This window comes from Sphaeramia orbicularis, chromosome 8 (genome assembly GCF_902148855.1).
Source record: "Sphaeramia orbicularis chromosome 8, fSphaOr1.1, whole genome shotgun sequence".
Classification (NCBI taxonomy): domain Eukaryota; kingdom Metazoa; phylum Chordata; class Actinopteri; order Kurtiformes; family Apogonidae; genus Sphaeramia; species Sphaeramia orbicularis.
In genome coordinates this window covers 33853284-34141641 of record NC_043964.1, presented here as the reverse complement: position 1 = coordinate 34141641, position 288358 = coordinate 33853284, and the positions used below count along the sequence as shown (strand labels likewise).

Genomic DNA, 288358 nt, shown 5'->3' with positions numbered 1-288358 from the left:
AAAGTAAAATTACATGAAAATGTTTACATTACCAAACTATACTTTTATAGAAAATGCGAATAACTTGAACAAATATGAACAAATGGAAATGTCTTAAGTAAAGTTAATGCAATTTTACCAATATTCTGCCTGTTACTACATGTTTTTTGCGATTGTAATGCATAAGTGGAAACGATAAACTGATAAACCGAGGAATAATATTGTTAAAATTGAACTTGTTTATCTTAAGACAATTCAAATTGTTCATGTTATTCAGATTTTTAAGGAAACTTTATAGATGTAAACCTGATCATAATAGAATTTTACTTTTTTCACTGTTATTGGTTACTGGTTCGGCCCACTTTAGATCAAATTGGGCTGAATGTGGAACTGAACTAAAATGAGTTTGACACCCCTGTCTTATACTAAGGAAGGTTTGCTATTTGTTTGATTAGGATTTCCTTTTTATGTATTGACACAATAGGTTATTTACTGTTACTGCAGCTGTGTGTGCTGCTGTGTATTGTTTCCATATGATGATTAAATATCACGTATCCTCACTGAGAATGAATTCAAGCGCATAGGCATAAATACAGTACATAAATGTCTAGACTATACTGATGAAAACCCTGGAGGTGCACAAGTCTAGCCTTTGCATGTGGTGTACCAGTACGTGTACAGCCTATAATTAGATCTTTTAATGGTTTGTATATTTACACAAATCGACATGGATTACACCATAATGCATATCAGATAGGTATATTAGACAGGTGTTGGAGCACTTTGCATTTTGCACATAAGGTTTTTCTTGTTTACAGCCAACAAGGGTGCGGCTTTATCCCTACTTTATATGCGTGCACCGAGTTCAGTCAAGTTAAAGAAGTACACACACACGCGTCCTACTTTTCCCAATTTCACTCATATGCGGATAGAGAGAGAGGAGGAGGAGGAGGAGGGGTGTAGAGAGGGTGGGGGGTGGGGGGGTAGAGTTTGTCCATGCAGGCTCCTACTGTTGCTGTGCCAATGCGCAAACAGTCTACGCCGTGGGATAGGTCTCCCCAAATTGAGGCTGCGCTCGAAACGATCATGCGATTGAATGACGAGCGCGTCATGCTTGTCTTCCTCCTCTGTTCTTTGCGATCAGTGGCTCTGTGTTCCGCAATCCCCTGGGATACTGTACCGCCCTCGATGGCTCTGCTATTGGCGTTTATCTCACACTGAATGGCTGCCTGGAGCAAGGGAAAGCGGGGAGAAAAGCGCGCTGCGTCCCCTCCTTTGAACCAAGGCTCTGCGTAAAACTTCCCAGCGAAGGGGGTGAGTCTAGTCTACCGGTGTATGTGTGTGTGTATATGTGTGTATATGTGTGTGTGTGTGTGTGTAGCTCTACCCGGGTCGTTTGAGGAGAAGTAGGAGGAGGGGGGGAAAGAGGTCTGAGCCGGTATTAGTATTTGGATTGATAGCATAGGTCCAACAGGGCATTTAATTTGGGGTTAAGGCAACCCAGGCGCATAAAAGGGGATGGGTTCATGTTGGGACAGTCCGAAACTCTCCAAACAGTGAAAATGCAGCTTGGGAGTGAAGAAGCTGGGGGGATGGGGAGGAGGAGGAGGAGGTGGGGGGGTACATTTCAAAGGTATTCTCACAAATATGCGAAAATGCAATAGCAGTCAGGTTTTTTTTTTTCCTTTTTTTTTTTTTTTTTTTTTTTTTTTTGGCAGGGCACCCCTTGTGAGCGCCGGTCGTAAAGAATTGTGCCTTGTTATGCTTCCACCCCCCGCTCCGTGCCGCACTGGTTCCGTCTGGCTCGCCCTCAGCTGCTGCGTGTCCTGGGATGACCTGTTGATGTCGGTAGAATGGAGAATGGCAGGGGGAGCGATTTCCCCCATCACCAAAATATTTAAATAAGCAACATTTGGGCTTGACAACCCGGCGCGTCGCAGCACGGCTACCTCGTCCGCGTGCAGGCAGTAAGTGTTTTGGGTTTTCTAAGTGTGTGTGTGTGTGTGTGTATATATGTGTGTGAGGAGAGAGAGAGGGAGGGAGGGGGGGGCAACAATCGCGGAAATGCTTGACATTGTGCGGCTGTGGGGCTGACTGTGCATGAGGTGGATGGTGCGCCGGGGCGAACCCAAAATATTTAACAGTGCTGTTAGCTTAGCATTAGCCACCTATAGGCCTGGGTATGCGGATGGGGGAGCGCATCTAACATTTCGGTGCGGCTGTTCGGTTCTGTACTCTAATGAAATGTCTTTGGACAGTAACACCGCGTCTGTCCTCTCACCTCACCGGCTTTGCTATCTTATCACCGGCTTTTACTGCCATCCCATGTCACCCCCCCCCTCTCCTCCTCCTCCTCCGCCCCCTCCTCCTCCTCCTTCTCCTCCCGGTGCCAGCAGACGGTGGGGCACTGCCGGCGGCGGGGGAGACTGGCGCACGGCGCGGCCACACCGGAGCGCAAAAAAAGACAAAAAAAAAAAAAAGCGCTCCATCTATTCTATCTCCTTTTAGGTATTTCACTCAGTAAAGCTCTAGTATAAGTGTTTTTTATAAGTTTGACCTGTGATGTTTATTCTCTGTTACATAAGAATCATCATTAATCAGGCTTGTGTATGTGTTGACTCATACACACATACAGGCATGGACACATACACATATGAACCAGGAAATGCCTATAGAGCCCTTGTGTGCACTTTGCCTCTGCCACTCCACATCATAAGCCACACTGCAATCAGAAAAAAGCCCTTTGGTGTTTTCAGAAGGACTAAGCTGAAAAGTAATAATACAGTATCAGATGTGAAATGTGTTGACAGCTGTTCCATCATAACATAACATAACACAAGCTTCTATAATAAATGCAGGCAAAACATTTCTTAAGACCACCATGAAAAATCTATGGACTTAAGCATGTTGTGAGTATGATTGACCTACTTTCGTCTTGTAGCCTGGCTGGTATGAGTTCTAAGCCACGGGGGTGAGTTAGGGTGAATTTCATCTGTTCACATTGCAGCACTGTACTGTACATTTAATGGAACGCGGACCTGAGATGATCCCTTTTTCTTTTTACAGGCTGCGCTGCCCCTCCTTAGTGCATACAGGCACACATGCACACACACACACACACACACACACACACACACATAGTCACATTCTCCCTCACTGTCAGGGCAAACTGTGCAAACACACCCTGCTCTCAGCCCTGTGTTTGTGTGTCTTTATGTGCACGCATGTGTGCTTACTGCGGCTCGCCAAACTGTAAACAACCAGTATTGTTTAATGTCTGTGTGTGAGTCAGTGTGCCTTTTGTGGGTTTGTTTGAGTTTGTGTGTGCGCATCTGTGTTTTAGTATGAGGGAGAGGGAGCTTGAGTGAGACAGAGACAAAGAGAGCATTTCTCTTTACCCTGGAGCTTGGCTTGGTCCCAAATGAAAGGCTTTGGATATGATGGGGCGGCTCACTCCAGCCTTCATCAGTCAGTCACACCAAAGTTGGTTGTATGCCTCGCTCAGGGTGGGCTTCACTCACTTTGTTCTCACTGTATCAGAGATAGTCTTTGTTATGTATGTATGCATGTCGGTGTGTTTTTTTGCAGCCTACTCTCATGCAACACTTTTAAGTGGTATAGCATCTGTGTGAAAAATAGCTTTACCAAGGCCAAGCAGTGCACCCTTCTGTGCAATGCTGAGCCTTATCCTCTGTTACATGTATATATAAACACTTACGACACTAGAGTTTTATAGTCAGTGAAATGGCATGTGGGCTTATCAGGTGATCTGTTATTGAATGCTTTCAGTTACTGTGGGGTAATAGAGTGTAGTTTCTATTATGCACATTCCAGCACTGAAAACTACTTTCCTACAAAAAGGTAATGCATTCAAAATATAAGACATTATAGAAAATTTGGAGGGTTTTTTTCAATAGTGATTGTATAGATTCAGTATCTATGAAACTGCTCAATAGTGTCAAGTAGGGCTGAACAATATGTACAAAATTTCATATCTCGATATTCATGCCACATATCTCGATATCGATACGATATGACTACGGGTTTGGTGAAAACCAAGCATTTTTCAGAAAAATACAAACATCATAATACAAAAGAATGTGGAAAGTGCAGTTTTATTTATAAGAACTCACTGCCAGTCATCAACATTAACATAAAGTATGAATAAATAAATTACAAATCAAACATTTTACATTTTACATTGTACATGCAGGACGAGCGCGGGGAAATCTATATTAGTTATGTCATTGCTTTTTCGATATTAATATCTTGAATGTTCATATCTAGATATAGATACGATAACAATATATCTTTAAGCCCTAGTGTCAAGCAGCCTGCCCTGTACAAAGCAGAAGGAACACTTTAATACTGACAATTATCATATAGGAATCCGCATGACGGTGCAGAGCAAAGGGTATATTTATCTTTGACTGTTTAGAGAAGTGAATGGAAACATGCTATGCAGTGTTTGTTCAGGCCACACACTTTTGCACATAGAATAACAGAGTATGACCCAGTTATTTAAGGACGCAGGATTTTATAGCTCATGGAAGACAGAAAATAAAACAAGCTTTTACTGACCCCGGTCCTGGCAGTAACAACTACTGCATTACTGGGGTGATGTATAGGATTAATGCAATGTAGATTATCCAGAAAAGCTTCAACAAAGCCTTATTTCAAATATCATATAAGCTTGTTCAAAGAGCTCAAATGGGCTGGAACTGGGGTGTGTTTTTAGATGAAACTTTCAGCCATGTCATTGTGTCCAAGAGTGCAACAATCCAACATTTCTTAGTTGTTTTGAAGTTTGTTTTCCTTAATGTTTTGTCTCTCATCTCATAACTTTGATAGCACAGGATGAAACAGTGTGTGTGTGTGTGTGTGAAGTGGTCTAACCAAGTTACCAGGTTGCATGATGATTATGATAAACAGTAACTGTAACTGTTGAAAGGTGAACACAGTTGTTTAACAGATCAGTCAAGGCAGTCTCTATGCTGTATGTTTTAGGTGGAAAATCTCAGGTAGTCATTTACAACACGATGACAGCCTCTGCAACTGAGATGTAATTTTTAGCTGAACAATTTTAGCTTTAGAAAAACAAATCAGATCCAGCTATTTAATTTAACTCTCTTATGTTACATGTGTGCATATTATCTGGCTGTTATTTGAGCTGCGTGTTTTTGTTCGTTCTTTATGTTGTTAGTATCCATTGAAAGCAACTAAAAATGCACACAGTTGTTGAGGTATCAAAGAATAAAACAACAGTGTGAGTGAAGTGAAGTAAACTGAACCAGTGTTTCCAAACCACTGTTTTATGCAGAGTTTACAGTCTATGGATGAGGTATAACTTGACTGCTTTCTCTTGTGCTCATTCTTTTTTTCCCATTTGTGTTTCTCTCTCCCACTAAGACCCTTTGGTGGTGTGCGTAGGCGCACCATGGCCCAGACCCTCCAGATGGCGATCCCAAACTTTGGCAACAATGTTTTAGAGTGTCTGAATGAGCAGCGTCTGCAGGGCCTCTACTGTGATGTCTCTGTGGTTGTCAAGGGGCATGCCTTCAAGGTACGGAAGAGCAAGTTATATACAGTCTATACATTCAAATAAATACTGCTGGGATGATTTGAACAGAGTGAAAAGCCTTCTGTTTAACCTGACTTATGCATCGACACAGCAAAAAATCAAAATCTTACCAAGTGTATTGGTGGTCAAAATATCTCATCACACTTAAAATAAGACATAATCACCTAAACAGTAACTTTTCAGTGAGATATAAGAACTTATTTTTAGACAATAGATCTTGAAAATCTTAACTTCTTTCACTTGTTCCATTGGCAGATTTTTTGCTTGAATTAAGCAAAAAAAAATCTTGAATAAAGCAAAAAAAAAAAAAATCTGCCAATGGAACAAGTGAAAAGTATCTTTGTAAGATTTCTTGAAATAAGATTTTCAAGATCTATTGTCTAAAAATAAGTTCTTACATCTCACTGAAAAGTTACTCTTTAGGTGATTGTGTCTTACTTTAAGTGTGATAAAATATTTTGACTAGAAATGAGAAAAATACACTTGGTAAGATTTGGATTTTTCCAGTGAAGGTTGTGACCTTAAATATGGAGAAATCTTTTGTTAAAGTTTGTTAAGAACAGCTTCGTTTCACTAACTGACTTCGGATCTTTATTGTCATATTGAAATGATATCTATTTCTAAATATATTTAAAATAACGCATGTCTTCATATTAAGGACTCCTGCATGGTGCATTTTGTTGTGTTAAAAAACAAACATTGCTTATAAGTCCTGAATTGAGACCTTCTACGTCAAGAATTGTGATTTTATTTATTTATTTTTTAAAATTCGTTATCGATATGACACTGCTAATGGGACACTTTACTTATCTTTTGTCTTAGGCTCATCGAGCTGTGCTGGCTGCTAGCAGTTCGTATTTCCGGGACCTTTTCAGCAACAGCAATAGTGGAGGTGGTAGCAACAATGAGACGAGCCCAACCGTCGTGGAGCTCCCACCGGCTGTGCAGCCACAGAGTTTCCAGCAGATCTTGTCTTTCTGCTACACAGGCCGTCTCAGCATGACAGTGGGGGACCAGTTTCTTCTTATGTACACTGCTGGCTTCCTGCAGATCCAACAGATTATGGAAAAAGGCACCGAATTCTTCCTCAAGGTAAAGCTACTTGGAAAAGGGGGGCAAAAAATTTTCTATTGTAAACAGAAAACAAACAGTTGGGGTCTTAGGGCTATTTTTTTTTTTTTTTTTTTTTCATAACCAGTTCATTTATTTATTTTTCATTCCCATAGTGGAAAGGTTTATTTTCAATTGCAGGAGAGGAAGTTTAGACTTTATCAAGTAGGAGAACTGTAGTCTCTGTCTTTTGACTTTACTTGAGTGAGAAATAGTTTTAGTGAAAAGTTGTCAAAGGAAATATCAGTCACACTGACTGAAAAAATGCTATTTGTTTTCAGTGATTTGAATTCCATAGATAAAACAAAATCCATATGTATTAAATGTATTAAGCAATAATGTTTTTATTATTGTAGAAAAAGAAGTTTTACTAGTAAACTCATTTGTGATCTTGGATATGCAATCAGTTGGAATTGATTTTAAATGTAGATTTCATTCAGAGGTTTCATTTTGGTTGAAATAGAAAGTGTCCATCTGTAGTGGAGCATATATGTTTTATAGATATCTTATGAGGACCTGCTTAACACACTGTTGCCCATAAATGATTGTGATAGTGTGTTTTATTCTACATAGATAAAGTGTAGCTGGGGCTCAGTATGCAGTCATTGCACCTGGTCAAAGGTGATTACTGATGTGAATGAATAGGAAACAATAGAGGAATGTGCCTGAGGACAACATTTTTCCATCTTTATGGACAGCAGTGTAGTTAAAGTGTCTTGAATTGGACTAAAACGACTGAAAACTGAGCAGCAACCATCACAGAGCTCCACCACTAGCATTGCAAGACTGTAAATGCACAGCATCAGCACATCAATGTGTTCACAAAACACTGACAACATGGTGATCTTTGCATTTATTTTTAGGTTTCCTCTCCCAGCTGTGACTCTCAGGGCCTTCACGTAGAAGAGGCCCCTCCATCTGAGCCCCAGAGCCCTGTAACGCAGACCAGTAACAGTGCAGCCCGGCCCTCTTCCTGCCTGACACCACTACCTCTGGTATCACGGGTCAAGACCGAACAGCCGGCCGGCCAGCCGGAAGCATCCACTCCGTACTCTGTGGTCTGCACTCCTGTAGCCAAGCGGCTATGGGGAGGGTGGGAGCTGCAGAGATGGAGGTGGGGTAGGCTCAGGGAGTGGGGGTGGGGCCAGGAAGGCAGCTCGTTATTCCCAGGATGCAGTGCGGGGCAGTGCTATCCAGAGCCCAGGAGCCCTCGGACTGGCCATGGGTATAGGTAACACCGCAACCAGCTTGGCAGGAATGGTGGCCACTGGTGGGCCGAGCGGCAACGGCAGCACCAACGGGAGCTCTGCGGCAGGTGTCGGCATGTCAGAGGGTGCAAGCCCCGGCACCCTGAGCACCTACGCCAGTGACTCGCCCATAAGCTACCACGATGATGAAGAGGAGGAAGAAGGGACAGATGAATGTGCTGAGGAGCAGTACAGGCAAATCTGCAACATGTATACCATGTACAGCATGTTGAACATGGGAGCTGCAGGTAATACACAGCATTCTGTACTTTTACTACTGTTCACCTCTGAGTTTACTCAAAGAAAATAACATCCACATTACTGATAATATCTTGAACATTTACTGAGATAAATACCAACTTAAGTACTGATCGTCACAAGCAAATATTCATCTTCAGAACTGTAACGCATCAAAATATTGAAAAAAAGCACAAAATCTGTTAACCATATTTTAAAAGCAAGGGTAACTTAGTCTGTGATATGTCAGTGATCAACACTGATTTTGCAGAATTTCTTTTTTTTTTTTGTAATTATCTTTTTATTATTATTTCTTCAGTCAGCATCATCTTAGCATTTTACATCATGTACATGACTTCTATGTATGTAAAGAAAAAAAAACAAAACAAAAAAAAAACAAAACATGGGGAGTATTGACAGAAATAGTAAAAATATACAAAGCAACCCGAAATATAGTTAAAGGGAAATAACACCTATATTTCACATTCCATTCTTTTCCCCTGTATATGATGAACATTGAGCATTTAAAGTGTAGCACAAACCCAGGGTTTACATGGATCTATACGCACATTACTCTGATCAAGTAAAATCCACTCTCAGTAGTCTTATAAAATCAACCCAGTTTTTCCAGTACTTGGTGAATTTGTTTGAATCAGGTCTGACAGAGAAAGTCAACTTCTCCATCCTATAAATGTCATCTATAACCTCTATCCAGTCCTCCATTTTCGGCGCATCCTTTTTCAGCCACTTCCTAGTGATGGCTTTTTTCCCTGCTACCGACAATATTCTGAATAGATATTTATCCTGTGAATTTGTTATCCTCCGGTTCTCTTTTCCCAAGTATATAGATTCAAATGTGAATGGAAATTGGACTTTGAAAATTTTCTCCATGCTTTTCTTCAAAGCCTTCCAAAAAGGCAAAATATAAGGGCAGTCCCAAAATATATGAAAATGATTGGCTTTACTTTCACCCCATAAGAATTTCTTTTTTTTGTGCCATGTCAGTTTGATAAAGACAAGCCTCTATCCTTCATCTTCTATAGCGATACTGTGCATTAATATTATTTTATAGTAACATAGTAAAATCTTCATTCATCGACCATCAGTCATCTTACATGATGCTATGTTCCTAAATAGAAAAATATAATTTCTATCTAACAACCTTACACTCATACTCACACATAGATGGAGAATACAGGTGAATATTTCCATTACACAGCAGTAGGATTTTCATTCTCCTTCCTTCTGGTATCTGTGCGTTATTGTCTTGAAAGTCCCCCTTTGCTACATGAAAGAACAACCTCTGAGCTGCAGCTACAGCCTAAAAATGGCAAGGTTTGACAAAGACACACATCTTTTTATGTGCTTTTTTCTTTTGCTTGGATTCAGTCTCTAATCCCACAGCATTCTTCTTCATGTGCACTGCTGTTGCATTATGTGCTCGGTGCAGTTCAAGAACTAGCCAAACAACTCCAAAAACTTACACCCCTTTTCCAGACCACTTTTGTTAAAGCTCTGGCAATGGCACTAACAAAATGTGGAGGTAGTCCTGGCTCTGTGAGGGTAACGCATACCATATTCCAACATCTATGTTAATATACATGCATCATCATTTTAGACATACTCTAGCTGCAAGACGATCAGTGCTCAGGAAACTGTCATGTATTTGCAAACATGAAAAAGTGGCTCAATCTGAGGGACAATATTAAATGGTTTCCTTGGAGTCAGTGCTCTTATGTTGTAATGGCTGATCAAAATTGCAGTTTTAATGGGTTTAAAACATTTTTGTCCATGAGGAGCTTAGATAATATTTTTATTAAATTTCCCTAGTCAAGCAAAAGGATTGTCTGTAACTGTAAGAATAATAGCATTTGTTATATGGTCCAAGTTTTCCGCCCACATCCCTTAATCCCATATCTGATGTACTTCTGGTTTGAACAGGCATTGTGCTACACACTCATGAGGACCTAACTGTTATGTCTTTGTGTTAAAAGCGATCTAGTTTTGTTCTAATTTCACAGTTTTGGTTTTTCTCCAGCAGCTGGCGAGCGTGTTGAGGCGCTTCCAGACCACACAGAGACGCGTGGTCGGATGCGAGGCCGTGATCTTACATGTCTACCTGCAGAGCTCATCGCTCAAATAGGCAACCGCTGCCATCCCAAACTGTACGAGGAAGGAGACCCTGCTGAGAAATTAGAGTTAGTCTCAGGTATGTCCATGTGTTCTGAAAAACCTGTCACTACAAAAGACACAAACTGTCTTTTTTTTTTTTGTGTGTGTGTGTGTGTGTTTTTCTCAGTCATTGCTAACATTTAGAGGTGTACAGTCTTCCTCCAAATAAAGACTGGAATTCAGGTACAAGCTGGATGTTGAATAAAGGCCAAGGATTAGTTTAGATGAACAGATAAAGACTGGCTCCAAACTGCAGGTCTGGGTAGAAATTAAGATGGTGCTTGTCATTGAATGTGCTGCCAGTTGAGCATCATTTACACTTGTACTGGTTTGAGGAAGTGAAATATATAATTCTTCTCCTCTATGTCAAACACACTGTCTGAAGAGTTTTTATTGACAGTCAATCACTATAGATGTGCATGTCTTAAGCCTGAACTAGTATACCTTAAAGACCTGCTGCACATTCACACAGGATGAGTAACAACTGTTTTTTATTATACTAATTTTTACACCAGATCCAATGTTGATATTTGATATTTTCTTCTCTGAACGACTTCAGATTGCTCCTGAGGTGAATGAGTGTCCATACGATACTGTGACATGCATTGGGACTAATATTGTCAAAGGACCTCTACAGTCGTGGAAAAAATCATTAGACCACCCTTGTTTTCTTCATTTTCTTGTTCATTTTAATGCCTGGTAGAACTAAAGGTACGTTTGGACAAATATAATGATAACAACAAAAATAGCTCATAAGAGTTTAATTTAACTGCTGATATCTAGCCATTTTCCATGGTTTTCTTGATAATAAATAGTGCTGTCAAACGATTAAAATTTGTAATCAGATTAATCACAGGGTTGCTGTGGATTAATTTCGATTAATCACGATTAAATATTCATTTCTAATCTAATGAGCAAACAGACTCAAGTAAGAAATGAATATAAATGCACTTAACGTGTTTATTAAACACCTTTAACAGTTTCAACAAAACAACTTGAAGCAATTGTTCCATCTTTTTTTTTTACTCATTTTTCCCATCCCGAGGGCCAACATGCTGTTTAGCGTCCTCCATCTTTGTGGGTTGGTTCTGCTGTCTGTCACTACTAGATCAACTGCCCATTTGCACATGCGCGATGCTAACTCTACTTGGACAAACTGTCCCAAAAAAAGGGGTTGCCAGAGATGTTCAGAATCATTATGTGCTGCAGATGGGTTAATTGCGTTAAAATTTTTCATCAGATTAATCATTATGATGGATTATTTCGTGTTAACGCATTAATTTTGACAGCCCTACTTGATAATAACCAAAATCACTTCAGTTCTTACATCAATAGCTATGGCATTTTACTGCTAAAAACAGTGCTTTTAGGCATTACATGTTTTCTTTTCTGTCTGTTTTAGTCACATGATACACACAGGAGTTAGTACTTGATTGCATAACCATTGTTTTTAATGACTTTTAATGGTCTAATAATTTTTTCCGCATCTGTATGTTTGCTGAAAAAGTGTTGCATATTTGTGGAGGAATTTTTACTTTACAAATGACAGACATTGCAGATTTGCACAGGATTATGACTGGAGAAGACCTCTGCAATTGTTACAAACTACCAGAGATCCACAGGTAATAATAGTCTGGTGTAAAATGGGCTTTAGTACTGTGTCTCTGTCAAACTGTACTTTTGTAGAAACTTGCTAGCACTACAGAAAGGCTAAAGCCCCTGTCACACAAGACTAATAATATCTGTCAGTTAATTTGAAGTAATTGTGGAGGTTGTCTGTGATCATAATCCTGTGTGAATCTGCCATGTTTGTAATTTATAAAGAAAAAAATCCACTTCAAATTTTTAACCTGATTTCACCAAAAACACACAGGTTTAGTGATAATATTGGTTCTGTGCGAATCCACACCTCTGATTTAGTGAGATTTTTAGTGTTGTCTGCATATTTTATGGGCGATGGATGCTGGTGATCATAAATGAAAGTGTCTGAAATGTTTTGGGGTGGAAAGTCAGAAAATTCATGTCGGGATGTTGCATTAATATTCACTGAAAGAGCAAACTTAAATCCTGAGTGATGTGAAAAGATGATGAAATGGAATATTCTTCAGTCTTTTCAACAGTTACCTGTTCGCTGTAAACCTTGACATCAAAACCAGGGAATAACGCCAGTAAATTTGAGTGAAAAACAGACTTTGCTCATCCTCTGTGAATGCGCCACAAGAAATACAGATAAGGGGGTGGTTAATTTCCAAATCAGCGGAGATCCACAGATTGTACTAGTCCCATGCAAATAGGGAAGACTAAGTAGAAGTAAAGGGTTTCCTTCCACTTCCAAAGCAAGAGGATTGAAACTGTTTAGTACACAAAGACTGGAGTGGATCAGACAAGGTATAATATAGCTATTTCTGCATCAAACAGAGGAAATTAGAAATTAAATAGAAACCTCTTTCAAATATAGGCCTGGTACCCTCTGCAGCTGAAGCAAATAAAGGCCATGGCTAATATTTGAGGAAATAGAATATGTCATATATATATATATATATATATATATATATATATATATATATATATATATATATATATATATATGTAGTCTGCTTAAGAGAAAGGAGTTGTTGTTAAAAATACAACAACAAGACTAGATTACAACAAAAACCTTATTCATTTGAACTAATCAAGACAAGGCCAGTGACAGTGATCGTGATTTATACACACAGAGAGTGAATGCTAAAAGACTGGGCTTGGCACTGGCATGCAGATTATGCAGCAGTACCGCACATGTGACTCAGTGTGTTTATGTCACAAAGATCCTGTGACTATGTCTATGTTATCTTAGCAGCAGGGTTACATACCGTAAAATATATTGTGTGACAGAGACTGAAAAAGACATGAATAAAGATGGAAAGGAATTAATAAAAATCAAGTGGCAAGAATGTAAAGGGAATGCTGTCATAAAAATGGAATGTTTGGTTATTTTGTTCTTTATAACAGATCTTTTGTAGAGTGAGGAAAGGGGACAAAATAGTAATGCAGAAAATAGGAAGAATTTAAAGGTTGAATATAATAGATTTGTGTGTTTTGTGCGCTTACTTGAAGTTTGTGTTTGATACTAGTTTAGCTTTGAGCCAGTCGTTTGTTAACTAACAGGATTCTTGATCATAATTCCCAAAAGGATTCTGTTGGGTTTCTGTGAATTGGCTTAGAGTCTGGTTTTGACCAACTCTATATATAAAGTGTCATGAGATAACTTTTGTTGTGATCTGGTGCTATATAAATAAAATTTGATTGATTGATTGATTTGATTGATTTTCCCCTGTAAGTCGCTTTGGAAAAAAGCATCTGCTAAATGCATAAATGTAATGTAAATGTAACATCACTGCAAAGTTAATGATACAAGGTTATTTTCGTTTACGAAAACTAACGAAATGACGAAAATTAGAATTGAAAAAAACATTTGTTAACTGATATAAATAAAAACTGTAATTAAAAGAAAAAAACATAACTGAAACTGTATTGTGTGCTTACAAAACTAACTAAAACGTATAAAAATTATGGATAAAATTCCCTTCGTTTTCGTCTTTGTCAATGTCGGATTGATATGAAAGCGACTTATTTCGCTTGAGCAATTTTAGCTAGCAGCACCATACGACACTTCACAGCCCGTCACTTCTCATCACTTGTCGTTTACAGCCATCTTCTTGTCCGAACTCTACCTGGAAACATGGAGACTAAAGCTGGGAGAAAGCAGCAGAGTCCTGTATGGGATTTATTTGAATACGACGGAGGAGAACAGAAAAGATACGACAAAACTAAAATGAATACTAAAACTAAACTAAAACCAAGCATTAAGAAAAAAATGAAAACTAATTAAAACTGGCAAACCTGCTCTAAAAATGAATTAAAACTAACTGAAAGAAAAACAAGTCAAAACTAAATAAAACTAAATTATAATGAAAAATCCAAAACTATTAGAACCTTGTAATTATAGCTATTTTTGTGCTATGAACTGGAGCAAATACAGTCATTAAGGGTTTTAGCAGAAAAGAAAAACCCCAGTATTCTATACAGAAAGTTCCTGGTATAAAAATGTAGGCTTAAAAATGGCGTTACCTAATGTCGACTACCCCCCAGAGACTCCAACACAAAGTCCACCTAAGAACAGAAGCACACACAAATCTAACCAATTGTACCTTTAAAATTGAAGACAAAGAAGAATATAAGCAGAAACTTGAAACTTAGGCACAGCTACTTATTTTCATTTCCTGCAGTGTTTGACATGAAACTGCAATTCCAATTATTCCAATAAATGTACTTTTATATGGTCTGCAAAACCTAAATCATAGGTAAAAGTATCATAAAGTGAGATATTTGCTGTAGGGTCATTCCATGGCAATTCAACCTATGGTCCCCACATGACCCCCTCAGATAATTCTGAAAAAAATTCACACCAGTTCTGGGAAATCTATAATTATTCTATCTGAACCATCATGCAGTTCCACACCCTAGTTCAAATATCTCAAGTATTATCATAACTTGTGCAATAATCAATGCCATTATACTGTTAAAAATGCCATTTACACCTACATTTGTATACAATTTGAAGAAAATATAGTCATGCAGTGAAAAAAATATTGAAAATAGAACCAATTCTATCCCAAAGCTAAAATTCTGTGCACAACATCTTGAAACATATGTGAAGACATGGTAAAAATTTCAAAATTTTCATTAACTGGTCACATGGTAATATGGGTGCTCAAATAAAGAGTATTTTTGTGAAAAATTGAAATTGACCCATTTTATTCATTGCCTCACAGCAACACTTTTCATTGAAATGTAGTCTTTTTGCAGTATATTGTTGCATCTTGACTATAAGAATCCATGCAAAAAAACTTAGGTCTCTACAGTCATCCATTATGGCACAGTGCAAGCCTGAAGAGAGAGGGCATTTGGAAGAATTAGCCTTTTGGCCTGATTTCAAGGCCTCATGGACCAAACATGAAGGCACCTATGATTATTTTGATGCAAAATATGGTCTTTTTAGGGGGATTTCACCCCAGACAGTAAGTTTCAGCAGTGTGGCTTGAATACCTAAGGAGATATAGCTCCTCAAAGTTGGCCAAAAAGCAAATTTACAAAACTTAAGAAAAAAAAAACAATTTTCTATTACAGATATGACATTAAAATTCTGGATGTGTTTATTTATCTGGTAGGTGAACAAGTGTGTATTTTTTCAGAATTTTCTGAGGGGGTCACTTTCTGAAATCTGGTTGATTTGGGATGGAATGACCCAGTAAATATATCTTGCCCTTACTTAAGATAAAGTAAAAATGCACATAGGTAAACAATGGCGACTGTGTTTGTTTGTGTGTGGATGGCTGATTTCCTTTGCATGTGTATTTCCAGGTACTTCTGTGTATATATCGCGGGCCCAGCTAATGAACTGTCATGTGAGCGCAGGGACCAGACACAAGGTGCTGCTGAGGAGGCTGCTGGCTGCCTTCTTTGACAGGTTTGTTCCATCTGTCAGTGTCTGGGACTATTTCTGCTCATGTTTGCTAACTTTACATGAAAGACAAACACTCAGTTTTAATATAGAAATTAACTCTTTCCCCGCCATTGACGAGATATTCCGTCAATTGCTTCCCAACGCTTCCCCGCCAATGACGAGATTTTCCGTCAATCCGTGTTTTCACTGTTATACTGTAGTTGGAGGTGTTGTGGATCATGTGAATTACTTTCCTTAGTCCAAAAACAAACAATTAAGCAGCTTTTTCGGAAAAATGACGGGCCGGGTTTAACGTTTTTGCACTGGAGTCTCCGTATCCCATGGCAACGCATCCAGCGGCAGTCACTGAATGAGGAAATGAAGACTGCAGGAACCGCGCGCAGTTTCAAAAGCCTTAAAGATGATTATGGAGACAGAGTCTGACAATTCAATATATGATGGAGCTACAGAAGAACCATTTAGAGACAGGAACGGAGAAACAGAAGGTGAGGGAGACGAAGACGGAACACGGGAAACAAGGAGCGGCTCAGGTCCGACACGGAGGTGCGGGTGGGGGGGGGGGCGGGGGCACAGAGCAACACGGAGAAAATGACAGACAGGAGGAAGAGAAAAGAGACATTTGTAGAGGACATTCAAGGAGAAGACAGACATACAGACATGGGACAAGACAAAGGACAGCTAGTCTGCATCTGTTAGAGTGAGTTCAGATTCAGACTGAGGACACAGAACATATTCAGCTGTAGAATGTCAGCAGGACACAGGGAAGACACTGTTGGATTTGGCTTTTGTATGAAATAAATAAATACATATATTCATACAGAGATAAATAACTAGATGTCCATAGAATTATTTACAGATCAAACACAGCAGCTGGTCCAACAGGAGGACCTGGTGCAGCCAAAGGCCAGAAATCTACAGTATTTAGTGCATTTGTTTCTTTTTTTCTTGAAAATGAGGAATATTGAGGTGTTTATATCCAAAAGCTAAACTACTATGTGTTAGACTTATAACTGATGTATGTAAATGTGCAAAGTTTAGAAGGAACCTGGTGCTTTACAAGATGTTTGGTCTAAAGTTTGGTGTGGATTCCCCTAACATTTTGTGGAATGATGGGATATCTTAGAGCTGTTTGTTACTATTATTGCTGTTATTATTATTTTATTTTGTGATTTTGAAGACAGTGTTACTGTTGGTAAATAAGAAAGAGTCAAAAATGTAAATAGGAAATCAGTTTTCTCTTGAAAATCAATATCTTTGAAAAAAATGCAATTTTCTCAGCTTTTTGCTCAAAATTCAGTTTTTTCCTGAAAATGACCAATATTCAAATGTTTATATCTCACGAACGAATAAAGATAGAATAAAATAGTTTTTTGTGTTTAAAAGTTGAAGTTCTGTTCTTTCTTTTGATGTATTCAGTGTTCACATACTCCTAACACAACATTTTCAGTGAGCCTCCAAAGATTAGTGAAAATGACCAAAACGGCTGGCGCTGGCTACCAACTCACTGGAAAATGCTCTGGCGGGGAAAGAGTTAAAGTACTTTTTATCTGCTGGCACTGATGGCAGAAAAAAGCAACTATTTTGGTTTTCTTCTGTTCTGTGCAACTCACTCTTATTTTGATTCATCAGGAATACTCTGGCCAACAGCTGTGGAACAGGCATCCGCTCATCCACCAATGACCCGAGCCGCAAACCCCTGGACAACAGAGTGCTGCATGCGGTCAAATGTAAGCATATATACATACATACAGTCACAGAAAAAATGATTAGACCACCCTTGTTTTCTTCACTTTCTTGTTCATTCTCATTCTCATTTACACTCGTACTGGTTTGAGGAAGTGAACTGTATAATTCTTCTCTGTCTGAAGTGTTTTTATTAATATTCAGTCACTATAGATGTGCATGTCTTAAGCCTAGACTAGTATACCTTAAAGACCTCTTATTCATTTACAAATTAAGTCACCAAATCTGTATTTTATGCTGTACATTCACACAGAATGAGTGACAACTGTTTTTTATTATCGAATCCAATGTTGATATTTGATATTTTCTCCTCTGAAGGACTTAAGATTGCTCCTGAGGTGAATGAGTGTCCATACTATACTGTGACATGAGCCTCATGTATTATTTGATTTGCATGGAACTAATATTGTCAAAGGACCTCTACAGTCACGGAAAAAAATTATTAGACCACCCCTTGTTTTCTTCAATTTCTTGTTCATTTTAATGTCTGGTACAATTAAAGGTACATTTGTTTGGATAAATATAATGATAACAACAAAAATAGCTCATAGTAGTTTAATTTCAGAGCTGATATTTATCCATTTTCCATGTTTTCTTGACAATAAGCAACATTACTTCAGTTCTTACATCAATATCTATGGCATTGTACTGACAGAAACAGTGCTTTTAGGCATTCCGTGTTTTCTTTTCTGTCCGTTTTAGTCACGATACACCTAAGAGTTAGTACTTGATTGCATAACCGTTGTTTTGGATGACTTTTGATGGTTTAATAATTTTGTCCGTGACTGTACATACATGTGAGACCAGTCACATCCTTTTTAGCAGAGAAATCATTTCTTCAGGTGCAAGTGAAACATTATTTCCTACCTCACACCAAGGTTATAATAGTTTTGGATTTTTCATTATAGTTTAGTTTTATTTAGTTTTGACTTTTTTTTCTCTAATTCAGTTAGTTTTAATTAGGTTTTAGAGCAGGTTTGCTGGTTTTGTTAGTTTTCGTTATTTTCTAAATGCTTAGTTTTAGTTTAGTTTTAGGTTTTTTTTTTAATATCTTTTATTTTCTTCGCCATCGAATTCAAATAAATCCCAGACAGGACTCTGCTGCTTTCTCCCAACTTTAGTCACCATGTTTCCAAGTAGAGTGGGGACGAAAAGCTGACTCTAAACGACAAGTGACGAGAAGTGATGGACCATTAAATATCATATGGTGCCACCAGCTAAAATTGCTTGAGGGAAATAAATCGATTTCGCATCAATCTGACATTGACAAAAATGAAAACGAAGGGAATTTTATCCATAATTTTATTCGTTTTAGTTAGTTTTGTAAGCACACAATACAGTTTCAGTTAGTTAACATTTTTTTCTTTTAATTATAGCTTTTATTTATTTCAGTTAACGAAAATGTTTTTACAATTCTAGTTTTTGTCATTTTGTTAGTTTTTGTTAATGATAATAACCTTGCCGCACACATATGTTAAGGGTTGACTGTCATATAGTGAGTAAAGTAGTAACTCACAATGACCACTAGATAGCAACATTTATCCTCTTGTCAGGAGCTGAATGTATAATGACTAAATATATGGACAATATAACAATTGTGTAGAATTTAGACGCTAAGTAAGGGATAATGCACTGGTGATTACCACATGATAGGGTGCTACAGAAATTGCAAGTTGTTGAATTCCGTCACTGATCAGTCAGATTTTTGCAAAGCTGTGTCGTAACAAACAGGGACTGGTTCATTTCTACTCCTCGGTAAAATGTGTGCTGACCTTGAAGATTATATCTCTATTCACTCAGGTCTAGTATTACCTGTGGGCCTGGTTTGATTTAGAAACTGCACACCCATCGTCTTTGTTTCATACGACGCATTTGCACAGGAAAAGCAGCACCTGTGTTTTACTGACATTAACCACTGGATATGATGCAGAGGCTCAGTATTAATAAGCTGTTGAGCCTGTTGAAACATAAACAAAAGTTCATTACCACACAGGACCATGCATATCATTCATCTCAACAGAAATGAAGGATTTCAGATAAAGGCTTCTTGACTTTGTGCCCAGAATGCTCTGCAAACTTTGCAGAGATCCTCCAAAACCACAGAGATGCTGATTCATACAGGACTAATATTATCACAGGATGTCAGTAAAATATGATAGGTAACACTGGTGTACAAGGGAAATGCCTGCAGAATTAAAGTTGTGAAACTTTACCAAGTTTGAGTCACTAAACAAAGAAAAAATAAGTACAAAAAAATGCTGGTTGGTTGTAGTTGCCAAGACACAGTCTTGGGTCATGATGTGAAATTTTTCGAATTAATGAGAGAATGTTTGTCTCAGATCTACTTCAAAACACTGTCTGCACATTACCGAACATTGACTTTACAGGTTCTCTCTAGTGTAAGATTTATACATTGTGTATAAATGTACATAAACCAATATATATATGTGTAATAACACTTTATCCTATACATTAAAAACATGGATTAACCAGCACTTTTGTCACTTTTATTTTCTAATTCATCTTATTAAACTAAGTAAGATTTAGAAATCTCTGAGGCAGATCATTTCTAAAATATTGTAGACCTTTGATAATATACAGTGGAATTTTTTCTCTAAAAAGGAAGCGATTAAGATCACAGACAATTTTTGCAAGTGCTACAAATGACTGCACACAGCAGGACATGCTTTTAAAATACCCTTTGAGATGTTCCATGTATAATTCAGTTTCAGGAGTTTTCATTTAATGCATCACTCCCTGTGGTTTAGATTAACATCTTCAGGTTCCAGTTCATGACACTAGTTGTTTTTTTGTCTTTATTTTTGTTGGTTTTGTACATGCAGTGGTGGTGGTATTTAATGTGTAAAGTAAACACTGGGGAACCACACAACATAGATTTGAGATCTCTTTTGAGATCTTGGATATTATCATGAAATATTTGCAGAAAAGTGTTTTCTGTGTTTCAAAAAGTGTGGCTGCATCAGACAGACACAAAAAAATACAAAGAAAATAATGAAACTAATTCCTGACAGTTTCAACATGTCATGCCCTGGATGTGTTTCATTTTGCTGAAACATCCATTTTTTTGACCTCGATGGAACAGTGAATGTGTAGAAGGGAGGATGTGGGTTTGGAGAATGGAACAATAGTTGGCAGAGTTCAATGACTTGAGTGATTTTTGTTTTGTTTTTTTTTTAACTTCTATTTATTCAAGTTTTTGTGACAACTTTACAAACAGTAAACAAACATAAAAAGACAGTCAGTAAAATTAAAATTACAGTGATGCTATAAGACTGGTTTATGTAATGTATGCTTGTGCAACATCACTAGCACACTGAGGTAATACATAGTGTCTGCACAATAGCTCATATCATATACTAAAATAAAACACATAAGTATGTGAATCAACAATGTTATTTCTTTACAATCAGTGAAAAGGAAGACAAGCAGGAAAAGCAAAACAGAAAGTGATAAATATCCATCATGTTATGTATTTAAGTCCAAATTATACTGCACTCCCAAAAGTTCCAGTGGCTTCCTCCATTTCTGCAGGAAAATATGAGTCCTTTAATGAATATAGTGTTCTAGTTTTACCAGTATCACAACTTCTGAGATCAGTGATTCAGTGATTTCCACATAGGAATGGAAGGGGGGGGGGGGGGGGGGGGGGGGGGGGGCAGGGTGTCTTCTCCAACCCATTTGACCATTATGACTTTCTTTGCTAGCATTAAAAGTGACTGGGTCACATCCTTATATTCTTTTACAAAAGCAGGGACCTTCCCTAGCAGACAAATCTGTGGGTTTACTGGTACCTAGGGATGTAACGATACGAAAATTTCATATCACGGTTATTGTGACCAAAATTATCACAGTTATCATTGTTATCGTGGTACTGTTGAAATTGTGCTAAAAATGTTCAAAAAGTACTAATAAACACACTGAAATAATTTAACCAAGTTGTATTTAAAAAACAAATAAATAAATAAAAAAAACAAATAAAATAATAGGCACAATGTACTTTCTCTTGGCAGAACCATTCAAGTATTAACCCTATTTTAGCCGTTTTTCAGTCCTTTTGATTTTGCCTTTATATACTATTTAAACAAATGTTTACTATACCCATGTTTGGTATCTTTGTTTTCAGCACAGCTTCTTCTATATCATCTGTCTATTTTTTTTTTTTTTTTCACTTTAACCTACTATATTAACATAAAAGGACAAAAATACAAAAAAATACAAAATCCGATTTGAAAAATGTATAAAATTTATTGCATAAATAACACAAAGATGCTTAACGAGCCTTTTCAAAGACTTTAAAAGTGAATATTGGTTCCAAATATTAGGTATAGAAAATTAAAATTGTAATAAATTAAAACTATACTCAAATATTTGACATAAAAGCAGATCTTTACATAGACATTTTCTCCCCTACAAGTGCGGTAATCAAACACGGTTATCATGATAATTAGAATTTAAACGGTAATACTAACCGTCTGCAATTTTACCACGGTTTATCGTTATACCGGTAATCGTTTCATCCCTACTGGTACCTGTTGATTCAGAGTGATTTTTAATGCCATAGATCACCAATACATGGAGTGTCAATAATTTGTTTTCCACTGTATGTGTATAAAAATGTTCAGTGACACCACTTTTGTCTTAGTGCTAGTTTAAACCATGAAGTTCAAGCGTCTGTTTCCCTTCTTCTCAGTTTATTGCCAGAACTTTGCCACCAGCTTCAAAGAGAGTGAGATGAATGCCATCGCAGCCGATATGTGCACCAACGCCCGCCGTGTGGTGCGTAAGAGCTGGATCCCAAAGCTGAAGCTACTGATGGCCGAGAGCGACGCCTACACCGCTTTCCTTCCCGACGGTGTCAAGACGGAGGAAGACACCCTGGGGGCGGATCCAGCATTTGACCCTGCCTCTCTGGAGGCCGGTGCTGGCATGGAGTCTGGCGGCTCCTCGGGTGAATCGCTACCAGGTGTGGGCGGGGATGGAGGACCATTATTTTGAACGTTGTGTTGGGGAAGGTCGGAATTTGGTGACACGCATACCAGTATTCCCCAGTTGCGCTTGCCTCCTCGCTGTTCGGCCCACGCTGATCTCTCACATCTGACTTTCTGTACTACACTGCTAGGGTCAACAGCGTCTGTTGCCCTGATGTAACCAGGACGTGAAACTTACATTTTTGCTTTATGACTGTAAAATGGAGCTAGTTGAGGAAAGGGAGAGAGTAAGAGGGTGTTTAGTTTCCTCCTAACGGCCCTCTGCCTCCCCTTGTCTTTTTAAGGTGTGTAAGTGCATATTAAATACATTCCCTGGATTGCGGGTGGTGGGGTGAGTTACAAGTGGAGTTTGAGGGGGAAGGGGTGGCTGGATGGAAGAGCTGGGAGTAGAGGTGACGAGTATTGAATGTAAGTGTCAGTGGCATTTTTCTCTATGCAAGCCTGACAACTTATTCCAGCCTCAGAAGTGGAACAAAATTCAGAGTAGATACTTGGATAAAATGAATCAACACTACCTGTTCTTCCTCACCTTGCATCTTCCACTCATCACCCTGCAAGTATCTTTCACCCCACCTAACTTTTCTTGAGACCAGAGAAAATCTATCTCACTTAAATGTTTCACTGTGCAGAGTCGTATATAAATATACAGTATATCTCATCTTTTCTCTGTTTTCTAAATTTTCTAGCATGTTTCTGTCTATGAACTACAAAGTCATCCAGAGAGAAGGGGAAGGTTTTTTATTGAGATGATTGTAAAGAAAATTAATGGGCAACAGGTAATCAAAGATGGTCATATTTTTAGAAGATCTATATTTATACAAGAGCCCATGCCTGGCATGGTGTGAGCAAAGAAAGTGAGAGGGATTGTTTTAGAATCTCGATCTTCATGTTTTATTTGAAAGAGATCTTGTCATATTAGGAAAAGTGCTATTTTTGCAGAAAAAAGGAGTATATTAAAGCAGTGTTATCATAGGACCCTTAGTCATTTATTTTTATTTTATGGTACAGAGTGATGAAATGAGCAGTTGAACTGCGACGTTTGAGACATTTCATCCTTGGTTCACTAGCTTAAAGGAATAATGAGACTGATTCAGCTGGCTTGACTGTTGTTGAAGATAATTATTTCTTGTTAGGTCGGAAACTGCAACGTTTGCCTCCTTAGATAAAACATTTGCCGACAGTATTGTGCAAATGCAAACATTACGGGAGATATTTATGGAATATTGGAATGTGCCTTTTAATCGAATCAATAATCAGAAGCCAGGTGGCTGCAGAGATGTCCAGGACGAAGCAATATAGCTTGAAACAAATAAGTTTTATGGTACTATCTATGTGTGTGTAACCTGGCTCTATGGTTAAAGAGGAAAGCGTGTATTGTTCGGCTGTATGTTTTTGGTGCGTAGTTTATTGATGTATCTAATGCATTTCCATGTTGGGGTACCACCTGTTGAATATGGGAATTCTAAAATGGCCGACGGATTTCTCTTGGAGTTTGACATGATTTTGCACCTTTCATCAGTAGTAGCGTGAAGGTTTCAGCACCTTATTGAGAAGAACCAGTGGTTCATGCACCTTTTGAGATGTGTAGCAATCAAACCCCTCTTGGTTGAAATGATCTTTTTTATGTCTGCCTGTGTTTCTTATTTAGAAGTGGCACAAATTCATTTTGTAAATAACCAAGACGACTGTTGAGTTAAACCCCAAGTGTTCTTTCTTTCCTGTTGCAGTATGTCTCTGATTATGAAACAGTTTTATGTGCAGCTTTATGTTTGCTAGACCCTTTTTGAATGCATGCTTTGTTTTTTTTCTGTTGCAGGTAGATAAAGATGAACGTACTGTGCTTCTGTAATAAGAAAGTGTAGGAAAACCTGAATGACTGACAACATCCTCCTTGTAAACAGATTTTACAGATAGACTTTATTGAAAGGTTGTATTTTTCTGAGGGCAGAGGGAATATATGCTACTTATTCAAGTCAGTTGAGTCAATCTTATTGAACAATGAACTCAGAGCATGTTACATATTACTGATTGCAATGATAAAGCCTAGTACAGACAGAACAAAACACATTACCTTGTGAGTATTCAGTAAGGGTAACAACAACAAAACCTCAGTAAGCTTTGCATTTGACTGTAGATGCCACATGAGCACTCCTCCCCCACTTACCTCTCCAGTATCTTTGAAGACTGTTGTGCTTCCTGTCCTTCCTGCAGCTGGTGTCATATGTCACTTCCACAAGTGTCATGTGTTTCTCAAAAACGCAAAGCAGCAGTAGATTTTAAGTGATTCCATTTGAAATTATTATAACATCTCTTAAGTTTTCACAGTGGCTTTATGCGTATTTCTGAACCGACAGTATCTCCAAAATCTGCATTTTAACACAACTCACATTACATGTTAGTCTTTTATTTTTTTACATGACACTTGGAAATAAGACAGTTGTTACCAGGTGTGTTTAAACCATCATATTTTTAATGAAACAAAAACTCCAAGAAAACAGGCTCTATGTTTTTACAGTAATTTGATTAAAGGACCAAGTGGCATGCCAATAACAATGACCTCTTAATTTATTACAGGTAGTTTTGGACATCCAACCTAAATGACATGAATAGAATGGGAAATGACCATATCTAATTTGTTATATTGACCCACAGTGCACTGCTAACCCGGGTACAGTACCCTACTGCTGTGCCTCGAGGTCAAGCGTGGAAACTGTGTTATCATCCAAATAATCCGAAATAATGAGTGGTTACAGTATGTGTCAGGGGTTAAAATATCAAGGCCAATGTTATATAATAGAAATCAAAGATATAAGTTTTGTAATTTTTACTTTTAACCATCATTTAGCATGTGTGTTTACACTTCACAAATCATGTAGACCTACACACTTGAATGGATAAGGTGTGGCACGGCTTGGGAAACCTTTTTTCACTAAACAGTACATATATAAATATGATTATATACATGTATAGATAAATACTGTATATTATATATAGATGCACACATAGAGGTCAGATTGTTTGTTGTGCACTTGCAGCATGAGGTATATATTTACCCAGAAACAGCGCTTCTTCACAACCTGTGCAGTACTTGTTCTGCCCACGTCTTTGCCCCTGCTCCTCGCCCTCTGTAACCCTGTAGCACCAGTGAACCTCCTGTTCTGCTCATCCTATTCTTTCTGTGTTCCAAGTGCCAATAACTTCGTGAAAGCCCTGTAACTGTGACCCAACATTATCAAAGGTAATTGCACATTAACAACTGTAAAATAAATAAATACAAATCATAGAGAAAATGTCAAAATTGACTAAATAATGAATATCTTAATAAAAGATTTGTAACAATTTCTCGGAATCTTTTTTTTTTTCGTGTGTGTATGTGTGTGTGTGTTACTCGTCATGTTTGTTTTAGTTATGTAATTTGTCAAATACTGGAAGACCTAACACAAAAATGCCTGTGAGGTTACCACACAAGTCATCAAATTTTTAAAATAGTGGCATATTTTTGAGTTATCTTACAATATAAATGTTGTATAAATGCTGTAACCCTACCCACAACTAGATTTGGATTGTGGAGGAATATAAAATGGACTATTGTCTGGACAAAGAGCATATTTATTCATTGGTGTCTCTGGTGGGCACTGCACCACAATGTGCAGACATATTTAAAATGTGATTCATTCAGTTGAAGTAACCAATCCTCATAAACATTCAGATTAAAACAGGTTTCAGGTGGAGCATAAACATGTGAGCAGAGTGACTTTTTGACTGGTTTACAGCATGAATCTAACTCTGCAGCATGCACACGTGGATGCTTCCATGATTTTGAAGATAAAATGGCTATACAATTGGTTTACCTAAATAAATCTAACTGGCATGTTTTATGGATCAGATTACGCTCTGTGATCTCAACTCAGACCAATTCCTTGAAACCTGAGTTACATCTCTGTGATTTTTGATTTATAGGAGTTACAAATATAGTTGTATATTACGTAAAACTATTAACTATTATTCTATTTCTGATCTGTATCTGAGTGAGTCATAAAATCCTGAGCAATCGATCAAGCCTGGTTGAATATGAATGCACTGTAAGATAAACTAGAGGAGCTCTGTGACTTTCCTTTGCATGACTGACTCTGAAAAGCAGACCAAACACCCCAAATGATTTGCTTATCCTCTCAAATTCCTTCTGAGTGCACCATCTAGTGTTAAAATAATGATAAAGCAGCTGGCTCTGTAGAATCTGATGGATGACACTGTAAAAAATAAGACCAAAGGGTCTGTGGTCCAACAGCATATTTAAAGACATTAATTCACATTTGTTTGACCTCTCAAGGTCAAAGGTCATGGCATCAAATGAAAGCCCATATGTGACTTCCTATCTATTGCCAATTGTAATTATATTGTTATGGAAAAATATTACTCTACTAATTCGTCTATAATAAAGAAGGATAAGTTCAAACGTTCAGTGTCAAAGAAATCACTTTATTTGGAGCTCCATAAAAAGAGATATCACTCAGACAAAAGACTGAGACGGTCTGAACCCAAAAATACAAATCCCCATGTAGTCTTCTGTCTCCCATGAGAAAATTATGATGTGTAGAAAGTGTTTTGGCTAGTGTCAGGAACTTAGAGATAGGACCCCTCTGAGAGATCTTCTCTATGCTACTCAGGTGTTGGCCTGGCCTTCTACTCTGGACACAACACAGAAAAAGTCACACTATCTGAAATAGTTAGAAACCTATATGATATATGAAAGTTATAACAAGTTATAGCACTTTGAACTGTGTCCCATTACAAACCAATGGGGATTCTTTAACCCTTTCATGCACAGTGGTCACTACAGTGGACAGTTATTCTACAGCTGTTCTCTTGTATATTCATGGATTTTGTTGTTTTAGTTTAATATCAGCCGACACAATACACTGCAATTGATAATATTACTGTAACTTTGCTGTTCTTGACAAACCAAATCAACATGTTTGAGTGTAAATCAATTCCTTGTTATCGTTATTAGACTGTAATTAACAACAAAAGTTTTTTTTGTTTTGTTTTGTTTTTTTTGGCATACTATCTCCATGAAGTGACTAGTATTGGAGTTCACAACAAACAAAAAGTTAAGGATATTTCTTTTCTTTTTTTTTTGTCTTTTTTTTGGTCATTTTTGCCATTTGTAAATAAAACTATGTCTGGTCATTAAAAAATGTTTTTCAATTCACACAAAAAAGTAAAAAGCGTTGTGCAAAAATCCCAACTGAAAAAACAGCCCCCAAAATTTTAAATATCCATAACTTTTTGTTTGTAGTGTATATTAGAATGTGAGAAAACATCAAATTAGCAGCATTTAATGTCTTTATTTCATAGTTTTCACACAGTATATCAGTAAATACACATTTCGTTCCTTTAAAAATTAAACGCACATTTTTGCAACTCCATGAAAAATAGCTTCAAAAATTATAATCTCATTGTTTTTAAATGCCTAAAAAGGAATAAAGAAAAAAATCTTGATTAACATTCTCATAATTTGTGCATGAAAGGGTTAAAATTCATAAAAAAATTCAAAAACTTATATTTCTCATTTCTTTGAACAAACTTGGTAGACCTTACCCCAAAGATGTTCCAGCAAATATCAAGTCACTCTGACTGACGGTTTCAGAGAGGAAGATTCTTGAAAAATTGTTTGCAGACGACAGACAGACGTAGGATGGACGACAACTGATATCAATAGTCCATCGGACCTTTGGACCGTTGGATTAAAAATAGGGTCCTGTCATCCAACGGCATATTTAAAGACATTAATTGACATATGTTCTACCTTTCAAGGTCACTCAAGGTCAAAGGTCATGGCACCAAATGAAAACCCATATATGACTTCCTATCTATTACCAATAGAAATCATATCAATATCTTCAACTGTTTTCAAGTTCTAGCACTTTGAACTGTGTCCCATTATAAACCAATGGGGAGTTTTAAGATTTGAAAAATTCACAAAAAAATCAAAAACCAGTATTTTTCAATTCTTTGAACAAACTTGTAGACCTTGCCCCAAGGAACCTCTGCTATGAATTTCAATTAATTCTGGCGGACAATTTTGGAGAAGAGGTTTCTTGAAAAATTGTTTATAGACAGACGACGGACGACAGCTGACACTAACAGTCCATCACACCTTCAAGCTGCTGGACAAAAAAATAAAGATTTTCCAGCACAGCAGTAAAAACTTGAAACTTTTTTGGTTGTGTGTTTCCTTGATAATAAAACACAGGCACTAAATGTCTATCATCACACATATCTACCTATATGTACAATGAATGAATCTGCACCACTAATCCTATCAATACAATTAAATAACTCTGGAAAAATGCAATTTCTTAGACGCTCCGTAGTGAACATGTAATCACTGTCATGTTCTGCAACATTGATTCACCAATAAAACCCACATAGTTTGACATGTAACAGTGGTTGTAAATATTTGTTTTCATGTTCGGTTAATAATATATTTGACTGAAAAACTCACATTTTCTTTAGTTTTTTTTTGTGTTTTGATATAACCACCTTCGAATTTACTCTGCACACCCACTAACCATGTGGGTGATATTAGAAAATACCTGGATTTCTCAGATAAATGCAGGAGATAATATTATGAACGAAGGGTGATTACTTAGGAATGATTAGACGTAGATAATTTATGTGGAAATTGCCACAAAAATAGTTCTAGGCCTTTAAGGGTTAATGCTCCATCTTTGATTGATCACGCAAAAGATGGAATGAATTAGGGATAAAAAGTATGATTGTAGAATACTCAGCAGCCATGTTGGAGACTTTGTAATCACATGGATCCAGATCACACACACACATGTTTTGGAAATGCTCAAATATCCAACTCTTCTGGGGGAAGGTTCACTCAACTCTCTGTGATGTGTTGGGATATGTAATCCTAAACTCTTGTCTTGTTCTTTACCTCAGACATTTGGAAGAAACGGTGCATAAAGGAGACAGATATCTTGTCAAGATCCTCCTGGTGGCCGTGAAGAAGGCCATAACAAAGAACTGGCTTAAGACTGATACTCCATCTTATAAACAATGGATTTCAATCATAGATGGTATACTTGTTGTAATGGAAAGTTACATGTATTCTATATATCTTTGCATGCATATCATATGTCACGTAGGCTTTTACATCTATTCCATATATTTTTGCACAGATCACATAAGACTGGATGACTTTGTTTGTAGTTTATGGCACCTGTTAATTCTTAACCTTCTCTGACCTTTCCTGTTTGTTGTGTTTTCAGTCGAAGGCCGGTTTGACACTTGGAGGGAATAAACTTGAGTTCTTAAAGACTCTCAGAGAGCCCTTATCTCTGAGTTGTGGGACTCTCTGGCTCTGGTATAAGACACAGAAACTCAGTTGATTCTTTGTACTCTCACACACACAGCGTCAGCTCTCTGTTTGATTTTGTACCTTTGTTGGAGCTCCAATAAACGTATACTCAAAGACACTGATCGCCTGTTATTATTTTGAGGACGAATAAGTAGAGTATTATTTTTTCCATAACATTGTCATGGAACATATTACACATAAACTGAAGTTAACCTGTTTAACCCTGACCATACAGGGGTTGGACAAAATAATGGAAACACCTTCACCTCAAGATGATAATGCCCCAATCCATACAGCTAGAATTGTTAAAGAATGGCATGAGGAACATTCTAATGAAGTTGAGCATCTCGTATGGCCGGCACAGTCCCCAGACCTCAACATTATTGAGCATTTATGGTCAGTTTTAGAGATTCAAGTAAGACGTCTATTTCCACCGCCATCGTCTCTAAAAGAGTTGGAGGGTATTCTAACTGAAGAATGGCTTAAAATTCCTTTGGAAACAATTCACAAGTTGTATGAATCAATACCTCGGAGAACTGAGGCTGTAATTGCCGCAAAAGGCGGACCTACACCATATTAAATTATATTTTGTTGATGTTTTAAGGTGTTTCCATTATTTTGTCCAACCCCTGTATTTTCAGGGGAAAAACGCCTAAAAAGACATACCCAAAGTAAATGAAGAATTACTTCACAATAATAAGGTTCATATGGATGTTCTTGGTGTCTATGGACATTTAGAGACCTCACAGAATCTATTCCCATTGTCTAAAATATTGTATCTATTACTAGGCCTGAGTAAACTGTAACAAACTAAAAGAGAAATTAGAATTTTTTATCCTCGCCTGTTTTTTTTTTTCGGCTGAATTGACGATGATATGCATAAATTAATTGTTTGTGTCGGAGATTTTTAATAGCGTATATTTCACCCCACAAAGATTAAAAATCATATTTGAACATTAAAGTTTGCCCTAAAATACACTTTGATGTACTTTTATTAGCATTAGGGTCTAAACTTTGAGCAAAAATTGAAAAAAAACATCCATTGTCCTGATTTATTATATTTTTATAGTAGATGAATATTAATATAATTTTTTAGCCCTATCAGCCCGCCAGTGGGCTGAAAGGGCTAAAGGGGTTTTAAAAGAAAATCTCTTTATGAAAACCTGGGGTTAATGGCTGACATTCAGAGAAAAATGTACCTGTTAAGGGACCTTAAATATTCTGACACCAACATAGGCTGTTCTTTTCATTTGTTTATCTGTTCTTCTATTCTTTTCCTGCCCCTCAATTTCAGGAGGTTGTATTGTACTGATAAAAATGAGAAATAAAAATTAAATAAAAAGTATGACTGTTCTGTTCCTTAGAATGTAAGTAACTGCAGCTCTACAGTTCAAGGTGTATAGCTTCACCACAGGGGGGCGCTCCTTACACTCTTTTCCATTTAGTGCCTGTTGATTTTGTCATGTTTACCACATACAAATACAACATGTTATCAGACAAACACATTTCAGTCTATTTCCCTCTGCATCTAATGTGTTTTGAATCAGAAGCAGAAATATCACATCATTTTTTTTTATGTCTGTATACAAATCCCTGCCATACACACCTTTAAATCAATGTTAAATGAGGAAACGTAACCAGTATGATGCCTTATTTGTCACATTTCATGCACCAAAGTTCTCTTTGACAAACAAACCTGAAAGTGCAATGTAGTTCACAACAACACAGAGGGTTTTCAGAGAACCTGGGGAACTGGATTCCATTGACCTAATATGGGCTGAAGGAAGTAGCATGCCTTGAATAAGTCCTCACTGCTGTTACTTTAAATGGCTGCAGGAAATGAGGGCTCCCACTCACGTCATGGGTTTTCCTCTGCATGTGCCACAGTAGCAGGATGTGCTTAATATGGGCATCTAGCTCCTAACCTCCGCCCCTCTTTTCTTTTTTCCTTCCTGCAAAAGGAAGCAACACACTGGGGGGATGGGTGAGACAGGACGAGGGTGAAGTGAGAAAGCAACAGACAGGCTTTCTTTAGTGTTTCAGAGTACTGCCATAGTGAGAAAGAACTGAAGGAGAAAGATTTATAGTCCTTTGCAGATCAAATATGTTCTAGTCCAGTTCTTATTTATGAATAGAGAGGACTCAACACATGTACATATGATTAGTACACTGAAATTACTGCATTTAAAAACAACTTTGCTCATTTTTCTCAGTATTTTTAAATGACACATTTTAGTTCAGTTATATTCATAATAGTGTTGCCCAGAGTTGACATGTTGAAATATATACAACATGTTTAGAAGGATTCTGAAATACCTGACATTCATTTAATCACATGGAATTATATGAGATCCTAGACCACAGGTGTCAAACATGCGGCCCGGCTGGAGAAATTTATGAAATGCAAAAATTACACTGAAGATATTAACAATTAACGGTGTCAAAATCATTTTAATTCAGGTTCCACATACAGACACATACAGTCCAATTACAGTTACAGTTATACAATTAGATTTCAAGTGGGTCAGACCAGTAAAATATTATCATAATAACCTATAAATAATGACAACCCCAAATTTTCTTATTTTTTTGATGCAAAAAAGTACAATTATATGAAAATGTTCACATGACCAAACGATACTTTTACAAAAAAATCTGAATAACCCAAACAAATATGAACAAACGGAAATGTCTTAAGAAAAGTAAATGCAATTTTACCAATATTCTGTCTGTTACTAAATGTTTTGTGCGATTGTAATGCACATGTGTAAATGATAAACTGATAAACTGAGGCATAATATTGTTAAAATTATACTTGTTTTTCTTAGGACAATTCAAGTTGTTCATGTTATTCAGATTTTTAAGGAAACTTTGTAGATGTAAACCTGATCAGAATATAATTTTACTTTTTTCACTGTTATTATTTTGCATGTCCGGCCCACTTGAGATCAAATTAGGCTGAATGTGGCCCCTGAAAAAAAATGAGTTTGACACCCCTGTCCTAGACCAATACTGACGAGAAGAAAATATACATGATTCTTTTGAAAAAAACAAAACAATTGCAGTCCCCCTCAGTTAAAGCAGAGGTCACATTTATAGATGAATCAAAAAGTAAAAGCAAAATGCAAGATTCTCCTCTAAATAACCTTTACAGTGCTCATTTTCCTTGTTAAGAAAGTAATTATACTATAATTAATTCATAAAACATGCATTACCTTTAATCCACTTACAGGATTTATGAGCTATATTGTATCTTACACTTAATAATTACAACAAAAGGATATTTTTTGTGGTTGCAAACGTGCAAATGCAATGCCTGATGGAACTTTGGAAACTGATGGTGACATACATTGCTTGTCCAAAGTCTAAAGTTTAAAGTCCAAAGCTGTCCTACACGGAGTTTCCTGCAGAGAAATCAGACAAATATAGATTATTTTATAGAACAAATTATCAAAAAAAATGTAATAAAAAAGAGGTAGTGCCATGATTTAATTTATGATCTGCTCATATACAATCCAGAAAATCCTCAATACTCTACAGCAGGGGTGTCAAACATGCGGCCCAGGGGCCAAATGCGGCCCACCAAAGGGTCCAGTTTGGCCCCTGGGATGTTTTTGCCAAGTGCAAAAATTCCAGAGTCTTGAATTGAATTAAGCAAAAAAAAAAAATAGCTTGAATTAAGGAAAACAATCTTGAATTAAGCCAAAAAAAAAAAAAAAAAAAAAATCTTCAAGTAAGTAAAAAAAATCTTCAATTGAGCCAAAAAAAAAAATCTCAAATTTAGCAAAGAAATCTTGAATTAAGCCAAAAAAAAAAACTTCAATTAAGTTTAAAAAAAAAAAATCTTGAATGAAGTCAAAAAAAATCTTCAATTAAATTTAAAAAAATCTTGAATTAAGACCAAAAAAAAAAAAAAAAAATCTTCAATTGAGTAAAAAAAAATTCTTCAATTAAGCCAAAAAAAAAAAAAAAAAATCTAGGATTAACAACTTTTTTTTGTTTTGTTTTAGTGCAAAAAAAACCAAAACATTGAATTATGAAAATATTTACATTTACAAACTATCCTGTAACACTAAAATGTGAATAACCTGAACAAATATGAACAACCTGAAATGTCTAAAGAAAATTAAGCACAATTTTAACAGTTTTTCGGCCTGTTCCTCAGTCTTTAGTGTCTTTGTAGATCTGAACCATAATGCGCATGGAGAAATGATAAATTGAGGAAAAATATTGTTAAAATTGCACTAAATTTTCTTACATTTTTAAATTTAAATTTCATTTTTTCCGTTTTTTTTTTTTTGGATAGTTTATAAATGTAAGTATTTTCATAATTTAATGGGATTTTTTTACACTAAAACAAAGACAAAAATTTGGAGTTGTCATTATATATAAGTTATTCTGTTATTATTTTTCTGGTCCGGCCCACTGCAGATCAAATTTAGCTGAATATGGCCCCTGAACTAAAATGACTTTGACACCCCTGCTCCACAGCAAATGTGAAAATAAAAAACACCTACAGTTTATTAGTTCACCACCAATAAATCTATTATTAGTGTTTATTAGTTTATTACCTCAGATCCAGAAGTATAGAGCAGAAAGGTGTTGTGTTATAACATGAAAGGCCTGTGGGTCGTGTCTGTTTCCTTCTCTTTTTTTTTTTTTTTTTTTTTAAATGGTACAAAGTGTGTTTTATTTTGTTGACAATACGGAACAATAACTTTTTTTTTCTCATACTTCATTTACATAATATCATATACACATAGAACAGAACATGGCATGAAGAAAACATAATGCTCGAGGTAAGACAGGAATAAATTAACCCTTTCATGCACAGTGGTCGCTACAGTGGACAGCTATTCTACAGCTGTTCTCTTGTATATTCATGGATATATATTTTTTTTTTTATGCATATCTTTATTAAAGTTTTAAGACACTACATGTCTTTTCTGACATAAATTGGTAACATTATGTAGATAAACCCCCAGAATCACAAGCCCTCCCCATAGTTTTCACACAATTTATCAGTAAATACACGTTTCTGTGAGTCAAAAACTAAATGTGTGGTGTCCAGCTGAGTGGACATTTTTGCAACTTCATGAAAAACACGTTCAAAAGAATTATTTTTTTCATTATTTTTTTTTATGTATTTTTTTTTTTTAATTTTATTTATTTTTTAAAATTTATTTTTCAGAAGAAAATTTTCAATCACATTGGTTTTTTTTTTCTTGCCTAAAGAGGAATAAAAACACTCGTGAAAAAAATTTTGATTAACTCTTTCATGCATGAATTATTACAACCTTATAGTCGAGATTTTTTTCCAGAGTGTTTTTATTCCTCTTTAGGCATGAAAAAACAATGCAATTGATCTTTTTTAATAAACCTGTTTTTTTTTTATGAAGGTAGATTTGTTTCTTTATTGCTTTAACTAAAAAAAAAAAATACCAAAAAAAGTGTTTGAATGAAAAAAATAAATAAAATTACGATCCAAAAAAATTGCATTTGAACACTTTTTTTCCTTGATTGAAGTGATTGGGTTTTTTTTTTTTAATTGATTTTTTTTTTTTTTTAATGATTTTTTTTTTTTGTTAAAGCAGCAACGAAACAAATCTACCTTCATCATTTTTTGTGGACTCCCAAAAATGTCCACTACGCTGGACACCATGTGTTTAATTTTTGAATATCAGCGATGAACTGGTGACTTGTCCAGGGTGTATCCCGCCTTCGCCCCTATGTAGCTGGTATAGGCTCCAAGCGACCCCCGTGACCCTAGTGAGGATAAAGTGGGTTCAGAAAAGGAATGAATGAATGATATACCAAATCAAAACATTTTTAATGTAGCTAATCTGATGTTTTAGGTTTTTTTTTCGGATTTAAACATATTCCCAATTTTTATTAGCAATTGATTTACACTCAAACATGTTAGTGCAGATCAGGTTTATCAAGAACAGCAAAGTTGCAGTAATGGTCTGAATGTCAGTGTATTATGGGATGGTGCATAAGTGTCCATTGTGTTGGCTGATCTGGAACTAAAACAACAAAACCCATGAAAATACAAGAGAAGAGCTGGAGAAGAACTGACCACTGGAGTGACCACTGTGCATGAAAGGGTTAAGGTTCTCATAATTCGTGCACGAAAGGGTTAAATATAAATACATATACAGGTAAGTAAATTAAATAAATAAAAGTAAAGGAATAAACAAGAAGAGAAACACGCAAACCCACTATTTTTACAATCTAAAACTTGAAAACTCATTGACCTTGTGGAATTCAAAACTATTCAAATAATATATAAAGCAAAGAATAATTTACTACCGGGCAATATTTAAGAAATGTTTTGTGAAAGAGTGGGAGGCTATGATTTACGGGGAAAATTAAATTTAAAGATTCATAAAGTACGCACTACATTAAAAAGTTTCTGTATTACCATTTGTGTGTGGAGATACAACAAATATCAAACATAATTCAGTTTAAAAAAAGATATAAAGAATTTATTCTTGAGAGGTACAGCATTTAATAATGACAGTGAGGCTTGTTTGTTTATGAATGATGTTGTATTGACAAATCTGCTGTAATTATTGAAGAGAATGTTTGATTTGTTGAGTCTGTTTGTATGACTGTACTGCCATGAACATACTGTCGTGGATAATTCAGTTACTGCATTGGGGATTGTTGTGGTTCCATGCTAAAATTAGGGAAATAGTATAGGCTGATTTTTGTATTAAGTTAATGATAAAGGTGTAAAAGTACTGAGGGGTAGGATTAAATAAGTTTGTACTTCTTCCTACTCCTTTTCGACCATGCAGTGTTCAGACTTGTATGTTCTTGAGGATAGATTCTGTCCATTTGAATGTTATTTTGTTTATGTGTTGATTTGCTTTGTTTTGTCTTATTTTTCTTTGCATGTTTGAAATAAAATAAAATAAAATAATAATAATAATAATAATAATAATAATAATAATAATAATAATAATAATAATAATAATAATAATAACACTGGGTTACAAAAAAATTTTTTTTGCAAGTTGTCTAGGTTTTTTCAACTGAATTAGGACCATTTTGCACCGCTAAATCCAAAAATGACATCTGTTTTTCTCAATCAGGTCAGGTTTTTTTGCTAATTTGATTTTGAAAAATTTGATCTTCTCACAAAAGTGATTACATTTTTGTGACTTTATCAGTTGATTTTTTTTATATAGTTCTCACCCAAAATAGGTTTTAAGAGAAAAAAAATCATTTGATCACTTGATTCCTGTTAGGTACAATGGTGTATTCACTTCAGATGTAGCAGAATACGTCAGGCTTATTTTTGCAAGATCTTCTAGTCGAAGCCATTTCATTCACCTGTAATATTAAAAAAAAACGTTAATCATAAATTGGCAAAAGTAAAATCTTCAGAACTCATTTATTGCTAGAAATAGGAAAGAATTTTGTATCATATGATGTGAAAATGCCCATAAATGTAAGCAAAAATGTTAAAAAGCCAATATGTAGCATAGTTCAAAAAGTTGACCTGATTGAGCAAAATTAATGGGATTTTTGGATTCAGCACACCAAAATTATCCTAAATCAGCTCAAAAAACTTCAACAATAAATTTGTTGTTGACCAGTGTAATAACAACAACAACAATAGTAATAATAATAATAATAATAATAATAATAATAATAATAATAATAATAATAATAATAATAATAATCAATGAAACAAAACAATTACAACTTAAATTTGTCCCATAAGGCTTTAGTCTTCCCAGCTTTAGGGTTGTGTGTGTTTCCTTCTCTCCACCTCTCATGGTTTTCAGTGTAACATCTGACAAATGGCCCAGTCTGAGCTGCAGGGCCTGAGGGGGAGGGGCTAGGCCTATGACGCCACTCAGTGATGTCACCGAGGTGATAAGTAGTGGACGTGGCCTGGGTCTGTATTGTGTCTGATCGTGAAGTCAGAGGGGAAAGGCAGAGTTCACACACCTCGGATCCACCAGATTGGGTTTGTTTTTCCAGGACTAGTCTGAAAGACCTGTTTGACATGGAGGTCAGCGCAGAGGCCAAGAGGATCATGGTCGTGGCTTTGGGGAAACTGTACAGCTCCCGGACCCAGAGAGGAGGTCTCCGTCTCCACCGGAGCCTCCTGCTGACCCTGGTGATGAAATCCGCCCGGGATATCTACCATGCGGCCCAGACGACGACGGCGGACAGTTTTGGCACAGGATGTGAGCAGGAGAACCAGGAAACAGAGGTGTTTGGAGACTCCACTAACACTCATGTGGACCTCCAGGGTTCTCAGACTGGTGTCACCGGACAGACTGAGGCTGAGGAGGAGGTCACGGAGCTGCGCCACGACGCACAGACGCGCACCGACCATCAAAACAAGGAGAATGCGCATCCAAACAGGAAAAGAAGGGGCAAAGTGTGCGCAACGCCGGACTTCCTCCCGTGTAAGAAAGCCAAACTTGAGCAGAACTGTCCCCAACAGCTCGCTGTAAATCCCGTCTTAATGGACTACGTGAACTGCGGCAGTATACTAAGCGCCCCCCCAGCCCCCATGCCTGTCCTCAGACCCATCGCTGCGTGTTGAAGCCGTGCGCCTCCACACACACGAAAGGCAACTTTTTCCGCCAGGCCTGGGAACCTGAGTGCGCCCCAGACATGCTCAGCTTAGTTTGGATGAACGCCCGGGTTATGGTGGTGCTTAAGCCCCGGACATGGCTTCAGACAAGCCAGGCCAGGCCAGGTTACCGGTATCACAGGAGGCAGGCCAGCTGGCGCGGAATGGCCCCGATGGCTTTTGGCCTAGATATGGGCCACCATAAGGCTGACTTCTGCTGGCAGAAAGAGGAACTGAAGGAACTGGTTCATCTGGAAGAAGGGCATACTTTAAGAACATTCACAAAGACTTTCCAATGACAGAGAAATGTTGTTGCTGAGTAACAGTATGAATGTGTGACACCTGTGCGTCACAGTTCTGACTCATGATATTCTGGGAATATGTTGATTTCAATGTACAACTACCTCAGTATTTATTAAAAAAAATGTTTGTACTTAAAGTAAATCTGGAGTGATGTGTTATTTATAAAGAACCTGGTGTATTAGTATCAGTGTTAGTATTAGTGTTAGTAATAGTATCAGTGTTAGCGTTAGTATTAGTGTTAATGTTAGTATTATTAGTATTAGTATCAGTATTAGTGTTAGTAATAGTGTTAGTATTAGTATCAGTATTAGTGTTAGTGTTAGTATTATTAGTGCTAGTGTTAGTACTAATATTAGTGCTAGTGTTAGTATTAGTATCAGTGCTAGTATTAGTATCAGTATTAGTGTTAGTATCAGTATTAGTGTTAATACTAGTATCAGTGTTAGTATTAGTGTTAGCATTAGTATCAGTGTTAGTATTAGTGTTCGTATCAGTATTAGTGTTAGCATTAGTATCAGTGTTAGTATTAGTGTTCATGTTAGTATTAGTGTTAGTACTAGTATCAGTATTAGTATTAGTGTTAGCATTAGTATCAGTGTTAGTATTAGTGTTCATGTTAGTATTAGTGTTCGTATTAGTGTTAGCATTAGTATCAGTGTTAGTATTAGTGTTCATGTTAGTATTAGTGTTCGTATCAGTATTAGTGTTAGCATTAGTATCAGTGTTAGTATTAGTGTTCATGTTAGTATTAGTGTTAGTACTAGTATCAGTATTAGTATTAGTGTTCATGTTAGTATTAGTGTTAGTATTAGTGTTCGTATCAGTATTAGTGTTAGCATTAGTATCAGTGTTAGTATTAGTGTTCATGTTAGTATTAGTGTTAGTATTAGTGTTCGTATCAGTATTAGTGTTAGCATTAGTATCAGTGTTAGTATTAGTGTTCATGTTAGTATTAGTGTTAGTACTAGTATCAGTATTAGTATTAGTGTTAGCATTAGTATCAGTGTTAGTATTAGTGTTCATGTTAGTATTAGTGTTCGTATTAGTGTTAGCATTAGTATCAGTGTTAGTATTAGTGTTCATGTTAGTATTAGTGTTAGTATTAGTGTTCGTATCAGTATTAGTGTTAGCATTAGTATCAGTGTTAGTATTAGTGTTCATGTTAGTATTAGTGTTAGTATTAGTGTTCGTATTAGTGTTAGCATTAGTATCAGTGTTAGTATTAGTGTTTGTATCAGTATTAGTGTTAGTACTAGTATCAGTGTTAGTATTAGTGTTAGCATTAGTATCAGTGTTAGTATTAGTGTTTGTATCAGTATTAGTGTTAGTACTAGTATCAGTGTTAGTATTAGTGTTAGCATTAGTATCAGTGTTAGTATTAGTGTTTGTATCAGTATTAGTGTTAGTACTAGTATCAGTGTTAGTATTAGTGTTAGCATTAGTATCAGTGTTAGTATTAGTGTTTGTATCAGTATTAGTGTTAGTACTAGTATCAGTGTTAGTATTAGTGTTAGCATTAGTATCAGTGTTAGTATTAGTGTTTGTATCAGTATTAGTGTTAGTACTAGTATCAGTGTTAGTATTAGTATTAGCATTAGTATCAGTGTTAGTATTAGTGTTCGTGTTAGTATTAGTATTAATATTAGTGCTAGTGTTAGTATTAATATTAGTGTTAGTATTAGTATCAGTGTTAATATTAGTATTAGTATTAGTGTTGGTATTATTAGTGCTAGTGTTAGTATCAGTGTTAGTGTTAGTATTAATATTAGTGCTAGTGTTAGTATTAAATCAATGTTAGTATTAGTGTTCATGTTAGTATTAGTGTTAGTATTAATATTAGTGTTAGTATTAAATCAGTGATAGTATTAGTGTTAGTAGTGATAGAATTAGTGTTAGTATTAGTATCAGTATCAATAATTTATAAAGAACCTGGTGTTTAGTAGTGGCAGAAGCCGGATGTGTAATACCTAACACTTACTACAGCTAGTGGGAGTTTTGCTTTTAGTGCAAAAAAAAAAAAACTTGTGTGAACGTTGGATGTGGGTGTGTGTTAGATTGTGACAGGAAACTGGTTTCAGTGTGAAGAAGTTCTGCTTCCTTCCTTCCTTCCCCCTACCATCTCACATCCCCCACACTGAACAAAAGCAGGGACAATTCAAGAGGCTGCGGACCAAAGAAATGAGCAGAATACCGTAAAGCCACTGACAGGCCTTCCAGAGAACAAACAGGCTCTGTAAGGAAGTGTGATGTGGTTGGAATAGTGCAGTGACAGCAGAGTTAGTGCAGTTCAAGCAAAAGGTTGGTTCAAACATTCAAACAAGTGTAAAAAAAAAAAAAAAATCTACACCAGTATGCACTTTAAGGCACTTTAAACTTTTTTTTTTAATTATTTCCTCTGAATAACCAGTAACCAAACCATGGATTTAAAGCATTAGTACCCAACACCCCTCCCCTTAAGGTGTATTCAACAGGATATTTACAGCAGAACAGTGTATTTCAGTGTCTTGTCACTCCCCCACCAGTGCAACAGGGATTCACCAGCGACCGTGTGTTTGTGTTGGGGGAAGGGGGTCAACTCTGGAAAACAGAGAAAGGAATGTGGAGGGGGGGAGTGTCTGAGCGAGTCCCATGGGGCCCCAGCTCTGCTGCTTACTCTTCCGGCTGAAACCAGAGCACCCTGTCTATGTACACAGGGCCGAGGGGAGTGGCCGGAACAGTCTGGACATGCCTGTGAAAATATACACGTCAGGAGCATTACACTGGAATTTAGCTTTCATGTCAAGCACCGTGTCATGGCCTCATCATACACTTATTTTCTAAAGGGTATTTAGTACGTCTCAAACCTGCTACTCAGTAATAAACACTATGTTACTGTTCCTTATCAGACCTTTAGAATTACAAATATATGTTCACCGTGTTTACAATGAAAGGAAACGTCCATGGTGATAAATCCAAAATCATCAGGTTTTAGAGGATTTAAATGTTTAACAGGTCATTGTTTTGGTTCATGGTTTAAGATTTTCAGTCTTATGGCTCTAATCACCTGACTGAAGCACTAAACTCTGTATAACACACGCTACGAGCTGGTGAACATTTGAGGTATTTTAGAATGTTTTAATTCAAGGGCCACATACAGCTCCAAGTGGTTCAGACCATTAAAAGAATAACATAATAACCTATAAATAATGTCAACCAGAAACTTTTCTCTATGTCTTAGAGCAGGGGTGTCAAACACATTTTAGTTCAGGGGCCACATTCAGCTAAATTTGATCTGAAGTGGGCCCAACCAGTAAAATAATATAACATAATAATATATGAATAAAGTCAACTCCAAACTTTTCTCTATGTTTTGGAGCGAAAAAAGTAAAATTACATTATGAAAAGGTTTACATCTACAAACTATCCTTTCAAAAGATGTGAATAACATGAACAAACTGAAAAAATAAGTGTAATTTTCACAATATTCTGCCTCAGTTTATCATTTCCACTTGTACATTATAACGTACAGATCACAGTGGATCTACAAATACACAAAACATTTACTAAGAGGCAGAATCTTGTCAAAATTGTACTTCTCTTAAGACATTTCAGGTTATTCACATTTTCTTGCCAAATTATACTTTGTTTTAGTGGAAATACATGAAAATATTTACATTTACAGAGAGAAATTTGGAATTGTCATTATTTCTATGTTATTATGATAGTATTTTACTGAATCCTGCCCACTGGAGATTGAATTGGTCTGAATGTGGAACCTGAACTAAAAGGATCGTTAATATTTTAGTGTAATTTCTGCTTTTCACAAATTTATCCCAAGGGCCAGACCGGACCCTTTGGAGGACCGGATTTGGCCCCCGGGCCGCATGTTTGACATGTTTGAGAGTGAAAAAAGTAAAATTACATTATGAAATTTTTTTACATCATGTGCGAATAACATAAACAACCTTAAATTTCATCAGATCATTATTCATAGGTTAATGTTATTATTGTTTCACTGGTCCGACCCACTTCAGATTGAATTGGGCTGTATGTAACACTGACCTAAAATAATCCTGACACCCATGACTATTAATATCTTCAGTGCATTTTTGTCATTTCACAAATTCATTGGACCCATTGGTGGGTTTGACACTCCTCATCTTAAGTTTACACACACACATCTTGTCTACATGGAGACGGAAACAACCTTTTTCATTTTAAGAAAATTTTCTGTAAACACGGAACCATCTCAGCAAATGTGTGTTCACACAAAACTACTGAAAACACTGCAGCATATAAACCAGGTCTGTAAGTGGTGCTGTAATGATATCACTGAAATAAACCCAAAACAGGAGATGACATGAAGCATTGTGCATGAAAGTTATGCAATGTAAACAAACACAAGAAGAAGAAGAAGAAGAAGAAGAAGAAGAAGAAGAAGAAGAAGAAGAAGAAGAAGAAGAAGAAGAAGAAGAAGAAGAAGAAGAGGGGTTTTAGTGCATGGGAATTAAAGCAGAAGTAAAGACACATATGGGTTATAAACATGTATTAGTATTAGTGTTAGTATTAGTGTTAGTGTTAGTATTAGTGTTAGTGTTAGTATTGTTATTAGTGTTAGTGTTAGTATTAGTATTAGTGTTAGTGTTAGTATTAGTGTTAGTATTAGTATTAGTGTTAGTATTAGTGTTAGTGTTAGTATTAGTGTTAGTATCAGTGTCAGTGTTAGTATTAGTGTTAGTATTAGTGTTAGTATTAGTGTTATTGTTAGTATTAGTGTCAGTGTTAGTATTAGTGTTAGTGTTAGTATTAGTGTTAGTGTTAGTATCAGTGTTGCTATTAGTGGTAGTATCAGTGTCAGTGTTAGTATTAGTGTTAGTGTTAGTATTAGTGTTAGTGTTAGTATCAGTGTTGGTATTAGTGGTAGTATCAGTGTTAGTGTTAGTATTAGTGTTAGTGTTAGTATTAGTGTTAGTGTTAGTATCAGTGTCAGTGTTAGTATTAGTGTTAGTGTTAGTATTAGTGTTAGTGTTAGTATCAGTGTTGCTATTAGTGGTAGTATCAGTGTCAGTGTTAGTATTAGTGTTAGTATTAGTATTAGTATCAGTGTTAGTATTAGTGTTAGCGTTAGTATTAGTGTTATTGTTAGTATTAGTGTTAGTGTTAGTATCAGTGTCAGTGTTAGTATTAGTGTTAGTGTTAGTATTAGTGTTAGTGTTAGTATCAGTGTTGGTATTAGTGGTAGTATCAGTGTCAGTGTTAGTATTAGTGTTAGTGTTAGTATCAGTGTCAGTGTTAGTATTAGTGTTAGTGTTAGTATTAGTGTTAGTGTTAGTATCAGTGTTGGTATTAGTGGTAGTATCAGTGTTAGTGTTAGTATTAGTGTTAGTGTTAGTATTAGTGTTAGCGTCAGTATTAGTATCTGTGTTAGTGTTAGTATTAGTGTTAATGTTAGTATTAGTATTAGTGTTAGTATTAGTATTAATATTAGTCTTAGTATTAGTGTTAGTATTAGTGTTAGTATTAATGTTAATATTAGTCTTAGTATTAGTATTAGTATTAATGGAGTATTTGGGCTCCCAGGACACCAGTTCCTTGTGGATGGCCCCTAAATGTGTTCACAGTTCGGAACATTTAACTTCTGAACATTTAATTTCAATATACAATGTTCAGCTAAAAAAGACATCCATGTCTAGCTTTGATTATGGGATGCAGTGACCATGACAACATTTTTACCACCCAATACTCATGGAATTCTGACCTAGATCAAGTTGGACCACTGTGTACCAACATCTGCACAACAGCCCTTAGGCTCTCTGTGGGGTTCAGGTCTGGACTCTATGGTGGCCTAACCATACTTCTGAACCACTCTTTCACAGTCTGGTCCAGATGAGTCCTGGTGTTGTCATGTTGGAATACTCCTGTGTCATCAGCGAAGAAAAAAAATCCATGTTATGCATTAAGGTTCAGCTGAACTTCTTTTATGGACGCATAATGTCAGTGAACCTAGACCTGACCAACTGACCCAACCTTGTACTGTAGGCACTAGGCATGATGGGTAATCACTTCATCCACCTCTCTTCTTACCCTGATGCCCCCCCATCACTCTGGAACAGGGTCAGTTTGGACTCATCAGACCACATGACCCTTTTCCATTTCCAGCACAGTCAGTGCTGGTCAGTCAAATTCAGTGGTTCTTAACCTGGGTTCGATCGAGTCTCAGGGGTTCGGCGGAGGTCAAGACACACACTCGACTCATTAGTCGGGTGTGTGTGTCGGGCTAGGTCCGTGTATGTAAACAAACAGCTTCGGAGACTCTTTCTCTGATTGACATCCAATATACGTGGTGTATTGTTGTTGCTTATAGCACTACAACACATCCGGAAGTGTTTATAATCTCTTCCACTCGTCTGACAATGAATTATTTGAGTATTTTCCACATAGTTGTTATGACTTTTGCTACTTCCTTTAAACCACGGAGGCAGCCATGTGTGGCGTTTGTTTACATTTTTCGGTCACCGCACTGGTCAGTTGGAATCATGTCACAACCGACGCACCGTCACGGATGGAGAAATCGTATTACACTAAAGCCGTCAGTCACACTGATTTGCAGTAAATATTCATTATTATTGTAGCCTGATGGAAATTAGGTGATGGGTGTGTGTTAAAATGTTAAAAATGATAAATAGACTAAATACAATAAGTTCATTATTGGAAAACATAAGGTTAAAAATTAAAACCATTTCAGTGTGGTAGTATTAAAAAGGTCATGTCTTTGTGAAAAGGTATGTAATTTGTTGTGAGTTCATGCACTGTATTGGTTTTGTTCTTTGAACACAGTGATGTTACTGCACGGTTCATTTTGTGCACTAGTAAAACATATGCCTGTGTCTTGAATTTAAAAAAAAAAAATCATATTTTATTTTTTAATAAAGAAGGGTTCGGTGAATGCGCTTATGAAACTGGTGGGGTTCAGTACCTCCAACAAGGTTAAGAACCACTGGTCTAATACCAGGACAAGAAAAGCACTCGGAGAGCGCAGACCTCCGCCAAGGCGGATCAGTGGGTCCCCGTGGCCCCCCCACCCCCGATTACCACCAAAATGTAATCATTTCTTCCTTGTGCCAGTATCAGCATTTCCTGAAAATTTCATGAAAATCCCTCCATAACTTTTTGAGTTATCTTACTAACAAACAAACAAACATGCACACACAGGAGGCAGATGTGTCTTGGTGGAGGTCTGCGCTCTCCGAGTGCTTTTCTTGTTTTAGTTATTGCTATGAAAATGCATTTCATAGTTTTCACACAGTATGTGAGTAAATGCATGGTGTCCAGCTGAATGGACATTTTTGTTATCCCATGAAAAACAGGTTCATAAAAAGAAAAAAATCAATCATATTGTTTTTTTCATGCCTAAAGAGGAAGAAAAACACTCAGGAAAAAAATCTTGATTAATGTTCTCATAATTCATGCATGAAAGGGTTAAACTTGGTATATGTACTATCTGGAAATTTGACACAATCAAAATGAAGTACTTGAGTAAACAGAACTAAAATGAAGAAAAATGTTCAGAATTATAAAAAATTGGTTGAATGGTTGAAAAAATGTAAATAATCACAAAATGCAACTATCTACAAACCTCATAAACCCGTTTCTTCTTCTGTTATCTGCATGTTACTGTTTCCACATTATTACTGCAACCTCCAAACCAGACTGTGTTCTGAAAATGGTTAATTTCAACAAATACATGGATCACACAAAGAAGGAGGCCTGCTGGTTCTTTGTTGCAGTTTCTTTTGTGGGTATTTAGTCATCCAGAAAAGTCGGGACATTGTGCAAAATGTAAATAAAGTCAGATCGCAATGATTTGCAGATCTCATAAACCTATCATTTATTCAAAAGGAGACATAGGAAACATATCAAATGATTAAACTGAGAAAATGCACCATGTTTTAAAAAAAAAAAAAAAAAAAAAAGGGTCATATTGATTTCAACTGCAGTTGCACGTCTTTAACCCTTTCATGCATAGTGGTCACTCCAGTGGACAGTTATTATCTTGTATATTCATAGGTTTGGTTGTTTTAGTTCCATATCAGCCACAGTGGACGCTCATGCATCATCCCATTCACTGACATTCAGACCATTACTGTAACTGATGTAACTGATACTGTAACTACATAAACCTGATCTGCACTAACATGTTTGAGTGTAAATCACCTGTTATTTGTTAGACATGTTTTTTTTTTTTTGTATGTTATCTCCACTAAGTGAGTAATAACTAGGACTAGAATATGTTAAAATATGAGAAAACATCAGATTTGCTGCATTAAAAATGTTTTTATTTCATTGTTTTCATATTACTTTTTTATGGAACAGGATTAGGGCCACTGGACTTTAAACTCAGAATTCAGCCTTTTTTTCCTCAGAATTCTGACTTAACACTTAGAATTCTGAGTTTAAAGTCAGAATTCTGACTTTTTTCTCATAATAATAATAAAAAATATATATAGGACCTTATTTTAATTTATTGTATTTTTGTCCAGTGGCCCTAATCCTCTTCTGTACTTTCTGATATTGGTTTTTAAAGACACGTTTCTTTACTTCAAAAATTAAATGCATTGACATTTTTGTAACTCCATGAAAAAAAAAAAAAAATCAATCACATTGTTTTTTTGTTTTTTTCGTGTATGAGGAGGAATAAAAACACTCAAGAAAAAAATCTTTACTAAGGTTCTCGTAATTCATGCATGAAAGGGTTAAAAATGTTTCCCAATGTGCAGCATCTCCTCTTCTTTAAACAACACCTGAATGTGACTGTTGTAATTTTTTTGTATCGTGAAACAAAATATGACAAAAAAGACGCAGGACGGTTAATCAGCTAGAATTTTATATCCAACAAGGATGAGATAACTTTCTCTCCACAGTTTCAAACAATTAAAGTGTTGGTAAAAGGAGAGTCCGTGCTCCACATGTTGCTGCGTCTCATCCAATATTACTTTATCTTTTTCTCAGTTCAACCCATAAAGACCCAGTGCTATTTTTGTGGCACTTCCCAAATTTTTTTTTTTTTTTCTATTTCGAACTATTAAGTGATTTATCACCATTTATTCAAGTATTATGTTCAATATTATGCATTGTGAAGTGAAAATCAAGTATTTTCCTATATCTAATTTACTGATCATGTAGATCACAGGTGTCAAACATGCGGCCCGGGGGCCAAATCCAGCCCGCCAAAAGGTCCAGTCCGGCCTTTGGGATGAATTTGTGAAATGCAAAAACAAGATATTAACAATCCTTTTAGTTCAGCTTCCAAAATTCAGACCAATTCAATCTCAAGTGGGCAGGATTCGGTACAATACTATCATAATAAAATAAAAATAATGACAACTCCAATTTTTTCTGTTTGTAAATGTATATATTTTCATGTTTTTCCACTAAAAAAAAGTATAATTTTGCAAAAAAAAAAATGTGAATAACCTGAACAAATATGAACAACCTGAGATGTCTTAAGAGAAGTAAGTACAATTTTAACAAGATGTTTTGTGTGTTTGTAGATCCACTGTGATCTGTCAGTTATAATGTACATGTGGAAATGATAAACTGAGGCAGAATATTGTGAACATTACACTTATTTTTTCAGTTTTTTTATGTTATTCACATCTTTTGAAAGGATAGTTTGAAGATGTAAACCTTTTCATCATGTAAATTTTCTTTTTTCCGCTCTAAAACATAGGGAAAAGTTTGGAGTTGACATTATTTATATATTATTATGTTATTATTTTACTGGTTCGGCCCACTGCAGATTAGATTTTGCCAAATGTGGCCCCTGAACTAAAATGAGTTTGACACCCCTGATGCAGATGTTCATAAAAGCTCAAAATAAAGTTAAAGGTTATTGCATCAAAAAACAGAGAAAATGGAAGAAAAAGTGTCTTTTTCAGTAAAACATACAATTAACTGAACATAAAACAAGTGTATTCATCCATTATTATTGATCCAACTCCATGGGTTTTTACTAGTGAATCAAAGTTGTAGATGACAGTGTTTCCATGGTAACTACAGAGCCTCTGAACATCCAAATGGGTCATATCTGATGACTATGAAAAAATGACAAACTGTATTTTACACCAATTGTTTACATGTATTGATAAGATTAGTGGTTCAACAGGTATTTAATGTTAAATAACAGTAAATGATTGTTTTTTTATGGGTTAAATATAAATTTTGTGAATAAAATATGGGTTTATGAGATTTGCTTATCATTGCATTCTATCCTTACTGACTTTTTATAGCGTTGTAACTTGTATGCAATTGGAAGTACTACTCAGGTAGAGGGAAAAAGGAGGGGAAAAAAAACATGGCTGCTTATTGTCTGCTGTGTGTGTGTAGATATGGAGTGTTTACATGTGGTTCTAAGTGAAGTGTATTGTTGTATTGAGGAAAAAATGACGTCAAGCCGACCCAGTGTGCATTCTCTCTGGATTTTATTCTTTAGGAAGAGTTCTGTTTGGAATTACAAAATGCACTGGTAGAAATAGCGGTGAGACAGGTTGAGAGTGCGAGAGATAGAGTGTAAGAGACAGAGTTAGAGAGAGAGAGAAAAAAAGAGGGAGTGAGTGAGAGATCAACGGTTTCCACAGCCAGTTCATGAGTACATCATCAGATTTGGCTCGCTCCTGCATCCCCTGACTCCCACAAAAAAGTAGAAGGGATAATACACCATCTTCTGAACTGTACTTTCTTTTCTTCGTATATATTTTGTCTTTAAAAACAGTTCTTTTTTTTTTTTAGTTTTTTTTTTTTTTTTTGTGGTGTCCTGAACATGGTCGTGTTGTGCCTCAACCCCATGTAACAGAAGAAAACAAACGAGACTCTGACTCACACCAAAGTCTCTTTTGTGTTTTTACTCTTTAGACTTTTTTTTGTCATTTTTTTCACCTTTTTTGTTCTCAAAAATAGAAGAAAAAAAAGGAAACGTTGATTTTTTAAAAACATCTATCTATTTATATATCTTTTTTTTTTATTCCTTTGAATTCATTAATCTGCTTTTTCTTTTATGTCCTGAAGATGACTGTTAACCCACGGTGTGGCATGCACATAGCACATGCAGTTCTGGAACTAGGTATTTTTTCCTTTTTTTTTTACTCTTTTGTATTTAAAAAAAAAATGTCTTTTTTTTTTTCTCAGTAGCGGCTTTACATTGCTTTTTGAAGACTTTGTGTGGTTAATCAGCGTGTTAGTGGATTTCACTGCAGCATAGACACAAAGATGGATGGTGAAAGGTCGGGGCTTTGCATGTTTCATTCAGGGGTTACTGACATCATGTACACACACACACACACACACACACAAACATACACTCACAAAGTCGAAGACAGTCACAATGATTTGACTGAAACATTGTAAGATTTCCAAAAGATTTCTGGAGACAAAGAATAGAAAGGAAAGCAAGCATAAAACAAATCAAAATTCATCAGAAACACATTCACACGAGCAAAAACCCACTCACACTCACACACACACACACACACATACACACATACAGGAGCAACCAGGAGCTACATACCTAGTGTGCTTTCTGATTTAAGTATACTGATGTGAAAAAATACTTGTCTGTGACATTCCACTGAGGTTGGAAAGACACTAATAGGCAGTTTTTTCTTTTCTATTTTTTCGGTGCATTCTCTGGTCAACATGTGATAGGCCTCCAGGTCAAACGCAGGTTATAAAATAAACAAATAAATAAATAATAAATCAATTAAACAGTAACAATGTCAGAGCTGACAGTGGTGTGCATTAGTGACAAGTGTTAGTTTGAGGCACACAGAGAAACACACAGAAAGAAATTAAAGATATATAGGAGTGACAGACACGGAACACTGATGTTTTTTTGGACCCCACAAGGCCCAGACATCTTTTCTCCAACCCATCTGAACTGTGTGACAACATGATCCTTTATAATTCAGCTGCCTGTGTTTACACGTAGTGAACACAGACAAGGTGGTCTACTAGTGAGAGAATGAGCTGCTGTAACAACTCTGAATGACATAAAGGGAGAGGTACAAAAACCAGAGGGACACTTTCCTGTCTTTGAGCGCCCTCTGAAGGTCACAAGTGGTGGTGCGACTCCAGCAGGAGAGTAGATGCATCGGTTCATACACAGAAGCTGTGTTTGATGTTACGTTTACGGGGATTCTCGATTATATCCGCCCGACTTCGTAACCTCTGTTTAGTCTTTAAAAAGCCAGAGAAGGAACACGGGCATTTCGACAGCTTCTCTTCACCCTCGTGCAAACTCATTCTCCCACAATGCAGCTGTGGGGTCCATCCCAGGGTTGGACAAATGATTGGCTGAGCTTCAATATAAACAAACATACAAAACAAAATATAGGACCAAATATGGAGAATCTGTCACATTACATATTATTTTTCTGATTTCCCATGTTAGGGTCGATAACAAAAAGATGACGAGTTTCTCTCTTTTTTTAATCCACCTTTCTGCTGGTCTCTTTTTCTCTAGGGTCTCTGTTTTAACCCCAAACCCTGGAAGACTTTGACATGGTACTGATCAGTCAAAATTAGTCACCGATTTGGACGAAGCATCCTTCGCCACCCTATCTTGTCTCCGCTTACCCTGCTTTCCATTATATCATTTGATCGCCTCGGTTACAAAAATGTACTTCCACAAAAAATATGTGCAATTTCAGCTGTATCAGTGGCAGGCATTTGGCACAGAACATACAGACAAGCAAGCAAAAAGTAATCTTTTTTTTTTAAACGTTTGGATATACATAAATATCCAGCCTCACTATAGCAGTCACTTGACTGACGTGAATGTACAGAGAGAGGAATGTCGTACAGAGAGCAGAGAAAGAGAGACAAACAGAAAGGCATTTTCACTGTAAAAAAGAGAGCAACCAAACAGACAACAGAACCACGGAACCCCCCTCCCCCCTCACATACAGTAGATTTTCATTGTTATTAGTATTATTTTTTTGTTTCATTCATGCAGGATTCCACAGGGTGTACAACTCTGCAAGTCTAAAAACGAAGCCATGTAGGGTGCAACAGAAGATTTAAGCTTCGATGTTTTGAATAAGTAGAAGAGGAGGAGGAGGAAGAAGAAGCAGCTGCAGGAATAGAAGAAGAAATACTGCAGAAAACAGTTACTGGTTTGTTTTGTTTAGCTTTCTGAAACTCAATCTCCATATTATATTTTTTCTTTCCTCACAGGCCAGAGGTTGAGGTTGGTTAAGATGTTTGTTTCTGGGAGGTGGGTGTTTTCCTGGGACAGGGGTAAACATCCTGTCCTTTAGGTTTTGACCAAGGGACTTATCAACCCTGTACAACACTCCCCAACTCTCCCATCCACTTCGCCTTCTCACCTTAAACAGGCGGAGGGCTCATTGTCACTTTTGTTCTAATTTAAAAACACAGATGATAAAACTCATCAATATTCAACTAGTGGTTGGGAGGGTTGGATTGGATATTGGATTATTTTTGCAGCTAACATAACTGAAGTTAACTCTGAGAAGCAAAAAAGTGGTCGTTCTTTTGTCTCTGACTGTAAAGTGTCTTTTGTCGAGTCGCAACTCTTGACATCTTGTAAGTGGCTGTAGCTCGTTGCCAGAGGCATAATTTAAGACACACAAAGACTAGTGTCCGTCACCCCTCTGTCTCGCTTGCATCCTTAAAAACTGCAGGTTCAGTTTTGTCTCATCTGGTGTCAAAGGATGAATGCAACAACAATGTGGGTAGAATGTGGAGGTGTGTAATTTTCTCCACATCCTGCCTCAGCATTCCTGTTCCACCCCTTCATCCTGACACCTTTCCCTTCGTCTCGCCCACAGTCCGCAGGACATGTCAAGTGTTGGAGGAGAGGAAAAAATTGAACAGACAAGAAAGAAATTATCATGTTATCCCTTGGCAGTCAGTGCTCTGGCTCGGAGCTTTCTTTCTCTCTTTGTCTTTCAGTCTTTTTATCAGTTCTTTTTCCTCCGTACACCCCTCCCCCATCCCCAGAGGCTAGCACCAGTCGTCGTCCTCCGTCTCGCTGTAGGGTTCATGCAGGCCCTTACGGGGACCCCTAGGATGCCCACCTGGAGGGGGGACCTTGTGAGGCCCAGTATGTGGGGGTCCATGGAGATGTGTGGAAGGTGATGAAGAGCGGTAGCCGTTGGGCAGGCGGCGCTGGGTGGAGGGCTGCACTTGGCTCTGCACTGGCCCAGTCAGGGCAGTGGTAGGAGGGGGCGCATGGCGGGCAGTCCTGGGCGAGGTACGAGTGGGCTGCGGGTGGGGTGTGGGATGAGGGTGGGGGTTGTTTACAGGGTGTGGTTGGGGGGGAGGAAGAGGATGAGGATGAGGGTTGTGAGGCTGCGACTGAGGGGGAGGTGGCAGTGGGTGGTTGACCAGAGCATGAGGATGGGGGTTGCCACCCTGCATGGGGCCCTGCTCATAGGCCGGTGGTTCGTGGTGGGACTCGTAGTCCTGGTTGTAGAAGCAACCATCCCCCTCTACAGGGATTCCTCCTCCGCCTGTCTCTCCCCAGCGAGGAGGGGGGTGGTGACCCTGACGGGGTGTAGCATGGTGGGCGACCGGGAGGCCAGCAGGGGGAGGGCCCTGACCTAGGGGAGGCTCAGGAGAAAAGCGACGAGGGGCTGGGGCTGGGGGTCGGTTCTGGGGACCCCCAGGTGGAGTGGGCATAGCCTTACGGACCACAGGGGAGTAGGTAACGTGGGGCCGAGGTGTTGCAGGGGTCTGAGGCAACTGTCGGCGGCCCCTCCGTGGCGTACTGGTCCCCGAGGTTGAGGGAACGGGACTTCCGCTGACTGAACTACTGCCCTACACGAAAAGTGAAATAAAGCAAATAAAAAGAACGAACCACAAATTCAACGACAGAACATAGAGAATAAAGTAGTGGATGGGAGAGATAGATTATGAAACAGAGAGAGAGGGACAGAAAGAATGCGAGAAAGCAGAAAGCAGGAAAATCCAGAGAGAAAAGACAAGAACAAGCACAGCAACAATAACAATAAAAGCACCAGTCAAAATGTAAGCAGAGTGAACGAGAGAGGCAGAAAAGATCCAAAATGAACAGAGTATGAATACGAATAAAAAAGATGGGAGTCCAAACAGCACCATACATAGAGAAGCAACATGTCACGCAGAGGAAAGCAAACAAAAGACGACAGGAGAAAAAAAGGGTAAAGGGTTGATTTCTGGAGCAACAGGGTATAAATGGTAACTAAACATTCATTACATATGTCTGGTGTGTTGGTGTGGGTGAGAAGTGTGACACGTAGACAACAAACTGAACTGAAAATTAGTGTCTATTTCATAAAAATGATTTAAAAAAAGAGGGGGAAGGATTGGATTTCTCTGTTTAAAAGAGAACATGAGAAAAAATTTGATACAAGTCAGATATCAGAGGGTGTGCATCACAAAGGGAGATTCTATTTAGTTGTAGTTTTGTATTATAGGTCTGATGTGTTTGGAAACAGATGTCTCAAAAGAAGTGTAGAGAGGATGGCAGTCTATAAACACTTAGACAGGGCAGGTAGGACAGTGATTAGTTTCTCAAATATACATTTTTATGCATATTTGTTGTTGGAACAGTGGTTTGAACAATAAATTCACATAACAAATGTTTCATCTGCATATTACTCACAACACCGTATATGTTTGCACATGTAACCATAGATACTCTTTCTAAGAATATCAGCCATATTAAACACAACAGTGCGTTGCTAAGGGCAACACATGTTGGCCTGTAGATACCCCATTCACCATAAGTACCCAGAAGCCCACCTGTCTGTGTGTCATGCATTCACGACCCTCGCTGGGTGATCGTGACCAGCGTCTGTCTCTTTCCCTCTCCCTCTCCCGGTCGTGATCTCTGTCGCGGGAGTGCCTGTGTCCGTACTCGCCGCCTCGCTCTGCTACATAACGGTCCTTGTCCACAGAGCCGTGGTGGTGATGGTGATGATGGTGATGCTTACGGTCTTTGGACCGTCCGCGATCTCTGTCACGATCCTTGTCCTTGGACGTCAGGTCGCCTGATTGGGTGGTTGTGCTCAGGTCTGTGCCCAGGCCTGATGGGGAAGTTTAGTGGCAGTTATTACTGAGGTGAAATGTCAAACAACATACCTGCAACAAGCCTTGGACTGGTAGCATCTATATATGGGTCCGATCAAGCAAAAGTGAACATCAACATGAAAAAGTAAATTTGCACACATCATTTATCGAGTGGGAATTTTTTTAGCTAAAGATCTCTATTTTATGGAACTGTAATCTTTTTTAAAATACCACTTGTAGAAAAAATTTACAACCCATTTCATCGATTGTACTTTTTACACCATAACCATAGCTCGAATTTGACGCTAAAAATTATATCTAAAAAATTTGAAAATTTATCCAATCTGTTTATTATATAGATGATTGCTGAGTTTCAAGTATTAGATTTTCATTATTTTGTGAAAATTATTGATAGTTATAAGTTTGAACATTTGTCCACATGTTACCACAAAAATACCTATTTTTAATTTTCAAGTTACTAAAAATTCAGATATTTCAGTGAAACTTTCAGAAAGTAATGATCTTTTCATACATTTTGGGTCATACATACAATGGTTAAGAGTCATCCACGTGTTACTAAGGCAACCTGTCCACGTGTTACCATATTCTCATGCCAATAAAACAGACTTCTCAATATTTTACTCAAAAACTTATTTTCAGCACAGTTGAACATAATATCTAAAAGGTTTTGTCCTACTTGATATCAATTTCTGTTGAGAACCGTGTGTTTTGAATGTTTGCGTAAAGCTTAAAAAAACTGGTATCGGTTTCAAGTCTACGTGTTACCGAGCAGTAATTTGACATTTTTCTCTTAAAAATTGTATCTCCCCAAATTTTGTGAAACATAATGTTGAAATACTTATAAATACCTACTCAAATATGTAAAATACATGCATATAATTTACTCAGCTTACATGACAGAGACTGCTGAACATGAAATGTGTCCACGTTACTGCTTGATTGGACCCATATGCAAGTGTGTGTGTTAAGGTTCATGTTTCAAGAAAACAAAAAAAACAAAAAAATGAAAATGAGGAGCAATAAAACATTTAATAAAATTTAATTGAATGAAATTTTACTTTTATGGGTTCTTCTCATGATTTCATCATGCTTTTATCTCATATTTTAGTACTGTAGGTTGTATATGGGAGAGCCAAAGACAATTTTCCATCCTGGTGGACAACAAAGATCTATTCTATTCTATTGAAAAATAAAAATAAGGCTTTATGAAAAATAACTGAAACTGTTTAGTGTGTTTACAAAAGTCACTAAAATGAACCTTTATAGAAAAAAAAAAAAAATTCTATGGCTTTCATGTTTGCTGTTACATTTCATACATAACTCTAGCGTTACACCAAAACACAATGGCACACATCTGTCATGTCTTCTGTGGATGGTTGTTTTCTACCTCAATTGAGTTTTAATCACATGATTCCTTTTCTGACCTTTCTGAAGTCCATTTACCAAACATTACCAAAAAAAAACCTAAAAGTAACACGTCTTGTCTTTCCAACCTGTGTCAGCTTCCGTGTAGCGACAAAGGGACCTCTCTGAGGCCCGATGACTTCTGTCTTTTCGTCGGTGTCCATGTCTGGACGCTCTTCCCTCCTCAGGTATGACTCGGTCCATGGTGTAGTCATCCGGGCCTCCTTTGTCCCTGTGGCCCCGTCCAGACCTGCTGTGGCCGAGCGATGAGGCCGAGCGTTTCATGGGACTGCTGTCATTAATGGTCTAAGAGAAAGAAAGAGACCACCACGAAGGGAAGAGGGAAGAGAGAGGGAGAAATGCAGGGAGAGGTATTTCTTTTTGAATGTTCAGTTGATGTTTTCAATATGAGACAGAATGTGTGTGTATATGTGTGCGTGTGGGTGAATAAGGTTTCTTAAAATCTATACAAGCCCCCAGCCCCATTTCTCTCACATACCCCCTCATGTTATTCAATACAGTATCAGCAATAATAATCTAATCATGCTACTTAAAATACTGCATATACTATATATGCCTTATAGGCCAGAGATCGACAAAAAGCTGCCAGTGGGTCATACTCAGTAGGTGACTCTCTTTGTTTCCAGATTAATGTGAAATAATTACGTAAATATTTCACATAGTACACATCTCCCAGTGAAAAATGGCTTGTGGCTCCAACAGCTGTAATTGTCGACCCCTGATACAGATGCAATTAAAAAAAAAAAAAATCTGAGATAAGAGAGAGAACTGCAAATGGCCATGCCTTCCATGCTGCTGTAATTCATTGTGTAAAAGAAGAAGGGGACGTAAGGGTCAGCATGGTTTTCAACACTCCTCCATCCTCACCATCCGTGAACCCATAAACATGGCACATTCAAGGCTGTACAAAACTCCTGGATTTCTATTGCAATTTGGCGTGCTTTCCTCCAGCCATGCAGGCACATAGGGGTTGTCCTGAAGCCCATGAGAAACCTTGTTTCTGGTGGGACAGCAGGACAGAGCCTATGGAGCCGAGGTGCATGTAAACCCTTGTACTTCATGTACATGTACGTTAATGCTAGAACCTTTGGGCAGCAGCACTGGCAGGTTTTCATTTGTGCATTTGTCCCTGTTCAGACTTGGCTTTATCAACATGTGCTTAATATGTGGTTTTGGTGATCTGATGGCAGATGGACAGCTCTCAGTCTCCCTTAACACCTGGCATCTCCACATCTCATTACACTCTAAATGCTTCCACTTTACATTGTTATGCTTAAGAGGTTGGTTTTGCAAGGTTTTATGTAAATGCACCAGAAGTACCTGAAATTTGAATAATCCAAACAAATTCTAAACAGTGTCATAATAACTGTGAAAATCAAAATTCTTCACAGAGAAAAAAAGTGGTGGAGTATCATTCAAACACCTATAATACACCTCTGTGGACTTCTCCAAACAACATGTGTGACATCATTGTTGTAGCATGAATGAGGCTAGAGGACATCAGCTGGGTATACAAACCTTCAGTGTGATCCAGGATTCATTTGCTAAAAGAATGTAATCATGTGTCTGAGCAATCAGATCTCAACCCATGAAGACCTAGTGCTAATTTTCTTGCAGTTCATAAATTAATTTGTCTCTCTATTTAACATTTCTTAAGTAATTTATCAGCATTTATTTCTAACATTATCCTTTGTATTTTGCCTTCTTTACTATAAATCATGCATTTTCCTATATTTGATTTCCTGTACTTAATTTAGAAAAAATCTCAGAGTAAATTCAAGAGTTATTATATCAAAACAGAAGAAAAAGTGACTTCATCAGTCAAATCTGTCACTAACTGAACATAACCCCAGTGTCTCCATCAACTGTCATTGATTCAACTCCATGGGTTTTACTGGTGAATCAAACTTGTAGATGACAGTGTTTCCACATTCACTACAGAGCCTCTGAACGTCCAAATGGGTCATATCTGATGCCCATGAAAAGATGACAAACTGTATTTTACACCAGTTATTTACACGAATTGATAGAATTAGTGGATCAACAGGTATTAAATAGTTACATCAGTAGATGGTTTTGGTCACCAATCTTTATGGGTTAATTTAGTTTTTGGCCTCAAGCTCTTTCCAAAGAAGTTGTGGTCCTTTATGTGCTAATTCCTTATTCATTCACACATGTCTGGCATTAATTCAAGCCTTTAACTAAACTGCTACTGCAATTTAAGAGTTTTTTTTTCTCTTTTCATGATTCTGTGCAGCTAACATAATTGTAACAAATATATAAATGGTTTACAATGTAAACTGTTATGATGATCCAAAATTTATTGGCAATAACAATATGACTTCTGACACAAGAAGTGGTAAAAATGTTGATTATGTTGTTATAATGGCACTTTTCAGGGGGTGGGATACATGAGACATGAGGCTAGACCTTGAGGGTGAGGTGGATGCAGGTAAAATGGATGAGTGCAGGGATCAGAGTGGCTTTGATGAGGTCCAAGTTGTGATCTCTAAATCTGCAGGTCTGGTTGGGTGGTTCTGATGAGTAGTGGTTAAATACCCAACCAAATGCAATATATGGAAGGACAATTGAGAATCTGTGGGATGTACTGGACAAAAAAATTCAAGCCATGGAGCTCCCCTACTAATGTCTTGGTCAGGGGTCAGCAACCCTGGTCCTAGAGAGCCACTATCCTGCATATTTTAGATGTTTCCCTCTTCCAGCACACCTGATGGTCATTATCAGGCTTCTGCAGAGCTTGATGATAGGCTTATCATTTGAATCAGGTGTGTTGGAAGAGGGATACATCTAAAACATGCAGGATAGTGGCTCTCTAGGACCGGGGTTGCTGACCCCTGGTCTAGGTGATGTTAAGTTATCCTTCCCTAGACCAGGTAGGCACTACCGTAATTTCCAGTCTTTAAACTGATACTTTTTTCCATACGCTGTGAACCCATGGCTCAAAAATGAGGCGTCTAATTTATGTCTTCCGGGCTAACTGGCTGCCAAAGAAGAAAATAGAGCTGCTGCATGTAAGCTTGGCATCAATGAATCGATGGTGAGATGTTGGAGACGGGGTGGGTGCAGCTTATAGTCAGGTGAGGCAAATAGTCCGGAAAGTACGGTAACAATTGAAGACTGGAAACATCCAACAAGACCTGCAGCGTTGAAGATACTCTGACCCTGTCACTCAAATCCTTTGAACAGTTTGCCCATTTTCCCACTAATACCACATTCACTTTGAAGACTATATGTTCACTTGTTTGCTAACACATTCCACCCTCATGCCATTGTAAGAAAATAATCAGGATTATTATCACTTCACCTATCAGTGGTCATTATGGCATAGCTGATCTTTGTAGCTGTCAACTTGTTATGAGATTGTGAAAAAAACATTTTAATTCCAAGTCTGAAGAGGGCTTCTGATGGACAAATGCACGCCTATCAGGTGTACATAAAACACCACATTATCTGGCGTCTTAGAAATATCACTAAAAATGCTAGTACCTTATCTTTTCATGCCTACATATGCTTATTTACATCATTCCACTGTCTGCCTCTGACTCTCTCACACTCAAAAACACACTCAAACACAGATTCAGATAAACACACATCTATTTTCATGCAGGTGGGCATGGGAAACAGACAACAATATCATTATAGACAAGCACACAGGCATGGGGACCTTGCATTAGCAAAGCACCAGAAGCAGCAGCAGCAGCAGCAGAGAGGGAGGAAGATACACGGAGCCACTAGACAGTGGCATGACTGTTGTTAAAAGGGGACGTGCAGAGTCCAGCCCAGATCCAAATCTATTATATTAACTGCTTTAGAGAATTGGCTTAAGAGGCTGAGACCTGTTTGGAAACTGGGCTGGCATCAGATTTTGTCATGCTGAAAACGACTACCTAAGAGAGCTCCCCCCAACCCAAAAAAAAAAAAAAAAAAGACAGACACAACATGAAGACATGACAATGACAAAACAAAGAAGTTGTAAGATTTTGACTAACTGAAAGAGAGACAGAGGTAGAGTGAGAGAAAGACGAGACAGGGAAGACAGGGTACATACACTGAGGTTACTGCCACGTTGCTTCCCTTTCCTTCGCTGCTGTATGAGCACAGAGAAGACACACACACAGAGCCACAACACGCCATACATGAAAACATACACACAGAACCAGGAAGGAAGAAGGAGAGAAGTACAGGAGACAGGAATGGATTGGCACACGATGGAAGAGAAAAAGGAAAAGAGGAGTCAGAGTAAAACCAGAGAGTATTAGTAGGAGATGGGGTGTCAGAAAGGAGGGAGGAAACAGAGAGACAGACAGAGAAAGACAGTCTGATTAGACACTGAAGCAGCCGCGAAGGTGGAAGAGAAACACTTACCACAGACACTAGGGGGTGGGTGGCACCAAAACAGAGTCAACGCTCAACCGACACCATCACAACAGCAATGACTACGACCAGCAAAATGGATATGTACACCCACTGACACACACACACACACACACATACAACTGCAGTTAACTCAAACAGCAGACGACAGTGTGAGCTTCAGGGCACAGACACAAACGGTGAGAGCACAGAAAAACTGGAGGACACAGCAAACACACACCCACACAAAAATATACACATCTGTGATATCATGCTGGTTCCAGTCCTGGTTGAAAAAAAAAAAAAAAAAAAGCAAAGAAAAAAAAAATCCCTAATAATCAAAAAGTGTTCATCAGTGTCAAAACCTTTGATAGGAAGGAAGATAAAGTTTAGTACAAACAGCAGAAGCTAAAAAAATGTCTTGAAAGGAAAAAATGGGGTATAATGGTTGGATGTGTGTGTGTATGTGTGTGTGTGTGTGCGTGTGTACATGTGCATTTGTAAATATGTTGTGTGTATATGACAACCGGAGCACTCACCGAGGCATGAAACAATAGAAAAGTGGATGAATGTGTTAGATGGAAACAGGACAACCACAGTTACAAACCTCCATGCAGGTGGGAAGATGAGAGGAAGAGACCAAAGGACAACAAGAAGGAAAAAAAAAAGACATTCTGACTTTGCTTTGCAATGGTCTCTTTGAGTTTACATCCAACATTTCTGCAAAACATTTCTATGTTTTTGCCAGAAATGTTGCTGTTCGATCACATTTAATGGTTCGTCTGTGGTTAAAAAATAACCATGTATTAAAATACTGGTCTAACACTAAACAGTTGTAGCAGGAATTTGTCAATTATCACTGTAATTTTGCAGAAATTAATTTGCGGTTTGAGTCAAACTTTCTCCAACATGGATTAAAGTAACCACAGCAACAAATCGCTGAGCAATGAGTCAGATATGTTTAACTGTAAAACAAAGGGACATGACCAACAGAAATGAATGGGGGATTAGAGAGAGAGTGGAAAGGTGACAATGCTGCTCACTTGGTTGTCGCCTGGGAGGCGGGGCATGGAAGCGGCCCTGCCATGGCCTTCCATTGGTGGAAAGTGCTCAGTATCCGAGTAACCATCCTGCCCCATCTCTCTCATCTCTACCGTCTGCAAACAGAGCAGGAGAGCAGGAGATGGTGTGACTGGCTGCCAAGAAACTGATAGGGAGCAGGGATATAGGTGGTGAAGGTTGTTATCCAACGAAAAGCAGAGAACTGAGGGTCTCGGAGAGGGAAAATATAGTCATTGGGACAATTTGGTGAGTGTGTGTATGCTGACAGAGCTGGTTTCGCTTGTGGTTTTGGTTTAGAGGCGGCTGAAAACAGAGCAAATAAAGGGTTTTGCTCCTACGAACACAAAAATACTCCAAACACCATTCATTACAGTTCTGAATTTTTAATTTCTTTTACATTTTATGTAGTCTGTTAATTTGGTTTATGAATTTAGTTTTGTTCGTTTTAAGACTACATGAGTTGTTTTACTTTTACTTTTATTTTGAGGATTTTTCTAGTTTTATTCTTATTTCTCAGCTATTATTTAAAAAGCCTTGATTTACTGAATGTGAAAAAAGGCATGAAAAGATACATGATTTGAATATGATTTACAAAATCACTAATAATTAAAACACTGCACTATGTGTAAAACCATTTTATCCTTGTACACCACGACTCATTAACACTGGAGAAAGAGAAAGTGAAAATGAAGCTGATTTTACCTAAAATTCGATGTTTTCTGTTTTTTTTTTTATTATTATTAGTGGTTTTGTTTTTTTTTTTGTTTTGGAAAGTAATTCCTTTTACTTTTATTCACAGTTTTAGTTTTTTGTTACATATAGGTGATCCAAACTGATGAAACTTGAATAAAATATTACATTTACAGAGGTATCCATCGACGTAACTTGTAAGTCACAGCAGGAATGGGTTTGAGGGAGAAATCAGGTCTGATCGGGTAACAGTATTGGCTGCTTTCATGTTCTCATACTTTGGAGATGTGTAAAATAATAATATAATAATTTTATATAATAATATAAAATAATAACAACTGTCATAAACAAACACTTATCTGTATCAAGCTAATCGTTTTGATCTTAAATATGAAATCGAGTTTTTTACCATAACAATTCAGATAAATTAAAATAAATAACTCCAAACGTGTTAAATAATATTATACTAATAAGGGCCCATGACCATTGAGTGGTTCTCGTTGCTTGTTCTTGTTCTAGTTGCTCAATGACTAAGTCTATCAATTTCTTTTCTATAAACACATGTACTCTCTAATATCACATGTTGTTTGCATTTTTGATGTGATTTCCATTGTGTCTATATAACTGTGGGTTATCATTCAAACTAGTTTGAATGAAGCCACTCTCTTCTTTTCAACTACTGTGTGGAACCTTCTCCATATTGCTGTTAAATGATATGGAGAAGTTATGACCTTCAGGAGGTCTTCAAGCAGAGGTTTTACAGCATGATAAAAGAGACATGAGTCACTGTGAAGACAAAGGCAAAATAGACCGTATGAAATGTTGAAATGTACAGTGAGATAAAATATTGTGTGAATAGACAGGTTTGAGATGGAGCTACTTAAAGAAAGGTTAAGGCCATGTCAGTGCTAACTGATGAATCAAGGTATGAGACTGCAGAGAATGAGAAGTACCTGCTGAGAAGAAATAATAAAGTAAGAGGACAGTAAGAGTGTGACAGTATGAGGTCTGAGAGTCTCTATTTTGTTTTGAAGTTATGTGGGACATGAAAGACTGACAGCAATTTCAGTCGCATGATATGTTTGGTTATTGTGATGTAAAGAGCTGCTAAGTCCAGATTTATGACATTAAAATCCTTCATTAAGAACAGTTATTTCCTGCAGAGAAGCTTCAGTTTTTCAGTGTATACAGTATAGAGAGGCAAAGTCCTGCGCTTTCCAGGGGTCCACCATGGGACATTATTTTGGAAAAGAAATACAGTGGTCAAGGTCAAGAGACAAGTCATTTTTTCATTTGTGCATCAATAAGTCAAGTTTGTGGGTTAACCCTTTAACAACGGCAATCTCTCCGGCGCTGCATTTTGCTCTAACTACTGTAACTCCTTAACCATTTGCGGTATCCACAAAATTCAAATGGCATCCGAAAGCTGAGATCCTGAGCTTTACGACACTATACAACACTTTATGGCGGCAGATTAGGACTTTATTACAAGCAGAAAGGAACTGTTTTAGAGACTTTCACACAAGCTGGAAATAAAAAAAAAGCACGCCTGTACTTGAAAACCCTCGGCCTTCAGTCTACATCAGGGTTTCCTTATCAATAGCTCCTTTTACACAACACTTCTGTTGCGGGAATATTTCGCCTTTATTCCGAAACGACGTCTGAGTAAACAAAATGGTGGGATCATTTGGTCCCACCTTTATAACACCTCTGGAGGTAGTAACAGAGCCGTGATAAAGGTGGGATCATGATTCCGGAACGCTATGTAAAAGGAACACCTCTCGTTCCGCAAACAAAGGTGTGACGTTTTTGATGACGGCGACCCCCGGTACGGGAGAGACAGTGGACGCACATGGAGACACTGGCATGATTCTGCAGCTAGGTGCCATTTTCACCTGGGGCACAAAGCCAGCCGTGGCAGGCATGAAGCCGGCAGCGATGGGTCTCAGAATCCATGCCAGCGCCTCCATATGCGCCCGCTGTCCCTCCTGCAGTGGGGGAATTTAAAACTGAGCACTGCGTCACCGTCCCTCTGATGACGCAGGTCCGCTGTGTAAAAGTCCAGCCTGTCTCACCTCTGTTATGCCTTTGGTTTGGTTGTGGAAATCAGTCAATGGTGGAAAAAAGGTGGGGTCACCATCTTGCCTTTTTTCTGGAATCTCTGTGTAAAAGTGGCTATTGATTATCTGTTACCCCCCCCCCCCCCCCCGGTTAAGAACCACGCGTGCACACCAAAGTTTTGCACATACGGATGGACAGAGACGGACAGACAATGAACCGATGACAATAGCCTGTGGCGAGGGCCGAGGGTAAAAAATATGAAGCCATAATATGGATACTGAATGTTCAAGACCAAAAAGCATGTTTGAAAAGATGCAAAATAGCTGACAGTTCATTTTTGGAATCTCAAAAAGTTTCGTTACTGACATTTACAGTTATTTCTGATAATAAATATGCTAAAAACTTCAAGTCTGTTTTATTCTTTTTAGCTAAAACACACTGTTTTAAGCATTTATTATTTCTAATAATGATAATTAATGGCTAGATATTGAAAGTTTAGTTCTTACTGAAAACAAAGGTGCAAAAGAATTGGCACAAAAGACATTTTCTGACACTCTTATTGTAAAGAAATCATGAAGACACCTAGGCACCCTGTTATAATGGCAGTCTTAAAGCTATACCGTATGATGTGGCATTTTTACACTTTTCTTTTGTCATCTTAAAATGCTCCTAATAAGTGTGTGTCAAACTAAAATGTAAAAGAAATCCGCCAGGTATTGAAACTCAAAAATGTTTAATTCTCATATATTTCTGATAAAAGTCTGACCAATCATTTTAGTCGGTCCGAATAAAATAATTGGCCGAACCTGGCTGAGCCTCCTGTCAATCATCCATTACGGCTGTCCAGCATCCGATCCATTATCGCCGCCTCACATCCAATATGTGTCCCTCTGAATCTGATGCTTCACTCGCGCTGCTTCTCCTGTCACTGACCACAGTCTACTGTCTAGGATGTGTATGGATAGAACTGACATGCACATGTGGAAGGGAAAAAACGGAATTATGAACAGGAACAACAACTGAGGGGAACAAACAGGAGTCTGATGAATGAAGGATGGAGATAAAAGTCCGGAAGTCTGGTGTACTAGACTTAACAGGTCTGCATAAAACTCAGCTTTTATGACGGTGGGACTCATACAGGTACATGTACATGGTGTCACACATGTAAGATGATGTAGGATGATAATTGTATGGACTATGAAACCTCAAATGTCCACAGAAAATTTGCGGAGGCCGTGCGTTCAGTGCGCGCGCCCATCCCCTGGGCACTGCAGTGAAGACACTGACCCAGTACTGCACAGACCAGGTCTACTGATGGAACAGGAGCCGCGGGCCCGCGGCAGGTGAATGATGCATCTGATTACTGAGGGAGGGGTCCGCGGACACGCCAAAACGGACCGAACCTCCGCCTCTGCTTCCTCCTCCGTTTCCATTGCGCATCAAATGAGAGGAGAGAGGAGGAGGAGCCTCAGAGCTCAGGCAGAGGGAAGGGGGCGGGGCTTTGGAGAGAGGCGGGTTGTTCATGTTCAAACTTTTACTAAGTGCTGTGAGAAATGCCACATCGGTAGGTATAGCTTTAAGATAATTTTGTAAGTGCTGTAGAACAGTTGAATATAACTAAGGCTATGAAAAACATGATTAGAAAGGTCTGTTTTTGGAAAGAGGCTGAAGTCAGTGGGGACTGTAGTGTAGAGATGCACATCAGTTGGAGAGTATCTTGGAAAATCCACATCATCCTCTTCATCCCATTCTGACAAACTGTGAAAACAGCTGATTAACCTCATTAAGATGCAGAACTGAGTGATACAGAAGAACCTTCATCTCCGCTGCCATCAGACTCTGTAACACCTTAGTCTGATCATCTAGCTGTTAATAGTTTTTTGTTTGGTTTCCTTTATTTTTCATGAGTTCATGAAGAATGGGAACTTCTCTCTTGGGATCAATAAACTTCATTGTTTGTGTATCTGTAGAAGGACAGTTTCTCTTCAAAAGTGACAGGAGATGGAGATGCAGTTATTGCTCTTAACATGGGCAAACTTGGTGTGATTTTGATCTTGTTTTTCCTAATTATCAAAAAATAAAGTGAAATGTATTGTGAGATGGTGCTGATAATGTATATTTTTTAAGTCAGGAGTTGCAGTTTGCTTGCACATTACACTATGATTACATCCAACTGTTTATTGTTTCCATACATGCAAAATAAGTTTCCACCAGAAGGGGCAGGACTTTGCCTCTCTTTATAGGAAGAACACAGTTGAGAGGATTTCTTTGGAAATGATATTTGGAATCTATTAATAGATAAAGGTCATAGCTGAATTTGTGAGTATACTTTAAATAGAAGTTCTTTGTGAATTAATTTGGTATCAATAGACATGAAAGTAAAACCCAATATTAAATGGATGGAGTGTTTCAGTTGGTGTAATTGTTGACTGACAAATATTTTATCTGTGTGCTGTCAGGTCTGTGTAATCCTGTGTTCGTGTGAATATATATGAGCTTTCTACCTGAGAGTTGGTCATGCTTCCCAGGCCATCCTCAGGGTGACCCTCAGGACTCCAGCTTCCGACCTTCTGAGACATTTCCTGAGCACGAGCCGTCACCCAAGAATGACTTTCTGGGATTCCCCCCTCCACCGGCCTAATACACAAACACACAGGACTGAACGTTACAGGAGATCTTTCATCCCCAGTACCATCAGACTCAACAATACTGTAGTCTGAGGACTGATAGACCAATGAGGCTTGTTTGATCTTTTTTTTGTTTTTCTTGAGCTGATGGAAATTTCCCCGCTGTGGATCAATACATTTTATCCATACCTGTATCAGAACAATCACACACATCATCCCTCATCATTCTCTGGAGCCTGTATCGCAAAGCAGGATTAAGTGATGTCTTCCAGATTAATCCTGGGTTTTCAGTGTCTCAAAGGTGGGATAGATCAAAATATATGAAAGTATGACCTACTGACGGCCATGGACAATCAGTTCTCCTAGAAAGCACCACGGACATCAGTGCTCTGAACAAGGAAAGAGTCAAACAAACCATCTAAAGCTTCTAAACTAGGGGTGTCAAACATATGGTCCACAGCCCTCCAAAGGGTTGAATCTGTCCATATGATCAGTTTGCAAAGCGCAAAAAATTACGCAGAAGGCACCGACAATCTAGTTGTATTGATCATAACGTTAAATGCTGTATTTTTCAGGTCTAAATGTCTGTTACTAAATGATTTGAGCCTTTGTAGGTCCTCTATGACCTATAAATTGTAATGCATATGTGTATATGATAAGTCCTATAGTGACGTCATCTAGATGGTCTGTTCTTCTTCATTTGTTGTGGAGCTGTTTTTGTTTTTATTTTTTGGGTTTTATTTTATTTGTTTATTCTTTTTTTTCTTGTTGTTGTTGGTACTATTACAGTTATTGTTTAGCATTGTGTGCTTGCTGTTAAATTTTGGTTTTCGTGTTGTGTCGTGTGTGTGTATATCTTGTTTGTTGTGCGAGTTGTGGGAAATTGTGGAGTTTGTTTTTATGTTGTTAATGACCCCAGGAATTGTAGCTGCTGTGGCGTGCAGCTGCTAATGGGGATCGAAACTAATAAACTAATAAGCTAAGGCTTAATATTGTAATAACTGCGCTTACTTTTCTTAAGAAATTTCAGGTTGTTCATGGATTTCACATTTTCAGGTTATTCACATTTTTTGTGAAAGGACAGTTTGTAAATACTGTAATTGTACTTTTTTTGCACCGAAACAAAGACATAACTACATTATTTACAAGTTTTGTACAAATTGTGTTGTATGTGGACCCTGAATTAAAATGAGTTTGACATCCATGATCTAAACCCACCTTATTGCACTCCCTGTCACAATAAATGTCACAACATTTATTTCTGTCCATAGTTGCTGATTTTTGACCTAGATCCTCTACTAATGATAGAAGAGTTGGAGCGCTGTGTAACATTTTTTCCATCACATCCCAAAGATTCTCAATGGGGTTCAGGCCCTAATTCTGTGGTGGCCAATCCATGTCAGAAAATAATATCATTGTCCAGTCTTTATACTCTATAAAACTAATGATTGTTTAAGAAATGAGAAGCTACTCACTGAATCAGTAAAAGTTAAAGAGCTTGTTGCATCTGAAAGACATTAATCACTGCACTAATTTTCCCAAAGAAAATAAAAGCTTTTACCTGTCTACTTAGTTAAATCTAGGTCGGGACATTTTTGGCTAGACTGTATAATCTAAAGTGAAATTAAATATAGACTGTATAATCTTACAACACAGACTGTTTAACCTTGAAAGACCTAGAACTGTTTTTGTACTAATTTCTAAAAGAACCTCTCCTTAGTCATTTACCACCATTTATTACAATATGATCCTCTGCATTTTTAAAATCAGGTATTTTCCTTTATTTAAGTTACTGGTCATGCAGATGTTCATAAAAGCTAGGAGAACAAAACAGAACATCATTCGTCAAACTACATGAGTCTTATCGATGAGTCAGTGTTGCAGAACGTACCAGTGTGTCCATGTTCATTGTAAAACCTTGTCCAAAAAAGACAAAACTGATGCTACTGAAAAACTGAGAAACTGCATTTTACCTGAATTACTTCAATGTATTGATATGATTTATGGTTCAAAAGTTAAACATTTTAGATCAGTAGATGCTTGTGGGAGACGATGACCGTTTAGGTCTTTGAGGGTTAATGTCTATTTTATTTAGAAATTCCATTTATTTGTTTAAAGTTAGTTTTATCAGAAATATGCAGCTCGAGACCTGTTCATGTTGGTCATCTGATGCTACCTTTGCTCTTTTTCTATAAAATGTCATAACTGGAGCGCCGTAAAGGAGGGGTAAATATGAAAACTCATGGCCCATAGAGCAGTAGAGGGGGTCCAGTGGATACAGGGTAGAAGTTGTGAAAATTTCATGTAAGATCCGCTGTATAAGAGAGACATAGAAGTTGGGAGTTGGGCGTTGAAAGCATGTTAAGTTTCATTTTTGTTTCAAGGCAGCGTAAGTGACGGTAGTTATGGACCACATCCCCATGTATATAAACCCCACCACCACCACCACCACCCACCCCGTCTGAAAAGTCAAAAGAAACTGAATTTTATAAAGGGTCCACATTTATCCTGACATGGGGCCCATAATTGGTAGTGGCGCCCCTGTGTCATAACAGTTAAACACTGACTTAATAGAATAAGAACTTCGCAATACTGTTTAATGTGACTGTAAATGTTTGGTTCTGTTACGAGAGTCTGGGTCTGCTGAACTTGCTTCATGATACAGGCCCCTGGTCTCCTTTAAACAAACTCCTAAAGGTAAAAAACACTAAGCAGTGTTGGGGAGTAAATAGTCATATTTATGGCATCACACATTTATGGAGGTCCTACTCACAAGCTGTTTACAGTCTCTGTTGTCTCAAGTGGAGGTAGGGCGTTGTTATGTCCCGGGCCCCCATCCTGGGCTGGGGATGGTGGCTCCACGCGCTGGAAAAGTAATGGCGTTCGATTCTGTGTGAGATATACAACATGGCCGTCGCCAGCTATCAGGCAGACTGACAAGGAAATGAGGGGGAAAAGGAGGCAGAGCAGGGACAGAGGGCATGTAGGGAGGGGGGTCTGTTGGCTGAAGCAAGGCCAGGCATAAGAGGAAAGAGCCAAAGGAGGTCGAATGCGAAAGGGGAGGGGGCTCCAGGTAACTTCACTGTCTATGAGATGTCCAGGTAATAGTCTAAACTAATCAGTGGGAGTTCTTACTTGATGGTACAATTAAATACTAAGAAAATATTATAATACATTTACACAGATGGAAATGAAAACCATCACACAGTTCCACAGCAGTAGGAGTGGAACTGACAAAAGGGGGTCTCATTTAAGGGAGTGATGCAGGACATCATTGTAGATAAAAACTGCAACAGTCCTGTGGAGGGGAACATAAAGCAGGTGAAATGCACAGCAACAGAGGTCAAATATAAGTCAGAACTTCTACAACCTTTCGCAGTTTGATAATAATTGTTGCGTCACCTCAATCTGCCCTCAAATCCAAACGACACAAGCTCTAAATACAACAAAAACAGGATTAAAACACCAACGAACACTTATCATGTGCAATGACATCTGCACATTTTTTAGTTCAGGATCTACACGTGTCTCTCACTGGGAGGAAACGCGACATATGTTAGTTAGGTGGCAGCCTTTAATCTTTAATGCAAAGGGAGTGGGACGAGGAGGCAGAGTATGCACTGGAGCAGAGGAAGGATAAGGATGAAAGAGGTGGACGGCGGAGAGCAGATCATTGTGTGAGGCCAAGACAGCTCCAAAAGGGTTGTGGAGGAAGGATGATGGAAATGGTGCAGGAAATGAAAAGAGACTGCAATAAAATTGTTTGGTGATGTTTGGGACTCATTATTAGTGCAGAAAATGAAGATGATGTGTTTTCATATAAGTATTCAGTTCTGAATATTTATGGTGACAGTGATATTTAGAGGTTCAGTTTCATTTGTGCACTGATAAGACAATTATAATATCTATCAATCTACACTGTAATAAGAGGGGGTCGATTGATTATTTCCCTGAGTAAATATCAGATGTGATATTTAACATTTTTACCATTATCTGTATCATAATTTTAAATATTGAAGATATGACCATTGAGAGATGAATGCGCTTACATTAATGTAAATCAATATACCGTTTCATCCTGATTCAGAACGATCCATTATTATAAATAACCTGTTTACATGGTAAATGAACATGAATATTCCACTAGTATTCCTGTTTTCACACTGCCATGCATACCCCATTATAAATAATATTTTTCAAAGTTTCAAAGCAAACTGTGAGAATCAGCTTCCCTCTTTTATTCCTTCAAACTTCTTCTGGAAAAGGTTTTCAATATGTGCTCACATCTATAGACCTACTGATATCTGTTGTCATAATGTTTAAACGTAGGTGTAATTTTTCCTTCAAACCACATATTGGCTTTTCTTTAGAGCATCCATCTCTACCAGAAATGATCTGTGTTTACTCGAGCCATCATAAAACTGTAAAAATATCAGCATATCCCACATTTCTTAACCCATAAGGACCCAGTCTGACTTTTGCAGCAGTTCCAAAATATTTGTTCTCTAACTTTCTTAAAGTGATTTATCACCATTTATCTATAATATTTCCCTCTGTGTTTTGCTTTTTTTTCAATGAAAATCATGTATTTTCCTAAATTTAATTTAGTGATCAAGTAGATGTTCATAAAAGCTCAGATTAAAGTTGATTATTATATCAAAAACACAAAAAACTGCAGAAAAAGTGACTTTTTCAGTAAAATATATCACTAACTGAACATAAACTAAGCATTTCCATCCAGTGTCATTAATCAAACTCTGTGGGTTTTACTGGTAAATCAATGTTGTAGAAGATGACGGTGTTTCCACATTCACTACAGAGCCTCTGAACGTCCAAACGGGTCATATCTGATGACCACGAAAAGACGACAAACTGCATTAACACCAATTATTTACATGTATTGACAGGATTAGTGGATCAACAGTTATTTAACTTTATATAACAGTAAATGATTTTGGTCACCAGTGGATATTTGGGTCTTTATGGGTTAACTATAAATGTTGTGAATAAAATATGGGTTTATGAGATTTGCTTATTATTGCATTCTATCCTTACTGACTTTTTACAGCATTGTAACTTGTATGCAACTGGAAGTACTACTCAGTACTACTTTTGGTCGACGGTGGATGTTTGGGTCTTTAGGGGTTAATCAGAAAACACTCCATTTAGAATAAGGCCTAATTCAGAATATCCAAGGTGAATACGCTGTTAACATGACACCTATTAGTGTATAGTGTCAAAGTAGTGTCCATGTCCATGATTAATAACAGCCTATCAAGAACAAAGTATGTATTTAATTGCTAAATGTATTCATTATCCCTCCTGTTCAATGTCAAAACTGACAGTATTATTATTTTTATGTTTAATTTGCTAAAAAATCTGACCAAAACATTTACATTTTCATTGCACATCTATTTCAGACGCAAATATCAATTATCGGTTCATGTTGTTTACTAGTAAGTATCTATGTCAGCTATGAAAAAATTTACATATTGGAGTTATGTTACAATACATCTTTACTCCGCTAAACTAAGTCAAAGGGAAAGTTACTGCATTGTGGTGCTCAGAGTCTCACTTTAGGGGGTGATGGGGGGGTGAGAACATGCAGTATCAAGCATACAAGAAAGAACTGTAATAAGATGTTAGTGCATGGAGACAAAGTAAACCTGCTTTCCATACGTTATACAAAAGGATTAAAAGCCAAGTCAGGATTATCAGCACTTATAAATTTGCCCAAAGTATATTTCTATTCATTCATTTTGTTTCATGTGCAAATGCTGAAATTTAATGCAAAAGGTGAGTGACAATCTTTGCCCAGCAGATGGCAGCAATGTTATTACTGTTAGAGAGGGTGCGCTTGCAGATGACAAATCTACTCCGGACAAATTCTCGACATAAATTCACTGTTACAACCTCTCACACGTAAAGGCAGTATTTGAGACATTATTTTTATTTGGTGATAAATACATACGCTCACCCTTTTACATCGTGTTAGTTGACTAAATGTTACTTGAACTGCAGATCTGGACAGAGTTTGTCACAGCTCATGCATGTATAAATGTTACCGCAGCCCTGTAGCCTGGTTTTGGAAGTGTCAGTCTGCCTTTAACTCTAAAAGTTGAATGCAAGGGGTGCAAGGTGTTGGTCTGTCAGAGACATCAGTACCTGCTCATCACGAAGGGCCTGTGAGCGTTTGATCTTGCTCTGCCGGTAGTACTCCATGATCATCATGGCAGCATAGATTTTTCCCACTGTCAGGTCTGTAGCTGCTGAGAGAATGACAAGTTACCCTGCAAGATTAGACCCTTTGGTATGGACCCTGAACGCGAGGAATGAGAGAGAGAGAGAGAGAAAGAGGTGGGGCATGCGTACAAACAGACAAACACATTCACACACATCACACACACATGAACATTGAGCAAGTCTTTTCACAATCAGATCCTTTTTTTTTTTTTTACTTTAATTTACTTCACTTCTACTACGTAACATTAGTTAAAGTCATATAAAATGCATCTCATTGTGGCATGCAAAATAACATAACATAAGGCAGTCTCTTTAACAATTCCTCTTGATTTCCACACAAATATAATCAACATTGTCATCAAGAAACAGATTAAATAAAATCTGCTATTGCACACCTGATCTCATGCACTATACTTATGTGTTAACTGTTAATATGCAAAAAGTGCTTTGGCACCTGTGCATTTATAGCCAGTATCATTTATTATGTTATTGCAGAAATTCTTACAGTTTATACAGTTTTTTTTTTTTTTTTTAAATCACACAGCCAGTCATCTGACTGCTCCTGTAGTGAAAAGACGTCTATAGAGAGTTTATCTATAGTGAGGCACCCTCTGATTCCAGGCACAGGTCACTGCAGAAGTGTTCAGATGTGAGACTTGTGGTGTGCTTGAAAGAAAGGACAGGAGGTAGTGTGTTGTGTTGTTGGTTTGTGGCTGACATGCAACCTTTGCGTGTGTGTTAGTGTTTTGTGCATACAGTAAAACTCCATACCAGTGGTTTGTTATTAACTACTTGCTTGAATAAATTAGTCTCTATAGATTTGAGGTGGGGCGGGTGATATAGAGCAGAAATCATCTCTGTATTTTAAGACTAGATCTGAAATATATATACACATCTGCATTTTCTATGAAAAGTGCTATATGTGTAATTGTAGGTCAAAGCCACATGTAAAATTGAGTGTGACATACACTTTCATTAACGCAGGCTGTGATCTGTAAAACATGGCACTGAAAAACCATATGAAAATTAGTCTACATCATGTAAAACTAATAGAAAATATTAATTATATATGGATACCAAGATAAGTGTGGCATCTTATAAACAGTAGCATTATGGGTTATTCTTAGGATGAAGCTTCCTAGGATAGGGTTGTGTTACTAAATTGCATTTAGCTGCACATATTGTGTTAAAAACACACTTTAACCTTTCCAACACAATTTGAAATGTATTACAAACTCTTACATGCATTTAGTTTTAAAATAGGGGTGCAAAATGTGTAAACTAAAGCTCAACACAAAAGTATTTCATTTATTCAAGTCAGTTTGGGGTAATTTCCTGTGTTCACTTTAACATACTATGTAAACTTTTACATAAAATTCAGATCGTCACAGCTGCTGGTGGTTGCAGATGTCTGATGTTACAGTGTTACATAATCCTAGTTTGACACTTTGCTGAAACAATGGCACAAAATACAACATTAGGGATCTTTATTAATTTGTTTTTTCCTGAGGACTGTTAAAATATTCTCACTTCATTATGAAACTGTTGTGGGCTGCAGAAAGACAGGACACATGTAAACTGGCAGAGGTTTACAGAAAGAACGGGTTATGTAACGCAACTTTTAACTATTGAAATATATGCTATTTTCTTGTTGTGTATCTTCTTTGAAAATATAGTGATATACCTCTAAAAATACACGCTCTGACCAGCCCTTTTCTGAGCTACAGTATGTGAGTGTGGACATGTGGGGTGATGTGCCGGTTGTATCAGAGGGTGCAGCGGAGAGAGAGACTGGCTGAGAGAAGCGGTCCTCAGGTGGCGTGAAGAGAAACAGTGTTGGAGCGCTGGGTGGCACACGGTGGCTGAATCTAAGCCACACTGCTGTGCCTGTGCCCACACTCTGCAACTTACACTTGTGTGGTGTAACCAGCAAATCCAGAGTCTTCTGGGAGAGATTGGGCCAGATCGCCATCATCTCCTTCCTCAGCTCGGCATCCATCTGGTGCTTGTCAATACCACCTATAGTATAACACATGCATCCATCCACAGAGGCGCACACAGATGCATGGACACCAATTCCCATGTACATGGACACACATACAGTCACACCCATATGGACACATTAACATGCACATATAGAGATGCAAATTCCACACATACAAACCCATTCAATTTGGATTAAAAAGTACAAGAGAAGACATACAAACATGAAAACAGAGACAAAAAGAAAAATGTTTTATTAGTTACAATGTTAAAAATATTAACATGCAACATTTAACTGTCAACAATACGTAGACTGGAAACTGTACACAGGTGAATCAGTTTTTAAGCTGAAGTGACAGAACCTCGAGTCCACAGAAACCAAACCTTCGCCAAACATGAGCAACAGACTAAACACAGACTCTCCTGCTACAGAAAGCACTCTGTACTTAAGCTATAGCAGGGGCAGCAGCAGGAAGGCCCGGAGGTTTCTGGGTTCACAGGACAGAAATAGGAGATAGCGCTGCACTACGGGGGAAATCAGAGACAGGAGAAGAAAGCATGTGAAAAACAGACCAAAGGAGGTAAGAGGGATTCCAAACCTTCCGTACCCTTGGCGATCTTGATGTCCAGGGCTGTGCGGATAAGTGCCATGAGAGTGGAGTTGAAGTGAACCGTGTTGTCATCAGCCACAGGCAGATCCATACGAAGAAGTCTCTGCAGAGGGGCCAATCAGAGTAAGCAGTGAAAATCATGGTATAAGCAGCATGTGTTGTGTAAGTGGAACCTCCAGGTGACAAAGGGGAGGGGTGTTTAATTTGTAACAGAAGGGGAAGAGAGGACAGGTAGAGGGGTGGAGTTTACGTGAAGGATGCTGAGGAATTGTACATTAACATCAGTAGCAGGCTCTGACTCCATCTGCCTGGGACACATTTCTTGGAATGTGTCTTAGTATTTTTTTTTTTTTCTGTGTTTTGCATTTTTTTTTAGTGTGGCCATAGTAAAGTTAAATGAAGGAATGTACTGTTTTAAAATGTTTTGTGACGTATAAATGAGATTTAATGACAATGCTTTAATGGATTTGGCCCTCTGGCACACATATTGATCACTATATTGATTGTCATTTATCCTATGTATATTTTAATGTCCAGATGACATCACAGACTGCTTAAAATAGCAATTTGAGTGTTAAATCAAGAAACAGGGAGACAGACTGAGCCTCAGCTACTGTTATCCAGAGCTCCCCTTTGGGGTTTGGAGGTTCCTGAAACAAATAAATAAATAAAACAACAGAGACCAGATGTTAAACCAATAAACATTAAACCAAAAAGAACTGACGTTCTGGTCTAGAGGAAAAGGAGTACTTTGGTTTTCATTTATTGATTTTATCCATTAAAGGTCTTGTTGGTTTATAATGAAAACAGACAGCAAAAACAAACACACCAAATCACAGATGACAGAGTGACATTTATTTGTGTGGAATAGACAGAAGACGGCGACAACCCAGACATGCAGCGTATCATGCTACCCCATATCCTGAATAAATGCCTCTACACTAAGCCATACATCAACAACTTTTACATCCCCGTCCCTTCTTGCACATCTCACCCTCATGCAGCATGCATTGCACACACAATATGCCTCACAGGACAAGCAGCTGTGCAGCCGTACACGGAAAGCATCCTCTGCTGGCGACATTAAAATGAGTTTGTGAGTTGTTTTAACACGATTCATTTGTAGACAATGGGGCTAGACTGAAATGATAGAGCGAGACACTCTATCCCTAAAAAATTTGATGTCTAATGTGTGAAAAATGGGCACAGACTTAGAGTGTTAATAGGTGAGAGAGAGCAGCATTCTGTGAAAAAAGGAAAAAAAAGAACAAAACATAAAAAAGCCACCATGAAAGTGTTGCTTAGGTGGTGAGATGTGTAATGATTGTTCAGGAGAACTTAATCCAAGTGTATGTAGGAAATATGATCTGAAAAGAAGTATTCCTTCTGTCAGAAAATAGATGTAATAAGAGCTGAAAGGATACGCTTAAGGGAAAGAGATGATAGAGAAAGAAAAATCAATAGGTTATGAGCTGGAGCATGTTAAGAGAAAAAGTCTCTTAAAATAGAGAAACTGACAATAAAACAATGCAAAAAAAAAAAAAAAAAGAGACAGAAAGAAAGAATCGCCACCACACTTAGTTGGCAGAGTTTGAAAGAAAGCGGTCCTGCCTGAAGGAGCTGCTGTCTCTCTTTAGTAAGTTAGTAAAGTAGTGGAGCTAGACGGGCCATTGTTCTGTGGACTCATTTGAAGGACAGAGGTCGGGTTTGGGTTTTTCAATGGATGTTTAAGGGAAGTGTTAGGAGAGGCAAGGTATAAATGCAGTAATGGCAGCTTATTGGAAAATAGTTCCTGTGCAAATCATCAAGGGTAGATTAGGATGTTATGAAAGTCTTGCCAAAACCATGCATGGGAAACATTTCATACTGCTGGGCAGGGATATTGAGTGTTTAACCTTTAGTTCAGGGAGGAGGCTTTTGGGAAAAAAAAAAGGATAGATAGGGAATTTCCTAAAAAGGACAGCGACAGGGGTGTAAGGCTTAGAATAAATTATAATTCACAGAAAGAGGGAGAGAGCTAAAAAGGGTAAAAACCTGGGTCAAACAGTTCTTTTTTTCAGTTTCAGTCTTTAGAAATCTATTTTATCTGTGTCATCAGCCACAGATATTGAAGCTGTCTAAAGATATTATTCTGGTGTTGCCAACTTATTCTACACATTATATTTTACACTGTAATTACGGTAAAACACTAGCACTATTTGGCCCAGGTCTGCAGCAGGAACAGAAGGGACGTTTGTAAAGTAATGGTTGTCAATGGAATGATCTCCTGTGCCTACAGGCTGTTTGGCCGGCTGCCCCCTGAGGCTCACGGTGATCTGCCAATAACATGCCATGTGACTGCTGAGTTGATCACAAGTGGCATTTGGAACTATTGTTGAAGCTAGGAGGGTAGATTTGTTGCTATCACTGTGTATATTTCTATACCGATAACAATTTGTGTATGATGGAATTGTGTCTGTGTGGATTACATGAAGGACATGAGTGTGTGCGGGGGTTATCGGCCATGCAGAAGGCAGGTGAGGGAGTGTGGATGTGTGGGGAGGGGAGCAATATGCAGAGATGAAGGGGGGCTGGAAACAGAATAGAACTGCATTGACGAAAGAACCAAAGGACAAAGAGAAGATTGGACTTGCAGATAGAAAAGACTGCTCGGGGGCTTGGAGCTGCTACATGAAGGGTGACAGAAAAAGAACTGCTTCTGTATGGCAACCAAAGGCTCTCTAAGGAAAACACATCACTGACACAAGCCCTTCTGCTCTCTCTACCATGAGGAATAACAGAGAATATCTATGTGCAGGTTGATGTGACCTATTTGTTTGTTTGTGTGTGTGTGTATGTGTGCTGGCCCCATCCACAGGACGGAACGAGTCAGAGGACGCAAGTCTAGTGGACCTTCTAAGCCCTGCTGCACACACATGCTTTCCTGAATGTGTTGGTGTACAGCTGCGTTTTAACTGTGTGAAGTGTTTGCTTTGACTGACTGATGTACACACTTACCAACATCCCTCTATGTGCAGATGTAAACTGACACTCTTCAGTAAAATGTGAATCTCTTGTATGTTTGTGTAAGTGAGCAAGTGTGTCCAATGTGCAAAGAAGCTGAGAAGGTCCCTCCTTTCGTCCCCTCCTGTGGATACCCACGCTTGCTTACCCTTCCCCCTATTTATCTTGCTGCCCACCCCATCCCACACCACGACACAACGCCACAACACCAACCAGCCCACCCCCACTTTCCATGAAAAGAAACAGAAAAAACAACCAAAGAAACCATGACATTAAAGTTACACCACGTTTGAGCGCTCAAATCCCTGGCCCCTCCCTCCTGGACCCCAGAAACCCCCGCAACACCCATAGGAGACTTGGGTGAAGATGGGGTCCTTTCTGACCTTGTAGGCCACCCGTGCTGGACACCTCTTCCCGAGGCCTAGTGGAGGACACATGTGCCTCAGCATGTCATACATTTCCCTGCAACTGATCCTGCCACTGCATCATCATCAGTTAGTGCCACCACCCCATTAACAAAAGCACATAAGAGGGGAGAGATAGAGACATTGAGAGAGAAAAGGGAAGGTGTTTGATTAGAGGACTGAGTTAAAAAAGCAGACCATCAGAAAGGAAGAGAAAGGGTAGAGGTAGATAGAAAAAGATCAACACAAAGTAAAACAACAAAAAACAGAGAGACAAGTTTGATTTGGAGCGTGACCGCGTGGCTTTTCTGTTACCTCTTTTCCCACCAACATGGAACAGGTCCTGTTTGGGGTCACGGACCCAATATTGAACCCTCAGTAAACTGTAAATTGGTGTGAAACCTAGAAAACCAGTTGCCGGTTTGAGCAGAAACATACCTGATGTACAAACCTTTGTGGGCGTGTCCTATTCTACATTATGGAAAGACAGGGTTTAGGAGATAATATGTACAGAAGAGTCGGGGTCTGCTGATGAAACCCAGTATTTGGAGGTAAACTGGTCTGTAACTGACATTTAAAAAAATGTAAATGAGAAAGCTTTATGCCAAACAAGTTGAAGAGCTGGCCAAGGCTAATGTTATATGAACAAAAAATTTAAAAAAACCAAAAACACTAAAGATAACTAGGACTCATAAAGTGGAGTTGGGTAGGGTAAAATCCTAGATTATGATCTTGTTGTGTATTATATAACACCAGCGGCTCATGGTGCATCCCTGATTACAATGGTTCCCCTTAAAAGTTACGGAAATGCAGGCAAGATCGCTAAATCATACCAAGAATCCTGCACAGAACAGATTCAAGAACCACAGCTGATTTGGTGGAAAAGGTCTAAATGAGGTACAATATACTAATGGATTGAAAAAAGAGACAGACAGTAAATGACAGAAGGAGAGGAGACAAGAGGGGGACAATAATAAGGAACGAAATTTGAGAAGTATGACAAAAGTGTAGTGTTATATATAATATATAAGTGTGTGTCTGTGTGTTTGGATTGAAGAGCAGGGCATAGCTTGACAACAGGTACAAGCTGCTCCTGCTTGGACAAGGAGAGAGGGGAGGAAGAGGAAGGGGTGTCAATGCAGTTTCTGTCTTTCCCCCAACCCCCAAAAACCAAGAACAATGCAACACTACAGTGGGCAACCGTAGCTTGCTACATTATAGCCATGGCTCCACAGCAAGCAAAAGAAAACAATATAAAAAAAAAAAAATGTTTTATTTTACGATATGGTAAAATATCTTTATGTGGATTTATTTTCCATTTCACTCAGTGCATTTCACATGCTTCTCTGGGTGTCTGCATTGTCCCGCACATTCTCTTAGCAGTTCAGAATGCAAGTCAATAATGGTGGAAAAAGTTATAAAATATAAATGAAAAAAAAAAAAAAAGAAAAAAAGAAAAAGCAGCATTCACTCCATTCCTGGATGCTGTTGCTAGCAAGTGTGGTTGAGAAGTTTTGTTTGAATGGAAGTCAAACCTTGCAGGCCACCCTATGGGGGCATTTCTTGCCTAAGCCGAGAGGCGGGTCGATAACTCGTAATAAACTGTACATGTCCTTATAATGAATTCGCCCGCTGCAAGAAGAATACAGGGGAGTTAAGAAACACACACATACACACAGAGAAAAAGACACACATCCAAAGAAGAAGAGAGAACACTGGGAGGAAGAGCACAAGATTGACAGTATCTGAAAATACTTTACAATGTTTGCTTTAAAAAACACATGCATGCAGACACCTAAATGTGTACATGTAAGGTCGGTAGTTCTGCTAATACTGTTTCCCTCCATTGTTTGTCCTTTTTTCTTATTCCACAACTCTTTAAGTCTTCCATTCCAACCAGTAACTTGATGTATTCACAGTGTAATTAAGAAATTGCTAACTGAAGAGAAAAACATGTGCTTCCAAACTGGTAGCTACTTAATAGCTGCTTGTGAAGTGCACATAACCTCCCTCTTAAATATGTGTTTGATGTCAGCCATGTGTGTGTGTTTCCTGTCTTCTGTTTGCATGTGGAAGTCATTAAGACAGTGGCTAAAACAATAGCACATTTTCTCACATTGTAAACACTGCTAACATTTGTTGTTTTTCAGTGTTATTTGTCCAGTATCGACACAGTAATACAGTACTTTATCACAGTTTTCAATAATAAGCTGTAATCAGTAATTCAAAATGTTTGCACTCACTTTTACAATTTCCTTAAAAGTCTTAATTTTAAAATGTTTATTCACTGATTGTTAGTTTACCACCTCTTTTCTCTCTGAATTCACCTGTTATAGAGCAGTCTATGTAGAGTCTGCAGGATGACATGAAGGCAACACACGGGCACTGGAATTCAGATACCACGAAACTTAGCATGTCTACAGCTGACACTACAGAATCACACAGGGAACTCTGACTTAAAGTGTAGACGTTGCTGCCGTAAGTTTTTGTCAGTATGCAGATTCCAGAATAGGGAGGAGGTTTTGGGAAGGGGTGGGAGGGTATCTTAGGAGGTGAAGGAGAGGTGGGTTGTACGGTGTGAGAGAGATAACCAGATGCTGGAGGAGGTTATACTCAGATCCGTACAGAACCCTTGGAGCTTTGAACATTCAGTTGTTTGAACTAGTTGACACTTGTGTTTCACTGTCTTTGTTCAGAAGTTACTGCTTTCATTGCATGGGACGCTGTGTGAACAAGTATATTAGTACAAGCACAGGAATCAAAAATATTTAAAGTTTTTAATGTAAAGTCTATGTGACTTTAGCTATTACTCATGATATACTACATGTATAGTATATGGTTTGTCATTATGTAACTCTAAAAGGGTGTTTAATGTCACTTACAAATGTACTTACTTGTAAAACCCAAATGTGTGTGACTATTATTATGCACAAAAGAAATCAGCATCATCGCCTGTGTATTATCTGTATATATGTGTGTGTACATGCAGCTGAATGCAGGCATGTTACCACTCACCAGGCAGCTGGATCATACTCGGCCCATATCCTGACATACTCATCCAGATGATGAGGTCCCAGTATAGATGAATCTCTAGTCAGGTACTCAAAGTTGTCCATGATGACAGCTACAAACAAATTCAGCATCTGCACAAGTGCAAAAAAGTTATGAAATGATTTCCCAAAGTTGTGCATGTTTCTGTATATCTCCGCAACTTTATGCATGTCTTTTGTGGATTTTGAATAAGTATGTATCAAGAAATGAGAATTCAAAAGATTGTATTAGATTAATGCTCACCAAGAAGGAACAGAAGAAGATGAAGGAGACAAAGTAGAGGTAGGCAACCTGGCTGCCACACTCTGGGTCTGGATTCCCTGACTGGGGGTCACAGTCTTTACCCCCCAGACATGCAAGCATGATCTCATGCCATGCCTCTCCTGTTGCGCTCCTACAAACACAAAATCATCCTGTTATTTAATATGTTTTAATGTACTCATTTGAAAAAAGGATTGCAGTTAGTTTTAATTAGGGCTGCACAATACTGGAAAAAATTGACATTGCGATTTTTTTTTTTTTTTTTACCCTGCAATATATATTGCGATATGAAATAGCTGTGTGGTGCCGACGTAAAAGGTCAGACAAATTAGTTGTGTTACCTCTCGTTGTGGCAACAATTGAAAGGCACTATCAACACAGAACACGTGCTTCAGTATCATCCTTCTTGTAGCCAAAATAATTCCATAAAACTGATGTTGCTTTTCTTTTTGGTGCCAAGTTTTCGTTTTCGATGATTTTCTCTCATTCGCTGCTCATTTTTCAGTGTTGTTACCATCGACTCACTCTGTATGTGGGGGCGTGGTCTGCTTCGGCAAACTGATTAAGAACGACTGTGATTGGTGGATCACTGCGCGCAGTGTGTGTTAGGTACCCAGGACGAAATTAGTTGAGAACACGTTGAGTTCATTTGCCTCCTACATTGCTGGACCTGTGATGTGACTATTGCGCACACATACATCGCAATGACGATGCCCAAATGATATATTGTGCAGCTCTAGTCTTAATTGTGTCATACAGAACTGCGCAAATGTCAATTGCCAATATATGTTTACCAGTTCACTCACACACATGTTCACACATACACACACACACAAAGCACCTGAAGAGAAGCATGAGAGCCTGTATGAAGGTCCTGAAGTTGTTGTGGTGGTTGATTGCACTCTCTCCATCTTCTTCAATGGCAATATTCCCGAAAAGCTGTTGCACACAATCACACAGTTAATAGTAGAAACCAGACTGTTAATTAGATTAGATTAGATTAGATTAGATTAGATTAGATTAGATTAGATTAGATTAGATAGAACTGTATTGATCCTTTGGGCAAAACCTTCAGGAAATTGAGGTTCCGACACTAGATATACACACAAGAAATACTACAAGAAAATAGCAGAACAATAATTCTAAAAAAGAAAACAGTATTGGGGGAAAAAAACAGGCAAATTGCACATTGTAAAATACTAGTAGAAACAAGTAGCAAGGTGGTAATAATAATAATAATAATAATAATAATAATAATTACAGGCTATCTGCAAATTTCATCAAGGGAAATTTAAGATTACAGTTTAAGAATTATTTAGCTGATGCTCCTGACATAAAAACAAATAAATATTAAGTAATGGCAAGTGTTCACTGGTGACTTTACTGCAGCTTTTTCTAACGTCTCATGTCACTCTGATATCTGTATAACCAGAATATGACCATTTTTATCCAATAGGTGCAGTGGGTGTCAAATGTGTTATTTTCAGTAACTTCCAACAAACACTAAATCCAATCAAATTTTAAGACCTGTCAAAAATTACAATTAATGCGTTTACAGATTAGTACAGATTATTGGATTTTAGACTAAGGACTTTGTAATTAGTCTCTTCTTTACTACTTAATAAAGACTTAAGAGCCTGAATGAGCCTGCAGATGCTTCACTGTACACCACTTTCATTATAATCCTTCTTCAACGTTATGCACCACATCTATGACTATTACCATCATTCTCATTCTCCCTCTCTACCTCATCCTCCTACTCATCATCACTTTCCTATAAAATACACTTAATGTATCCCAAAAGCACTGTAGCAGTTTTTAGTTCGAGGCTCTCACCCACCTGCATCCCAATTATGGCATAGATGAAGAACAGCATGGCAATGAGGAGGCAGACATAAGGCAGTGCCTGAGGAGAGACACATTAATTGTTTTGTATTAAGTTTAATACATATGGATGCGGTGTAGTATGTGAGACTGCACCTTGGCATTGTTGATAATATTGAGTGTATGTATTTCTGAAGAATCTGCACAGGTGAAAGCAGACGATTCCATTTGTCTGTGTGTAACTATGTGCATATAAATGGATGTAAACCTTGAAAGACTGAACGAAGGTCCAGAGTAAGATGCGGATGGTTTCTCCCTGCCTCAGCAGCTTGATGAGACGAGCTGCCCTGAACAGCCTCAGGAAACTTAGGTTGATGAAATTATTCTACAGCCGCAATATAACAATAGAGAGGGGGAAGAAAAAAAAGAAGAAAAAAAAAGGGAGGAGAGGGGTTGAGACAGGTGAAAGAGGATTGAGAGAAAGGACAAGATTTGGGGAATGGAATAAAGGGGAAAGAGAAATTAGATATAGAATAAAATATGGAACTTATTTGTCTTAAATAACCAAAACATGAAATGAAAATAAGTTCAGTCAAACACAAAGTAAGAAAGATTCAAATGAACACAAATCATAGAACCAGAAGCCAAACAAGTCAAAGCAAACAAATCGAAAGAAATGCAAGGATTCAACAAGCTTTCATATCCATTATGTTAAACAAACCAAACCAAACAACACAAGGGAAAAGGGAATCATCCAAATCTAACTGTTTTTATCCAATTGGGTTAAGTAGTCGTAGTGGGAGGACTTGCGAGTAGTTAAAGTGCAGGGACATTTCAGGACATTTTCTTGGAAAAGACAACCAAATGCACTAATTCTCTCAAGGCAAAAGATACAATATTTTAAAATGAAGCAAGCCTGCAGCATGCAGATGTGCACTATTGCAAGGGAAAGCAGCAATTCTAATGGCAGCTTCTGCACCATCAAAAACGATTGGCTGCCAAAGTCATGTGACATACTGTAGTGATGTCACAGTTAAAAACAGGAGCATGGTTGAAGGACGATGTAAGGTCATGGTTGAACTAAATCAATTTGTGACATTTTCATTAGTTTTAGGTTAAAGAAAATACAGCTTTTAGTTATACAAAATGTGTAAAATCTTGTCTTCAACCATTTTTCCCAGCAAAAAACAAAAACAAAAAAAGGGAATTTTAGACTTAAAGGGCTAAAAAGGAATTGGCAGCAAGCACATGCATGATCGTATAACATAACACGCGCTACATTGTTCTGTGTGTGTTTGAGTGTGGTGTGAAAAGAAAAGTTCCTGCCTCAGACATGCAAGGAGCCACATGCATCACTTGTTTTCTCTGCCAAAGGCAAAGCTGTCGACTTGCTCTGTTGTAACAGGAAACACTCCACCAGTCACCGGCAAATGTATAACTGTCTATGTGCGCATACATGTCTGCTGCGTATGGATTCAAACATGTGTTCTTCCATATATACAGTAGCCTACTGAGCAAAAGTCCTAGGCGGACATCAGGTGTGTTGGTTTAACACAGTTCTAAAGACAACACATATGCATTTCTCAGTCTCTGCATTAAGATACAACCTGGATATATAGGAAGTATGTACAGCAGTAAAAACAAAACTAAAGTGGTGGTATTTATTGTGACCTCTTTATGTACTTAATATGTCTTTTGTTCAGACAATATTAGCTTTACTGAATTAATTGGTTTAATATGTTTTATACCAGGGTTCATTTAACACGTGAGATTTTTCTATCACTGCTGCTTCTTGTCATGGGGTCAGGGGTCACACTAAATAGTGACTTTAACCTTTAGAATGCATTTAGTTTCATTTTTGTACGTCTTTTAAGGCTGTGCACATATTTGCTGTATATTCTTGTTGTATCTGAAGAAAAGTGAATGAGAAATAAAAATGTATGCTTATGTGAACCCTGCAAAAACAACAAAGCTAAAGGTGGCCTAAGACTTTTGCACAGTACTGTATATGAATGTGATTTGTGTCTTTTTACTGCACATATACACAATACATCATAACAGTGACTGATAGAGAGGTAGCAAACAAAACATCTTTTCTGCTTTTAGTTTTCACTCAGAGCTGAGCCTTCTGGATGCAGGAGTCAAGCAAAGCATGCACATTTCACAGCCATAATAATGGCTGGGATACAGTTCAGACAGATGCAGTAAAATAATATCTCCAAAAAATTACAAACCATCTACATGTGGATGTTGCAGACATATGGTTTATAGCAGCAAATTTTTGGATTTTTGGTTGGTTCGAAGAACAACCAGAGAGATTGACCAAGCCGGTTGTCATGGGTGGACACAGAGGATTCATAGTGCATTTTGATTGGAAGGAATCACAGGTGATGGGGGAGAAGGGGATGGGGCGAAGTAGATTACAGTAGATCGTCGTTAAGTTTGTGGACGATTTAAAGAAAGCATGTAAAAAGATAAAAAACAAGAAAGAAACAGAACAGTCATTACAGAGATAAGTTAACACAGCAGCATGTTTCTGTGGCAGATATAGGAGAAAAACAACCCAAACAGCAGAGAACTGTGTTAATTTTAAATAAATGAAGATCAAAATTTATCAATACACAAACCAATCCATTAAAAACATTTCTTAAACATTCATAAAAGTCAGATCAGTTTTATCCAAGATGGTCTGATTTACTGTTAGATTGTTTTATATATAATGAATACACAGTTTAAGAAAACCGTCAGGAAACTGCACAAATGTACTCAGAAATCTGTGTATCTCCTTTAAATTTTAAATAATCACCAGATCCTCCTGTAAATCTGTATGAGATGAGCATGTATGCACACACATTCAGGTTTGCACACATCAGCAGTTTCATATTGTCCCACACAGGGCTTCTCAACCAGCAATATTGTATACTGTGAATACTAGGCCTCCATGAATTTGTTGAAAAACATTATTGTGAACAATTTTGCAATCTTCAGCAAAATAACTTTCATTTGGAGTGTTTTACACAGTAGCTCTCTGTGTGTCACTGAAACCAAAATATCACCTAGTGTACACTGAACCTTTAAATGGCAGCCATATGCAATTATGCACAGCCTAATAACTTCCAGACTCTAACATTTTGTTCGTCTGGCTTTGGTCTGATTACAGCACACATTCTCTGCGGCATCTTTTCAATAAGCAAATGCAATGTCACAACATCTATTTCCTTAAGTTTACAGACACATAAGGTTCCGGAACCTAGATCTGACCAGCTGAATCAACCCCAGATCATAACCCTGCCCCCACAGGCTTGTACTATAGGCACATGGCATGATGGGGAATCACTTCATCCATCTCTCTTCCTACCCTGATGCATCCATCACTCTGGAACAGGGTCAGTCTGGATTCATTAGACCACATGACGTTTTTCCATTGAAACACAGTCCAAACTTTATGCTCTCAATCAAACTGAAGGGTGTTTAAGAAATGAGAAGCTACTCACCGCATCAGCTGTTGTAGCCAAAACATATTAATCACTACTGTAATCATCTGGCTGGAGGCTCTTATTATTTGCTTACTTAAAGCCAGGTTGGGACTTTTTTTGGTCAGGCTGTGCATAATTGTATAAGTTGATACTATAATTGCAACTCCATTAATTGTACACAGTATCTCATTGATCTGTCCATATAATATTCATCTTGATGAATAGATAAATAACTGGGATATTAACATAATATCTATGATATATATAAAAAGTGTGATTACTTAAATCTCTTCCTTTTCCTTGTATTATAACTCATTTTAATGCACAAGTTTAGAAATATGCTGCTGAAAATTGAAAACAAAACACAAAAATGTACATTAAACTATATAAAAATAATTAAATCTCTTCCTTTTCCTTTTATTATAACTCAACTTAATGCACATGTTTAGAAATATGCTGCTGAAAAGTGAAAACAAAACACTAAAATTTACATTAAACTATATAAAAATGATTAAATATCTTCCTTTTCCTTTTATTATAACTCATCTAAACGCACATGTTTAGAAATATGCTGATGAAAAGTGAAAACAAAACACTAAAATTTACATGAAACTATAGATATATGACTAAAATTAGTAGTAAAATCTCATTTTTAGCTGACATCATTTGTGCATAATCCGATATCCTGCGGACCTTCAGTATACTTCCAGCTGTATTTACTAAAGAATTTGGAAGTGCCTGCAAACCCTCTACCGACCTCCTGAGTCGCAGCATAATATGACTGACTATCGGGTTGCCTTAAGAAGCTGTGCACTGGTTCACTACACAGAATCAGCATGCTTCCTGCCTTGCTCTCAGTGCTGGTTAGCTCAAGTCTGGTCTCTCCTTATTGCACCAACTGGGACAATTATATAAGACTTTCAAGACATGTTCATGCATGATTGAGCAATGCAAGGCTCAACTGTGGCCTCTAACTCATGCTCTCCCTTAACTTCTGGTGTTTTTTAGACTGATGTGACAGATGTGAAAGCCCCTACACACAGACTACAGATCACCTATTCATATTTGCTAAAGAAATACAGATTCTACAAACATTGCTAAAACAATATCATTTCTGTATTTACTCTTCGGATTCGTCAGTACAAATCAAAACACAAAAATCATGCCACTTACCCCAAGCTCGGTGACAAGGATGTCAGTAATGCTGCCCAAAACTGTCACACAGTCAAAAATATTCCAGGCATCTTTGAAATAATTCTGTGAGCAAGACAAAAAACGTAAGAGAGGGAATTGAGAATGGAAAGAAAAGGTGACACATAAGTAAACAAACAAGGATGTGGCAGGGAAGAAAACAAGTAGCAAGTAAGGAAAAGATTTAGCAACAAAAATATTGAGAATTGAGAAAAGCAAAGGGATGAAGATAAAAAATGAGAAATTAAACAGGAAATAAAAGAGGGAAACAGAGTAAAGAAGAGAGCAGAAAATGAAAAAGAGAACAGGAGAGTGGAAAAAGGAATGTTAGTGTCAAACCGGAACAAGACAGAAATTAAATGAGACAAATGGACCATCAGTGACAGCAGGTTGGACTGATGCCAGACGACAAGCCTGGGACAAATTGTACTACATCGGAGTCTAAATTACACACACAAAGCTAATATGGAACTGCTTCGTGTTTTTCGAAGACATTCACAAAACGCATATCGCATCCCTTTCCTACAGTAATCTGCAATCAAGCCTCATCCATATATGCTATAAGACATTTATTCAACATGAAAACTAGATTCTCATAGATAAATATTTCTTAAAATGTTCCCTTTTAGACAATGGGATACTAATGACCAGATGCTGATGAGTAAGGCCTGTGTCCTTAGCTGTCCTACCTATTGCCCAGAGCCAAACTGTGCATTAGAAAAGTGTGGGTACTCAGAGACTGTAAGAGAGGCAGCTATTAAAATAAACCACCTTGACATGCACACATACACACACTTATCTCTGAGGCCCCGTGTTCCTTATGTGTATGTTGTGCATTTACAGTCTGTGTCTCTACCAGACTCAAATCCTACCCCTTTTAATCTCCACCCTTTCTGTAATCGTCGCTTCTCTTTTCACCGCCTATCTGTCATTCACACGCCTTCCTCTAATTACTGTATTACTGCCCTCCTTATATCCTATATCTCCTCCTAACATTCATCCCTTCCTCCATCCTCTGCAGCTCCGATGACTTTACACTTTGCAGCTGACTTTTTTTGCTATTCTTCTTCCTATGTCACCGTCTCTCCTTCAGTATGTACAAAACAATGCAATGTGTCCCAGCAACACAGGAGACCGGGCTAAAAAACACTTTCATTCCAGGACACCTTGGGGTAAAAAAGACCTGATGTAGAAGAACGCACGTGAAGAGTGACGCTGCATCTCTGAACCGAAGCAGGACATTGTGTTTGCTCACGTCTGTGTGACCAACATTACCCAAGAACAGATGCATTGAACTCATCGAGTGACTATCTGGAAGTGATTTGATTTGGGAAGATCTGGCATAAGAATAAATGCAAAACAATTGTCATATTTAAGAGAACTGTATTTTTTCCCCTTGCAAGATTCTCATTGCATTTACTTGTTTACATGCAGGAACACTGAGTCTAGCTGCTCACACTTACAATCACAGTGTTGTGTTAAATAATTTTCTTGACTCCAGCCAAAATTGAAAGCAGAATAGTTTCCTGGTATCTATGATAAGGGTCAACACATTTTTAAGGCTGATACAATATACATATCTGTTACATATTCTTGCACAACAGTAATAATATTTGCACTCAACGTCTACCACTATGACAGTATTTTGTATCTTGCACAGTCAATCTTTTTTTACCTATTTATTTTTTCTTGCTTAGTGTACAGTTTATTTCCTTTATTGTGTTTTAGTTTAGCTCAAATTGTTTTAACTGTACAGTTTACTTCCTTTATTTATAAGCCTCACATCAGCTGAAACACTCAGTTTATTTAAATCCAGGTTAAAGACCCACCTGTTCTCAGTGGCATTTGAGTAGAGTTTTTATTCATCAGTTCAGATCTGCACTGTTTCTTTCAAGATTAAAGTTTCTATCTGTTTATCTGTTTTATCTATTTGTCTGAGTTTTTTTTCTCATGCTTATACTTTTCATTGCTTCCCTGCTGTAATGCTTTTAATGTTTTATGTAAAGCACTTTGAATTGTCTTGTACATGAAATAGCTATATAAATAAACCTGCCTTGCCTTGCCTATTTCATTTCAATTTAGCTTAACTGTTTACATTAGTCATGTGAAGGGAACTCGCAAAGTATTAAACTATTATTTTCCATCAAAGTGAGTAATTCCAAATGGGTGAATTTCAAGTTGAATTTTAGGTATCATATTTAAGTTTAAAGGTATATACAGTGTAACAGTGATAAATCTCATTTTTTCAAATATAGCATTACCTACATTTAACACTCCAAGATTAGGAGGAGCACTACATTCCCACTGCACACAAACCCACACACATAGACTCACCAGTGCTCCAAAGGCGATGATCTTGAGTACACATTCCATGGAGAAGAGGGACGTAAACACTATGTTCAGGTTGGCTAACACATCTTCATAGGTATCAGATGCTCCGTCATACTATAAACAGACATACACACACACACGCAGCCCACACAAGCACACAATCATACCAGCAAACCAGTGTAGACATTCGAGAGAGTGGATTGCCGTACACAAATAAATGTGCATTAGTAAGAGACACATACATACAGACACAAAAATGCGCACACACACACACCACCAGGGACAGAAAGGAGGATGAGTATACAGACATGTGAACAGACACTGAGTTTAGCTCACCCAGTGAAGACAGACATCATTAAACTGTATCATATCATACATAGTGAGCACAGCAACATCTGGAAAAGGCCAGTGTAAAGAGTGTTTATATTTGGTCACTGAATTAAACTGATAGAGGGAGACAGGAAGAGATAAAAAGAGAGAAAGATGGCAACTTCAGAGCCTTATATTCTATAGCTCATGTTCTTCTGTTGATTTTGATTGTAAATATGTTTACACAAGGACTTTTACCTTCATCATCAGCACAACTGTGTTGAGCGCGATCATTGCCATGATAGTATATTCAAATGGCGGTGACACCACAAACTCCCACATCCGGTACTGAAAACTCAGCTTGTTCTGAGGCATGTGGCGTGTCAGAGGCCTGGCGTTGATGGCAAAGTCTATACAGGCTCTCTACAAAAGAAATGACAATAAACAGTTTAGAATAGAATAGAACAGAATAGAATAGAATTGATCATTATTATCACTGTTACAGGAACAATGACCATCAGTTTAGCAGCACTGTTTCTGTTTAGCAGCAAACATTTAAATTGTAAAATATCACTCAAAATATTGAAAAATATTGGTAATAGTTTTGCTCCCAGCCAGAAAATATTCTTCTCAACATGCTTCTTTTTCCCGACATCTTGATGCTCTACCTATCCTCGTTTATTTCCTCACCTCATTCTTTTCTAAGCTGTAATCCTCCATCATCTTATCCCCTTGCTCCTGGAAGGTGATGATGATCAGAGCCACAAAGATGTTGACGAAGAAGAAGGGGAAGACCACGAAGTACACCACGTAAAAGATGGACATCTCCATCCGGTATCCCGGGCTTGGGCCCTGGTTCTCGTAAGTCGCATCCACTGAATGCTTCAGCACCCTGCGCAAGAGAGCGTGAGGAGTTAAGAGGTTTTCAGACTCATGTGAGTTGTGTAGGACTGTGCAGGTTTGTGTGCACTCACTGCGGCCACCCCTCTCCAGTGGACACAGTGAAGAGGGTGAGCAGGGCCCAAGCCACATTGTCGTAGTGGAAATCGTACTTCTTCCACTCCCGCCTCTGCGCCTTCACTTCGTTATCACGTTCATACACCAAATATTCGCCTCTGAAATACAAATATCACACCATCAGGACATCAGCACACGCATAGCCATGATGACATCAGCTGGATCGATGCCAAAATAAGCTACAATACGTTTGAGGGGTGGGGTTTGTTGTACGTGGCACAATGTTATTCATTTGTTTTCAAATGTTTTTTGATTTTGCTTTAGTCTTGGTTTTACATGAACATAAGTGTTTTTGAGGGACTGAAAAGGTTTAGCTTTTTTACTGATTATTAGTCATTTTATTTACTGTTAGTGCTGACTTTGCTTTACAAAAGTAGAAAAAGGGTAGGATGATTATGATTTAGTAAAGCTTTGCTTATTAAAGGTCCCGTATTCTGTAAGGTTATTTCATTTTAGAGTACCATGAACCAAACTAGGATAGCAGCAGTCCAAATAAAGGGAGAACACAAAAACAGAGCTGAATTTACCTGGATTTTTACTTAGTTTTAGTTTGTGTATTTAAAGGTCAAGCCATTCATTTTTTTATTTTTCACAATGTTTTTTTTTTCATATTTGTTTTTTCTTTCATTGCTAGGTTTAATGTTTGTTTTTTTTGCTTTAATTTGCCCTTTATTTAACCAGGAAACAATCATTGAGATTAAAAATGTCTTTTACAAGAGGGTCTATATCTCACTTGGGTTCAGCAATCTCATAATCTTACATTATGGCCAATTTTAATTTTTTGGTGTATGATCTATATTACAGATTGTCATAAAAAAAAAATTTCCAAAATCCCAAAAAGTCCATGAGGAAGCTTCTGAACTCAGCCATGCAGTGAATCTGATTTACACAGATGCTACATACAACATTTATGCTGGTGTGAAAACCTTTTGATTCATTATAAAACTCTGTTGGAACAAATTAGGTCACCACAGTCTGGGTAATTAATGGAAACACCGCAACTGTATGTACAGAAGAATGTCAATTAGTGGTTACTTCATCTGGACATTGTTGATATTGTAATAATTTTACTTAAAAATGCAGAGATCCTAGACACCACACACAGTCAAAGCCTACAGAAACTAGAGAAAACTGGAGAGAAAACATCTGGTTGTAATTCAGCCACATTTTATGAGATAAGAACATTTCAATTATAAGATGATCATGGATGGTGGAACTTTTTTTTGTCTAGTTCACCCAGCCCTGGCTTCATCTTCTGAGACTTTAAATTCACTACCACATAAGTCACTGACCCTTGTTGACTTCAATATAAAGAATCAGGACAGAACATTTGGCATTTTCTAACCTGCAATCGCGCTCAAACTCTTTAGATTCATCGGTGCAGTAAAAGAAGCGTCCCTTGAACAGCTGCACAGCCACCACCGCAAAGATGAACATGAAGAGCAAGTAGACGATCAGGATGTTGAGCACATTCTTCAGAGAGTTCACCACACAGTCAAACACAGCCTGAGGAGAGGAGGCAACACAGAGGGCACATATTGTTGTATGAAAAAAGTAGGATGTAAATTATTTGCATTGTTTACATTTTCGACATAAACATACCTTGAGTTTGGGAAGACGTTTAATAGTCTTCAGAGGTCGCAACACTCTCAGTACCCTCAGGGACTTGATGGTGCTAATGTCTTTACCCTTACTGCTCCCCCTATATGTTTACATACAGGCAGACACACACACACACACACACAGAAATGTTCACACACACACACACACACAAGTGTGCACAGACACACACAACAGGAGAAAGTCAGCAGGTTGGTCAGATACGAAAGGCTCAGTAGTTTTTATTCCAAAATGGCAGTGGGAAGCCATTCCTTGATGGGATTTGTGGCCGAGTTAACTCAAAATGAGTAACTGCGTCTGAGTTAAATACATAGCAACACATGCAGCATTGCTATTATATTACACTGTAGCCTTATTTCTACATGTGAGGTTAGCATTGTGGCTACATGCTAGACTTCTGTGGTATTTTACAGCTAAAGTACATGCTATGGGAACGTTTGATATCATTCCTATTTGAATGCTATCTAGTAGCTACAGTTGTTTAAGATTCTGCAATGTATTTCAATGCTTTCAAAGATGGCTAAAGCCTTTGGTTGCACATGCCCAGCTAATGGTGAAATATATTCATGCTGCATTGAAACCTTGCTTTCCATGCTCTTGTTTTAAGAAGCAGCTTGAATATAAGACAGCTCTACTTGAGTTATTTGCAGAGAGAGTTTAGTCTTGGTCTTAGTAAGATAAATGCCTGTTAGTGGCTGACTAACAGACCTCCAGTTGACTTAGCAAGTCATTTCATGTTATGACACTTTTACAATGGTGCACATCCTAGATAGTAGGTAAAAAAAATAACACAATTTAGTTATGGCACAATTGTGCTCAATTTGGAGGAATAGCCAAACTCTCTCTTTTGATGACTCAACCAGTTAATTTCTACGATGTCCAAACTAAGATTAGTTTCACAGCATTGTTCAAACAGCATTGAATCTTGTCTTGTAGGCCTTCTGGCAAAGACAAAGATAAGTGAGCATTTCGTACAGAAATGCTGACCCAAACCTCTTTCTTATTAGTGCTTTAACAGTGAAATAGCCAAAACTTTTCCTCTTACACAGAATGCTATTCACAAACTAAAACTCACACATTTAATGCAGTAGCTAACTGACACTAAATAGGGCAACTCATAAGAATAAGACTTTTTTCTTAACTACAGAGCCAATTTCTCATCATAAGATAAAGTTTCATGGTTGTTTTAACTCCCTTCCCTGATTTTCCCAACTTCTCAAATACCTGGCATAAAGATTAGGGTTAAAAGAGGCCAAAGGTCACCGATGGTGGTCTGTAGGGGAGAAGGCAGCTGTGTCTACAGCTGTCTGTGTCTTACAGCTGTCATAACAGATGGTAGACTGCTGGTATGTGTGTGTGGACTATGTGGATACTAATGTGCATGTGCATATGTGTGTGTTGAAAGTAGTGTGTGTTCATGTATGTGTGTGAATGAAACACATTTATACTCCATGTCATCATCATTTGCAGTACTTTGTTGGCATACAGTTGAATATATTTGCATTTTCACCTGTCAGTGTTGAAAACATCTTGTAAATCACCCTAACCCTATCTTGAACTACGTTTTTTGTCACTCTGTCCACATTTACTGTTCTCTTGATATTTTTCACTGATTTACCTGTAATTAGCACAAATATCAAGAATTTGCAGGTTACGTTGAGGTTTAGTGAGTGTCAGAGTCAGAGCAGTTCAATGGTGAACAATGAAACAAGAGAAGAACAGACAAGTACAGAAGTCAACTGCTATGAAGGATGGATGAACAGGAAAGAGGCTTGTGACCACAAGATTGGAGCCTGAAAGTGCGGAGAGAGAGAATGAGGAGGCAAAAGAAAGAGAACTTTACCCGCCGCCGCTGTTGGTGGTCCAAACGGAGAGATGAGAAAGGGGTGAGAGACAGCAAGACAAAAGGAGAGAGACAAAAAGACAAAGGGTGGGAGAAAGATACAGAATGGGACACAAACAGAGGAGGGATTTCGAGGGAAAACATCCATATGTGAAACAGAGAGAAAAAAGAAACACAAGGCCTGCTTTATGTTAGATCGACCCTCCCACCCATAAACTACTGTTAAATCAGGCAAACACATGCATAGAGTAATGTACACTCAGTACAGTTTAACAAAAGGCAATGCTACAACTCAAAACTACAGTCTCGATCACTTTCATTGGCATATAGGTCAGTGATTCATATCGGAATAATACGGTTATGATAATTTATGCTGAAAATGTTTATTTAAATAATAATTATTTAAATTCCTACTTGTCAGGCCTTTATTGAGCTATACGCCTTTTTGTTTATATGTGAAGACTGATATTACTTAATGACGACAATACACTTCTTCCAATTTTGAAGCGTGTTCACATGTAAGTAAATATTTAACATAATCATTACTGTTCCAATAGTAAAGCTTTAAGGTATTTAAACTCTGTCTAGACATGAAACTCAGTTCAACTGCAGAAATGGTTGGGACAGAGGCACAAGCAGTCCAAGACACCAGCAGCCCTCAGACCAGACTAATTGGATTAAAGGAGCGATAAACATCTCCAATGAGACTGCTGAGCCTTTCTGGAGTGCTGTTTGATTTCCACCAATTGAATTAAGACATTATCTGGATGTGTATGAGTCTATTCTGACTGGTTCAGATCTCTTCATTGGCCATTAGTGTTGTTAACCCCTATTGTAGTAAAATCACTTTTTTGAACTTCATCTGTGTCAGTCAATTGACAAAACTGTTGGTATTTGAGTTGAGTTGACTGTTAGTCCAAACAGGGTGAATCCCAATTCACCCCTTGCCCTCCCCCTTACCCCTACCCCTCTGTTTTGCACATACATGTGAAGGGTAGTGTTGTCCCGATTCTCAATTAGACGGAGGGGAAGGGCTAAGGCAGAGGGCTGTATAGCCCTTAAAATTGAGATATTTCAGGACCACAGTATGAACGGAGGGGTAGGAGATATTTCTCATAATTCTGTTCGAATCATCGGCAAGATGGAGGTAAACACAGCCAAAAAGTACAGCAGTGTGATGAAAGAAACACGCAAATGTACGTATTCTCTTCATAAACAACTTAATCATTTGATCAACCATTTAATGCCGTTTCAATGTGTTACAGATCGCATTTCTGCGGTTTATGGTTGATAGCCGCAAAAAGATGACCAAAGCCCATGCAACAGAGATGCTTACAGCTTCTGACAGCATGGGGAATACTTTCAGAAACAAAGTTGTTGCATCTGTTAATAGCAGCATCGATGACTGCTGATGACATAACAGGTCGTGAAAGGTTGTCCCATTTCATAGGGGAATATTTCAAACCCTACCCCTTGCAGCTCCATTTCAAGAGGTAATGCCAAGAGCAAGGGCCAAGGGGTAGGGGTAAGGGGGAGGGCTAAGGGGTAAATTGGGATTGGGCCCATACACTCAGTAAAGCATGGATCAGACTTTACTGTATAATTAACTGTGGCTTGGTTTCATCCATTTTTACATCTGCAATGAACCCCTTTTACCGCTTACAACTTTATGTATCCATATATCTTATTCTCCTGGATAGTAAGGGCTTAGACAAAGAGAGAAAAAATACAGACACAGAAAGTTGACTCACAAATAAATATATAAGACTCATACAGAGAGTTTAGAGGACACTGAGTTAAGGACAGAAGAACACAAACAGAAATACAGACAGATTATATGCATCACATACACAAGTAGATCAAACTGAACATACAGGGAGTGTTAGTGGAAAAGACACACATAAAAAATGATTTAGAGAAAGACTGAGGCAAAAACTGGTCTTACAGATGGGGCACCACCACTAGAACCCTGGAGCGCCTGCCATATTCACATTTACAGTCTAGAACAAGAAATATTTTATTTCCATGCTGTAATAATGTTATACAGCATAAAGAAGCAGTATATATGTGTTCCCATTGCAACTATCTTATCAAGCACCTGTTTTGTTGCTTTAGTTAAAATATCATTCCATTTCTGGACACAGGTCGGCTGCAAAACCATGAGAGGTTGAGACAGATCTAGCTTACATGGAGTGTAACAGGAGCACTGCATTTACTGTATTCAGTCGTCCTTTACTGATACAAAGCAACATAAATAACATCGGAAATCAACCAAGATTGCTTGTAACGTCTCTGGGGCTCCAGTTCTTGAAGCAAATTTGTAAACTTTAGGGACCTGGGGAAGTGTTTAGACACACTGAAGATGCTGAAAAAAATAAAAAATAATGAACAAAGATCTTGTCGGGCTGTTCGGTTTGATGCAGATATATGCATTGCAGACATTTACACGCAAGCTCATAGCAAGTTTTTGAGGCTGCTGCATCATCATAACTAGTTTACATCCTCTAACAGAAAATGTAGTGATGAACTGATTGAAGAGGTTCTTGATCTCCATGCAAAGACAAGTCTTGTGTCTGCCACCTTTTCAATACAGCAGTATCTCATATACAAGATCATAAAAACTAAAGATTCAAGTATCGCATGTCCAAACAGAAAAAAGAAAAGAAAAAAACAAGACTTAGGCATACCCGGATGAGCAGTTCTACTGATACAAACTACTTTTTTACTCCACATCGACTGCACACCTGCTTCACTTAATCTCAGCTACCAAGCAAAACTCACAGTTCATGCTCTGTATCCAGCGTAGTACTCTAAGCCTTAACTTAACCCAGTTATGTAAATCTAACTATGGCTTATCCTCAGAGTCATGCAGATCAAGTAGGATTTAAAGTACCTGCTTTGCCATGGTGAAGGGTGTGAAGATTTATAGGAGCGAGCTCAGCAGGGCCTGGCCTGGCTTTGCATGGGCCTTTAACTCTAGAACGCCCTGGGCACTAAAGGGTTACAGGTGCGATGGGTGGTCCTCACCTCTCACAGAGGGAAGAGGAGGTGGGTAGGAAGCGCGGGGATGCTAGGATACTTTTTGATATCATGTAGGAGGGGTAGCTGCTGGTGGTGGGGCTTAGAAATGGCAAGACTGCGAGAACAGTTTTGGAGTGTAAGAGTGTAAAGGCAGAGAAACTAATAAACAAAGGTAGGAGGTTAATGGAGCGGGGAAAAGAAGACAAGAAAATGAAGAAAGAGAGTGAGAAGAGAAAAAAATGTATGAAATATAAAAACAGAATAAAATCAAAAGAGACAGACAGAAGAGGTAAAGACAGTAGAGGGAAGGCTATACTCCAAGGTGCTAGTGAGGCAGTGGAAAGGCAGGAGGAACTGAGGAACAAGGATGGAACAGCAAAGGAGAGGAGAGGACGAAGGACAGGAGAAGCAGGAGTGAGACTTACGTGAAGGCGAAGGCCACCAGAGCACCACTAACCACAATAAAGTCAAGGATGTTCCACAAGTCCCGGAAATAAGAGCCCGGGTGCAAGACCAATCCCAGATCCACCATCTAGAACAGAGGCAACAAAATGGACACATCATTAAGCAGTAAGTGAAACTTTGGCTCCAGTCTGAGTCTTTCTCTTTCCACAATGGTGATTTGGAAAACTGCTATTAAGTCAGACAAAGGCTGGGGGGGGGGGCTGACTGGCAAAGTGTGCTAATGAAAGAGGTTACTTTAGGTTTCTGTACGTCCTTTCCCATTTAAAAAAACCTCATCTAAAAAAATCAATATCACTTCAAGTGTATGCTATATTTAGAATATTTTTGCTGCTTTACTGTGCTGTCACACAGACCTTTTCCACAGGGACCTGAAGCCCTGAAGTGCCCTTCAAACCAACCAGACCTGACCAACAGTAACTGCAATTCTGCAGTTCAGTTGGTCGGCAAGCCCACTGTGTTTCTGTATGACTGATGTTTTTTAAGTTAGCTCAGATTGAAAGTGACAAATTACACAGTGGTAAAACTTGTACAAATCTGGTGGTTTAGAGAGGAGGAATACGGAGGCTACGATAGCCCAACAGAAAATGAATGAGTTTTGTAGACTCCATCTAATTAGAGGGCATTAACATTGTTTTTTTTTTAAGGAACTATAGTAAGTACAGTTATGCTAAAAGGTTCGCTCAGTGGTGGAAAGGGTCAGGAAATTGCATGATAAGCTATAAAGACCTTTTCTATAAAATGTCAATTTGTATGCACATTATCACCAGCAAGGATGTGTTTCATTATAACTAAGTCACATCATTCAGTTTACAGTTCAAAAAACATGTTGTACTGTACTTCTGCAAAACATAAAGGGCCTACATTGTGAGATATCTAAATACATACCTTTATAAGCATTTCAAAAGTGAAAACTCCAGTGAAGACGTAGTCAAAATAACGTAGAACCTGTACCAAAAAAAAAAAACAAAACACAAGAAATGAATTAGGGGTAAACCAATATGTTTTTTTCAGGGCTGATACTGAAACTAATTACTAGTAATAAAGGAGAAACAAAGAAACAGACAATATTTGAATCAATTCACTATTGCAAAAACTTTTAAAATCCTGTCAGGAGTAACACAAACTCCAACACAAAAGTTGACAGAAAAGTCTTAAAGGGGTCATATTTTGCTTAACCCACTTTTATTAATCTTTGGTACTTTTATTTGTGTATTTGGACCCTAATAGTTCAAAAAGTTTGAATTTGAACCCTCCAGGTGCTGCAAAGCCATCTTTATATTCATTCCGGCAAAAATTGAGTGGATTTCTACAACCAATTTCAATTCCTTCTTAATTTGTTACATTTTATAACTAGTTGCATTATGACATTTGCACATATAAGGTCAAGACTTTTGAATATTTCTCCGAGTACGCCATAACTGTTTATCAGCAGCACCGGTTGTAGTCCATACAGAAAATACGTCCAAATTTCGAGCCAATTACCTAAAATGTTCAGTTGTTGGCTGTATTAGCAAACACAAGTGGTTGATCGGGACAGAGAAGCACCTGGAGGGGGTGGGGTGTAAAGTGGCTAATTTGCATTTAAGGGCCAGCGCTCAAAACTACCTTTCTGGTGTCATTACTCAGAAATAGGGTTGAAGATGGACCTGTGGAGTTGAATTGATGAAGAATTCAGACCCAAGCAGAACATTTACAGTTTATGTAGACCACAGGGAAATGTTTTAAAATGCATAATTCCGTTTAAAAAAGCAAAATATCACTCCTTTAAAAGCTGACTCTGAACTCAAACACAAAAAGTGCAAGTAAAGTTTCCATATTAACAATAGGATTTTGACTAAGTACCAGTAAATATTTCTCGTGATATGTAAATGGACTGTGGTATTTGCTCATAAACATATTAGTGATGACAAACAAAGGTCAAAGAGCTCATTAATTTCTTGAATATCAGAAAAAAAAATAGAGCAATACCAAAAATCTGAAAAAAAACAGAAGAATATTGAATATGACCTAAAACAAGTTGTTCCTCTGACAAACACAGATGGGATATTATATGTTTTCCACTTCATAATGCCTTTACTTTTTACCAAATAAAAAGTGGGGCCTAGAGATATTAATGTCACAAAGTTATGACCCAAAGGCAGATCAGACTTTGGGTCATTCTTTCAGAAATAAAATACTTGGCATTGAATGTTCCAACATCTTTGCAGCTGAAGAATGACTGTGGTAAAAATAAAAACAATACATTTAACAATAAAATGCAACAGGATCAATGACAGATAACTACTCAAATTCATGTCTTACATTGTTGCGGGGGGAGTCAGGCCAGACGGGGTCTTCAGCAGCCAGGGCGATACTGCTCATAGCAATGACAAGCAGGACGCACATCTCAAAGTATCGCAGGGTGCATATGTAGTGACACGCTTGACGAAACCTGGGAATAAAAAATATTACTCCACATATTACTTAATCAAGGGCTGGATAGCTGTGACTTGCCAGTTTGCCTTTCATCTCGGACTTAGCTCTAAATAAAAACAAAGGGTGTTCAGTTAAATGCCTCAAATAACACAATCCAATGTATCTACAGACTCATTCATGCACTACATAAATGAGTGTGTATTACTGTAATGGTATTAGTTTGTATTAGCAACTATCCTGCTTACGGGTTTGTAGTGGTCAGGATGAACATGGATGTGAAAGGAGGCATGGGTCTGGGTCCTCCTTCCCCTCCCTTTTCATCATCATCATCATCTTTATCTTCTTTTGCCGGCAAAGGCTCAGTGTTGGCATTTTTATTGACTGGGCAAAAAAGGGAGATGGGTTGTTAATTAAAGACAGTTTTATTGACTGGGCAAAAAAGGGAGATGGGTTGTTAATTAAAGACAGTGAAATAAGACAGTGATAGTGAACCAGATACCAAATACAGTCCACCTGCCCTTACCCTGAAGTATGGCATTAGTGGATGGAAAAATAGGCATATCTACAGCCGTGAAGTCAGGGTGATGGAGCCTAATGATGCTGTTGGCACGGTGATGTCCAATGTTTCCATAGCTATCTATTGTGACCAAACTCCCACGGGTTCCACTCTTAGCAAGATGGAGGGCAGATCCAAAGCCTGGGACCACAGTGTGGTTGGAAATCAGATTAGGGTGGCCCTCATTTGGTGGGGTGGATCCAGATACCAGTTTGGTGTTCATGAGATTGTCCATATCCTCGCTATACTGGCTGTCCTGTCTGGAGATGCTTTTTTGGATGGGCCGTGTGGTAGAGAGGTTTGGGACACTGCAATCCCTGGAAAGATGGAGAAGAGATGACAAAAATATTCGAAAATCTATTCAGTTTTTACATTCATATGACAAATGCATAGCAGAAAAGGACTGCATATATATATATATATATCTATATTATATTATAAAGCTTCACATAATAAACTGTAATATTAGTGAATGACATACTTCCTTCTGTGTTGGCACATCCTCTTCCCCTCGCCCTCTGTCTGGTTGCCATGGCGATTTCTTCGTGGTTTCCTCTCACTGCCATCCCCACCTCCCTCCTGGTCTCCTCCCTCTCCACCTCCTTCTACTCCTTTGCTCTTGTGCCTCCCCGTTTTTCCAGTTCCTCCCCCGCCAGCCTCATCTTCGGCGTTTTTCCGATGCGACCTGGGCTTCCTGTGTTCGGACTGCCCTCCTCCTCGGCTGCCACTCCGGGTGTGGTGGTGGCGCCTGGACGGCCTGTCCTCAGAGCCTGGCCCAGGAATCACTGTGGCATCTAAGCGGACATGAGAAGAGTGGTGGTGGTGCTCAGCTTTACGACTCCTCCTGCTTTCAGTAGACTCTCCACGCTCTAAGGGAGGCCTGACTGGACCACCTCCTCCTCCTCCTCCACCACCACTGCCACCGTCTACTTGGCCAACATGTTCACGGAGGTGTGTTTGCTGGCTGAAACACAGATCTGAATTGTTTGCAGTAGTCTTGTTAGTATTGTTGTTGCGGTTCTCATGAGGGTCAACCACCAATGGTCGGTCCAAGTGGGTCTTCATGTCTGGGCGGATGTGACGTGAGTAATTGACCTGTATAGACAGAATGGTTGAGGGGAAAAAAACAGCAAAGAGACATTAGAGACTTCTACCTCCGCCAAAAATGAACATATATATGTAATGATGCCAATGGAAACTTTAGGTTGTAACATGCTTCAACTGATTAATACATTACAGAAGTAAGCAACACATCATGATAGCCGTCACTTGTGTATACTGATAGCACAAGTCTAAGGGCCATTGTTTTGCCTTGTTTACATTGTTGTGCTCCTCCCTCCCTGTCCTTGCCTTCCAGCGGTCATCAACATCCAGTTCGTTATAGAGGGCCTCGCGGCTAGACGCCAGTGTCTGTTTTCTCAGCTCCTTGGTGCGTTGTTCCCACACTGACTTATTGACCCCCTTATTGTGGTTCTTTTGCTGCTCCTTGCTGTAAAATGAAGCAGGGTGGAGAGGGGGAGGAAAGGATGGGTAGAATTTACAATCTGTTTAAAGATGTGTGGCTGCGCAAATATATACACATACACATGAGAATGATGTGAAAACCAACACCAAAACTATAAGTACATAAAAATAGCCAGGACATAAAGACACAATGGGGCCACAGACAATTAAAGGGTCATTTGGCTGGACCTACAGAACAAGGAAGCTCAACAGAGCAAAGATCTGGGTGTCTACATAGCTTGCCAAAGCACAGCCCTACTTTGGAAAACCATGCGGGGACACAAAATGGAGGATAACACTGAGGCACGGTCAGAATTTATCTCTATACTGTAATGAAATTATGTAAAAATATATATACTGGCCAAGCTTAAAACAAAAAAAGCCAAAATTCCCACTCTGCTAATATCCCAAGAAGCTGCAGTTGGTTAGATGCATAACTCAAATATTAAGTAATTACAAGACCACCTCCTTTTTTACCCTCCAAATCTCCTACATTACCAACTTTAACTCCCTTTTTCTTTCCCAGGGCCAACAGTCAACCACAGTAAAGCAACAGCCGTACTGCGAGGTGCAGGCAACAGAAAATATACTGTTTAAAAAAGCCAACACAAATTACAGCTAAAGAAAGCCAGGTATGTAATCCATAAAAGAAGATTGTAACAAAGGGACAAGGAAAGGAAATTATTCTAAAACAGGAAAAGAAAGTAAGGAATGGTAATAAAGTCAATAAACAGAAGGGATTCAGAAATGAATAAACAAATAAATAAATACCAGTCCAGAAAGGGGTCGGTAGCGTTGTGACACTCACTGTGTACTTTGTTGCTGAGGAGGGAAACAGCTGGTGAGTGAGATGGTACGAAAGAACAGAAGGAGGATTTCATTCCAAAATGGGCTACCTTTAACAACAAAACACTCTGAAACCCTGAAAGAATTTGGTGTGGTAAAAACAGAATTTTGTGGAAAAAAAAAAATAATAATAATAATATCTTACTGAAATGCGAAAACTGAACTCATCTTAAGAAACAATTACATCTTTGTTAAAAAAAAAAAAAAAAAAAAAGGAGAAATATTTTGGAATGCAACCCTTTACACATGCACACAAAACACGAGTTCCCAAACACACACACACCTTTGCAGTTTGTTTCCATCTCTAAACATTCCTATCAATTTTCTGTTTTCTTCATCTCATAAATGACATCTATCTTGCATCACTGCATTACCCTGTATGATTACTGCTCTATCCTGATCATACTTCAAAAAATTTCACTTCTTTACCATATCTCTAAATGTTGTAATTTTCTGTTGTTTTTTTGTCTTTGGTCTAATATTCCATCTGCTTTCCAGTTAATACATCCCTTATTTCCTGGTTACTTTTATAATTTTATCAATTTTTTTCTATTTTCAAATCTTATTTTTTTTTAGCCTACATTTCCTCTATTGTTATTAAGATTGAATGGTAATTACTATAAAGGATGCATTGTTAGTGCATGTACAGTGTTGCTATGTGTATGTACAGCTGTTTTCAATGGGTTTTGTGTGACTCTCATGGGAGCATCCTTCTTGAGTCTAACACTGAATATCTTTTTCGAAAGATTTTTCACGCACCACTTATGTCCACAAGTTTCAAAATCCAGCTTGGAAAGAAAAGGACATTGAAATTCCAATGTCTTTTCTGCAGCAGAAATCGGGGATTTGGATTTACATAAATACTATGGAATGCAATGTGCAAAGCATTTCTAGTGTCATTTTAATGTTTCCTTTTTTTCCCTTGAGGCTCTACTTCGCTTTCACACAAGCTTATTAGTTTTGAAGTGAAGAAAAGATCATGCAACATGTATTGTGATATACTCACTGTAAATCCAGATGGTCAGTTATCTTATTTTTTTGTTCAATACAGCTTTTCTCATCGGCACACCACACTCTCTCTCACACATATTCTATTAAGCACATTCAACAGAAAAATAAATATTTAACCTTGATAAGACTCACAGATAAATGAAGTTATTGATACAAAGACACAAATGCTCACACCACAGTGAAGTACATACAGAACATACAGGAACTAGAAACAGTGTGATTCACAAAATGATGACCATGTATGAATGTGTACATCTGCATGCATCATTTCAATGTTATGTCTTAGACATTTTGTTCATGCATGCATGTGTGTGTGTGTGTGTGTTTGTGTACATGTGTGATATAAAGAGGGCTGAGGTATCAAAGCAGTAAAGGTCAGAAGAGTGTGAGCATCTTGTCTGATATTTCTAAGCAGAGGCTCCCCTGTTGTGATGTTTTTTTTGGAGACAGACCTCCCTGGTGTGTGTGCTTGTGTGTGAACTTTACAAGAAGTGAAAGGAAAAACCCCTGAGCGTTTAGGAAAAAAAAGAACAAACGCTGTGACACTCCTGACCAGAGCATGGGTGGCTGGGTGTTTAACTATGTATATTAAATATGAAAAAGTGTGACCAAGAGAAAGACAAATAAAAAGAAGATAAAAGAAGGTGAAGAAGCAGCTCTTATAGAAAAGGAAAGTGGGCGAGTACACTCTATGAACAGAAATACTGGGACACATCACACCTTCAGCCTGCAGGATTTTACATTCCTGTTGACTTTATATGTTATTATGATGAAAAATGTTCGTGTCAGTTATCAATAATAATTATGATAAACGTCATATCGATATATCTGTTAAATTTAAAGGTTGATTTTTCTGCCTCAGTGAGAATTGAAGAAACTGAATGGTTTCTTTTGGTTTAAAATTATTATTTATGGACAGAATGTGACATTTGATATTGTGATATGGATAATGTGACACTGTGATATTTGATCAATCTAGAGGTAGAACATTTACAAGAATTCTAATGATTAAAAGTGTCAACATTGAGTAAAATTTAGTTAAGACAAACTTGGACGCTTATTGTAAGTATTTTAGATGACAAAGTAAATAAAACAAGTGGTACCAGGCACAACAAAACCCACCCCTCGCACATATTGTAGCTTATTTTGGCATCGATCCGGCTGATGTCGTCGTGTCTACGCATGTGGTGATGTCAGCATATCTACTGCCTCTATATATGTGCCAAGTTTGAAGTAAATTGAAATAAAATTGATGTTTTTATAGACATTTGAAATTTCACCCATTATAAGTAAATGGGGAAAAAAAGATTTTAAAAATTCATAAAAAATTTAAACTTTGACCTACTTTTCCCAAAATGTAATCACATCTATTCTGGGTCACTGGCCATCTATAAACTCAATTTGGTATTACAATCAATAGTTTGCTGCTACAGACATTGGAAATTTCACCCATTTTAATTCATAAAAAATTGGAACTTTATCCACCATTAAATAAAATTATTATATTGTGTTATTTGTCATTTGTTTGTATCTCAGCTGCTTGTTGGCAATGAAACACTTGAATTCAATGTGTCCCAAGTTGGTCCATATAGTGTACATGTCCATGTATGGGATTATAATATAGTAAAAAAGAAATAAAAAAGGACAATCCCAATCAGGTCAGATTTTATCAAAACGAAAAAATCACTGTTTTAAAAACTAGAAAACAATAGTGTGATGAGAAAATATGGTGCACATAAAAAAAACAAACAAAACAAAAAAACATGCACCACATCATACGTGGTGAGAATCATTTCCATTTTATGTCAAAACAGAAAAACTGATAAAAATCTAAACAAATTTTAAAAGATTAAAATTTAATTAACAGTGATTTTGCTGGTGTTTCTGAATTTGAGTAGTAGTCCAAATCGGATACCTGTAAAATAAAGTACAGTGTCATGTTTTTTAAGTTGTTGGCTATAACAGTGAAGGTTTAAGTAGTAACATCAGTATATGTATGATAAATAGTAAATGAATGCCCTAGAGTAATTCTTCTCCCTCCATAAGTGTTTTGTTGGTGCAGTGTACTGTAGTGGCCCCACTTACGTTGAGTCTTCTGTAAGTGCTTATGTCCATGTTGCTGGCTGACTTTTGCCATTATATTCTTTGGTGACGTGAGAATGTTTTAGAATTAATGCAAAGAGTGATGTGACGATGAGAGACCAAAACTCACGCTGCAATGGATAAGTTGGCAGCAGACAGTGGGCTGACTTCAGCCACCTCCTTGGCTTTCTGCAGGGCGATTTTCTGACTGGCAGCCTCCTCTTCCTCCTGTTCATCCTGCAGAGAGAGAGAGAGAGAGAGAGAGAGAGAGAGAGAGACAGAGAGAGAGAGAAAGGGGGTGAGATCAAGAGGAAAATCAAAGGCAGGAGAGATAAGGAAATACTGATTTTATTTTGTGTTCAGAGGAGGTAATAGGACTGGATTGTAGGATACCTTGGTCAGTTCCTGTGCATTGGCCAAATTATCCACAGCGATAGCCAAGAACACATTCAGCAGGGTGTCTGAACGCAGAGTTAAAGGAAATCAAGAGTGTGGGAGTTTGTTTGTACATGTGTATAGCAGCCAGCACATTGACTCACAGTTAAATCACAATGCCCAAGATAGAACACTTGTTACATTATTGCTTTTAAAAGGCTGATCTGTTGTTTTCTGATTGAAGACAAAGGACGTCAAATAAATTAACCACATTTTTATCTTTCCATGTAAGAATCTCCATTTGCCTAGCTGTGCATTTGTTATCTGAGACCAGTAAATAGAACACAGACTTTCAGAATCTTCTAACATCTTCCAGTGTCTTCATTTCCAATATAAACAGTATCTGTGTAGGATGTGTTAGTGTGAATTTTGCAAATATTGTGCTTGTGTGCATCTTTGTATTTCCAATGCCAGGGATACAGTTGCCAAAAAGTGTGAGCACGATGAAAAAGACAGAGAAGGCCATGCCCTTGTTGACTCCGCCCTGAGACTTGATGCCGTCGTACATCACCATGTTCCAGTCCTCGCCGGTCAGGATCTGAGATACACACACACACACATAAACACACAATCAGGTGAGTCCACACCTTCACTCCAAACACATTTAGATACTTTGATATTGTGTACATAAGCATTCACTTCCAGCTATAATGTCAAAACACACCCCCTCTCTCTCACACACACGCGTTACACAGAGCTTTTGTCTAATTATACTTCATCTATCACTTCTTCAGATGCAAATCCTGTTCAATCCTTTCTTATCGTTTAGTCCTAATCCAGCTCTCATCTTCCTCCACCATTCTGCTTCCCCCTCCTCCACCAGCCTCTCCTTCCCTCCCCTTTTTACAATGTCTCCTCTGCTCACCTGGAACACTGTCATTATTGCTGCGGGGAAGGTATCAAAGTTGGTCGGAGGAGTGCCATTTTCAAAATTAAACCTAGCAGGGGGGAAAAAAAACAAATGGGAGAGAAAGAGGGAGAGGAATAAAGGGTGAGGGCGCAAAGAGACACAAAGAAACAGAGCACGCGATCATTAAAATGAGACAACTGAACATAAATATTTTCTCTTAAAAAAAAAATACCAAAAATGATTCAGGCAACCTGGCAATTAACAGATACCAGTCTCTTGGTAGAGAATAGAACAGAAACCATAAAAAGTGAAAGAGAAGAGGAAAAAAAGGCAAGAGAAAAAGCACTGACTGTCCTCCGAAGAGCTGCATGCCCAGCAGGGCGAAGACAACAATGAAGAGGAAGAGCAGGAAGAGCAAGCTGATGATAGATTTCATGGAGTTGAGCAGAGAGACAACAAGATTACGCAAAGATGCCCAGTACCTGGCAAACAGAGATAGGAAGTAGGTGTTTAATTGACTGTTAGGAGACTAACATAACATTAGAATATACTGTATAAATATTACAAACAATGACAAATTTTACACAATAGACTCACTTGGTGACTTTGAAGATCCTCAATAACCTGAGAGCTCGAAGCACACTGATGCCAAATGATGTGCCCGGCTGGATGATGGACCACAGTACTTCAAATATACTGCCACAAATAACCTGATGCAAATACAAGCATGAAAGCATGTAGTCATTTGTCATGAAATGATACAATGTGCATATAATACAAAAGTCATTAATCAACGCTTGTGTGTTTTGGGGTTTTGCTGTAGCGATCAAGCGCCGTGGGACTCACAATGCAGTCGAAGCAGTTGAAGGAGGAGTTGAGGTAGGCCTGCTTCCCCAGGCCATACATCTTTACCATCATCTCTGTCAAGAATATTCCCAGGAAGATGAATTCAGCAAAATCTACATAGGGAAGGGCAAGAGGAGAAAGAGAAGAAAAAAGTTAGAGGAGACCATCCTTTTTGATTCCAATGCAGTTTTTTTTTTTATCAATTTTCTAAAATACAAAACATCCTTTGAGTTATTATTTGTCATTTACTTAATCTGTGGTTCCTGTTTGATTTTATAGCATGATATGGTGCATCTGTTCCTATCCATTTGACTCCATCTTTCAGTCTCACAATGCACATATACAGTTGCGAAAAAAATTATTAGACAATCAAAACTCATCAGAAACAATGGTTATGCAATCAAGTACTAACTCCTGTGCATATCATGCGACTAAAACAGACAGAAAAGAAAACATGGAATGCCTAAAAGCACTGTTTTTAGCAGTACAACGCCATAGCTATTGATGTAAGAACTTAAGTGATGTTGGTTATTATCAAGAAAACCATGGAAGATGGCTAGATATCAGCTCTGAAATTAAACTTTTATGAGTTATTTTGTTGTTATCATTATATTTGTCCAAACAAAGTTGTACCAGGCATTAAAATGAACAAGAAATTGAAGAAAACAAGGGTGGTCTAATAATTTTTCCATGACTGTATATTTGGTATAGACAGACGAAGCACAAAAATGTGAGAGGAAGACTTAGCTAACTAAGTCTCAATGAATTTAGTCACATTTACTTTGCTAAGATTTGCTAACCCACACTCTTCTAGTACATGTCATGAGAGTACTAATCTGTGTATGACTGCATTAAGTATGGATATATCCCCCACCCTCCAACTCACAAAGAAAATCTGAGAGTGGTTCTGGCTGGTCATAGTGGACTACAGCCACACACAGCGTGTTGAGGCCCACCAAACACAGCACGGTCCAATAGAAGGCCTGGGACTTAACAGCATGTCGGATAAAGAAGCGCAGCCGTCGTTCCCGCCGCTTGAAATCTGATCCTTCAAGCTTGGAGCTCTTCAAGCTGGCACGGGCAAACGGTGACCCTGGAAGGGCAATATGAAGTGAACTTTTAATCGTGCACATTCAAGAGCTCTAAAAAAATGAATCTCAACACAGTGTGCAAAGATTAAGATGCTGGAGGAGGGAGGGAAAAGGTAACAAGGGCAGAGCAGAGAAATAAAGGTAGAACGGTCAGGACGGGTTGAGGAAAGGGACAGAAGGTAACATGAGGAGACGAGTGCAGAGCAGTGGAGGAGGGGAAAGGAGAGGGAACGAGAGGAAGGAGAGGAGGGTCAGGTAATGCTGATATGCAAGATAAGATAGCATCTCTATGTACCTGTGGTTTGCCTTTGAGAGTGTGTGTGTCTCTTTGTGTGAGTATGTATATGTATGTGTGTGTAGGGGGGTTGAGTGTTTATCTTACCTACAGCCAGATCCCCCTCCCCTTCCTCTGGGTTTAGAAGCTCAGCCTTGCTCTTATGGTTCTTTGTGGCTCTCCTGCGGGAACCTGTGACAGACAGAATATATACTCCCATTCAGATGCATTTGATACTGTATATTACCGCTATGAGAACATCACAATACAATACAAAGTAGTGAGCAAATACATTGTGTACCATCATAGTCGGCATCATTGTCATCATCTGCCAGGATGACCTCTTCTGCAAAACAAAGGAGAGTAAAGCTTCAAGTTATGGTTTGATGAGTTCCAAACCAAGGACTGAATTACCACATGTAGATGTTTTTTTTTTTTTTTAATTATCACTTGTCAATTCTAATTTAATTAAAATCACAAACAAAGGCTTTGGGCTGCACCTGTGCTCCTGCTCTCTTGCTTTTTTAGTCTCTTGCGTTTTTATGTAGATTGCCTTTCCAAGAAGATCAAAGGTCTGCCCTTTCTATCTGCCCCTTCATCCCCTCCTTCCAACATCTAATCCTCCGTTCCTCTTATCCCCTCCCTGCCCTCACCACATACGTCAGAGAGCTTCTCTATCCGAGCATCAAAGGGGTTCACATACAGTATCGCTTACTGTACAGTGTACAGGCTATGGCTCACACTGGTTTGTGTAAGATTCAATGTGAAATAAACTAGGACTGTAACAATTCCAGGTATAATGATAAAATTCCCTACGGTTAGTATCACCATTTAAATTCTAATTATCATTAAAACTGTGTTCAATTATCGCACTTTGAAAGTTCACAGTGATACGGCTCATCTCCTGGAGAAGCAGCGGCACTCCAGGTGTACATGCGCAGTTTGCAATGTTTGGCCTACGAAAACATGGTTAAAGGCAGCCGCACGGACAGCGCTCCAGAGAGCCGGGGATAGCAGGGTCCAGCAAGGACCCGGTCCAGGAGCACTTCCATCCCATACATCTCTCTCTCTATCTCTCATTGTGACATTGTGAATGATTTGATATGGAAAATGGTCAAACAAGCTCCACTGTCCAACTACTTTTTTCCACACTAAAAAAAAACACTCAGGAATTGATAGGAGAATTGATAAGGAATTGGATTGATAAGCAGAATCAAAAATGGCATTGATATTGATAAAATCCTATACATTCCCACCCCTAGTGCAGATATCTCTTATGGCCATAAGGTGCCATCTTTAATGCACATTTATATGTGTGATATTTACATGTTAATATTTGAATGTTTCTGCCAAGAGAAAATACATTGTGTGTGTTATTTCATTTGTTTTTGTTTTTTTTCAAAATACAACTTGGTTAAATTATTTCAGTGTGTGTCTAACTACTTTTTGAACATTTTGAAGACATTTCAACAATACCGCAATAATAATGATAACCGTGATAATTTTTGGTCACAATAACCGTGGTATAAAATTTTTGTATCGTTAAACTGATGTCAATGACAAGTTCAACAACAGGTAATTACATCAGAAGTACTAGGGGAAAAAGCACAAGAACATTCTTAAATATGACAGAGATAGTTTTTCTTTCATTTGCTTCCACATATGCATATATTGTACATACCAGCTTTGCAGATCCATTCCAGGTAACCATTGAGTTCTCTTTCAATCTGCTGCTGTCTTCTGAGTTTCAGGAATTCACTCCTATTTTCCACACGCTCTCTCTCTTTGGCAAACTCCCTGCAAGGACACACACACACACCAACTTAGACACTTTTTATGGAAATGTGACCCTTCATTTTAATTACATAGTACACAGGGTACACAACAAAAAACACTTAAGTAATGACTATGAAAAATTATAGATACGCAATCTGTGACGCGCATAAGTGAGCCGCTTACCCTGACAACACACCCAACACCAGGTTGAGCATGAAGAAGGAGCCGATGATGATGAGGGGGATGAAGTACATCCAGTTCCATGCACTCCCTGAGGCATCATTGCTCTGGAAACACACATACACACACACACAGACAAAGACACCAGACAGACTAATCAATCATTTGCTCTTTGGCTCTGATGCATGTATCCAAGTAATTGCAAGACAACGAAAAAATATCACCTAATATTTCATTACCCAGGTGATATTTAGTTTATTAAAGTAGATATCAGAATATATGCCACGACTCATAAATTGTAAATGAGATATACAAACATTCTTCACACCCCTTCAAGCAAAAAACAGACTACACAACATATACAATAAATTAGTAAAACAGACATATTTTACATAATTAGAAAATAAATTTAAATAAAAAAGGTAGTGAACTAATAGTGATGGACAATCCCAATGTATGTTTGCTTTTTAACACTTTGTTTTTAAAGGGTTTCTGCAGGTATCAGCAAATCTAATTTAATGCCTTTTAATGCCCTTTTTAATGCCACTTTAAACAAATTTAATGCCTATATCCAACTGCAGATACAGTTTTAGATATAGGTTTATGACAGTTTACCGTCAACAGGCTTTAACCAGGTTCTGAATAGTTCCTCCTCCAAACACTCCTGCTGAAACTTGCATTTTCCCATTTTTCCAACATAATTTCCAACAGCTAATATTCCCTCCACTCTTTCGCCACAGCATGAGCACACTGACAGCACGTTGCATTCCAAACATCTGGTGTTGTGACTTCGTGCACCGGTCATAACGGTCATAAACAATAGCCAATTAAAGGGTTCCACCTGTCAATCATCACACTATACTTCCAATCAAAATTATTAAATGTTTATATAATCAAAATAAATCGTGAAATAACAATGCGTTTTTTCCATCAAGTGTATTTAATTTTTTAATGCCTCTGGACATCAAATTTAACACTTTTTAAAGCCATTTAAGGCCTTAATTTTCACAAAATCTATTTAATGACTTTTAAATGTTTTTTAATGACCCGCAGAAACCCTGTTTAAATTTTCGATTGGCCAATATTTCATAAAATAATAGAAAAAATAGAAAGAAAAAGCTTGTATGTTTTTGTTTCAGACTGGCTTTCACCTAAAAAATGCCTCGCTTTAAAAAGTACAAAGCTACAGTGTCAGTGTACACCTTTCAGTCAATATTCTTTTGTTCTTCCATGAAATTTAGTGACTTGTCGGTTACTGCTGCATTAATTCGCAAAAAAAAAAAAAAAAATCCAAGACACTAGAATAAACCACCTGAAAAAAAAGCAAACCGAACATGTAGAACTACACAATTACATGTATGATCTGTGACAACATGTGCTTTATTTATACAGATATTTAAGGACATGTTATAGCCTTTCTAGGCATCCGTGATGATATCCCAGACCTGCTTGTCCTATAAAGCTGTTTTTATTTGAATCAGTGTGTTTTCCTGTACATAAGACCTGGAATGCTTCCGAAATACTCCCGATCAAAGGCACTCAAAAGTGCTGTCCACTGTTGTTGGAAATATAAACAACAGCAGGGCCGACATGATTTTGCTTTAAGTCATCTCAATAAGTAAATGCATATCTGCCACTCTATTTAGCTCCTCTGTGCAGAGTAAATAATGTATAACAATCGCTGTGCTCCCACCCTCTCCCTCTCTACCATCCTCTTGTCCAGACTCCTCTGGCTTTCCCCTTATTCCCTTTTTATTGTTTTGTCTTCTCCCTGTGCACATTATACATCTATAGAATCCCTTTTTCTTGCTTGTATTATTATTTTTCCATTCCTGATTGTTCATTTGTCCTTTCTCTTCCCACATTCGTTTGCTTTCTTTCCTCATTTACTGTTTTTAATCTCTTTTTGCTCTCACAGTTTAGCCTCTACACTGACTCTATCTCTTTTATACTTTCACATTTTTCCTCTTTTCAATTTCCCACTCTGTCATTGCCTTGCTGTCTATCCGTCTCCTCCTTCTTCCATCACATCTGCATGTAAGTTGGTATTGCCGCTGTGTACCCAATGTACCGCAGACTCTTTTTTCTACCATTAAACTTTTATCGCTCCCCTCCCCAGCAGCTGCAAGAATAACTTGGGCTGAACAGGCCCTTTTAAATATAGAGCAGCATCGGGAAGGAGGGACACAGGGAGAGAGATGTAGAGTGAGAGGGACAGAGAAGAAGGAGGAAACCAGGGGAGAAATGAAAGGGAGGGAAAAAAAGATAAGACAAGAAACAGCACTGAGGAATATGAGTGATGCTAATGTTCCTGGTACCTACTTTATGTGATGATGCCCTCTTTAATTTGACAAATACTTACATTTAAGTATTTTATGACGGAAACAATTGCATACTTCACTTATGCACCCATATATAGGTAGTGTCATCTGCAAGTTTCTGACCAAATACGACAATAATGGGGGAAAAAAATGTTATTACACTTCTAAAGAAACTGATATTGGATCATTTTCACCTTGAAGATTATTTGTTGGTTGAGGTCTGCTGGTGCATCCCATCCATGAAAAGTGCTGATGGGCTTTGAATGACACTGGAATACCATTTTCTTGATTTAAATTATCCTTTTTATTTTCACCTAAAGCCAGTGCAACAAAGACCTGCACTTTATTGTATGACTGGTTAGTCATTTGCTTAATTTTAACTTGTGGCTTCAATCTCTTGTATTTCTGCTCTACTGCTATGTTAATTTCCCTCCAATTTGTGGCTAATAAGATGGTCATCGAGTGTGTGAAGGTGTTCCCAATGCTGTACGTACATAGTAGAGCAGGTCAGTCCAGCCCTCCATGGTGATACACTGGAAGACAGTGAGGATAGCAAACAGGATGTTGTCGAACTGGGTGATGCCATAGTTTGGTCCCAACCAGTACTTCCTACATGTGGTGCCTTCTGGACACAGCCGTGATGGAGGTTCCGTCCCACACGGAAACTCTTCTCTGATCTCAGCTGAACAGAAGTGAAAGTGGGAAGGCGTTACAAAACCAAAGGCAGGCACTTGAAAGCATTCAAAACATCACATAAATATAAGTAACGTTAATTTTCTTGCTCAACATAAGATACTGCCAGCTTACTTGCTAATGAGTGCCGGATGAAGAAAAAAGTAGCATTAAATATGTAAAGGAATAGACTACATAAATGTACATTATGAATAAATGTACATCATTAAATTTTAACAAGCTACCAAACATGAGTTATATGTTTGCTGATGATACTGACATTAGTAACTATAGTGCAAAAAATTAGACTCAGTCCTAGAAGCAAATGCGTGATGTATTAATGTTGGCTGTTTTATGTCTTGTTTCTGTCACCTGCCTTGGGACTGCAGATGAAAAGTAGTTATTTTTACTAATTCTGGCATATTTACATGGGTGTATTTTTTATACAGCAATGCTCATAAATATTCATGGTCCCTATCAAATAAACCAATAAAATAAAATAAATAAAGCTGCAAGTTCGATCATAAAAGTACTAAAAAGTCTACCCTCATGACTTTTTTGCTGCTGATTGACTTGACCCTATAAGACCATTTGTATCGTATCAAGTTACGTTAAGAATATTTATATTGTTATTCTTTAAAAAAAGGGGGAAAAAAGTACTTCATGTACTGAAACAAAGCATAGTTACTTGATAATTGATACTTTATAGTACAGTTAAATTAAGTTAAGTCAAAAACATGTGTATCAAATTTGATATTGCAGGTATATAAGGTGCTTTATAAAAATGCCCAGTGTATCGAATGTGACACAAAAATATATTGTGAACAAAATGATATGGCAAAATGTTTTGTGTGGATATTGTTAAAAGATCTAATAAACATCTCAATTCCAAAAAATGTGAATTTTGTGGTTAGTTTTTGATGGGTCAGGTTTTACAGGGTTAAACACACACTGTCTTACCTGTGTGATTGTCGAAGCAGGTTGTGTGGAATTTGCCCATGTAGAACTCCAGGCCGATGATGGCGAACATAAGGATGGCAAAGAAAAGCAGCAGGCCAATTTGCAGCAGAGGAATCATGGCCTTCATGATGGATTTGAGCACCACCTGTAAGCCTGGAGGAAACAACACACACACTATTAGATATCACACACTTTTTGCGGGGTATGTGGCTAGGGGTAATAAATTAATGGATCTGAGTTTAATTAACAATTTTAGTTATTATTAATACACTGTTAAACATGGAAACATTTTGTTTTTTAGACGCATTCCTCTTTTTATTCCCATTTATACACAGTCAGTTACACTCTATCAAAAATAAATCACATTGTCACAATCATTTCATGACAAGAGGTGAACATATTTTATTCCAAGTTTATGGGTAACAGTGTAATTGTTGTAAGTGTTTTTAATTAATAAAGAACATCTAATTCTCCCATCCTAACATTTTAAAGTGGAATTTTTTTTTTTTCTTTCCACCACCATCATAGCTGAAGATCTCAGACTGATACTATATTTTAGTTCCCACTATAGAATAGAATGGACTGTTCTATTTAGTGGAAGCAAAACAAATGACTTGCAAATTATTGAAATCATTTTATATCAATTTTATTTGTCAAATGTTTGATTTATTCAGTAAACAGCTGTGGAATATGAGGGAAAATGCACATAATACTCCCCATTGGCTTATTAAACATTTTTAATTTCATGCTAAACAGTGTTTTATCTGGTCTTATACCTTTTGTTTATGTTTCTGTTGCTCTTATCTTTGTTCAGTGTTGTATTCGTAAGAAATACATATAAATTAGTCAAAGCTTCCAAATTTATATAACATATACATTTGGTATCGCTTAGTTTTCACAAGACACTTAGTGACTTTTGTGATGAGTAAGCCTGGTTTGCCTGTTCAGGCCTAGTGGAGACCAAGCTATTAATAACACTGCAGTGCTGCTGGAACGTAACTGCCACTATAACATTTTAAAAAGGAGCAGAGAGTGCACAGAATAACCACTTTGGGTGCATTATGCAGAACAACACATAACCTGCACAGAACCTTGACACAAAATGTTTCTGCGTGCTATTTTGATCCTCCCAATACTTGAGGGAGGGCAGGCTTAAAAGAACCTTTAAAAAAAAAAAATTTCAAATTAACTTACTGGGAATACCGGACACCAGTTTGAGGGGCCTCAATACTCGCACAGCCCTGAGGGTCCGCAAGTCAAACTCTGAACCCACAGTGGACAGGATCCTGGACAATGAGACAAATGCACAATCAATCGTCGAGCTAGTCAAGATTGTCAGTTAGCCTCTGCCTTTCTGACACACACTGACGCACACTTTACACAAACTCACGCCAGGTCATTACAACCGGGTGAGCACCTTATGTAAATCCTGTAAGAGCAGAGCTGATCAATAGAGCTGACAAGTGAAGTCGGACAGAGCAGTGTATCAGGGTGAGAGAGGGATGGGCCTGAGGGAGAATGCTTTGTATCAGAATGACAGACGAATTATAAAATAAAAGGGAAGATGAAGTAAATGGGTGGACAGGGAAGGTAAGAGAAAGACAGAGGACAGTGGAAAGGACTGCAGAGACAGAGCAAGAGGGAAAAAAAAGAAAACAAAAGAGAGGGAGCACCGGCAGATGCTGACTTATGGCTTATTTCTGTCTATTTTTACCCTTACTATGCTTAAAATATTTCTCTGCAAGCTACGGTCAGACTGCGGCGTAAACGTGTGTGTATTGGTGTATCTCACAACACCTGCAATACCACTCCTCATTTAAATACACAGTTGTAAACAGTGTGTTTGTGTGTTTGTGTGTGTGTGTGTGTGTGTGTAGTCGAGAGGGTTAAGACATTCCCCTGTACCGCCAGACTTCCAGTCAGTCCCTTCGTCTGACGCACACAGTGAATCATCCTTCTTCCCACTCCTCTCTCTCTCTCTCTCCTTTTAGTTCTGTCGCGCTGACACATTTCTACTTTCCTCTGTTCCACTAAGAGGCCTAGTGACACAGCAGAGCCTTAATCACAGGTTTGGAATCCACCTGCATAACTGGGGAACCTACACAATTAGCAGACAAGAAGAGTAACACAAACCCACGTTCTATGTATGATGGTAAACTGAGCTGTGGCGCTGAGTGATGTATTGCTTTACCCGAAAGCCCCCCCAGTGGTGTGTGCTCCATCACCGCTGTAGCCAGGGGTCCTTGTAATGACATTGTGTGACATCCAATGCCTCATCGGTGGCTGACTTGTAACTGAGAGGTTCCCAGTTTGGTCATGAGGCCATACTGTACCCGTGTGTGCAGATAATTTACTAAACCTTATGTTCTGACATCCTACAAGAAGTGAAAAACACACAGATATCACTGGGACCCAGTCAAATTAGAGTTAGAACAGACCTATATTCAGACTCATACCGAATCACTATATGTAAACCAATATCAGACCAAAAATGATGTTTAGAGTTGATTTAGTCCCAGTGTCCATTACAATGATTGTAGATCTGTGACAGAAGTAATTTCTCAATTATCAAAACATATTTTGGCCACAGATCTCTAATATTGTTTAGGCTTAAAACATTATTATTATCATTCCATCCAGCTACTGTTATTTGTATTTTCAATTTGCTTTTAAAACAATCTAATGCAAAAAAACAAAAAAGACGAGAAAGCTTAAATTATCACAAAACTGTCTTGTCTGTTGGGAAAGAAACGCTGGTGTGTTGATAAAATGTAAATGTGAATAACAGAATATTTATGTTTATTTGCATGTGTGGACCAATGAGGACACTGAAGCATCCACTGAATTAATACAAGACACAAACTAAAGTGACATGAACCATGTATGAAGTGCTGCAAAAACAAATCTTAGATGAAGGCTTGACAAACACTGAAATGGTTTGAAGACATAATAAATGATCAACACCTGCAGAAGATGTAAATCAAGATGATAATGATGAACTGATTCTTAATATTCAAATCACAAAAATGAATGGAAATGCACATAAATCAGTGTTTTATTTTCCAGAATTTATCAAAATTGGGTTAAAATGTCAGTTACATTTGGATGGAATGCTGCATAAACTTGTAACAAAAGTAAATTGCATGTTAAGGTGTTGAATATTCACTGACGCATCCTATTCTTAGAAGACAAATATTAATAGTTTAGGCTGCATTATTTATTTTTTTTATGTATATTAATATCGAAAGTATCCTTTAGAGATGCAACTTAGAGACTTTTAATATCTATTCTCTTTTCTGCTGTAAAAGAAGACCACAGTGCAGATCAACTATTTACAACATGCCACCCATAAAACAGATATAAATTTCTTGTTTTACTTAATGACACATTAACTTAAATGTGCTGACAATGGTAATGTATGAGGACAGGAGGGTGGAAAAGGTAAAAACAACCAAAGAAATACAGTGGATGGGCAGATGATGGAGTGGAAAGAAATGAAAAGTGGAAGCAGGCTGAGAGGTCACAGTGGAGAAGCCTTCAAATGAAATGATGTGTGATTTGGAAATGTGGGGTCATGCAGTATTAAGCATGATATTTATGCTATTAATGGAAGCATGTGGGCGTGAGTGCATGTATAGAAAAGTGCATTGATTTAATGCTGACTCCTGGAGTTTTGTGAGAGAGAAAAGAGCAGCTGGAAGCATAGAGTATTTCAGTACATACAGTGCATGAATAACCCCAATAATCTGTATGATATACTACCTTTTGTGATAAAATCCTGTAATAAAGGCCACAGTTACACATTGAACTTCTACACTGAACTGAATCTATTCTCAGGTTTTCTGATGATGCCACTATAATTACAATTTTAAAAAAAATAACGATAATGAACATAATGATAATGATGATAGTGGTGATGATGACCGTGATAACAAATACAGTTTTCTAAACACCATCCTTGGTCACAAACAGTGTCGAACCGATGAGGCAGTTCCTCATTCACACCGTCTCCACGGTTACTGGGTCTTTTCTCATTCATAAGTGTTTCCATGGCAACAGGGACCTTGGCTCATTGATAGAATCTCTATATCACCTTGGTAACAGGGCCAAGGGAGGAGCCTGAGTGATTGTTTTTTTTGCTTTATGCTCTTTTTAAAGTAAATGTATTAAAATTCACACGTATAGCAATACACAAACAGATGACAAACACACAGGCCTGCACATCTGCATGGCAAACAGGTGCTGGTTGGAAATCAAACATATTGAATACGGATCATTTTACACAAAGGAAAGTAGGTCATTTGGAATAAGCGATGGAAAATTATTTTTTCCTTGTCAAGGACACAAATATTCTCTACACCCTGCACACATTAACTAAATACACACATAGGTAAACACAGAGACAAACAACCGGTACCAGCAGCAACGATTTAGCAGAATCATATTAAACAACAGTGCTATTACACAATCTAACTGCTGAGCCTCTCATGGGAATCCAACACATTATACAAACAATCTTTTTATATTCCCTCCGTCTGGTTTCCTGCTGACTTCAGCTAACTGTTGTTAATTATCTCTGTCCACATGACTGACCAAATTCCTTTATCTCTTCTCGAAACTTTCACAGTCTCTCTCCTTACCTCCTGGCTTTCCACTGTACGGTTTATATGAAATGCACCACTGTTATTACAAACGTTAACGTATAGCAATATTATGGCTCACCTTTGCAGTCAACAGAGTTTATATTGCTTATATTGAAGGCTGTTTTTAGCCATATCTAATTAAAAATGGTAATATATAAATAGGCAAAGACAGTCACTAGTATATATACCATAAATTTATATCAGTTTTAAACATTAATAAATGAAGGTTATAGGTGGTATGGACACTACATGACCTTGTGCTAGTACAAGGGGGTTTTCTTTTTTCTAGGTATATAGTTGTATCACACCACAAGGCCCTCAATAGTAAAAAAGTTTAATTAAATAACATAAGATTTAATGCGCAAGAATTTTCTTACACTGTTGGTACACGCCTTACATAGTGTTACATCCCTTAAAATGTTAAAACTATTATGTATATGTGACAGTTACGTACCTCGATTCCCTTGTGAAACACTAAATATTGAGTTTAGCTTCACATTTTCTTCTACATTTTGATTATTGCATGTCATGTAAGCATGCCTTTGCCTCCTAAATCATATATATTATGTAAATTACTATTTTGTTTTTGAAAACCACACTTGTTGTATATTATCTAAATACTTTTTTGTAGAGAAATTGCAACATAACTTGTGGTTTTATCCATCTTTAACTTCTGAGGTCAGGACGCAGGCATGGTGTGCTCCTGCCTGCACACTGTGCCTTATACTCTGACGTCCATCTGGATCTACAGACAAGATGTCTAGAGCCTAAGGTTCACAGAAATATTTTGGCTAAACTACCTGATTCTGTCTCCTTTAGGAATGTGCATACATGCATTCGATGGCAGTGGCAGCTGGTGAAATTATTTTTTGGTGGGGCACAGTATCCAAGTCAGTTTTCAGAAACACCATAACTGCATATCACCACTAGGATACACCAAAGTACATGCACCACTATTTTAAGATACTCATTTCAATTAAAATAAAAATACACAATATGACTTTTCAATCATGTATTTTTCATATGTAAATTTCACCTGTCTATTCTGCAAACATACACATTTTTCTATGACTATTGTTAGAGTCTGGCATGTCCCCTGCCTAGTGTCTTTTCCACTGATAGTATGGACAATGCATTTAGACCAGGGGTGAAGGTAGTGCCAGTAGATCATCTGGCATTGAAAAACACAGAAAATCAACCTAAGAGTTAAAACACATCTCTGACACAGCTCGTACCGGGAATCAATTCTGCACTTTGCCACACCGAAATCCATTGTGTAACTATTGAGCTATCCAGCTGTTTACTTAGGCTTCGGTAGTATTACTTACAGACCTATTACCTGATTCCATTTCTGAGGAAGGTTTTGATTCTTTTCAGGATGTGACGTTTACTCCAGTGGGTGGTGCTTGGCCCAATTTTTTGCGCCTCCTATCTCTTGTATTGGAGGGGGGTCTACTAAGTGCGCAGAATTCTCAGGTGGCATCCCAAACAGGAAACATATGACTTGACTACTCATTAAACGACCAAAAACATTTTTATAAACCACACCTGAATGCAGATTATACATGGAACTTGCAGGCTGTATCATGTATAGCCTGTTTATTTAAATATTAATGTTTTTATAAAATTACTTTAGGTGATTCTTACAGTCTTCTTCACGTGAGACAAGTGGGGTGGCATCCTAGCGTCCTCTATTGATGAACCGCCACTGGCTTCTTACATTTTTCCCGTGTAACAGGAGAGTCTTGCAAATATTTCTTCAGTGTCTTTCTACATCTGCTCACAGAAATATTCCCAATCACTTTTAAGAATATTGGTCACATGACTTTCAACATTTATTTATTTATTTTTATTTATTTTTTGTTCCAGTTATCAATTTTTGCAGTAATATCAAAACTTGAAGCCATATCATATTAGACTAGATTGAATAGGTATTGAAATTAATAGCTAAGAAAAAATAATTTTGTGGTCAGTTTATTTTAAGGACACTTAAATGACCTTTCTGTCTTTTCATTCTCCATCCATTATTAGAATGGACCAGTCGTATCTACAACCAAAACAAGAGCAGAGGGAAGGGTAATGGGGGAAGGATGCAAGGAAAGAATGGCTGTAAACTAAGCATAATTGGACTAGTAATCAATAGTGGACATAAAAAACAACTAGCTTATTCCCAGGGCCAAATCACTCAGACAATTTACTACAACACATAGGTCAGCACACACACACACTCACAGAAGCAGTGGGTACCCACAAGCAATTAACACTCAACATGGTTTTAAAATAAACGGCATTCTATTCTGTCTACATTTCTAATCTATTCAGACATGTTAAGTGTCTTTCGTGTTTCCTTTGTATGTGATAAAGACAGCGCCTGTGAGTGCACCGTGAGCGAGTAGGAAATGGAAAGAAATGTTTGAAATGTAAATGTGTATGTGTGTGTGTTAGCATCCACGTGCATGGACTGGACAGTAAGATATCAAAGGTTTCGGCCAGAGGTGGGTTGAAAGGCCAACGAGCGTTTCATCTTCAAAGAGCTGCTAAAAAACACAAGCGCCATTTATACAGAGCACAACAAAGACTGTGTGCTCTGTCTGAGCTGAATGTAAAATGTATGGAGAGAGAATGTACAGTACATACAGCATAGAAATACTGTGTAGGTAAGTCTGACATAAGTGTTATATAATTACCTATTTATTAGTTGAGCTGACTACTGCTGTTTGGTGTAATCATTTCAATATGTTTCTTTCACCTGCATTAAAACACATGGATGACACTAAGAGATGTTATATTTACTTCTATATTTACATTATACACAGACTGTATCTTGTTCCCTTCTTCTGCACTGCTATAAAATGAGGTAAATATAATATTTCTACTTAAAAATGTCAAAAAAAAAAAAAAAAATCACCTAAAAGTGTGACTAAAACAGACAGAAAAGAAGACATGGAATGCCTAACAGGAGGAAGAGAAGAAAAAAGTGAGAGGAGACCATCCGTTTTTATTCTAATGTAGTTTTTCTTTAATCAGATTGCTAAAATACAAAACATCCATTGGATTATTATTTTTATGTATTTAATCTGTGGTTCCTCTATTTGATTTTATAGCTTGATATGGTGCATCTGTTCATATCCATTTGACTCCATCTTTCAGTCTCTCAGTGTGCATACAGTTGCGGAAAAATGTATCAGACCATCAAAAGTCATCAAAAACAATGGTTATGCAATCAAGTACTAACTCCTGTGTGTATCATGGGACTAAAACAGACAGAAAAGAAAACACGGAATGCCTAAAAGCACTGTTTTTGGCAGTACAATGCCATAGATATTGATGTAAGAACTGAAGTGATTTTGGTTATCAAGAAAACCATGGAAAATGGCTAAATATCAGCTCTTAAATTAAACTCTTATGAGCTATTTTTGTTATCATTATATTTGTCCAAACAAATGTTCCTTTAGTTATACCAGGCATTAAAATTAACAAGAAATTGAAGAAAACAAGGGTGATCTAATAATTTTCTCCATGACTGTATGTACCCAGATGACCTGTCGGATTTATGTGACCACTAGAGGGAGTAGAGAGTCACTCTGCTGCTTTCCGATGCTGATAAAAACAAAAGCGATAAGGCCTTTAACCAAAGAAACAGACGAGATGGATGAGAACCACTCAGAGAAAAACTTAAAAGAAAGCCAACTCTCCAGCCATCTAGGCCACAGCTCCCCCCCCAATATAATGACCAAATTAGGCAGAATAAAAATAATAGAAACATTTATATTATTTTAATCCACATTGATGAAGTAAAACAGTATTTCTAACCGATATAATATTTTATGGCAATATAACACTTCAAACACCCCTTCTATGGAATAAACAGGCCCTGCTTTTATGGGCTTTAATTACTTAAATTGCGTACTTGCTTACTGCTCCATATTTAGGGCGGTCTAAATCGTGGTATTTTTTAATTACAATACATAAGCATCTGCCTAATTCAAATAGAAGAAATAGAAAATAGAAGAAAAGCATGCTGTGTTTTGATGGTAGAACAGAACAAATGTAGGCGTAACCCACTACAACACCAACTATGACTGACTCTATAGGAGACAAAGATGTTTTTACTGTTATGTAACATTTGTTTAGAGGGGTTCACTGTCAAAACAAAAGACGTCCTATCAAAAGAAAACTAAAAAGATTCATGCAAGATGAGGTATGTACCTTTGTTCACCCTCCTCCCCCCTCCACCTCCAATGTGTCCCACTATTTCCTCTCTTTTGTCTCACACTCAGTTGTGCCACATTGAGATGATTGCTCTTATTAAAACCCTGCTAGATAGAGTACTCACTTTCTACTCGTGTATTTGTGAGAGGCAAGAAATCATTACTGGTTCCTCCGGTGCTTTGTCAGCATAGATTAGCAAACATTTATGTAACCCATGAACTACTCCAAATCACCACATGCATAAAAAACCACCAATGTAATGACCTCAGCATTTTATTTTGTGCCAACACACCCACGCATTTTTTTTTTTTTTTTTTTTTTTTTTTGTTGGACACAGTATCTTACAGAACTCAGGTTTATTATGTGACTTGACAGGAGATACAGAAAAATGGTACTACTGCTGCTAGCTGTCAAAATACAATGATTTACAGGATGCCTTTCCTAGACATATTCAGTGCCATTTAAAATGTGTTTGACTCAGGGACTAATAACTCATTTGTAAGCTTTGTGACCATTTTAAAATGATTTGTGAGGTATTTGAGACAATTTCAGCTTCATGCTTCACTTAACTTAGAAAGGTCACATAGTCCTCTGCTCACTAACTTGTTACCAATCCTTCAGTTTTGCAATTATGTGAATCTAAATTACATTCATCTTATAGTACAAATGTATTCCATATGAATATACATCGCACAACCTTGAACGCTTGCAGTGAAAAGAGTACTTCCTGTATCTGAAGAAAGATTTTGAGGTTTTGCTCTGTTCAGTGCCAGTTGAGCCTTATTGTACGCTGGACATCTTGTACTGCTATGCCTTACTTTGATTTGGTTTTCTTTTCTTCTGGCTTGTTTCCTGCACCTAATTGTCCTGTTGCCGTCTTTGCTGTCACCATTTCTTTTCTCCTACCTCACCTGTGAATTATTCTTCCGTGCTGGTTTCTTCTCTTTCATCTACTGTCTGCTCCCCCCATGCCCACGGCCCCCCTCTTTCTCTGTGTATATTGTGGTGACATTTGTTCGCTACCCAGGCTGCTGGCTGCCTGCAGTTCTGCTCTGTGATCTAGCTGCTGCCTTGCCCAGAACGGGGCCTTTCATTAGGGCAAAGTAACAAGGGAAAGACACTCACTAACACACTAGAGCTCATTACAATACATGTGAAAGGAAATGTGTCTAATTTTTGTTAAACGATGACAAATACATCGACAACCATGTTCTGTGAATGCGTGATAGATGTATGGCTGTTTACTCGGGACTTACCCAGTGAGCACCACCACAAAGTCCATGACGTTCCATCCATTCCTCAGGTAGGAATTCTTGTGGAAGGCAAAACCAAGTGCCAGGATCTTAATTCCCGACTCAAAACAGAAGATCCCTATGAAGTACGGCTCTGTATCATCCTGAGGAGACAGAGAGAACAAGGAAGCAGAGAGAGGAAGACAGTTGGGGTTAGTGTTTTGTGTTTCTACTGCAAATTATGTGCAAATATAAGAAAACTTGGTGTTCATCTACTTTATTTGTTGGATATAATACTACATTTTTCCATATTTCTCTCTCCTGAAATGTGTATATAATGTATATTCCTATGGTTTATCTAAAAATGTGTGTTTCTTACATGTAAGCACTTCTGACATATTTTGTATTTCCACACTGTGTCATGTCTGCGTAACTCACCAGGCGTTCAGAAAGCGGCGTCTTGTCCCCATCAGGCAAATGCTGCTCCAGGGCTAGGACAATGCAGTTGGCAATGATGGTGGCTAAAATCATCCACTCAAATGGAGTAGGAAAGAGCAGTCAAGGAACAAACACTTCTTGAGACAAACAGTGACTGTACAGATTTTGTATCTAAAAAAAAAAAAAAAAAACAGAACTTTTCATAATAACACAATTTTCCATCCTGCTTAATGTTTGCACAAACTCATAGCCCAATGTGTCTCACCATTACATATTCTGATGATACTGCAGGTACTATAATTATAATATATGTGTTGACAGGCATGTTTAATTACTTAATGCTTGAGTGTTTTAGTGTCACTTTCAGCATATTGTAAAGTGGTCTGAGAGGACATGTAACCTATGTATTCAGGTTGTAGAAAATGTGCCCAATGATGCAAATGTTGGAATTTTCAGACATTTCGGGATGTTAAATACACGACTGACAGTTGTAATTACTTATCACTGGTCAAATTCATCAACGTGACCTGGATATGGTTCTACTGCTCTACTCTGTGTCTCAATATGGAAGCTTGGAAATGTGGCTTCATGTTTTCCACGTCAGGTCATCTGTATTCTTATTATGAGTTTGGTGTTTGGTGGAGAGGGGACAGCTGCACATGGAAGGTTTTTGGATTGTTTTTTTTTCCCCTGATATCGGCTTCTGTTGCTTTAATCTAACTATTATGAGTGCTGAGGATGGAAAATGCTATGGCTGTTAGACAGCAGGCTGTAAAACAGGTGGCATATCAAGGTATGCCTATGAGGCTGTATGACAGCTCAAGCGCAAGGGGTCATGATAAATGATGTGAAAAAATTGTCCAACACATTCACAACAAACCTAATGTAATATGAAATGGAAGTATTTAAGTGCATTACTGACCATAAACCTGGTGATCAATGTCTGTACTCAATGTTTACATAAATATACACAGCCTGGCCAAAAAAAGGCATCCCCTTGATTTAACTAATCTGAAATAGTTCAGATCCTACCATTGGATAATTACTGCAGTGATTGATATGTTTCAGCAGTTTCTCATGTCTTAAACAACCATCAATTTGATAGAGAGCATAAAGATGGGGCTGTGTTTCAGTGGATAAAGGCCATGTGGTCTAATGAGTCCAGAGCGACCCTGTCCCAGAGTGATGGATGCATCAGGGTGAGAATAGAGGCAGATGAAGTGACTACCTGTCATGCCTAGTGCCTACAGCGCAAGCCTGTGGGGGCAGTGTTATGATCTGGGGTTGATTCAGTTGGTCAGGTCTAGGTTCAGCAACGTTATGTGTCTGAATGAGGTCATCTGAACTGGAATATAGTGAATGACCAGGTCTGAATGCCAGTGGATTTTTTTTCTTCCCTACTGATACAGACATATTCCAACATAACAATGCCAGGATTGATCAGGATCAAATTGTGAGTGAGTGATTCAGGAAGGATGAGACATAATTTTCACACATGATTTGGCCACCACAGAGTCCAGACCTGAACCCCACTGAGAATCTTTAAGATGTGCAGGGGAAGACTTTATGCTGCGGTTCAACTCCCTCATCATCAACACAAGATCTTGACAAACAATTAATGCAGCTCTGGACCGAAAAAAAAACTTGTGACATTTGTCGTGACACTGAATAAACATTGTGTGGCACAAAAGTTGCCATGGCAAATGCATCCCCTATTCAACATATAAGGCAGTCGCAACAAAATACAATGCCTTTTCTTGCCGTGTATAAGCAATCATTGAGTCATGTTAACATGTGGTTCTTCTACATGTATGTTCTGATGCCACACCACTCACTGTGGACAACACAAACCTTGTATAGGTAAAAGAAACGCCCTTTTCTTACTGTGGGAGTGTAGGGCAATGAAAAAATGCACACACTTGTACTAATGCACACACACTCAGACTGAATCACACTCAACACTGAGATTTACTGTGACATCACCGTTTGGCTCCATGTACATTACAAGTGAGCCAGATGCAGAAAGAGAGAGTGAATGAGCGAGGTAAGAATATAAAGGAGGAGGCAATATCTTATTGTATATCTAATTGTGTTTGTCACATTCCTTCTTTTCTCTTAACACACACAGGCCTACACACGCCTGCACACACACTCTGTGGCTTCATAAATCAATGCTGCTGTCTTGTTAAGGTCAAAAGATAAATAGTTACATTTAAAAGAAGAGAGTGAGCGAGTAGGAAGTGTGACCAAGAGGGAGTGTACATCTGTACCAAAGATAAATTAGGATTGAAAGAGAGTGAGGGACAGGATAGAGGAAGAAAGAAAATGCAAGGACAAAGAGATAAGAATGAGTCAATAAAAACAAACATCTATAGAGAAATATATCCATTTTTATGACTTAAAACAATGTGTTTCTTTACTTATTCTATCTTATATAGTTCCCTTCCTCTTCACCTTTTTCCTACTTGTCTATTTCCTCTGGGAGTAGCCATTGATGGGGGGGTGGGTGGCTGAATGTCAGAAAGACAGAGTAAGCTATTTATGGAAACATGCAGCATATGTGCGCATATGTACTACAACATGCATGTGAATAGAGTCTAGTGTAGATGTCTGCTCTGGCCATGAGTCGCCCAATCCAAGCTCACAATATGTGTGTCTGTGTGTCTTTGAGATCACAGGCATGTGTTTGACCGCTCTAAACAGGCATACATAACTAGAACACCCAGGGCACCACTCAATTAGCCTCCCTGCCCCCAGATATGTGTGTGTGTAGGAAATTGTGGATGTATATATGTGTAGTTGTGTATATGTGTTGGGTTAAGGGAGGGCAGGGTGCAGTTTCCTGGAAAAAAGGGAAAGGAGATAGAGATGAACGAGAAGATGGAGGGCGTGAAGGAAACACTGTAGTGATATAGAAGGACAGAGGGGCAAAGGACAAATGCTGTATGTTCATGGGCTGAGTTTTGCACATGATTCTCACAAGGATTGACTGTTTATCATAATGGCACATGACAGGTATTTGGCCCATCTGATGCATGACTTGCTTCCTCTTTACAGTGATAGTGTTATATGTGTTGATTACTTATTTTATAGGGGCACATAAATGTCTACCAAGTCATGTATAGGAACTCATTTCTATTATCGGACAGAATACAAGCCCCCTTTAGGGCTGGGTATCATTTAAATAGTTTTATATTGATACCATGGCTTTTTCTTCACCATGACTAGTAGTACACTGACAGCCAATGAAAATACATCACTTTGAGGATTTGTTTTGAGCCAAAGGCCTGCCCCTTCCACTGTGCCCCACAAGACCCAACCTTGTTAAAAATATGAGCAGCGGCCAATGGACACAAGACATTTTTGATCCCATTTGAATTGTGCCACCTTTTACACATATAATGTTTATCAATTTAAAGATAATTTGCCGAATCAACAAAGACGTGGTTTGTAACATCTAATTTTGTGTTAAACAATTTATAATGATAGACGTCATCAAAATGGCCACTGCTATGGCACATTTTACCACAGTCTCTGAGGGTAAGGGTAAAAAGTATTAAAAGATGTGAAAATCATTACAGGCCTTGACATGTTAAAGCTGCAGAGACATCTTCAGTGACTCTGTAGAGAAACCACACTTCTGTGAGTTTTGGGGTATGTAGTCTTTCTATTTACGTATTTTCACAGTCTGATAGTTTAACAATGTTACCACAAACTGCAACTTTCTTGACTCATAAAATTATGTTTTACATTGACAAACATCATAGGTAAATTATGCATAATTCAAACAGGATCAAAAAATAAATCTTCTCACATCACTAACTGTAATACTTTCTTTCCTGAAATATGTCCCCTTGGGGCACAACAGGAAGGGGCGGTACTCCAGCTGTCCATAAGGAACAAGATCTTGACAGGTGCATCCTGAACCCTGCCTGTTATCAACAGAGGCTGTGGCCTGGTAAAAATGGATCAACCAAACCAGTATGCTGCAGCTCTCTGGGATGCACTACCCACAATCACTCCAAGTATATGGTGACATTCCTCATGTGTTAGTGGTAGCATGGTTAAAAATCACAACTTACTTTCTCTGCATTTGGATTTAGCTTTGTAAAGAACACATTTGTAAAGAGACAAAAATGTCCTTAATTTCTAAGCCAATAACAAATCTAAAAAATGCAATGGTTTTGACTTTTGATTAATATGAAATCACTGAGATGTGAAATTTAATGCTTTGCATACTTAGGCTACTGTATATAGGGTATTTTGTCAACAAACAAAACAGAATGTACTATATATCACAAAAGGCCCAGGCATGTCAATCTAAAAAACAGTTGGGTGATGCATTTTTACTGAATTTCAGTCTGTTTAGTCAATTTCTTAGCATACCATCATTGATTATATATATATATATATATATATATATATATATATATATATATATATACACATATATATATATATATATATATATATATATATATATATATATATATATATATATATATATATAAGCTGCATGTGTCTGTCTTGGACTGTTGATATTTTTTATTCCTCAATTACTGAAATTTGGTACTAAATGGTGATATGGTGATGCCTTTTTCATATCTAAGAAATTCAGTTTGTGCCATAACTGTATAGGTATGGAAGTTTGGTGCAAAAGAGCTTTTGGCATCAGTGGGATGCCATTGGGAACCAAACCAATTCAACAATTACCCTGCAGCATATTATAATTAAAAGGATCTGCCAAGAAAAATAGGAGTCTGCAGCTACTGTTTTTATTTTCAGGCTGTAGAAATCTACTACAATTTTAGTCCCTGACAGCTGTAATTACTCATCATTTTTTAGATTTAGTCAGACATGACTCTACTGCTCATACAGAAGCACAAAAAAATCTGCCTTACATTTCCATTGCGGCTAGCAACAGCAGCAGGTTATCTATATTTAGATTTATGATTTGGACAGAGAGGGGAGAGCTGTTTAAGGAAGCCAGCTTCAACGTAAGGGTAAGTAAATGTAAGTGGCAGAAACATGTAAATGCTTCCACCAACACATACACATACCGTCAGTGTTGGGAGTAATGCATTACAAAAGTAATGCATTACAGTAACAGATTACTCTTTGCTGTAACGCACTACTGTAAGGCATTACTAATCAATTTTCAGTAATATTTTACTTCAATAGGTTAGTTAGTTCAATGGGCCTTGCATTACAACACACTTTTCACCCATAATGTAACTGCTCAAATGAAAAACAAAAAACAAAACAGCAAAACCTTAAAATGTGTCAGTGAAGTTCTATTTCCTGTTTGTGTTCAGCCGATGGGTGAAGATGGCAGAAGACAGTCCACTGTCCACCTGGACGTATGCTCATTACTAACCCCGCTTTAAGAAGCTAGTTAGCTGAAAATTATATTAAATCAATGGAATTTATCTTTAACAAAATAAGCACTAACACTCAATTTATTAAAAAAAAAAAAATCTTTAAAATGGACTGACCTTACTCTGGTGTATTTATTTATTTTTCTTAGATCTGTATATTTTAAGTTTTTATTATTATTAGGCTATTTGTCTATACTTCTTTGTGCCTCTTTGTCTTTGCATAATTATAATTTATTTGTTTAGATGCTTTTTCCTTTTGACATCTTGATGTTTGTTCAAAATTTCTCTGTTTTGTATACCTATATATTTTCTATAAAATTGGGAAAAAAAAAAAAAAAAAAAGAAGCTAGTTAGCATGATCCCTGTGATAAGCAATGACAAGGTAAGCTAGCTAACGTTTTTATCAACCGGCGTCCTCGGTGCCGCGCGCCCTGCTTGGACACGTAAAATGTTGGGGAAAAAAATGAAAACCTTCCTGTTGGGATTCGAACATTGTAGACGTAGACTGTAGCGTTACTTACCGAGCTACCTGCCCACATGTACTTAGGGTTACAAATTTATGCGTCCCAAGGCTCTCCTACCTCCTGTATGGGGGAGTTCTACTGCGCATGCGCCATTTATGACAAGAATCTGACTCAAAAGCAATACAGGAGTCATTAAAAAAATAAATACAGGAGTCATGAAATGCATTACATTTCTGAGACAGTAATATTGTGTGGTAAGGAATTACTTTAAAATAACAGTAACAAGTAATCTGTAATGACAAGAATCTGACTCAAAAGCAATACAGGAGTCATTAAAAAAATACAGGGGTCATGTAATGCATTACATTTCTGAGACAGAAATATTGTAAGGTAAGGAATTACTTTAAAATAACAGTAACAAGTATTCTGTAATGTATTACAGTTTGAAAGTAACTTCTAAATCCAGAATATGGATAAATGACCCACACCCAGCTATGAAACTTCAATAATGAATTGGCTCTTCTGCTGTTCTCATCAACTATATATAGAAACATGACAGAGTTAAAAGCAACAGAAGAATTGGAATCAGAACATATTCCTCTCTCACAGTTCTCCTGTCCTTCATGTTTGTAATGTTTTCTTTGTCCTCAGTCTGTCTCTTGCTCGTGTTTCCCTCTCTGCCAGTGTAGTGTTTCATACTGAATCAGATATTAAATAATACTTTATCAATCAGTCAATAAACTGATCGATGGGTCAAATGCTTTGTTTACACCCAACTAAAGGCAAAGACCCATCAAAAGACAAAGGCAGTAATGGCACACACAACATTAGGGAGTTTCCCATCCAGGTAGAGCAGGGGTATCAAACTCATTTCCTTTCAGGGGCCACATTCAGCCCAATTTGATCTCCAGTGGGCCGGACTAGTAAAATAATAACACTGAAAAAAGTACAAATATGTTATGATCAGGTTTACATCTACAAAGTTTTCTTAAAAATCTGAATAACATGAACAACTTGAACTGTCGTAAGAAAAACAAGTGCAATTTTAATATTTTAACAATATTCTGCCTCATTTTATCCGTTTATCATTTACACATGTGCATTACAATTGCACAAAACATTTAGTAACAGACAGAATATTGGTAAAATTGTATTTACTTTTCTAAAGACATTTCTGTTTGTTCATATATGTTCAGGTTATTCATGGTTTTATAAAAGTATAGATTGGTAATGTAAACATTTTCATGTAATTTTATTTTTTTACACCAAAAACACAAGACAAAATTTGAGGTTGTCATTATTTATAGTTTATGATGATAATATTTTACTGGTTCTGACCCACTTGAAATCTAATTGGACCGTATGTGTCTGTATGTGGAACCTGAATTAAAAGGATTTTGACACCATTGATTGTTAATTTCTTCAGTGTAATTTTTGCATTTCACAAATTCATCCCACGGGCCGGATTGGACCCTTTGGTGGGCCGGATTTGGCCCCTGGGCCTTATGTTTGACACCTGTGATGTAGAGGCTAAAGGTTATCAGTGGCTGTAAGGTGTTCCACTGCCAATACTTTGACTGATCAGCAATTCAAGCACAAACATAGCCTTGGATCACAATGTCATTTTCAACAACCTGGCCCACACATGCAAAATACCCACTGTGAACATGTCGTCCACTGTAACATTACATAAAATGTCTTTCTCTCACTCTTTGTTTTTTCCTGTGTATGCCTGTGCTCAAACATGGCAGCTGTTGCTTCCATCTGAATGTTCTAAATATTTTGCAGGTGTAGGAAGTTAGTCAATTCTCTGTAAAATTCTAAATCAGTACCTTTATTTCAGGAGTCACTGGTTTTATCGAAACCTTCTGGTATGTGTTCTAGTGTTGCATCTTTAAATTATTGCTCTGTTAATAATATTTTAGGACTAATAGAAGGCTTTGATCTGTGTCAGGCTTTTATTGACATGTGTATGTGACAGCATACTCAGCATCTGTTTCGTGAATAAAGCTGATTTTTTTTTCCTGACAGGATGTATGACTGAAGATGTGGTTAATAAATTTAATGAACAAAACCATTAATTAGCGAAAATGTTTCATGAATTTTACTGTTTTAACCCATAAAGACCCAAAGACCCACCAGCAACCAAAAGCATCTTCTCATCCATAATATTTAATACCTGTTAATCCACTAATCCTATCAGTACATGTAAATAATCAGTGTAAAATACAGTTTGTCATATTTTCATGGTCATCAGATATGACCCATTTGGACGTTCAGATGCTCCGTAGCGGACGTGGTAACAGCGTCATCTTCTACAACAATGATTCACCTGTAAAACCCATGGAGTTGGATCAATTACAGTGGATGGAGACACTTGGTTTATGTTCAATTAATGATAGATTTTACTAAATAAGTCACTTTTTCTTCAATTTTCTGTTTCTGATATAATAACCCTCAACTTTACTCTGAGCTTTTATGAATGTCTACATGATCAGTAAATTAAATATAGGGGAAAAAATACCTGATTTACACTGAAAAATGCAAAATTCAGAAACAGATAAAAAAGTAGCACTGGGTTTTCATGGGTTAATATAGCTTTTATCAGTAGCTCACCTCCTGCAAGACTACCACAAGCACCACCTATTGTCCAAATATGGTTACTTCTGGCTCCAATGGCCAAAAACTCCTTGGCTTCCAAACAGTGTGTCACAGTTGTGTCAGTTTCTAAGATAATCTACAGCTGTTGTTTGATACATCTGTGATCTCTCTGTGGAGTGTGTGATTATTATTACGGTTTTCTCACAATAGTAGAATGAACCAAGGTTATAATAGTTTTGGATTTTTCATTATAGTTTAGTTTTATTTAGTTTTGACTTTTTTTTCTCTAATTCAGTTACTTTTAATTAGTTTTTAGAGCAGGTTTGCTAGTTTTTATTAGTTTTCGTTTTTTTTTCTAAATGCTTAGTTTTAGTTTAGTTCTAGTATTAGTTTTAATTTTTATTTTTATATCTTTTATCTTCTTCACCGTCGTATTCAAATAAATCCCAGACAGGATTCAGACAGATGCTTTCTCCCAACTTTAGTCTCCATGTTTCCAGATAGAGTGGGGACGAGAAGACAACTCTAAAAAACAAGTGACGAGAAGTGACAAAGTGTGAAGTGTCATACGGTGCCGCTAGATAAAATTGCTAGAGTGAAATAAATCGCTTTTGTATCAATCCGACGTTGACAAAGACGAAAACTAAGGGAATTTTATCCATAATTTTTGTAGTTTTAATTAGTTTTGTAAGCACACAATACAGTTTCAGTTAGTTATTGTTTTTTTTCTTTTAATTATAGTGTTTATTTATTTCAGTTAACGAAAATGTTTTTTCAATTCTAGTTTTCGTCATTTCGTTAGTTTTCATTAACGATAATAACCTTGGAATGAACAAGTATAAGAGGAGACTGGCCACTAGTTAATCAGTCACAGATGGCGTCGTTCTCTCAGACCAACAAAAAAGAAAATAAAAAATGTTCCTTATGCTTATTATACCTAGGTGGCCCATCAGAGTATTGTCTACGAGTGGGAAAGACTGCAGTGGTTCTGCATACACCCACTTTTTAGTATCTGTCTAGGTGTGGGTTTGTGTGTGTGTTTGTGTGCATATATACACTGTAATGGGGACAGTAGTAGGTCGTAGACAGAGATGTCTCGCCAAGAAAAGGGAAGTAAGGCCCTCAAAGTACACTGCCTGAGCCAAATGACGCACATACACACACACACACGTATATATACACACACACATCTACTGGTATTATTCTAACCTTGTTCATCACTGCTCCATACTGTCTTCATGTCCGTCCCCCGTCTATTCCACACTCATCTATTTCTCTTTCCCCCTGCCCAGCAAAACCTCCTCTCTCTCCACATTCTCTATACGTCTCTGCTTCTATATGCACCATCACCACATTTTTCTACCTCTCTATCCCTTTCTCATGTTTCCTCGTCTTCCTTCCTTCCTCCTGGCCTCATCCTCCGCCCTGCTTCTCGTTTCCCACTTGTTTGTCTCTCTGTGCCGTTTTCTCGGATCGTCCCTTCCCATCTCTGCTCAGTCCACCTTTTTCACACTAAGCACACCCATCAATCATCCCTATCTCTATCATGCCATCTCTATTCAATATCGAATGAGAGAGAGAGAGAGAAGGAGAAGGAAAAGGAGAGGAAAGAGATGCCGCGTCAGCAAACATGCGAGGACACCAACAGGGGATGAAAAACATTCGATAGGAGGGGAATATATGGATGGCGAAATGAAAGAGAGAGCGGGATGGCGAGAAACAGAGAATGAAAGAAACTGTCCTGTAGGCACAGACGTGATTGAAAGGAGCGAGTGGTGAGGAATAAAAGAGAGATAGAGAGAGACAGGGAGGGGCACAGCAGAGAGATGGAAACAACAGTGAACAGCAGAGAAGGGCAACGGCAAAGAGCATAGGAGTGCTGATTGGGGGATAAACTGAGAGAATGACAGAGGGGTGTGAGAGTATTGCAGTATTTTCTCCTCCTGAGCAGTGTGTACACTCAGTTGAAAGTAGGTTAGTGGCAGGAGGATGAATGAGAGGAGGAGGGTGAGACTATACATCACACTGTCATGTACAGCATGTTTGGTGTAGGGTTGGAACAAGAACCAGGCAATATGTTGGATTAATTTGTTAACATTTTTTTTTTAGCTTTCTGAAAATTGTGGAAAATGCCTAAATGGGAAAATTGACAATGCAACCTGTTTGTTATAATGCACAGTCCTGCCACCTGCCTCTGCGAAAAGTCAGATAAGATAAGATAAGATAAGATAAGATAAGACTTTGTTTATCCCACTATGGCAGGGGTCTCAAACATGCAGGCTGGGGACCAAATGCGGCCTGCTAAAGGTTCCAATCCGGCCCCTGGGATGAATTTACAAAGTGCAAAAATTCCACAGATTCATTTTAGTTCAGGTTCCACATACAGACCAACATGATCTAAAGTAAAATATCCTTACAAAATAAAAAAATCAAATCAAATCAAGTTTTTTTTTATATAGCGCCAAATCATAACAAAAGTTATCTGAAAACACTTTACATATCGAGTTGGTCGAAACCAGACCCTAAGCCAATTTACAGACACTCAACAGAACCCTCCAGAACGACTCCATATTTTCTTCTCAGTTTAAGAAGAAAATATTACATTATGTCTATAAATAATGGACACTTCAAATTATTGTCTTTGTTTTAGTACAAAAAAATAACATTAAATTATGAAAATATTTACATTTACAAACTATCCTGTAACAATCAAATATGAATAAACTGAACAAATATAAAAAACCTGAAATGTCTAAAGAAAATTAAGCACAATTTTAACAGTCTTCTGCCTGTTATTAAGTGTTTAGTGTCTTTGTAGATCTGATCCATAATGAAAATGTAGAAATGATAAGTTGAGGCATAATATTTTTAATATTGCACTTATTTTTCTTAAGAAATTTCAGTTTTTTCAGGTTATTCATATCTTTTTTGTTTGGATAGTTTATAAAAGTAAGTATTTTCATAATTTAATGGGTTTTTTTTGCACTAAAACAAAGATAAAAATTCTGAGTGGTCATTATTTATAGGTTATTATGTTATTATTTTACTGGTCTGGCCCACTGCAGATCAAATCGGGCTGAATGTGGCTCCTGAAAGAAAATGAGTTTGAGACCCATGCACTATGGGGAAATTCACAGTTAGTGCAGAGAAAAAGACAGGTAGAAAACCTAAGAGAAAAATAAGAAATTTGGTACTTATATAAATAAAAATAAAAATTAAATATTATTTACATATATACATCATGCATAATACTTAGTGGGACCACCTTTAATGCATTCGCCATAGTATCGTTTATGCCATGCAATCTATATGCAACATCACAATCATTTTCATAACATGTATTTCCTTCCAGAGTTGCGTTAATGTCAAGATCTTGTAATCTTGGGGAGAATAGTAGGATTACTGTATAAAGACTCTCAATGGGGTTCAGGTCTAGACTTTGTGGCATAAAAATGAAGTCTAATGCTCCCTGGACCACTAGGTCATAATCTGATGAATCCTGGTACTGTCATCTTGGAATATGTTGGTGTCAGAGAAAAATATCCACCGATGTCCAAATATGGTCGTTCAGTTTATTCAGGTTCAGCTGAACATAGACCTGACCAACTGGATCAACCCCAGATCATATCACTGCCCCCACAGGCTTGTACGGTAGGCACTAGGTATGATGGGTAATTTCTTCATCCACCTCTCTTTCATCGTGATGCGTCCATCACTCAGATAAAGGATCAATCTCTATAATCAAACTGATGGTTGTTTAAAAAATGAGAAGATACTCACTTCTTTAGTCTTTTCTTTTTTTTTTTTTTTTTCTTTTGGCCAGGCTGTGTACATTCATTGTGAATGTTTCTTAAGTCACACAGTTTATGGTGTGCAGTTTTAGTGCATGTCTTGAATTCATGTACACTGAAAACAAATAAAAGAAAACAAAGAAACCAAATCATTTATAACGTTAACAAAAAAAAAAAAAAAAAAAAAAAAGCATACAAACCACTACAACTCTAGTTTGGTGTGTCTGACAGGTAACACTGTAAATATCATAGTACTCTATTTTCTTGACATATTTCACAAATTTCCTGTCATCACGTATGCGTACTGTATGTGTTATAGCACCTACACAAAGAGAGAAACATACACATGAATCACTTTCATATAAAAAAATTGCATCTACTCAGCAACAAATATACCAATGTACTGGAAAACGACTAAAGCCTTATTGTTTTCCTCACTGTTTAACCCTTTAACGCCCGACGTATCTGTGGTGAGCATTCTGAAAGAATGATTTATTTTAAATATTCATTAAATTCAACCGTTTGCTCAATAGGAAAAAAATTATAATGTGCTGATAGAATAGACCTTGTTCTTTCCGTAGACATCTGAGCATGCTCAGTGCCCCCTGAGTCAGACTGATTCGCTATAAAAAAAAGATGGTTTGGGATTTTTTTTTAACACAATTTTTCATGTAATTTTTTTTTTCTATTGTTTGCATTGTGGTGGTGATTTTCCTTTATTTATTTATTTTGTACCGTGATTTGACCATGTAACTGTTTTTTGAAGTTCACACAGTAAAACAAAACCACTGTAGAAAAGGAACACAAGCGCATACTCACAGCAGCTTTTACGACACTGAAACAGATGCCAATTCACAGCAGAAATAATGTCTCAGGGGTTAAAGAGTTAAACATGCATATTTATACGTGTAGTATTGACTTACACTGTCACAACACTTAACTTCACTGTTCTGACCAGATACACATCTTCACTATCTTCTGTTCATGTCTCACAACTACTGGTTTTACTTGAGTGCATCACTTTGTAAAGATAAAACACACATACCTGAACAAAGGAAATCATAAACTTGCAGTCTGTCTTTACATTCTGCAGCCATTTGTCTTTCGTGTCTCTTTCCCTCCCTCCTTCTTGGTCCGCTTATATTATGCAGCTGAGCAGTGGAAGAACAGCTCAAAAGGATAACTTCATTTTCTTGTCACTTTTCCCTCAGAAGCAGTGATTTGATAAAATGAATGGGATTACGCACTGTGGTTGAGACCTATCTAATTATTTTGATAATCAGCCGCCATGAAAGATAAGAGAAATGAATGAAGCATTTCATTACTTTTCTGCGATCTACATTACTGATTTTTAATAGAATCTTACAAATCACAGTGACATCACTTTCATTTTTTTAAACACTGCTTTGCATATTTACATTCACATACGTTTTTAAATCGTAACATTCATGTTAAATATTTTTAATAGGTTTAAGTGATCATAAATGTATATTTTTACAGTATTACAGCAAAAATCTCACAATCTATAGAAAGCAAATGCCAGAACACCGATTCAAAAATAATAACAGTCTAATCTGATTTTTGAGTTACAATTACAGCTGCAACAGTTAATCAGGATATTGGATAACTGTCGACTACTCATAGAATCATCAACTATTTTCTTAATTGAAAAAATGGCTTGAGTAATTTTTTTCTACCTATATCTATTTCTAGCTTCTTAAAAGTGAACATTTTCTTGTTTATTTCCTCTTTTATTGCAGTCAACTCAATCTCTTTGGGTCTTTGAACTGAACTAGGACATCATTTTGGGCTTTGGGAAACATTTAACATTTTTTTCACATTTTTGTCAGATTAAGAAAATAATCAAAATACAGTCAGAAAAAAAAAATTCGACCATCAAAAGTCATCAAAAACAGTGGTTATGCAATCCAGTACTAACTCCTGTGTGTATCATTTGACTAAAACAGACAGAAAAGAAAACATGGACTGTCTAAAAGCACTGTTTTTGGCAGTACAATGTCATAGATATTGATGTAAGAACTTAAGTGATTTAGGTTATTATCCAGAAAAACATGGAAAATGGGTAGATATCAGCTCCGAAATTAAACTCTTATGAGCTATTTTTGTTGTTATCATTATATTTGTCTAAACAAATGTACAAGACATTAAAATGAACAAGAAATTGAAAAAGCAGGGGGTGGTCTTATAATTTTTTCCATGACTATATGTATTTGATAATGAAATAAATCAATAGTTCTAGTCACAGTTATAGTAATTACATTGTTTTATAACAGATCTCATTCTACTATGCATATATGCAACTTTAGTCTCTCTGGAGCAAGAAATGACATTCATTGAGAAGAAAATCTGTCCAGATAATTGATAATCAATGTGCCTCAGTGCCGCAAGAAATTGCAAGGATAAGAATTGTATATTTATCTAACTTTGGCGCTATGTTTACTCTGTTGTCAAACAAACGGGATCACCTAAGGGCCAGTTTAGCCCTGCTTGGCCTCTTTCAATGTGGTTTAGCATCAGTCAACATGCATAGTTCTTAGAATCGCCCACTCATGCTCGCTGTTTATTCCATATGGCATATGTGTGTCTGAGGCTCACCGGTGCTGCTGCTGCTGCCCACTGCCTCTACCTCATATACCACAAAGATGCTGGCAGCAGTAGGAACTGTGCGCAGAAAATCAGTGCAGCGAGTTATAACATATGGCTTTTTATGTCAGGGAGGCAGTACTGGTGTGTTAGTATGAATGTCTATCTGAATATCTGACTGTACTTGGTGATTTCGGCGTCTGCCTTGCCTGCTTTTGTGTGCCGGCGTGTATGTTTATGTGTGTGTGTGAGTGCCAGCATGCCCTGCAGGTAGAGTGTAGATTTCCAGCAGGGTTTGTCTAGTAACAGCCGCAGCACATGACTAAAGAACACAAGAATGAAAAAAAATCAATCCATCACAGACTCCTTCCCTTTCTCTATTTTTCTCTCTCACCACCTATCCAAATCCCCAAAATAGCCATTCCCTACGTCACTGCCCCATCTCCCAACATGCACCCGCACCGACACACTCGCACACCTTCTCATAAACACACACAGACATCCGAACTAGCCTGCAACCGAAGCTGAATTATTCAACAAGAGCCAGAATGCAAAGCTAAGAGAAAGGGGAAAGAAAAAAAATGCAGCAAGGGGAAAGGGTAGAGAGAAAGAGGAAAAAAATCTGTTTTGGATGACACACATATGACCACATATGTAAATATGTAAACATGTATGTCTGTCTACTGTACATGTGTATATTACACTGACTTTTTTAATGATGTGAGGTGATGAAGTGATTATTCTTGAGATGTTACAGATACACGGAAGACTGCACGTTTACACTGATCACTGTGTTTTAACCTTTGACCTCATCATATAAACATGCTGATTATCACTTAGTGCAGTGTTTTTCAACCTTGATGTTGGAACCCCCACGTGGGCTCACCTGAAATTTCTAGTAATTGATAAAAATAAAAATAAAAAACATACTAATAAAAAATGTATGGTGAGTTGAGAGAGACAATCCCAATACATAAAAGACATGACAAACTGAAGCTGAAACTGAAGCACTGTGGTACTGTTTATCTTTCAAATGTTCATTGTGGTCAGTTTCAGATGCTGCAGCTCTTTCATAATTCATAGTTTGAGTTATTGTTTGTTCAGTATTAATTGTCAGCCTTGTAAATACAAGCTAGACTGACTGTACATATCCTGACCAAGGAAAATAAAATTCTCACTTTGTGCAGTAATCTACACCTGGCTTTTCTGCCTCCGTCCATAATAATATACATTATATAGACTAAATGTCGTCTAATATTAATGTTTATTTGCAACATAGTACAGCAAACTATTACATGATCAAAAATAAATAAATTTTAGCAAAAAAAAAAAAAAAAATTCTCAGTTTTGAATGACTGAGGTTGCCAGAAATTTGTGATGTTAAAATGGGGTCACGAGCCAAAAAAGGTTGGGAACCACTGGTTTAGTTTATCAGTGAATGGGTTATATCAGTCTAATATTATATAATAACACACTGCACACACCAACACTGGCAGAGTCAGCAAAATTTTCCAGCAACTATTGATACCAGTACTTCTATTTTAATTCATCTCCCTACTGCCACACAGTAGCATGTTTCCATATTGATTTTGGTTCCATTGCTCAAATGCCATATATAATGCAAAGACATCTATTCACAGTATATCACAAGACCCACCTCAATGCAGACATCAGATTTTTATAGTGGATCAATTTTTTTGATTTTTCGAGGGTCAATTCACAATTAGGGAGCAGCATAACTGTGATTTTTATTGTCTTAATTAGGACCACGCAATCAACCATATTACAATTCGAAGTGAAATACAAGTCTGTGCAATTATACAGTCGCAGATGCTGCAATGTAAATGTGCAGATTTAGGAGGATTTAAGGTGATGCTGCAAAATTAGATTGCAAAAATAGAAAAAAAAAAGAAAACAAACAAACCTCTGCAGTCTGATGATACGACTGATACTGAAAGAAAGTCACACCACTTTTTTGCGCTGGGTTAAGTTAATATATTTAACTTGACATTTCTAAATGAGCAATCTGTCGGTCTTCCTTGATGCTTGATGCAAGAAGACTCATCACAATCAATAATTCCCACAAGGCAATGCTTTCCACCACATCTCACAACCCTTGTCTTAGTGAGCCATTCCTCCTATTTCTGCAGTTGCCCATGATGTGTCCGTAACCAAAAATGGAAAAAAAAAAAGTCCTAAGCGATTAAAAGAGACTGAAATGATGTTTTACTTTACACAATGTCTAATACATTTTTCAAACACTAACTTATCTTTTAAATCATGTCACAGTAGCTACAAACATTAAACACAACATAACATATTCACAATTTTGAGCAAGAGAACCTATTGGGCATGTGTTCATTAAACATTTCCTCAGTTGACATTAATCAAACATGAAATTCTGCAAATGAATATTTTCATAACAGACAAAGCCATGAAAACATGACCAAAAAAATCATACACTTTTTCTTTGCCTCTGGAGATTAGAAATAAAATGTAGTTGCAGCACTAAATGTATTTAACATTATATTTGTTACTTTCACTTTCTTGGTAAATTCCACTGACATTTTCAGTTGAATAACCTCTCAGCTGGTGTGTCTGTTTCTACACATGAAATTTGACACCATGGCCACATGACCCTATTGTTTATCTGTTGCTAGGTAACTCACTTCAATGATGATTCTATGATTCTGGGCATAGTAACATCATTGGCTAATGGGAGGCTATTGTGTTCCAAAATTACTAATATCTCACAAAATATTGGTCCTATCAACTAGCCGTTTTCACCAGTCTCTTTGTTGACCAAAAATACACAATTATGCCAAACTGCAGCTGTCAGCTCTTTGAGGATTTTGTGTGATGCCTGAGACACACACACACAGAGTCCACTTCCCTTTTATAATATAGATGTATTAAAACCAGAGCATTTACAATCAACAAAAACGAAATAATATACCGGTATATCTTGAGATTTTAGTATGAAATGACAATAATTTATATTTTCTATTATTTACATAAATAATGACATTATTGGTATGTCTTATAAAATATTCAGTATAAATATTGAACAATTTTGTACTGATAAACCAACATTATAAGCAGATAATTCAACATCATATTGTATTAATTTAAGTCTTTTTTCACATGGTGTAACTAAATATCGCTAAATATAGTGATCATATGCTCTACAGTGGAAAAAAATACACTGTCAACAGGAGGGATGAGGTAACAAACAGAGTAAAAAAGGTTCATAACAACTGTGGATGACCTCTGATCTTTACCTTTGTCAGAATACTGATATATTTCAACATACACAAGCAGAAAAGGTGTAAACTAAAACTAGTCTTTCATAAAGTGAAGCTGGAAACACATTTTGCTGAATGGAAAATGAATAAATCAAGTTTTCAGTTAAAAATGCTGAATTCCAAATGATCACATTCACTATATTAAAAATATATTCATTAATTCATGTCATCATTTTTCCCTGAAAACATAAAATGAAATAATAAAATTTTATCAACCTGATTCTGACAATTAAAAAAAAAAAAAAAAAAAAAAAAAAAGAAAAACAACTGTTTCAATGGATAAGGTTTTCTTATAAGTGCTGTTTGTTCCTTGTTGGGTGTGTGTGTGTGCTCATGTAAACCCTTGTGCCGAGTCTGCCTGTAGGGACTAAGGATACGGATCAATTCACACATTTATTACCAGACAGTCAAAAGGTATGAGGTGGGCAGATTGAGCCCAGAGGGTAACACACATATAACAGAACTCGCAACACATGCAAACACACACACACACACACACACACACACATATCCTGCCAACAATTACGAGCAAACTAAACTCAACTAAACTAGATGCACAGCTGTCAGGATGTTCGGCAAAACATCCCCCAAACTTCAAACAAATGCTTTAAATTAGCACCACAAAAGACGGAAGCAGCCAATTACAGCAAGGACAGGATGCGGCGGAGGAAAGCGCGTAGAAAGCAGCGACAGGGAGGAGAGAGAGAATGGGTGGGTGGTGGTGGTGGTGGTGGTGGTGGGGGGGGGGTTTGATGGATCGGATTTGAGGGAAAGAGAAAAAGTGCAGGTAGTGAAATGTGAGAGGAGACGACAAAACTTCACTTCCTATCAGTCAAATAGAGAGTGAGAAAAAGAGAGAGAGTGAGAATGGATGAGAAAGGGGAAACAGAAAAAAGGACAGATGAAAAAAGTATGTTTATCTTTCTTTTTTTTTTTTAAGGGATAAGTGTTTATTACGATTGCAAATGTCAACTATTTCAATCTGACACAATATACTACTGCTAATAAACATTAACCACAGTTGGGTTTATGGTTGGAACTGGGTGTCAAATCAATGCAACGTCTTTTAAGGGACAAAAATAAGGTGGTGTTCAGGATCTGGCTGTAGGGTACTGGAGCTGGACAGCCTGGGTGTTTGTCTCTCCACCACTGTCTGTTAAATGATTTATATGCAGACGGGCAGTTTGACTCTCTCTCTCTCTCTCTCTCTCTGTCTGTCCCTCTCTCGCCCTGCATTGCCTCTGATTAGTCTATCCATCCTTATAATGTCTGTCTTACTGACCCCATCCCTTTCTAAGTAGGGATGCACCCATTCTGGAATTCTGTACTCATACCGATGTCTTGAATTTAAAAAATTGTTCTCTTCTTTTCCACTGTGCCCCACAGGACAAGGGGTGTGTACTGGCAAAAATCTAGCGATACGATACAAATCACAATACTAGGATTACGATACGATATATCATGATATATCATGATAGTGTTAAAAAGACAATTTTTGCCTCCGCCAAGGAACAGCAGGGGTTATGTTTTCATCGGGGTTTGTTTGTTTGTTTGTTGGTTACTTAGCAAGATAACTCAAAAAGTTATGGATGGATTTTGATTCAGTTTTTAGGAAATGTTGATACTGGCACAAGGAACAAATGATTACATTTTGGTGGTGATGGGGGGGCTGATCTGCTTGGCGGAGGACTACGCTCTCCAAGTGCTTTTCTAGTTTGTTTGTTTCTCTTTAAAAATGGTTAAATCCTTGAAGAACTGAATTACACCAGAAATATGCACAAATACTAAACACATTTTTATTTGATCACCACAGGATCTAATGCTATATCACAAAATTTTCCTGTGTTAAAATTTAAATTATGTTATTTATGTATGTATGTATGTATGTATGTATGTATGTATGTATGTATGTATGTATGTATGTTTTGTATTATGTAGGAAAGGTCATTTCAAGCACCAGTGTGCATGGACAACTTTGAAGCAGATGTGTGTATCAGTGGTGGGTGTTAAACTCTGGAATCCTCTTTATAATGAGCTGAAGGACTGTAAAAACATATTCCAGCTGAAAAAAGTGTATAAAGAAAGAACAATGAGATTATATGAGTTATGAGTTATAAGTTTTACATTTTGCTTTGTATTTGTACTGCATCTTGTGACATATGTATTTGCTTATTTTGGTCTGGTATAATGTTTTTGCATCATTTCATCAGGTATATATTTACCTATGTTTTGTACTTTCTGGACATGTAGTTTTGCACTTGGTTTTGTATTCATTTGGTACTATCTTTGGATGTATTTAGTTTGGTTTGTCTGACTTTATACAGTATGATTTTACAGCCAGTTGTGTATGGCTAACCATAAAGGTTATTGTTATTTAGAAGGGGGCAGGAAATATAAGATTTTCTTCATTCTGCTCCTTTTCGAGCATGGGTGTGTACATGTTAGTTTACTGGATGTTTATTGAATGTTTGCTGATGAAATGCAACACCCATGAATGAAATAAATGAAATGAAATGAAATGTTTTACAGACATTACAGATTAAGATCCTGCTCAAATGTTTACATTCTATTTGTTCATAACTAACATCATAACATTTTTTTTGTGCAGTCACAAAAAAGGAACTAACATCTGCCTCTCAGACAGTAAAAAGTGCTTTTAGGATGCTTCAAATAGCCATTATTTAACACAACAGTGTTAAACAATAATAAATACAATATAAACAAGAAAGAAAACAAAAAAACAAAAATGAACCTCTGCCATATCTGCATTTGAATAAATACCTGAAAATATCGATACAGTACTTTTTAATATCAATACAGTATAGTGAAATGAAATATCGCGATATATTGCAAAACTGATATTTTCTTACACCCTTACATGGGATGCAACTTCAGGAAAAAAAATATGTAAATGCCGGTCAACAATGTGAGAGAAGTAGTTTGTTGATTCCCTTTTAATGGCGGTATCACTTGCACGTCATGTTTATGTATTTAAGATATCATTTTATGAGTCGAGAAAGTCGCAGTTTATGTTAAAAACAGGATGTATTATCTGGTTTTTCTGTTAAAAAAAACTCAGTGGACTGCATCTTTTGTTGCACGTGATGCACAAAAATCAACCATTTAACACATTTCACTTCAGTCTGTGACAGTGAGAAGCAAAAGTATTAAAGGAGATGAAATTCGCTACAGTCTGGTCACGTTCACGACACATCGTCAACGTAGAATACTATGATGTTACCTCAGCAACTTTCAGATGCATAATCTTTCTATTCATGTTTCACAGTCTGATAATCAAGATAAATTACTGTCTTGACTTGTAGAATCATTTTTTAAAATGACCAACATCATGTGGGTAAATGATGCATAATTCAGGATCAAAAAATTGCTTGTCTCTTATCAGTGACTGTAATACTTTTTTTTTTTTTTCTCAAATAATGTCCCATTTCTTCTTCCAGCTGTTCCTAATTGCAAAGATCAGGATTCACCCCTCGATACCAATGTTATTTTCTATTTATTTTGTGTTTGTTATAAAGTATTCCTCCTTTTTGTCATTAAAACAAAGGAACCTAATTGTGATAAAAACATCTTTCAGGTCTTAATCATTCAACTGTTCCTAATTTATGAACCAACCTTTAACAAAATGCAACATACGGGTGACTGGTGACGTGTCTGGGTGTACCGCACCTTCACTGGGATAGGAGCCAACATTCCTGCATTACTCTCAAGGATTGAATGAATGAATGAATGAATGAATATAGATATCAGTTATTGCCATTAGTGAAATGATTACTGATTAATTATTTGCAGATAGCTGATGTCAATCAATGCAATCAAGTACTACTTCTTGTGTGTATCATGTGACTAAAACAGACAGAAAAGAAAACATGGAATGCCTAAAAGCACTGTTTTTGTCAGTACAATGCCATAGATGTTGATGTAAGAAATGAAGTGATTTTGGTTATTATCAAGAAAACCATGGAAAATGGATAGATATCAGCTCTGAAATTAAACTCTTATGAGCTATTTTGTTGTTATCATTATATTTGTCCAAACAAATGTTCCTTTAGTTGTACCAGGCATTAAAATGAACAAGAAATTGAAGGAAACAAGGGGTGGTTTATTAAATTTTTCCGCGACTGTATCTGTGAATCTCTAATTCCAAGATCACATTAAAAGCAGAAAAAAAAGGTGTTATGCCATTCCTCTGTCACTGCTCTTTTCTCCTTGGCGTCTCTGCTGGAAGAACTCATAAATATGTATGTACAGTACACTGTAAAAAAATGACTGTAGAATTAACACCAAAAAGTTGTAAAATTGCAACATAAAAAAAAACTGTAAGTGACAATACAATGCAAAGTTGTTTATTTGAAAAGATTTTTGTGTTAACGATTGAATCAAATATAGCTGTAGTTTTTACAGGAAGAGTATGTGAACAAAACCAGATTTGTATGTAGAAATGATGTATTTCTATTGTTTTTAGAAAATAAAACTGTAAATTGAAAAAGAATGTGATGCCGTTTAAACTGCAAGATCATAATGTTGAAATAACGGCATATTTTCTTTGTTTTCTTTTTTTTTTTTTTTTTTAAATAAAAAAGTTACCAAAAAAGTAAACATTTAACAATTTAACATTTTAAATTTGTAAATGAATGTGTTGGTAGAGGTGGTAGAGCGGGTCGTCCAGTAACCAAAGGGTTGGTGGTTCAAATCCTGGCTCAGACTATATGTCAAAGTGTCTATGGAAGACACTGAACCTTAAATTGACCTGGTGGCTTTGGAAACCATAAAGGTGTAGAAATTGCACTGAATAAGTACAATCCATTTGCCAGTTAAATCTACATGTTTAAAATGTTAACTCTAAATGTTACTCTGTAAATATGTTTACAGTTGGATGTGTTTTACAGTATTGTTCTGGAAACCACAGCTGCCAGTTTTTTTCCGTAAAAACAACATGATTTTTTTTACAGTGTACATGTACAGGACCTTGTACTTATTGCATTTAAACCCTAGCCGTCACCAAACTATGGGGAACATTTTTTTCTTGGAAAATATCTCTAGCTGGTTTCCTTTGTGTGTGTCTCTTTCTTTGTTATGTTTTTATTTGCAGGCAGCAAAATAATTTAGACCAACTGTGCTGTGCTAAAAATGCCATATAAATGAACGTGACACAGCTCAAAAATAATAAAAAAAAAAAAAAAAAAAAAAAAAAAAAAAAAAGAAGAGTCTGTGTTGATGCTGTAAACTTCCCCAACAACTGCGTCCCTACGTCAGCTGGAAAACAAAACAGGGTTGGGTTTAAGTAAGACAGGGCAGTGTATCACTAGTAAAAAGTGCTTTTCAAGCAGCAGTTATTTTTAGGCTGGCCGGATACAAAGGATAAAGACTCATGAATGTAAACCAGATTGAAGGAAGACAGACTGCAGATATGTGTGTCTTGTAATGTGTGGTGAGTGTGTTTTAATTAAAGCAGAGAGAACAAACCAATCCACACAAGAATGACAGAGCCACTAATTAATAAACACATTAATAAGCACATATGTATTCAAACACACAAATCCTGCGCAAATACAGATACACACCAAACTAAGAGGATGTTAAGTCTGTGTAGTTACCGTCTGACAGTTGCAAGCTGGAGAAAGGCCAATAAATAATTTAGATTCTGCAGTGAACATACATCACTGACTCTCCACATCCACCCCAAAACACCCAGGTCCCTCACTCTTTCTTTCTGTCTGTTTCACTGTAACTGTCCGTCTCTGTTAATCACTTTCTCCATTTTATTTCCTGTTCTTTGTCTAGATAGTCTGGGTATGTCTGGACTCAGTCTGCACGGCTGCAATGAAGGCTACAGAAGGGATTATGTTCAGCAGTGACGTGGACAGGCACACGTCATTTGTGAAAGTTAACATTATCCTGATTCGGACACTTATAGAAACAGTGTTCACACAGGAAGTAACATACCATTATGTCATGACGTTAAACCAGTTTTAAGATACTATAGTTAATCAATCACAATTCATTTGATAGTAATTTATCAGAGTTCTTTACTTTTGACACATTTTCATGTTAGTTCTAAGTATAGTTAAAATGAACATATGAGTTAAAACTGTAGTATGTAACGCATTATTTTAACTTCACTTAAACAACTTAAGTTTGATTATTTATGAAAACTTTCTCATCAAATGTCTTAAACTGGTTGGTAGATTTTTTGGTAACTGACAAGTGGTGCAAACTGAATTGGAAATCTACTCAAAAAGGCATTGCTACAAGGTAAAAAGATACAAAGCAACAAAACTGGTGTTATATTCAGCATACTTAGGTTTTTTTTGTTTGTTTTTTTATGGAATACAATTCAGAATTCACATGTAACCCTTTACAAATCAGCAAAATTTGAGTAATTTAATTTAGAGCAGGGTGATCTAAGAATCAATCTTTATTTGGTGTATGTTCAGATCATGTCATTATTATAAAAAGGCTATTAAAACGTTACAGCTCAGCCACCATTTGTCGAAAATTCCCTGAGTATCAGTATAAATACAGTATTTTACACAGAGAGTCGCACAATGAGCTGTTAGCATAAACGTCGCTAGTGTATCGTAATTCTTTAGAGTCTCTCCGCACTTACTGTCTGAATCTGGCCTTTGTTAATTGGCAGATTCTGTTTTGTTGTTTTGCTACAGACGACTACAGACAGTAGTGGCTTTTCCATTGGACATCTGGGCAAAACTTTACCAGTATTTACTAAATGTTGAAAAAACAGGAGTGCGTAATGTTAGTTTTTCCATTCAATCAAAAATGCGATGATTTGTTTATTTATTATGGCGAGATGATATGAGAAGTCATTCCATAAACATGGTGACAAACATAAATATCACGCTGATTTACAGATATATTCATTATTATTATATATTACCCCTCTGTCTCATACTAAATTTAAAAATGATTCAGTTTCCTGGTGTTTCCACACTGCGCCATGTTTCTTTTAAAACTCTTCTTCTTTGCTGTTGTGATGTCCATCAGCATCCATTTTTTTATTCATGTGACTCTAGTTGTGGAAAAAGGTCTTTCCATTGCAGTTTTGCATGATATACCAATTTTGCCATGCCCAAAAAAAAAAACAAATCTTGCCAGCGCACAAACTTTTCATCAAAAAAGGAGAGTTTTGGAGAAATTGGCGTTTTTCCATTAGGCAAATTTTTATGCGCAAGTTATATTTGAACAATTTGAGGGTCAATGGAAAAGCAAATAATAGCTGTAAGTGTGTGAGTCTCTGGTCCACTTTTAAACTCTGACATGCAGTGAGTCTGATTTATACAGATCATTTAGAGCACAGGTGTCAAACATGCGGCCCGGGGGCCAAATCCGGCCCGCCAAAGGGTCCAATCCGGCCCCTGGGATGAATTTGTGAAATGCAAAAATCACACTGAAGATATGAACAATCGAAGATGTTTAAATCATTTTAGGTCAATGTCAATCTAAAAATGATCAGACCAGTGAAATACGACCATAATAACTTATAAAAATAATGAAAACTGTAAATTTTTCTCTTTGTTTTAGTGTAAAAAAAAAAAAAAATTAAATTACACAAATGTTTACACTAACAGACCAGCCTTTTATATATTAAAAAAAAAGTGAATAACCTGAAATCTCTTAAGAGAAGTATGTGGAATTTTAATAATATTCTGTCTGTTGTTTAATGTTTTGTGTATTTGTAGATCCACTGTGATCTCTAAGTTGTGATGCATATGGATAAATAATAAACTAAAGTGTAATATCATTAACATTGCACTTGTTTTCCTTAAGAATGTTCAGGTTGTTCATATTTGTTCATGTTATGTTCGAGTACAATTTGTGGATATAAACATTTTCATCACGGAATTTTACTTTTTTCACTCAAAAGTTCTTATCCTAGTATTTTTATTATTTTACTGGACCGGCCCACTTTATATCATAGTAGGCTGAATGTGGCCCCTGAACTAAAATGAGTTTGACACCCCTGATTTAGAATGATGTTAAAGTGTCAAAATATTTTTGGTCTATTTTTTTTTTTTAGTTTAGTTTATTTCGAATACAAGACAACAAAACAAAATAATCTTACTTAGTCCGTAGAAATAAAACAGGAAGTAAGAAGTCATTGAAAAAAAACAAAAACAAAACTTATACACATACATGACTTCAACTGCACATTCGAAAAGGAACTTCTTCTTTAAACGAATTTTAAATCTCCATCCAGACAAATTAGGCTCCTGCATTCTATATAATTATAAGAGACTGCGACTGTTGCAAATCGATGTACCTTTGACAAAATGTGAAGTACTGATAACGTAATCAGCTATTGTCAAAATATTGAAAAAAATATGGTTCAGAATTACACAAAAGTGCACATTTTCTAGTCAGATAACAACAGAAACCCATCACAATCAGCGTAAGCCTCCAGTCACCAGAGCTAAACTTGTTACAATTTGGTTCTAACTCGTCTACATTCTATTAATATTGACAGAATTGTGATTCAGATCGGGGACAGTTTTTTTCTTTTCATTATTGTGTTATTCAATTATATAAATGCCCTAATATGCTAGTGGTCATTTCCCAACATTGGTTAGTGGTAGCAAACCGCAAATTCAGTTACTATATTTGAAGCACAGAGAAGGGGGATGGGGGAGTGCGGGTTGGGTGGTGGGGGGTGCTCGGTTGAACTGATGAGCCCAGAGGACCAGAGACCTCAGTAATTCTGAATGGTCATATGATCTCTGATTGATTTTGGGTCATAATGGATCAGATATGAAAATAGGCGACTACTCACATAAACAGATACTTTATGCATTTTGATGAACTCACATTAGACTAAACCCTAATCAAGATATTAGCTCTTAGCAATGCATGTGACTAAAAAACAAACCACCAAAAATAAAATGTTATGTTTTTTTTTTTTTTTTTATTATTATTATTTCAATTAGATATGCTACCATATGTTTTGTGAAGTTTTGGTTAATATTTATGACCCTTGATAAACATATTTTAGTTTCCTAATTTATTGCAGTATCAAGACATTGAACACACTAATCAGATTACATACTATGTTATATGTTGTTTATTTTTTTTTATCGTTTCTAACTTACATAACTCACACCATGTGATTATAAAAGGGTGGTTAATTTATGAAGCACATTACTTGTATCATATTTCATACTGAGCTAAATGTTACCATCAATAGCTAGAACATATATTGACTTTCTCTCCTTTTACAACGGCAGGGGGAGGCACAATTTAATGTACACTGATAATGCATGCAACACCATATGGTGCGCCTGTAGTCTAAATGATGGAGTGCATACTTGTGCATGTTTTTTTTCCCTGTGTATTACTGTACCTGCTGGAGGGTGCTAAAATTAGTGTCCTGCAGAGGTGCGTAGTATAAACTTAGACACTAAGCCATTATACACAAACACACATCTACACAAGGTTTACAGTAACCCTATTGTGTGACACCAGATAGGGACTGAGCAAGGTCAAACAGACCTTCAGGGTCAAAGGTCAGCACAGCAGTCAATAGTGGACAGATTACATTTCTAAAGTCCTACAAGGAGATCCATTTAGCTTCAAGTTGTCGCCGTATGACTTGTTATTGCTGAGCACACTGAAAGAGAAATAACAACAATATGATAAGTACTATACACCATGCGGAAAAGTCCTGGGGCAACATAACCTAATATAAGCTCCTACTATTACAGGGGTGTCTTGATTTTAGATCAGATTCTGGATATGATCCATAATCTGCTACAAAAACAAGAGATAAATTTGTGATTATACCCCTCCCTGTCCACACCTGATTAGATATGTATCTCACTTCGGTCATATGTAATAGATGTGGATGCTCTTATTAATTAATTTAATGGTGTTACTATAAACAATGATCTTAACCCTATAATACCAAATGTATATTATTTGATACATGAGTTTTGAAGCCCTCTACATGATCAGTGTGATATTTTTTTCTTGAAAAACCTGATGTATACAATTAGATACATGCAATACACCGATAACCCACCAGGGGGGAGGAATTTGTTCACCAGAGGCCTTTCCAGTGACACTACAAGACTGTCATTAATGAGGAAGGAGGCAGAACTTTGCCAGTTTTGAAAAGGAATCATCAATTTGTTAGACATGTTTGTGTTATATTATGTTTTTGTTTGTTCAAAAATAGTAATATTTGAGAACTGAGACCCGATGTATCAAATATAATACAAAATTGAAACTCATACATGCAAATTGATATTTGAAAAAAAAAAAAAAAATTGGTTTAATGGTTTTTGATGTAATGGTTCAGGCTTTACAGGGTTAAAAACACACTTGCTAGGTTTACCTGACTCAGAGTTTAACAGTATCGTTCAGAAACATTATCATATACTAACAAATAATGGCACTGTTTAATATTCTGGTTCAATTATCTCAGTTTCAGCAGCCTCATATGGGTGAGAAAAAAATGATCAAAACTATATGTCTCTGGTTAGCAACTTTAGATGCTAACGTTAGCACTACTCACCTTCTATTGACTGAACTGCTGCTAATTGGTTCCCTTAATTACCATGTAGCTACACAGAGCTACATGCTGCTATAAGTTTATATTTCAATAACGCCGCAGCTATGATGACACAGTCTGACAGCGTCCAGTGAGAACTTATTTTTGGTTGGGGTTGAAGCAGGTAAAAAAATATGGATATATATTGGTTTGGAAAAAAATAGTAACATATGAGATGGTTCCACAACCTGTATTGAGTAGAAACATTGCTCCAAAAATGCATTACAGGGAAGTTTATGTTGATGCTGAAGCTAATATCATGTAAATGTCGACTTAGTATATGGGGGCTTAGGCAATAGAAACAAATCACCGACAGAAGAAAGACTTGCAAGATGATAAATGTGATAAAAGTCCAATTATCAGAAGGAATGAGACGATGTTAATTTCTATATTAGTAACTTGGATTCATTTGGTGAATTGTGAGTCTGTTTAGTATGTATTTTAGGACAGCAGCTGGAAAGAAAAACATTAAAAAGTTTATAATGTATAACTATAAATGTATTTATATTTAGCTTCTATTAAGGCAGCACACCTAAATACTGTAAATGATGTAACAGGCTGGCTGCTATTAGATTATTGGATTAACACCTTAAATATTCAGATCTGTCTGTTTCTGAATGTGGGAGAATACGTATTTTTGGCCTACTCCCGTGGGGGTCCCGAGTCAGTTCAAAACTAAATAAAGCTGCAGGTCATAATTCGGCTGAATTGCAAATCCACTGAGACTCTTACATCTGGTGAATAAAAAGGCTGTGTAAATCTCCATTCATTGAAACACAAGTCGGATGATGACATATGAATCCACCCAGTCCACTTGCTGGCAGCTCTTTTATTTGCTGTGGATTCTAATCAATCAACCACAATTCCACTGTATTTTAATGGAATATACTTTTCCATGCCCCTCTCCTCATTGTGCTCTGTAATGAGATTTTCTTTTATACTGTCTGTTGAGGAAAATGGAAGATATTCTGACTGATATAAGATGAAGTAACTAGAAAAAAGATGTGTCTAAAAACCTCATAGTATTTCTGATTTTTTTTTTTTTAAGCTTGGTCAGTTTCCCCACATATTAACAATTTCAAGTCTATTCAACATTGTCTATCACTTTACTGATCTCTATCTGATAACCAACCCCACAGAGCTACTGTGTTAAGTTGCAACATTTTTAATATTACTATATCAAACACTTTTACAGACATATTGGTGTTTTTGCTGTGTAAGAACAACACAAAAACACATCCTCCTCCACAGTTGCCTTCCAGACCATGAGGAAGGTTCCTGAAAATCCAGCTGAATAATATCTCATACCAGCAGAGCAGAGATGCCTCACACAAAAGTCAACCTCAACTGTTTGCATACAGCTAAACATTTACATAAGAAGACCTAAAACACTTCAGATGATGCAATAGCCAATCATTACATAAACCTATTTCTCCATTTCACAGCTTTGTTCATTGCTCTTCATATTGTTATACTCTTGTTTATGCATAATGTACAGACAGTGACTGTAAATGTAGTTCATGTTTGGTAGGGGAATTCTGAGTACGCAATAAATGCATTAAAAAAAATTAAAGTAAGAAGAATAATCCTGTTCATTCATAGTCCCTTTAAAACGTATTGATTTCAGAGAAAAGGCTATAGTTTCCTGTGTGTTTCTTACTGTGTTAAATGTTTAATTCCCTGGATCAAATCACCAGGAGACCCCCCCAGCAAAACATTTTTTTTTCAGTTTGGTATTACTGAAATGTTTCTGCCTATGATGTTTTTCTTCCTTTTTGGTTATTAGCAACAAATAGTGATCATTTCCCTCTCGACCAAATTCTTCATCACTATACATGTAGTTTGCAGACTACATGAGGGTTTAATTCCTTAAAATTTGGTCCAAAAGCAAAGAATCCTTCATTTGGAAAGATGACTTATTGAACTCGAAATAAGTGTGCTCTGTGGTATGAGGAACTGCTTGCTAAATGGCTGTATGTGTGTGTGTATGTGTGTGTGTGTCTGGAAAACGCAATCTGTGATCACACTCTACGACATCAGATTTCCTGCACACTCTCTTTCTCACTCTCACTAATATAATAATCTCATAGCGCATATGCCTGTAATTTAGACTGTGAATAGTCATGATTCACAGTCACTATAAGTAGCTCCTGCTTTTCACCAGAGCAGCCCAATTAGTGTGTGTAGTTATGTCACGGCCCAAGCATCAGCATGGATCAATACAATCATTACTCCAATTTCCCCTCTTGTCATTAACACTCCTACAAAAACTTCCACATTTGCATGCATTCACCCAGACCTCTACAAATACTGGAAATGAAATTTGTGAAATTGCTTGCTCTATGCCCCCCCCCCCCCCCCCCGCCAAAAAAAAAAAAAAAAAAGTGCATAAGGCTGGTTTTCGTAAAAAGGAAAGTGCAGTGTAATGATTGAAATGTAACAGTCACATTTGGTAGCTATAGTACACACAAACACACACACACACACACACACATACTGTTGGAAATGATGGCACATTCATTCAGTGACACCTGCATCTTGTGTGATTAAGGACAGCTCAGGATGGGTGGGGGAATAAAATACAGTCAATGCACAAGTTAATAGCCTACCATGCTCACACTTACATACTACTGTTACACTGCTGTCTCTCCATATCTAGAAAGACACCTGCATCATGCTGATATGGGAGCTTGTGTGTGCACCACTGCAACAACAACAACACACACACACACACATGCACACACCCTCTTTTTCATATACACACACATACACATCTATACAGCTCATTTTCATCTGTCTCTCTCACCTTTCCCCTCACCACCTCCCCTCCCCTCCCCCCTCTCCCCTTTTTTCCTCTATACCCGTACTAGGCGCTGGGCCTGCTCTGCACATGCTGACATCAGCAACCAGCAGCGCCCCTAGACACCCCCCCCCCCCCCCCCCAACACACACACACACACACACGAGACACGTATATCAGGCAAGTCCCCCTCCACTGTGACATGGAATTACTAACAAATGTGATTGATCGTGATCAACAGCCTCATAAAATGTGTTGCAGGTTCATGCCCCTGCTCTTAATTAACTATAAATTACCTGAACAGTATTTCCTCTGTGAACACACATTGGTTTGAGCTTGTTACACCCACAGTATGTCATCTTGAGTCGGTGGTGGGCATGGTATGATACAAAAGTGAATCAATCAGACATCTTTGTGCACATTAGGCCTACCTGGTCCTCTCCTGGAGGCCTAAAATAGCAGCTTTACTCACTGTACAGTGCAGGTAAAGGATATGGCCATTCGGTGATCTTTTTGGCGTATTTTCTTACGAAGTTATCCTCACTGAAAATGAACAGCGAGCGGTTGACAGTAAAACAGTTCTGGCGCACAGGAATGGGGTTATAGAGGGCCATAGTCCGGGCTCTCTGCGCCATAGACTGCTTGTACATTCTCTGGGCTCCGGGCCCTCCGGGTGGACCGTGGCCATGCCCGTGTCCATGCCCGTGGCCGTGACCGTGACCATGTCCGTGGGGTCCTCCTTGCCTACTACCACCGCGGCCGCCCGGGCCACCGCCATACCTGGCCGGTACCTCGTCTCCGAACCGCGCCATTCTCTGGACACCGAAAGCCAATCTTTATGAAGCAGCGGAGAAGGAGACCAATTCTCAGCTGTGCAGCCACACAACATTACATCCCATCTGGATCAAAACGTCTCATGTGCACAACGGGTTGTCTTGTAGGCAATGGCTGAGCACCTGCACCCGGCGAGCCTCTGCAGCTCTTGGATTCAGCAGACGAGGCCGCCCATGAACCGTCTTCGTCTCTGTGCGTCTCTGCCAACGGCCAGTTGTGGGTGTGAGGAAATTAAATGTGTGGTCGTTTGGCTGGCTGCTTGCACTGTGGGATAGTGCTGTGGGGTGTCTCCGATTGAATGTCCGTAAAAAGCAGGATTCGCCCCCAACATGAAATCATGGGGTGACTGGAGCCAGTTGACATGAATGTTTCATGTTCTCCATGGTTCATGCTTGGATCAGAGCGCACCACAGCCTCCTGCACCTCTCTGGAAGATTTATCCCGTTACTCTAATGACAACATGTAATGACAGTACGAACGCCTCTGACTCGGGCCTCAAGAAATCAGATATTGTCGAAAAACACATCTGAAAACCACTGACAGCCCAGCGCCTTCCTTCGGCGGCCACTGATGTTTAACTTGGCATTTTGGGAACAGTCGCCTTTCCACAGACTTAAAATGGCATTATAAAGGGAAAAGCTACTATTATTTATTTATTTCGAAACATCCGCAATGTTTGGTACAGTGTGGCAATAATGTGGCTCCCGCCACCTTACAGTTGTTTTACCAGTGCGCTCTGACAAGCCATTGAGACCGAAAAATGTGGCATTTGCTATTATAGTCTTATTTTAGAATGCACTAGAGGAGAGAGAAAAAAGATAAAATACCGTTTTCCTTTGAAATGTCGTTGTCATTGTAGTCAAACGCTGTAGATGAAACAATTTTCTTAAGTGAATTCAGTAGCATCCTCCCTCGTTGCATCTTCTCTCCGTCACCTGAGCGACCATCCAGAAACTGAGCAAGGGACACACGGACGGCGTCGTCAAAGGCAAGGATATGACGGCCGCTTCTCCGCCGTCTTACACCCTCTCATGATCTTGGTTTGGCCGCTCGAGGTGCAGCAGTGCCGATAAAGTCCCTCACCATCCCCGCCCCTAAAACTCTACCTTCGTCCGCACTGATAAGCCCAAATGTCCTGGCAGATCGTCCTCTCTCTCTCTCTCTCTCTCATTGGAGTAGGCTATTGCGTTCCTCACGGCCTCCTCTCTCTTCGTCCAGCGGCCCCAGGGGGAGGAGGAGAGGGACAGACGGACGGACGGATGGATGGAGAGATGGATTGGTAAATGGATGGAGAGAAAAATGAAAGGGAGGGGACCGGCTGTTTCTTCACCATTCAGGGCAGAATCTGTCTGTAAATTCAACAGTCGCACCGCGCCTCAGATTCATGTCTGTCTCTCAGCTTGTGTGAATTAAAATAAGAGCCGGAACGGTTCTGCAGCCGCAGCACATGACGCACGCACTTCGTCCAACTTCCAGACGTATGTCACGGACGCTGGCATCGTCTATCGCCCATTTATTTGAAGGTGTTTCGCGCAGGAGCCCTGCCCAGTTGGACCGGACCGCTCCAACTCCGGAACATTTTAAAATAATGCGTAAAATAGCCTATTGGCGTAGAGGATTAGGTGACATCGGCAAGTGTGTGACTCTTTCTCCTGTCCTTCCACCTCTGGATGAGTGTGTATTTCCTAAAGACCTAGTAGTCTAAGTATGCTTATAATAGCCAGACGCGCGCGTGTGTGTGGTGAAGAGATTTGGGAGGGAGGGGTATGGAAAAGGGGGGTGGAGATGGGTGTGGGGGGGCATCATGCAGCTTGTGCAAAGATACAGCTGCAACCTAAGCTGACAATGACTGCGCGCACACAAGCGCGTGATTTGGAGTGTGGACGCGCGAGTCTGCGTGTGTTTGTTACGAAGGTGGAGGGGGGAGGCTATTCTTAGCAACAGACATTTGGAAATTAATGGACGAAGAGAGCTCTCTCCTCCCTCCCTCACCGACACCGAGTCGAGGATCTTCTTCTCAGGCTTTCTCTCCTCTCCTCGCCTCTCCTCCAGGCTTTTTTTTTTTTTTTTTTCTCGTCGCTCCACCAAAACACTGGTGCCTGCCTGTTCAAGGTGTGACCATATGCTATGCGCTAAAGCCGTGGCACAACAAAGATGTTCAGTAATGTGGCACAAAACACGATGGATGCTTGCATGAACAATTTGGAAAGATAATAACACCCGCAGTGTTTTTTTTTTTTCTTGATTTATACTTTCCATGTATTTTATGTAGGCTGCCTGTGCTGTACTGGCCAAAGTCACCAGTCTCTCCCCTTTAGAGGAACCAGTCTTTTAGCCTGAATCCCGATTATGTTTATGCGTTTGAGTATACAGGATGAGTTGTTTGGCACCGGAGGCTGATGAAATATGACTGAGTGGTCTAATATTCAATGAATGCCATGACTCACTCTCAGGCGCACAGTGAGAAGAGGAAGCCCTGTACGTCAAACCCCAGAGAAGTAAAGGGAAAGGCTGTACCTCATAGACGATATTCTCTCTTAATCTATTATCTGACCTAATTGATTGACTCCAGAAATAGCTGTCTCTGTGAATGGGAAATGATCATACACAGATTTAAGGGTGACCTGGAGAATTAATACACCCTTAAAAGAAATTGAATCAGAAGAGAAACCTTCCCAGTACGAACACCAATCGATAACAGCACGACCTCAAACGTCTATCCGATATGTGAGAAAGGGATCGTTTTGCTGTGTGTCCACTTAAGCAATTCTTCCTGTCGTGGGTGTGAGACTGACCCCGCAACAAGGGCATGCGAGATGCATATTACAATTCTTTTCCATTTCATTCAATTATGGACTGAAACAAGTGTGTCAGCGATACAGGAGGTGTTTTTTTCTTTTAAAGAGAATCATTAAGCTTCTTCCTGCTCGTCATTATAATGCTACTGAATTAATATTTATCCCTATGACAGAGTTAACGGCATATTTATGGCTTTTTGTATCGGTCACAACCAGTTCAGAACCATGGACAGCGCCAACATGAAATCAGCACCATGGAGAGCGTCTAAACCTGTCCACTGTGTAACAAATAATGTGGAACTGGTACTAAAATAACCACAAAACCAGCCCACAGACAGTACCAAATAGAGTGAAATTGCAGTACATACATCTGTGCCTTAAAATGAGACTGTGAGGGGGTTAAAAGAGTTGTGAGGTGAGACATCTTAACCCATAAAGACCCAAACATCCATCACCGACCAAAAGCATCTACTGATATAAAAGATTTAATACCTGTTGACCCTCTAATCCTATCAATACATGTAAATAATTGGTGTAAAATGCAGTTTTTCATCTTTTCATGGTCATCAGATATGACCCATTTGGACGTTCAAAGGCTCCATAGTGAATGTGGAAACACCGTCATTTTCTACAACACTGATTCACCTGTAAAATCTATGAGTTGGATCAATGACAGTGGATGGAAATGTTTGGTTTATGTTCAGTTAATGACATATTTTACCGAAAAAGTCACTTTTTCTGCAGTTTTTTTTTCCTGATTTTGACATAATAATCCTCAACTTTAATCTGAGCTTTAATCAACATCTACATGATCAGTAAATTAAACACAGGAAAATTCCTGATTTATAGTGACAAAATGCAAAACACAGAACATAATTTTATAATAAATGGCGACAAAATCACTTAACAAAGGTTAGATATGGAGAAAATTTCATTTGGGAACTGACACAAAAGTAACGCTGGGTCTTTATGGGTTAAACATGTCACTTGTGCTTTGTCCACTCCATGTTGACTTCTGTTATCTGTTTGTTTCTGTAAAGCAGCTGGTACTTGTTTGTCGTCCAGTTTTTTCACAGCACTTGTCATGTCATTGCGTCCCCAGCCGCACTCTGATGGTAAACATGTTGCAAGCACTGCCATCACAGTTCAGTGTTGGAACTAACAGTGAGTAATCAATAAGGATCAAGCAATTTTAAGACCAAAAACACGCAAACAACTACAGCTACATTAGACCTGCAGTGGAAAAGCAATGAAGAATTCTGAGGCAGTGCAGAGTTTGTGTCTCTAAAGTACTTATGTACTTTTTAAAAAAACTGTGCAAACTTTGAGTACAGCAATTTAACACTTGCACTGAAGTAAAAGTACATAGAGTAAAAGTAGGCTAAACTATTGATTCTAATTTCTGATTCTGCAACTCTGGAACTAAACTGCTGTCAGGCAGTTTATCATTTTGCTAAATATATATTTGATATTGTGCACATTATGCAGTTTGTCACACACTGTCTCATCCAAACTGTCTAGAAAAAAAAGGCAGCAAAAGTAAAAAGCAATTTACAATGCATTAAGTAGATATAAAAATTAATTTGATTGCTTCTTGAAAGTGACCTTTGAAATGTACAAGTTGCTATATTTGTGTATTTGTAAATATGTATGTTTACACATGGTTGTGGTGATTTGTGAAATTATCAATTGCCCCTCTGAGCTGGAGCCTTTGAGGAGCTAGAGCCTTCAGTCCAGACCTGTTATTGCTCAAAGCCAGCGCAAGCAGCACTGAAGAGCAACAAACCTAGTATCACTATGTATAAGCACAACACATACAGTGTCCACACACTAACCAAACAGATACATTCTCAGCTCAATATACAGTTGAAAGAAAAAAATATTAGACCATCAAAAGTCATCAAAAACAATGGTTATGCAATCAAGTACTAACTCCTGTGTGTATCATGTGACGAAAACAGACAGAAAAGAACACACAGAATGCCTAAAAGCATTGTTTTTGGCAGTACAATGCCATAGCTATTGATGTAAAACCTTAAGTAATTTTGATTTATGTTTACGCATTTGGCAGACGCTTTTTTGGTTATTATAAAAAAAAAAAACATGGAAAATAGATAGATATCAGTTCTTAAATTAAACTCTTATCAGCTATTTTTGTTGTTATCATTATATTTGTCCAAACAAATGTACCTTTAGTTGTACCAGGCATTAAAATGAACAAGAAATTGAAGAAAACAAGGGTGGTCTAATCATTTTTTCCGCTACTGTATGTAGTATGTTTATATAACCCCATAAAACTATTAGTATCATATTTGCTACGCCAGGTTCTAAGACCTCTATCTTATCAACAAGACCAGCACTTTCCTTAAAAACCTGTTGTATGTGACCCAATACGTGTCTTCAGCCCCCTGGTGGATTATCATCCCACTGAAGCCTTTTTCAGTATGGCCACCATCGTTAAATCACCCACACTTTTTGCAGGAAGGTGTTTGGTAATTTTCAAAAAGTTACGTAAAGGACCATTTATATTGTTTTTTTTCGTTTGTTTGTTTGTTTTTTTAACTAAGTACTTTGTGCACCGAAACAATGCAACAATTGATTTTTTATAATACAATTAAATTGTGTTAAAACCTGTATATCAAATTTGATACTGCAGGTACAGTATAAGGTGCTTTATTAAAACGCCCAATGTATCAAATATGATATAAAATGATATCATAAACAAAATGATATGGCAAAATATTTTGTTTGGATACTGCTAAAAGGTGTAATAAACATCTTAATTCCAAACAAATTTAATTATGTTTCTAGTTTTTGATGGGTCAAGTTTTACAGGGTTAAGAAAACTAATACATATTAGATCATCTGTTGTCATGTACTAAAGTGACAGACACTGATGTTCTTCAAGGATTGCTTTTTCTTCCTTTGTGCTAATTTCTCAACCTATGTTGTCTGTATTTTGCATATGCAAAACCTCATATGTCTCAGACAAGAACCACAATTTGTAGTTGTATAATTTGATTATAATTAAATTAGGTTAATAAAGTACAAGGTGATTTATTCTAACAGTATTTTGACCATGGCGTTGCGTCTTTAAAGGTTCCACCCATACCAGGCTTGTCTTATACTGAATGTAATTATGATATTAAGATGTAAATGTGTAGGACTTGAAAGTATCTGGATTGTTCACTTGTTTTTCATCCTCTGTCAGATGTTCAAATAGTCTGCAGCTGTGTGGCTGGTGCTCTGAAGCGAGGGCCTAAAAAGGAGTGTTGTGAGTCAATGATTCATAAGACTGAATAATTCAATGGCTGGATGCATGTAGAGCACTCCGCCCCTGCTGAACCTGGTCCTCCACAGACCCTTTGCAGACTTACATGTAAACCCCTGCCAAGTGCCACATCCTGCACACACATCTATTGTGGTTAGATGTGGTCAGAAGTCACATATCAGTCAATGACACTTTGCATCAAAAATACAATTTGTTCTTGCCATAACACGACTCTTTGAATTACCAAGGAGAGAACAGTAAGAAGGTAAAACTCTATGTTTAGGCAGAAAAAGAGGACAGAGGATGCGTTTAGTTGATCCAACATACAAATGTAGACCTAATATGTATCATCTTAGATCTGTGGTAAAGACACTAAACCTTAAAGAGCAAAAAACAACAGGTTCATGCAATAGAATATGTGAAGAACAGGTGGCAGAACATGCGGAGAGTAATATCCGCTCATGCTGACACATGGAATATGGATATGATCTTAAGCATCTGTGATATTAAGTCGATTATTGTGAAACTACATAAAATGGGCTGGTGGCACGGAGATATCCCTGCTCCTTGTCCCTGGTTGTATATCCTTAGACTTAGAGACTTAGACATACTTTATTTGTCATTAAGATTTGCATCAAAATGAAATTATGACGCAATGTCTCACTGCACAACAGGAACAATGACAGTCTTTATATAAAAGGATAAATATACATATTAAAAATAAAAGTAGAAAAACTTGAATAAAAGATAAATAAGGATAAATATCTAATTATATTCTAAAATATTGCACAGTCCAAAAAAACATGAGACAAAACCTCATGGCAATAAGACACACAGATCCTGATGTCCACCTGACTGTACAAGCTTAACTAAGCTTACTTTCACCTCCCACTCTTTCTCATTATAATTACATAGGTATTCTCAGTGTACAAAGAAAACATGTCTCTGAACCCCCAATACAGTATTTATATATGCTTCCATAGTGCCACATTAAAATCAGTGACCATTCGCTTCTCATGATTTCATAAAAAAAAAAAAAAAATTATAACATTACCTTTTGACATTCTGCATTTATGCATATATAATTGTGCACACCAGGCAAACAGGCTCTCTGTTCCCCAAACTGACTATTATTAAAGTAGTATTTGTCTCATGATGTTCAGTCTCATTGCATGATTCACCAGAAGACATTAAAATGCCTACAGGACAAGCTGACCGATGATATTGCAGTGAATCGTAAAAGCTTTAAATGACTGCACCGACTGGGAATTAGAAAATGAACCCAAAACACTCATCATGGCTGGATGAATGTAATGCTCGAGGCAGCAACATGGCATCCAACAATAAAATGGGCATCACGTTGGTCATATGTGTGTATGTGTGTCGCAGGAGGAGGGGGTGGTGGTGAGTTTGCTTTATTGTGGATGCTCACTGACCGAGACTGAGGCGCACAGAAGGAGCACTAATAATCCTTCAGTATGTGCAGTGGAAGTGCTTGGATGCGCATGTTACGTATATTGGCTTGATTGCAAAGTTTATCTGTTTGGTTGAGACAATAGATTACAACACACAAAACACAACTCAGCTGGTTTTGCATAGGCAAAAATTCTCAAACTCTTTCAGATTTGACAGTTGTTCTAGTTTTGACTTAAAGTTCACATTTCCCCCCACTGAGTGAAGGACATTATTTATTATCCTTGCATATCTACAGTAGATTTCACGATCAAAATGTTTGCCTAAAAAAAAAAAAATTGCAAGAGAGGGAGCAGCACTCTGTAACCTGTCCTTAGTGGTAAGTAGGCCAGCGTTTTTTTTTCTAGGGGAATCTCTAGTGAGGATGAAGTCACCACTTTGTCTGCTCTCAGCCCTCACTTCTTTCTTCCTTTTTATACTCCATTTCTTTTTCAACATAACAACACTAATAGCCCACATACAAATACACAGTCAGGTCTGTTTTTCTACAACCCTTCCAATAATTCTGTTTCCTGTATTCATCCTACAATCTAACATCAGATATATCAAATGAATATACTTTAAAATCTAACATTAAAAAAAAAAAAAAAATCAGATTTCTGAATATATTTCTTGTATTTATTATTGCATTTTCCTGTTTCTAGATGTTTTCTTCTTTCATGTATAATTTTTTTTTTTTTTCCATTTTTTCTCTCTGTACATTTCCCCCCATGATTCCTTTATTCTTTTTAATTATACATGAAGCCCATGAACTATTCAATTAGGAACTGAACAGATTTATGTCTAAGAATGGATGGATGTGGTCAGTTGACCTGAGTGTGTAATAATCAGTGTCCGCTGCCCTCTAGTGTTCATAATGGGAAACACAATCCCTTTAAGCAGATGAATAGTAAACAAACGCATCGTTAAAATATGCACTGATTTCAGCAATATTAACCCTTTCATGCATAGTGGTCACTACAGTGGACAGTTATTCTGCAGCTGTTCTCTTGTTTATTCATGTGTTTTGTTGTTTTATTTGCATATCAGCCAACACAGTGGACGCTTATGCACCATCTCATACACTGTAGATGATACAATTACTGTAAGTTTGCTGTTGTTGATCAATCTGATCTGCAGTAACATGTTTGAGTGTAACTCAATTGCTAGTTATTATTAGACTGTAATTAACAGTTTTCTTAATTTTTTTTTTTTTTTTTTTTTTTTTTTTGCATATTATCTCCATAAAGTGAGTAATAACTAGTATAGGAGTATGCTAAAATGTGACAAAATATCAGATTAGCTGCATTAAAAATGTTTTTATTTCATAGTTTTCACTCAGTATATCATTTTCCATTATTGTGTTTTAAATACATGTTTCTTTGCTTCGAAATATTAAACGCATTGTGTCCGGCCAGGTTGACATTTTTGTAACTCCATAAAAAATAGGTTCATTACAAAAATTTCACTCACATTTGTTTTTTCGTGCCCAAAGAGGAATACAAACACTCAGGACAAAAAAAAAAAAAAAAAAAAATTAAAAAAATTAAAAATTAAAAATTAAAAAAAAAAAAAAAAAAAAAATTGACTAAGGTTCTCATAATTCATGCATCAAAGGGTTAATGTAACTAATGTGTAGTTACACTAACATTTAGACCGTTTTTATGTATGATTTTATTGTACAAATACTTTTTTTTTTTTTTTTTTTTTTTAATTTGAACAATTAACATTGAACAGTAAATATACATATACAACAAGGGTAGAAAGTTCCATAATTCATAAAATCTTTTACATTATATAGAGAAATACATGTAAGTAAAAACATTAGGAAAGAACAAATAAATAAATAAATACAAATAATAAAATAAAATAAATAAATAAAAATAAATAAAAAAATATGTAATAAAAATAAAAAAATTCGAGGAATAAATAGAAATTATACAAATTGAATAAGATTATACATTTGACATATTTTTGTTGTTGTTGTACAAATACTGAATATAGCGAAATCAAACGCGTTACATGACAGGAGGAGGATGATGATACTACGATTCCCACAATGCACTGCGTTTCAACATGGCGTCTCACATAGCCACTTGACTTTTATCAACAACAGTGAAACGCAGCCAGGAGTTGATAAACCACGTTGAAAACGTCATTAAATTTGAATATTTTTTTGACAGAAGGATGAAACTGTTGCTTGCGGTTGTGACACGACTTAATAAACCATCTTTTTGGACCCAGTGTGTTCGCTGCCAGAGCTCCGGCGCTAACAGCGGCCTCTTACCTCTCGCAGACCCGGCTCTGATCGTCGGCTCGAGCCGGGAACTGGTGCAGAGACTCGGCCCCCAGGTGGAGGTGAGGACCGGCTTCATCACGGAGGAGGAGGAAGGGGCTTTTCTGCGAGAGCTGGAGCCAGGACTGAAGAAGAAACGCTATGAATTTGACCACTGGGATGATGTAAGACCATACGTTTTGACACTGATAACTCTGGTCAACAACAAATTTATTGTTTAAGTTTTTTGAGCTGATTTAGGATAATTTTGGTGTGCTGAATCCAAAAATCACATTAATTTTGCTCAGTCAGGTCAACTTTCTGAACTATGGTACATACTGGCTTTTTAACATTTTTGCTTACATTTATGGGCATTTTCACATCATATGATACAAAATTCTTTCATATTTCTTGCAATAAACGAGTTCTGAAGATTTTACTTTTGCCAATTTATGATTAATGTTTTTTTTTTTTTTAATATTACAGGTGAATGAAATGGCTTTGACTAGAACACAGGTGTCAAACTCCGGTCCTCGAGGGCCGGTATCCTGCATGTTTTAGATATTTCCCTCTTTCAGCCACACCTGGTTCAATTAATGATCAGCTCATCAACATGCTCTACAGAAGCCTGATAATGATGGAATGGCTTCCAGGTGTGATGGAAGAGGGAAACATCTAAAACATGCAGGATACCGGCCCATGAGGACCTGAGTTTGACACCCCTGGACTAGAAGATCTTGCAAAAATAAGCCTGACGTATTCTGCTACATCTGCGGTGAATACACCATTGTACCTAACAGGAATCAAGTCACAAGTTTCATAAAGTGTGCTTACCAATCTTATTTTGGTATTAATTATTATATTTTGTGAGAAGATCAAATTTTTCAAAATCAAATTAGCAAAAAAACCTGACCTGATTGAGAAAAACAGATGTCATTGTTGGATTTAGCGGTGCAAAATGGTCCTAATTCAGTTGAAAAAACCTAGACAACTTGCAAAAAACATTTTTTTGTAACCCAGTGTAATAGTTAGAAAAGTCAAGGTGTCAAAAATGTCCAAGACATAAACTAGGGGTGTCAAACTCATGTTAGTTCAGGGGCCACTTACAGCCTAATATGATGTAAAGTGGGCCGGACCAGTAAAATAATATAAATAATAGGATAAGAACTGATAAATAATGCCAATTCAAAAGTTTTTTTCTCTGTTTTTGAGTGAAAAAGTCAAATTCCGTGATGAAAATGTTTACACCTACGAACCGTACTTGAACAGGGTCCAATCTGGCCCCTGGGATGAATTTGTGGAATACAGAAATTACACTGACGATATTAACTATCAAGGATGTTAGAATCATTTTAAGTCAATTCAATCTCAAGTGGGTCAGACCAGTAAAATACTGTCATAATAACCTATAAATAATGAAAACTACATTTTTTCCCTCCTTGTTGTAGTGTAAAAAAAAAAAAGTAAAATTACACAAAAATGTTTACATTTACAGACTAGCCTTTGACAAAAAATGTGAATAACCTGAAATTTCTTAAGAGAAGTCTGTGGAATTGTACCAATATTCTGCCTCTTACTAAATGTTTTGTGTATTTGTAGATCCACTGTGGTCTGTAAGTTGTGATACATATGTATAAATGATAAACTAGGTCAAGGTCACTTAATTTATACCCGTAGGTAGATTTGTTTTGCAGTCTAGGTGATTGCCTTGGCATTACAACAACACAGACACTGAGCATGCAAGACATTCACTTGATCACGTTTACAGACAGGACAAAAGACAGGACAAAAAGTGCTCAGTGTTCCACCATTCATCGGTATAGCAGCATGGATAAGTAAAAGAATAAAATAAATAAGATCAAATAAATAAAAACAAGATGCAATAAAACACAATAAACACCAGAAAAGATAAAAACAATCTGGGATAAAAACCGGATAAGAACATAAAATTAAAAAATTTGAAGTCACAATAATAATAAATAGAGCAAAGAAATGTAATAAATAACTAAATAAGTTAGTAAAGTGCAATGTCACTATTTCTTATTGAGCTCAGTGACGGCGACAGGAACAAAGCTATTTTTATAACGCTGTGTCCTGCACCTTGGGACTAAGACTCTCCGTCCAGAGGAAAGGAGCTGAAACTAAGGCATAATATTGTTAAATTGCACTTATTTTTCTTAAGAATTTCCAGGTTCATATTTGTTCTTGTTATATTCAAGTTCGATTCGTAGATGTAAACATTTTCATCATGGAATTTGCCTTTTTTTCTCTCAAAAACATAGAAAAAAACTTTGGAGTTGACATTATTTATAAGTTCTTATCCTATTATTTATATTATTTTACTGGTCCGGCCCACTTTATATCATATTAGGCTGTATGTGGCCCTTGAACTAAAATGAGTTTGACACCCCTGAACTAGACAAAACGTAGTGTAAAATGGGCCCATTGCATGCTGGGATAACAAATGGATGATACTCTCTGTAGAAGGACTCACACAGCAGGGAAATGACGTTCCTTATTCATGACAGAAAATGTTAGTGGTTCTTATAGACAGTGGTGATGACTGTGTTGCATTCCTTCTCATTTTTAGGCTATTCATGGATACAGAGAGACTGAGCGTGTGAGGTGGGGTGAAGCGTGTGAGGAGATCTTGAACCGTGTCCGATCTGTAGCGTTTGTTGAGGGCAGTCCGCTCCTTGGACCTGTGCACGTCCTAGATCTGGACAAGAGCGGCTACATCAAACCTCACATCGACAGTGTCAAGGTAGTCACAAAGGGTTGCATACAGGAACCTCAGTGAAGGACATGTCTTCAGCATCATTACCTAACAATTATGATTGTGATTGTTCATTTGCCTCTCCTCTAATTCTGATCTTTCAGTTCTGTGGCAGCACCATTGCGGGGCTCAGTCTTTTGTCAGACAGTATTATGCGATTAGTGAAGGAGGACGATGCCAGTGAACGGCTGGACTTGCTGCTGCCTCGATACTCTCTGTACATACTCAGGTACTTAACTCTAATCTGTCATGTGATAAAGAACATCTAAAATCCATGACAATAATGTGTAATAACCCTCCCTCCTTTCATTTGTACAGAGACCAGGCCAGATACAACTTCACTCATGAGATCCTCAAAGACGAGGAGTCCGTCTTCAATGGGCAGAAGATACCTCGGCAGCGTCGTATCTCTGTTATCTGTCGAAACCTTCCAGGCCAGCACCCACACTGAGTGGTTTGGGATATTTACAGAGCCAAACTGAGAGGACTGTATCAGTACCTTCACTGAAATATTAACATTTGTTTCATTATTGTATTTAATATTGCTGCTATATCATAATGATATACAGCCAGTGTCCAAAAGTGGTTTCTGTTTTTGTCAGAACCAAAATACTGACTCAAACACAGATTAAACTGATTTTTCTGATCTTAACCAACTTAATGGGTGTGTTATTATCAGGATTTGAACATGGATGTTTTGTGTTTTTATTCTTTTACTAATGCACCATCTGTGTTCTATACTGAGTATCATTTGGAGCTTGAAAATCATGCAGCTTTATAGTTTATACATACTGTATATTATCTCAGTATTGTCTGAAAGAACAGTTTATTTGATCAGTTCTAAATAGTCAGTGGTTTGCAAGACTTTATTGTGCACTTTACCAAATAAAGTTTAAAAAAAGTCATGACTTCTTAGATTGTGGTTAAACACAAAGAGGGAGGAAAGACGATTGTAGCCATTAGTATGTGAAATGCTCACGTTTTCGGACTTTTAAGAGATAAAGCTTTTAACCCTTTAAACACTAAGCCTAAAATGGTCCTCCTGGACTTTTTTCTTATTTGAAGGTTAGAAAATATGCTGCGAGTGAGTCTGTTTACTCATTTTTCCAGACACTTTTTTTTTTTTTCAAAATCTAAAAATCATTTACAATTTACTGCATGTCATAATACTGCTAAAATGGCTTCTTCTCTAGCCTCTAGTACAGACATGAGTGAAATTACCGTAATGACCCAATAAAGCCTGTAAAGTGCATGTGTCAGGTTTCAGAATCCATTGGAATTTTCCCAGTTGCACAAACAGTGAAAGAGTTACATCCATCCAAACTCCATATGCGCAGGGTGTGTCAGCGATGACACATCAGGTTTTAAAGCGTTAACCTACAACCTTGTTTGTGCAGAAAACATTATGACCAGTAGATGGTAGTACTTCCATCTTCTTGGGGAATCAGAAGGCAGAGTCGTGTTGTAAGAGGAATGAAAAAACACCTCACACTTAGGGCCTGTTACTTACTTCATTATGTCAAAATGAAGGAATGAAAAGCCTTAATGTTTATAAAAGACTTGTTTACAGATTAACCTGACATCCAAATTCAGACAAATATAGAAGATACTTTGTAGATATATACTTGGTAGGTATTTTCTATGACACAGTTATTAGAACCAAAGTGTGTGTTATTGGTGTATCAGGGTTGGTGGCAAAAGCTATAAATAAACAGAACTCTATTTCTTCTAAGGAAGAATAGAATAGAATGTCTTTATTGTCATTGTACAGGTATAACGAAATTAAAAAAGTGTAATTGTCGTAGGTGCCATTAAAAAACAGTATAAATAATGTATATAAAAGAGTATAAAAACTAAAATATAAAAGAAAAACCCAGATGGCATAAATATCTAAAAAAGAAAAAAAAAAAAAAGCAGCATAAAAAAAGAGTGTTACTAGAAGTATAAAAGACACATAAAACATCCTCATACACTCTGCACAACATTCAGCATTCCACACAATTAATTAATGTCCAGCAGTATTCAGTGCAGTTATGGCCCTGAGATAAAAACTGTTTTTTAGACAGTTTGTGCTGGCCTTTAGTGTCCGGAAACGTCTGCTAGAGGGTAAAAGTTCAAAAAGTGGAAAGCCAGGGTGGGTTGCATCTCTGGTAATATTCCTCGCCCTCCTGAGACAGTGGGAACTGTAGAGATCCTCCAGGGAAGGAAGGGGGCAGCCGGTGGTCTTCTGGGCCATGGTGAAGCCGACCTGGTGTAAGCTGCATCATTCATGAATTTATTAAAGAGCAGACAAATACGAGACTTCAAATGTTAAAGCGCTAGACTTGACTTTTACATCAGTTTAGTGCAGTTTTTGATGAATCTAAATCTTTAACTGGGAAAATTATGTAAATGTAGAGTTGAAACATCAATGACTTACATGTTACCAGACTGTGTGTTTCAGATGTATCATCCTACTAATGTCACGAGGAACTTTGACCTACACATGAAGGACAACCTGCACTTTTTGTTGATGCACCCTTACAATATACCTAACAGGCTAATCATAGTTGTGTAGTCATAGTCAGTCACAGTAGATTAATGTGGGGGGGGGGGTGAATTTAAATGATTGTAGCATCAGACTTCAACATAAAACTGAAAAAAATAAAGGGGGTGTGAATACTTTCTGAATGCACTGGATGAACCCTTTAAATGTTGGCATCAGAAGACATATAATGAACATTTTCAGGGGAAAATATCTTAGAATTTCCTGTACGGTGGCATTTTTACTTTGCCCCCCAAAGGGGAGACATGGGGTATTGTTTTTGGATCGGTTTGTTTCTTTGATAATAATCTAGCAGCAAAACTATTAGTTGAATTCACACCAAATTGGGTTTATAGACTGCCAGTGACCCAGAATAGATGTGGTTACATTTTGGGGAAAGTAGGTCAAAGTTCAAACTTCTTTATAAATTTTTAAAATCTTTTTTTCCCCATTTACTTATAATAGGCAAAAATTCAAATGTCTGTAGCAGCAAAACTATTGGTTGAATTCATACCAGATTTGATTTATAGATTGCCAGTGACAAAATAGATGTGGTTACATTTTGGGAACAGTAGGTCAAAGTTCAAATGTTTTATGAATTAAAAAAAAAAAAAAAGTTATTATTTTTTTCTTCTTTTTTCTTATTTACTTATAATGGACGAAATTTCAAATGTCTATAAAAACATCAGTTTTGTCTCAATTTACTTCAAACTTGCCACATATATAGAGGCAGTTGATATGCTGACATTAGCACACACACAGACATGATGACATCAGCTGGATCGCTGCCAAAATAAGCTACAACATTTGCAAGGGGCAGGGTTTGTTGTGTCTGGCACCATTTGTTTCAGGTTATTTCCAGTTCTTCAGGCTAACAACACTTACACTCCATACTGAAAACTTCACTTTTCTTGGACTTGATGTTAAATTGGTCTTTTCAACAATTTCCTTTTGTTCAAGCTTCAGCTGAACCTGTCAGTGATTCAGATTGGTTTAGGTCAGTTTAGGCCCAGACAGTGTGATCTATCTTGGCAGTGGTGATCACAATATTTCATGAGGACTTTTTATTTTTTTTAGATTTTAGGGAAGTAAAGCAACTCAAATTAAGTAAAAGTAAGTAGACTAGTTTTTTTTTTCATACTTACCATGGATGAAGCTACTGGAGAAGGGCTAAGGAGCTGCATCTGGCCCTAGAGCCACAGGTTGCCCACCCCTGACCTGAACAAACTAATACATGACACATATTGAACATGAGGTCCATGCATGTGGCTCTGGACCTGCTGGAAAACAGTCCATCTGTTTTCTGGTACAGTTAATATGTTTGAACCTGCCACGCTAACAACAATATCCAGTACTTGTGTATGCAGCATTTACATTCATTTCATTGTACAGGTGAGTTTATATGGAGCCCAGTATTTGAAGATGAAACTAAAAAACTTCTCTTATATGTGTTGATTCCCAGGATTTTGGCTGATGTCATGTTTTAGGCCCTGATAGGATATGCCCAGTGCTCACTTGAAATGCATTAACAGTGTTTTTGGGTGTCTTCCCTCAGTATCCATAGATTCTTCATACATACTGTACCTCATACATAAGGTTGGACTTTTAGAACACACTTATACTCTCTTTATTCAGTCAAAACTATTAAAAATCCATGATCTTGTAAAATATTTTACAGCAATAATCTTATTTAAAGCATTCAACAAATTACTACCAAGTAATATACAAAAAAAATTCACAATTCGGGAGAGTACTCATAATTTGAGAGGCTTTGGAGATTTCGCACTACCATAATTTCGAACCACTCGTAAACATTTTTGTTTGTATGTGGAGTGAAACTTTGGAACAATCTGGACATCCAACACAAGCAACGCCAAAATATCCACCCATTTAAACTGGTATACAAAAATATGGTCTGGTCCCAGTATGAAGTCTTAATACTGTTCCATCAGTATTCTGTCTTAAATGTTAATGTGTGCTTGTTGTTCCTCATCTAGTTGGTATGTGTTGTCCCTTACCTTCTGGTATTGTTCTTACCATTGCTGGTATGTGCTGCCCTTTACCATTAGTGCTATTGTAGTTTTTTTGTTTTTTTTCTTACCATTATTGGTATGTAATTATTGCTGTTCTTTAACACTTGTGGTATTGTAGTTTTTTGTTTTTCCCATTGTTGGTATGTAATTATTATAATGTAAGTTGACTGTTAACTGTGGTAACACCACCAGGAATGTACTTTGTTTCTATTTTTCACACACATTTTGGTTCTATAATGTAAATATTGTCAAATGAGTTCATTCTAATTTGGTATTTTGTTCATTGTTCTGGCTTGAAGTCAAAAGACAGGAGTGAGTATTTAAAATGTTATTAAGTTATTTGATGATGAGAATGGGGGTGGGATTAAATAAGTTTTTCTTCTTCCCACTCCTTTTTGAGTATAAATGAATGATTTTTTTAGGGGAATTTTGAATTTCCATGAATTCTGTAATTGCTCGAAACAAATGAATGAATGACTTTTTGTATTGTTGATAGTAGTAAAATACCTTGTCCTCAGCCTAGTTTATCATTTGAAGGAGTATGCACAGATGCTTTTGTAAGGTTGGTGTAAATCATGCACAATAGATTTGTAATGGTATGAAGCTATTTTATTCCTTTCATAGCCCCATACGCTAAAAACAAATACCCTGCTGTTTAACTCCTCTTATCAGTGCGACTCCACTGCCTGATGGGCAGATGAGGAAGACAGTGAACAATGCCAAGTGGAGGCGCTACCTCCTCAGCTTTATCCTCACACCCATTTAAGAAAGATCAGACCAAGTAAATACTGTAAGACAGGGTTCAGTAAAAAATAAAAAGGACAATGGTGGTGTTTTTTGGAAAACCTGATGTTTTTATGTTCCGAAGTTGAACCCTAATGGTAGAATATAACAAATTTGTATGCACACATCTACTTATAAGCACCTTTTATACTCTAGATTTTATATATTTACCTGTACATGACATCAAAGACGCAGCAGCAAAAGAAAATCTTGTAAAATACATAATGTTCAATTACAGGACATTAAATACTCTGAAGGTATTTTTTTTTCTTGGTTTCTACTGGAAACACCTTAAAGTACTGATCAATGCAACAAATGGCTTCAGTGCTGTAAATCCGTGCTCCCAACCCACAAACAAATGAGGGGTTTGAATGAATATTTGCATGCAGCTTTAGCCTCGTGAGAACCACTTGTTTTTCTTTGTCTGTAGCTAGAAAGGTAACATGTGACTTTGTGCTTTGTGGCCAATTATAAGAATGCATGGAAATTAAACTAATGGACTGGAAATAGTCAGCTGCATTTCATTTATCTGTATGGAAATGTCCCTTTGCGATATTGTTCAGTGCATAAATAAATGTTCATAATTATATCAAAGTATTTAGTCATAGCTTTCTTGCACAGAAACAAATGGGCACAGTTGGATGATGCATGTATAGACTCCCCTGGTAAACATACAGGTCAAAACCTATAGTCTATAAATTACAAACTTAATATAGTTTTTGAACTCACCTTTGAGAAAGGGGAAATTCCCACCCAAGTTATGTGGAAAAAAACTGCAAGATTAAGATTTTAGAATTAACATTAAATAGGGCTGTCAAACTTAACGCAGGTTAATCCATCATCATGATTAATCTTGTTAAAAATTTTAACACAGTTAACCCATCTGCAACACAGAATGACTGAACATCTCTGGCAACGCATTTCAGGCAGTTTGTCCAAGTAGAGTTAGCGTCACATATGTGCAAATGGACAGTTGATCCGGTAGTGACAGGCAGCAGAACCAACCCATAAAGACGGAAGATGCTAAACTGCATGTTGGCCCTCTGGATGGTAAATTTAAGTAGAAAAAAAAAAAAAACCCAAGATGGAACAGTTGTTTCAAGTTGTTACCCTCAGCCACACTGGTCGCAGGATATGGTCATCCGTCCGCCCATCTGTCCAAAAACTTTGCCATGCACTTATATGTTGTACTGGGGGTTTTCAAGTGTGTGCACGGTATGTTTTTGTTTCAACTGTTGAAGATGTTTAATAATCACGTTAAGAGCATGTACATTCCGTTCTTTCTTGAGTCTGCTCATGCAAAATTTAACACGATTAATATAGATTAATCAGGTTTAAATATTCATGTTTAAACGAAATTAATCCACAGCAACCCTGTGATTAATCTGATGAAAAATGTTAATCGTTTGACAGCACTATTATCAATTAAAACCTTTGTTATGAAATTTCTAATTCCCATTGATTATGTATTACATCACAACAAGGTGTTTGAGTATGCATAATCTGGGATAAAAGATGACAACACTCTGACACCATTGAAACAAAGCGCACTTAGCAGAAGAAAAGTCTAAACACAGTAACAGATTTTAAGGTTTTATTAGAAAAGATTCTACCAAAGAAAAACAAGTACGCAATTTTTTCACCCTTCAAGTTACCATTTTTTGCTGGAGGAGAAAAGCCGTACTGGGACTGATCTCTTCACTCAATAGAACTAGCTGTCTGTTTTTAATACAGATATTTCTGGAAAATATCATCTTTCATGAGAGTTTCAGTGCTTGATTCTATGTAAGATTTTTTTTCTAAAAATACAACACTTGCCACCTCAGAAGGGTCATTGTCTCAGTCTTTTGCTTCTCCTTCCTCGGTTACTCTGTAAGGTAGAAGTGCATTTTGTCGTTTACGTTTTTGCGCTCTGGGTTGAGGCGCTTCAGGATCTGAGCCAGTACATTCACCGTCTGCTCATTGCTCAAACCTGTGCGCTTTGTCTGGAACTTCTTCAGCAGGTCCTTGGTGGTCATCGGTTTACGGATTAGGTAGCGCCGGACTGCTTCTTCTGTTAGCTGCACATCACTGTAGGCAAAATGAGTAAAACAGGTTATATGGATATACTTCTTTATTCCGTCCATTTTCATTTGTTTCGTAATCTGTTGTTAACTTTAGCAGTGAGAGACAGTAACGTAAAAAGTTATAAGACCGTCAAAAATCATCAAAAACAATGGTTACACAATCAAGTACTAACTCCTGTGTGTATCACTTGACTAAGACAGAAAAAGAAAATATGGAATGACTAAAAGCACAGTTTTTGGCAGTACAATGCCATAGCTATTGATGCAAAAACTTAAATGATTTTGGTTATTATCAAGAAAACACGGAAAATGGTTAGATATCAGCTCTGAAATTAAACTCTTATGAGCTATTTTTGTTATCATATTTATCCAAACAAATGTACCTTCAGTTGTACCAGGCATTAAAATGAACAAGAAATTGAAGAAAACAAGGGATGGTTTAATAATTTTTTCCACAACTGTACTTGATGTTTGCTCTGATTTCTGGAGAATTCATTTAACATGCATGTTGGTACCTTGAGCTTGGTGTGGATTTTCCTGATGGTGGTTGAGGCGTGCTCTTTCCAGATGGAGCAGGACTCTGACTGTTGGGCTCCATTTTCAGCCGTTTGGCAGCTGGTGAATCAGTGCCACCAACCGGATTCTGTCTCTTACCTGTTGTGGATAACATAGATTTAGCTAAAAAAAAAAAAAAACTTACATTGTGCTCTAGAACAGATGGCTATGGTTGTGTTTTAAATACCGTAATTTCCAGACTATAAGCCGCTACTTTGTTCACACGCTTTGAACCCTGCAGCTTAAACAATGATGCGGCTAATTCATGTTAACGGGCTAATGACCTTCATGCAACCAATACATTTAGGCTTGTCACACCAGACTAATGAAATTACTGAACAGGTCACAGTGGAGCAATGAAACTGTTCAAATCCCTGTAAATCAAACATACTCACACTAAATTCTTTAGATCAGCCATTGAGAGTGTCATGCACACACCCTCATCATGGAAAACACACAAAGAAATGCATATGAGGAAGCTTTCAAGTTAAAGGCGATCGATCTGGCTGTCGAAGAAGGAAACAGAGCTGTCGCACATAAGCTTGGCATGAATGAATCGATGGTGAGACGTGCGGCTTATATTCAGGTGCATTCAATAGTCCGGAAATTACGGTAGACATTTTCACATTTCTGCAGGGATATGAGCGAACACCTTGCTCAAGCTTGCTAGCAGCAGCGCGAAGTGTATTGGAGGTGGAGGCTGGGTCTATGGACGGTGTCCCAGGACGACTCCCAGTCCTGGAGCTGCCTGCAGAACCCCGACCACCTGGACGTTTAGGAGGTGTGCGCTTCTTCTGGGAGACGGAAAGAAAAGAGATGTGTTTGATGAGAAGGAGGGGGAAAAAAAAGATAAAACACACACACACATCTGAACATTCATCCCATCAAGTAAAACCTGCAGTAAATGAATGAAAGTTAAGAATTTTACTTGAGTAGTCACTTTTGGAAATCAATGTTATTTGTAATGTGCTGGAAGTTATGACACAAAAACAACTTAACAATGCAAATTTTAACAGCTCTAATCTACAACTATCCAGTTATTCAGTCACACACACACTAACCACCATGAACAAAGCAGAGGCCGTTTCCCCCTCGATGTCGCTGTCGTCTGAGCTTTCGGATTCTCCGCTGCTGTCTGTGACACACAAATCAACACATCTTAAAATAATGTGATATTTCTGCGCTCGTGTTTATCAACGTTACTTTTTGGTATTTATCGTGTCAGATCTGTTGTTGTCTAATTGTACCTTTTTTCTTCTTCTTTTCCATTTGAACCGGGGTTTTCTTTCCGTCTTCCTCTTCTTCCTCCTCTTTTGCTTCCTCTTCGTTCTGCTTCTCCTCCTCGCTTTCTTCTTCGCTTTCAGATGCTTCGTCAATTCCTTTGACAAACATTAAGTAGGAGAAATCCTTAACACCAATCAATACAGTGGCGTGCTGATTTGCAGACTTTGGAAACAAGTTCGTGTCTCTGAGGTGAGGAACTGATCTTTAACTGGAAAGTTTATACAGAGCATGGGATGTGTTACCTTTGGGATGCTCTTCTTTGCTGGGCTTTCCCTTCTCATGCTCTTCTTCTGAGCTGTTTTCAGAGAATAACATTACAGAAAGCCAACAAACGAAAACAAAAACTAGAAAAGCATTCGGAAAGCGCGGGCCTCCGCCAAGGCAGATCAGTGCCCCCCCCCCCCCCCATCCTCCCACCCCCGATCACCATCAAAATTTAATCATTTGTTCCTTGTGCCAGTATCAACATTTCCTGAAATTTTCATCCAAATCCGTCCATAACTTTTTGAATAATCTTGCACACGGACAGACAGACAGACAAACAGACAGACAAACCAACACCGGCAAAAACATAACCTCCTTGGCGGAGGTAAAAATGAATCAGACAAAGATCCTTCTGGTGGCCAGAAAGAAGGCCATAACAAAGAACTGGCTGAAGACTGATGCTCCATCTTATAAACAATGGATTTCAATCATGGATGATATACTTGTCATGGAACATCTTACATATAAACTGAAGTTAAAAGAAAATCTCTTTGTGAAAAACTGGGGAAAGTGGTTGACTTTCAGAGACAAATGTATCTATTAAGGGACCTTAATATTCTGACACCATCACAGGTTGTTCTTTTCATCTGTTTTTTTTTTTCTTTCTCTCCTACTCCTCAACCTAAGGAGACTGTTTTGTACTGTTAAGAACTGAAAAATAAAAATTGTTAAAAAAAAAATAGGAATCAGACAACATAACAAAACAGACCTGCTTTCATCTGACATGTAATCCACTTCTTGACCTTCGTAGTCTCCATCGTCACTGTCCTCCAATGCCTCGTTCTCACTGCTCCTACTCTTCTTCTTCTTCTTCCCTTTTCCTTTTCCCATGTCTTTCTTTGTCTTTGTCTTGCTCTCGCCATCTGTCCCGTACAGAGAGAGGTGCCCAGATAGCAGAAAGAAACAAAACCACACAAGAAACAGTAAAAGGCAGATTAGTGTGGCAGAATAAAGAGACACAAAATACTTCTCTACAAATCCATCTTGGCTTTGTTACATGCTACTCTACAACAAACATTAAATTGAGTGTTTCTCTTTACCTTCACCCCCACTGCTATTGCTGTCATCGCTGCTCATCTCCAAATCCTCGTCCTGGTCATGAATACGAAGGTCGCCCCCTTTCCCACCTTTCTTTTTCTTCTTGCCAGATTTCTCACCCTCGTCTTCATCTTCTTCGCCACGTTCCTGCTCCCGCAGACGCCTCTGAAGCATGATGCTGAAGTGATTAACCACCTTGTTCCTCCTACAAAACAAGAATGTACATAAGTAGTATGTTTTTTAAAATGCACTGACATACTTTTTTTTACTGCCTCAAAACACCACCCAACTGCCTTTCCAACAATCAAACAATCTTTAAAGTTCTTTTTTTCCCTGCACATACTCTACAGTCCATTCATTTATACTTTTCCTTGTTTTTAATGTGATGTAATAATCTCCATTGTGCTACTGCTTCTTTATTGCCAATTTTTTCTCTTCATATTCTTGTGCATGTTTCCTCATATTACCACTTTCCCTTTCCATCTAAAATACAGGTTTTTTTTTTTTTTTTTACTTCGTATTCATTTACTCCCTTGTATGTACACAATCATGCCATCTTTTCTCTCACTTTTGTTGAGCCCTTCCAGGTCTGCTCTCCTTTACTTCATCTCATTTTGATTTTAACTGTCTTTAAATCGTAAACATTTCTCCATACCTGCCCCACTCCTCCTCGGCCTCCTCTGCAGTGAGAGTTCTGTGCTTAGCCAGGGGTGTGAAATTATACCAGCCATGGACAGGGAAGGCCTCAAAAGCTCCATCAGGACACTGTGTAAAGATGTAGTATGATGCATTTTCTGTAACACCACCCTTCTTTATTCCCTTGAACCTGAGGCAAAAGACATAGAAAGAGACAGTATTGTAAATGGTAGGAAATTCTCATGAAGCTTGTAGTATACAGTATGTCGATGTGATTGGATTGTGGACAAACAATAAATTACTAATTATTTGAATACCTAGCTCAGTGGTTCCCAACCTTTTTTGGCTCGTGACCCCATTTTAACATCACACATTTCTGGTGACCCTAGACATTCAAAATGGAGACTTTTTTTTTTTTTTTTGCTGAAATTAATTTATTTTTGATCATGTAATCGTTTGCTATACTATGTTGCAAATAAACGTTAATTTTAGATGACATTTAGGCTATATAATGTATATTATTATGGATGGAGGCAGAAAAGCCAGGTTGAGATTATTGCACAAAGTGAGAATTTTATTTTCCTTGGTCAGGATATGTACAGTCAGTCCAGCTTGTATCTACAGGGCTGACAATTAATACTGAAAAAACAATAACTCAAATTATGAATTATGAAAGAGCTGCAGCATCTTAAACTGACCACAATGAACATTTGAAAGATAAACAGTACCACAGTGCTTCAGTTTCAGCCTCAGAGTTTGTCATAACTTTTATGTAGGCTATTCTGAATGTCTCTTTCAACTTACCATATATTTTTTATTAGTAAGCTTTTTTTTTTTTTTTTTTTTTTTTAAATCACTTACTAGAAATTTCAGGCGACACCATGTGAATTCCAGGCGACCCCACGTGGGGTCCTGACCCCAAGGTTTAAAAACACTGACCTAGCTATTGTAAAACAAACTTGAAAAGTACAAGAACCAATACATAAGTACAAAAGTGTTTTGTATAATCATGTATTGCCTGAAAAGTGGTTTCATTCTCTGAAGAACTGTCACATGTTGAGTGGTAGGGCCAGTGCAATGCAATACACTGACTATATTCAAGCATCAATAAGTGCCTTAGATCTCACCTCTTGCCAGCTTTTCCATTAACTTTGAGAATCCAGGGCTGGTCCTCCACTTTGAACTCTCGTGTCACAATACCAAACTTCTTGCGCCGTGCTTCCTCCCGCTGCTTTTTGCCAAACTCGCTGCCAGCCGCACCTTCTGCTGTCTCTTCCTCCCCATATATCCGCCGAGCGCTCATGTCTCTTTCCATACGTGCCTGGAAAGAAAAGGAGGGATGTGAACAAGTGTAAGACTTGAGGGTGTCATGGTCAATATAAACTGATCATTCATCTCAACTCTTGAGTTTTTATGTCAAATTTAACAATGCTGCATGCAGCTCAGGACATCTGCAATGAAACCCACCTGTGTCCAAGTTGAACAGTTGACTTTGTCTCCTGCATTGAAAGCCATGATGTTGTACTTCTTGCTAGTGTTTCTAAATATAGACACAAATACAGACAGATGTTGAGAATGATGGGCTGCCAAAACACCTATATACACATACCCACCCCGAGTTCAATCAAGAGGTCATGTGAATAGGATATAATCTAACATATTCATTTTAATTTGCAAAGGCACACTTCAGCCGAGGTACACATTGGCAAAACATATTAGAAATATTAGCCTTCAGTGATTTACAGCATTGAGTCAATTCATACAGCTTTTAGACTGCATGCTTTGTATTAATGCTTAACTAAATTGATGGTCAAATCAAAACAAGTTCTGGATCCAAGGCCTCACTTGTGTACACTTTGTGTTCTACACAGAAATGTTTACAATATTAAATGAAGTTTGAAGATTGAGAATTAAGTTTCAAATGCAGCAGCTGAAAGGCTTGCACACATGGTGATTTTGATGAACAGGACCAAATCCTTCCAGTTTGCTCTTTTCAGTTTCTATTACACACATTGCACTTTGAGGCTTACCAGACCTTCTTGTGTTTATCTGCATATGAGTCTATGTTACTCACTTGGGCACTCGGACAGTGTATTCAGTGGCTGTGGAACTGCTGCTCCCCTATAAAACATACAGATGAGGAGAATTTATCTTATGGTTTTTATAATCATAACTTGTCACAGATGGAAAGGTAGCGAGTCCAAACATACCAGAGACGTCATGATTGCTGTTTGTCCGTTTATTCAATGCAGTCGCTTTCAGCTGATTCGATGAACTAAAGAAAGGAAAACAAACCAAAAACTTATGAGTGGTTTAAGGGAAATAATTTATTACAGCTCAGTTCACACTCCACGGTTATACTGCTAATCTTTATACGTTTAGTCAATCATTTTCTGTCCCCGTGACGTTTAACAAATAAAACAATACTCCGTAAACAAAACATCAACGAAACCCTCCCGTTAAATGCTATTTTGTATACATTCCTGTTTGGTTAACGTTAGCATCTGATGCTAAAACATTAGTCACAAGCTTAGCTCCGGCTAAAGCTAACCGTGCCTCATTTATCACAGATTCAAACTTACATAGCGTTAATGTGAAAGTAAAGAGCATAAAAATACAAGTTGCACAAACATCCAACAATCCTGCGTATTATGTAAATGAAAACATATGCAGCAACACATCCACTGTTTTACCGGCTAGGTACGCACACTCCGTACTCGTCCTGTTAGTTAATGTGGTCGATAGGAAACGTAAGCAAGGCATATTAGTTCCGGGCAGAATAACCAAGCCGCTCCATATGCTTTACGCCACAAGTGTCAAACATGCGGCCCGGGGGCCAAATCCGGCCCGCCAAAGGGTCCAATCTGGCCTGTGGGATGAATTAGTGAAATACAAAAATTACACTTAAGATATTAGCAATTAATGGTGTAAAAATCATTTTAATTCAGGTTCCACATACAGACCAATTAGATCTCAATTGGGTCAGATCATTAAATTAATATCATAATAACTTGTAAATAATGACAACTGCAGATTTTTTTTTTTTATCTTTGGTTTAGTGAAAACAAAAGTCAAATTACATGAAAATATTTACATTAACAAATTATCTGTTTGCAAGAAATGTGAATAACCTGAACAAATATGAACAACCTGAAATGTCTTAAGAGAAGTAAGTACAATTTTAACAATCTTCCACCTCTTACTAAATGTTTTGTGTATCTGTAGATCCACTGTGATCTGTATGTTATAATGTACATGTGTAAATGATAGACTGAGGCAGAATATTGTTAAAATTACACTTATTTTTTCAGTTTGTTCATGTTATTCACATCTTTTGAAAGGATGGTTTGTAGATGTTAACCTTTTCATAATGTAAATTTACTTTTTTTGCTTTAAAACGTAAGTTTGGAGTTGACATTATACATATATATATATATATATATATATATATATATATATATATATATATATATATATATATATATATATATATATATATATATATATATGATTATTTTACTGGTTCGTCCCACTTCAGATCAAATTTGGCTGAATCTGGCCCCTGAACTAAAATGAGTTTGACACCCCTGCTTTACGCCTTGTTTAGCTCATAGTGTCTAGATGTGCATAGTTGACATGAATACTATTTTTTGACTAACTACCTTAACCAGAATTCTAAAATCTCGAGCAAAGTTGTTTTAACATCACTACTGGTAAGCAAAGTGACCAATATACTGTAAGAACAAACATAACATTATGTCAGTCAACACTGAGGTTGTTAATGTTAACCCAGCATATTCATGGAAAGTTCATGGACTGCCAACTTGGGAGTAAGTGACTATCATAAAGGTGTTTTAGCAAATAATGATTAGTACATTATTTCAAAAGAAGCAACACAAAATAAACAAAAACAGTTTGACAAAACAAAATTAAACTCAATAATGACTAAAGATTTGGTAAGATACATGTCAACACAGGTCTAGAAACAGTCAAACAACACTGCAAGTTAAGAAAACAAAATTTAGTAACATTAGTTGGTGTTTTTAATTCCAATGGTAATGTGTTCCAAATCTGGGGACCTTTGACTGAGAAAGAAGATTGACCAAATGTTTTACATTTTTCTGATATTCATTCTCCACTAGTGGTTCCCCTTGTGGCGGCTCCTCTACTACTATACCTCAATATCATTTGACCAAATATTTCTTGCACATGTCCATTCACACATTCAAAGACCAAAGATAAGTTTCTAAAATTCTCAAAGTTTAACAGATTGTATGTTTCCTGAATTATACAATGATGCCATTTTATTGGCATCCAATGGTTTTGATTCAATGTTTTTAAGGTTTGAGTGTGTGTCTTCAGTGTGTGTTTACATCAGAATTCATGTAAAACAAGAGCTCAGGAAATAGTTGGATCTCTTCAAACTGCACCGGTAGATCTGGGTGTTTTTGTCTCAGGTCCTGTTGTGTCTGCTTCTGTCATCTAATTCTGTAGTTTGTTTTTATGGTGACGTCCTGGTGATTTCTGTCAACAATTATATATGATTTGTTCCAATATCAGATGTAACCCCAATCTTACCAGATTTTAGTCTAAATTTTATGAATAATTAAAACAAAATAATGAATAATTTCATTAACACTACATCTTTCGTTTTTCCACTGGGTCTGACTTGTTCACACAGTACACTGCTGCTACCAAAAAAAAAGGTGTTTACCCGTTTGTTGTAACAGGATTTGTGTGCCATTTACATGTAATCTGTATATGATGCACTGCCATGTTTTTTACCATGATGCACAGTTTTTACAAGACAAATAGTTTTGACAGGTGAAGTACAGACTCTCTAAGTCAGTGGTTCTGGAACTTTTCACCTCAAGACATCAAAAATAGTTCTATATCTGTTTCAGACACAAATTATTCCTTATTCAAGCCTTCACTGTTAAAGCAGCCTTGTATGTATATGTCTTGCATGGTTGTATGTGTGTGTGTGTATATACATATACATATACATACATATATATATATATATATATATATATATATATATATATATATAGAGGGTGGGGAAGCAAAATTTACAATATTTTGAGGCAGGGATTGAAAGACAGTGTGTGACCAATTAGTTTACTGAAAGTCATGAGAATTTATTTGCCACAAGAAAATGTACATAATAGAAAATGTTTTTATTCTATGTGTCCTCCTTCTTTCTCAATAACTGCCTTCACACGCTTCCTGAAACTTGCGCAAGTGTTCCTCAAATATTCGGGTGACAACTTCTCCCATTCTTCTTTAATAGTATCTTCCAGACTTTCTCGTAATAGTTTTGCTCATAGTCATTCTCTTCTTTCCATTATAAACAGTCTTTATGGACACTCCAACTATTTTTGAAATCTCCTTTGGTGTGACGAGTGCATTCAGCAAATCACACACTCTTTGACGTTTGCTTTCCTGATTACTCATATGGGCAAAAGTTTGTGAAAAGGTATGGATAATAGTGTTAGGTATGATTATGACATCAATATATGTTTGGTTTCAAAACAATTGACGTAGTGCCTGCTGAGAAAAAAACAACTAAATGTTCATTGTAAATTTTGCTTCCCCACCCTGTATATATGTATATATATATATATATATATATATATATATATATATATATATATATATATATATATACACACACACACACACACACACACACACAGACACACACACACAGACACACACACACACACACACACACACACGTGCAATATACATAATTTTCATGTTTGCAACTTCAATGTCTTGTTACATCTTTTACATCACTTTGTCTTGTTATCTTCCTTGCCTCTCTGTGTCTTTCACATATAGGTAAACATTTACCCTAAGTTTGGGGAAACAGTTTACACTATAGTTTTAGTGAGGAGAATAAAACCTTAATCTTAACCTCCTGAGACCCAGCAATGCATCTTTGTCCTCTATAGTGGACAAGAGTTTTAAAGCTTTACTTAAAAAAAAAAAAAAGTCCGCAAAGGACATTCCATAAATAAATAAATAAATGATGTGTCTGAGAAAACTGTTCCATCATGCTTCCAGTCAATGTGATTAATAAATGTAAAAACACCAAAACTTGTACTTACTGGGTGTCAGGAAGTTAAAGGTATTTTTGTGCAATAATAATCTAATCTGAAGCATGTCTATTTTAGAGGTCAGTATTTTCTGATAGAATTTTCCATTTAATACCCCAAATTTAACCATTAACCGTTATTTTAATAATTTCCTTTTTCTTTACAAACACATGTAACTCTGCCTGAGAAACAGAAGCAGGCCAGATTAGCCTCTCAAAAAATCTCCTTCTTAACCTGAACCACTCTATAAATGTTCATTTTTACATATTTAGATAAAAATGTGTCCCTTGAATTAAACTACCATTTGTTTTTAGTTATCCTTAGTGTAAATGAATATGTTTAGTGGTTTATACTTTTATGTTTCAGAGTAATGGATGCATTATAGGAGGAGGTACCTCCCCACATTGTCAAAATGTAAATTTTTTTTTAAAGGTTAGTGACTTTGCATTGATTTTTGCATTACATTACCATCTATCCTTGTAAAACCTGTGAATGGATGCTAAGCAAATTTGAAAAATGTATGTAGGCTACATATACACTGGGCATGGCTAAAGCAGTGATGATCAGTGTTTGGTGAGTTGGAAGCTGCCATGATGCACTGCTGTATCGTTTTTCTTCTTCTGAGTAAGTTAAGGTTTTATTCTCTATCAAAAATAATAAAAGACAAATAAATATTAAATACATTTATGTAAATAATTTAAATTTAATGTACAGTCTGCACAATCTTATAGATTAAGTAGAATATCCTGTACTGAGGCATAAAAATTTACTAGAATTTTATTATTATTATTATTATTATTATTATTATTATTATTATAGCCACATTAATAATGATTATGAAGACATAGTTTTAAAAAATGCTGTATGTTTATTATGAAAAAAATGCTATTATATTATATTATAGGAATTTATAAATAGAGTTTTACATATCTGCACACATTTGTTTTGTTGTCTACATCATTAGAAGGTCAGTGTTAAGAAAAAAAAATAGCCTTGCATATTCATCTCATTTTTCATTCAGACTTTTTAAAGATAACAAACTTATAATGAAGATATTATTAACCACTAACTGTTCTTTTTTCTGCTTGTTTTAGGTTCTCTTTTCACTCTCAGTTATTGTGTTTTTCCAGCCGGTATGAATAATATTTAGCACAGACACACTCCAAATTCACTCATATTTATTCATTTTTATTCACACGCAGTTCTGTTGGTCTATGCAGGTTCTTGTGATGGATATACAAACTTGACAAATCCATGGCGCAACCGAGGTTTTACATCGACAAGTTTTTCTGGCTTTCCCAAAGATGATGGAAATCTTGTAAACCAGTGGTGGCGCTTCACAGGAATTGGTGGAGATAGAATTGTTACATCGTGTTTTGGACAGAATTATGGTGGTACCAATTATCCAATATCTGTACCATTTTCATATCCAACAACCGAGTCTGAAACTGCAACTTCAGGGCAGGCACACTGTTATGTTAGTAGTTGTGGTCAATACACTATTACAATGTACGTGGTTCTGTGTCCTGGAGGATTTTACATCTACAAACCAACAAGTCATCCACATGGTAATATGGGTTACGTGACATGTAAGGATTATTCACATTTTTTCTTCTATGTTTGAGATTAATTGATTGACTGATTGATTGATTATTTTTGTCTATCTATCTATCTATCTATCTATCTATCTATCTATCTATCTATCTATCTATCTATCTATCTATCTATCTATCTATCTATCTATCTATCTATCTATCTATCTATCTATCTATCTATCTATCTATCTATCTATCTATCTATCTATCTATCTATCTATCTATCACATTCAGTACTACATTTAGCTCCCTATCAGGGATAATATAATCATTGTGTATTTATTTATTGATTGATTGATTGATTGATTGATTGATTTCGAACATGCAAAGAAACAAAATAAAACAAAACAAAGCAAATTAAGACAAAAACAAAATAACATTTGAATGTACAGAATCTATCTTCAAGTACATGTCTGAATGTGCATGGTCGAAAAGGAGTAGGAAGAAGTATGAACTTATTTAATCCTACCCCTCAAGCGCTTTTACACCTTTGTCACTAACTTAATACAACAATCAAACAATACATTTTTCCTAATTTAATATTCAACCACAACTAATACATAATGCAGTTATTGAATTATAGACAACAATATGATCATTGCAGTACAGTCATACAAACAGACATCAACAGTTCAACAGTTTTCTTCAATAATTACAGCATATTTATCAATTCAACATTATCCATAAACAAACAGCCCTCACCGTCATTATTAAATGCTGTACCTCGCAAGAATTAATTCTTTATATTTTTTTAAACTGAATTATGTCTGATGATGGTTTTATCTCCACACAAAATTTGTTTCACAATTTTACTCCACAGATGGTAATACAGGAATTTTGCAATGTAGTGCGCACTTTATGAAACTTTAAATTTAACCTTTTAACACTGAATGTATCATATTTGATACATGAGTCTTGAAGCCCTCTACATGATCAGTGTGACATTTTCTTTTTTGAAAAAACCTGATGTATACAGTTAGACACACGAAACACACAGATAACCCACCAGGGGGGAGGAATTTGTTCGCCTGTCCAGTAACACTACAAGATTGTCAGAAGGCAGAACTTTGCCAATTTTGAAAAGGAATTACCAATTTTTTTTTCTAGAAATGTTTGTGTTATATTATGTTTCTGTTTGTTAAAAAATAATAATATTTGAAGATTGAGACCTGATGTATCAAATATGTCACAAAATGTAAACTCGTACATGGAAATTGATATCTGAAAAAAAAAAAAAAGAGTTGCTCAGAAGGACCAATAAAGGCTCCAGTTTCAAAACACTGAATTTTCTGTCAATAATTTGATGGTTCAGGCTTTACAGGGTTAACTTTCCCTTAAATCATTGCATGTGCATTTCCATCTTTGTGTGTTATCTTTGCTCAGATCACAGTCAGTGTGAGCCGAACTCATGTGGACCACTTGCTGAGTGCGACAGTGAGGGAGTGTGCACTTGTGTTACTGGATATGAAATCCCCTCAGGATATCTCCCCGTATTAGATTCATTTGGCTGTGTTGGTAAGTCTATTTATTTGATCTTAACTGTTGTAAATAAAACTGTGTTATTTGATGAACTCCTGTTTGTTTCACTCTTTGGCAGACATAGATGAGTGTCAGAGGGATGGAGCGCTTTGTGGATCTAACTCTAATTGTACCAATACTCCTGGATCACACATCTGTACTTGTCTGATGGGATTCAATGCAACAAATCCATCTTTACCACCTGGAAGCTCCAACGAATGCACAGGTGGAGTTTATAACAGCAACAGATGACTTCCTGTTGAGCTGCAGTGGCATTACTTTATTAACCCTTTCATGCATGAATTATGAGAACCTTAATCAAGATTTTTGTTCCCGAGTAATTTTTATTCCTCTTTGGGGATGAAAAACCCCCCAAAAAATACAATTGAATTTTTTTTTTTATTAACCTATTTTTCATGGAGTTACAAAAATGTCCACTCACCTGGACACCATGCGTTTAATTTTAGAAGCAAAAAAACACTAATTACTGATATACTGTGCGAAAACTACGAAATAAAAACATGTTTAATTAGGGGGGGTTGTTATTTTGCAAAATCGTAGATAGCATAGATGTACCCCCCATAAAATATGGAGAAGGTCCATTTGAAAAAGAAAATACCAAATTTTGGATAATCAGTCCAGGATAACCCCCCTGTACATACCCTCTGAAGTTCGGAACATTGTTTGCACATAGAAAATTGTCATTTTTGTCATTTTGCTTATGGTGTCTTTATTTTTCACACATAATAGTCAAACCTGATTTATCTAATCATCCTGAAAAACATTTTACTGCTTCATGTGCATCCACATGAAGCCGTGCATTGGAATATTAGCCCAAAATATGCGTATTTTGACCTAAAATATGACAATATTTTGAACCTGTAATATGATGTATGCTAACAGTTTCTTATTTTCAGGTGAATAATGGCTACAACTAGTACAAGCATGTCATTTACAAGGTCTCATGCCAAAAAGACTCTAGGTGCTGTGGATTATCTCCAGAAACCTGAGTTTCCACATGGAATGCTTCCTACTGGCAAGGACATTATCCAAAACATGCTGTATCTTTTATGCCTGAAGCAAGCAGGCCAAGCTCAGCGGTCCAGAGTTGATGCAGCCCAGTTGGTAGCAGAACTGCTTCAAGAGCACTGGCTTTTCTGCAATCTCTACACAATTCACACCAGACATACAAAGAATCATATCTTAAAACTTTATGGTGACTTCACATGCCTCATTCAGACCAGGAAAAGCAGGCAAAATGACAATTTCGTCAAGCGAGTTGCAGCATTCAACGAGAAAGCAAATGAGATGTTTGATGTCTTCTGTCAGGATCCAGCAGTTCGTAAACAGCTTGAACTTAGACATGGTGTGAAGATGAGTGATATGGAGTGGGCTTTTCTTGCTGACCAGAAGGATAAGATTACTTCAATTAACCTCTTAGAACATTTATTGCACGTTTTGTGATTTTTGTGATTCAATTTACATTTGTATTATTAAAGTTCGTCAAATGTCTGAAAAAAAAGGATTTTTACAGGTGTCATAACTTCAATGGGTATGTACAGGGGGATTAGCTTTGAGCAATTTCATAAATTTGTACTTTTTCATAGTCAGAAAGGACAGGTACATATTTTGAAGTGGGTAACTGAAAAATTTTGTGTTAACACCTACCCCTAGTTTAATGCTGCTAATCTGATGTTTTCTCACATTTTAACACACTCTAGTACGAGGTATTACTCTTCATGGAGATAATATGCAAAAAAACAACTTTTTGTTTAAAAAAGCAACAAAAAATAAACCCGTTAATTACAGTCTAATAACAGTTAGCAGGGGTATGAATTGCAGTGTATGGGATGATGGATAAGTGTCCACTGTGTTGGCTGATATGGAACTAAAATAACAAAATCCATGAATATACAAGACCACACCTTTGAACAGCTGTCCACTGTAGTGACCACTATGCATGAAAGGATTAAAATCTATGTATTGTATTTTTTCCCCCCAAAGATATCGATGAGTGTGTTGACAATGTCTGTGGTGATGATGGGAAATGTATCAACACACCTGGAAGTTTTGACTGTGAATGCAACCCAGGCTATCAACTCATACCTGATGGAACCCCTCCCTGCCAAGGTCTACTGTCTGTGAAGTTACACATCAGTACATAAACAAAATAATCAACAGTTTGTCCATGGTCTGTACACAATGAGAACCTGTAACAACTTTTAACTAAGCTTTACGGTTTGCAGAAAACCTAAAGTACAAGTGAAAAAAAATGCAAAAGTCAATTAATTTGGAAAAAACAGTGTTATATTGTATATTTTTGTCAGTTTCAATAGTTTCATATGATGACACACAGATCCAAACCTTAACCCAATCCATACTGCTGATGTGTTAAATATAACTGAATAATTAACGTGTTTCAAAAAATCTATTTTAATGCTTTGAAAATTGAGTAAAATGAAAGAAATTTAAGCAAAATTTTAACTGTTCATAACTGTTCCCTCCATAGATATCGATGAGTGTTTCAACTCCACCGTATGTGGTCCTGATTCAATTTGCACCAACAAACCTGGAGAGTATACGTGTGAATGTGAGGTGGGGTACAAAGCAACTGATCCAGCTAAAGATCCCAGTGAAAGCAACATCTGTATTGGTACTATATTCATATTTTTCCAGTATTTATGAGTATTCAGAAACTGTTAATTTGCCTAGTGTTACTGCCCTAAACAGACCACAACAAATCAGAAAAAAAGTGAGTCTAACTTAACAAAGAGCTTGAGATGTGTAGATCAATACCTGTAATATGAATAAATGTAAGGATGCGTTGGCTCATGTGTGGTAGAAGAAAACAAATTTAAACCATAAAGATCCAAATATACACCAGTGACCAAAAGCATCTATTGATCTAACATGTTTAATAACCTTAGAGCTACTAATCATATTAATGCATGTAAATAATCAATGTAAAAAGCAGTTTGTCGTCTTCTCATGGTCATCAGATATGACCCATTTGGATGTTCAGAGGCTCCGTAGTTAACGTGGAAACACTGTCATCTTCTACAACACTGATTCACCAGTAAAACCCATGGAGTTTGATAAATGACAATGGATGGAGATGCTTGGTTTATGTTCAGTTAATGATAGATTTTACTGAAAAAGTCAGTTTTTATTCAGTTTTCAGAGTTTTTGGTATAATAACCCTCAAATATAATCTTAGTACGATGATTAAAGTACATGATCAGAAAATTTTATATTAAAAAATACCTGATTTTCACTGCAAAAATGCAAAACAGAGAGGATAATGTTATGATAAATACTGGTAAATCATTTAAGGTTCTGGTTCCTAACCCTGTTTGGCTCGTGACCCCATTTTAACATCACAAATTTCTACTGACCCCAGACATTCAAAACTGAGACTTTTTTTTTTTTTTTTTTGCTTAAAATTAATTTGTTTCTGATCATGTAATAGTTTGCTATGCTATGTTGCAAATAAATGTTAATTTTAGACAACATTTAGGTTATATAATGTATATTATTATGGACAGAGGCAGAAAAACCAGGTGTAGATTACTGCACAAAGTGAGAATTTTATTTTCCTTGGTCAGGATATGTACAGTCAGTCCAGCTTGGATTTACAAGGCTGACGATTAATACTGAACAAACAAGAACTCAAACTATGAATGATGAAAGAGCTGCAGCATCTGAAACTGACCACAATGAACATTTGAAAGATAAACAGTACCACAGTGCTTCAGTTTCAGCTTCACAGTTTGTCATGTCTTTTATGTATTGTGATTGTTTCTCATTTCACCATACATTTTTTATTAGTAAGAGTTTTTTTTTTTAATCAATTACTAGAAATTTCAGGTGACCCCATTTGAATTCCAGGCGACCCCACGTGGGGTCCCGACCCCGAGGTTGAAAAACTGGGTTAAATAAAGAGAAAAATTAAATTGATAACTGCCACAAAAGTAGCACTGGGTCTTTATGGGTTAAAGTATGATGTTTAGCATGTAGCTTGTATGCAGAAAAATGGATCTGTGGGCAGGCTGGCTTTAGCAGATGTCTAGAACATTCTTAGGTGTTATGAGTTAAAGTCACCAAGAGAAAACCCTGTAACACAGACTAGATATACACACTGTCACATCCAGGCTATAATTTAAAAAAAGGCACATGTTTTACTAAGGGAGAAAAGAGAAACTTATGACTGTATGTTTCTATGTTGTGAGTGTGGTTTCTTTTTATATTTTGGTTATTTTTTTTCAGATATTGATGAATGTGTTGAAGATGCTACCATCTGTGGACCTCTCTCTAACTGCACAAATTCCATTGGGTCTCACATCTGTGCCTGTTTCCTTGGTTATCGAGAGAACAACCCAGAAATGATAGCCAGCTCTGTGAATCCATGCACAGGTAAGGGAATAACACATTTGTATTCTTGTATATTTTACTTTTGCGTCATTAAATCATTGCATCATTTCTCCACAGATATAGATGAGTGCAGTGAAACTCCAGGTATATGTGGTTTTCAAACTGTGTGTACAAATGTACCAGCAACCTTTTATTGTTCTTGTCCGGATGGTTTTTATCCTTCAACCGGGATCTTGTGGACTGTAGGAGTCTCATTTTGTAAAAGTAAGCAGTTTTTTTTTTTTTTTATACATACATACTCTTTCTTTCTTTTTTTTTTTTTTTTTTTTTTTTTACAGTACAATGACATAACCTGATGTGTTTAATTAACCCTACATATACAATTCAACAGGTCTTCAGGATATTCTGGATGAGATAAAACCACCTGAGGTAATTACTGCCGGCAAAGTGTATTCTGTTCCAAAAATCTGTAAAAACCTTGTAAAACCTGGATTTTCTACACCAGATTTTAACCATTCACTACACATTGATAAACAAAACTATACTCAGTGCCAATGAAAACGCAACACTTGAAGATTCTTGTATTTTTTTAAATCGATGAGGATTTTTATTCCATAAGCTCTTTGGAATTAATCATAGGCCATTTCTATACAGTAAAAATAAAAAAAATCATATCCAAATTTGTTGACAAAAAATAAGGATAAAGAAAGAAACTCAGGGACCCCCAAAATCAAAAGTCACAAGTGGTCCCGGAGGTGCTGCAGCTCAGTGTAGCGATCCTGCTGTGGCGTGGTCACACATGCTCATCAAGGCCGAGGTCTGTCTGCAGTTGAGCCAGTTTCTTCATGCCTCTGTTGCATCCTGACTATGGTGGACACATTGCATCCAAAACGGCGCGCCACCTGCCGAGCAGAGATTCTGGCCTCCAGGAACCCCTTAGCATGGCATCTTCGGTCACGTGTCAGTCTAGGCATCGCTGAGTTATTGCAAATGATTTTGGTGCTTTTCAGCTTGCCTTTATATACAGAACATGACCACTCCTTAACTGACCACAATTTCTTAAATTGAGCAGTTCATTGCTGAGCAATGAGAAAAACAAGTCTTATGAATGCAGACAAGTTCATTCAAGCGTGACAATAGCTCAACCCGTCTCAGGTTGTTAAGAAATTGTCTGGGATTATCTTATACAGGTGAAACTTAAACATATTGATGCAGCTCAGGAACAATAAAACACATTCAAGTGTTGCGTTTTCATTGGCACTGAGTATAACAAACTTATATGTGGAGTAGGTGGTGAATTTATATACATTAATGTTTTTTTTTTGTTTTTTTTTTCTATTGCAAAAAAAACAGAATTAGTCAAATTGTTTTTCTTATAGGGACAGACAAAAGAGAGGGCCTTTCTTGGTAACATGGACCAACAACTGTTAGACAATGAGGGAATCGTCCTACCAGAACCGGTCAGAAGGAACTGAAATGATAAAATATACATCCTTCCATATAGGTGCTTCTATGAAACTGGTCCCTCAAAACAGGACATGGGGGGTAAAAATTAAAACCAGACGTAGACTAATGTTATGAAGCAAGTTTGGAAGCACTTTGGGTCCATTTTAAAAATAAATACTTATTGAGATAAAAGAGAAACTATTTTTCAGATAAAACACATTTTATACTACTTTACATTATATTTAATTCAAAAATCTGCATGTAACACAGTCAAAAGGACACAAAAATTACACGCTACTATTTTTAAAAAAAATATCTTTTTATTCTCTCACAGGTACATTTTGGGAATCGTACTAATTATGCAAGGCAGAGTGTTTCACAAAAATGACCACTGTTGCAAAATCATTTGCGATTTATATGCACTTAAATGGGCAGGTTCTACATGTAACTTAAGTGGACACAATGGGTTACATACAAAACCTGGAATGAGACTACCAATTCATGAAAAACCTGCATGTCTGGGTTAGAAAAACCACTAGGATCGACACATTTAACACAGTGTCTTTATTTATAGCGGTATATAAGACCATTTACAGCCATGTGTTCCAGATCAAATGCACTGACACCTAGGTAGCTTTTCATGTCCTTATTTTGGCCCCAGTATTTGATTAAAAATTAATTAATTTTGGGATGGCTCAGAGCAAGAGTATAATTTTTTTGCATTTATCTGAGGTTATTATTAGGTACATCCTGGTGGGAAATATATCTAAATTTCTCTTTTATTATTGGGTCTAAAAAGCTGGCAAAGTGCCAGGTACCAAAATGTTTCATAGAAGCACCCACATACATTCATTAAACAAATGTATATATGATGGCTTTTAGATGTAGGCTGCAATACTCTTGTTTATGCTTTCTCTACAGACTGTTGCAAACAGCTTCTCAGCATCTATGGTACTAGTTTCGTAAATATCCCATATCATTATAACTATGCAGTCTTTTTAAATCACCAGTCAGACGACTTATTCACTAACCATATTTATGTTTGTAGGAAGTGTCAGGTGTTGGTCCTCGTGCCAGGTCAAGAAAGGTGGGTAGTGAAGGAGATGGGGAGACTGGCAGTGTGATCCTGGGCATCTCAGACCGTTTAGTTTCTGCGATGGTGGAGCCAGGTCAGAACCAAACAAGAACAAGTGTAAGGAGTTCAACAGTAGGTAAGACATATGGATTGTAGTTTTCTGTAGACACACTGTTTGTATACTGTGTGGACATTAAAGGAGTGATATTTTGCTTTTTTAAAAATGTAATTATACATTTTAAAACATTTCCCTGTGGTCTACATAAACTGTAAATGCTATGCTTGGGTCTGAATTCTTCATTAATTCAACTCGACAGGTCCATCTTCAACCCTATTTCTGAGTAATGACAGCAGAAAGGTCATTTTGAGCGCTGGCCCTTTAAATGCACATGAGCCACGTTACACCCCGCCCCCTCCAGGTTGTTGACCATGCTTTCTGTCCTGTTCATCCACTTGTGTTCGTTAATACAACCAACAACTGAACATTTTAGGTAATCGGCTTGAAGTTTGGACATATTTTCAGTATGGACTATAACCGCTGCTGCTGACAAACAATTATAGCATACTTGGAGAAATGTTCATTGGAAGTCTTGACCTTATATGTGCAAATGTCGTGACATAACTAGTTATAGATGTAACAAATTAAGAGGGAATTAAAACAGGTTGTAGAAATCCATTTGATTGTTGCTGGAATGAATATAAAGATATCTTTGCAGCACCTGGAGGGTTCAAATTCAAACTTTTGGAACTATAAGGGTCCAAATACACAAATAAATGTAGCAAAGACTAATAAAAGTGGGTTTCGCAAAATATGACCCCTTTAACTGAAGCTGGTGTTGATGTGCTAGACTTAAGTCTAGAAACCTTTGGACCTGGAGGCAAAGCAAAGAGCTCTTCTCTCACAGCCAATGGAAACACCATGGAAATCAACATGGGAAGTTTGGCCGAAAACAACAATGGTGAGAACAAGTTCATAATCAGTGTTACAAAGTTGTCAAAGGTTTGTTGTGTTATTAACTGTCAGTGTCATGTTGACATCTTCTCCAGGTTCTGCAGCAGCTGCCTTTCTGACACTTAATGGGATGGAGAGTCTTCTTAGTCATCAATACTTTAAAACAGAAAACAGGACAGAGATGTACTCTGATGTGATTACTGCAGTCCTCCCCTCAGTGAACAACACCAACCTCACAGAGCCTGTCAACTTCACCGTTCAACACAAGAAGGTGTCAATGAATCAGACAGTCATTTCAGCCATCCATCTATTTTATCAAGATGGATACATTCCATCTGTCTTGTTAACTTTTATTATATGTCACAATGTGTTTCCTTAGAAATTACCTGGAGATGGTATGGTGACATGTGTGTACTGGGAGGGCAAACCAGAGGAAGCACAAGGTGGTAAAAAAACAGGAGGAAAGACCAGTACCATGCGTTGGTCAGTGGATGGCTGCTGGGTTGCATACACTACTGATAACTACACAGTGTGCAGCTGCTCTCATCTCTCCACATTTGCCCTCATCATGCAGATCGGGGAGGTATTCCAGATTAGTGTGTATTCACACACCGCATTTATTTCAACAGGTTTCTGCAGCCAAAGTTGGGGTGATTTCTGTATACATTTTATTTTAGTGTGTGTTTATCTCCTCAGCCTCCACCAGAAGATGATTTCTTAGAGTGGCTGAACCGAATGTGTGTGATTGTTGGACTCTTCTTCTTTGCTTTGGCCATTCTCACCTTCCTCCTGTGCAGCTGGAACCCCAAAATCAACAACACAGCCCGTCTTCACCTCTGCCTCAGCCTCTCATTATCACACCTACTGCTGCTGTGGAATGAAAAATATGCTGAACGAGAGGTACAGTGAGGTTTAGATGCAGATTTTCATCCTCAGAAGTACTCCTTGGCCTAATATGACATCTTCCATTCATTGGTCTTCACAGCTGGCCTGCACCGTCATGGCAGGGATTCTCCACTTCTTAGTTGTTGCCAGTTTCGTGTGGATGCAGCTGGAAGCAATGCAGCTGTACCTGCTGGTCCGCAGACTCACTAAGGTGCAGGTCATCCAGAGAGATGGCCTCCCCAGGCCACTTCTGTATGTGATTGGCTACGGTGTTCCTTTTGTGATTGTAGGCGTCTCTGCATTGGTGTATTCTGATGGATATGGTGCCACTGAGGCAGGCGCGTGAGTAGCATGAACAGTGACATTAACTTATTCATGTCCTCATGAAGATTTCTTTTTAATTATGGGTTTTATATGTTTTATTGAACGACAGGTGCTGGTTATCACAAAGACGCAACTTCAATTGGGCTTTAACTGGACCAGTAATTACTATCCTTGCAGTGAGTGTATTACTGAACCTGGTTATCTGTCTATCTTACAAGAAGCTCTTTTCACACAGTAGTCTTTTCACTCTGACATTATATCACTGCTTAATATATATAAATTTGACCAGCATTAGAAAAAAAAAAAAAAAATTTACGATCAAGAGCAAGACTGGATCATATTTTGAGGTAAAACTATATATTTGAGAAACTGTTAACTACTATTAGACAGCTGTTAATTTTAGCATTCTACAACCTCCTCAATAACATTACTTTTTGATAATGTTACATTATACAATATGAAAGGCATTAGTTCATACTGAAATTCCAATGTGTAGCTTTTTTTTTGCCTGGAAGAAAAACACAGTTGATGTGAGGATCTTAGTAACATCACATCTAACACAGCAAATTGTTGTTTGCGCACTTTGTGAACTGAGAAGAAGATTTAATTGATGCTTTTCCCATCCTATCGAGCAAAAACTTGTACTAGAAAATAGTTGACACTATTGACGGTACTTATTGGACTGCCAATTATGTTGTTTTATAATGAAATAGTCTGATGTCCTGGCAGATTTTCACTATCCATTGTCTTTTCAGTTTCGGTGAATTGGTACTGATATGATGAATTTGTCAGACTCACAGTAATCTGATGTTGTCTATTATCCAGCCACTGAGCCTCCTACTCTGACTGTTATATCAGAAGAAAAGGGCAGCTGTGTGATTCCAGACTATGGTCACCTTCAAACTCATAATTATTTGTTTTCTCCGTTCAGCTCAACTGCATGGTATTCTGTGCTACTCTGTGGAGTCTGAGACCCACCTTGGCCAACATGAAGAGTGATGTCTCTCAGTCCAAAGATACCAGGTAAGTGCGTACTTACATTTGACTGACAATCTACATGCTAAGAAGACTTTTAATTAACAAATAATACCAGACATTAATTGTATTTTAATTCATATTACCATCCATAAATAATACAAATTGGACATATTCCTCTGTCTTTGCAGGTTGATAGTGTTTAAGATCGTGGCCCAGTTTGTTATACTGGGCTGTACCTGGATTCTTGGCCTGTACCAGACCAATCTTTTCTTCCAGGTTCTCTTCATAATCCTCAACTCACAACAGGGAACCTTCCTGTTTATCGTCCACTGTTTACTCAACAAAGAGGTCGATTCTCCATTCTTGTTAATCTGCTCTTTAATTTCTGTACAATACAGTAGTATAGCTAAGTAGGTACACTGCAAAAATCCAAATCTTACCAAATATATTTTTCTCATTTCTAGTCAAAATATCTCATCGCACTTAAAATAAGATATAATCACCTAAAGAGTAACTTTTCAGTGAGACATAAGAACTTATTTTTAGACAATACATCTTGAAAATCTTATTTCAAGAAATCTTACCTGGATAATTTTCATTTGTTCCATTGGCAGATTTTTTTTTGCTTAATTCAATTTACTCTTTAGTCGATTATGTCTTGTTTTAAGTGCGATGAGATATTTTGACTAGAAATGAGAAAAATACACTTGGCAAGATTTTGATTTTTCCAGTGTTAATAAGTAAAGTTTAGACATATAGTACTTTTCACAGTAAAATAAGTTAAAAAAGTAAATGGAGTGCACTTATATTGCACATTTTCTACACCTTCATGGTGCCCAAAGCGCTTTAAAAGGCCTCACATTCACCCATTAACACACACACACACTCATCCACCAGTAGGCGGCTGCCGCTATGCAAGGCACTGCCAGACCCTACTGGGAGCAATTTAGGATTCAATGTCTTGCCCAAGGACACTTTAACACGTGGACAGTCAGAGCCAGGATTTGAACTGCCAACCCTTTGGTCATCGGAGGACCCCCTTTTCCTACTGAGCCACAGCCGCCCAAATTAATATATAACAAGAAGTAACATACATAATAAAAAATAACGAAACACATAATCACATACACAAACATATGAGCATGAATATAAAAGCATGAGTATAGAAACTTATAAATATGTGCATATAAATGTTATAAAAACCTACACCAAACTAAAAGCCTGTCTGAACAACAGGGTCTGACTTTCCAAAATTCTTCAGACAAATAGTAACTGGATTTACAAAATTTCACCTCAAACTGACTTGTTTATTTCATTACATCTTTTGTATAATTTTTTTTTTTTTTTTTTTTAGCATATTACATTTTTTACTTGTACATTATTTCCACCTTGTTGCACGATTTATATCTTATCACATCTTTAACTTTTATGTAATTTTCATGTAATTTTTTGCTTCTTTACATTTCATCCAATGCAGAAGAGGAATTTTATTTTTCACATTTGAAATCATCATCATATCACGATATAATGTGTTTTATTGTATTGTTTAGGTCAGAGAGGAGTATATGAAATGGCTGAACTCTTGCTGGAAACACAGAGAAGATGGATCTGTGGTGAGTTTATACAAAAAAAAAACCAAAAAAATACTTATGTAATCCTATATTAATTCCAACTCTTCAGTTACTAACAATAATAATGTGTTCACTGTATTCCAACAGAAGGATGTGGTATCAGTTTCAGAGGATCTGGACAAAACTGAAGAACAGACACATGGTGGAAAAAACAAGGATGGCTAATGGTGAAGAAATTATCATATAACAATAAGATTTATCCCTTTTTTGTCCATTATATCCATGTGTTATATATTTATGTATAATATATGAATAAGTCATTGATGTTATTATGTTTTTCATCAGTATGAAAGATAACAGGCCATTATATGTATGAGTATGTGTGAGCCTTTGGATCTATTTTGCCTTTAGTCTAATTTCCTGGTATGGATTATTAGTCATCTGACAGCTTTAAAAAATACATAAAACAATAGTGTGGATTATATGTTCATCAGTCACCAAAAATGCACTGATGACACGATGGTGTATTATCAAACTGTTAGAAACAAACTTCTCTCCGGTCTCTTACCTGTCTCTGTTTAACTGTGTAACTGCTGCGTCTGTAACTGGATCTACACATTACTTTGGAGTCATTTGTATATTTATCTAATTTGTTTTTTTTCCTGTTGTGAGTCTCTATTGGTTTGTCCATTTGTTTATTAAAATGCACTGACTATATTGTAATGAGTATTGTTGTTCATGGGGGATAAGGGAAGTTTTATGTACTAAATATAAAACAGTTGTCACTTGAGGTTCAGCTGCCTTGTGAAAAATGTCATTAAGTATTTATTTATTTATTTTAATTGTACTGTTTAAACTGCTGTTGTTGACAAGACACACATTTTTCATCACATTTTTATCTAGTCCTATCCACAAAAGTTAGTCCTGCTGGTTACACTGGAAAAAATCTAAATTTTACCAAGTGTATTTATTCTCATTTCTAGTCAAAATATCTCATCACACTTAAAATAAGACAGAATCACCTAAAGAGTAATTTTTCAGTGAGACATAAGAACTTATTTTTAGACAATAGATCTTGAAAATCTTACCAAGATAATTTTCACTTGTTCCATTGGCAGATTTTTTTTTTTTTTTTCTTAATTCAAGATTTTTTTTTTTTTTGCCTAATTCAAGCAACAACAAAAAAATCTGCCAATGGAACAAGTGAAAATTTTCTTGGTAAGATTTCTTGAAATAAGATTTTCAAGATCTATTGTCTAAAAATAAGTTCTTATATCTCACTGAAAAGCTACTCTTTAGGTGATTATGTCTTATTTTAAGCATGATGAGATATTTTGACTAGAAATGAGAAAAATACACAAGATAAGATTTTGATTTTTGCAGTGTTTATGTTTATGCATTTGACAGACGCTTTTTTCCAAAGTTACTTACAGAGGAAAACCAATCACATTTTATTCATATAAGTGTAGAGTTAGCATTAATCCAGCTAACTTGGCCTTTCCACTTACCTTTGCAATCAAATTTGGAAATATCAGACCAGGATACGGCACTCAGTGGAAAGAGGAAAAACTATGAGGGATTTATCGCAAGGTCTGTTTTGTGAACGGCAAGTGCAGGAGGAGGTGAAGAGGCAAAATTAAGGCTTATGTGACTTATTTAAAGGCTGACCCTGCAGAGTCAAGTGAAGACCAGCTGGATGCTCAAGGATGGTGCAGCGGAGGGTAATGCACATTAGATTCACAACTGAAACAACATTAGAACCACACCTTTGAATGTAACTACAGCTGTGATAGAGCACACAGTGAAAAGCAAATGGGTGAAATAATGGGATTGAAATAATGCTGAGGCTGATGACATGACAAGCAGCTGTGTTGTTCTACAAAGACAGGGGACACAGCCAAGGAGGAGAAAACAAAAAACAAAGACATAATCATTATTAGGCTTTACATTTTTATCATAGATTTGGGGAAAGGTCAGTAGTGTATCTTTTGGTAATTGGAATTTCTTTTCAGAAACAAAAGAAAAACTAGTGGTTAATTGATTTTCATTTTAAAATAGAAGAATTAAAATTGAATTTCTAGGTGCTTTTCTTTTTCAGTGTCAAAACAGATAAACCAAATTAAAAAAAAAACAAAACAGTTGATTTTTGTTTTCTCTTCCTAATAACAAAAAAGAAAGTTACTACCTGACAGAAATGAAAAAAACTGACCAAAAATGGTTGTTTGTTTTTTCCATTTTCTGAGACCAGATGTTGTCATTTTCAAGGAAAGAGCACTAATTTTTTTTTGTTGTTGTTGTTTTTTTTGCAGGAAGGAGCGCTAATGCCTACAAATGATGGGTTTGTACGAATCTTCCAGTTCGTACAAAATCTGAAGCTTGTAGACATTCGTGGAGGGAGCATGTTTATGATGTCCAGATTTCGTACGAAGTGGAAGATTCATACAAACCCATTGTTTGTAAGAATCTTTGTGACCTAGGCATTAGCACTCTTCCCTTGAAAATGACAACATCCGGTCTGAGAAAAGGAAAAAAAAAAAAAAAAAAAAAAAAACCCCAGCCGTTTGTGGTCCATCTTTCAATTTCAGTTAAGTAGTAACTTTCATTTTTGTTATTAGACAGAGAAAACGAAAATCAATCTGTTTTTTAAATTTGGTTTGTCTGTTTTGACACTGAAAAAGAAAAACACCTTGAAATTCAATTTGAATTCTTCTATTGTAAAACAAAAATCAATTAACCACTAGTTGTTCTTTTGTTTCTGAAATGAAAATCCAATTACCAAAAGATACACTGACTGGTAAACAACAGATTTAAACAGATTTGGGGGCAGCGTTACAATGGTCAGTTAAGTCAGTTAAGTTGGTCAGGTCTAGGTTCTGCAATTTAATTTGATGAAAAAGTGATGGAAATAGTTGTGACACTGCATAAATGTGGCACACAATGTCACAGTAAATGTGTGTTGCAGTCAAGGGTAAAGGTGGTTTTCCAGGCTGTGTATGAACAAGTTCCAGAGTAAAAGGGGAAAGAACAATGAGCTAGTTTTAACTCAGGAAAACAGTCCAACTCTTTTGCAAAGAGTGTTGAAGTTATTATTTTAGCTGCTTAGACTTATGCGTTTCATTGATCTGTGTCTCCTTTCATGCTGACTTCCTGCTGGTTGTTAAGTGGAAATAAGTTGCAGCAGTAGTTACACCACGAGATAGTTAAACTGAAGTCAGAAAAAGTCAGACCATCTTTACTTGTGAGGCTGAGTCTGTGTCTGTGCAGAATAAGACCACAGTTCGTTTGTTTTTTTGTTGTTTCTTCCTCTTTTTTTTAATCAATGACTAAACTATCACTCCAGTTTAGTTTATGGGGTCTCACTGTGTATGCCACTGCCAAGGTTATGTCTACAGAGCTGCCTTCCACCTCAGCACATTCCCTCATTAGGACTTTCTATTTGTTTTCCCGCTGTGATTCCAGGAGGACCAGTGGAAATGTTGTCTAGGACTTCAGATTAATCAGAACCAGCTCTGTGTTAATGTAACATGTTTTGTTGCTGCCATGAGGTTGAAATAAATCAGGAGTTGTACAGTTGTCTCACAACTTCTGTTCTACAGAGACAGATCATATAGATCAGGAGAGTCAAACTCATGTTAGTTCAGGGTCACATAAAACCCAATATGACCTGCAGTGGGCCAGATCATTAAAATAATAACATAATAATACATAAATAATATCAATTCCAAAATTTGTATGTCTAATTTCTTTGTTTTAGAGTGAAAAAAGTAAGATTATATGATCAAAATTTCTACATCTACAAACTATCTTTTAAAAAAATATGGAAAAACATGAACCATGACCAAAATGAAATTTATTAAGAAAAAACAGTGCAATTTTAACAATTTATGCCATTATTTGGCCTCAGCTTCTCATTTTTACATGTTCAATACAACGTACAGATCACAGTGGATCTACAAACGCACAAAACATTTAATAACAGACAGAATATTGGTAAAATTACTCTTAAATCTCTTAAGACATTCCAAGTTGTTCATATTTGTTCAGGTTTTTCACATTTTTTGTAAAAGGCTAGTCTGTAAAGGTTAACATTTTTGTGTAATTTTACTTTTTTTACACTAAAACAAAGAGAAAAATTGGTGGTTTTCATTATTTATACTTTATTATGATAGTATTTTACTGGTCTGACCCACTTTAGATAGAACTGAACTAAATTTATTTTGACATCCTTGATTGTTAATATCTTCAGTGTAATTTTTGTATTTCACTAATTCATCTTGCGGGTCAGATTGGACCCTTTGGCGGGCTGGTTTTGGCCCCCGGGCCGCATGTTTGACACCCCTGATATAGGTCACAGTATGAAGTGTTTGCATAACCGGTGGTGTCGGACTCTACGTTGTGAATGTTGTGTTTAAGGAAGAGACTCGTACATGTACAACTTTTGGAGGCAGTCTCCATTTAATCTTTTCGGCTCCTAACAAAAGCAGCATGAATCCAAAAACGTCCGTTCAGTGAGTTTCATAAAGCATGCCACTACACAGATTAAATGACATAGAAATGTGTTTTAGTACATCATAAGCACTTCATAGAAAGTTTAAGGTAGCCAGTTCACTTAAAAATGAAATTAGCAGAGGCTAAAATGGAAATTTCCCCCCACTGCAGGGCCACTTACCTCTCCCATAGAGTCAGAAACAACAGGGAAGAGGTAAAGATACGAAAACACTAATTATAGCGGGCAGTGTCACACTATAAAGTAACTGTTGGGGTACAGACTCAAATGAAAAGTTCCACATACTGACTCGGAGGCCCAACCTGTCGGTTATAAACTAAAAGAAATGAAAAGAGAATAACCAGATTATGTGTAGTTACAACAATAACTAATGTACAATATTATTTGCATATCCACATTGCTACAGAATAATTGACCCTGATACATTTGTACAGAGTAACTATCCACAGTTTGACAGAATTTTGTTAGTGGAAACCCAGGCACGCTTGTTTTGTACAACAAACATTTGCACATTTTATCTTTCCTTCTGTATATATTTATGTGAGTGTATTAGATTGTTATTGTGTGTGATTTTTTTTTTTCATTTTGTTAATTAAAATGCATCCAGAATTTTTGTGCCATGTCATTTTTCCATTAGGGATAAGTTGAGGTTTCATATGCATTCAGTAATGAAATGTCTTCTACTAAGGTAAAAGTTGAGCTCTGGTCATAGTAATATTAGCAACATGTCAGTATCCATACAGAAAATAATGAATATGGTCATAAAGTCATGGTTTTAAGTCTATATGCTGTAATGTTAGATGCTAATGCAAACAAATATAATACAATATCATGTTGTTTTCTTTATAAAGTAATACTACTTGCATATTTATGTCAAACGAAAGGGACAGATTGAAGAAATGTTATTCTCAAAGTAGGGCTGTCTGTTTTTTGGTCACACCTCTTAAGGATGTGGCTCGAGAGGCTGTGTTTGATTCACACACACACACACACACACACACACACACACACACAATTTTAAGGAAAATTCTGCTCTCTGTGATTCTTCTACAATAACGTTTCATCATCTCTGTTTTGGGTTTGCTGACAATACCTGTAACTACAGGTTTTCCTCCTGGTATGAATAATGTCCACACAAGGAAAAAAAACTAAACTTATTTCCATGTTTTAACTCTCAAGTCATTATTGCCATTGTTTACCTTCATACAGGTTCTTGTGATGGATACAAAAACTTAAGTGAACCCTGGCACAGCAGAAGATTTACATCAACCAAGTTTCCTGGCTTTCCCAAAGACGATAAGGGCCTTTTGAACAAATGGTGGTGTTTCATAGGAATTGGTGAAGACAGAATTATATCAGAATGTATTGATCTGAATTATGGTGGTGTTTGGCGTACAATTCATTCTCCATTTGAATATCCAACTGCTGAGTCTTCCACCCCAGAAACAGCAGATGCTTATGGTCAACATGGCTCATGTACTGGTATGAGTTTTCCAGTGAGTGTGGCTCTGTGTCCTGGTGGATTCTACATCTATAAACACCTATAGACATCTATGTACCAATGGTTCATCCACTTGATCAGGGCTACTGGCATAGGACACATTGGCAGTTGCCTAGGGTGCCAACCACTGGGGGGGGAGGGGTACCACCGGTTGGCAAAATAAATAAATAAAAAACTAATAATAGCAATAACAATTATAGTAAATAAAGAAATACTAATACTGATAATGTGAAAATTTGTCATTAACTGTCTTGATAATAAAGAAATTAGAAAAAAAAAACAAAAAAGAAACATCAACCCCCCCTGTAATTTCTCAGGTGAACTCTCCCTGACCCGGTGCTCAGCGCGTGTGTGCGTGAGAGTGAAGGCTGGTTTATGCTTACCGCGTCAGCGAGCTCCGCGCGGCTTCATGTGGTCAATTGACGTCATTTTCACAGCCCCGCCCCTTCGCGCGGCCAATTTCAAGTGGAAGCTTTCCGCGTCGCGCTCCTCAGAAAATTTGTAAACGACGCGCGGACGACATGGCTGACATTCAGGAGCTCCTGGTGGTAGAAGTACAGGCACTCGTATGATTCCTCACACCGGGACCACCGCCACAGCCGTGTAGTGAACAATTCATGGAGGGAAATTGCAGCGACAGTCGGCAAACAGGAGGAGTGGGCAAAAAAACAAACAAAAAAAAAAAAAACTAGGAAAACATTCGGGACAGATATGTGAAGGCAAAAAAGACCGACAAAAGGAGAAGTGGAGACCCAGGGGGAGCCCAAACGTCCCACGGATTCTGAAAGAGTTGAGCTGGCTCTGGAATTTTATTAAACACAGGAAACAGACACAAATTTCCCTCCGGAGGACATAAGTTTATTGATAACTATGTGAAAACAGAAAACAAACTGATGAATTTTTCTGCCCCCTGCAGTTTGGGAATAGACGCCGCGTGCAGCCACCCCACCATACTCTGGTGCCGACTCCCCGTGTCTATTTCCCGCACGTCACGTTCGTGCGGTAAGCATAAACCAGCCTGTGACAGAGCTGAGCTGGACGACTGCTTCAGCCAAGTGTTGAACTAAGCATCCAGGGAATAAAGGCTGCAGACTTTATCAGCATGAAAAGGCCTTCCAAGCCCTGAGCTGCACAGTTTGGAAGCAGAGAAAAGAGGAGGCAGAAAAGTAATCCAACTATAGAGGTACGTAACTTTTTATATTGTTAAACAACGTTTGATGTTACTAGCAACAGCTAGCTAAATTGAAATTATGCAAAGTTGGCTAATGGTACTGTAGATGAATAAGATATGAGATATCTGCTAAGGTGTCTGGTTTACTGCTGCTGAATTGGTTTACAAATCAGGTATACTGCTGGTTAGCTGGTTTATATATGTTTCTATTTGATCATGCTATCAAGTGACTTGATAGCAAGGGATATGTGATTTGTAAGTATGCAATAACTTGTCTATGATAAATGATGAATGTCTGCCAACAGTGCAGTTAATGGAATACTATAAAATGAGCGCAGTATCTTAATTTAAACAATTTTATCCATTCGGCAGGTGACATTACAGAATTTGTTAGAGAGAACAAGTATAATAATAATAATAGCTTTATTTGTATAGCACCTTTAAAAACAAAGTTTACAAAGTGCTTTGACAGAGGGCACAACAGCAGGCTACAAGAAGCAAGTAAAAACACTAAAACAGAAGAAAGATGTGTACAACAAATGCAAACAATATGGTACATACAAGTATGGTATAATGGAGTTCGATATGCTGGAATTGTGGATACAGTGGTTGTCAACAACCTCAACAAATTTGCATTATTTTAACCAGCAGTCATCACAACCTATGCAATGCGGCCTTGTGCATACTGATGTTTTGGTCACATTGTTGTCTTCATAGTATATATAAACTGAATATAAATTGTGCATATTAAGAGACCAGCTTTAGACTACAAAATCCATGCATTTCATCTTTTCTTTTTGAGTTCAGTAACACCACATTGCCAGAAAATTGCTTGAAAGTTGCACATTTGCTTTCACTTATAGTACATAAATCGAGTAAATTCCAAGTGTGTGCAATACTTGGTAAGTTTCGCTAATTTGTTGTGACATGTTTACAATGTAAGGGCTGTGTTTTCACTTTCTGCTGAGGTACAAGTACAGAGCAGGAAAAATTAAATGTTCCATATCTGTTTTTATGCTGCACTGATGTTCTGGAATCTACAGTATATACAGTCGCTAAATTTTACAGATGCAAACAAATGACAAAAATACATAATAAAATTGTTTGCAGTCAGTAAACACTAGATGAGGTATAACACTAGTCATATGAAACTTATAAATTAAGTATAAGTATTGTTTGTTGTTTTTCTTCAGATCATACTGACTGTAAAGCAGACTCATGTGGACCACTTGCACAGTGTACTGATGAGGGAGGATGCATTTGTGTCAGTGGATATGAAATCCTGGAAAAACACCTCCCCGAACCAGATTCATACGGTTGCACAAGTAAGTGTTCATTACCCCGCTCCCCAAAGGGGAGGCAAGGGGTATTGTTTTTGGTACAGATTATTTGTTTAACACTGTAGCAGTAAAACTATAGGTTGAATTCATATAGGGCTGCAGCTATTGAATATTTTAGTATTCGAGTATTCTACTGAAAATTCCTTTGATTAATCGAGTAATCAGGTAAAGCTTATTTTTGCTTGGTTAAAGAGCAATTATAAATACACAAGAGGAAATAAGGTATTTCACTTAATAATGACGGACCAATTGGTTTCCTTTTTTTTTTTGATAATTAACAGTTTTATTTGTTACACTCATATTGTGCATATGCAACAAAATGTATTTTCTTGACTAGAAACATCCTGTGATTCAGTCAAGTACACAACAAAAAATGATTGTTACCTGTGATGTTTAGAGTAGGTCCATTGTCTGCTATATGTTTACTTGTCAAAGTGGATGTCTCACACCAAAACCAGGCTGACAACCTGGTGAGAATTGTCAAATACAGACTACTAACCGATCAGGAATGTGGTGGAAAAATCTGTCAATAGAGAACACAAAGGTCAAAGCTTTTCTTAAGTGTGAGTTTTATTCACCCCTTGCAATGAGGACCCCTTTCTAACAAAAGCACAAAGCTGAAGTGTAGGAGGAAAAGGGGAAAGGAGGAGCACAGGCAGTGAGTTTTTATACACACTAGATATGGCATAACAAACATGATTCTTATAGAAAAGAGGGCAAAGTGAAAGTCAACTAACAAGTGGTCAAAACATCATGGAGCCATCATGACATAGATAGGAGACACTCAGAATGGGGGAGAACCACAAGATGTGAGATGGGGGGGGCTCTGGTCATGTGCATCAGCAAGAGACAAAACACTCCATGTCCTTCTACTGTATGATGGTCCAAGAGTGTACTGTGACATTAGATATGGATAGTGTAGAATGCCTTATGCCATGTGTCAGCATGATCACAGAGAGAATAGAAAAGGTTTAAAGTAAGAGGCACACAAGTTGTATAATGATATGAGTATACCTAGTCAGATAGGAATCACACAAATGTCAGATATGACTGGCCTAAGTGACCTGGGTTTGACAGTTACATAAGTGACATAATTTTACCACTACAGGAACCAGTGAATGTGGGCGTGTCCCAGAGGCTTGTGGAAATAGTGAAGACTCCAAATACACTTGGACGAGGCCACATGTTAGCTCACAGTTTGTTGACACTCTCACCAGAAGTATTTACCCAGAACATGAACATTTTGTCTGCATTTTTAAATAAATGCTGACATGACTACAGGGCACAAGATGATGAATTTTCAAAAAGTAATTGTTTTATATTTAAGAGTTTCTCTTCTGTCAATAATTTTAAGAGACACCTTCCACTGCTGTAACAGAGCTACATGACTGAATGTCATCCTTCCTTCTACTTTCTGTTGTCTTTGCTATTCACGAAGATTCAATTGAATTTGCATTCACACCAGGTCGTTTAAACACACTTTTTAGGTGCTGTGCAAATTTTAAGCTTGATCATTTGGATTTATTAGACTCTTCAACTGTGATGTGTCAGTGTCAAAATGCAATTCTTCATCTCAACTCTTCTCCTGGGTGAGTGTATTCAAGTTTTAACTTTTTAACCAAGGGTAGTTTCTCAAATAGGAATTTTTTTATTACAATTTTAGTTGTGTGGTGAAAATATCAAGTTTTTGGGTTGAAATATTACTTGTTAATGTCTGTCCAATTAGATTTTAGTTTTGTAGTGGGAAAAATTTGTTTAAAAAAACAACAACATTGAAATTGTATTGGACTGACTTTACTTGATTAGCAATGACTGAATTTAGAATAGAACACAAGTGATGTCAAACATATTATTTTTCAAACTCTCCCTTTTCTTTTTAGGTTTACTGATAATCCCTGTAACTACAAATACATCTTCTGGTATGAATGGTGTTTTCTCAGGATAAAATAAGATCTTGCATCAATGTGCACTACCAATTTCCACTTAGTCATTGTTGCCATTGTCTGTCTTTCTACAGATGCTAGTGATACATGCACAAATATTACAGAGCTGTGGCACAATGTATACTTAGCGCTATTAAAAACGCACGGGTCAGAATAATATGTATATTTGGAGATATATTAAATTAATTGGTTTGGGGTTACCTTCATATTAAAGAGGGAAGCATTGGTCATTAGAGAATGAACTGTGGACAAATTGTGATCAACTTAACAGGTTTATTCAGTCACTGAATACAGGTACTCAGAAAGTAAAACTGTCATCATTCAGTATCGGGTGTATCCACCACTGGCTTCCAAACAGGCAGTGCAGCGACGACTCATGGAACTGACAAGTCTCATGATCCTGTCCTGAGGGATCCGATCTGATCCGATGTTTGACATTAAAGGATTAGTCCTAACACCAACATCGTGCGTGTTGGGAATGAAAAAAATACAGCTGTTAATTGTTTTACTGATCTCATGAGCAACATATACAAAAAAGGCACCTGAGCAAATTCTTTTCTGGAAATTACACCACGTTTGGACCGTGCATTTTTAATGGCGCTAAGTATATATCCCAAAACAGTTACTGTAACCTGCCACTCAATTTTTGCAATAATCTTTGTGTTCTATTTGATTTTAACGTTGCCTTTATAAAAAAGGTCATATAGCCATGTTGGCAGCAAGTTTGTACACCAGTCAATCACTAATGCTGTGTGAGCAATAGAAAACAGCCTCTGCTTCATCCTGCTTATCTCATTTAGTGCACTACTCTTAGTGTGACGGTTTGGTCAAAGAGACAAAAATCTGGACAAAGTAGACACACAGTACTCACAGCCTGTCTCTGGTCTTACACTGACATTTTGATCGGACACAGCACAGCAAAGAGCATGTGGAAGCAGAAAGTAGACGTGGCCTAATGGTAGCTAGTTGTCTTTACATACTCAACTAAAATATCATGTCTGTTTCATGTGTTGACCGACACAGATGAGTGTGAGAACAGTATTGAACTTTGTGGATATTACTCTAAATGTGACAATACTACCGGATCACACATCTGTACCTGTATGGATGGATTCACTGCAGAAAATTCAACTTTACCACCTTCAGGGACCAACCCATGCATAGGTACAATCTGAAAATGAGTTCCTCTGTTTTACAGTTATTGTTTGTTAACATTACACCAGCTATAAAACTAAAATAATGCTGTATACCTTCACTCCTGCTCTCTGTAGATTATGATGAATGTCTTGACAATGTCTGTGGAGACAACGGCGCCTGTACCAACAATCTTGGAAGTTATGTTTGTAAATGTCATAAAGGCTTCCAGCTCGTTCCTGATGAAACTCCTCCTTGCGTAGGTCTGTATACAGCAACTAAAGAATGACTTAGAATCAAAACACACATGAACTTTTCTCAAGACAAAACAAGAACTTGTATTAATGTGCACAACCAATTATCACTTTGTCATTATTGCCAATTTCTGCCTTTCTACAGATGCCTGTGATACATACACAAATATTACAGAGACGTGGCGCAATGCAGGATTTTATTCATATATGATCCCTGGTTTTCCCAAAAATGATGTATCGCTCTATAACAAGTTTTGGCGCTTCACAGGGATTGGTGGAGACAGAGTTTATCCAAAATGTGCGTATAGCTATCGTGGTGGCTCAAAGTCACCTCTTTATATTACATTTGATGATCCAACACCTGAGTCTCCATCAGTAATAGGAAATGCCCACATTAGTTATATGTCATGTGACTATAAAAATTTACAAACGGAGGTGGTTCTGTGTCCTGGTGGATTCTTCATCTATAAACCATTACAAAAGCCAACTCAGGACATGGGATATATCACATGTAAGTACTGTGGTGATTTAATGTTTTACATTTCATTATCAACAAGTAAAGTGTGGTGTAATGGAAGAGACTTGTTGAAGGTGTGCACAACAAAACTGCAGACATCTCTAATTTCAGATTATATTATAGTAGCAGTAGTATTAGTATTATTAAATATGTACTGTCAAATGTTATAAGATATTGTCATTGACCTGATAAAAAAACACAAATCTGAGGTTAAAAAAAATCCAATATACATAATAATCAGCACTCCAAAATGGAAAGTAATGCTGAAAATAAAAGAATGAAAGAAGATAGAACAAATCAAACATAAATAAAAAATGAAACGAAAGAGGAAGAATTCAGAAATATTTAATAATAGACTTTTGTAACTTTGTAATTTATGTGTCTTGGTTTTCATTGGCCCACCTGCAGTGATATTAAATGTTTTCACAGCCATGACACAAAAACCTCATTACCATGGCATAGGACTGAAAAGGTTGAAAGAGCTGACAAAATTAGATGTGCTATTTCTGTATTTACATGGCACAGGTGCTGTTGTACTTATGTTGTAAGTACATCCACAATAACCTTTACCCAAACAAAAAGAAAAATTGACATCACGCACTGTAAATATGGCTCAACAGTCAAAAAACGTGAAAAAGAGTGATACACAAATCATATTAATTCTCTTGTTATATTCTCATATTATTACATTGTCTCTCTTCAGCTCATTCGAACTGTACAGCAGACTGCTGTGGACCACTTGCTGAGTGTGGCAATTTAGGAGTTTGCAGATGCATCAATGGATATGAACGCCCATATAAACACGTCCCCACAACAGAATCATATGGCTGCAACGGTAAATGTTTATTTTTCTAGAAGTAAAGCTAGAATTATCAGTAATTATATTCTGTGTAGAGTTTGCATTTTCTCTTTGAGTCTTGTGGCCTTCCTGTGGTGTCACCATCCACTAGTTTTGATCTTTATTTAGAGTGAAATAAAGTATAACAAGTACTGCATAAGTTCTTGACCTTTAGCTTAAAAGTAAGTAAATAAATAAAAGTAACCTGACTGATTCTACTTTTCTGGAGAATTTTTTATCTTTGTCCAATTTCTGTTCAGTTAATAACCTGCTGCTTTAGGCAAGGCAAATTTATTTCTATAGCACAATTCATACACAGGGCAATTCACAGTGCTTTACAAAAATGGAAAAGAGACAAGTTAAAAACACACCATTGTAATTAAAACATAATAAAAACAAATAATAATCAATTAAAATAAAAAAGGTAATAGCATCTTTTCAGAAGACACAGCTCTCCTTAAGGTTACCAATGATCTTTTGATGAATAGTGACTTGGTTATGTGTTCAGTCCTTGTCCTGCTGGATCTGAGTGTTGTTTTTGATAAACTTGACCATGGTATAGTAGCTGATAGACTGAGGTACTGGGTAGGCTTGTCATGGATGACATTGGGCTGGTTCACATATTATTTACAAAACAAAGTTTTGTGGGTCTGCCAAAACTTGTCTGTTGTCCTTAAGTATTAATACATATGAGTTACCGCAAGGATTGATTGTGGGACCTGCATGGTGTTTCCTTTTATTATGCTGATGACACTCAGTTGTATCTCCCAGTGAAGCCCTCTGATCCTCTGAGGTTACTGTTGCATAGTTTGAGTGACATGAAAAGCTGGATGTGAAATTACTTTCTTCTTCTCCTTGACATTAATTACCTCCGTCAAGGAGGTTATGTTTTCACTGGAGTTTGTCTGTTTGTTTGTTTGTCTGTTAACAAGATAACTCAAAAAGTTATGGACGGATTTTGATGCAATTTTTAGGAAATGATACTGGCAAAAAGAACAAATGATTTTGGTGGTGAGCAACCAAAATATCATGTCTGTTTCATGTGTTGACAGACACAGATGAGTGTGAGATGAGTCTAGGTGGAATTTGTGGACCTGAGTCTAATTGTACCAATACTATTGGATCATACTTCTGTACCTGTTGGAAGGGATACGAAGGAACAGATCCAACTTCACCACCTATGTGGGAAAACCCATGCATAGGTACAATCTGAACATGTGTTTCTGTGTGACATTTATTATTTGTTAACATTACACCAGCTATAAAAATGACACAATGTTACATACCTTCATTCCTGCTCTTTGTAGATATTGATGAATGTCTTGACAGTATTGTGGGGATGGCGGGACCTGCACCAACAATCCTGGAAGTTATGTGTGTGATTGTCATAAAGGCTTCTTGCTCAGTCCTGGTCAAACTGCTCCTTGCGTAGGTCTGTGTACAGTAACTAAACAATGATTTAAAGTGACAAACAAAGGAAAATAGTGTTTTGTCTAAAGAAAGCATTGTCAATAACAGTAGCTGTTCATCTCCAGATATCAATGAGTGTTTTAATTCCACCATCTGTGGTCCTGATGCAATTTGCACCAACACATTTGGAGCTCTTACCTGTGCATGTGAGGTGGGTTACGCACCGACTGACCGAACTCAAGACCCCACCGAGATCAACATCTGTATTGGTATTTATAGACATCACATTAGAAAAGATGAAGTGTTGAAATACCTCAGTCCAATTTGTCTTTAATAAACACACTATATTATGTATTTTATTTATGTTTTTCTCAGATGTTGATGAGTGTGTTGAAGACGCTACCATCTGTGGACCTGTTTCTAACTGTTCAAATTCCATTGGGTCTCACATCTGTACGTGTTTTCCTGGTTATCGAGAGAAAAATCCAGAAATGATAGCCAGCATTGCTAACCCATGTACAGGTAACTTTCACAACTTACACATATGTGATCATATATTTGGCTGTTTGATCATTAACACTGTTTTTATCTCTACAGATATAGATGAGTGCAGTGAAACTCCAGGTATATGTGGTTTTCAAACTGTGTGCACTAATAAGCCAGGAACCTTTTATTGTTCTTGTCCGGATGGTTTTTATCCTTCAACTGGACTTCGGTGGACTGTAGGAGTCTCATTTTGTAAAAGTGAGCTGAGGATGTTTGTTTATTACTCAATTTACATTACAATCATAAAACCACGGGTCTGTTCCAGGAAGTGGGTTTAGTGAAAAATAGAGAATATCACACATTCATACAGTTATTGGAGTTTAGGAGTGGGGGCTAAAAGGGATTTTTCCATCTTCTTAGTTTTTTATGTGATTGTTACTAAATATATACATGCATTTATAACTGTTTTGTATTAACTCAACAGGTCTTCAAGATGTTCTGGATGGGATAACACCCAAAGAGGTAAGAAGAAGAAAAAAAACAAAAAAAAAACAGAAGGATTTTCTGCAAGGGATTTTCTATTTCTTTCTAATTTTGTAATAGTACCAGTTTGGATTTTATGTAAACTGCCTTCAGTAGTTAACTTCTTGTAAATTTTCTTCCAGGGTCAGACGAAAGAGAGAGCCTTTCTTGACTACATGGACGATGACCTGAAAAACAATGAAGGAACTGTCCTACCAGAAGCAGTCAGAAGAAACTTTAAATGTGAAGTTTCTATAATAAACCTTAATGATAAATAAAACTGTTTAATTTTTTATTTTTTCTGTGCTTTCTCTACAGACTATTGAAAACTGCTTCGCATCATCTATGGTACTTTTCCATAAACATCTGGTATCACTATAACAATCTTTCATTTGTGATTTCATCAGTCAGGTGACTTATTCACTGCACATATTTGTGTTTGTAGGAAGTGTCAGGTGTTGGTCCTCGTGCCAGGTCAATTAAGGTGAGTAGTGAAGGAGACGGGGACACTGGCAGTGCGGTCCTGGGCATCTCAGACCGTTTAGTTTCTGCGATGGTGGAGCCAGGTCAGAACCATCAGACAAAGAACTTAAAGAGTTCAACAGTGGGTAAGAGATGTTCATCTTCCTTTACTGTGGACTGATTGTTCGTATACTGAGTGGATATTGAATCAAGCTGGTGTTGATGTGCTAGACTTAAGTCTAGAAACCTTTGGACCTGGAGGCAAAGCAAAGAGCTCTTCTCTCACAGCCAATGGAAACACCATGGAAATCAACATGGGAAGTTTGGCCGAAAACAACAATGGTGAGAAGTTCAAAAGTTCCCAAAGTTGTCAAAGTTTTGTCGTGTTATTAACTGTCAGTGTCATGTTGACATCTCCAGGTTCTGCAGCAGCTGCCTTTCTGACTCTTCATGGGATGGAGAGTCTTCTTAGTCATCAATACTTTAAAACAGAAAACAGGACAGAGATGTACTCTGATGTTATTACTGCAGTCCTCCCCTCAGTGAACAACACCAACCTCACAGAGCCTGTCAACTTCACCGTTCAACACAAGAAGGTGTCAATGAATCAAACAGTCATTTCAGCCATCCATCTACTTTATCAAGATGGATACATTCCATATGTCTTGTTAACTTTTATTATATGTCATAATGTGTTTCCTTAGAAATTACCTGGAGATGGTATGGTGACATGTGTGTACTGGGAGGGCAAACCAGAGGAAGCACAAGGTGGTAAAAAAACAGGAGGAAAGACCAGTACCATGCGTTGGTCAGTGGATGGCTGCTGGGTTGCATACACTACTGATAACTACACAGTGTGCAGCTGCTCTCATCTCTCCACATTCGCCCTCATCATGCAGATCGGGGAGGTATTCCAGATTAGTGTGTATTCACACACTGCATTTATTTCAACAGGTTTCTGCAGCCAAAGTTGGGGTGATTTCTGTATACATTTTCTTTTAGTGTGTGTTTATCTCCTCAGCCTCCACCAGAAGATGATTTCTTAGAGTGGCTGAACCGAATGTGTGTGATTGTTGGACTCTTCTTCTTTGCTTTGGCCATTCTCACCTTCCTCCTGTGCAGCTGGAACCCCAAAATCAACAACACAGCCCGTCTTCACCTCTGCCTCAGCCTCTCATTATCACACCTACTGCTGCTGTGGAATGAAAAATATGCTGAACGAGAGGTAGAGTGAGACTTAGATGCAGATTTTCATCCTCAGAAGTACTCCTTGGCCTAATATGACATCTTCCATTCATTGGTCTTCACAGCTGGCCTGCACCGTCATGGCAGGGATTCTCCACTTCTTAGTTGTTGCCAGTTTCGTGTGGATGCAGCTGGAAGCAATGCAGCTGTACCTGCTGGTCCGCAGACTCACTAAGGTGCAGGTGATCCAGAGAGATGGCCTCCCCAGGCCACTTCTGTATGTGATTGGCTACGGTGTTCCTTTTGTGATTGTAGGCGTCTCTGCATTGGTGTATTCTGATGGATATGGTGCCACTGAGGCAGGCGTGTGAGTAGCATGAACAGTGACATTAACTTATTCATGTCCTCATGAAGATTTCTTTTTAATTATGGGTTTTATATGCTTTATTGAATTGCAGATGCTGGTTGTCACAAAAACGTAACTTCAATTGGGCTTTAACTGGACCAGTGATTACTATCCTTGCAGTGAGTGTATTAGTGTACTTCTGTACCTATCTACAGACCTTCCAATGGTCACCTCCAAACTCAAGCTAAATGTTTTTCTTCTTTCAGCTCAACTGCATGGTATTCTGTGCTACTTTATGGAGTCTGAGAACCACCTTGGCCAACATGAAGAGTGGTGTCTCTCAGTCCACAGATACAAGGTTTGATTTTGACTGATAACTGATGAGTTTTCTGTCACTAGAAATAACTGCATAGATCATTCATCATTTTCCTCAATATTATCAAACAGTAATAATGAAAATAACATATTCTTGTCTGTGTTTTCAGGTTGATAGTGTTTAAGATCGTGGCCCAGTTTTTCATCCTGGGCTGTACCTGGATTCTTGGCCTGTACCAGACCAATGTTTTCTTCCGGATTCTCTTCATAATTCTCAACTCACAACAGGGAACCTTCCTCTTCATCGTCCACTGTTTACTCAACAAAGAGGTCGATTCTCTACACCCTTTTAATCTGTTCCTCTTTAAATCATGTCCATGTTTTTTTAAGATGCACAGAATCACATCTGAGTTTTATTTGACTATGTAGGTGAGAGAGGAGTACATGAAATGGCTGACCTGTTGTTGCTGTAAGAAAAGAAAACAAAGATCTGTGGTGAGTTTGTACAATAAAAGGTACATGCCTCTGACTTATTTAATTTAGCATTAATTAATTAATTCCATTTTCTAATGTACTCCAACAGAAGGATGTACTGTCAGTCTCAGAGGATTTGGACAAGACCGAAGAACGGACACATGATGGAAAAAACAAAGATGGCTAATTGTTTAGAAAATAATGTGAATATACAAAACTCATCAACTCTGAACCAGGAGACGCTGTTGGTGTTAATCGTGATAAAGACATGATTATGTTTACATTTCAATCTGAGCATATGGATTTACTTCACTCATTGTGTAATTTTTTTCCTTTTATCGATGTTTAGTTGATACTTTCAGAAAATAAATAATACAACCATGAATTCTTTTTTCGATGGGTTTTTGCTTATCACCTACTAAAACAGTGATCTGAATACAAAGCATGTCATTAGTGGTATAGTGTCACATGACTATGACCAAACATCTATCCTTTCTTTCTATATTCTGTTTATATTTAAATCATTGGCAGTCCCTCAAAAATGAGTGTACCAGAGTACTAATACATACACATTGTCTCATGTGTCCATTTTGTCTGCTTAACCTTAACCTTAACCCATATGGATGCAGTGTTACTTCTGTGGCAGTTCCCAAATTAATTTTTCTCTTTATGTAACCTTTTCTTTCAGTGAAAATCAGGGTCTTTCCTACATTTAAAGGTGGAGCAAGCTACATTTCACAATTCAAAAGTCCAAACCCTTTTCTTCAGAAATCCCCCTGAAGCCGCACCTCCAGAGTACTGGCATGCGCAATGCTTGTTCCCGAGGGTTCATGAGCATGGCACAGCATCAGTTCGTCTGGCTCTGGCCCTGGCCTTGGCTCTCGGATCCATGTGTACCTCATTCAGTCTCCTCCAACACCCCCACCCCCAATTCATACCTAGCTGGCTAATGTTACGTTTCCTAGTGATTTATGTTAGTGGCAAAACAGTTTGCAGGTGAACTTTCCTAATGTAGATAAAATAGCCAAGCTCTGGCTTTTACACCAATTATTTACATGTATTAATAACATTAGAAGATCAACAGGTATTAAACAGTTTACATCAGTAGATGCATTTGGTCATAGATAGATGTTTGGGTCTTTATGGGTTTATAGGTTAACTGGCCACCGAATTGCCCCTAACTTGGTGTGAAATACACATCATATACAATATTATGCATAAATAAGAGAATCAAGAATAAATATAATTAATAAAATCAAAGCTGGAGTCATGGTACTGAGTGGGTTATATTTGGTAGGCCAGATTATTTGTACAGTAAAATTGAAAGGCATCCTTTACACTTCTTTGACATGTTTGCTCTTAAATAAATCATAATCAAGCCTCAGTATGACAAATCTTTATTACACTCATGCCACTTTGTGTATTCTGTTATTCACATTTATTTCTTCATCACTATTAAAAGCCATGTACTCACATGATCTCTTAAACATGATAAGTATCTAAACAGCTTAAATTATTTCTCATTGTATATTTATTTCTGTTAGACTTATTTCTCTTATACTTATGGTTCATTTACATTAATACTTTACCACTGTATGTACTGTTTTAGATAAGTCTTGGATTCCTTTATACATCTATTGCACAAACCAATTCCAGTATTAATTCACAGTCTCAAACATTTTACATATTGCAAATCAACATGTCAGTGACAGTCAATATTTTGCAGATTTTTGTAAGTCAGGCTGAGGGTTTTCAAGTGCGAGCACGTTATGTTTAAGTATGTCTGAGACCAAATCATTTTCCTCTCCTCCGTCAGTCATCGTGGGCGTAAACAGTTCTACCTCAAATGTACGAATAATTCAATTCAATGAGCTTTAGTGGCACAAATCAAAAAGAATATTGCCAAAGCATTATCAAATAATAGTTTTGCTCTCACCATCCAATCAGAGGAAGGATAAATGCTGACGACACTAAGGGCCAGTTAGCCGGCCCTGTGAGGTGAAACTGAGATCTGACTAGTTAAAGAAACAGTCCCTATGGTACACAGTTTAAGTTCCATGGACCTTCACTACTCATGTTGAATGTCCAGGGCAGATTGGATTAACCCTGACAACACATAGAGACTGAAATCTGATTTCTGCTATGGTTCTCTTTCAAGAGGTGCTTGTTGCCGTTGAAGGAAACTAAAAGGGGGTTTAATGGGCTGAAAGTGGACAGTAACACACTGTCTGTATCCTGTAGTTCAGTCAAGTACACAACAAAAAAATATTGTTACCTGTGATGTTTAGAGCAGGTCCATTGTCTGCTATATGTTTACTTGTCAAAGGGGAAGTGGATGTCTCACACTAAAAGCAACCTGACAACCTGGTGAGATTTGACAAATACTGACTACTAACCAATCAGAAACCAGAAAATGTGGGCGTGTCCCAGGGGCTTGTGGAAATAGTGAAAACTCCAAATACACTTGGACCAGGCCACATGTTGGCTCAGAGTTTGTTGACACTCTCAACAAAAGTATTTACACAGAACAGGAACATTTTGTCTGCATTTTTAATAAATGCTGACATGACTACAGGGCACAAGATGATGAATTTCCAAAAAGCAGTTGTTTTATATTGAAGAGTTTATCTTCGGTCAATTTGAAGAGACACCTTCCACTGCTGTAACAGAGCTACATGACTGAATGTCATCCTTCCTTCTACTTTCTGTTGTCTTTGCTATTCAAGAAGATTCAATTGAATTTGCATTCACACCAGGTCGTTTAAACACACTTATTGGGTGATGTGCAAATTTTAAGCTTGATCATTTGGATTTATTAGACTCTTCAGCTGTGATGTGTCAGTGTCAAAATGAAATTCTACATCTCAACACTTCTCCTGGGTGAGTGTATTCAAGTTTTAACTTTTTAACCAAGGGTAGTTTCTCAAATAGGAGTTTCTTTTTTTTATTATTTATTTATTTTTTTTAACATACAATTGTAGTTTTGCGGTGAAAAAAATCAACTTTTTGGATTGAAATATTACTTTTTAATGTCTGTCCGATTAGATTTTAGTTGTGTGGCGGAAAAAATTAACTGGTAACACTTTATAATAATGGTCCCTTAATTATTATTATTATTATTATTATTATTATTATTATTAATAAGCATTAATTAACTGTTAAGTAATATATTATCAATCATTATTATGAATTTCTTAGCACTAGGTAACGTATTAGTTAATGTATTAATAAGCCATTAATTAATGTTTACTACTTGAAGTTACTTAATAAATTATTAAACATTAGTAAAATTTGAATAAAGTCATTAATTATCACTATGTATGCACTACTCAGCATTAACTAACACATTGTTTAGTAATCATTTACTAATGGGGTTGAGAAGGGCAACTGTCTACTACTTCGTTCCCAACGCCATTGCCGGTACCAGTTGTTGTTGCTGGTACTGGTGCTGGGCTGGTGGGTTATGGGAGCACAGGGAGCTCCTGTGTGGGTAAGAGGAACAGGGAGACTGGGCTTGGAGCTTGGGTTCTGATTCCAGCGAAGTTTAACATTAGTAACCTGACCTAACCCTTAATAAATGCATAAGCATTACTTAACCATAGGTAACCATTAGTGAATGTTTTTTGGACCCTTATATAAGAGTAAACATGATGTATCCCTTAGGAAATGCATGACAGTGGTAAATAAGCATTACTTAACCATTATTAGTAGAAACGTAGTTGAAACAATCACATGTAAAGCATTTTACACATTTAATTTGAAACACATTAAAACAGATGTTTACAGAACAACTCAACTCACAAAGAGGAAAATTTAGAACAAACATGAGGAAGTTCATCTGAATTCTGAGTTGTCATGAACGCAGCATTAGAGCATACCAGAACTCTCTAGATGTTATTCTGTCATCACGATGAATAGTTGAACTAGTTTCCTGGCAGGAAGATGGACAGGACTTTTAAGATCACAACATGTGTGGTTTAACGTTAGCAACTAAGTTGAAATAGCTGACAGAAAAAAAAGAAAACAAGGAAGTTCATCTGGACAGATGGTAGACTGACTAAAAACAGAGGCTGCTATTTTCATGCTCTGTCACCATATTGTTATTTTTGTTGTGTTATGTTCTTTACTAAATAAGACATCAGATGTCCATGTTTACTCTAAATTTTCCTCTGTGTGTGTTGAGATGTTCTGTAAATATTTGTTTTAATGTGTTTTAAATTAAATGTGTAAAATACTTTATATGTGATTGTTTCAACTGCATTTCAACTAGTAATGGTTAAGTAATGCTTATTTACCACTGTTATATATTTCCTAAGGGATACATGTTTACACTTTACAATACGGGTCCAAGAAGCATTCACTAATGGTTATCTATGGTTAAGTAATGCTTATGAGGCATGCATTTATTAAGGGTTAGGTCAGGTTACTAATGTTAAAGGTGGGGTAGGAGATTTTGTCCTGGAGCATTTTTTTTTTACTATATTGCTTAAAATCCTCCTCACACCACAGTTACAACCAATTAATTAAATGCTCTAACATAAAAATTAAAAAAAATTTAGTCACCTGTGGAACTCACAGGACTGAATAAACACCATCCAATCATTTTAACCAGCCCATCAAATGATTGAATGGTGACATGTCTATCAAAGTTAACTGCCACTTGTCCCTTCCCCCCTGGCACATACCCTTCTTCATGCATGAATCGTGTTTTCTCAGAGGCTTGGAGCACTTGAACAGGAAACGAAGCCAGGGCCAGAGCTTGACTATATTATCTATATTAGGATGGAAAGTTCACCGGTAAACTGTTTTGTCACTAACACTAGGAAATGTAACATTAGCCAGATAGGTATGAACTGGGGCTGTTCTGTAAGAGTGGGGGTGTTGGAGGAGACTGAATGAGGTATGTGTGTACCGGAGCTGGGGTCGGAGCCGAAGACAGGGCCGGGGTCTGAGCCGGGGGCAGGGCTGGTGCCGGAGCCGGCGAATTGATGCTGTGAAGCAGTGCAGTGTGATACAGCGCTCGTGAACCCTCAGGAACTAACACTGCATGTGCCAATACTGAATAGTGCAAACATAATGATAACTAATTACATTATTCAACTTTTATTAATGCTTAATAATTTACTAACTAACTTTGAGTAGTAAACGTTAATTAACTGCTTAATAATACATTAACTAATATGTTACCTAGTGCTAAGAAATGCATAATAATGACTGATTGTATTGCATTAAGTTTACTTAATTAGCAATGACTGAATTTAGAATATAACACAAGTGATGTCAAACATATGATTTTTCAAATTCTCCCTTTTCTTTTAGGTTTACTGATAATCCCTGAAACTACAAAAGGATCTTCTGGTATGAATGATATTTTCTCAAGACAAAACAAGAACTTGTATCAATGTACACTACCAGTTACCACTTAGTCATTATTGCCACTGTCTGCCTTTCTACAGATGCTTGTGATACAAACACAAATATTACAGAGCTGTGGCACAATGTAATTACTGTAACCTACTGCTCAATTGTTGCAAAATCTTTGTGTTCTATTTGATTTTAACATTGCCTTTATTAATAAGGTCATATAGTTATGTTCGAATCATGTAAAATATACCCAAGATAAGACCTATTTCCATTTTTTAGAGTAAGTAATTATATATGCCATTATCTTATTGCTTTGATTATTACCTCCGCCAAGGAGGTTATGTTTTTGCCAGGGTTTGTTTGTTTGTTTGTTTGTTTGTTTGTTTGTCTGTCCATTAGTGTGCAACATAACTCAAAAAGTTATGGACAGATTTGGATGAAATTTTCAGGGTTTGTTGGAAATGGGATAAGGAAGAAATGATTAAATTTTGGTGGTGATCGGGGGTGGGGGGGCCCACGGGGTGGGGGGGTGGGGGGGCACTGACCAGCCTTGGTGGAGGTCTGCGCTCTCCGAGTGCTTCTAGTTATTATTTATATTTGAAACAAAAGAAAAAAAATAATCTTATTATCATTTCACTCTAGAAGTGTGAGGTGTTGTATTTACCTGTAGAGACCTCGCCTTCTACACATATTTTCTATTTTTCTCTTGTTTTTATAAGTTCATGGTGTTTCCGTGTGTTTACTTCCAGGCAGTAAGTTTATACACCAGTGCTGTGTGAGGAATAGAAAATAATCAGTCTCTGCTTCATCCAGCTTATCTCATTTAGTGCACTACTGTTAGTGTGACAGTTTGGTCAAAGAGACAAAAATCTGGACAAAGTAGACACAGAGTACTCATAGTCTGTCTCTGGTCTTACACTGAGCATGTGGAAGCAGAAAGCAGAAGTGGCCTAATGTTAGCTAGTTGTCTTTACATACTCAACTAAAACGTGTGTTTTATGTGTTGACCGACACAGATGAGTGTGCGAACAGTATTGAACTTTGTGGATATTACTCTAATTGTGACAATACAACTGGATCACACATCTGTACCTGTGTGGATGGATACACTGCAGAAAATTCAACTTTACCACCTTCAGGGACCAACCCATGCATAGGTACAATCTGAAAATGAGTTCCTCTGTGTTACAGTTATTGTTTGTTAACATTACACCAGCTATAAAACTAACATAATGTTGTACACCTTCACTCCTGCTCTCTGTAGATTATGATGAATGTCTTGACAATGTCTGTGGAGACAACGGCACCTGTACCAACAATATTGGAAGTTATGTTTGTAAATGTCATAAAGGCTTCCAGCTCGTTCCTGATGAAACTCCTCCTTGCGTAGGTCTGTATACAGCAACTAAAGAATGACTTAAAATTAAAACACACATGAATTTTTCTCAAGACAAAACAAGAACTTGTATTAATGTGCACAACCAATTATCACTTTGTCATTATTGCCATTTTCTGCTTTTCTACAGATGCCTGTGATACATACACAAATATTACAGAACCGCGGCGCAATGCAGGATTTTATTCATATACCTTACCTGGTTTGCCTGACAGCGATGTATCACTCTATAACAAGTTTTGGCGCTTCACAGGGATCGGTGGAGACAGAGTTTATCCAAAATGTGCGTATAGCTATAGTGGTGCCACAGACTCGCCTATTTATATTAGATTTGATGATCCAACACCTGAGTCTCCATCAGTAATAGGAAATGCAGATGTTAATTATTCTGGATGTGAAAGTAAAAGTGTACAAACGGAGGTGGTTCTGTGTCCTGGTGGATTCTTCATCTATAAACCATTACAAAAGCCAACCCGGTACATGGGATATGTAACATGTAAGTACTGTGGTGATTTTATACATATATATTACATTTCATTATCAACATGTAAAGTGTGGTGGAATGGAAGAGACTTGTTGAAGGTGTGCACAATAAAGCTGCAGACATCTCTAATTTCACAGATTATATTATAATCTGTCAACATTTCAGTTGCCGTACATCACATGACACATTGTCCATTATTCCTGCTGTCCAGTAATGGCTATGACATTGTTTTTGTAATTCATGTGTCTTGGTTTTCATTGGCCCACCTGCAGTGATATTAAATGTTTTCACAGCCGTGACACAATAACCTCATTACCATGGCATAGGACTGAAAAGGTTGAAAGAGCTGACAAAATTAGATGTGCTATTTCTGTATTTACATGGCACAGGTGCTGTTGTACTTATGTTGTAAGTACATCCACAATAACCTCTACCCAAACAAAACAAACATTGACATCACGCACTGTAAATATGGCATGTCAGTCAAAAAATGTGCAAAAGAGTGATGCACAAATCATATGAATTCTCTTGTTATATTCTCATATTATTACATTGTCTCTCTTCAGCTCATTCGAACTGTACAGCAGACTGCTGTGGACCACTTGCTGAGTGTGGCAATTTAGGAGTTTGCAGATGCATCAATGGATATGAAATCCCATATGAACACCTCCCCACAAATGAATCATATGGCTGCAACGGTAAATGTTTATTTTTCTAGAAGTAAAGCTAGAATTATTATCATTGATTATATTCTGTGTAGAGTTTGCACGTTCTCTTTGAGTCTTGTGGCCATTCTCTGGTGTCACCATCCACTAGTTTTGATCTTTATTTAGAGTGACATTCTTGACCTTTAGCTTAAAAACAAGTAAATACATAAATAAAGGTAACCTGATTGTGATTCTACTTTTCTGGAGAATTTTTATCTTTGTCCAGTTTCCGTTCAGTCAATAACCTGCTGCTTTAGGAAAGGCAAATTTATTTCTATAGCACAATTCATGCACAGGGCAATTCACAGTGCTTTACAACAATGAAAAAGAGGCAAGTTAAAAACACACAATTATGACTAAAACACAATCAATAAAACATAAATAATAATCACTTAAAATAAACAAGGTAATTGCATCTTTTCAGAAGACACAGCTCTCCTTAAAGTTACCAATGATCTTTTGATGAATACTGACTTGGGTATGTGTTCAGTCCTTGTCCTGTTGGATCTGAGTGTTGTTTTTGATAAACTTGACCATGGTATAGTAGCTGATAGACTGAGGTACTGGGTAGGCCTGTCATGGATGACATTGGGCTGGTTCACTTACCATTTACAAAGCAAAGTTTTGTGTGTCTGTCAGAAACTGTCTGTTGTCCTTAAGTATTAATACATATGAGGTACCTCAAGGATTGATTTTGGGACCTAATTAGTTTTCCTTTTGCATGTTGCCCCTGGGGGAAGTAATATCAGCATGGTGTTTCCTTTAATTATATTGATGACAGTCAGTTGTATCTCCCAGTGAAGCCCTCTGATCCTCTGAAGTCCCTGTTGCAAAGTTTGAGAGACATCAAGAGCTGGATGTCATGTCTGCTCCCAGACTGTGTCTGTCTTTTCTGTTTTGTCTGTCATTTCCTGTTTTATTTTGTTAAGTTTCCCTCTTGTGTCATGTCTGGTGTCTTTACTTCCCCTCCTTGATTGTTTCACCTGCTCCTGATTACCTGACTCCTCCCTGATTATCTCCACCTGTGTCCAATTGTCTTCCCACCCTCTTGTGTATTTAAACCCTGTGTTTTCCCCTGTTTCTTTGCCAGTTTGTGTTCTACCTTTGTGTGCTCACTTACCAGCGTTTTTGGATACCTGTCAGTCTGTCTGCCCGTTCTTGACCCGTTTTGCCTTCCGACCACCGATTCTGCCTGTTCCTTGTCTGCCTGCTCGTCTGGTTCTGACCTGGTTCGTACTTCGACTTCTGATTCTGCCTATTCCCTGACTACCTCAGCCTCCAACGTGTTACCTTGTGTTTCGACCCTCGCCTGGACCCTGACCGTGAGTAGCCTTTCCCTCATGTTCCGTTGCCTCCTGAATTGCCCTCCTGTGTATGACCTGGCTTGTTTTTTGACTATCCTCTGTTTTGCCCTAGTCGGGGTGTTGACGGGAATCCTCCGGCTCGGCCGTGCTGACCATCCATATTCCCCGTTCACAGCCCAGACGAAGAGTCCAGAATCACACGCCTTCACAGACGTGTTAACTATTTTGTGCTGTGTTTTTTACTACTGTGATTGTGTTTAATAAACACTCTCAATTGGTCATCTGCATTCTGGTCTTGCATTTGGGTTCAGCCTTTGTACTAGTCCCATTACACTGGACGTGAAATTATTTTCTTCAACTTCATTCAAAGATGACATTAATTACCTCCGCCAAGGAGGTTATGTTTTCATTAGGATTTGTTTGTTTCCAGATTTTGCACAAACTGGAAGATTTGTTACAAACCCATCTTTTGTAAGAATCTTTGTGACCTAGGCATTAGCACTCTTTCCTTAAAGGAGTGATATTTAGCTTTTTTAAAATGAATTATGCATTTTAAAACATTTCCCTGTGGTCTACATAAACTGTAAATGCTATGCTTGGGTCTGAATTATTCGATAATTAAACTCCACAGGTCTATCTTCAACCTTATTTCTGAGTAATGACACCAGAAAGGTCAGTTTGAGCACAGGCCCTTTAAATGCACATGAGCCACTTTACTCCCCACCCCCTCCAGGTTGTTGACTGTGCTGCTCTGTCCCGTTCAACCAACAACTGGACATTTAAGGTAATCTGCTCGAGTTTGGGCATATTTTTAGTATGGACTACAACCGCTGCTGCTGACAAACAATTATGTTGTACTCAGAGAAATGTTCATTGGAACTCTTGACCTAATATGTGCAAATGTCGCAACGTAACTAGTTATAAAACATCTGCTAAGGAATGGCAGAGATTATGTTTTCATTGGGGTTGGTCTGTTTGTTTGTTTGCAAGATAACTCAAAAAGTTATGGACGGATTTTGGTAAAAATTTTTAGGAAATGTTGATACTGGCACAAGGAACAAATGATTTTGGTGGTGACTGGGGGGGGGGGCACTGATCTGCCTTGGCGGAGGTCTGCACTCTCTGCTTTTCTAGTTCTAATTATTTGACCTCAGAATATCCCTAAACAGCTACTGTAACCCACTGTTAATTTCTTGCAATAATCTTTGTGTTCTATTTAATTTTAACATTGCCTTTGTTAATAAATTCATATAGTCATGTTGGGATCATGTAAAATATACCCAACATTAGGGCTGGGTATCATGGCCAATTTCCATAATCAATTCGATTTCGATTCATAAGGTTCTGAATCGATTAATCACGATTCAATTCAATTCGATCCAATATCAATTCGATTCAGTATTAATTGATTGATTCAGATTAATTTAGTGATATCAAAGTACAATTTTGACTCGTAACCTGATTATTTGACTACCGCAGTCATGCAACACGTCAATACTGGTATCAATATTGATATTAGAAAGGAATTAAATGACATTTCAGCAGTAAGTAGCTGAGTCTGCTCTGAAATAAGAAACATTCCCATGTTTCTACAATGGCTCAGAATGGACTTCTTTGTCGTCTTTATTCTGTTTTATGGCTGGTGGCTTCTACTCACTGGGTGTGGGAGGGGGGTTTGCTCCGTGATAGTTGGTCGGAGTGGGGAGGGGGGTGCACGCTCCGTGACTGGGGGGTGGCGTAGCGCAGCGGTCTGACATTATCGCTTTACTATTAATCCAAGTTATTCCAAGAACGACTGGCTTCTGCGACTCATCTCGGAGAACCCCGGGCAGCCAGTTCCTTCACACTGTGGGTTCGAGTTTGAGTTGAGGCCGGGAGGACCTCCAGCGGAGGGATTTTCCCCACCCTTCCTCCGCATCATTTCCGCGCCAGAGCCGTTAGGTGTCCACAAGACGGAGCTGGCCGTGCTTCCGCGTACTGCTCTGAGAAATTGATCTCATCCACTTCTAATCGATCACGCAAAATTAAAATGAAATCGATCTAAGATCGATTAAATCAATTTTTTTTAACCAGCCCTACCTAAGATCTATTTCCATTTTTTAGAGGTGCGTAAATAGTTATACATGCCATTATCTCTTATTGCTTTGATTATTATTATTATTCATACTAGCGGCATTGTACCAGTGGTGCCATTGTATGATAGCATGAGAGGCTAAAATCGGCCAGAATACTTCACAACATTTGAATACGGACATTAAAATTGTGCCTTGTAGATAGTCAGGTAATGCTTCTATTCATTTGGCTAGTTTGGTGGGCCTGGTTGATAGGGCCCTCCTGTGCTGCAACAATGGGACGGACACAGAACATGCATTAAAGTGGGATTTGAAACAAAAGAAAAAAATCATCTCATTGTCGTTCACTCTAGAAGTGTGTGGTGTTTTATTTACCTGTAGAGACCACACCTTCTACATATATTTTCTATTTTTCTCTTGTTTTTATAAGTTCATGATGTTTCTGTGTGTTCACATTCAAATAGAAAGTTTATACACCAGTCAATCTCTAATGATGTGTGAGGAATGGAAAACAGTCTCTGCTTCATCCTGCTTATCTCATTTAGTGCACTACTGTTAGTGTGACAGTTCAATCAGAGACAAAAATCTGGACAAAGCGGACACACAGTACTCACAGCCTGTCTCTGGTCTTACACTGATATTTTGGTCAGACACAGCAGAGCAAAGAGCATGTGGAAGCAGAAAGTAAAAGTGGCCTAATGTCAGCTAGTTGTCTTTACATACTCAACTAAAATATGTGTGTTTTATGTGTTGACAGACATAGATGAGTGTGAGATGAGTGACGGTCATATTTGTGGACCTGAGTCTAATTGTACCAATACTATTGGATCATACTTCTGTACCTGTTGGAAGGGATACGAAGGAACAGATCCAACTTCACCTCCTATGTGGAAAAACCCATGCATAGGTACAATCTGAACATGTGTTTCTCTGTGACATTTATTATTTGTTAACATTACACCAGCTATAAAAATGACATAATGTTATATACCTTCATTCCTGCTCTCTGTAGATATTGATGAATGTCTTGACAATATTTGTGGGGATGGCGGGACCTGCACCAACAATCCTGGAAGTTATGTGTGTGATTGTCATAAAGGCTTCTTGCTCAGTCCTGGTCAAACTGCTCCTTGCGTAGGTCTGTGTACAGCAACTAAAGAATGATTTAAAGTGACAAAGAAAGGAAAATAGTGTTTTGTCTAAAGAAAGCATTGTCAATAACAGTAGCTGTTCATCTCCAGATATCGATGAGTGTTTTAATTCCACCATCTGTGGTCCTGATGCAATTTGTACCAATACATTTGGAGCTCTTACCTGTGCATGTGAGGTGGGTTACGCACCGACTGACCGAACTCAAGACCCCACCGAGATCAACATCTGTATTGGTATTTATAGACATCACATTAGAAAAGATGAAGTGTTGAAATACCTCAGTCCAATTTGTCTTTGATAAACACACTATATTATGTATTTTATTTATGTTTTTCTCAGATGTTGATGAGTGTGTTGAAGATGCTACCATCTGTGGACCTGTTTCTAACTGTTCAAATTCCATTGGGTCTCACATCTGTACGTGTTTCCCTGGTTATCGAGAGAAAAATCCAGAAATGATAGCCAGCTTTGCTAACCCATGTACAGGTAACCTTAAGAACTTACACATATGTGATCATATATTTGGCTGTTTGATCATTAACACTGTTTTTATCTCTACAGATATAGACGAGTGCAGTGAAACTCCAAGTATATGTGGTTTTCAAACTGTGTGCACTAATAAGCCAGGAACCTTTTATTGTTCTTGTCCGGATGGTTTTTATCCTTCAACTGGACTTCAGTGGACTGTAGGAGTCTCATTTTGTAAAAGTGAGCTGAGCATGTTTGTTTGTTTATTACTCAATTTACATTACAATCATAAAACCACGGGTCTGTTCCAGGAAGTGGGTTTAGTGAAAAATAGGGAATATCACACATTCATACAGTTATTGGAGTTTAGGAGTGGGGGCTAAAAGTGATTTTTCCATCTTCTTAGTTTTTTATGCGATTGTTACTAAATATATACATGCATTTATAACTGTTTTGTATTAACTCAACAGGTCTTCAAGATGTTCTGGATGGGATAACACCCAAAGAGGTAAGAACAAGACAAGAAAAAAAAAAAGAAAAAAAAAAAACAGAAAAGGATTTTCTGCAAGGGATTTTCTATTTCTTTCTAATTTTGTAATAGTACCAGTTTGGATTTTATGTAAACTGCCAACAGTAGTTAACTTCTTGTAAATTTTCTGACAGGGTCAGACAAAAGAGAGAGCCTTTCTTGACTACATGGATGATGACCTGAAAAACAATGAAGGAACTGTCCTACCAGAAGCGGTTAGAAGAAACTTTAAATGTGAAGTTTCTATAATAAACTTTAACGATAAACAAAACTGTGTTTAATTTTTTTTCTTTTTTCTGTGCTTTCTCCTCAGACTATTGAAAACTGCTTTGCATCATCTATGGTACTTTTCTATAAACATCTGGTATCACTATAACAATCTTTCATTTGTGATTTCATCAGTCAGGTGACTTATTCACTGCACATATTTGTGTTTGTAGGAAGTGTCAGGTGTTGGTCCTCGTGCCAGGTCAATTAAGGTGAGTAGTGAAGGAGACGGGGACACTGGCAGTGCGATCCTGGGCATCTCAGACCGTTTAGTTTCTGCGATGGTGGAGCCAGGTCAGAACCATAGGACAAAGAACTTAAAGAGTTCAACAGTGGGTAAGATGTTCATCTTACTTTACTGTGGACTGACTGTTCATATACTGAGTGGATGCTGAATCAAGCTGGTGTTGATGTGCTAGACTTAAGTCTAGAAACCTTTGGACCTGGAGGCAAAGCAAAGAGCTCTTCTCTCACAGCCAATGGAAACACCATGGAAATCAACATGGGAAGTTTGGCCGAAAACAACAATGGTGAGAAGTTCAAAAGTTCCCAAAGTTGTCAAAGGTTTGTTGTGTTATTAACTGTCAGTGTCATGTTGACATCTCCAGGTTCTGCAGCAGCTGCCTTTCTGACTCTTCATGGGATGGAGAGTCTTCTCAGTCATCAATACTTTAAAACAGAAAACAGGACAGAGATGTACTCTGATGTTATTACTGCAGTCCTCCCCTCAGTGAACAACACCAACCTCACAGAGCCTGTCAACTTCACCCTTCAACACAAGAAGGTGTCAGTGAATCAGACAGTCATTTCAGCCATCCATCTACTTTATCAAGATGGATACATTCCATATGTCTTGTTCCCTTTTATTGTATGTCATAATGTGTTTCCTTAGAAATTACCTGGAGATGGTATGGTGACATGTGTGTACTGGGAGGGCAAACCAGAGGAAGCACAAGGTGGTAAAAAAACAGGAGGAAAGACCAGTACCATGCGTTGGTCAGTGGATGGCTGCTGGGTTGCATACACTACTGATAACTACACAGTGTGCAGCTGCTCTCATCTCTCCACATTTGCCCTCATCATGCAGATCGGGGAGGTATTCCAGATTAGTGTGTATTCACACACTGCATTTATTTCAACAGGTTTCTGCAGCCAAAGTTGGGGTGATTTCTGTATACATTTTCTTTTAGTGTGTGTTTATCTCCTCAGCCTCCACCAGAAGATGATTTCTTAGAGTGGCTGAACCGAATGTGTGTGATTGTTGGACTCTTCTTCTTTGCTTTGGCCATTCTCACCTTCCTCCTGTGCAGCTGGAACCCCAAAATCAACAACACAGCCCGTCTTCACCTCTGCCTCAGCCTCTCATTATCACACCTACTGCTGCTGTGGAATGAAAAATATGCAGAACGAGAGGTACAGTGAGGTTTAGATGCAGATTTTCATCCTCAGAAGTACTCCTTGGCCTAATATGACATCTTCCATTCATTGGTCTTCACAGCTGGCCTGCACCGTCATGGCAGGGATTCTCCACTTCTTAGTTGTTGCAAGTTTCGTGTGGATGCAGCTGGAAGCAATGCAGCTGTACCTGCTGGTCCGCAGACTCACTAAGGTGCAGGTGATCCAGAGAGATGGCCTCCCCAGGCCACTTCTGTATGTGATTGGCTACGGTGTTCCTTTTGTGATTGTAGGCGTCTCTGCATTGGTGTATTCTGATGGATATGGTGCCACTGAGGCAGGCGTGTGAGTAGCATGAACAGTGACATTAACTTATTCATGTCCTCATGAAGATTTCTTTTTAATTATGGGTTTTATATGTTTTATTGAATTGCAGATGCTGGTTGTCACAAAAACGTAACTTCAATTGGGCTTTAACTGGACCAGTGATTACTATCCTTGCAGTGAGTGTATTAGTGTACTTCTGTACCTATCTACAGACCTTCCAATGGTCACCTCCAAACTCAAGCTAAATGTGTTTCTTCTTTCAGCTCAACTGCATGGTATTCTGTGCTACTTTATGGAGTCTGAGAACCACCTTGGCCAACATGAAGAGTGGTGTCTCTCAGTCCACAGATACAAGGTTTGATTTTGACTGATAACTGATGAGTTTTCTGTCACTAGAAATAACTGCATAGATCATTCATCGTTTTCCTCAATATTATCAAACAGTAATAATGAAAATAACATATTCTTGTCTGTGTTTTCAGGTTGATAGTGTTTAAGATCGTGGCCCAGTTTTTCATCCTGGGCTGTACCTGGATTCTTGGCCTGTACCAGACCAATGTTTTCTTCCGGATTCTCTTCATAATTCTCAACTCACAACAGGGAACCTTCCTCTTCATTGTCCACTGTTTACTCAACAAAGAGGTCGATTCTCTACACCCTTTTAATCTGTTCCTCTTTAAATCATGTCCATGTTTTTTAAGATGCACAGAATCACATCTGAGTTTTATTTGACTATGTAGGTGAGAGAGGAGTACATGAAATGGCTGACCTGTTGTTGCAGTAAGAAAAGGGAACAAAGATCTGTGGTGAGTTTGTACAATAAAAGGTACATGTGTCTGACTTATTTAATTTAGCATTAATTAATTAATTCCATTAATTCCATTTTCTTATGTATTCCAACAGAAGGATGTACCGTCAGTCTCAGAGGATTTGGACAAGACTGAAGAACAGACACATGGTGGAAAAAACAAAGACGGCTAATTGTTTAGAAAATAGAGTAAATATAATAAACTCATCAACTCTGAACCAGGAGACACTGTTGCTGTTGTTGATTGGTGATAAAGACATGATTATACTTACATTTCAGTCTAAGCATATGGATTTACTTCACTCATGTAATTTTCTGCTTTTATCGATGTTTAGTTGATTGCTTGAGAAAAAAAATAATACAACCATGAATTCTTTTTTTGATGGGTTTTTGTTTATGACCTACTAAAAATGTGATCTGAATACAAAGCATGTCATTGTGGTACATTGTCACATAACTATGATCAAATGTTTATTTTTTCTGTCTATGATCTGTTTATAGTTAAATCGTTGGTAATCCTGGAAAAAAAGAGTATATTAGAGTACCAGAATATACACATTGTCTCATTTGTACATTTTGTCTGCTTTGTCAAGTTTGTCTTTTGTTGGTGTGGGTTTATTAAATGTCCGCAGTCTGTGAGTTTTTCAGTTCAGTTGAAGTTCACCTAATATCTTGGCCTAGTTTCATTGGTAATAATAATAATAATAATATAAATTTATGTAGCGCTTTTCTATGTATACTCAAAGTGTGTACTGTGGATCCATTATTCATTCGCTCGCACATTCACACTCTGGTGGTGGTAAACTACATATGTAGCCACAGCTGCCCTGGGGCAGGCTGACTGAAGTGTGGCTGCCAATTTGTGCCTACAGCCCCTCTGACCACCACAGAACATTCATACGCATTCATTTTGAGTTGCAGCACTGGAGGCAAGGAGGGTGAAGGACAGAGCAGGATTCTGCCTGCAGGCACTTCAGTCTCCCCTCCTCAGGTGATTCAGCGTTTACACCTGAAGAGGGGTTCAAAATTTGGAAAATGGCAACTTTCAAAATGGGGGACTGTTAGGCCATGCCAAATCTGAAACACATACTAATGCGATGTTAGCATGGGCAGAATATGAAAAGTCCACTGCAAACACATCCTCTCTCTCAGCTTCCTTAAATGCAGAATATAATAAATTAGTGAAAGAAAAAAGAGTATATTAAAATTGTTGGAGAAACCCTGCTCTTCACAGCTACGCAGAACACTGCACAGAGAGCACATAAAGAATCAGAAGGTGAGAATAAAGGAAATTTTCTCTCTATTATCGAACTGCTAGCCAAACACAATCCCACAGTCAAAAGAAAAATGACAAGTCAAAGAAATGCAACATATCTTTGGCATTGTCTACCTGAAATGGTCTGCACTTCAATAAGTAGTGAAGTTGCCCAAAGTGAGACTTTCAGCATTTTGGTTGACGAGACTAAAGATCTAAGCAAGAGAGAACAGTTGTCCTTTGTAATTATTATTAGATACTATTACAGTGGGTCAGTATGTGAAAGCTTCCTTGCCTATTGGCAGCACAGCACCTGGATGCTGCAGCACTTTCACAAATAATAATACAAATTTTGCAGAAGCATGGTCTTGAATACAAAAAATACCTTGTAGGGCAAGCATATGATGGAGTCTCAGTCATGAGCGGAAAGAACACAGGTGTGCAAGCAAGCATTAAATCAGAGGCCCCATTAGCTTTTAATGCGCATTGTGATGTGCATTGTTTAAGTGTAGTATTAGATGACAGTGTGAAATGCATCCCAGAAGCTAACTGTTTCTTTTCTCTTTTGGGTCATTCCATGGCAATTCAACCAATGGTCCCCACATGACCCCCTCAGAAAATTCTGAAAAAAATTCACACTTGTTCACCTACCAGATAAACAAACACATCCAAAATTTTAATGTCATATCTGTAATAGTTTAGGAGATACAGCCCTTTGAAAATTAATGTTTGGTTTTTTTTTTTTTTAATTTTGCAAATTTGCTTTTCAGCCAACTTTGAGGAGCTATATCTCCTTGGGTATTCAAGCCACACTGCTGAAACTTACTGTCTGGGGTGAAATCCCCCTGAAAACACCATACTTTGCATCAAAATAATTGTAGGTGCCTTCATGTTTGATCCATGAGGCCTTGAAAAGGCTAATTCTTCAAAATGCCCTCTCTCTTCAGGCTTGCACTGTGCCATAATGGATGAATGTAGAGACCTAATTTTTTTTTGCATGGATTCTTATAGTCAAGATGCAACAATATACTGTAAAAAGACTACATTTTAATGAAAAGTGTTGCTGTGAGGCAATGAATAAAATGGGTCGATTTCAATTTTTCACAAAAGTACTCTTTATTTGAGCACTCAAATGACCATGTGGCCAGTTAGTGAAAATTTTGAAATTTTTACCATGTCTTCATATATGTTTCAAGATGTTGTGGACAAAATTTTAGCTTTGGGATAGAACTGGATCTATGTTTAATTTTTTTTTTTTTTACTGCATGACTATATTTTCTTCAAATTGTATACAAACATAGGTGTAAATGGCATTTTTAACAGTATAATGGCATTGATTATTGCACAAGTTATGATAATACTTGAGATATTTGAACTAGGGTGTGAAACTGCGTGATGGTTCAGATAGAATAATAATAGATTTCCCAGAACTGGCTCAGGTTGATGCCTGTAGTAGAGACTTCTCGGAAATTGGATGGAGCTGGTCAGTTGACCCAATTTCACCAGGGTCAATGACAGAAATGTAACTAAGATTTCCCAGAATCACCAATTTTCAGAAAGCCTGTTTGTCTTGATTATGTCTTTCTGTGACATTCATCCTTTAAGATCAATCCAACAACACATTTTTCCTCCATGATGAATAAGTTTGTTCAGGATTATGGATAGAATTCCCAAAATTAGGCTGGCCAGGATCATAAAAATTCTGGGAAATCATAGCTTTTTTTTTTTTTGGATGTGTTCGTTTATCTGGTAGGTGAACTCGTGTGAATTTTTTCAGAATTTTCTGAGGGGGTCATGCGGGGCACTTTCTGAAATCTGGTTGACTTGGGATGGAATGACCCTTTTGCAGAAACTGTATGTCTTTTTGTCAGGGTCATATGTGCACCAAAAGTGGCTTGAGGTACAGAGGGAGATGTTTCAGGGGGCCCCAAGAGAGTTACAAAGACTGATAGCGACACGGTGGGCATGTCGGTATAATGCTTGCAAGACAGTGAGAGACAGACTGCCAGCCATTATACACCTACTGAAAGAAATATCAGAAGAGCAAAATGGTGACAAGCTATAGAGGCAAGAGGTTTATTAGCCTAAATAAATCTCGGGTTTGTTAGCCTCCGTGTAACATTCACCGGTGTTCTTGGTGAGATAAAATATCTGTCAGATATTTTACAGTCCCCACAACTCGATTTGGGCACAGCTGTCACACTTGTTGACTCTCTTGTTGACACACTGAAGAGTTACAAAGACGGTTCTCTCTTTGATGACATCTGGGGCTGATGACATCTGGGGCAATACTCTAACTTTTACCGAGCAATGCAACATCAGTGCTACAGCTCCAGGCCGTCAGGTAAGACCAAGCTCTAGGCTTGAAGGGCATTACATGTTCACTCCAATAGTTCAAAGACAAGTCAGCACAGAGAAGGATTCATTTCGGATAGGTTCATTCACTCCAGTTATTGATGTGCTTCTCTCTGAGGTGAAGAGAAGATTTTCCAAAGAAAACTGTGTCATAATGAAAGGGATACAGGCCTTGAGTCCGTGCAGTGCCACATTTTGTGAGAAAGATGCAGTGTTTTCATTTGCCTCACAATACAACTGCAGAACTGAGGATCTACAATATGAGATTCCCCAGCTTAAGCGAATTCTGGAGAGGAAGCAAAGTCGTGGTCAGGAAACACCAAAGACATTGATAGAGCTCACTGTCTTTCTGGAGCCATATAACAGGTCTTCCACCTGATGTTTAAACTGTGAAATTGCACTTGCATTACCTGTGACCACTGCATCCTGTGAGTGCTGTTTTTCTACGCTAAAGTTGATCCAAACTGCCTTGAGAAGTACCACGACTGATGAGTGTTTAAGCAATTTAGGGGTTCTAAGTGTAGAATGAAGAAGGGCTAGGGCCATAAATCTTGATGACTTCATGGATGTGTTTGCCAAAAAACACAGCAACAGGCAATAAAACTGTTCTGAAGCATACTGTATACAGTAGCTTGGTAATCACAATGAGACTTGGTCCTGGGTGGGGAATTGTTCTTGAAACTGTTGTAATTATTTTTGTTACACATAGCAAAGATATGAGTGTTTGTTACATATACTGTACAGCCTGTTAATCAGAATAAGAGACTATTGAACCTGTTACTTAAAGCAAAGATATGATTTTTTTCTGTACTTGTTTCCATTTGTGTCTTCCAGTACCTGTTTTTTCTCCTAGAGAAAAATAAACAGGATTGTTGTGGAACTCAAAGTGTTAACTGCACTGTTATTAGTCTATGCACATTAGATCATTAGTAACTTTAAATGTAACACAATAAACCAAAGTAGATCAGTAGGCATTTCCGTAAGGTTTTCTAATAGTTTTCTATTGGCCTTAAATTACAACAGCGTAATAACATCCTGAAACTATGGCTATTAGTTTTGGTGTGCCACCCCAAGATTTTATGTGGCCTAATCTGGCCACCCCTATGAGAAATTTCTGGAGGTGCCCCTGACATCAAGGGCACCACAGAACACATACAAAGAGTAATGAGTAAATATCACATAAACACCCCAGTAAAACCACACACCACACTGAGATGACTACTGGTCCATCCAAAAGACAAAATACCTACAGAAAACAAACACAATGTCATCTATAAAATACCGTGCCTGTCATGTCACAAGACCTACATTGGAGAAACAGGAAGAGCGTTTGGCACAAGAAAAAACAAGGAAATCACTCAGAGAGCGCAGACCTCCGCCAAGACAGAACCCCCCCCCCCCCCCCCCAATCACCACCAAAATTTAATAATTTTTTCCTTGTGCCAGTATCAACATTTCCTGAAAATTTCCTGAAAATTCATCAATAACTCTTTGAATTATCTTGATAACAAACAAACAAACACGCAAAGTGATCACAATACCCCCTGGCAGAGGTAAAAAAAAAAATGTGGGAAAAAGACATCAGCAAGACACACATGCAAAGCCAAAGAAAGAGCAGAACAACAGAATCTGAAATCAGCCATAACGAATCATCGCAAAACAGAGAAAATCACATTACGGACTGCAGGGCTGGTTCTAGCTATTTTGACGCCCTAGGCCAGGTATGAATTTTGCACACACACACATATATATAGGGGGGAGGAGTCACGAAGAGGAGATGTGCAAAGCGTGAGAGGAGATGCACAAAGCAGCCAGCAGTAAACCACATAGATCACCACCAAAATATAATCATTTCTTCCTTGTGCCAGTATCAACATTTCCTGAAAATCCATCCATAACTTTTTGAGTTATCTTGCCAACAAACACACACACAGACAAACACGCACACAAACACACAAAGCAAAGTGATCACAATGCTTCCTGGCGGAGGTAACCAGCCAACCAGCGGCAAACCAGATAGAAACATATATAAACCAGTTCAGCAGCAGAAAACCAGACACCTTAGCAGATATATCCTATTCATCTACAGTTCCATTATTAGCCAACTTTGCCTCATTTCAGTTCAGCTAGCTGTTGCTAGTAACATCAAAAGTTTTTTTTTTAATTATTAAAACTTACATACCTCTATAATTGGATTACTTTTCTGCCTCCTCTTTTTTCTGATTTGAAACTGTGCAGCTAAGGGCTTGGAAGGCCTTTTCATGGTGATCGATTCTGTAACCTTTACCTGGATGCTTAGTTCAATACTTGTGTGACTCTGTCATTCAGCTCCACTCTGTCTCTGTCACTCACACACACAGTGAGCACTGGGTCTGGGAGAGCTCACCTGAGAAATTACGGGGGGGGGGGGGGGGGGGGGGGTTGTTGTTTTGTTTTTTGTTTTTTCATTTCTTTACTTTTAAGACAGTTAATGAGAAATTATCACATTATCAGTACTAGTATTTCTTTATTTACTGTAATTACTATTACTAGCGGCATTGTACCCGTGGTGCCATTGTACAATCGCATAAGCAGAACTTGTCTGCTACCACTATCCATTTGTAAACTACTATTTAATCATGCATTGTGCAGGTAATAATTTGAGCCAATATGTGAGGTATGAAGGGAAGAGCATGTATTTGTTTGGCCTGTTAAGCATGATTAAATCCATACAGCAGTAGTGAACTGCAGCCTTCACATTGTAGCATCGTCTGCTAGCAGTAGAAATTTCATGAACAGCTGCATTACCACTTCTGAAAATGGAGTATGGTGGCAGGGATGAAGAATTCAAAGTAGAGAGAGGCTAAAATCGCCCAGCATACCTCACAACATTTGAATACGGACATAAAATTGTGCCTAGTAGATAGTCAGGTAATGTTTCTATTCATTTGGTGAGTTTGGCAGTGATTGGGCCTGTGAAGGCTGAGGAAAGTCCGTACAAATGCCCTCCTGTGCTGCAACATTGATCGGTCAGACACAGAACGTGCATTATATAGTAGCATTTATTCATTTATTTATTTTTCTATCAGTGGTGCCCCCTCCAGCGGTTGGCGCCCTAGGCAACCACCTAAGTGGCCTAAGGCAATAAAACTGTTCTGAAGCATACTGTATACAGTAGCTTGGTAATCAGAATGAGACTTGGTCCTGGCTGGGGATTTGTTCTTGAAACTGTTGTAATTATTTTTGTTACGCAGGAAAGACATGAGTGTTTGTTACATATACTGTATAGCCTGTAAATTAGAATAAGAGACTACTGATCCTGTTACTTAAAGCAAAGATATGATTGTTTCTGTACTTGCTTCTGTTTGTATCTGCCAGTACCTGTTTTTAGTAGACAGCAGATAGTCAGGTAATGTTTCTATTCATTTTGCGAGTTTGGCGGCGATCGGGCCTGTGAAGGCTGAGGAAAATCCGTACAAACGCCCTCCTGTGCTGCAACATCAATTGGTCAGACACAGAACGTGCATTATATAGTAGGATTTATTCATTCATTCATTTATTTATTTTCCTATCGGTGGCACCCCCTCCAGTGGTTAGCGCCCTAGGCAGTTACCTATGTGGCCTAAGCCACGAGCCAGCCCTGATGGACTGGGAAGAGGCCAAGGTCATCCTCTCAGAAAGCAATTAATACCACTGCTGGATTAGGGAGATCACTGAGATCAGAAAACGGACCCAGAGGACTGAACAGGGATGAGGGATCTTACACCTTATCCCACACTTGGGATGCTGTCCTCCGTAGGATGCCAGACTGCAGAGGGCATAGTCGTCCCCTGTTGTCTGACTTTTTTTTTCTGTTGTTTGACAATCCTAGATAAAACAGCTGACAAAACACATCACAGTAACATCGCGTGACCCTTCTGAGGAAGGCTATAGGTGTAGCCGAAACACGTATTTGGTCATAGATGGATATTTGGGTTTTTATGGGTTTATAGGTTATCTGCTCACCAAATTACTCCTAACTTGGTGTGAAATACACATCATTTACAAGATTATACATAAATATGAGAATGGAGAATAAATATAATAAATAAAATCAAAGTTGGAGTCATGGTATTGAGTGGGTTATATTTGGTAGGCCAGATTATTTGTACAGTAAAATTGAAAGGCATCCTTTACACTTCCTTGAGATGCTTGCTCTTAAATAAATCATAATCAAGCCTCCAAGAAACTGGAGTTGAAAATGGAACAGATTCTATATTTATACTGTTGTATTAATAGTAGTTTTGTCATGTCACTACCATTACAGAAAACTATGAACAGGGTTAAAATATCATGAGGCACATTTCAGGGTCTTAATGGCACCACTATGATGTCACAATTATAGAAACCATTACACAAAAAAACACAACATAACAAAGCATGGCAGAGAGAGAGAGAGAGAGAGAGAGAGAGAGAGAGAGAGAGAGACATTTCATGTACTGAGTGTGAATGCCATTATTACTAAAGCAAGAAGCCCAACTCTAGACAACTTCAAACCTCTACACTACAATTGCAGCTGTGCCATGTACATCATCTGGGACAGTTCAGAGTTAGTATTTATCTAATAATAACATAACAAAAACATACAAAATTGAAATAAAAACATCATAGTCTACTTTTGAGAGATGCTCATTATGTATATATAAAATCCAACCTCCTTTCTTTGTGCAGGAAAACTTCACTGACTCTTTCACATAGGTGATCTGTGTGTTTTAGTTCCATCAATAAGTCCTTTTTTATGTTCATGGAGGCCAAGGCTGAGAGTCTCCTCTGTCCAGTTGTACTTCTGACATAAGTTTCTATTCTCTTAAAGGCAGAGAATGTCCATTCGACTGGCTAGCTAGCGTCGGGGTGGCCAACCTCTCCTCACAATGTCCAGCTTTTCTAGAAAAGTCCACCTTGAAAATTGATTTTTAAGTATGTCTGAGACCAAATCATTTTCCTCTCCTCCGTCAGCCATTGTGGGCGTATAATGTTCAACCTTCAATCTCTGAATAGTTCAATTCAATTCAATTAAATGAGCTTTAGTGGCGTGAATCACAAAGAATATTGCCAAAGCTGTATCAAATAATAGTTTTGCTCTCACCATCCAATCAGAGGAAGGATAAATGCTGACGATATTAAGGGCCAGTTAGCCGGCCCTGTGAGGTGAAATTGAGATCTGACTAGTTAAAGAAACAGTCCCTATGGTACACAGTTTAAGTTCCATGGACCTTCACTACTCATGTTGAATGTCCAGGGCAGATTGGATTAACCCTGACAACACATAGAGACTGAAATCTGATTTCTGCAATGGGTTCTCTTTCAAGAGGTGCTTGTTGCCCTTGAAGGAAACTAAAAGGGGGTTTAATGGGCTGAAAGTGGACAGTAACACACTGTCTGTATCCTGTAGTTCAGTCAAGTACACAACAAAAAAATATTGTTACCTGTGATGTTTAGAGCAGGTCCATTGTCTGCTATATGTTTACTTGTCGAAGGGGAAGTGGATGTCTCACACTAAAAGCAACCTGACAACCTGGTGAGATTCGACAAATGCCGACTACTAACCAATCAGAAACCAGATAATGTGGGCGTGTCCCAGGGGCTTGTGGAAATAGTGAAGACTCTAAATACACTTGGACCAGGCCACATGTTGGCTGGCTGACTGAGTTTGTTTACACTCTCAATAGAAGTATTTGCATAGAACAGGAACATTTTGTCAGCATTTTTTAATAAATGCTGACATGACTACAAGGCACAAGATGATTTTCAAGATGAATAATTTTCATAAAGTAATTGTTTTATATTTAAGAGTTTATCTTCTGTCAGTAATTTGAAGAGACACCTTCCACTGCTGTAACAGAGCTACATGACTGAATGTCATCCTTCCTTCTACTTTCTGTTGTCTTTGCTATTCAAGAAGTTACAATAGAATTTGCATATGCACCAGACTGTTTAAACACACTTTTTGGGTGATGTGCAAATTTTAAGCTTGATCATTTGGATTTATTGGACTCTTCAGCTGTGATGTGTCAGTGTCAAAATGAAATTCTACATCTCAACACTTCTCCTGGGTGAGTGTATTCAAGTTTTAACTTTTTAACCAAGGGTAGTTTCTCAAATAGGAGTTCTTTATATATATATATATATATATATATATATATATATATATATATATATATATATATATATATATATATATATGTATATATGTGTGTGTGTGTGTCCAATTACATTTTAGTTTTGTGGTGGAATAAATTAACCAGTAACACTTTACAATATGGGTCCCTTAATTAAAGTTAGTGCATTATTAAGCCTTAATAAACTGTTAAATAATGTATTATCAATCATTATTATGTATTTCTTAGCACTAGGTAACATATTAGTTAATGTATTAATAAGCCGTTAATTATTGTGTACTACTCAAAGTTAGTTAATAAATTATTAAGCATTAATAAAAGTTGAATAATGTAATTAGTTATCATTATGTATGCACTACTCAGCCTTAATTAAGGCATTGCTTATGTATTAGTGAGCCATTAATAATGTCTGTAGTAATCATTACATCCACCAAGGAACGGCAGAGGTTATGTTTTCATCGGTGTTTGTTTGTCTGTTAAGCAAGATAACTCAAAAAGTTACAGATGGATTTGGATGACATTTTCAGGAAATGTTGATACTGGTACAAGGAAGAAATGATTAAATTACACAGAACATGAACATTTTGCCAGCATTTTTTAATAAATGCTGACATGACTACAAGAAAAACTGCACAAGCTGGTGAATTTTCAAAAAAAAGAAGTAGTTTTATATTGAAGAGTTTATCTTCTGTCAATAATTTGAAGAGACACTGTCCACTGCTGTAACAGAGCTACATGACTGAATGGCATCCTTCCTTCTACAAAGAACAAATGATTAAATTTTGGTGGTAATCGGGGTGTGTGTGTGTGTGTGTGTGACAGATTTGTAATGTTTGTTTGTCTGTCAAGATAATTTAAAATGTTATGGAAGGATGTTGATGAAGTCTTCTGGAAATATTGATACTGGCACAAGGAACAAATTATAAAGTTTTGGGGGTTAATGGGGGGCGGGGGGCTGATCTGCCTTGGCGTAGGTCTGCAGCCTCTGACTGCTTTTCTAGTTTACTAATGGGGTTGAGAAGGGCAACTGTCTGCTACTTTGTTCCCACTGCCATTGCCGGTACCAGATGCTGTTACTGGTACTGGTGCCATCGCCGTTGTCGTTACTGGTGCTGGGCTGGTTGGTCATGGGAGCACAGGGAGCTCGTGTTTGGGTGACAGGTCAGGTACAGGGAGACTGGGCTTGAGCTCGGGCTCTGAAGATCAGTGTTTAACATTAGTAACCTGACCTAACCCTTAATAAATGCATGCCTCATAAGCATTACTTAACCATAGGTCACCATTAGTGAATGCTTTTTGGACCTTTGTTGTAAAGTTTCCATTAGGGATTTCATGAGAAATGATACTCAAAATACCCTTTGATACTACGATGAAAAAAAAACAAACATTGATACTCATTTTTTTATGAACCGATACCATCGATAGGCTACTACTCTTCTGGAATGGAATTGATGGGGGCAGTACGCTCTGGTAGTAGGCATGCAACAGGTACAGCAACTCATGAAAGAATGGACACAGCTGTAACTAATGCTCCACCTTGTTTAATGGACAAAAAAGGGGCCAAAAGTCATGTGTGGAAGTATTTCAGGTAGACGACCACAACGTGGTTATTGACACGCATAAGCCACTGTGTAAGCGCTGCCACCACGAAATTCAAACGGGGGGAGGGTACCACGAACCTAGCAAAGCACCTTGGAGACAGGCACCCAGATCTGTTTAATAGAATTCAAGGTGAGCTCTGTTATTCAGCATTAAACATCTGACATGCGATATCATCAGGGCTCCACATTGGCACTGGTCCGATGGCCCGACGCAGTTTTTACAGCCTGGCCCGTTCAGCCCACCACCAATATGAAATGCTGACAACAAGAAACTATACCAGTGGTCACTAACAGGCGGACCGTGGTCCGGGTGACCCGGACCTACAGCTGGTAGTGGAACGCTTCTATTTTAACCAGCGCAGCTTACAGTAGAGTATATGAGGAAACACACAGACCAATTGCATGTATGTAGAGCCATCCCATGTGATACCACTCAGCCAATCACGTCTGTGCATTCAAAGCAGTAAACTGTGACTGACAGTGCAGACAGATGAGAAAGTTTTGCCGTGTTTCCACTGCGTGGTACCGGCTCGACTCGACTCGGCTCGGCCTTTTTGCATTTCCATTACGAAAAAGGACCTGGAATCTGGTACCCGGTACTAGTTTTTTGGTATCACCTCTGACATGACGTGTAACACTGTAGACCACTGATTGGTCAGACAGTTGTCTCTGTGACCCACCATTTTAAAAATAACAGATGTGGAAGTGGACAGTAAATATAGCAGTACATTAATCCACACGATAACAGCCCAAAACTACACCATGGTCGGTCAAGGAGATTCAGTCTTTGGTGGCCGCCATAAAAATTCAGACGAGACAACACTCAACGAGCGAGTTTTCAGCAACTCTCTGAACAGATGACACGGAAATAACGCACCACATCGCTATGACGACCAGGTACTGTAAAGTCAGTACTATCCTGTAATGGAAACAGTCTCAAGGAATACCGAGTCGAATCGAGCTGGTTCCACGTAGTGGAAACGCAGCATTAGAGGCAAGAGCAATATTCATTTATATGCAAATACTTAAAGTATTTCTTGTTTAAGTTTATGGGTTCTTATGATTCTTTTTTTTTTCTTTTACCATGGTATCGACTTTGGCATTGAGAATCGCATACTTTTAGTGGTATCCGTTTCGATTTCTGAATTTTGGTATCGTGACATCCCTAGTATCCATAGGAAATGCATAACAGTGGTAAATAACCATTACTTAACCATTACTAGTTGAAATTTAGTTGAAACAATCACATATAAAGCATGTTACACATTTTATTTACACACATTTTATTACCACATTATAACAGATATTTACAGAACATCTCAACTTGCACCGAGGAAAATTTAGAGTAAACATGAACATCTGATCTCTAATTTAGTAAAGAACATAGCACAATAAAAATAACAATATGGTGAGAGTGCATGAAAATAGTGGCCTCTGTTTCCAGGCAGTGTACCCATCTGTCCAGATGAACTTCCTTGTTTTCTTTTTTTCTTCTGTGTGTGAACCCTGATCTTGTGAGGAGGCGAGATGTCAAGCTCCTACATTTTAACAGTGACTGAGCCATGAAGATGCAGGGTCAGTGCAAGAAGAAGTAAATTCCCAAGTAACATTTAGGCTGTGTTCATGATAACTCAGAACTCAGACTTCAGAGCTTCTTCTTGAAAAAGTGCATTGGAACCTCTGTTATATAAAGCTAATGCTGACAACAACACACCGACTGGCAGAATTAAGTAGTCAAAAGTAAGCTGAACAAGTGAGGAATAAGGTTTGTCCTTTTTCCTAAAGAAAGGGATTTCTCGGATTTATTTTGTTGTAGTGGTGGACACTGGAACTGAAGCTGGACTGGCAAAAAGAAAACTAAACGGTAGAGTGACAGAGCACCTGCCAAAACACCGGTAAACCTCTGCATTGAACCGATGGATAGAACTAAGGGAGTTAAAGGAATGAAAACAGAGCTGGAGTTGTCCCTCTTCCTTCCCCACAGGTCTAGAATGCTTGTTCTTTATACATATGCATTGGAACATTAGATTTGACTGTTGTGGCTGTTGGTAGCTCAGTCAAACACTTCGTAAACACTTGTGTGTTAGCCACAGGGCTAGCTCTGTGGCATCCGTAATCTGTTTGATTTGGAGCATTATTTCAGTCCAAACTAAGGGCTTTGGAAGGTGAGACTGAAATGGTTCTGTATGGAGTTGAATGTTCATGCCGGGGCCTGGATACTAAACTGTCCTTCAGGAACAAGACAATCCTAACAGTCGAATACTGTGAATGCAGAAGGCTGAAGCAGCTAGAGCTGAACTGCTGATGCAGAATGAGGAAGATGTTGAATGACTGAAGTCATTTATGGAAAAGACTGAATACTTTGTGGAAAAGCTAGTGCAAATATATATTATTGGGACATGTCTTAAACACCGGTCTGTGAGTAACACTCCGGAGCTCCAGAGGAAAAGAAACATAGAAGCAGGAGTCGGACTTTCAAAGTTAGGTTTCATTGTTCGTTTTCACGGCAGTTACTAAGCTACACTACAAATGGACTTTATAAAGTTTTCTTGTTGTCTCGTTTCAAATGTCACTTTGCTCCTGCAAGTTGCTGTCTTGAAAAAAGAAATGCAGTGTTGTAAAGAGGATCCATTCTTTATTAATTAACTTCAAAACAAATGCAGCCATGGCCAGAGTTATACCCTTACGACAGTAGGCGCTAGTGCTCATGGGAAGCATAGTTTTTGTTCCTTAAAAACACCACCGATTCTGGTCGAAGGTGTTGCTACATTCCACTTTAAATGAATTCTCTGTACAGGACCTTCAGTAATGCATTAACTAATGGTAATTAAGGGACTCTTATTGTAAAGTGTTACCAATTAACTTTTTTTCAAAAAACATTGAAATTGTTTTGCATTGAGTTTACTTGATTAGCAATGACTGAATTTGACATATAACATAAGTGATGTCAAACATGCTATTTTTCAACTCTCCCTTTTCTTTTTTAGGTTTACTGACAATCCCTGTAACTACAAAAGCATCTTCTGGTATGAATGGTGTTTTCTCAAGACAAAACAAGACCTTGTATCATTGTACACTACCAGTTACCACTTAGTCATTATTGCCATTGTCTGCCTTTCTACAGATGCTTGTGATACAAACACAATATTACACAGCTGTGGCACAATGTATATCCCCTAACAGTTACTATAACCTACTGCTCAATTGTTGCAATAATCTTTGTGTTCTATTTGATTTTAACATTGCCTTTATTAATAAGGTCATATAGTCATGTTGGAATCATGTAAAATATATCCAAGATAAGACCCATTTCCATTTTTTAGAGTAAGTAATTATACATGCCATTATCTCTTATTGCTTTGATTATCCTCCTGAGACACAATGATGCATTTTTGTCCTTTGTAGGGGACAAAAGTTTGACAATTTTACTTTAAAAGAAAATGTTGTCCATTACAAAGGACATTCCATTAAAAAATAAATAAAAAGAATGTTAAAAAATGTATCTGAAAAAACTGTTGCATCATGCAGTTTTCATTCAAGACAGTTGTTTAATGTAAAAAAAAGCCAAAACTTTGACTTTACTGGGTCTCAGGAGGTTAATATTATTTATATTTGAAACAAAAGAAAAAAATTTACTCATTATCATTTCACTCTAGAAGTGTGTGGTGTTGTATTTACCTGTAGAGACCTCGCCTTCTACACGTTTTCAATTTTTCTCTAGTTTTTATAAGTTTGTGATGTTTCCGAGTGTTTACTTTCAGGCAGCAAGTTTGTACACCAGTCAATCACTAATGCTGTGTGAGCAATAGAAAATAATCTCTGCTTCATCCTGCTTATCTCATTCAGTGCACTACTGTTAATTTGATGGTTTGGTCAAAGAGACAAAAATCTGGGCAAAGTGGACACACAGTACTCACAGCCTGTCTCTGGTCTAACACTGACATTTTGGTCGGACACAGCAGAGAAAAAAGCATGTGGTAGCAGAAAGTAGAAGTGGCCTAATGTTTGCTAGTTGTCTTTACTCAACTAAAATATATCTGTTTCATGTGTTGACCAACACAGATGAGTGTGCGAACAGTATTGAACTTTGTGGATCTTACTCTAATTGTGATAATACAACTGGATCACACATCTGTACCTGTATGAATGGATTCGCTGCAGAAAATTCAACTTTACCACCTTCAGGGACCAACCCATGCATAGGTACAATCTGAAAATGAGTTCCTCTGTGTTACAGTTATTGTTTGTTAACATTACACTAGCTATAAAACTAACATAATGTTGTACACCTTCACTCCTGCTCTCTGTAGATTATGATGAATGTCTTGACAATGTCTGTGGAGACAACGGCACCTGTACCAACAGTTTTGGAAGTTATGTTTGTAAATGTCATACAGGCTTTGAGCTCATTCCTGATGAAACTCCTGCTTGCGTAGGTCTGTATACAGCAACTAAAGAATGACTTAAAATCAAAACACACATGAATTTTTTTCAAGACAAAACAAGAACTTGTATTAATGTGCACAACCAATTATCACTTAGTCACTATTGCCATTTTCTGCCTTTCTACAGATGCCTGTGATGCATACACAAATATTACAGAACCATGGCGCAATGTAGGATTTACATCAACTTCCTTCCCTGGTTGGCCCAAAGGTGATGCATCGCTCTATAACAAGTTTTGGCGCTTCACGGGGATCGGAGGAGACAAAGTTTATCCAGAATGTTCGTCAAACAATCGTGGTGGCACACAGTATCCTCTTTATATTCCATTTGATGATCCAACACCTGAGTCTCCATCAGTAACAGGATATGCATTCATTAGATATTCTGGATGTAACGGTAGAAATGTACAAACGGAGGTGATTCTGTGTCCTGGTGGATTCTTCATCTATAAACCATTACGACAGCCATGGTCTAACATGGGATATATGATATGTAAGTACTGTGGTGATTTAATGTTTTACATTTCATTATCAACATGTAAAGTGTGGTGTAATGGAAGAGACTTGTTGAAGGTGTGCACAACAAAACTGCAGACATCTCTAATTTCACAGATTATATTATAGTAGCAGTAGTATTAGTATTATTAAATATGTACTGTCAAATGTTATAAGATATTGTCATTGACCTGATATAAAAACACAAATCTGAGGTTAAAAAACCCCCCATATACATAATAATCAGCACTACAAAATGGAAAGTAAGGCTGAAAATAAAATAATGAAAGAAGCTAGAACAAATCAAACATAAATACAAAATGAAATGAAAGAGGAAGAATTCATAAATAATTAATAACAGACTTAATCTGTCAAGATTTCAGTTCCCGTACATCACATGAGACCACTTCTGACATATTGTCCGTTGTTCCTGCTGTCCAGTAATGGATATGACATTGTTTTTGTAATTCATGTGTCTTGGTTTTCATTGGCACACCTGCAGTGATATTAAATGTTTTCACAGCCATGACACAAAAACCTCATTACCATGGCATAGGACTGAAAAGGTTGAAAGAGCTGACAAAATTAGATGTGCTATTTCTGTATTTACATGGCACAGGTGCTGTTGTACTTATGTTGTAAGTACATCCACAATAACCTTTACCCAAACAAAAAGAAAAATTGACATCACTCACTGTAAATATGGCATGGCAGTCAAAAAACATGAAAAAGAGTGATGCACAAATATGAATTCTCTTGTTGTATTCTCATTTTACTACATTGTCTCTCTTCAGATCATTCTAACTGTACAGCAGACTGCTGTGGACCACTTGCTGAGTGTAACCATATAGGAGCTTGCAAATGTATCAATGGATATGAACTCCCACCAGAACACCTCCCCACACCAGAATCATATGGCTGCAATGGTAAATGTTTATTTTTCTAGAAGTAAAGCAAGAATTATTATCATTGATTATATTCTGTGTAGAGTTTGCATGTTCTCTTTGAGTCTTGTGGCCTTCCTCTGGTGTCACCATCCACTAGTTTTGATCTTTATTTAGATTGAAATCAAGTATGACAAGTACTGCATAAGTAATTGACCTTTAGCTTAAAAATAAGTAAATAAATACATAAAAGTAACCTGACTGATTCTACTTTTCTGGAGAATTTTTTATCTTTGTCCAGTTTCCATTGAATCAATAACCTGCAGCTTAAGGCAAGGCAAATTTATTTCTATAGCACAATTCATACACAGGGCAATTCACAGTGCTTTACAAAAATGGAAAAGAGGCAAGTGGAAAACACACAATTATGACTAAAACATAATCAACTAGAAAAGCACTCGGAGAGCACAGACCTCCGCCAAGGCAGATCAGTGTGCCCCCCCCCCCCCCCCGATCACCACCAAAATGTAATCATTTCTTCCTTGTGCCAGTATCAACATTTCCTGAAACTTTCATCCAAATCTGTCCATAACTTTTTGAGTTATCTTGCACACGGACAGACAAACAAACCAACACCGGCAAAAACATAACCTCCTTGGCAGAGGTAATTAAAATAAACAAGGTAATTGCATCTTTTCAGAAGACACAGCTCTCCTTAAGGTTACCAATGATCTTTTGATGAATACTGACTGACTTGGGTATGTGATCAGTCCTTGTCCTGTTGGATCTGAATGTTGTTTTTGATAAACTTGACCATGGTATAGTAGCTGATAGACTGAGGTACTGGGTAGGCCTGTCATGGATGACATTGGGCTGGTTCACATATTATTTACAAAACAAAGTTTTGAGCGTCTGTCAAAAACTGTCTGTTGTCCTTAAGTATTAATATGTATGAGGTACCTCAAGGATTGATTGTGGGACCTATTTAGTTTTCCTTTTACATGTTCCCCCTGGGGGGAAGTAATATCAGCATGGTGTTTCTTTTAATTATGTTGATGACTCTCAGTTTTATCTCCCAGTGAAGCCCTCTGATCCTCTGAAGTCTCTGTTGTAAAGTTTGAGTGACATCAAAAGCCAGATGTGAAATGATTTTCTTCAGTTTCACTCAAACATGACATTAATTTTGATTATTTGACCTCAGTATATCCCTAAACAGTTACTGTAACCCACTCATTTGTTGCAATAATCTTTGTGTTCTGTTTGATTTTAACATTGCCTTCGTTAATAAGTTCATATAGTCATGTTGGAATCATTTAAAATATACCCAAGATAAGATCTATTTCTTTTTTTTATAGGCGCTAAAATAATTATACATGCCATTATCTCTTCTTGCTTTGATTATTATTATTTACAATTGAAACAAAAGAAAAAAAATCATCTCATTGTCATTTCACTCTGGAAGTGTGTGGTGTTGTATTTACCTGTAGAGACCTCGCCTTCTGCCTGTATTTTCTATTTTTCTCATGTTTTTATAAGTTCATGATGTTACTGAGTGTTTACTTTCAGGCAACAGGTTTGTACACCAGTCAAACACTAATGCTGTGTGAGCAAGAGAACAGTCAGTCTCTGCTTCATCCTGCTCATCTCATTTACTCAACTAAAATATTATGTTTGTTTCATGTGTGAACAGAAACAGATGAGTGTGAGAAGACTTCAGGTAAAATTTGTGGATCTAACTCTAATTGTAACAATACCATTGGATCATATTTCTGTACCTGTCTGAATGGATACATTGCAACAAATTCAACTTTACCACCTTCAGGGGCCAACCCATGCATAGGTACAATCTGAAAACGAGTTTCTGTGTGACATTTATTATTTGTTAACATTACAACAGCTATAAAAAATGGCATAATGTTACATACCTTCATTCCTGCTCTCTGTAGATATTGATGAATGCCTTGACAATATCTGTGGAGGTAATGGGACCTGCACCAACAATCCTGGAAGTTATGTGTGTGATTGTCATACAGGCTTTGTGCTCAGTCCTGGTCAAACTGCTCCTTGCGTAGGTCTGTGTACAGCAATTAAAGAATGATTTAAAGTGACAAAGAAAGGAAAATAGTGTTTTGTCTCAAGAAAGCATTGTCAATAACAGTAGCTGTTCATCTCCAGATTTCGATGAGTGTTTTAATTCCACCATCTGTGGTCCTGATTCAAATTGCACCAACACATTTGGAGCTCATACCTGTGCATGTGAGGTGGGTTACGCACCGACTGACCGAGCTCAAGACCCCACCGAGATCAACATCTGTATTGGTATTTATAGACATCACATTAGAAAAGATGAAGTGTTGAAATACCTCAGTCCAATTTGTCTTTGATAAACACAATATATTATGTATTTTATTTGCATTTTTTTCTCAGATATTGATGAGTGTGTTGAAGATGCTACCATCTGTGGACCTCTTTCTAACTGCTCAAATTCCATTGGGTCTTACATCTGCACGTGTTTCCCTGGTTATCGAGAGAAAAACCCAAAAAGGATTGCCAGCTTTGCTAACCCATGTACAGGTAACCTTAACAACTTACACATATGTGGATGGGAATCGATAAGAATTTAATGATTCCAATTCCATTATCGATTTTGCTTATCAATCCAATTCCCTATTGATTCTCACTGGGTGAAGGAATAAGAGACTACTAACGGGTGTGTTTGCATCAGCTGTCTTTTATATCTCCATCTCTGCACAGAAAATTAACATATAGAGTATGCACAAATAATAACAGCTGATGCTGGGCCCTGTTCGGGGGTTGGGAGGGTGGGGCACCGTACAGTGAAAGTGAAACGTAAGACGCTTTACTTATTCCTCTATATCTCCCGCTGTTGTGCACCTCATTTTCCTTTTCCCTACCTTCAGAAATTTTTAGTTGAGAGTGCAGGATGTTTTTTTGCCCCCCCCAAGAACCACATGACGTCCTGGTGTTCACTCTGCGTTGCTAAGTAGTGTATCAAATAAGTGACATTACTGCAAATTAATTGCATGCTGTGTGGACAAATGTTTTAGCATACTGGAGGGATTTCCCACTTTGAAGAAATGGAAGCTTTCAAAGTGTTACAAGTGGCCCTGGTGTCATCTTTTTGAGTGAAATATAGCCATACTTTGGAGCGTTTCTCACTTGACGCCATGTTGGTTACGGTCTGAACTAAAACATGCAGTGTGCGTGTGACAACATCACACATGTGCAACAAAGGCAGAGTCAATAAGCAGAATCATTAAGCAGGCAGGCAAACGATTCCAATGATTTGAGCAACAGGGAACCTGTTCTCAAAAGAACCGATTCTTGACTCCCAATCCCAGTGATCATATATTTGGCTGTTTGATCATTAACACTGCTTTTATCTCTACAGATATAGATGAGTGCAGTGAAACTCCAGGTATATGTGGTTTTCAAACTGTGTGCACTAATAGGCCAGGAACCTTTTATTGTTCTTGTCCGGATGGTTTTTATCCCTCAACTGGACTCCAGTGGATTGTAGGAGTCTCATTTTGTAAAGGTGAGCTGAGAATGTTTGTTTATTACTCAGTTTACAGTACAATCATAAAACCAGGGGTCTGTTCCAGGAAGAGGGTTTAGTGAAAAACAGGGAATATCATACATTCATACAAGTATTGGACTTTAGGAGTGGGGGCTAAAAGTGACTTTCCCATTGTCTTATTTTTTTTTATATGATTGTTTCCAAATATATCACCATCTTAAATGTTGGGATGTGTTCCGGTGATTAATATGAATGGAATTTTCTGCCATCAAATTCACATATTATACATGATATCAGTGACTAAGGGTTCAGGATGTTATGACCTTGTGTCTATTATTAAGGCTGTTTTTAGTGTAAACTCACCCCAGCACATTTTCACACTTCATCATTTCAGAGGTCAGGTGTTTTAAACCCGTTTTCTGGAACAGACTTCATGTGTGGTTAACTGTAAATGTTCATTTATAACTGTTTTAGTATTAACTCAACAGGTCTTCAAGATGTTCTGGATGAGATAACACCCACTGAGGTAAGAAAAAGACAAGAAACAACCGACAGAAAAGGATTTTCTGCAAGGGATTTTCTATTTCTTTCTAATTTTGTAATAGTACCAGTTTGGGTTTTATGTAAACTGCCAACAGTACTTAATTTTTTTTTTTTTTTATTTTATTTTCTTCCAGGGTCAGACAAAAGAGAGGGCCTTTCTTGACTACATGGACGATGACCTGAAAAACAATGAAGGAATGTTCATACCAGAAGCGGTCAGAAGAAATTTTAAATGTGAAGTTTCAATAATAAACCTTAACAATAAACAAAATTGTGTTTAATTTTTTCTTTTTTCTGTGCTTTCTCTACAGACTGTTGAAAACTGCTTTGCATCATCTATGGTACTTTTCTATAAACATCTGGTATCACTATAACAATCTTTCATTTGTGATTTAATCAGTCAGGTGACTTATTCACTGCACATATTTGTGTTTGTAGGAAGTGTCAGGTGTTGGTCCTCGTGCCAGGTCAATTAAGGTGAGTAGTGAAGGAGACGGGGACACTGGCAGTGCGATCCTGGGCATCTCAGACCGTTTAGTTTCTGCATTGGTGGAGTCAGGTCAGAACCAAACAACGAGGAACTTAAAGAGTTCAACAGTGGGTAAGAGATATTCATCTTACTTTACTGTGGACTGACTGTTCGTATACTGAGTGGATATTGAATCAAGCTGGTGTTGATGTGCTAGACTTAAGTCTAGAAACCTTTGGACCTGGAGGCAAAGCAAAGAGCTCTTCTCTCACAGCCAATGGAAACACCATGGAAATCAACATGGGAAGTTTGGTCGAAAAAAATAATGGTGAGAAGTTCAAAAGTTACCAAAGTTGTCAAAGGTTTGTTGTGTTATTAACTGTCAGTGTCATGTTGACATCTCCAGGTTCTGCAGCAGCTGCCTTTCTGACTCTTAATGGGATGGAGAGTCTTCTCAGTCATCAATACTTTAAAACAGAAAACAGGACAGAGATGTACTCTGATGTTATTACTGCAGTCCTCCCCTCAGTGAACAACACCAACCTCACAGAGCCTGTCAACTTCACCGTTCAACACAAGAAGGTGTCAATGAATCAAACAGTCATTTCAGCCATCCATCTACTTTATCAAGATGGATACATTCCATATGTCTTGTTCCCTTTTATTATATGTCATAATGTGTTTCCTTAGAAATTACCTGGAGATGGTATGGTGACATGTGTGTACTGGGAGGGCAAACCAGAGGAAGCACAAGGTGGTAAAAAAACAGGAGGAAAGACCAGTACCATGCGTTGGTCAGTGGATGGCTGCTGGGTTGCATACACTACTGATAACTACACAGTGTGCAGCTGCTCTCATCTCTCCACATTTGCCCTCATCATGCAGATCGGGGAGGTATTCCAGATTAGTGTGTATTCACACACTGCATTTATTTCAACAGGTTTCTGCAGCCAAAGTTGGGGTGATTTCTGTATACCTCTTATTTTAGTGTGTGTTTATCTCCTCAGCCTCCACCAGAAGATGATTTCTTAGAGTGGCTGAACCGAATGTGTGTGATTGTTGGACTCTTCTTCTTTGCTTTGGCCATTCTCACCTTCCTCCTGTGCAGCTGGAACCCCAAAATCAACAACACAGCCCGTCTTCACCTCTGCCTCAGCCTCTCATTATCACACCTACTGCTGCTGTGGAATGAAAAATATGCTGAACGAGAGGTACAGTGAGGTTTAGATGCAGATTTTCATCCTCAGAAGTACTCCTTGGCCCAATACGACATCTTTCATTCATTGGTCTTCACAGCTGGCCTGCACCGTCATGGCAGGGATTCTCCACTTCTTAGTTGTTGCAAGTTTCGTGTGGATGCAGCTGGAAGCAGTGCAGCTGTACCTGCTGGTCCGCAGACTCACTAAGGTGCAGGTGATCCAGAGAGATGGCCTCCCCAGGCCACTTCTGTATGTGATTGGCTACGGTGTTCCTTTTGTGATTGTAGGCGTCTCTGCATTGGTGTATTCTGATGGATATGGTGCCACTGAGGCAGGCGCGTGAGTAGCATGATCAGTGACATTAACTTACTCATGTCCTCATGAAGATTTATTTTTAATTATGGGTTTTATATGTTTTATTGAATTGCAGGTGCTGGTTGTCACAAAAACGTAACTTCAATTGGGCTTTAACTGGACCAGTAATTACTATCCTTGCAGTGAGTGTATTAGTGTACTTCTGTACCTATCTACAGACCTTCCAATGGTCACCTCCAAACTCAAACTGAATGTGTTTCTTCTTTCAGCTCAACTGCATGGTATTCTGTGCTACTTTATGGAGTCTGAGAACCACCTTGGCCAACATGAAGAGTGGTGTCTCTCAGTCCACAGATACAAGGTTTGATTTTGACTGATAACTGATGAGTTTTCTGTCACTAGAAATACCTGCACAGATTATTCATCGTTTTCCTCAATATTATCAAACAGTAATAATGAAAATAACATATTCTTGTCTGTGTTTTCAGGTTGATAGTGTTTAAGATCGTGGCCCAGTTTTTCATCCTGGGCTGTACCTGGATTCTTGGCCTGTACCAGACCAATGTTTTCTTCCAGGTTCTCTTCATAATTCTCAACTCACAACAGGGAACCTTCCTCTTCATCGTCCACTGTTTACTCAACAAAGAGGTAGATTCTCTACACCCTTTTAATTGGTTCCCCTTTTGAACCTCTCAGTATATTTTAAGCCAATGGCTACTGCCACAGTACTGTGACACGAAATATCAGTTTGTCTATTGCCATAGAGCAAATCAAACGTTAGCATTTGTACTAGAGCCAATCATGGAGGCTGTTACATGAACTCATTAACCTCTTGTTATTGTTATGTTTTTTTTTACTCATTAGCCTCTTGTTGCCACAGCACTGTGGTAATATATGGCGTATACTTCAGTGCATTTGTAGCACATTTGGTCCTAACTTTTAGGTTAAAGAGATACTCACATCACTCTAGGTCCAATAGGAGTTGCACCAGGAAGTGACTCAAAAAGGGGTGGGTGTAGGATTATGAACAGGTGACACTTTAATGTCAGCACACAACAAATAGTAAACAATTACAGCTTGGATTTACATTTAAGTACCAAAATAAGGCGCGATATGATAAAATGAAATAAGAGTCCATTGAAGTCAAGCTCTCCAACTCAAGGCTCTGGTGAGTTCAGTTACGAAAAGGGATTCCCAATGTGTGCGTGATCGTTCTGTGTTTATGTCCATTCAGTTATTCCATCCTCAATTTCTACTACCCAGGTAGGTGGGGAGTGTGTGTATCTTACCTGTCTTCAGAATAAGTGATTCAGATGATCTGAAGTCTTCATAGAAGGTTCTGCGGCTGGCCACATCACATCACACCACATCACACCACATCTCTAACTCTCTCTCTCTCTCAGAATCGCTGGGCTGGGCTCGCCATCTAAGTCATCTCTTTCTAGTCCTCTAACAGTTGATCAGGCTAACCAGGGGAACAAAAAAAAAACAACCTACACAGAAGGTGCAGAGTTGTGAGATTCTTCATCTGATTCTGTCTGTTTCTCATGAGATCTCAGTATTTTTCCTAGTTCTGTGCATGAAAAATATCACCAAGCATCAAGGAAATACATACACACATTAAAGTAAATTATAACAATTAGTTTTGACCATAAATGTAATCAATTATTCATGAATTACTACATACAATAGTACTGTTTGACAGACACACAGTTTATGCATAATTTTTAACCTCTATTTGACATATATCATCAATTTTAGCTATTTTAATCCACCTTTTTTTAATATTTAACTGTTTAACATCAAATAAAATAATTATTTTTTTTTGTTTATACACAATAGTGAAATTTTCTTAATTATAAATGAAATACCACACCTTAATGGCACTGTTACATATTGCAGTAGTTAATAACATAAAATTAGCCATTCAAATGGCATAAAAATAAATGAAATGCCTCTCAGTACAAAATATTTATGAAGTTCATTTTGGCTCAGCAATTAGCATGAGCTAAGTAGAACATACAATAAGCTATAAGCAACTTGCGCTAGCGATTAGCATATCACTATCATCAGCATACAAGCTAGTGATCTTTTTTTAAGCTTTAAATTACAAAATTAAGTGCACAAAAACCATGAAAAAACATTGGAAAACATCTTACGACATCTACTGAGCAAGGTAGACCAACTTATATCAAGTTAATAGCACAATAAACATTTTTTTCCTTCAGAGGAGCTAGCAAAAAGCCAGCTAACGATCTGCTAACTCACCAGAGGTTCAGCATGCATAAATTCTCACAAGGGGAGTTTATCCTCCTCGGCTCACAGCTTAGTGGGATGAAACCACGATACGTCTGTGGCTACCGGGGTCCTGACTGTGGATGTATTTCTCCACTTATCCACCTTGTGTCGGCTACAGTATGCTTGGTTTCGCAGCCGTCTCCTCGTGTCTGCAGCTTCCTGCCTCGTGTTTGACAGGAAGTGGCGTCACGCAGGTGCAGACTTCACGATATCTGAATTAGGCTCACGGGACACAAACGCTCATGGGGGAACACTGCCCCCTACAAGAGGTGCACTGAAGGTGTCTAAATGACATATACGTATAGGGTTAGTGACCTGATTTTTCATGTGGGTTACACATTCTTTTGTGCATTTTGCTACCACAGTACTGTGGCAACTGATGGAAGAAATGACAAATTAGTGATAGTATAAAGTATAGAATTGGAATTATTGTTGTAAATGCTCTATATGTTGTTGTTTTATGGTGTTCTTTGCTCTGTGCAGTCAGTGAGGCTGGAGGGGGTGTGCGGAGCTACATGTCAGATGCAGTAGTGTGCCCTGTTACTTTTCAGTTCTGTGTCAGTTCAGTGTATTGAGTACTGTGCTCCGAATTCTGCACTCTGAACATCGTCCAAGTGGCTGATTTATATCAGTGTCAGATTTACCTACTGGCACCCTTGGCGCCATGCCCCCCGCCCCCATTTGAAAATCTGCTGAAAAAAACAGTGATACTCTGGCAAGCGAACGCAAGTCATCTAAGTTTCAGTCCAAAGCATTACCTTCTGATCTAAAATTCCACTGACTTTTCCACTAACTATTTGCTATCTGGTTGCCTTAGTACTTTTCGGGATCTGACGTTTCGGGATGTGACAAGTTACTAGTCTACACATGATATAACAAGGGCACTGATTGGCTCTGTGGTAATAGACAAACCAATATTTTGTGCCACAGTACTGTGCCAATAGAAATTTAGATATTTTAAAGAAGTGCAATATCACATCTGTTTTACTGTGTAGGTGAGAGAGGAGTACATGAAATGGCTGGCATGTATTTGCAAGAGGAAAAGAGAAGAAAGATCTATGGTGAGCTTGTCCAAAAAGCGAAACTATGTCTGATTTTTTTTTCTGATATTGTATTAACTATGCAATTAATATGTACTTTAAGCACTTTTTCCAATGTATTCCAACAGAAGGATGTGCCATCAGTCTCAGAGGATTTGGACAAGACCGAGGAACGGACAGATGGTGGAAAAAACAAAGAAAGCTAATGGTGAAGGAAATAGTGTAAATATACATCAACTTTGAACCATGAGACATAGGTGGTGTTGTTGATTAGTGCTAATGAAATCATTATGTTTGCATTTCTGTCTGAGCATTTGGATTTACTTCACTTATTGTGTGATATTATATTCACTTGATGGTTTCAGAAAATACATAAAACTGTTTCTCTTTGTCTTTTTTCAAAGGTAACATATTAATTTTCAGTCCCAGAGGACTGAATGCTCATCAGCTACTAATAACACTGATCTGTATTCAAAATATGTCCTGATGGTATACTGATGGTATACTGTTAAAGCTGTGTATGACTTTTGTCACCAGTTTTTCATCAAATCTGTAAAACCCGAGTCATAGCCTAAGCATCACAAATCCATAAGTCTTTCCGTGATTACACACCTGAATTTCTTCCCTCACGGTGAACAATTTCGAAGTGTACCCCACCATAAACAATCCATTTTTTTACAGAGCCAGTAGGTCACTTGGGCATTTTGATGTACGTTGTGGGAAGCAGAACTCCACCCAGCTGCAGTAACAAGAGGTAATGAAGCTGTTTCCTTGTTTGTTGCTGCCAGTGTTGGGAATAATGGCATTAAAAATGTTATTGATTTCCAGTAACGGATAATCTAATTAATTACTATTTGAAACGTTACAATTTACCATTTACCATTACCTTTACCGACAGCGAAATGTGACGCAGTGTTATGCATTGATATCTAACAGCTGTTATCCGTCCTGGCTCACTCAGCCAAGGTACTAGAGACGTGACGTTCATGGACTGGAGTCTTTTGTATACATATTTGAATGTTTCTCAAAAAAGTAACCCAATAATTATTTTTCCCAGTAACTAATTACATTTATAAAGGAGTAATTAAATTACTACTTCAATTGCTTTTCTGGGAAAGTAACTAGTAACTTTAACTAATTATTTTTCATACTTTTTAAAAGTAATTTTCTGGGAAAGTAACTAGTAACTTTAACTAATTACTTTTTATACTTTTTGAAAGTAATTTGCCCAACACTGGTTGCTGCTGCGGCCATAATGCGACTTTATGGGAAGAGATTCAGGTGTGTAATCATGGAAAGACTTATGGATTTTTGGTATTTAGGCTATGACTCGGGTTTTACAGATCTGATGAAAAATTGGTGATGAAAGTCATATGCAGCTGTAAATATATATGCTCATATATCTATCCTCTCTGTCTATTTCTGTCTAATTCATTGGCGATCTTAAAAAAAAAAAAAAAGAATGTACCTGCGTGTCAGTTCAAAATGCTAGGAACAACATAAGTACTGCATCTGTAATTGAATGTAAAATATGACAAATACACATTTTCAGTCATTTGCCTGTTTGATCAACTTTGTCTATTTGTTGTTGTGGTTTATTAATTGTCTGCAATCTGCATATCATTGTTAATACTACTACTACTAAAATTAAGAATAAGAATAAGAATAGAGGCACCTTACAAAAACAATTACAGGAAAGAGTCAGAACAGAATTAGTAAAATACAACAACAACATACACATCACAACATCATATACTCATAAGAGAATGACAAATAAATCTGATTATTAAAATAAAAGGCCAGCCAGTTTTGAAACAAGTGTTGAAAACAGAAGAGAATTGATATCTGTTATCATGAAGGATTGTATACATTGTATTGATCGTATTGAAGGACTCTATACATCAGTTGTGAGACATCTGGTATAATACCACTACATTTGTAATAGTAGGTTTGTCATGTCAGTATCATTACAGAAAATAATGCATGAAAGATCAACTTTTGAAGTTACAAATATTCCATATGATTAGAAAGCAAAGCTAACAATTTGCCAAATGCAGCTGACATCACACAAATCTGAAACACCACCAGATTAAATATTTACAAGTATCATACCGTCCATACTCTGCTTCTCTAAATAGTAATACACATATTTATCCCAACATTAATAACTCGACGGAAGATATTTAGCAACAACAACAAAATATGGTGAGAAAACCTGTGAATACTCATATCAGTGGTCATTATTGTGGCACCATTGACATTATTGAAGCAAATTCAGTGTTTCTGTACAAACTGGGGAACTGATGGTACACTGCTCTTTTCTGAAACAACCAGACTTCCTTGTACAAAAAGAGATGGAGATGAATTAACAAGTCAGAAGAAGAAAAAAAAAAGTGGACATAAGGACATTACTGACTTCAGATTTATTTCAGACCGACTTATTTGTCAAAGTCGAAGTCGATTCAGCTACTTGTATGATGATGTCATCACACTGACAGCGGAGGAACAACACAGACACACAGCTGTTCAACAATGAGCAACTTGTATTAACATTCACTGGAACATTAACAACGTACAGTAAAGAGCAGAATAAAAAAACTGGAAAGACAAAAGCATCAACAGTCCTTCTCAGACATTTTAACCAAACAAAACATAGACTAGCACCTTGAATTTTCTTTTAAATTGAAGTGAAAAACATGAAGTGGGAAAAGGTAAAGACGGCAGCAGCCAAGACACATAGCATTTTAGAGAAAAGAGTGCATTGTTTTCATGAAATAAATGAACAGAATAATCCAGACACACTGGCTGTCCACATTATTATTCAATATTGGTCGTGCTTGGTTCACAGAAAATTACTTAGACCAGAGTTTTTCTAGATCATAATCAGTTCAGTAATCCTACTCTTCTTCTTTCAGTCACAGCGCTAGTGATGCATGTTTTTTTTTTTTTTTAACCCGCTTTTGTGGAATTATTTGACCCCACCCCTGTAAATAAAGTAATATTTTTGGACCAACCTGACCCAGGTCCACTGATCGGCACATCACTACCTTGTGCTCCTTGTTTTCATATAAAAAGATGAGAATATCGGCATGCGCTGAATGAAGGCTCGCACACTGTCGGGTGATGGAAGGGAGAGAGAGAATAACGCAGGACTAGTCGACTCCTCCAAAGTCCCGTCGACTTGTGCCACAGACGTCAACACATCCACAAACCAGCTTTTCTGTTAATGCCCTAGTGTACACCAGACATGACATTTTAAACACCATTGCTCTTCAGACTCCTAGAAAAACACATATAGAGAAGCCATCTTAAACACCCCAAATCCTTTGATGTTACCACTGAGCAGATTTTTTTTCTTGTTCTCTTTATGTTGCACACATTTTTGGCCAGCTCCAAAGACTATTCTCTCTAGGGATGTGCATACCTTGGTGATTTAAACCTTCACAGACAAAGTAACAAAAGATTTGCTTCTGCAAAGTAAAAATACTACTTTTCTGTAGGAAGTCTGGTTGATATGAGGATCATTTCAGAGCTTCAGTTCCACATTGAAAAGTGCTGTTTGATGACAATGAGGTGAAATATTCTAAATATAGCTTACACTTACCCACAATAAACATTTCAGACATTCATGTGAATCTGCATAGTTGTCTCCTCTCTTTTTGGGAGGTGCTCAGTGCTGTCAATTGTATTACATTTCAAGATATTTCTGCAATGGCTTCTCTTTCAAGAGGCACTTGTTGCCCTTGAAGGAGACTAAACTTGGGTTTAATACAGTGGTTCCCAACCTTTTTTGGCTCGTGACCCTATTTTAACATCACAAATTTCTGGCGACACCAGACATTCAAAACGGAGACATTTTTTGGGCTAAAATTAATTTGTTTTTGATCATGTAATAGTTTGCTTTACTATGTTGCAAATAAAGGTTAATTTTAGACAACATTTAGTCTATATAATGTATATTATTATGGACGGAGGCAGAAAAGCCAGGTGTAGATTACTGTACAAAGGGAGAATTTGATATTCCTTGGCCAGGATATGTACAGTCAGTTCAGCTTGGATTTACAACAGTGGCGATTTCTCATAGACTGCAAGGGAAGCCCGGCTTCCCCTAAAATTATGAAAATTAAATGGTTAAATATGTACGGTTGTGTTGACATTTTATTGACTACAAATGTGTTAGAACACGTTCATCTCAAAGACGAGTTCGTTCAGAATCAGCTTTATCACAAATCAACGGACGCAATGTTGTTCACTTCTCATACATTCCTGTTGCGCTGTTTTCTCATTCGATCTCTGCTCAGTGCATTTGTCCGTAGACACCGGGCATCTATGGGCTTCAATGGGACTGAGTGGAACAGTTTTTTTCATTGCCTCAAAACTGGAGGGTAATTGGATAAATGCCACAATGTTGTCCCGCCCCCGGACGCCGGGCGTCTCTGGGGGTGAATGGAGCTGTGGGCGGAGCTCGGCCGGGCTGGACACCAGAATCCCATGTGCTGATTGGAGGATCGGTCGAAAGGCTGAATCCCGTTTGATTGACAGCTTGTTTGAGATCTACTCGTTCACTGACACAGTTCAGTTTAATACCGCCGCGCATTCTGCTGTGAAATCAAGAGAGAAACCACTCTGAAATTACTCGTTCATTTCTTGTACTGTAAATAAAACACACTCATTGTACTTCCTTGTTTCAATTTAACATAATTTCAACGTTTTCTTGTTTCAGTTACATAATTTAATCATTTCTTGTTCGAGTTTAATATCGTTTTGTAGATAGTTAAATCAATCAAACTGTCGGCTAGGTCACAGTGAAAGAGCATCTCTGGTTTAAAAAGGCTGAAGTCTTACACTCGCAGCACAATGGGCCAAGGCAATCTAAGCAGCCCAGCTCTGATGGACATTGAGAGGACACTGGTCCAGTCCCTGGAAAAGACGCCTACTTGGTACGATAAGGTCACTGACCATTTTCTTAAAAAGGAACGGAGGGCCAAATGTTTGTTTAAATAACTTGACTTTTTTTTTTTTTTTTTTTTTTTGATGTAAGCCAACAATGAGCTTCCCCTGTCTGAAGGACGAACAGCCGCCACAGATTTACAAGGATGACAATACTGAACAAACAATAACTCAAACCATGAATTATGAAAGAGCTGCAGCATCTGAAACCGACCACAATGAACATTTGACAGATAAACAGTACCACAGTGCTTCAGTTTCAGCTTCACAGTTTGACATGGCATTTATGTATTATGATTGTCTCTCTCAACTCACCATATATTTTTTATTAGTAAGTTTTTATTTTTTTTTTAATTTTTTTATCAATTACTAGAAATTTCAGGTGACCCCATTTGAATTCCAGGCAACCCCATGTGGGGTCCCGACCCCAAGTTTGAAAAACACTGGTTTAATGGGCTGAAACTGGACAGTAGCACACTGCCTCTATCCTGTGATTCATATTAGTACACAGTTGAGTACTGCCAAAATGGAGGTGGAGGTTTCACATTAAAAGCAGGCTGACAACCTGGTGAGAATGATCAAATACCAACTTCTAACCAATAAGGAACCAGTGAATGTGGGTGTGTCCCAGGGTAGTGATGTTTAATACGACAGATTTCTTTTCTGATATGATACAGAGTAAAATTCAGGCTGGTATCGATGATACCAATCCGATAATGATACTTTGTACAAATACACTTAAAGGTGGGGTGCGAGATGTTTTCCTGGAGTATTTTTTACTATATTGCTTAAAATCCCCTTCACACCCTGATTACAACCAATTAATTAAATGCTCTAACACAAAAATAACAAAATTTAGCCAACTGTGGAACGTACAGGACTGAAAAAACACCATCCAATCATTTTGAGCGCCCACTCGAAATGATTGAACGCTGATATGTCTAACTCAACTGCCATTTGTCCCACCCCCCTCTGCGCGTACCCCTCTTCGTTCATGAATCATGCATTCTCAGAGGTTTGGAGCACTGGTACGGGAGGCAAGAGGCAATGAAGCCATTTCCATGTTTGTAGTTGCTTAGGCCATAATGCATGGAGCTCCACTTCCCACAATGCACGTCACGACAAATTTCTGAATATGCCCCAGTGACCTACTGGCTCTGTTTGTATACAAACGGATTGTTCATGGTGGAGTACACTTCAAAGTTCTTCACCGTGTGGGAAGAAATTCAGGTGAGTAATCATGGAAAGACTTACGGATTTGTGATACTTCGGCTATGACTCTGGTTTTACAGATTTGATGAAATATTGGTGACAAAAGTCAGACGCAGCTTTAATGTCTGGAAAATCAAAAACAAAAAAATATAGCTAGTGTATTTCAAATCATAACTTCATAAAGAATACAAGACATGAAAGTCATTATTGTTTAATAATTAAGAACTATTAAAAAAATTTAAACTTGTGTATTAATTCATGTGTTAACATGAAACATGAAAATACTGAACATGTAACACTTCAACAAAAGCCTCCAACATTGACACTTTCCCTCATTTATAAGTTTTTATTTACATATTTACTGTTTTCCGCTTTAGTCTCTTTGGTTTTTTGTTTTTTTTTGCTCAGAACCTCTCCTGCCTTTGAAAAGACTCTCTGCTGGTCAGTGGTGGCTGCTCGTCTTTCAGAGAGGGGAAGCTCATTGTCGGCTTACATCAAAAAAAAAAAAAAAAAAAGTCAAGTTATTTAAACATAAATTCAGCCCTCCGTTCCTTTTTTAAGAAAATGGTCAGTGACCTTATCGTACCAACTAAACAAGAAAACATTGAAATTATGTTAAATTGAAACAAGGAAGCACAATGAGTGTTTTATTTACAGTGCAAAAAATGAACAAGTAATTTCGTAGTGGTTTCTTTCTCCTTTTCACAAGCAGAATGTGCGACAGTATTAAACTGAACTCTGTCAAGTGAAGGAGTAGATCTCAAAATAGCTGTCAATCAAACGGGATTCAGCCTTTTGACTGATCTTCCAATCAGCACGTGGAAGCCCAGCGTCCAGCCCAGCCGAGGTCCACAAACAGCTCTCAAACAGCTTTAACCACTTAATTTTCATAATTTTAGGGTAAGCCGAGCTTCCCTTGCAGTCTATGAGAAATCGCCTCTGCTGCTGGTACAGAAGTGGTAGTAATTCCCAGGTTCCCAGGCTGGGAAGGACTGACTGAGAAGCAAAACACAGTACACATTTACCCAGGTGAAGAAGAAGTAGTTCCCACCAGTCGTGTATCATTTGGACAAGATCCCAGTAGTTTAGCTACTTTGCACTGTGTTTCTGATATTCATTGCCTCAAATGACCAAAGTATTAAAAGTATCAATATTTTGATTTGTGAATTGATTCTAGAGTGTAAAGATCTGGTATCAAAGATATTGATATTTCAGTATTGATCCGCCCATCACTATTCCAGGGGCTTGTGGAAACCCTGAAGACTCCAGATACAGTTACTCCAGGCCACAAGTTTGCTCAGACTTTATGGACCTATGTACATACACACACACACACACACACACACACACACACACAGCTAACTTTTTACACAGGACATGAACATTTTGTCAGCATTTTCATCTTTTACTTTTCAAGAAGTTTGTTTTATATTAAAGAATGTTTCTTCTGTGAGTAATTTGAAGAGACACCCTAACCGCTGTAACAGAGCTATGTGACTGAATGTCATCTCTGGTAATCCCTCTGTTGTCTTTGGCTATTCAAGAAATGTCAATTGAATTTGCATCTACATCAGGCAGTTTAAACACACTTTTTTGGGTCGTGCAAATTCTAGGGTTCATCATTTGGATTTATCAGACTCGTCAGCTGTGATGTGTCATTGTCACAATGAAATACTGCATCTTGACACTTCTCCTGGGTGAGTCTTTTTTTTTTTTTTTTTGCAGAGTTTTCACTTTTTAACCTGAAATATGACTTATTTATTCAATTGTAAATTAATTTTGCGGTGAAAAGATCAACTTTTTGATTTGGGAAAAAAAAGTATTAAAATTCATAATAGAACTAACTAGTAGATGTTATATTGGGATTCATAAGTGATAAAACATTATAGTTGGCATTTTGGAGACATATTTGAGACACAAAATAATAAATGATGTCCAACCTATTTTTAATACTCCATTTTTCTTTTCTTTTAGGTCTACTGATAATCCCTGTAACTGCAAATATACCTGAGGGTATGAATGATGTTAACTCAAAAAAAAAAAAAAAAAGAAAAGAAAACTTATATCAAAGTAACCACCACCAATTATCACTGATTGGTGATATTTGATATTGGGATATTGGTGATATACTATTGTTTGCCTTTCTACAGGTTCTTGTGATGGATACACAAATGTTACTGAACCATGGCGCAACAAAGCATTTACATCCACTGGCTTCCCTGGTTTTCCCAAGGGGGATAATCTTCTCGGTGACAAGTGGCGGCGTTTCATAGGGATTGGTGGAGACAGAGTTTTTTCAGATTGTTTGCTAAACAACCGTGCTGGAACCGTGTATCCTCTTTATATTCGCTTTGCTCATCCAACACCTAAGTCTCCAGTAGTGACAGGAAATGCACTATTTAATAATGGTGGATGTGATCGTGGAGCAAGACAAACAATGGTGGTTCTGTGTCCTGGTGGATTCTACATCTATAAACCATTACAAGGGATATTGGGTGACATGGGATATATGATCAGTGAGTATTGCTGTAACTGAATGTTTTCTTTCTCTTTATCAACATGTAAAGTATAGTTTAAGACTATAGAGACTTATTCAGTGACCTCACATAGCCTGGCATGTCTCTGAGTGATGCATTTGCTTGGTGTCTGACAACCCCTCATTTCTACTTCAAAGGCTTTTCAAATCAATCAGCTTTTTCAGTGGAGCAGCGTACAGAGAGGCACTGACAAGGCTCCATAAATCAGAGGTGATGTTTGTTTGGTGTAGCGTCACAAACAGAACTGTGCCTTGGCTAACAGAACCTCTCAAACCAGGTTGTCAGAACCATCTTACAGGATCAGGGGCCTGTTTCTGACATCTGTCATCATTCTATTAGGAGTATCTGCTGTCTAGGCTGGTCTAAGCATTGGTGTCACTTTGAACATAACCACATACAAAAAGCAGACTGAACTTCCTAGTGACATACTTAAACAGTAGACTGGTTACGTATGGTTACGTAAAGCTTATGAGGCAGTTAAGCATTTATAAAGTGTTACCTATGGGATACATGTTTACACTTTACAATAAGGATCCAAACGGCACTCACTAGTGATAGGACTTTTGGCTCTTTGAAGGGAGCCGTTCATTCAGGAGCCGTTCACTGAAAAGAGCCGTTCAAAAGACTGTCTCTTTTATGTTTTTGGCATTATTTTGAAACACAAATGTTTTAATGACTACATAGGCTACATGTGATGATTGACATGACATTTTAAAGTTGTTTAATTGGCGCGGCAGTAAATATTATCTTACCGTAAAAAAGAATAGTTAGTTCAAACGTATGGGCTAAATACATGACATGAGAGGTGACATTAGGCAAATGATGGAATTTGGCAAAAAAAACCATCACGGTACATTATGTGGACTAGTCTGTAGCCTAAAAATGAAGAAGAAAATAAAACATTTTCTTATGAAATAACATTTTATTCTCCTCGAAACAAGAACAATAAATGTATGTAAAAAAACGGAAAAAATTGCACAAAAAACAAAAGTGATTAATCACTGCAATTACAGTACTTAAATACCTAAAAAAAACTGTAGTGCAAATAAAATACTTAAAGTAACATTGCAAAATACCTGATATCTCTAATGTAAATATCAAAATGATACCACATCAGGAGTTCTCTTACTTCTACACTGTATATAAAGCCAATGCCTCCCCAGTGACAATAAATTGACAGGCAATCGGACACTCCCTCCTAAAAAAAAAATTTTAAAAATGAATGGCTCTTTACAAAGACTCGGTTCCCATCGTTCGTTTCAAAGAGCCGTTCAAAAGATTAGATTCATTCGTAAACGTCACATCACTAGCATTCACTAATGGTTACCTATGGTTAAGTAAAGCTTATGCATTTATTAAGGGTTAGGTCAGGTTACTAATGTCAAGCTCCACTGAGCTTCAGAGCCCAAGCTCAAACCCAGTCTCCCTGTTCCTCTTATCCACACGAGCTCCCTGTGCTCCCATGACCCACCAGCCTGGCACCAGTACCAATGACAGCAACTGGTACCAGCAATGGCACTGGGAACGAAGTAGCAGACAGTTGCCCTTCACAACCCCATTAGTAAATGATTACTAGAGACACTGTTAATGGATTATTAATATATAAACAATGTGTTAATTAACGCTGAGTAGTGGATACATAATAACTAATTATGTTATTCAACTTTTATTCATGCTTTCTAATTTACGAACTAACTTTGAGTAGTAAGCATTAATTAACGGCTTATTAATACATTACCTAATATGTTACCTAAAGCTAAGTAATACATAATTTTGATTGATAATGCATGGTGGTGCAGTGGTTAGCACTCGTGCCTCACAGCAAGAAGGTCCTGGGTTCGATTCCAACACCAGTCGATGGGGGTGGGACCTTTCTGTGTGGAGTTTGCATGTTCTCCCCGTGTCTGCGTGGGTTCTCTCCGGGAACTCTGGCTTCCTCCCACCATCCAAACACATGCACTGATAAGTTAATCGATTAATCTAAATTGCCCATAGGTGTGAATGGGAGAGTGATTGTCCATCTCTATGTCAGCCCTGTGATGAACTGGTGGCATGTCCAGGGTGTACCCCACCTTCGCCCGTAAGTAACTGGGATAGGCTCCAGTGACCCCTGTGACCCTAGTGAGGATAAATGAATGATAACATATTATTAAACAGTTAATTAATGCTTAATAATGCACTAACTAATGTTCATTAAGGGACCCTTATTGTTAAAGTGTTACCAATTTTCATTGTTCCTTGCAGGTTCTGGTGATGCAAATGCTAACATAAACCAACCACTGTAAAACCAAGATATCACATCTTCTTGGCTTCCCAGAAAATGATGTAAAACTATTCAATAATTAGTGATCATTCATAGGGATTGGCAAAGACAGAGTTAGCACTAGATGAACATCAAACAATCATAGTTGTACACTGGGGTGCCATAAAGGGAGGGGGTGTAAACATGACAAATTCATGTCATGGCCAGCATTTCTAGGGGGCCCAGTGGATATAGGTTAGTTTCGGTTTCACGCCAGTTGTGGTTGTTACGGCACTTATGAAACATACCTCTATACATACCCCCCTCCCCTCACTCCAACGACGCATTTCTAGAGAATTTTTTCTGAAGGGCCCACAACATTTAACTTCCATGGGGTCCACAATTGGCAGCAGCACCCCAGGTTGTACAAAGCATACAATGTTTATTTCATTTATATATTTAACTATGTCACCATACTAACTTTTTCTATCAATTGCTTTAAACTGCATATGATGTCAATTTAGAATTTGTTAATCAAAAATCACATATTCACTGTACATTGATCAAGCACCTCATCTTCTTAATGAATGCAATGATGAGTATGTTGTTCCTATTTGCTCTGGTACAATGTACTTTTTTTGCATTCATGTTTCTTGAAAAATGTATTTGTGCACCTGCAAGGATTTTAAATATTTTAAAAACCATGACAGAATAATGTTGTTACCATGTCTTAAGACTGACAATGTAAAAAGGGCTAGCAAAGTCAGGTGGGCCATTAACCCATAAAGACCCCAACAACCAATAGTGGCCAAAACCATCCTCTGATGTAAACTGTCTACTACATGTTAAGTCACTAATCCTATGAATTCATGTAAATAATTGGTCATCTTTTCATGGTCATCAGATATGACCCATTTGGACGTTCAGAGGCTCTGTAGTGAACATGGAAACATCGTCATCTTCTACAACATTGATTCACCAGTAAAACCCATGGAGTTGGATCAATGAATGTAAATGGTGACACTTTTATGTTAAATTAACAATATATTTAGTTGAAAAAGTCACTTTTTATTCAGTTTTCTGTTTGTGGTATAATAAAACACAACTTTAATCTAAGTTTTATGAACATCTACATGATCATAAAATTAAATATAATAAAATACAAGATTTACACTGAAAAAACATAAAATATAGAGGATAATATTATAATAAATGGTGATAAATCAATTAAGAATTACAAAATAGAAAAATTCATCACTGGGTCTTTATGAGTTAGTGGAGTTACGTGACATTGAAGCAGTTGTTACTTGTAAATACGTACAAACGTAAGATGGAGGAAGTTACATGAATTTTCTCTGCGTATTCTCATATTATTACATCGTCTCTCTTCAGGTCATGATAACTGTACGGAAGACTCCTGTGGACCTCTTGCTAAATGTGACATTCAAGGAGGTTGCATCTGTATCAGTGGGTATGAAATCCCACGAGAACACCTCCCCACACCAGAATCATATGGCTGCACTGGTAAATTAATTTTACTGGAACTGCACGAACAAATATTGTCAGTATTGACTTTTTTTTTCCTGTGTAGAGATTACATGTTCTGTCCATGTCATATCTGGGCAAATTATAAACCATACTCAGAGCTCACAGCCTGTTGTTTGTCTTACACTGACATGTTGGTCGGACAAACAGCAGACAGAAGAGTGTGTGCTTTGGCCATTTTCATTGATGGGGGTGTGTTAAAAGCCAGTGTGAAATGCCCATATACCTTTTCAACACTGCAGGAATGTAAAAAACAACACACAAATCAACACTCAGCAGTTCAACTCCAGAAAATGAATATATCTGGATTTGCTTTGTGTCCCTATCCAGTCACATCAGGTTGGCAATGACATCTGAACAAAAAACATAAAACTGTATCGAGTATCTCCTTTCAGTACAAATCAAAAGACAAAAACACAGTTTACATAAGTGTGTAAAACTACCTCTTAGACTTGATATGCAATATATGATGTATTCTGTCCTTACTACTTCCCTGGTGCAGCTAGACAGATAGATAACTCCTCAAATGATGACACTTGATGATTCTTTCACATTTATTCATCATGGAGATGATGCAAAAGAGGTGTAAAAGTGAAATAACAAACACATAGAAAAAGTTTACATGTTTGCCAAATATGAATAAAACTACTATGTCCCTCTAAGACACAGGTGTCAAACATGCGGCCCGGGGTCCAGTCTGGCCCTTGGGATAAATCTGTGAAATGCAAAACTTACACTGAAGATATTAACAATCCTTTTAGTTCAGGTTCCACATTCAGACCAATTCAATCTCAACTGGGTCAAATCGGTAAAATACTATCATAATAACATATATATAATGACAACTCCAATTTTTTCTCTTTGTAAATTTAAGTATTTTCATGTATTTACACTAAAACTAAGTATAATTTCACAAAAAAATGTGAATAACCTGAACAAATATGAACCTGAAATGTCTTAAGTTAGTACAATTTTAACAATATTCTGCCTGTTATTAAATGTTTTGTGTATTTGTAGATCCACTGTGATTTGTAAGTTATAATGTACATGTGAGAATGATAAACTGAGGCATAATATTGTTAAAATTACACTTACATTACACTTCACTTTGTTCATGTTATTAACATTGCTTGAAAGGATAGCTGTAGACGTAAACCTTTTCATAATGTAAATTTACTTTTTTCGCTCTTAATCATAGAGAAAAGTTTGGAGTTGACATTATTTATAGATTATTATGTTATTATTTTACTGGTTTGGCCCACTTCAGCTCAAATTTAGTTGAATGTGGCCCCTGAACTAAAATGAGTTTGACACCCCTGCTCTAAGATGACATGTAACTAAGGGCAGTTAGCGCTAACATGCTAACGTTCGCGGGCTAACATGCTAATCGCTAGCTTAAATGCTAATCAGAAATAAACCGATTTTAGCGTCTTTCATGACACAAATTCAAAAATACAAACCCCACAAACTTCAATAAGTCCACACATATCATACAGAACATTTATACACACGTCCAGGCTGTGCTTGGCTCACGACACAAAACTGCAGTCATTTTGTGTTGTTGCTTCGACACGACGTTAGACCGGAAGTACCTCGCGTAACATCCGGTTTGCTTTTCACAGCATAAAAAGGACAACTTAAAACTCTTAGGAAGTAAAACATACAGCTCTGAAAATACATAGGAAAACAAAAATACATCCTGAATGACTCTGAAGGAGCCAGAACATGCAGTGTGCTGGAAGGTAATTATGGACAATACGAGGTATCAAACACTGCTGATTGAACAACAACTTTCTTCAACTGATCAGCCTTGGCGGAGGTCTGTACTCTCCGAGTGCTTTTCTAGTTGTTTTATGTGATTGTTACTAAATATATACATGCATCTATAACTGTTTTGTATTAACTCATCAGGTCTTCAAGATGTTCTGGATGGGATAACACCCAAAGAGGTAAGAACAAGACAAGAAAAAAGAAGAAGAAAAGAGAGAGCGTTTCTTGACTACGTGGACGATGACCTGAAAAACAATGAAGGAACAGTCCTACCAGAAGTGGTCAGAAGAAACTTTAAATGTGAAGTTTCTATAATAAACCTTAACGATAAACAAAACTGTGTTTAATTTTTTCTTTTTTCTGTGCTTTCTCTACAGACTGTTGAAAACTGCTTCGCATCATCTATGGTACTTTTCTATAAACATCTGGTATCACTATAACAATCTTTCATTTGTGATTTCATCAGTCAGGTGACTTATTCACTGCACATATTTGTGTTTGTAGGAAGTGTCAGGTGTTGGTCCTCATGCCAGGTCAATTAAGGTGAGTAGTGAAGGAGACGGGGACACTGGCAGTGCGATCCTGGGCATCTCAGACCGTTTAGTTTCTGCGATGGTGGAGCCAGGTCAGAACCATAGGACAAAGAACTTAAAGAGTTCAACAGTGGGTAAGATGTTCATCTTACTTTACTGTGGACTGACTGTTCATATACTGAGTGGATATTGAATCAAGCTGGTGTTGATGTGCTAGACTTAAGTCTAGAAACCTTTGGACCTGGAGGCAAAGCAAAGAGCTCTTCTCTCACAGCCAATGGAAACACCATGGAAATCAACATGGGAACTTTGGCCGAAAACAACAATGGTGAGAAGTTCAAAAGTTACTAAAGTTGTCAAAGGTTTGTTGTGTTATTAACTGTCAGTGTCATGTTGACATCTCCAGGTTCTGCAGCAGCTGCCTTTCTGACTCTTCATGGGATGGAGAGTCTTCTCAGTCATCAATACTTTAAAACAGAAAACAGGACAGAGATGTACTCTGATGTTATTACTGCAGTCCTCCCCTCAGTGAACAACACCAACCTCACAGAGCCTGTCAACTTCACCGTTCAACACAAGAAGGTGTCAATGAATCAAACAGTCATTTCAGCCATCCATCTACTTTATCAAGATGGATACATTCCATCTGTCTTGTTACCTTTTATTATATGTCATAATGTGTTTCCTTAGAAATTACCTGGAGATGGTATGGTGACATGTGTGTACTGGGAGGGCAAACCAGAGGAAGCACAAGGTGGTAAAAAAACAGGAGGAAAGACCAGTACCATGCGTTGGTCAGTGGATGGCTGCTGGGTTGCATACACTACTGATAACTACACAGTGTGCAGCTGCTCTCATCTCTCCACATTTGCCCTCATCATGCAGATCGGGGAGGTATTCCAGAATAGTGTGTATTCACACACCGCATTTATTTCAACAGGTTTCTGCAGCCAAAGTTGGGGTGATTTCTGTATACATTTTATTTTAGTGTGTATTTATCTCCTCAGCCTCCACCAGAAGATGATTTCTTAGAGTGGCTGAACCGAATGTGTGTGATTGTTGGATTCTTCTTCTTTGCTTTGGCCATTCTCACCTTCCTCCTGTGCAGCTGGAACCCCAAAATCAACAACACAGCCCGTCTTCACCTCTGCCTCAGCCTCTCATTATCACACCTACTGCTGCTGTGGAATGAAAAATATGCTGAACGAGAGGTAGAGTGAGACTTAGATGCAGATTTTCATCCTCAGAAGTACTCCTTGGCCTAATATGACATCTTCCATTCATTGGTCTTCACAGCTGGCCTGCACCGTCATGGCAGGGATTCTCCACTTCTTAGTTGTTGCAAGTTTCGTGTGGATGCAGCTGGAAGCAGTGCAGCTGTACCTGCTGGTCCGCAGACTCACTAAGGTGCAGGTGATCCAGAGAGATGGCCTCCCCAGGCCACTTCTGTATGTGATTGGCTACGGTGTTCCTTTTGTGATTGTAGGCGTCTCTGCATTGGTGTATTCTGATGGATATGGTGCCACTGAGGCAGGCGCGTGAGTAGCATGAACAGTGACATTAACTTATTCATGTCCTCATGAAGATTTATTTTTAATTATGGGTTTTATATGTTTTATTGAATTGCAGATGCTGGTTGTCACAAAAACGTAACTTCAATTGGGCTTTAACTGGACCAGTGATTACTATCCTTGCAGTGAGTGTATTAGTGTACTTCTGTACCTATCTACAGTACAGACCTTCCAATGGTCACCTCCAAACTCAAGCTAAATGTGTTTCTTCTTTCAGCTCAACTGCATGGTATTCTGTGCTACTTTATGGAGTCTGAGAACCACCTTGGCCAACATGAAGAGTGGTGTCTCTCAGTCCACAGATACAAGGTTTGATTTTGACTGAAAACTGATGAGTTTTCTGTCACTAGAAATAACTGCACAGATTACTAATCATTTTCCTCAATATTATCAAACAGTAATAATGAAAATAACATATTCTTGTCTGTGTTTTCAGGTTGATAGTGTTTAAGATCGTGGCCCAGTTTTTCATCCTGGGCTGTACCTGGATTCTTGGCCTGTACCAGACCAATGTTTTCTTCCGGGTTCTCTTCATAATTCTCAACTCACAACAGGGAACCTTCCTCTTCATCGTCCACTGTTTACTCAACAAAGAGGTAGATTCTCTACACCCTTTTAATCTGTTCCTCTTTAGATCATGTCCATGTTTTTTTAAGATGCACAGAATCACATCTGAGTTTTATTTGACTACGTAGGTGAGAGAGGAGTACATGAAATGGCTGACCTGTTGCAGTAAGAAAAGTGAACAAAGATCTGTGGTGAGTTTATACAACAAAAGATAAATGTGTCTGACGTATCTAATCTAATATTAATAAACGATTACACTTTCTAATGTATTCCAACAGAAGGATGTGGCATCAGTCTCAGAGGATTTGGACAAGACCGAAGAACAGACACATGGTGGAAAAAACAAAGACTGCTAATTGTGAAGAAAATAGTGCAAATATACAAACCTCATCACCTTTGAACTAGGAGACATTAAATAGTTGTTTTTGATCAGTGATAAAGGTATCTTTATATTTAAATTTAAGTGTAAGCGTTTGGATTTACCTCACTTTTTGTTTAATTTCCTGTTATTGATGTTTATTTGATGGCTTCAGAAAATAAATAAATAATACTCTCATGAAGTCTTTTTTGATCGGTTTATTGTTATTATTATTAGTAGTAGTAGTAGTAGTAGTTGTATTGATAGTCGTAATAATTAATACAGATACTTGTATGCAGATTCTTTCTTATTCAATTTCCTTTATATTAATATTTCAGCAGCTACAAATATCGCATCATTGTCATCATCATTGGATGTGCACAAATTGAAATAATGCCTCTGCAAAGTAAAATGAGTCATTTTCTTTAGGTCTGGTTGCTATGAGGATTACTTTAGGGTTTCAGTTCCAAATTGGAAAGTGCTGTCTGATGATGAAGGGTTAAAATATTGTCAATATAGCTTGAACTTCAACTCTATTGTTTTTCTGGACAGGCCTTTTTTTAAGTGGCAAAGCAGCAGAAAAACCCACAATAAACCTTTCAGACATTGATGTGGTTCTGCATAGCTGTCTTCTCTCTCTTTGGGATGTGCCCTGTGCTGTCAGGTGTACTACGAGATAATTCTGCACAGACTTCTCTTTCAAGAGCTGATTGTTGCCCTTCCAATCCAATCCAACTTTATTTATAAAGCACACCGCCACTGTGGTTCAAAGTGCTGTACAGAAGACTAAAAGCACAATAAAAATTAATAAAGGCATTACAAAACATTAAAATCAAATAAAAATAGATAAATAAAACAAGTTAAAATATAAAAACAGAAACAAAATGTTAACATTGTACAAGTGTTAAAAGGCCAAGGAGAACAGGTGGGTTTTAAAAACAGGCTTATCTGAGGAGGCCTGTCTGATAAACAGAGGCAGGTTAGTCCACAGTCTGGGACCAGCAGCAGCAAAGGCCCGATCTTCTCGGAGGTTGCACATTGTTCTGGGCACCATCAAAAGCAGCTGATCAGCTGATCTGAGAAAGTGAGTGGGTGTGTATGTGTGAAGGAGCTCTGAGAGGTAGGGCGGTGCAAGGCCATGGAGGGGTTTAAAAACAAATAAAAGTATTTTAAAATGGATTCTAAAATGGACAGGCAGCCAATGGAGCAACACTAAAATCAGAGAACTGTGCTCATATTTACGAGTGCCAGTTAAAAGACGCACAGCGGCATTTTGTACTCTTTGAAGACAAGCGATGGAAGACTCACTAATCCCCAAATACAGTGCATTACAATAGTCCAACCGAGTGGTGATAACGACGTGGATTACAGTCTCAAAAGGGTGCTTTGGAATGACTGGCTTCACTTTGGCCAGCTGCCTTAAGTGAAATGAAGGAAAGTGAAAGGGAAAGTAAAAGGGAGTTTAATGGGCTGAAACTGGACAGTAGCACACTGTCTTCTTCACACTGGTTCTTTTAGAGAACCAGTTCCCAGTAGCTCTGTTCCTTGGAATCGTTTGCCTGCCTGCTTAATGAGTCTGCTTATCGATTCCACCTTTGTTGTACATGCGGGATGATGTCACATGTACGCTGCACATTGCACATTGTTTTGGTTTAGAATGCAGCCAACATGGCGCTGAGGCAGAAACACTCTAAAGCAGGGGTGTCAAACTCATTTTAGTTCAGGGGCCACATTCAACCCAATATGATCTCAAGTGGGCCAGACCAGTGAAATAATAGCAGTGAAAAAAGTTAAATTAAATTATGATAATGTTTACATCTACAAAGTTTCCTTAAAAATCTGAATAATGGAACAACTTAAAATGTCTTAAGAAAAATAAGTGCAATTTAAAAGATATTATGCCTCTGTTTATCATTTACATGTGTACATTATAACTTACAGATCACAGTGGATCTACAAATACACAAAACATTTAATAACAGAATGTTGGTAAAATTGCATTTACTTCTCTGAAGACATTTCATGTTGTTCATATTTGTTCAGGTTATTCAAATTTTTTGTAATAGTTTGTTAATGTAAACATTTTCATGTAATTTTACTTTTTAATACCAAAACAAAGAGAAAATGTGCAGTTGTCAATATTTATAGGATATTATGATAATATTTTACTGCTCTGATCCACTTGAGAACTAAGTGGTCCGTATGCAGCTGTATGTGGAACCTGTATTAAAATGATTTTGACACCATTGATTGTTAATTTCTTCAGTGTAATTTTTGCACTTCACAAATTCACCCCATGGGCTGGATTGGACCTTTTGGCAGGCTGGATTTGGCCCCTGGGCCGCGTGTTTGACACCTGTGCTCTAAAGTATGGCTATACTGTATTTCAAGTGAAAAGACAACACCGGGGCACTTGTAACACTTGTAAAGCTTCCATTTCTTCAAAGGGGGGGAAAACCTCCAATATGCTAAAATGTTTGTCCACACAGCATGCAATTGCTGCATTTGCCGGAATGTCACATGTTTGATACGCTACTTAGCAACGCTTGTGACTCTACCAGTAGAGCAAACACCAGGGTGTCATCCAAGCCTGGTTTGGGGGGGGCAACAAATGTCCTGCCCCCTCAAATAAGTTTCCAAAGGTAGGGAAAAGGCAAATGAGGTGTACAACAGTGGGAGACATAGAGGAATTAGTAAAGTGTCTTAAGTTTCACTTTCACTTTGTACGGTCATATGGTGTGACCCCCCCATCACCGCTTTCATCACTGACATGTGCCCCCTTAACATTCCTGATTGCCACCTCATATATGACTATCTGGAACTGGGCTCGGTGTGTTTGTACTGTTTTATTCCCTCACCCAATAAGAACTGATAAAAGAATTGATAAGCAATCTCACTGTTTTTAAGCAAAACTTGCAACAAATTTTTGTTGACTGTTTTACCTGTTGAGTATTGTCTCCCACATGTCTCACTGTTATTGTTGTAATGTATTTATTTATTAACTGTTTTTTTGTTCTGTATATTATATAATCTTGTTTTTACTTCTTACCCCCCACCCCCCACCCCTGAAGGAGCCATTGCTCTTTGATCAGGCTGCATTTGTAAATAAGAATCTGTTCTTAACTCTTTCCCCGCCATTGACGAGATATTCCGTCAATTGCTTCCCAACGCTTCCCCGCCAATGACGAGATTTTCCGTCAATCCGTGTTTTCACTGTTATACCGTAGTTGGAGGTGTTGTGGATCATGTGAATTACTTTCCTTAGTCCAAAAACAAACAATTAAGCAGCTTTTTCGGAAAAATGACGGGCCGGGTTTAACGTTTTTGCACTGGAGTCTCCGTATCCCATGGCAACGCATCCAGCGGCAGTCACTGAATGAGGAAGTGTAGACTGTGCAGGAACCGCGCGCAGTTTCAAAAGCCTTAAAGATGATTATGGAGACAGAGTCTGACAATTCAATATGTGATGGAGCTACAGAAGAACCATTTAGAGACAGGAACGGAGAAATAGAAGGTGAGGGAGACGGACACGGAACACGGGAAACAAGGAGCGGCTCAGGTCCGACACGGAGGTGCGGGGGGGGGGGGGGGGGGCACGGAGCGACACGGAGAAAATGACAGACAGGAGGAAGAGAAAAGAGACATTTCTAGTGGACATTCAAGGAGAAGACAGACATACAGACATGGGACAAGACAAAGGAAAGCTAGTCTGCATCTGTTAGAGTGAGTTCAGATTCAGACTGAGGACACAGAACAGATTCAGCTGTAGAATGTCAGCAGGACACAGGGAAGACACTGTTGGATTTGGCTTTTGTATGAAATAAATAAATACATATATTCATACAGAGATAAATAACTAGATGTCCATAGAATTATTTCCAGATCAAACACAGCAGCTGGTCCAACAGGAGGACCTGGTGCAGCCAAAGGCCAGAAATCTACAGTATTTAGTGCATTTGTTTCTTTTTTTCTTGAAAATGAGGAATATTGAGGTGTTTATATCCAAAAGCTAAACTACTATGTGTTAGACTTATAACTGATGTATGTAAATGTGCAAAGTGTAGAAGGAACCTGGTGCTTTAGAAGATGTTTGGTCTAAAGTTTGGTGTGGATTCCCCTAACATTTTGTGGAATGATGGGATATCTTAGAGCTGTTTGTTACTATTATTGCTGTTATTATTATTTTATTTTGTGATTTTGAAGACAGTGTTACTGTTGGTAAATAAGAAAGAGTCAAAAATGTAAATAGGAAATCAGTTTTCTCTTGAAAATCAATATCTTTGAAAAAAATGCAATTTTCACAGCTTTTTGCTCAAAATTCAGTTTTTTCCTGAAAATGACCAATATTCAAATGTTTATATCTCACGAATGAATAAAGATAGAATAAAATAGTTTTTTGTGTTTAAAAGTTGAAGTTCTGTTCTTTCTTTTGATGTATTCAGTGTTCACATACTCCTAACACAACATTTTCAGTGACCCTCCAAAGATTAGTGAAAATGACCAAAACGGCTGGCGCTGGCTACCAACTCACTGGAAAATGCTCTGGCGGGGAAAGAGTTAATTGCTTGCCTGGGTAAATAAAGGTTAAATAAAATAAATAAATAAATAAAAATAAGCAAAGTTGATAATGGAATCAGAATAGTTAAATTCTTGTCAGTTCCCAACCCCAGTCTGTATCCTCTGATTCAGTCAAGTACACAATTCAAATTATTGCT

At 37.6% G+C, this 288358-nt stretch overlaps 10 protein-coding genes and 1 long non-coding RNA gene across 32 annotated transcripts; 9 read left to right on the top strand and 2 right to left on the bottom strand.

Annotated features, from left to right (window-relative positions):
• The first annotated feature begins 976 nt into the window (after positions 1-976).
• On the top strand, positions 977-25927 carry nacc1a (nucleus accumbens associated 1, BEN and BTB (POZ) domain containing a). The gene is given in 9 exon segments (XM_030141226.1): positions 977-1293; positions 5389-5542; positions 6383-6652; positions 7534-7773; positions 7775-8165; positions 10196-10363; positions 15730-15835; positions 17462-17559; positions 22287-25927. Coding segments are annotated over 8 exon segments (1704 nt in total). The 5' UTR covers positions 977-1293; positions 5389-5416; the 3' UTR covers positions 22592-25927.
• Positions 25928-37868: 11941 nt separating this feature from the next.
• On the top strand, positions 37869-39005 carry ier2a (immediate early response 2a). The gene has a single exon (XM_030142184.1). The coding sequence runs from the start codon at positions 37983-37985 to the stop codon at positions 38529-38531; it is 549 nt and encodes a 182-aa protein (XP_029998044.1). The 5' UTR covers positions 37869-37982; the 3' UTR covers positions 38532-39005.
• A 10302-nt stretch (positions 39006-49307) lies between these two features.
• Positions 49308-162225, bottom strand: cacna1aa (calcium channel, voltage-dependent, P/Q type, alpha 1A subunit, a). Of its 19 annotated transcripts, none has more exons than XM_030140068.1 (50): positions 160191-162225; positions 128171-128276; positions 127757-127896; positions 118840-118931; positions 117646-117798; positions 116508-116695; positions 113696-113799; positions 113418-113533; positions 112038-112082; positions 111845-111928; positions 111258-111464; positions 110372-110484; positions 110123-110235; positions 109876-110007; positions 109541-109613; positions 109096-109213; positions 108634-108701; positions 108371-108477; positions 105073-105123; positions 104119-104287; positions 103280-103893; positions 102766-103115; positions 102488-102623; positions 102129-102258; positions 100713-100772; positions 99788-99894; positions 96342-96350; positions 94481-94580; positions 94224-94384; positions 92836-92976; positions 92552-92753; positions 92120-92284; positions 91556-91666; positions 89204-89287; positions 86789-86791; positions 84823-84939; positions 84571-84636; positions 83572-83669; positions 82713-82863; positions 82434-82561; positions 80954-81050; positions 76009-76114; positions 75329-75436; positions 73340-73440; positions 69948-70063; positions 67052-67184; positions 61778-61891; positions 56429-56645; positions 54648-54931; positions 49308-53681 (listed from the first exon to the last, which is right to left on the bottom strand). In XM_030140068.1, exons 1-50 carry the CDS (start codon positions 160505-160507, stop codon positions 52866-52868), a joined length of 7521 nt encoding a protein of 2506 aa, XP_029995928.1. In that variant the 5' UTR covers positions 160508-162225; the 3' UTR covers positions 49308-52865. The 19 variants fall into 19 exon arrangements, with proteins under 19 accessions (XP_029995928.1, XP_029995933.1, XP_029995921.1 ...); XM_030140073.1 differs by having other exon boundaries at positions 73340-73443; positions 76000-76114; positions 104149-104287; XM_030140061.1 differs by having other exon boundaries at positions 73340-73443; positions 76000-76114; positions 160191-162224.
• A 7886-nt stretch (positions 162226-170111) lies between these two features.
• alkbh7 (alkB homolog 7) lies at positions 170112-174006 on the top strand. The gene is made up of 4 exons (XM_030141878.1): positions 170112-170510; positions 172916-173089; positions 173206-173330; positions 173420-174006. Exons 1-4 carry the CDS (start codon positions 170238-170240, stop codon positions 173550-173552), a joined length of 705 nt encoding a protein of 234 aa, XP_029997738.1. The 5' UTR covers positions 170112-170237; the 3' UTR covers positions 173553-174006.
• A 2413-nt stretch (positions 174007-176419) lies between these two features.
• LOC115424541 (uncharacterized) lies at positions 176420-179206 on the top strand. The gene is made up of 2 exons (XR_003936094.1): positions 176420-177166; positions 178158-179206. It is a non-coding gene; the product is annotated as an uncharacterized LOC115424541 (long non-coding RNA).
• An 803-nt stretch (positions 179207-180009) lies between these two features.
• On the bottom strand, positions 180010-187013 carry gtf2f1 (general transcription factor IIF, polypeptide 1). 4 transcript variants are annotated; one of them, XM_030141874.1, is made up of 14 exons: positions 186867-187013; positions 186495-186559; positions 186359-186405; positions 185752-185824; positions 185412-185605; positions 184304-184474; positions 183651-183853; positions 183320-183473; positions 182589-182641; positions 182310-182441; positions 182124-182197; positions 181715-181856; positions 181023-181161; positions 180010-180511 (listed from the first exon to the last, which is right to left on the bottom strand). In XM_030141874.1, the coding sequence occupies exons 2-14, from the start codon at positions 186504-186506 to the stop codon at positions 180307-180309; spliced, it is 1599 nt and encodes a 532-aa protein (XP_029997734.1). In that variant the 5' UTR covers positions 186507-186559; positions 186867-187013; the 3' UTR covers positions 180010-180306. The 4 variants fall into 4 exon arrangements, with proteins under 4 accessions (XP_029997734.1, XP_029997737.1, XP_029997736.1 ...); XM_030141877.1 differs by having other exon boundaries at positions 182127-182197; XM_030141876.1 differs by having other exon boundaries at positions 186495-186546.
• A 4453-nt stretch (positions 187014-191466) lies between these two features.
• Positions 191467-205328, top strand: LOC115424818 (adhesion G protein-coupled receptor E2-like; the record flags this gene model as incomplete). The annotated part of the gene is made up of 22 exons (XM_030142234.1): positions 191467-191521; positions 191609-191977; positions 193367-193498; positions 193581-193727; positions 195506-195631; positions 196011-196154; positions 197768-197914; positions 197990-198136; positions 198264-198301; positions 199252-199332; positions 200240-200269; positions 200367-200529; positions 201242-201352; positions 201441-201634; positions 201725-201928; positions 202042-202245; positions 202331-202572; positions 202664-202730; positions 203486-203577; positions 203721-203880; positions 205083-205145; positions 205251-205328. Coding segments are annotated over 22 exons (2994 nt in total), but the record flags the coding sequence as incomplete, so codon positions are not given.
• Positions 205329-212832: 7504 nt separating this feature from the next.
• LOC115424817 (adhesion G protein-coupled receptor E2-like) lies at positions 212833-223695 on the top strand. Its single transcript, XM_030142233.1, has 21 exons — positions 212833-212845; positions 213476-213613; positions 216589-216729; positions 216837-216962; positions 219844-219987; positions 220094-220240; positions 220316-220462; positions 220689-220726; positions 220870-220950; positions 221045-221074; positions 221172-221334; positions 221420-221530; positions 221609-221802; positions 221893-222096; positions 222210-222413; positions 222499-222740; positions 222832-222898; positions 222986-223077; positions 223205-223364; positions 223464-223529; positions 223618-223695. Exons 1-21 carry the CDS (start codon positions 212833-212835, stop codon positions 223693-223695), a joined length of 2586 nt encoding a protein of 861 aa, XP_029998093.1.
• A 3181-nt stretch (positions 223696-226876) lies between these two features.
• On the top strand, positions 226877-239954 carry LOC115424816 (adhesion G protein-coupled receptor E2-like). The gene is made up of 21 exons (XM_030142232.1): positions 226877-226928; positions 231319-231450; positions 235593-235742; positions 235848-235973; positions 236077-236220; positions 236327-236473; positions 236549-236695; positions 236926-236963; positions 237119-237199; positions 237298-237327; positions 237425-237587; positions 237671-237781; positions 237860-238053; positions 238144-238347; positions 238461-238664; positions 238750-238991; positions 239083-239149; positions 239237-239328; positions 239456-239615; positions 239714-239779; positions 239877-239954. The coding sequence occupies exons 1-21, from the start codon at positions 226877-226879 to the stop codon at positions 239952-239954; spliced, it is 2628 nt and encodes an 875-aa protein (XP_029998092.1).
• Positions 239955-249441: 9487 nt separating this feature from the next.
• On the top strand, positions 249442-267503 carry LOC115425005 (adhesion G protein-coupled receptor E1-like). Its single transcript, XM_030142432.1, has 25 exons — positions 249442-249462; positions 254117-254155; positions 255192-255332; positions 255440-255565; positions 255702-256067; positions 256864-256995; positions 258644-258793; positions 258900-259025; positions 259129-259272; positions 259381-259527; positions 260366-260512; positions 260983-261020; positions 261172-261252; positions 261349-261378; positions 261476-261638; positions 261724-261834; positions 261913-262088; positions 262197-262400; positions 262514-262717; positions 262803-263044; positions 263136-263202; positions 263290-263381; positions 263509-263668; positions 266314-266379; positions 266487-267503. The coding sequence occupies exons 3-25, from the start codon at positions 255272-255274 to the stop codon at positions 266562-266564; spliced, it is 3111 nt and encodes a 1036-aa protein (XP_029998292.1). The 5' UTR covers positions 249442-249462; positions 254117-254155; positions 255192-255271; the 3' UTR covers positions 266565-267503.
• Positions 267504-274186: 6683 nt separating this feature from the next.
• LOC115424815 (adhesion G protein-coupled receptor E3-like) lies at positions 274187-283670 on the top strand. Its single transcript, XM_030142231.1, has 17 exons — positions 274187-274217; positions 274495-274533; positions 274671-274823; positions 278692-278823; positions 280756-280895; positions 280992-281021; positions 281119-281281; positions 281365-281475; positions 281554-281747; positions 281838-282041; positions 282155-282358; positions 282444-282685; positions 282777-282843; positions 282936-283027; positions 283155-283314; positions 283414-283476; positions 283564-283670. The coding sequence occupies exons 1-17, from the start codon at positions 274187-274189 to the stop codon at positions 283639-283641; spliced, it is 2103 nt and encodes a 700-aa protein (XP_029998091.1). The 3' UTR covers positions 283642-283670.
• The last annotated feature ends 4688 nt before the right edge of the window (positions 283671-288358 follow it).

Coding starts and splice junctions, on each gene's coding strand:
- ier2a (XM_030142184.1), top strand. CDS start 37,983: ATGGAGGTCAGCGCAGAGGCCAAGAGGATCATGGTCGTGGCTTTGGGG.
- cacna1aa (XM_030140061.1), bottom strand. CDS start 160,507: ATGGCGCGGTTCGGAGACGAGGTACCGGCCAGGTATGGCGGTGGCCCG. Junction 128,277..160,190: donor AAAAAGATCACCGAATGGCC/ATATCCTTTACC, acceptor GCTCTTTCCTAC/TCCATTTGAGTGGATGATTT. Junction 94,385..94,480: donor AACGTCTTCCCAAACTCAAG/GTATGTTTATGT, acceptor TCCTCTCCTCAG/GCTGTGTTTGACTGTGTGGT.
- alkbh7 (XM_030141878.1), top strand. CDS start 170,238: ATGAAACTGTTGCTTGCGGTTGTGACACGACTTAATAAACCATCTTTT. Junction 170,511..172,915: donor AATTTGACCACTGGGATGAT/GTAAGACCATAC, acceptor TCTCATTTTTAG/GCTATTCATGGATACAGAGA. Junction 173,331..173,419: donor TACTCTCTGTACATACTCAG/GTACTTAACTCT, acceptor TCATTTGTACAG/AGACCAGGCCAGATACAACT.
- gtf2f1 (XM_030141874.1), bottom strand. Junction 183,474..183,650: donor CAATAGCAGTGGGGGTGAAG/GTAAAGAGAAAC, acceptor TGTACGGGACAG/ATGGCGAGAGCAAGACAAAG. Junction 182,198..182,309: donor GGAAAAGAAGAAGAAAAAAG/GTACAATTAGAC, acceptor TGTGTGTCACAG/ACAGCAGCGGAGAATCCGAA.
- LOC115424817 (XM_030142233.1), top strand. Junction 220,463..220,688: donor AGGAGTCTCATTTTGTAAAA/GTGAGCTGAGGA, acceptor TTAACTCAACAG/GTCTTCAAGATGTTCTGGAT. Junction 220,951..221,044: donor GAACTGTCCTACCAGAAGCA/GTCAGAAGAAAC, acceptor CTTTCTCTACAG/ACTATTGAAAACTGCTTCGC.
- LOC115424816 (XM_030142232.1), top strand. CDS start 226,877: ATGGGGTTGAGAAGGGCAACTGTCTACTACTTCGTTCCCAACGCCATT. Junction 237,588..237,670: donor CTTAAAGAGTTCAACAGTGG/GTAAGATGTTCA, acceptor TTGATGTGCTAG/ACTTAAGTCTAGAAACCTTT. Junction 239,616..239,713: donor ACTGTTTACTCAACAAAGAG/GTCGATTCTCTA, acceptor TTGACTATGTAG/GTGAGAGAGGAGTACATGAA.
- LOC115425005 (XM_030142432.1), top strand. CDS start 255,272: ATGAATGGATTCGCTGCAGAAAATTCAACTTTACCACCTTCAGGGACC. Junction 261,639..261,723: donor CTTAAAGAGTTCAACAGTGG/GTAAGAGATATT, acceptor TTGATGTGCTAG/ACTTAAGTCTAGAAACCTTT. Junction 266,380..266,486: donor AAAGAGAAGAAAGATCTATG/GTGAGCTTGTCC, acceptor GTATTCCAACAG/AAGGATGTGCCATCAGTCTC.
- LOC115424815 (XM_030142231.1), top strand. CDS start 274,187: ATGAAATACTGCATCTTGACACTTCTCCTGG. Junction 281,282..281,364: donor CTTAAAGAGTTCAACAGTGG/GTAAGATGTTCA, acceptor TTGATGTGCTAG/ACTTAAGTCTAGAAACCTTT. Junction 283,477..283,563: donor AAAGTGAACAAAGATCTGTG/GTGAGTTTATAC, acceptor GTATTCCAACAG/AAGGATGTGGCATCAGTCTC.